This window comes from Cetorhinus maximus, chromosome 1 (genome assembly GCF_964194155.1).
Source record: "Cetorhinus maximus chromosome 1, sCetMax3.hap1.1, whole genome shotgun sequence".
NCBI classification, from domain to species: domain Eukaryota; kingdom Metazoa; phylum Chordata; class Chondrichthyes; order Lamniformes; family Cetorhinidae; genus Cetorhinus; species Cetorhinus maximus.
In genome coordinates, this window is record NC_135879.1 from 109,367,674 (window position 1) to 109,656,031 (window position 288,358).

At 43.3% G+C, this 288,358-nt stretch overlaps 1 protein-coding gene across 21 annotated transcripts; it reads right to left on the reverse strand.

The window, feature by feature from the left end:
- Positions 1-276: 276 nt before the first annotated feature.
- Positions 277-145,025, reverse strand: lcorl (ligand dependent nuclear receptor corepressor-like). Of its 21 annotated transcripts, none has more exons than XM_078545494.1 (8): positions 144,888-145,025; positions 103,190-103,255; positions 87,592-87,671; positions 81,312-81,444; positions 76,347-76,598; positions 67,686-67,782; positions 29,887-30,124; positions 277-2,987 (listed from the first exon to the last, which is right to left on the reverse strand). In XM_078545494.1, exons 1-8 carry the CDS (start codon positions 144,982-144,984, stop codon positions 2,943-2,945), a joined length of 1,008 nt encoding a protein of 335 aa, XP_078401620.1. In that variant the 5' UTR covers positions 144,985-145,025; the 3' UTR covers positions 277-2,942. The 21 variants fall into 21 exon arrangements, 16 of the variants coding, with proteins under 16 accessions (XP_078401620.1, XP_078401549.1, XP_078401541.1 ...); XM_078545423.1 differs by having other exon boundaries at positions 24,729-30,124; XR_013577113.1 differs by lacking the exon at positions 277-2,987 and adding an exon at positions 64,809-64,914 and having other exon boundaries at positions 30,008-30,124.
- Between the last annotated feature and the right edge of the window lie 143,333 nt (positions 145,026-288,358).

A 288,358-nucleotide genomic window follows, 5' to 3' on the forward strand; every position in this document is an offset into this window, starting at 1 on the left:
GCGGAATAGAGATCATCATTCATCCTCTTGTGGCACTGGGTGGTTGTCCTCTTTTGAAGGGCGTTGGCACTGACAACCACTGCCACTGCCACTGCCTCCCAAGCTGGATTGGTCACGTTGCTACCCATCCTGCGGCCAGGGCGGGTGTACAGGACATCCCAGCTGGCTTCTACGGCGTCCAGCAGTTGATCGAGGGACCCGTCGTTGAAGTGGGGGGGCTGTGGTCCTTTTTCCTTTGCTGGCCATGTCTTCCGTGCAGCAGTGGTGAGCTGGAAGCAATGGGCTCTGTGCTTACGGCTGAACTTTAAACATGGCGCCTGGTGTTATGCGGTGACAGGGTGATGTCCAGCGGGTGAATGAGAACCCGCCTGCCATGGAAACGGTATGTTTCCCGGGAATGCATAAATAATTAGGTGGGTTTGGAACGATACAATGTGAAAACCTGCCATCGCGGCCGGCGGGTAAAACGTCATTTTACCGGCCCGCTACTGCATTTAGTGCAAATCTGGGAAAATTCTGCCCAATATAACAGCAGCTATGCAGGCCAGAAGAGCCAGATTTTGATGATTACTACAGCTGATTCCAATAACCCTTGAGTTAGGGAGGTGGTGTAAAATATCTAATTACTATTGATTACTCTTCATTAACTTTGGTGTTCAGTTGAGGAAAAGATTCATATAGCTATGCCACCCTCACCTTGATTGTGATCATCTTTTAACACTCAGAAACAAAGCTTAAATGCGCTCGAGTAAAGCATTTGAGAGAATGTGAACTGTATCCCAACAAGGACTCCAACATCCTTAAGAGGAAAGATGATTAAGAGTAAGAAAGTATTTTCTAAGGTCCCTTAGAAGAACTCTTAATGGAAGCAAAAATTGATGGCATGAAGTCATCTTTATGCCAGTAAATTATTAAATAATAGGATATTGTGATTAAGTATTAATGGGAGTTTAATTGGGCAACAGGAACCAGCAAAGCTCCCAAAGAACAACTGTTGGATTACTGTTCATAGTCTATTCAGTACTCAGTGTGTTGCAAGTCGGATATCCAATTTTGCTGAGAACATAAAATTGCATGAGAACTCAAAACATTCTGTAGAAAGTGATCTAATTCAAAGATATTTACAAATAAAGCAATTAAATAAATGCACAGAAAACAGCACTTATAGGCAACATGCAGGTTAATGTACACGAGTGCAAAAAATAGCAAGTGACAAGCATATTGTTAAAGGTAGTGGACCAACAGACTTGAGTATAATAATCAAACACTGATACCTTCAGGATTGGGTGTAGATGGGTGTTGGGTTGCACAGGCAGATTTATTTATGAAGTCCATATAAGATTTGTCTAAAATAACAAAAACATTTGAGAGCTCCATTTGTTTTCATCTGGGATGGGAGGGGCACTTAGGCAAGAGGAGGGGAAAAAGCCACTAGTGCAACTAATGCCTAATCCACAAATGCCTAGATTCCTAATTGAAAAGGGTGAAGTACAGGATTGGCTTGACATTGAGAAACGAGGTAATCTGTTCGGGTCTACAACATATACCAAAACAATGGTACTTATGGATGGTCTTTTGGTAGACAATATTGATTGGTTTTTTTGAAGGTTTTATCTTTTATGTCATTAGTCATAAAAGTAAGTGAGGACAGTAACTCAAAAACAAATATGTGGCGCATAAACTACTTAGAAAAGGATCCAGAAAAAAAAAATCAGCAAATTAATTTCACATGGGAAGATACAGGGTTATAAAGAATAGTAAACGAAAAAGAAAAGATGACAACTTTTTTTTTTATTTTACCAAAAAAAAACCTCATTCAAGACAATCTGTACAACAACTTAAGACTTCAAAAATACAATTACAGCTGATTGAGCAGTGAATAAGTGAGCTGCCCATGGCTGTAAACATTAAAAAAGATACCTTGAAGACAGATTCTGCTCTCCAGGTAATCACATTCAAATAGTAACATATTACCACAGGGTACTTATATCCAGACTAAGTAATCTGAAAACAAAGTACAAGTTTTATTTTCCCTGAGTTAAATGTCACTTGGCAAAATAGGCTGATAATGTGTACTTGGACCATGATATTACAAGAGTCAGTTCTTTCAGGTCTGTGACTAAATTATTGCCGCAGACTTGCAACAAAATTGTGCAGTTGCAGGTACCAGAGTTTACACATATTGTATCAACGGACCCCCCTTCCCCCAACAAAAGGTTTAGACTAGACCATCACTTAACTGTTTGAGGTAGTTTTACTCCTGCATCAAGAACTGTTTCCACAAAAGCACAATTTAAACTGTTTAAAACTTTGAAAATTCATCAAACCAGTCATTAAGGATACAAATTTATAAAAAAGATTACAACATAGAATATACATAGAAAATGTGTAAAGTGTAATGTAAAATGAGTACGACAATTGAAGTGCCTTCAGTTCCAAAAACATGGGCAATGAAAATAAATCATTTTCCATTATTTCCTTTCCAAAATATAAACCTTTAACACATTGTGACCTTCAACCCATGCTGTGCTTGGTGCAAATAAAGTTCAAACAGAAAAGCTTATATAAAAAAATGATTAATAAAACAATTAATGCTTCCATTGTAGAGGACATTGAGATCTAGTAGCAATCTAGAGGAATGTTAATCTGTAGATATTTTACAGGTTCTTGCAAGGCAGCAAAAATGGGAGTAAAAAGTATTTTTGTACAAAAAAGTATTAGTGCAACCTCTGATATCTACAATATTGTTCACACAGCTTCAGGTTTTGGCTACAAAGCAGCAAACACAAAATATACTGCTACATACATTCAACCTGAATCAATAGGCTGAATATTAAGGCACTAATTAGATGCTGAGTGAGATAAGATAGCTTTCTTCTTAAAATTCTCAATTTATGATAAGATGTGCCAAGTCTTGGTAGCAATTGATGTATTGTTTAATTTCAGCCATCCATCGTACGGTATGATCCTGCATCAACTTGAGTTTCCTATATGTAAAAATTTAAAAAAATTAACATGCCAAAATATCTCTGTACATGAACTATCCAATGCCATTTCAATCCTAGCAATGTGAAATTTTAATTTTCAAATGTTGACAACTTTGTTTAACATGGGCTGATCCCAGGATCCTAAAGGGAAAATAAGGCCTTTTTAAAATTATTATACCATGTTTTCTCTATACTCAGCAATCCATTTATGAGCAATGATCGTTTTGCCCCTTGACCAAGAAAGCTAAAAGAGGTGACAAAATGCAGACAAACAATTGTTTTCTCTGATGACCAATTATTTCCTTATAAATGGTTATCAAATGCTTGATTTATCTCCCTTAGCGATACAGGGGATTGTTTATTGAATCTAACAATCGATGATTTTTCTGTCGTTATATCCTCCAAATTTATTCCTTTTCCTATAAAAAAAATAGTTATGATGTTGATGAATGCTGGCCTTTGGGCAAGTCAAGTGTGAACCTGGATAGAGCATATAAGGGCACATATCACTAGGGCTGACAATGTAATAAATATAATGTTTTTGGATATTGGAAACACAAAACATGTACAGGATGAAGGTGTACTGTATTGATTAGGCTATTTCACCTGGATTGTGATGACAGTTACAAAAATAACCCGACTCAATGAATATAAAGACTGGACAATTTTTTGCCCTACACAATATTGAAGATTTGGACAAAGATTCTGAACAGCTGTGCCAAGTCCAAAATAAACTGGATAAATAAATGAATGGAAACAAGAATAAAGGCTATAGATGTAGACTGAGATAATTAAATACTCCACATAGATCACAGCAGGAGGCAATTCAGCCCATCATGCCTGTGCCAGCCTTTTAAAAGAGGTATCTAGTTAGTTGCAGTCCCCTACAATTTCTTTTCCACTTTCAAGTATTTATCCAATTCTCTTTTGAAAACTGTCTTTGAATCTATTGGCACCACCCTTTCAAACAGTGCATTCTAGATCGCAACAACTCTGCATATATTTTTTTTCCCCTCTCAGGTCACCTCTGGTTCTTTTGCCAACTACCTTAAAGCTATGTTCTCCAGTTAACAACCCTTCTGCTTCTCCTCATTTACTCTATCAAACCCCTTCATTATTTGAACATCTCTATCAAATCTTCCCTTAAGTTTCTCTTCTCCAAGGACACATAAAAGGTTACTACACAAGACAAGAGCCTATGTGTTGGGGGTAATATATTAGTATGGATAGAGGATTGGCTAACCATTAGGAAACAGGATAAATAGATCATATTCAGGTTGGCAAACTGTAACTAGTGGTGTGCCACAGGGATCAGTGCTGGGGTCTCAACTATTTACAATCTATATTAATAACTTGGATGAAGGGACCAACTGTACTGTAGCCTGATTTGCTGACAATGCAAAGATAGGTAGGAAAGCAAGTTGTGAGGAGGACACAAAGTCTGCAAAGGGATGTAGATAGGGTCAGTGAGTGGAAAAAAAAAAGGCACGTAGTATAATCTGGGAAAACGTGAACTTGCCTACTTGCCTGCTTTGACAGGAAGAATAGAAAAGCAGTATGTTATTTGAACGGAGAAAGACTGTAGAACCCTGTGGTACAGAGGGACCTGGGTGTCCTGGTACATGAATCACAAAAAGTTAGTATGCAGGTACAGCAAGTTATTAGGAAGGTATATGGAATGTTGGCAGTTATTGCAAGGGGAATCAAGTATAAAAGTAGGGAAGTGTTGCTACAACTGTACAAAGCCTTATTGTGACAGCATCTGGAGTACTGTGGTGTACAGTTTTGGTCTCCTTACATAAAAGATATAGACCTGAATTTTCCCGTCGGCGATTTGGGGGTGGGGCCCACTCGCCGACAGGAAAATGGCGCGGGACGATGTCGGGAGGACGTCATCCCGGTCCATTTAAATATTGAGGAAGGCGGGCGGACAGCGAAATCAGCTGTCCACCTGCGGACCTGTCAATGGGCCAATTAAGGCCATTGACAGGATAATTAAGGTAGTTAAATGCCCTGCCCGTCCAACCTTAAGGTTGGCAGGCAGGCCAGGAGCCCCAGCGGGCTTCTGATAATACATGAAACCTCATCCACTGGCGGGATGAGGTTTCATGTCCGTTTTTAAAAACTTTAATAAAGTTTATGTACTTCTTATTAACATGTCCCATCTCGTGTGACATTGTCACATGAGGGGGACATGTTAATTTTTATATTTTTCAAGTTTTTTTTTTAAGAATGTCAGTAATCTCCCTGAGACAGCACTTAGTCTCAGGAGCAGTGCGCTCTTTCACGCGCATGTGCGAAAGAGTACACTTTGACAGTTGGGGAATCCCTCCCCCCCGCACAGGAAGCACATAGCGCTTCCCGTTGGGCAGGCCGCTGGACAGGCCTTAATTGGCCCGCCCACTCAAAATGGCAGCAGGCCCCGTTTCAGCGGCGGAGTTCGGCTGCCTGCCCGCCAACCAAATGCAAAATTCTGCCCATAAATTACATTACAGATAATTCAGAGCAGGTTCACTTGACTGATTCCTGGGGTGATGGGGTTATCTTAGGAGGAAAGGTTGGGCAGGTTGGGCTGTATGCCGCTAGAAGGGGCAGGCAGTCAGTGCAGAAATCCCCTGTGGCTGTCCCCCTCTCTAACAGGTATACCGTTCTGGATACTGTTGGGGTGGATGGCCTATCAGGGGAAAACAACAGCAGTAGCCAGAGCAGTGGCACCACGGCTGGCTCTGTTGTACAGCAGGGGGCGGGGGGGGTCAAAGCACAGAAGAGCAATCATCATAGGGGACTCCATAGTCAGGGGCTCAGATAGGCGCTTCTGTGGTCGTGAAAGAGACACCAGGATGGTATGTTGCCTCCCTGGTGCCAGGGTCCAGGATGTCTCTGATCAGGTACGGGACATTCTAAAAGGGGAGGGATAACAGCCAGAGGTCGTGGTACACATTGGTATTAACGACATAGGCAGGAAGAGTGACGAGGTTCTGCAGTGGGAGTTCAGGGAGTTAGGCAGAAAGTTAAAAAACAGGACCTCTAGGGTTGTAATCTCAGGATTACTCCCTGTGCCACATGCCAGTGAGGCTAGAAATAGGAAGATAGTACAGCTGAACACATGGCTGAACAGATGGTGTAGGAGGGAGGGTTTCCGATATCCGGATCATTGGGATCTCTTCCGGGGCAGGTGGGACCTGTACAAGAAGGACGGGTTGCATCTAAACTGGAGGGGCACCAATATCCTGGCTGCGAGGTTTGCTAGTGTCACTCGGGAGGGTTTAAATTAGTATGGCAGGGGGCTGGGAACCAGAGCAATAGGTCAGCAGGTGAAATAAATGACTGGGAACTAGTGAATATTGGCAGTAGGACTAAGAGGAAGAGCAGGCAGGGAGAAATTACTGAACACAGTGGGACTTGGGGTCTGAAATGCAAGGCAGATGAGCTTAGAGCTTGGATCAGTACTTGGGACTATGATGTTATTGCTATTACAAAGACTTGGCTGAAGGATGGGCAGTATTGGGAGATAAACCAGGATTTAGATGTTTCAGGCAGGATAGAGAGGGATGTAGAAGAGGTGGGGGAGTTACACTGCTGGTTAAGGAGAATATCATAGCTGTACAACAGGAGGACACCTCGGAGGGCTCATGCACTGAGGCAATATGGGTAGAGCTCCGGAATAGGAAGGGTGCAGTCACAATGTTGGGGGTTTACGATAGGCCTCCCAAATGCCAGCAGGAGATTGAGGAACAGTTATTAGGCAGATTTTGGAAAGATGTAAAAGCAATAGGTTTGTTGTGGTGGGTGATTTTAACTTTCCCTATATTGACTGGGAATCATTTAGTGCTTGAGGTTTGGATGATGCAGAATTTGTAAGGTGCATCCAGGAGGGCTTCCTGAGACAATATGTGGATAGTCCAACCAGGGAAGGGGCAACACTGGACCTGGTATTAGGGAATGAACCCGGCCAGGTGGTCGAAGTTTCAGTAGGGGAGCATTTCGGGAAAAGTGACCATTATTCAGTAAGTTTCAAGGTACTGGTGGATAAGGATAACAGGAGTCCTTGAGTTAAGGCGCTTAATTGGAGGAAGACTAATTATAACAATATTAGGCAGGAACTGAGGAATCTAGACTGGAGGTGGATGTTTGAGGGCAAATCTACAAGTGACATGCGGGGGGCTTTCAAACGTCAGCTGATAAGAATTCAGGACCGGCATGTTCCTGCTAGGATGAGGGATAAGCATGGCAAGTTTCAGGAACCTTGGATAACGAAAGATATTGTGAGATCAGTCAAAAAGAAAAGGGAAGCATTCGTAAGGGCTAGAAGGCTGGGAACAGATGAAGCCCGTGGAGAATATAAAGAAAGTAGGAAGAAACTTAAGCAAGGGGTCAGGAGGGCTAAAAGGGGTCATGAAAAGTCATTGGCAACCAGGATTAAGGAAAATTCCAAGGCCTTTTATACATATGTAAAAAGCAAGAGGGTAGCCAGGGAAAGGGTAGGCCCACGCAGGGACAGAGGTGGGAATCTGTGTGTGGAGCCAGAAGAAATGGAAGAGATTCTAAATGAGTACTTCTCATCAGTATTCACCAAAGAGAAGGACTTACCGGTCGATTTGTCTAGGGAAGAATGTGTAGATAGCCTGGATCATGTTGAGATCAAAAAAGAGGTGTTAGGCGTCTTGAAGAATATTAAGGTGGATAAGTCCCCAGGGCCAGATGGGATCTACCCCAGAGTACTGAGGGAGGCAAGGGAGGAGATTGCTGGGGCCTTGACAGAAATATTTGTATCCTCACTGGCTACGGGTAAGGTCCCAGAGGACTGGAGAATGGCCAATGTTGTTCCATTGTTTAAGAAGGGTAGCAGGGATAATCCAGGAAATCACAGGCCGGTGAGCCTTACCTCAGTGGTAGGGAAATTATTGGAGAAGATACTTCGTGACAGCACTTACTACCATTTGAAAGCAAATGGGCTTATTAGTGAAAAGCAGCATGGATTTGTGAAGGGGAGGTCGTGTCTCACTAATTTGATCGAGTTTTTCGAGGAAGTGACAAAGATGATCGACGATGGAAGGGCAGTGGATGTTATCTACATGGATTTCAGTAAGGCCTTTGACAAGGTCCCTCATGACAGACTGGTACAGGAGGTAAAGTTGCACGGGATCAGAGGTGAGCTGGCAAGATGGATACAGAATTGGCTTGGTCATAGAAGACAGAGGGTAGCAGTGGAACGGTGCTTTTCTGAATGGAGAGCTGTGACTAGTGGAGTTCTGCAGGGATCAGTGCTGGGCCCTTTGCTGTTTGTAGTATACGCAAATGATTTGGAGGAAAATGTAACTGGGCTAATTAGTAAGTTTGCAGACGACACTAAGGTTGGAGGAGTTGCAGACAGTGAAGAGGATTGTCAAAGGATACAACGGGATATAGATCGGTTGGAGACTTGGGCGGAGAAATGGCAGATGGAGTTTAATCCGGACAAATGCGAGGTAATGTATTTTGGAAGGTCTAATACAGGTAGGAATTATACAGTAAATGGCAGAACCCTTAAGTGCATCGACGGGCGGAGGGATCTGGGTGTACGGGTCCACAGGTCACTGAAAGTAGCAACGCAGGTGGATGAGGTAGTCAGGAAGGCATATGGCATGCTTGCCTTCATTGGCAGGGGTATTGAGTATAAAAGTTGGGAAGTCATGCTGCAGCTGTATAGAGCCTTGGTTAGGCCACACTTGGAATATTGCGTGCAATTCTGGTCGCCACATTACCAGAAAGATATGGAGGCATTGGAGAGGGTGCAGAGGAGGTTTACCATGATGCTGCCTGGTCTGGAGGTTATTAGCTATGAGGAGAGGTTGGAGAAACTCGGATTGTTCTCACTAGAGCGACGGAGATTGAGGGGCGACTTGATAGAAGTTTACAAAATTATGAGTGGCATGGACAGAGTAGATAGTCAGAAGCTTTTTCCCAGTCAATTCCCTAGTCAATTACTAGGAGACATAGATTTAAAGTGAGAGGAGAAAACTTTAGAGGAGATGTGCAGGGCAAGTTTTTTTACACAGAGGGTAGAGAGTGTCTGGAATTCGCTGTCAGAGAAGGTTGTGGAAGTAGGTATGATAGTGGTGTTTAAGAGGCAGCTTGACAAATACACGAATAGGATGGGAAAGAGGGATACGGACCCTGGAAATGCAAAATGTTTTAGTTTGATAGGCAACATGATTGGCGCAGGCTTGGAGGGCCAAAGGGCCTGTTCCTGTGCTGTACTTTTCTTTGTATGCATTGGAGTTTAGAAGAACAATAGGTAATCTTACTGAAACATCTAAGAATCTGAGTGGACTTGACAGAATGGATGCTGAGAGGATGTTTCCCCTCGTGGGGGAATCTAGAACTGGGGGCACAGTTTAAGAATAAGGAGTCTCCAATTTAAGACTGAGATGGAGAGGAATTTCCTCTCAGAGAATTGGCAATCTTTGGAATTCTCTTCCCCAGAGAGCAGTAGAGGCTGGGTTATTGACTATAACTCAAGGCTGAGTTAGACAGATTTTTGATCTACAAGGGAGTCAAGGGTTATGGGAGACAGGCGGGATATTGGAGTTAAAGCCACAATCAAGGTCAGTCATGATCTTACTGAATGGGGACCAAATGGCCTAATCCTGCTCCTATTTCTTATGATCTCATTCTTCCTATCAAAAATAATCACTTCACACTTGTCTGTGTTAAATTTAATCTTGCCATGTGTCTTCTCATTTCACCAATCTAAGTTTCCCCGACATATGCTATTATCCTCTTCACTGTTTACTATGTTTCAGAGTTTTGTGTTATCTGCAAATTTTGAAATTATACCCAAGTCCAGGTCATTAATATGTATCAAAAAGAGTAGTGATCCCACCATGACCCCTGAGGGGGATCACTACAATTTTCTCCACTTTGAAAAATAATTGTTCTCCACTACTCCCTGCTTTTTCTTCCTAGGACTTCGCTCACCATTTTGTATCCATACAACAACTGCTCCTTTAATCACATGGGTTTCAATTTTGCTAACAAGTCCATCAATTGCCATTTGAAAGTCCACATACACAACCTCAAACCTATTACCTTCTTCCACCATCTCCATTACTTCAGCAAATAACTTTATCAAACTAATCAAAGACAATTTGCCTTTAACAAATCCATGCTAGCTTTCATTAACTCATGTTATTTCAAGTGTTAATTATGTCCCGGATTAATTTCACCACTACTGATGTTAAGCTGACTGACCAGTAATTGCTGAAATTATCCTCCCCTTTTTTTTGAATAGTTATAACATTTGCAATCCTCTGGCACTTCAGTATCTAAGGAGAATTGAAAAATTGTATGGCACCTCCCTCAGCAACCTAGGATGCACCCTATCTGGAGCAGGTAACTCCTCTACTGCCTCTTAATTTATTTTAGCCTAGCCAATGTCGTTACTATATTTTCTGTTTATTCTATGTAAAGACAATACTGCTTATTTCACAGTAAAGAAACAGGCCATTTGACCCAACCAGTCCATGCAATATTTATACTCCACTCAAGGTTCCTCATGTAACTCTACCATAACCCTCTATTCCTTTCTCCCTCATATACCTAACTAGTTTATCCTTAAATGCATCTACACTATTTGCCTCAACTACTCCCTAAGGTGGCACGTTCCACATTATAACTCTTTGGTTAAAGAAATTTCTTTTAAAATTCCTATTTGATTTTGTGGTAACTACCTTTTATTGATGGCCACTAGTTTTGTTCTTCCCCACAAGTGGAAACACACTGTCTATGCTATCAAAACCTTTCATAATTTTTAAAACCTAAGAAACCTTAGGTAACCCTCCTCAACCCTCCACTTTCAAGAGAAAAAGAGACTCAGTCCGTTCACCTTTCCTGAGAGGTATAGCCTCACAGTTCTGGTGTTATCCCCGTAAATCTTTTTTGCTTGCTTTCCAGTGCTGCCATACTCTTCTTATAAAATGGCAGCCAGAATTGTACACAGCATTCCAAGTGTGGTCAAACCAAGGTTCAACAGGAGCTTAGCATTACTTCTCCACTTCTCAACTCCATCCATCTAAAAATAAATCCTGGTGCTTGCTTTGCATTTTTATAGCCATAAGACATAGGAGCAGAAATTAGGCCATTCGGCCCATCAAGTCTGCTCCGCCATTCAGTCATGGCTGATAAGTTTCTCAACCCCATTCTCCCACCTTCTCCCCGTAACCTTTGATCCCTTTCCCAATCAAAAACCTATCTATCTCGGTTTTAAATACACTCAATGACCTGGACTCCACAGCCTTCTGTGGCAACGAATTCCATAGATTCATCACGCTCTGGCTAAAGAAGTTTCTCCTCATCTCTGTTCTAAAAGGTCTTCCCTTTACTCTGAGGCTGTGCCCCCAGGTCCTAGTCTCTCCTACTAATGGAAACATCTTCCCCACGTCCGCTCTATCCAGGCCTTTCAGTATTCTGTAAGTTTCAATCAGATCCCCCCTCATTCTTCTAAACTCCATTGAGTATGGGCCCAGAGTCCTCAAACATTCCTCATATGTTAAGCCTTTCATTCCTGGAATGCTACATTTAGTGGTTTGTGTATTTTTACTCCCAGATTCCTTTACTCCTCTATGCCATTTAGATTCTTATTTTCCAAATAATTCATACCATCTTTATATTTTGTCAAAATGTTAATACCTCACAATTAGCTATGTTGGAATTCAAACTATATACCCATTCAGCAAGTTTATTAATGACTTCTTGTAAATTGTTCTTCAGTGAAGAGAGATGCAAAGTACTCATTTTGTACCTCAACAATGTTTAACCCAAAAAATTAAGACTGCAGAGATGACACTCTGAGCTGCCAATGTGGCGCAGTAACAGAAGTTTCTCCATGGATTCATGCACAGGTGTGATACGCAATGGCTGGGATTTTCCCTACCTGTTGGCGTCTTCCTTGGCTTGAGCAGACAATATGGCAAAGGTGTCCCGGGGGCGGAGGGGGGGATCCGGTGGGAGAGGGGCGCAGAGCCGGGGGGAGATGTGCAGGTGAACTTGCACAGTAGGGGTTGGATACGTCCATGTCTGCCTCCTGGGGAGTGAACTGAAGCTGGGCGTGATATGGAGGAAGGGCGTGAATGACAGAGGGAAGAGGGGGGCAGTAGGGTAAGAGGGTGAGGGTTCGATGGTAGCGATAGAAGGGACAGCGAGGGTGGTTGATGGGGACCCGGAGGCAGACACTGACCCTGAGGGTAGGAAGAAGGAAATCAGGGAGGTGAATGTGGATGGGAGTGGGATTTTTGGGAAGGAAGGGAATGTGCACATTCACCTGGATATCCCGAAGGAAAAGGGTTGTGGCTGGTAGGTCACGGAGGGAAGGTGGAATGTGATGTCGGTGGGGGGGGTCAACTGTGATGGGGGAAAGGAAATGGGTGACTGGGGAGCTGATGAGAAAATGAATTCAGACCATGCTGTCCAAGTCAAAAGTGAAACGACAGTCGTGGTGGATGACAGGTTCTGCAAGGGGGTATAATCACTGGTTGAGCGGAGATGCAGGTCAGCTCAGATGGACAACTGAAAGCGAGCCCCAGCAGGCAGCATTCAAAATGCTCAGGACATTGAGGTGAGTTTGATACATGGATGATCTGTGTGCGTGATAAAGTGCTTGCACGAGGCTCCGAAAGGCCCTGCCACTCTCACTTATTCCTCCAGAATCACTCATAGGCCGGCTGCTCCCTCTGTGATGACAGAGGACGAGGTTGAGGGGGTCACAGACAAGGAGACAGAACAGCCTCTGATATTCCTCAGTGGATGACTCGGGGTGTCCAGTCTTGCTCCTCCTCCCCTTGGGTGCCCGAGTGCCCCGGCCTGAGTCCTTGGGGGGAAGGAGAACTTGAAGGGACATTGAAGTGCCCTGTTTCTCTCTTGCGCTGCCAATGCAGGAACTCACCCTTGGCTACCACAATGGAGTACAGGTCTGTGCGCATCTCTGCATTCTGTTGGATCAGGGTTTCCATGACGTCCGCCATCCTCTCCATGCAGACCTCCAGATGTGCACATGTGGGCACCACTGCATCAGAGAGCAGGCAGACGCACTCCGACTCACATGCCACACTTTCAACAGTTCTACGTGACATTCCCTCGCATGCTGTTGACTCTCCATGATGAGTAGGAAGGCAAAATCAAGTGATTCATCATCTGACTCAGTCCTCACAGGTGCCTCTTCCCTAGAGGTCCTATGAGTGCTGGGGAGCTCAGCTGAACCTGCATCCTCTTGCTCCGGACATATGTCCATGCGGTGACTACCAGGTTGTGAACCCGATCCTGCTCTAGATCTAGGTCCCACCAAGGTGTGTCTGCCTGCACTGGTGGAGGGTGTGGGTAAACACCGTGATGGGTCTTCCTGGCTGCTTATTTCCACCTCTTCAGTGGAGAAGGTGTCCTCGTGGCTGCAGACGAGGACATGGATGGAACTGAGGGACTGGCTGGCTGATGGTTTCCCTCGCTCTGCAGAGATCCCTGTGAACCAATGTAGAGATCATTAGTGCATGGCAGCAGAGTCAAAAGCAGGAGAGAGAGCACTCACAGTTGTGTTGAAGGAGGGATGACGTGATGCAGGATTCTCAGGTGGGTGTTCGCCACCGACCTCAGGCAGGGTCCACATACTCACCAGTCAGCATGATGGCATGTTCCTCAAAGCAAGTGAGGGGCGTAATGTGTGCCACTCCATCCCCAGTCTGGGACCTCTCCCTGCAGATGTAAGCAAGCTTTCCCTGCATGGGAACAGATGGACAGAGTGTGAGCATGACACGTGGCACTGCATGTAATGTTTGTGTGGTGAGCAGTGCCATGGACAGGAATGAGGATGTGAACTCCAGAGGATATGAGCCTGATGGAGTTGTGAGGGTGTGTGTGAGAGCAGTGTTGATCCTTGAGGTGCGAGATCCCTGTGGATGTGTGAGGTGTTTGTGAATGTGACAGTTGAGAGTGATGAGAAGGGGGAGTTACCTTGGTGGAACGGATGAGACCATTCATCCTCTAGTGGCACTGTGTGGCTGTCCTCTTTTGCAGGGCATTGGCACTGACCACCGCTGCCGCCACCTGCCATGCTGGATTGGTGATGCTACTGCCTGTCCTGCAACCAGAGCTGGAGTAGAGGACATCATGGCAGGCCTCCATGGCATCCAAATGGTATTCTAGTGCTGCGTCATTAAACCTGGGGACTGCAGTCTTTTTGCCAGGAGTGCGTTGGACTTAGCGAGTCCAGAGGTAACAAAAGCACGGTTGAGGGTTTCAGCAGCAGATGAGATGAGACAGGGGCAAAGTTGATGTTACATAGTTGGAAATAGGTGGTCTTAGAGATAGCATGAATATGAAGACAGAAGCTCATCTCAGGGTCAAATGTGACACCAAGGTTGGGAACAGACTGGTTTAATCTCAGACTACTAACAGGGCAAGGGATGGAGCTGGTAGTTAGAGAATGGAGTTTGGAGTGGGGACCAAAAACAATAGCTTCAGTCTCCCCAAAATTCAATTGAAGGAAATTACTGCTCATCCTGCAGTCTGATAATTTAGCAAAAATGGTAGAGCTGGGTGTCGTCATATGTTTCTTTTTAATCTCTATGGGCAGAATTTTCCATTCTGGAGACGAAGTACGGTGGAGGGCGGGAAAGTCGGTGCAATTCCCACTGGCTGGCAGGTCAGATTAGTCAATGTAATTTTTCACTTTTCAGATCATTAACTATGCATCGATGAGCTCGTCAAATCTCATAGCAGGGCAGGCAGGGATTTGTCTGCCCCGCTGTCACCTCATGGGGGTCAAAGGTCCTGGAGCCTATTTAAATGCACACACATTCACTCACTGCAAGCCAAGTGTGTTGTTTCGTTCTGGTTCTCAATGGTGCCCAAAAGAACAAAACTCTTGGCTCCACAGTTCACTTAGGCCTCCCTGGGGATTATCCTCCAGGCCGTCCAGGAAAGGCAGAAGGTTCTCCTTCCGTGGGATGGAAGCTGGAAGTCCTCCCACCTGACCAAGTTAGCCTGGAAGGAGGTCGCCAGGGAGGTCATCACTCCTGGCCAACAAAAAAACGACTGCTCTGCAATGCAGAAAATGAATGAATGATCTGATGTGCTCCACCAGGATAAGTGAAGCTTCTACTCCAAACTCTCACTCTCACAAGGGCATCAGGCAGTCTAAGGGTTAGAGTCACAGAGATGTCACACACTACCAGCAGATGGGACATCAGCAATGAATGTCATCTAGCCGCTTTAAGTTCACCATCTCATGTATGCTCTTACACAAAGTGGGTCTTAATCCCTTACTGGTAAGGGCTCAACACACACAACAGGCATGCATGTTTCTGAACTGCTTTTTCATCCATGGTGCTCATTGTCAATCTGTCTTCATGCAGGGCAAGATCACTCACAACAGAAGGGGCAGATTCAAGACTGGAGGGGGACCCCAAAGCTGAGGACACTCTTCTCCCATAAAGAGCAGGTGGCAGAGTTTGCTGGTGAGCAGGTGGAGGCAGTGGCAGCCGATGTCTCTGACACTGAGAACTGCTGGAGTCAAGGCCCCTGCTATGTCCGATGACAAGCCTCTGGAATCAGCCCTGAGAGAGATGTTGGGGATGCAGGGACAGGCAGGTTGTCAGAGGCTGTCATAAGACTAGAACGAAGGATGGATGAGTCCATCCACATGCTCTGTCTGATGTCATTGCTCCAGTATGTGAGCGCAGTGACGTTTCCATGGGAAGGGTGGCAGTCGCCTTGGAGACCCAGGTCTAGCAGTTTCTGCCAGTTTGTGCTCAGTCCTGCACACCATCGCTGCAGCCATGGATGCGTTCTAGCACTGGCTAGGCGAGAGGGGGACCAGGCACCTCAATCTCCCTCCAGGTGTCAGGGAGGGTCCTGGGGCACCCATGGGAGGAGTGCCAGTTAAACACCCCAGGGACATCCAAGGATGTCCTGAAGTTCCAAATCCCCTCTGCCTGTGACCCCATCAACTCCAGCAGGTCAGACCGAGGAAGGTGCATAGTGCCCCAAAGCAGGAGACCCTTAGCAGGCCTGGGCCACCCAGGGCTGAGGCCACCAGAGGATGCCCGCCAAAGTCATCTCAGACAATAGGGCATAGCAATCAGCAGGCTGCATCGATCTCTGCTGTTGATGTCAGGGCTATACCTAGATGCAGCAGTAGGGTTAGGAAACTTAAGTTTTGAATGCACAATGGAGGTATGGGTGTCCATTCACTGTATATAATTTACAATATTGTAAATATAATTCATATTTATCCCTCTTCAAGTCTCAGGTATTGAATGGCTACAATGTAACACAATGCAAGGTCCTGTGTTCATTCAAGGGTCCAAAATGAAGCCCCCCAAATAGCTCCCATCTGCACCCTCAGTTCCATTAACTCTCACTCAGTCTCATCATAGTGATTAGTCTTTATTTTTACATCTGCGACATGAACAAAGGCACTTCATATGTGAAAATGATGGCTGGACAATACACATGACCCCTGGATCTCAGACAGGCATTATTTGGCCTGAGAATAGGTCATCAAGGTTAGTGATTATCCTGATGCTGTCGCACTGAAGACTGTAGTTTGTAGATGTAATAAGTATTTGTAGCGTCCAAAGTATCTTTTCTCCCAAGTGTACTTTACAATGGTGTTTATTTTCTGACAGTTTTTAGGAGTAGTATTCATCGTTGAGCACTATAGCCTTTCATGCCTCCCATTTCCACATTTAAAGCTGAATGTTATCCCTTTCTTAGCTCCTACTCTCCCCATGCATGCTGCTGAATGATTGAAGTTGGCTCTACTCAGTGACATTTGAAATGTCTGCTAGATGAGAATGAGTGTGAGATGTCAGAGGCGTGTGATCATCCTGATAAAGCAGTCTACTCACCTGTGAGGATCTTTCTTTGTTCCTGAGTGGCTATGTAGTGGTGCTTTACAGAATTCTTCTGTAAAGGCACAGTACGCAAATCAATATTGAATTCATTCCATGTCTGTACACCCGTTGACTCAGGGTAGATAGAAAGGACTGGCCTTTGTGGGATGGGCAATGTCAAGGACTATAATGCTATGAAAGCAATGCTTCAGCACACCCAAGTGCTCAGCAAGATCTATGAAGGGAAGAAGTTGTCATAGACTGCTGTGTCAATACTGACTGGGCCAGGTCTCTCCGAATTGCCAAGGCAGTGCAGGGCATAGGCTTCACAGGCTTCTGACGAAAGCAGGGTCATGGCTGTTTGCAAATTATCAAATGATGGTCCTGCTGAGCCACTCTGTGAAGACAATGCGAACATAACTCGCAGCTTTGGGCGCATGCTGTAGAGCAACAGTTCATTGCCTCCTGATGTCTGAAGGCATATTGGGGTTCAGTAGTAAGATGAGGGCTCTGCATTATTCATACATGACAGCTGGTGTTTGGAGAGATGCTGCTGTCCGGATGTTGCTCCCTCTAGAGACGGTCAAGCGCTAACCATTGACTAATGTTTTTGTTAGCACTGCCTTGTTAAGTTGCTGCAATACTGGCATGAGTTCATCCATCTGCACGATGGCATTTCGGCCGCTTAAAGGCTGCCATGCCCACTGACTTGTTGATGCCATGCTTGAAAGGACTGCATTGTGTGTAGTTATTTAAGGTGGTGTGGAGTGCTAAGCACATTTCACAGCAACCACATGTTCCCTAGGCTATTGTGCATTCCAAGAATTACCCCATCATTAGGGATTAAGGTGGTTTATGCTGCTTCCTTGTTCATTGTGAGATTGATGACCTTTTGTGATAATTTGATACTGACAGTGAAGTCACTGGGTACCTAGCACAAACATGCTGGATCTGCTTTCTGTGATCAGAAATAAGCAGGACGTTGAGGGTGAAATCCTTCTCTATTAATGAATCTCTCAGGCTGCTGCCAGGGAGCTCTCAAGGCCACATGTGCACAGTCCATGGTACCCTACACTTGTGGGAAGCCCAAGGTTGCAGTGAATCCCACAGCTCTGGTAGACTAGATTGCTTCATCCATTAGGAGTTGCACATAATGATGAGCTTTACTGAAAAAGGGCATGTGTCACCTCCCTTATGCATTTGTGTCACTGATTATGAGATTCCACAAAAGTCCCAAGTGGAGCCCTGGAAGGACTCACTGGGAAAAAAGTTCAAAGCAGCAGTAATCGGCAGAACAACCAGCATTGGATGCCCATGTCTGTGCAGCACAAGTTCCTCACGGATAATGTGGCAACTATGAGCCACCTCATCCTTAGACAAGTCTTTCACTCATCTCCATGTATAAGCTGCATCTTCTGTAGATCCTTGGTTGTGCCAAATGTCTTTGTGGATTAGGTCCCTCCTCGCCAGCATCTGGAACTTCCTGGGGCCCCGCTGGCTCTTGTTCCTCAGGGCGATGGTCTTCCCTGAGCTGTGCCAGTGATGGGCCTTCTTCCCATCTAAGTATCAAGGAGGCAGTGTTGCCTGCAGCCTGCATTCTCCACTCCTCCTTGTATCTGTGAATGGTTGCAGTTGAGCAATCAATAGTTGTTCCTGTTGAATGGTCTCCCTCCATATACAAGGCAGGAATACAGTCGTTAGCCCTTGACTTGCCCTTAGTCTGTACATGGCATACCAAGGCCACCCCTTGCAGGATGAGATCATCCTGGAGGATGACAGGTGGCTGAGCTTTTCCCTCAGATGTGACTGCACATTCACAACAAGGGTCTTGATTTAGATCAAAAGACCCAAGTCTTATGACCCACAGACAGATGGTTGTCCTCCAGTGGCCTTGACAATATCTATCGATACCCAATCCTTGGACTTATTTCATGACTGCAAGCATGATACCTTGAAAGTCATGACCAATACACTGGGAACATGGAGGCATGTAGGGTCCATGCTGCCTCTGGCCCATGACTGTTTGACCCAAAATCCATTCAGACATGCCTTTGTAAGGATCAGAAGACAATTAAAAGCATATCCAAAACTTAATGGATTTGTGCCTGAATGCGTACCATTAGTGAAGGAGCCAAGCTCATTTATTGTGCATTGGATCCTGGAGTCCAGCACTCGGCTGAGCCATGCTCTCCATGGTTTCAGCAAGAAATTTATAGGGTGCCCCTTCAATCTGCCAAAAATTACCGTGAATTCATCCCACATGCCCAGAGACCCTCCCCAATCGATTTTTTTCCAGCGTTTTTCAAACTGCATCATTCTTGAAATCAAAATGGTGCTGCTGACCTTTGTCCATGAGACCAACTTCCAAACTCACCCTATCAGCCACCAAGTTCCTCCCATCCTCCTCCATACTCACAGCCTCCTAGTTCTCCTTCCGCCTGACACTTTTGAGCCTCCCGCTGTTACCCTTGACCCCATCACTGGCCATATGGATATTTCTGCTCTCTCTCTGGAACCCTTTAATACTGATGACCCCATGCCCTTTGTTGACTGGACCCCTCTCCTTCGAAGCCACATGCATCCTGACTTTCCAGGGCCCACCCAATGAGACCATCCAATACCACCCCACCACCATGACTTTTCAGTTATTGACTTGTAGGATGCAGATGCCTCCCCTGAACGTTACTGTGCCCTCTGCCTCATGATACCATGACTTGAACCCCCAGAAACAAATTCCTTAGATGACTAACCATGCCCTGCACACCATAATGTGCACAACCATTACTGCCCAAAGAGGCACTAACATAGCCTGTACAGCCCAGGACAGCCTCTTCAGTATGACCCCGGCAGTGTGACCTCAGCCCCAGGACAATCTCTTCAATATGCCCCGATAGCATAGCCTCAAGCCCCAGGATAGTCTTTCACTATTCCACTCTGTTCCTTGACCAATCCTTAGTCCCACCTCTCTCCCCCCACTCCACTCTCATGCTGCCCCCCCCAGTCTACCTCTCCCCTCCCTTCATGTTCCACACTCACCCACTCCCCCTAGTCCTGCCTCAGTCTCACCCCTCCCCACTAGTCTTGCCTCCCATGCCCTGACTTGGCGCAGCTTATGCTACAGGCACTCGATATCTTGCAGCCATGTTCTTAAAGGAAGGAGAAGGCAGTGTCTACTGACCTCCAAGTCGTGGATGAAGTGAAGCTCACCCAGTGCGCGCCACTTGTATACAGCTGTGAAGCAGGCTATTCTAATTATCTGCTGGCAGGACACTTAATTTGGAGGGGCAACATAATTCCTGCTAGTTGGTCTTTTAATAAGCATTCATGGGATGCAAATGTGGTTTCCAAACTAATGATATTGTGATCACTGTTCCCCAAATGCTCTCCCACTGAAACACATACCACTCAATTCCCCAGACCTAGATCTAGATATTCCCTTGCTTTCTTCCTGATTGGTCTGGAAACATACTGAGAGTTCCATTGTATATATTTCAAGGATTCTTGCCCCTCTTTGCCCTTACACTGTTATTTTCCGAGTCTATGTCAAGATAATTGAAGTCCCCATTGGCATCACTATAACATTTCCTCATCTTTCTGCAATTTGCTCCTCCATCCCCTTCCCACTATTTGGTGACCTACAGTATACACCCAGCAGTGTAATGGTGCCTCTATTATTCGTTATTTGGTTAGATTCAAACCTTCAAGTATATCATTCCTTTCTAGTGCTCCAAGAGTATCTATTATCAATACTGCCACCACTTCCCCACCTTTCCTGTATACCTTGTAGCCAGGAATATTAAATATCCATTGCTTCCCTTGCTTGAATTTTGTTTTATTCATTCTTGGGATGTTGGCATCGCTGGGTAGACCAGCATTTAATGCCCATCATTAATTGCCTTTGAAAACATGGTGGTAAGCTGCCTTCTTGAACCGCTGCAGTCCATGTGGACAGTCCACATAACACCCAAAGTGCTGTTAGGGAGGGAGTTCCAGGATTTTGACCCAGTGACAGTGAAGGAATAGCGATATAGTTCCAAGTCAAGATGGTGAGTGGCTTGGAGGGGAGCTTTCAGATGGTGGTGTTCCCATCTGTCTGCTGCCCTTGTCCTTCTGGCTAGTAACTTCATGTTTGGAAGGTGCTGCCTAAGGAGCCTTGTTGGGTTCCTGCAGTGCATCTGGTACACACTGCTGCCATCTGGTGGTGGAGGGAGTGAATGTTTGTGGAAGGGATGCCAATCAAGCAGGCTGCTATGCCTTGGATGGTGTCAAGCAACTTGAATGTTGTTGGAGCTGCACTCATCCAGGCAAGTGGAGAGTATTCCATCACACTCCTGACTTGTGCCTTGTAGATGGTGGACAAGCTTTGGGGAGTCAGGGGGTGAGTTATTCGCTGCAGGATTCCTAGTCACTGATCTGCTCTTGTAGCCAGTGTTTACATGGCTAGTCCAGTTCAGTTTCTGGTCAATAGTAACCCCCAGGATGTTGAAAGTGGGGGATTTAGTGATGGTAATGTTATTGAATGTCAAGGGGCAATGGTTAGATTCTCTCTTGTTGGAGATGGTCATTGTTTGGAATTTATGTGGCACGAATGTTACTAGACACTTATCAGCCCAAGCCTGGATATCGTGCAGGTCTCACTGCATTTGAACATGGACTGCTTCAGTATCTGAGGAGTTGCAAATGGTGTTAAACATTGTGCACTCATTAGCAAACATCCCCACTTCTGACTTTATGATGGAAGAAAGGTCATTGATGAAGCAGCTGAAGATGGTTGGGCCAAGGACACTACCCTGAGGAACTCCTGCAGTGATGTCCTGGAACTGAGATTTTGACTTCCAACAACCACAACCATCTTCCTTTGTGCTAGGTATGACTCCAACCAGTGGAGAATTTCTCCCCCCACCCAACCCCGGCCAATTCCCATTGACTCCAGTTTTGCTAGAACTCCTTGATACCACACTTAGTCAAATGTTGCCTTGATGTAAAGAACAGTCATTCTCACCTCACTTCTGGAGTTCAGCTCATTTGTCCATGTTTGAACTGAGGCTGTAATGAGGTCAGGAGCTTGGTGATCCTGGCAGAACACAAACTAAACATCAGTGAGTAGGTTATTGCTAATCAAGTGCTGCTTGATAGCACTGTTGATGACCCCTCCTGTCACTTTCCTGATGATCAAGAGTAGACTGATGGGGTGGTAATTATCAGGGTTGGAGTTGTCCTTTTTTGTGGACAGGACATACATAGGCAATTTTCCACATTGCCAGGTAGATGCCAATGTAATTGCACACATGCACTCTAAACCCATATTCATCTGCCTCATATTTCCCACCTGATTCTGCCCATTTCTGAACTACTCTTTATTCCATTATTTTCATGCTGCTAGTGTCGCCCTGTCTTCTGTGCATCTTGTACCTCTCTAATGCTTTATTGTGGTGCCCCTCCCCATGCCAACTTAGTTTAAACCCACCCCCATAGTTAATTTCCCTTCAAGAATATTAGTCCCAGCCCAGCCAAGGTGCATCCAGTCCATCTTGTACAGGCCCCTCCCACCCTTAAGCATTGTTTATTGATGGAGTGGGGGGGTTGGGGGACCAAGGTTTAATGTAATAACGGAGGTAATTTTATTCAATTATCTTTCGAGGTAGAATATTCAAAGACAGCACAGGAGGACATTCGCCCCATCATGCCACCTATTTATAAGAGCTATCCATTTAATCCCATTCCTTGTTCTTTCCCCATTGCTCTGCAAAAATTTCCCTTTTAATTATGTATCCCGTGATCAAGGGAATCCATACCCTTTTATAGAAAAGAGGCAAAGAAGTTAATCGAAGTGAGAAAGAGTTATATTTAAGCAATATATAGTTATAAATGTAAACACATTCAGTAAAATTCACACCCAAGAAACCAAGTCTAACAACGAAAGCAAGCAAACAGAATGAACATTCTTCGATATTTGCCAGAAAGTACTCATTTGAATTTTGAAGAGCGTTAATTGCATTACGTAAGCATTTTATGAAATCAGACACCATTACCATTGAACAGTCAGGCATGGCTCAAAAGCTATTTTTAAAAATATATAAAAAGCACTCATTGGCTGCAGCCTCCTGAACTCCAAATCACATTTTGTGACTTTATTGCAACATAATTTTCTTTAGGTGGAGAGCCATACCAACTAACTGAGGATAAAACACTTGCCACCCATCCTGGCACCATGTTTAATGCTGCAATAGTTAACTCACTAGCTATGTGTCCAATGTCTGCCCACATAGGATGTGTTTTGTTATTGAACCTATAACGGTAGCAAAGTTAATTTGGGTAGACAGTTTATGAACAAAATTTACCCAATCACGAGACCATAGGGGTAGTTGTATAAATGCGGTCATTTGTCCACCTAGAATGCTGAATGGAAGTTCTAGTTTGCCACAATCTACTCCTCCGATAAATTCTTTATCTTTTCATTTCTAATAAAGAGGTTTGTGTTGATCAAGTTTGTGTTGATCAAGGGGAGAAGGCGGAAGAATGGGGTTGAGAAACTTATCAGCCATGATTGAATGGCGGAGCAGAGTTGATGGGCCGAATGGCCTAATTTCTGCTCCTATGTCTTATGGGCTGTTCATGTTGAGGAATGGAGTAAGCCATTTAGCCTTTCAAGCCTGTTCTGCCATTCAATATCATGGCTGATTTGGGACCTAACTCCAGATACCTGCCTTGTTCCATTTGCATAATACTTTGATAGGTTTTTAATTAGTCAATTAGTTTTAAACTTAATTGATTGAGCAATGGCCAAAAACATTCCAAACTTCTACCATTCTTTGCGTGAAATGTTTCCTAATTGCACTCCTGAAAGCTCCAGCTCTAATTTTAAGACTTTGCTCCCTTAGTCTTAGAGTCTCCAATTAGCAGAAAGTTTCTTCCAATCTGACCTACTGTACCTCTTAATATCTTTGAAGTCACCACTAAGCCTTTAAATTCCATGGAATACAACCGTAATTTGTTGAATCTCTCCTCTTAGCATGATCCATATGAGTCCAGGTATCATTATAATAAATCTATGCTACACTCCCTCCAAGGTCAATATATCCTTTCTAAGGTGAGGTTCCCAGAACTGCTCGCAGTACTCCAAGTGTGATCCAATCATGGCTTTACATAGCTGAAACATAACTTTTATCCCTCTGCATTCTATTTCAGACACCCAGTGTTGACATGTAGCAAGGCAGGTTGGGTACAACACAGACAGATGTAAAGTAATGCTTCTGCCACTCTGCTTAAATGTACCCTAGCCTAAAATTCAGAAGAATATCCATATTGCAACATTCTGAATATTTTTCTGTTTCCCAAACTGCCACCCTGTGATCTTAATGCTACAGCCTATTAATGCCAGTTTTGTGCTGTAGATTCATGTCCATTAGGAACTGGATTTAGACTGTCCAAACTCATCAAGTCAGAAGTCAGGGGAGACTTTCTTCCATCAATGAGCAGGATTTTAACCCAAAAGTGAAGCTATTTCTAACCCACTCCAGCCCAGTCTTGGTAGCAAATTATATAGTTTAACTTCAGTAATCTAGTCTGGCAGTGAATTTTAAATAATCTCAGTAGGCCATTCATATGTTATCAAGATATAAATGGGCATGGCTTCATTGGCCTCACACTTGCCATTACAGAACAACACATAAACGCAGAATGATGGCAAAGTGCCACTAAATAAGCAATTATTGTATTTTTAAATACAGTAACTTTCTTTGGAGCCATTTCATTTTATTTCACCGTATTAGGATGATAACTTAGGACCTCACAATGAATAAAAGTTTGGGTGGAAAATGACAGAGGATTCAATCTTCCTATAATATTAATAAATCTTCCAATAGTTTAATCTTACCTATTTGGAACTGTAATTGATTATATTGTAATCTTTGTTCAGATGATCGGCTCATCCTCTTCACTGATGTTGCAGCTGTGCTCACACCTGGATGTCTTTTCCTTTTCCCTGCATTATTCTTCACTATCTCTGCATTTTCCTTTTGTGGACTCTTTTCATTGACCGGGTTACCGTTGCTACTCAATGAAGTGAAGTGATCGCTGTCAACTTGGCAGGGCATTGACTGCTTGCTAGCAAAGTGCTTAACTTTTTTAGATGGTGAACTGCTTAACCCGTTCTCATTACTTGTCCTTTCTTTGTGCATTCTCTTCCCTTTTAATTCACATAAAGTAGGACCTGCAGAGTTTAGGCTTTGTGTTTCAAATGCATTAACAGCAGGGGCATTTATTTCACTGCATGGATCACTATTTTCTTCAGTGTACCTCTGAAGGTTACTTGTGTCTTTAATATCAGGTGGACTATTTCTGGACTGTTGCCAAGCATCATAATTTCTAAAATGGCTCTGATCCAGAGAGTTGATCTTCCTTAGGAATACCCTGCACTCTTTAAAATTCCCCAGTTTCCAGTTTGCACTTCTGAAAGTGTTTTTTTTTTGCCCCTCCACAAAAGGTTCTTCTTGTTCCGAATGTTTTGCTGTACTTGCTAGTTTTTCTGTTCTTTTGCATTTGGAGTTGTTTGTTGAATTTTGTATGGCTGCACAATCAGACAAACCAACACCTATGCTAGTTAAAGGTATAAGTTTATCTTGGTTTTCATTTTCCTTTCCACTGGGCAGTAACACAGGTTCTCTTTCAGGTGGAAAGCTATTTATTTCAAGCTCAGTTTTTTGACTGTTTTTGCTTTCTGCTGTGTTCACAGAGTCTTGTTTCAGACTTTGGTATTGTGGATTTCCATTTACACATTTCCAAACCGATTTCCATTGTTTGTACTGAACACTGGGATGGTGTGACAAATTTCCATGGCTTGAATGTTGTTTACAGCAAATTCTTTTGTTATATCCTACCAAAAGCTTCCTTTTAGCTTTAAAGACTTTAAACTTGGACATTCTGTTTGACAGATGGAAGTGCCCCCTTGGCCTTACAGGAGATTCTAGTGCAAATTTTTTAAGGTGCTTTTTCAATTGTTCTGCCTGAGGACTTGGGCAGGTATCAACTTGACTTTCTGCTGCTAGAAGTCCTTTAGCGTTCAGAACTTCAATAGGATCACGTGCATTCTCTTTTCGTACAATGGACAAAGAATGAGTTTCTGTTGTTTGCATAAACCAGGCACAAATTTTATCCATATTACAATTTCCCTGAAACAACATTTGGATAGGAGAAATTTTAACCTGCTTATCATCTGCAACCATCACAGACTTGGTTACTCTTTCTAACTGAACTGGGTATTTTCTTTTGTCAGAAGAAATCAATTCTGCAGCATCAACAGGAAGCCAACCACTGTTTATCTGTTCAAATCGCGTGTCAAGTTCCTGCTGCAAAGTTTGTTTAGAAGTGGAGGTGTGCCACCACTTGAGCGAAGTGCTCGATATAAAAATTGGATCTGCTGACATTTCCAAACCACAGTCAAATTCAGCTACTTCATCCTTGGTTTCCTGCTTATTACTCCCTGATGTAATATTTGAGCTGATGTTCTCAGATGGCATCTTAATACCCAACTTTCTGCTTTTAGCAAGTTCATTCCCTGCTTTGTTTAAAAGCAGCTTACGAGATTTACGTACCAAAGCACTACTTTGAGAAAACGAACAGGAGTTTGCAAAGGAATGCAGGAAGTACAGAGATGGCTTTCTAAGTCTAACAGAATGCCTCAAGGGTATGGCAGATTTTACTTTCTTCTCACCAACACTTTCTTTTGAGCTTGTTTCACAATCATTTTGGAATCTTAATGATTCTTTATATGAATCACTGTCTCTGATAGGTGCATCTGCAGGTAATTTATTTGAGGGTGAAGACTCTTGGTCTAATGGAGGTAATACACTATTAATACAAACTTTTCTTTCCTGAGGTGATACTGCATCAACAGTTACAGATATACCTGAAATCTTCACTTTTGCAGGACGCCCAGGTTTTCGTTGTCCACCTTTACAAGTTTTAACAGCAGTAGGTTTACTATTTGGACAAATAGCATTGCCACTGGTATGAAGTGAAACAGTCTTATCTTTAATTGGCCTTACTAGATCATATCTGCTTTCGCCTCGAGTCAAAGAGGATGCAGAATTATCAGGCTTGCCATCAAATTCCACTGCAGAGCCCTGTACAATTTCTTCTATTTGCTTCCCACAAGTTTGCTTGAAATCATTTTCATTAGTATTTGTAGGGTGATTATTTGCTATAATTTTATTATTCTCAGACACAAATCTTTTGAACCTTCGTGATCTTCCATAGACAACAGTAATTCTAATATTACGGCTGTCATCGGTGAAAAATGGATACGATGTATTGAGTTTTTCAATATCTGGTGCTTCAGCTGTACACTCGACAGGTTCTGATAACTCTACTTTAGGTTTAGGTGGTCTACCCTTTGGTCTTTTAATCTGTTTTTCCACAGGTGGGCCTAGTTTTTTGGGACGGCCAGGTTTTCGTTTTAGAATAGATGTGTCCATTTCCTTTGAAGTCACTGTCATTTCTACTATTTGATCAGTAATTTCAACTTCAGCATCATTTCTTACATAATTGTTTGAGGAACAAAGAGAACTATTACAACCGAATGTCTCCATTTCAAGATTGCAATTTACTTCCTCACAGGCTGAAGAACTTTCTGAACAACTCTGCAAACATTCTGTTGTATTACTGCTTTCAGCAGCAGGTGGATTTTGGAAATTTTCCACTGTATCACCACTTTCAGAAGCAGATGAATTACCATCCTCTGGTGCTTTGGGGGGCATGTCTTCAGGGCCAATCTTTAAAATACAAGGGTTTGTGTCAAGCTTAGAAGAGTTTACAGATGTCAGCGTATATTTAACTCCTTTCTCACTGCTTATCTTAGAGAGAAACATCAGCTTTATGGGGCTGCTGTAGTTAACAGGACAATTCTGACTCATGCCTGTTTTATTTGTAGAACCAGTATTCTCGTGAACTGAGCATTCACAAATTGCATGATGTAGGCACCTCTGCTGCAATGGAGAATCTGCACTCAGACAGTCACTCCCCAACAATGAATTAGGGTCAAATATGTTTGTGGGTCCACATTCAGGTGGACTAGAAAGTAAATTGTTTACTGCATTCTCCAAAGTTCCACATTTGCCAACAAATTTTGAGTTATCCTTAGTGCAAATATCAATACAAATATCAGGTTGTGCAGTGCCACTATGCTCCATGGAACAAACCGTTTCCAATGGCTCAGCGTTTAACACTATAGGTGCCTTTTGCTTTTTATTATTGCATTGATCCATAAGTTCATTTGGTTCTTGTGATGCATGAAGTATCACCTCAGGTAAATTAGGTGCATTTCCATGTTTTTCATTGCCTATTGAACTATTAATGCTGTTTATGTCCTTCAGAAGCTCAGGCTGACCAGAAGCTGAAACTTCTAAACTTTCAGTCATTTCATATACCATTACATGGTCCTTTTCATTGTGTAGACCTTGCTCCTTAGGGCTGTCAGTGTTAGAGATTTTACAAGCACTACTGTCACAGTCTACATCAGATTTTTTTGCCTTAATAGGTCTTCGCTGGAGATTTTCTGAAAAACAGGCAGCATAGAACATTTTTCTAGGCTCAGTAATGTATATAGAAAATCTTTCTGGAGGCAGAATATTTCTTTTGGTCCTGCCAATATTGGACCTACAACCTACTTTCTCAGAATTTTCTAAGGCCACAGGAGTTTCCTTACAACCATGATCAGCTGCTGACTTCTCAATGTTATCCCTTGGAGTCTCCACACAGATTTCATCTACCTCAAGAATGTTTAACAGATCTGAGTCTGAACTCTCTTTTGATGAATTTAAGCATTCTGTCACATCTCCTGTTTCACCTGGTACACATTCTTCAGATAAGCGCTTACATTCAGCTTCATACTGGTCAGGAAAACTACTAGGGTGTGTATTTTCACTGATAAGTGAATATTCTATGTCTGATGAACTTGCATCTCTAATGCTGCTCTTTGCTGATTTCTTTCCAAATTTTTCAGATGTTGATTCCTTACTTAAAAAAAGCTGGTCAAGATTTGCAAGTTCTCTCTTTATCTGCACTGTCTGGCGTCGAGATAATGGAGAATCTGGAGAATTATGCAAAGCAATTAACGTTTCTTGACGTTTCCGAAAACGGGTTTGAATTATTCGGTTTTCTCGTTTTTTCTCATGCTGCTTAAGTAACTCCATTAGACTATAATCACTGACCTTTGCTTTGTGTAGCAAAGTAGTTGTAATTTCTCTCAATTTAAAACTACCATTATTTCCTTGGTAAGAATCATTGTTGGAGAGATTGGCCAAAATTTGGCCATCATCTGTTGTTTCAATTGTTTTCAGTTTTTCATTTATTCGTTCCATTACCTCCTGAAATGAAGCCGAATTTTCACCTTTTTCCAGATCATTCTCTGACTCTGGTGATCTAGTGATTTCACCTTCAACTACCTCAAATTCATCCCCATCTTGCTCGATTTTTTCTGCAAATTTTGATTTGGTCTGAGCTTGGCTTGAGACCCCTGGGCCACAATCCTCTTCCTCTTCCGGCGAAAGGGAGGGAGGTTGGGTGATGATAAGCTCAATACTATTAGCATCCAAGGTTGAAGTAGTTTTACTTATTGCATCAATTACAAACCCATCAGTTCTTACTGGCGACAAAGGTGGAGGGGACGGGCTTCGTGGTCTACTATAATCTTTGATGTTATTTGCGAGGGCTGAAGATTCTGTTGTTTCTATGTTGCAAAACTCTTCGACTGGAAGTTCATTGCAAGCTTGAATGGTAGCTCCTTCAGCATAAATGCATCCAGAAAAATGTTTATAAGACCCAGTGTAAATCTGGTAGATATTGCTTTTGTTACATAGTTTGCAAACTCCATTACTTATTATTGTGAAACACCCAAGAGTGCCCTTTTTGCATGATAAACAATGTAGGTCTTTCATGCAGCGAGGAACCCATGGAAAAGGAACTTGCTGTACAGTTTGCACGGTGCAACTTTCACACCATTTGAATCCGTTACAATTGCATAATCCCTCACTTACTTTATTTTCATTGAAATCAGGTGAGAAATTTTGAAACTGTGAAATTCTTTGATCTCTGTATTGTACATTGGAAGCATCTTTCTCTTGGATTAGACACTTCAGCATTGTAGTAAGAAGTTTCCGATGATTAGGGCATAATGTAGATAAAATTTCATTTAAAGCAGTTACTTTGTGGTTTATCTGACCAGTTTTCTCAGTAAAGTTGGACACCGTTCCTGCATCAGTTTCCATCTTATAACTGTAAAAATAAAATAAATAAAACATGACATTACAATATTTCTTCCAAAAAAGGCTACAATTATTAAAGATGACTAAATTGTTCAAATACATCACTCTAAAAACATTACACTGAAACCTCAAATGTTCAAAATCAGCTCCTTGAAGTAGAGATGCTCACTTGTAAAGTGAGAGCTAGTTTTTGACACGATAGAATACTGTGCCAAAATCTTTATATCTACACGCATATCCTGCAAAAAAGACAGAAATATCATAAAAACTACAGTAGTTTTCTCAGACATTAGTTATTTGTATATCAAAGGAATATAATTAGCATTTAAATGAAGTTTGTCATGCATAAATTAGATTTAAGAATGAAATCAAACTACAGAAGTTCACAAACATCAGTGCGATCTGGTTGAGTTAAGATCTGGAAAAGAGATCTTCAAGTTGTCATTACTATTTTGAGTAACCAATCAACTTTGTGCACATACTTAAATAATTTACTTTGGAAAACGGTATCCATCCTAACATGATACTAACATGTGTTAAGCATGACTACTGTACATGAAATCAAATTAAAGTCATCAGATCACTCTAAACAGAAACAAACTTACATCATTACATTCATTTCTAATTTAAGGTTATAACAGTAATGAGGGACTTGCTTCCATTTCTGCGCATGTTGATACAAAGTCACACTCCTATGTAATTTGTTAACCAAGTTGTTCTACAGCATGAAGAAGATTCTAAAGAGATGAAACTATACAAATGCCTAAAAAAACCATCGCAAATGGAACTGATCCAAATTTTATCCAAAAGAAATCTGCTTGGACTGCTAATTGGTTAGTATTGACATAACTTTACCTGAGACTAGTAAGGGCAAAGTTTTATATTACAGACCAGCCATGAGTTAACTGTACACATCAACTGATAGGTAATCCAGTTTGTGATGTCAGCAAATAATCTCACCACTGGCTACTGGAGTTACCACAAGGCAATAGGGAAACTTTTTCTAATAACTGACCATCTTCCATAGTGTTCAGCATTACAGTCCAATGAAAATTGATTCTTGTGTTAATCAAACTTAAGTAATTGGCAAAGTAATTTTTTTTAAATATAGCTAGATAGCATCAAATATATCCTGCTTGAGTGCAGCAAAGAAATAATGCTGGATAAAATTCTCGCTATAATTCCTAACAATGTAACAACCCCAAACTCAAGAACTCAGGTTACCTTTCCATCCTGCCATTAATGTGACATTTCTATTTTCAATAACATTTCTTCACATTGGACCTAAATTAGCAATGTAAATTTAAATTATGAGCAGCACTTAACTATAAAATCCCATCCAATATAAACAATATTAATGAAAATTGCTAAACTTCTTTCAATTAGCAGCCTTACAGTTTAAGGAGTGGGGATTAACAGAAGTATCCCATCAGTCCTGAGCCATTAAGCATTTTAAAACCAAGAGCTATGTGTTTCACTACCCAACAGCACTCCCAATCCCAAGGATATATTTTTATTATTTAGACAAAAATGCTAACCTTAAATCATCCATAGATATGATATTATTGTGCACATATGATTGCTTAATTTACCTACATGCAAACACAAGTAACATTTGCGTAGTATTTTGAGTTAAACAAAACCTATTAATGGCAGTTCATTGGAAATAGTTCAAAAAATTGTCTGTGAAAAACAGTTATTACAATTCACTAAACTATATTTCCAAAAATCTGGCCAAAAATAAAGACAAATTGACCTACAGTGGCACAATGGTGAGGCCTGTTACTAAGCTGTACTTAAATTCTTGTAAATAATAAAATTAAATCTCAAAAATTCTTTAGAGTTTGCTAAGACACATGAATGGAAAGCCTACAAAAATCATAAACACACTGTGACCTCCCCAGTCCAGAAATCCATGGTTTGGAAACACCAATTGTTCGGAACTTTATTGAGCACACCCAAAGCAACTCACTTGTCATTTCAATACAGTAGCAGAAACATGGAAGATAAGGGTCCAGATCTTCCTGTCTCTATCATCAGAGACACCCAAGATACGGTACAGGACCCCTCGGACGTCCCAATGCTCTGACACCACAATAAATTGTCTCGATGTTTGAATTTCAGGTGGAAAATTTCCCTGCTCACTGGGACCCTCTTAAAAAGTCTTCAGCTCAGAGTTAGAGTCATGTTTCAGGTGGTTCCCACTTACTTGCCTGAATAGTTACCCAGGAAATGTTAGACAGAGAAGTCCTAGTCTAACTCCTGGGTAAATACATAACTGACCACCCAAATCCTCCCCAGCCCCTACCCAACCTGACTACCTCCCCCACCCCCATATCCCAACTACCCGCCCTACCCGACATCCCCATTCCTCCAACTACACCCCTGACCTGACTAGCCCCCACCAAACACACACACACCCACCTCGACCCAACCAGCAGCAGCCCCCCCACCCCGTCTAGCCCCCAACCCACTGATTTCCCCCCAGAGCCCTGGACTCCCCACCTGACCAATCCCCCCCTTCATAACTAGCCCCCACTCATCAACATCCCCCCCACCCCAACAGAGACTCAGCACTCCCCACCCGAGTAGGCCCAATGCCTCAACTCTCCTCTCTCCTCCAAATAGCCCCCACCACATGCGCTCCCACGACTCCCGTCCCTGACCCCCTCTCGGCCTCACCAGTCCCCATCATCTGAAGCCGCCAGGCCCACTTGACCAGACCTCACCACCCTACCTGCCCTAACCCCCTTAGCACGGCCGCCCTATACATCCTTATCCCCTTAGCTCACCCACCTTACAACACTCATTCATTAACACAGAAAAGCTGTTTTACTGTCCCAGGGCTCTTCAGTGACCAGTTACCAGATATGGCAGCTAGTTCCAGAAAAAAGGGTCATGGCTTCTGCGCGGATTCTCTTCCCTAAAGTCTCCAAGGTTTCCCGCACTAAGTGAGTTCTACAGGATCCTCCATCAAAGACTGGCCAGAAAAATCGGAGAACTGGGTACTTTTTGTCTAATCAGAGTTGGAAATAGGGGTTCCGATGCTGACTGGAAGATTTGCATCACAGTATTTGGATAAGTAAAACAATTATTATTACTTTATAATATTTTAACTGCTTTGGATAAATATTTTTATGCTTTTCGGTTCACATACTTTAGTTAGGCATTCTAACATCATTCGATAATCCAGAAAATTTCGAAATCCAAAAGTGACTTGGCCCCAAGCAATCTGTACTAGAGAGGTTACAGTGCAGAACAACTTGCCTTTTATTTTAAAAAGGCAAAGTTGTTTGTCATTTATCTATCTCAGAATTGTAATTTTCCAATTTGCATTTGAAAACTCCAATTACAGGAATTGGACTACATTCTAATTACTCTTGGCTTTTGAAAGCCATATTTTTAAACAATTTATTAAATTTTAAATTCATAGCTCAAAAACTTGCTGTAACTAAGCATTCGAAAGATAGTTACTAACATTACCTAGAAATTTTCAAAGTAATTGGTAAAACATCTATGGAGCAATATAAAAGCCACCTTGATCACTGAAATCACCGATATTCCTATTTCACAGGCTTATGAAAATCACTGTGCAAACTAAATTTTTTTCTTTAAGCTAATATGAAATGCCTTTGACAAAAGAGGTACCTCGACAACTTCTCAACTCACTCACGACCTTGCCTTGAAGCAAATTTAGGCAAGGTCTATTACAGTACCTTCTATACATTAAGTAGCATTGTTAATTTCTGTAGTTTATGGTAGAGGAACAAATATAGCAGCTTAGCGAGAGCTCAGACCACAGAAGGATGAGTGTGTTTGGGGGTGGGTGGGTTCAGAACTGACAGACTGCGTTCGCAAAAAAAAGGTGTAACTTCACAGGAAAACCAATAAGGTGACTGCCTGGTGAGTATTTTTCTCTCTCTCTCTAAACCAGGACATTTGTTCAAATTAGTAGCTGAAAAGTTAAAAATTTCAATTGGGGTAAGCAAGCACTGAGTAGTTTGAGGCAGTAATTAAAATTAATTGTTTAAAAAAGGTAATAGATTGTTAAAGAGGGAATAGAGGGTCTTTTATCAAAGATCAATGCCTACCCATGGAGATCTGTTGATTGCAATTCCTTGTGGAACATGTGAGAACTTCAAGACACTTTGAGGGACTGCATGTGTAGCAAGGGTCTCCAGCTGCTTTAGCTCGAATTCGGGATTTCTAAGCTTATGGGCAGCTGCAGTCACTGGGGAGCAGAGGATGAGTGTTTCCTGGATTGCACATTCCAGGAGGTAGTCACCCCACAGGTAGTAAGAGTTCAAGGAGGAGGCTTTGGGGAGTGTGTCACCCTCAAACCGGTACTCAGCATTGGAGGCTGCTGGGAGTGATGATACCTTGAAAGGCTGCACTTCAGACCTTGGCACTAATGGGCAATGGACTGCATAGGAGGGAACAACAAACAGTTGAAATGCAGTTACAGGAGATTCCATTGTCAACAGAACAGTCATGTATTTTGTGAGCATCATGAGTCCTGAAAGGCAAGTTGCCTCCCTGATGATGAATAAAGGACATCATGGAGGAGGTGTAGAATATTCTACAGGGGAAGGGAGTGAGCCAGAAGTCATGGTATACGTCAATACCAATAACTTAGAGATGGCAGTTATTAAAGTCCTACAGTCAGATTTTCAGGATCTGGGTAGAAAGTTTAAAAAAAGGTAGAACCTCAAAAGGTTCCTGAAGGTACCTTCAGATTACTCGCAGTGCCATGGTTTAGTGAGAGTAGAAACAGGAATATAGAGAGGATCAATGAGTGGCCTGAGGGATGGTGCAGGAGGGATGGTTTGTTTCCTGGGGCATTGGGACTAATTTTGAGGTAAGGTGACACTATTCCAAAGGGATAGTTTGCAGTTCAACAAGATGTCCTCATGGGGAGGCTCACTACTATGGTCAGGGAGAGTTTAAACTCAATTAGCAGGGACTGGGCAAGGACTAAGAGCTATGAGGAATCCAAAGACAGGTTTACAATGCATGTATCTAAAGGCACAGAGTGTGGTGAATAAGGTTAGTGAGCTACAAATGCAAATTGGCATATGAGGATATGATGTAGCGGCAACAACATAAACATGGCTTAAAAAGAGGGAGGAACAAAACTGCAGGGAAATACCAGAGTTATGCAAGAACTTTCGGGTGGTGATATTGCGGGCTTTAGTTACCCAAATATCAATTAGGATAGCGTTAAAGGGTAAGGCGGGGAGGAATTTTTGAAATGCGTTCAGAAGAACTTACTTGATCAGTAAGTTCTCAGCCCAACTAGAAAGGAGGCTTTGCTGGATCTGGTGCTGGAAAATAGGGTGGACCAAGTGTCTGTAGGGGAACATTTACGCGAGAGTAATCATCTTATAAGGTTTACACCAGCAATACAAAAGAACAATTAACAATATAAAGTGGAACATCTAAATTTTAAGAGGGTTAATTTCAATGGGATGAGAAGGAATCTAGCCAGGGTAAAATAGAATTAATGGCTGACCGGAAAACTGTAATGGAACAATAGGTGATTTTTGAGGAGGAGATACTTCAGGTACAGGCTAGGTACATTCTAAACTAGGGCTCCCTGGATGACGAGAGGGATAGAAAATATGATGAAACCAAAAAAAGGGTGTATTATGTATGTCAGATGAATTCTTCAGGTGATTCTTCAAGGTCAAATACAATAGGTTGAGAGAGATGAAGAAGAAAATAAGACTGAAATAAAGAATGAGAGACTACAATGGCAGTCAAATTAAAAAGGGAGCACAAAAATCTTTTACAGGCATGTAAAAAGTAAATGGATAGCAAAGGTGGAATGGGATCTATTAGGAACAATAAGGGTGATATTATAGTTCGAGGCGCAGGGCAAGGCTTGATTACTTAAATGAGCACTTTGTATCAGTGTTTAGTAAAGAAGAGGAAGCTGACAAAACATTGGTAGAAGCAGAGATAGTGGAGGGAATGAATGGGGTGAAATTTGAGAGGGGGGCAATACTGGAAAAGCTGGCTATGCTTAGAGTGGATAAGGTGCCTGCCCTGGATGGCTTGCAACCCAGGGTCCTAAAGGAAATGATGGTGTATATAGTGGGAGGGCTTGCCTTAATCTTCTGATCTTCCCTAGATGTGGGGGAGTTGCCAGAGGATTGCAGTGTGTCAAATATGACACTTATTTAAAACAGGGCGCAAGGACAGTCTAAGCAACTACAAGCCAGTTAGTTTAAAATCAGTGGTGGCTAAGGTTTTAGAAACTAGAATCGGGGTGCGGGGGGAGAATTTTTTTTAACGTATTCATTCACAGGATGTGGGCTTCACTGGCTGGGCCAGCATTTATTGCCCATCCATGGTTGCCCTCGAGAAGGTGGTGGTGAGCTGCCCTCTTGAATTGCTGCAGTCCATGTGGTTTAGGTACACCCACATGCTGTTAGGAAGGGAGTTCCAGGATTTTGACCCAGCAACAGCGAAGGAACAGCAATATATTTCCAAGTCAGGATGGTGAGTGACTTGGAGGGGAACCTCCAGGTGGTGGTGTTCCCATCTATCTGCTGCCCTTGTCCTTCTAGGTGGTAGTGGTTGTGGGTTTGGAAGGTGCTAAGGAGCCTTGGTGAATTCCCGCAGTGCATCTTGTAGATGGTTGTAAATCAATAGACAGTTGAGGAGTTTGGTTAATTAAGGATAGCCAGCAAAGATTTGTAAAAGGCAGATGATTGTGCTTGACTAATCTAATTGAATTCCTTGATGAAGTAACAAAGAAGGTTGATGAAGAGAATGCAATAGATGGTGTCTATATGGATTTTAAACAAGCATTTGGCAGAGTATCACATAAAAGGCTGGTTAACAAATTTGTGGCTCGTGGAATAGGAGGGTCAGTGTCAACTTGGATTTAAAAATTGGCTGAAGGGCAGAGAAGAGTGAGTAATGGTAAATGGTTGTTTTTTTTGACTGGAGGATGGTAGATGGTGGTATTCCCCAAGGATCAAAATTTGCCAATGATCCCAAACTTGGAAAACTGGCAAACAGTGAGGGTGATACTAATTGACAGCAACAGAACATACAGAACAGCAGAATGGGAAGACAAGTGGCAGATGGAATTTAATACGGAGAAGTGTGAGATAGTGGATTTTGGGAGAAGGGATAAGGAAAGGCCATATAGACTTAATACCACAGTTCTAAAGTGTGCGCAGGGACAGAGGAATCACAGAATCGCAGAACTGTTACAGCGCAGGAGGCCATTTGGCCTATTATGTTTACACTGGTTCTCGGAATGAGCAATTCCCCGCCTTCTCACTGTAAACTTGTACGTTCTTCCTTATCAGGTAAGTCTAATTCCCTTTTTAATGCCTTGATTGAACCTGCCTCCACCACACACTCAGGCAGTGCATTCTATTGTGTCTAGGCCTTTCATTATCATATCGCCTCTCACCCTTCTCTAAGGACAACAGTCCCAGGTTCTCCAATCTATCCACATATCCCAAATCCCTCACATCCTTCCTAAAGTATGCTGCCCAGAATTGGACACAATACTCCAGTTGAGGCTGAACCAGTGCTTTATAAAGGTTCATTAGAACTTCCTTACTTTTGTAATCTATGCTTCTTTTTATAAAACCCAGGATCTCGTATGCCTTAATAGTTACTTTTGCAATTTGCCCTGCCACCTTCAATAACTTGTGCACATATACATCAGGTCTCTGTTTCTGTACCTTTTTAGAATTGTACCCGTTATTTTATATTGTGTCTCCATGTTCTTTCTACCAAAATTAATCGCTTCACAATTCCCTGCATTAAACTTATCTGCCATATGTTCACTCATTCCACCAGTCTATGTCCTTGTCAAGTTCAGTACTGGCAAGTTATATTATGAACTTCTTAAAAATGGTTTTAAATTGTTAAAAATTGCTCACAAAACAGCTGTTAAGATGACCTGTAGGTGCATGTGCATAGATCTTTGAAGGTGGCAGGACAAGAGTAGTTAGCAAAACATATAGGATCTTGGGCTTTACAAATAGAGGTATTGAGTCCAAAAGCAGGGAAGCTATGCTGAACCTTTATAAAGCTCTGGTTAGGCCAGAAGTACAGCGTATTGTGCCCAGCTCTGGTACCACATTTTAGGAAGGATGTGAATGCCCCTGAGGGTGCAAGGATCTTTGAGAAGTTGCAGAGGAGGTTTACCAGAATGGTTCCAGGGTTGGGAGGTCTTCACTACAAGTTTAGGTTGGAGAAGCTTGGTCTATTTCCCTTGGACCAAAGTAGAGGGAAATTTTAATGGAAGTATACAAAATTATGACAGGTGTGGATGAGGTAGGCAAAGAAAAATTGTGCCCATTAGCTCATGGTACAAGAGCTAGGAGACAGAGAATTAAGACTTTGGGCAAGAGGTGTAGGGGGATGTGAGAAATAACTTAGATGCAGCGAGTGGTAATGACCTGGAACGTACTGCCTATGAGGATGGCAAAGCAGAAATGATGAATGATTTCAGAAGGAAATTGGACGAGTACTTGAAGAAATAAGCCTGCAGGGCTACAGTTATAAAATGGGGGAATGGGACTGACTAGATTGTTCCATGGAGAGCCAGTATAAACTCAATGGGCTGAATGGCCTCCTTGTGTGCCATAAATGGCTCTATGGTCTGTTAACAATTTAAAATAAAAGAACAGCAGCTATATTTTCAAGAAGGGTGGCATTGCAGATTGCAACTGTACTTTCCCAGCCACACAAAGGCCATTCTTGTTCCAAAGGCAGCCTATGAAGATGCAATGGAATAATTTGAGTCATTTTAGTTGATCTGAAAAGAAGCAGGGTGAGTTTAGGTTATTATACCCACCCCCTCCCCCTAAAGAAATATTCACCTCCTCCAAATTCACCAAATTTCATTAATTACTGTTGGCAGCGTTATCAAAATGTATCATTAGTTATCATACAGGTGAAATCATTCCATGATGGAATGGAAAACTAAATCCACCAGTCTTAAGATTTACAGATGAAAGTTAAATCATACATTGATAGAAAACTCTTCGAATTGTAACAAGCCTACATTAAATGTAATTTCATTATCTAGACTGTTAATAATATGATAATGCTAAATACTCGGCACTGAAGTCTCCTTCTAGTATTAAAAATAGTCTTAAGTGCTTCACTATTGAAACAATAATTCTGTACATTGGAACAGAAATTGAAGCAACATGCATTTGGGTTATAGCATATTCACTGTCCATTCATACACTGGCACTGGCCTTGGACTAGTTACTCCGATTATTTTTTTCCCCATTTTTTGCCTTATGAAACCTAAGCTGCAGATACCAGCATGTGGGTCACAAAGGTTATCATTTCTGGTGTGATCTACACTCAAAATTTTAAACTAGTTTCTCTCTTCAAAAATGCCAAAGGACTACAACGTATTGATATCATCGATTGATCTTTTTCTTTGTACTGATTTGTTTCCACTGCTCTTCTATGAGCGTCACCTTTGAAGTTATGGTTCTCTTCATCCGTGACAATGACCTTGAGCTCTCTTAGGATGCAATCCGGAAGTTAGATACAGAAATGCACCAATATTGTGCCCATTTTGCTGATATCAAGTTATCTCATTAGAATACGCCGGAACTTAAAATGGGCGTAAATCAGTGAAAGCAACTGAGGCCCAAGGACATACCCACATCAATAATTTCTTCTTTAAGTCTACAAATTTAAGTTTCAACTCATTTAACAATTATTCTTTGACATCAGACATGGCACGTTTAAGAAGTTGTAATCAGGGAAGCTTTCCAATTTTTAATACGACATGCCACAAAAAGATAGAAGTCTTGACTGAACACCATTTCTTTAAAAAAACTGCTTAATAAATAGCACATAAAAGTCAAGAAAAATGGTCATGTTCCCTGCTACGCCTAAAATTCTGGATACTGACCAAATGTCATCGGAGGATAAACATACTTTGATGTTGGGAGTGAAGCTACTTTTGTGGGCAGGGATTCATTTGGATGGATGATTTAATGGACAGATAAAACATTGAGAATTAGGCGTGATGTGGTTATATTCATAATTCTGCCATCTTTAAAATAGGAGTTTTAAGATATGCGGGTTATTTGTACAGATTACAGGTATACGTGGACAAAAATGTGAAGAAAATGGCAGGCCAATGCATTTACAGCTAACTGATTTTCAGTCCTATCAGGATCAACCTCCCAATGCTGCTCATTCTATTATAAGTTTCAATATCCTCTCTGGATCTTCTTAGGGTCACAGATATCTCAGTGATAATCAACAATCCTATTTCATATTATCCATCACATACCATTGCAGGCATGTTTCCAGCATGTTGCTCAAACAGCATCAGCTCAGTTATGGGCCTCATTATCCATCCTCCAGTAACAAAAAGAAAACTTTCCCCTCTTTTCAGGTACCAAGGACCATATCCTCAAGCAGCTCTGATGCAAGGTGGATTCCCTTTTCTAACCTCACCCTGTCCAGGAATGTAGATGCCGTTAAACTGGTGTCATTTCTGATCTACGCAATTTAATAGCTTTCACTTCCAATTTTCAAACACCCTTCACCTTTATCCAGTTCATCACTAATTTTTCCCTTCCTTTCTCTCTATCTCTGGCAATGAGTTTTCTGCAGGTACCCATTACAAATCTATAGTTTCTCACAGCCATCTGGATTGTGCTTCACATTTCTTCCCATTCTGCTTTGCAAAAAGATGATTTCTTTCCCCTCTTGTTTTTTTTAGTCAGTTCTGTTCTGATATTTCCAACTGCTATAAAAGAACTTCTGAAATGTCCCATTTCCTTAGTGAAGTGGGCATGGGCCTTGAATGCATCACATCCATTTCTCCGATCTCTTTTGTTTTCTTACTTTTACTACAGGCTGCTTTTTGAGCTCACTTTTCATCCCACAGACCTCTGAAATCACCAGGCCATTTTCTGCCATTTGATCCCACTGCCCTTTGCACATCTTTCTCTCCCCCTCTACTTTTTGGAGGCTCATTCACATTGGGCTACTCACATTCATTCTTCCATTGCCCTTGCTTGAAGTATCCTTCCTCTGACACTTTCCTCAAGCAGCATTAACAGCCATGCACCTCATCCAACAATTGCCAGACAGCAAATCCTTCTTCCATGTGAGTCAGTAGTAATATGTATGTAGTTTCTCCAATCTAGTATACTGTATTTACTGCTTATCTGTGTTGGAGAAGCCAAATGTAGATTTGTAATTGCTTTGTCTGCAGATGGGATTTGGGTTGCAACCTTAATTCCTCCTTCTGCTCCCTGGTCTCTCAATCTTTGGCTAATTGCATTGTTCTGATTAAACTTTAATCAGGTTTCAGCAAGTTTCATATTTTTCTCTTGTAACCCCTCCTATGAATATCAATTTTAAAAGCTTCAGTCCTGAGCTATCTCCCAGTTTCTTTATTTAGGTAATGCCTTTTTACTGTCTCACTAAAATGACTTTTGCAGGTCATCCACACTTTAACTTTTAAGCACATTAATTTCTCTAATAGAATTCAGTGTTCTTGCATCACACCCCCCCCACCCCCCACCATTACTCTCCCTTACCTGTTTGTTTAGTTCAGTCCTATTATGGTAGTCATTTATGTTATAGGTTCTATTATGACAAAATGATTACATCTAAACCATGAACTGCCTTCTCTTTACTGGCACTGACTGACTGACTATATTTCCAACATTTTATCTCATGTTTCATCCTTATTTATAGAAGAACTCAGTTCTCCAAATAGCACTATGCTCAAATTTTACTAGCACAAAAAATTTACAAGAATGGAACTGAGAACATTATAATCTGAATATACATGCCAGAGCTACTGAAATAAAGTGCTAACTGCCTCTACTTGTTTATAACATTCCAGAATGAATTTAACCTTTTGCACACATGCAAAAATTTCTCCTGATCCAAATCAATATGAAATTGTATCCGAAAGCAAATCTATCTTTAAATCTTACCGCATAGTGGCTGTCTCCTAATCAGGGATGCATCTTCTCAGCAATTCCCTTGCCACCACGCTGCTGAAAGCAATGAAACAGTACAGGGTTTGGGAGTGGGGGAGTGGTGTCAGGAGAGGAGTAAGAAAGAGAATGGGGAGAAGAGAAGAATGTCAGGAACAGAGGTGAATGCCAAATGTTGTTTGTTTTACTACTCAACCTCATGCTATAATGAAGTTTTCTTGGTCAAAAGATCAGTCTCTATACTGTCAGCTGTTCGCATAAATACTTCTGAAACCTGTTGCAGTTCACTATTCTGGAGCTTACTCTAGAAATTATACAATTTGGTTATATTTAGAAAAAAGGGATAAAGACTTAACAAATCCTCAAAAATGACTGATCAGGCACCAATGTAAAAGAAAATTGGCACAAGCAAAAGGAATCAAGCCTGATTTATAAACATTTATAAAACCTAATTATCTAACTAGATCATGGAATGATACGGTGCAGGAGGCCATTTAGCCCAACATGACTCTGCCAGCTCTTGGAAAGAACTATCCAATTAATCTACACTTTCCTCCTTGCCCTGTAATATTTTTTCCTTTTCAAACATTTATCAAATTCTCTTTTGAAAATTACTGAATCTATTCTCACTAAATTTTCAGGCAGTGCATTGCTGCATAATTTTTTTTATTCTCATGACACCTTTTGGATCTTTTGCCAATTTCCTTAAATCTGTTCCTCTGGTTGCCAACCTTTCAGCCTCTGAAACAGTTCTCCTTATTAGCTGTCAAAACCATTCATGACTTTGAACATCGCTAACAAATCTCCCATTGACCTTCTATGCTATGAAATCCCGTTTTCTAGTCTATCCATGTAACTGAAGTCCCTTCTGCCTGGTACAGTGCCTCAAATCTGGCTATCTGAAAATCAGACTTTAAAAAATTTCCATGCATAAATTTTATTATCAGATGAGTAAAATAATTTATTGGCTTGTTTGACTAGGTGCTACATTGGCACGATGGCGAGTTGACTAGTTATTGGCGTCAAGCGCCTGTCTTTTCCCATGCTCCAAGTGATCCCACCTGCTCAATCTGAAAATCGGCAAGGTCTGAAATCCGGCACAGACATGGGCCAGAGGTTGCCCATTTTGAGACACTGTGGTCATAGTAATTTTCCTAAAGTATGGTGCCCAGACACAATACTCCAACTGGGGCCTAACCAGTGATTTTTAAAATTTAGCACAACTTCCTTGCTTTTGTACTCTGTACGTCTTAATTTTAAAGCCAAGGATCACATATACCTTTTTTCTGGCCTTCATAACTTATCTTGCAACCTTCAAAGACTTGTGGACATAAACCCCCAGGTTTCTTGTTTGTACTCCGTTTAATATTATTCCATTTAGTTTGCATTGCATCTCCTCATTCCTTCTACCTAAATAAATCACTTCACACTTCCCTGCTGTGAAAATGGATGTTATTTTTGTTAATATTTTGGGAAATATTGTGTTATTCTATAAAGAAGGCTGGTGAGGGGTGTGTGTATGTGTGTGTGCGCGCGCGTGAGAGATTTAATTAAGCTGGGCAGAGATTGAAAGGAATCAGGTTGTCTGGGGGGGTTTGGAAACATGAAAAGGTTAGAGGTGAACTTCTGAGGTACAAGTAAATAGGTTAGGTCTAACACTTACATTTTTAAATAAGTGTTGCGTTTGTTTTCCTATCAATGGGGAGTCAGAGGCCACAAGAAACATGTTTGCATCTTGCAGGAGTTCCACAGGTAAACAGCAGTGGGGATATGATATTTTATTGACCTGAAAGCAAGACATGATAGAGACATAAAAGATTTTATACATTGGAAGGATTTGAGTTTCAAAGAGGTGTGCGAACAATGGAACCAAGGATGAAAGGGGAAAACAGTATTTTAGAGTTACCGTACAGAGCTTAGCTAGAGATAGTTGGAGCTGGGCTGGTCTGGGCGAGGATGTCGTTTGAACCAGCCATTTAGTCAAGCCAGAAAAGTCTTGGGCTGCAACAAGCAGTTTCATTCTGAAGTGGGTTCCACCGCAGAGTGGAAGAGACTATGCCTTTAATGAAGCTACAGAAGTTTGCTTTCTGTAATATTACTGGATTTTATTTTATAGCTAACATCAATAAGGGAGTGTTGCCTAGAGGTATTTACTTGTGGCTCTGACCAGAGTGTCTTTTTGAGGAATATTTTGTAAGACTAACCTTAATTGTGTAACTGTAATCTTGTGTGCTTAAGTTTTCTCTTGTTCTTGTTAATAAAAACATACTTAATTTTTAAAATCTCAAAAAAGTGTTACTGGGCTTCTTACTGCTGAGATCAGTACATCGTCCTCTCATTTTCAGAATATGAAAAAAAGGGTATGGCTTGCAAACCAAGTTTCCCTCTGGGATTTGGTTTGCACAGCAATTAACACCAGCTGTGGTCATAACACTGCATTAAATTGCATCCGGCACATATCTGCCAATTTCACCCATCTGTTCTTATCCTCACTGTTTTATAGTTTGCATGTGCAAAACAAAACAAACAAAAAATCACTGTATACCCAAGTCCAGGTTTTCAATATATATCAGAAAAGAGCAATGGTCCCAATACCGACATTTAACATTTCCTTCCAGTTTGAAGAGCAACTGTTCACTTTACACTTTGCTTTCTGCCCCTTAGTCAATTCTGTATCCATGCAGCCCCTGCCCCTTTAATCCCATGGTCTTTAAACAAACCGGTGTAGTATTTTAACAAATACCCTTGAAATTTCATATGTGTCAACCCACTCGAAGAAGCCAATTTGCCTGCTTTTTAGTTCTTTCATTCGACATTGGTATTTCTCATTCGACATTGGTATATCTATCAAAGCCGGCATCTGTTTCCCATCCCTAACTGCAACAAGTGGCTTGTAGGCAGTTTCAGAGGGCAGTTAAGAGTCAACCACATTGCTGTGGGTCTGGAGTCACCTGTAGGCCAGGCCAGGCCTGCAGATTTCTTTTCCTCAAAGGACATTAGTGAACCAGACGGACTTTTATGACAATCAATGATGGTTGTGGTCCACATTACTGAGACTACCTTTCAATTCCAGAATTTTTTTTATTAATTGAAGTTAGTACTTAATTGAATTTAAATTCCACCAGCTGCCATCGTGGGATTTAAACACATCTCCTCAGAGTATTAGCCCGGGCCTCTGGTTTCATTGTCCAGTAACATTATCACAATGCCACTATCTCTCCAAGTAACAAATTTGTGCTGGCTTTCATTGATTAATCCACATTATTCCAAATGTCAATTAACTTTGTTCCAGATTAATTTCAGCATCACGGACATTATGCTGCCTGGCTTGTAATTGCTGGGTTTATGCCTCACTCCTTATTTTGAACGGAAGTATATTTGCAATCTCCAATTCTCTGGTACCACTCTGATATCGAAGGCGGACTGAAAAATCGTGGCCAGAACCTCAGCAATTTCCATCCTTATTTCCCTCAGCAACCCAAGATAGATCCCACCCAGACCCAGTGGCTTCCTTACCTTGAATGTTGCCAACTTTTTAAGTGCCTCCTCTTCATCACACAGAATCCTTACAGTGCAGGGTTTCATTCGGCCCATCGAGTCTGCACTGGCTCTCTGAAAGAACATTCTACCCAATCCCACTCCCCTGCCTTATTCCTGTAACCTTGCACATTCTTTTTTTCTGTTCAGATAGCAATCCAATTCCTTTTTGAATACCTCGATCGAAGCTGCCTCCACCACCCGCTCAGGAAGTTCGTTCCAGACTCCAACCACCCTCTGGGTGAAAACATTTTTCCTCACATTACTGTTACTCCTTCTGCCGAGTATTTTGAATCTGTGCTCTCTAGTTCTTGATGCTCTCTTGAGTGGGAAGTTTTTCATTATTTACCCTGTCTATACCTCTCAGGATCTTGAATACCTCTATCAAGTCTCCACTCAGTCTTATTTTCTCCAAGGAAAACAGTCCCAAACTCTCCAATCTATCCTCATAGATCTATTTTCATCGTACCTAATTTTTCGACTACTCTCTCCTTCACTGTAACATTTGCAACATCCTGGCCTTTTGTAAAGACAGGATGCAAAGTGCTCACATAGTACCGCTGCCATGCTCTGTTCCTCAACAGAACCTCATTTTTAGTCCTTAACTGGTCCCACCCTTCCACTAATTATATATTTATGAGACTCTTTTGTGTTCCCTTTACGTTGCTATCTGCTAATCTATTCTCACACATTTGCTCCTTATTTTCTAAGTGATCCCCTGTACTTTATGTATTCAGCTTGGTTTTCTACTGAATTTAAGCACCTGACATTTATCAGAAGATCCTCTTATGCTATTTTAAAATGCATCAGTAATGGTTTGAACAATATTGCTGAAGTGTTATCAGATATTCACTTCATGGCACATTTGTCATAAAGGCCTTGCAGATTTTTGAAGCTCAGATGGCTTTCATTTTTTTCTTTTCTGAAGAAACTGACTCATGACTTGACAATCAATCCATTCAGATGTGAAAAGCTCTCCCTTTGCACAAGTCAAAATTTAATCTATAACACATTAATAAACTGAGGGGAAGGGATGCAAAAACAGTCTAATCCTGTCTTTGCCTGATGTCTTTATGTAACTTTTCAGAGGTAAAGCCCTGCTAGCAAGCTGGAAAAGAATAGGAACACTGGGGACTTTTATCCTCCCCTGCCCACGCAAGTCCAGTGCAATGTTCTTACTACTTTCCTGACATTCAACTCAGCACAGATAAGGATTTAAACTTGAAATCTTCCCAATGATCAATTATTAAAGCCAGTTCACTTTACAATAGATTTAGTAAGCAAGCATCAAGCTTCCAAATACATGTACTGCTTACTGTCTAGATAGGCCACTGTTTCTTAAACTCCTGGTTGTATAAAGCTTCCGCAACATCTTCATTCAGCAAAATGGTCAGAGTCAGGAGTTATAGAGCACAGAAACAGGCCCTTCAGCCCATCGTGTCCGTGCTGGCCATCAAGCACCTATCTATTCTAATTCCATCTTCCAGCACTTGGCCCATAGCTCTGCATGCTATGGCTTTTCAAGTGCTCATCCAAATTCTTCTTAAATATTGTGAGGGTTCCTGCTTCTACCCTCCTCTCAGGCAGTGTCCCCAAGATTCCAACCATCCTCTGGGTGAAAAAATTTTTCCTCAAAACCCCTCAACCTCCCGCCCCTTACCTTAAATCCATGCTCCCTGGTTATTGACACCTCTGCTAAGGGGAAAAGTTTCTTCCTATCTACCCTACCTATGCCCCACATAATTCTGTATCCCTATATCAGGTCCCCCTTCAGCCCTCTCTGCTCTAAGGAAAACAACCCTACCCTATCCAGTCTCCCCTCATAGCTGAAACCTCTAGCCAAGGCAACATCCTGGTGAATCTAAAAGCAAAAAACTGCAGATGCTGGAAATCCAAAACAAAAACAAAAATACCTGGAAAAACTCAGGTCTGGCAGCATCTGTGGAGAGGAGCACAGTTAATGTTTCGAGTCCGCATGACTCTTCAACAGAACTCAGGAAGTGTCATGCGGACTCGAAACGTTAACTGTGCTCCTCTCCACAGGTGCTGCCAGACCTGCTGAGTTTTTCCAGGTATTTTTGTTTTTATCCTGGTGTATCTCCTCTGCACCTTCTCCAGTGCAATCACATCCTTCCTATAGTGTGGCGACCAGAACTGCACACAGTACTCCAGCTGTGGCCTAACTAGCGTTTTATACAGCTCCAACATAACCTCCCTGCTCTTATATTCTATGTCTTGGCTAATAAAGGCAAGCATCCCATATACCTTCTTAACCACCTTACCTCCCTGGGCTGCTGCCTTCAGGGATCTATGGGCATGTACACCAAGGTCCCTCTATTTCCCACAGTCCTACCAATCATTGCGTATTCCCTTGCCGTGTTAATCTTCCCAAAATGCATCCCCTCACACTTCTCAGGATTAAATTCCATTTGCCACTGCTCTGCCCATCTATTTTGTCCTGTAAATGGCGTTTCTCCTCTTCTCCTCTTTCAACTTTCCTTAGTTTAAAGGCTTACACATTTGACAGCATCATCTGCAACTCTATCAATATAGGTTTATATTAAAAACACAAAAGAGACTTAGAATAGGGCTTCCAAACTGTGGGTTGCTACCCCCATTGGGGGTAAGTGAGGTAGCAATGGCTGTCATGGAACTCAGACTGATTTCTGGCAATTGAAAGGCGCCTTTAAATGCTTGTGTTTTTTTTTTGTTGGTGGGCACGGCCTAATCAACTGCTCCGAGTTCCGATTGCTGCTGTTGCAAAAGAAAGCCTGTGAAACAGTAGGTGTTTGCTTTTTTTTTGAAGAAACCTTGCCCTTTCATCAACTCCTGTTCCCACCCTTGCCGTGCTCAACAATTGAAGTCTCCTTTTAGGATCAAATTAAGAAAGCATTTTTGCACACAAAGGCAAGTAGAAATCTAGGACTTTTCCCCAAAAGGCAGTAGATGCGAGGACAATTGGGGCTTGCAAAATTGAGATACATTGATACTTGTGATGTAGAGGTATCTAGGGATATGAATCAAAGGCAGATAAATAAAGTTCAGGTACAGGTCAGCCAGGATTTAATTGAATGACAGGTCATAAGAACAAGTGGGCCATTCAATCCATCAAGCCTTCTTCGCCATTCAATAAGATCATGGCTGATCTGATCATGGCTTAACTTCACTTTCTTGCCCATCTCCCATAACTCTCGACTCCCTTGTAGATCAAAAATCTATCTACCTAACTCAGCCTTAAATATATTCAATGACCCAGCCTCCACTGCTCTCTGCGGAAGAGGTTCCAAAGGCTAATGACCCTCTGAAAGAAAAAATTCTCTCTCTTCTGTCTTAAATGGTTGACCCCATATTTTTAAATTGTGACCACCAGTTCCCTTCAAAGGGAAACATCCTCTCTGCATCTACCCTGTCAAGCCCCTTCAGAATCCTATATGTTTCAGGATCGCCACCTCTCATTCTTCTAAACTCCAATGAGTATAGGCCCAACCTTTCCTCATAAGGCAATCCCTTCATCGCAGGAATCAGTCAAGTGAACCTTCTCTGAACTACTTACAATGCAAGTATATCCTTCTTTAAGTAAGGAGGCCAAAACAATACACAATTCTCCAAGTGCCCTTTACAATTGTGGCAAGACTTCCCTACTTTTATATTCCATCCTCAATGCAATCAAGGCCAACATTCCATTCACCTTCCTCATTTTTTTGCTGTATCTGTATGCTGACTTTTTTTGATTCGTGTACATTGTACCACAGCATTGAGATCTCTTTCCAATTAAATAATATTCTGCTTTTCTATTCTTCCAACTAAACTGAACCTCACATTTTCCCTCATTATACTCTGTCTACCAATTTTTCCCCGCTCACTGAACCTATCTATATTCATTTGCAGACTCTGTTCTCATCACAACTTGTTTTCCTACTTATCTTTGTACCATCAGCAAATTTGGCTACTGTACTCAGTCCTTTCATCCAAGTCATTAATATAAATCAAAAATATTTGAGGCCCCAGCATTGATCCCTGTGGCACTCCATTAGTTACAACTCGTCAACCCAAAAATGACCCATTTATCCCACTCTGTTTGCTGTTAGTTAGCCAATCCTCTATCCATGAAAGTAGGTCTACCTTCTCATTAATAAGCCTCATTAATCTAGTGTTCAGATCAGTAACTTCACTTGATATGTACATGCTCTTCTCACAAATCATATTACAGAACATTGTTTTCAATACAACTTAAAAAGAAAATTCCAGGGCACCAAGGATAATTCCCCTGCCCTTCTTTGAAACAGTGCCATGGGACCCTTTACACCCACCTCAGAAAGCAGATACGGGGCCTCAGTTTAATGTTTCATCTGAAAGATAGCACTTCCAACAGTGCTTCACTAGAGTGACAGTCTCCATTTTTGTGCTCAAGTCCTAGAGTGGTCTGATGCAGAGGCAGGAATGCTACCAACCTAGCCATGGCTGACACACTACACCAATATATATTATACCAATGGAAGCAGTATTTATCTTCAAAATAAAAGTGTCTCTGAAATTTCAGTGGAATATTGTGGAGTAGAGAAGAAATTATGGAGTCACAGAAAAATCTCTGACCCATTTCCACTGGTTACATTTCAAAAAATAATTTTAACACTTCACCAAAGTACTACCATCTTAAGATGGACAGAGAAAAATCCTTAAAATATCCCAATTTTTAATCTTCACATATGATAAAATTCACATGAATTATGTAAAACTGCTAGTGTTTAATGACATAAAATTAGGCTGGGTGTATCAAAGCTGAACTTTCACAGGTTTTTTTTCTTTTCCTGATGGAAATTGCACAGCTGTCTGTTAATGTTATAGTTCATTTGCCGTGTGCTGATATATCAAATTACCAGAAAACAATATGATCTCAATTTATGTTGTGATAATTTCTAACATCTTATAGATTCAAATGATTTATCAACTTCTCACGAGATAAAATTTCCGCAGGGGTTCTCTGGATATCCTGTTGTATCTTTGCCATAAATGCTGGTGAACTGCTTATGCCATTTCTCCTGGGGTTCTGCCAAAGTTTCTGCGGCAGATCAGGAGAATCCCTATGGAAATTCTACTCCTTATCTCTAAACTAGAAACAACCTCTGTAATTGCAATAATTAATACAATTCTTTGCAAAGGGTGATTTAAATGCATAGATCACTACTTAGCAAATGCATGCACATTGTCAACACACTCATAATAGTGAAGTTCTATTGATGCCGAGGTATTTTAATTAGCATAACTGATGGATAGAAAACTTTGGTCATGTAAAATAGTTCCAACTACTGACTTTTTCTATCTACTGGGATGCAGAATAGTAAATGCCAAGGACATACAACCTTACCATCTACTATAGATGGTTAAAAAAAGACAACTTGATCACATTTTACTAGTTTTCAATTTTATGTGCAAAAGCATCAAAGTGCTTCACTACAAATTACAACCTATAAACACAATAATTAAAACAGCTGAAATCTGTACAGATTGAGGATTATTAAACAACACATCATAGGAAAACAGAATCACAGTAAATGTTTAACACCACAAGACACATTGTCCAGATAACATTGTTTTCATTAGAAAATATTGTAATAAATAATTCATGAATATAGTGCAATTGATTTATGCATAAATATAACTAATCATCTAAAATCAGTTTTACATTAACCAATTTTTAAAATCAAGGCAGCCACAGAGTTTAGCTATATTACTGTGATAATGGAAATACTGTACTGCAATTTGAAAATAAACAGAAGTGATAATCTGCACTTACTGTAAACAACTAAAAATCAGTTTTACTAAACATAATATACAATATAAAATTTCCCCATTATCTACCAGAAAATGGTTTAAACATTACTGAGCAGTAATTCTAAAAACAGAGGCACTGTTTTGTAATACAAAATTTTTTCCAGAAACATTCTCAAGTACTAAAGTTGGTTGTCACGATATTAACATAAGATTATGGAGAAAAAAATCTAATTACAAATGGATAGTGGCACAATAGTTCAGTAAGTCATGTTTCAGAAATCTGCGTTCCTATTACTAAAATTAAAACTTGTGTTTTATACACTTTACAAGAAGCTAAGAAGCTCCTACAAAATTAAAAATAATAAACTTCTAAATTTGTTCCAATTAAGAGCGTTTTTCAATTAATAATGCCAGTGATCCTCTAAAATGTTTAAATGTTTTCCGTATTTTAAACGGTGCATTTCCTCCATTCAACCCAAAACTGATTTACTCACTATATATATGTATTTTATCAGTTTGTTTAATCTTGTGTTTTAAAAATAAAATTTTGAATTTCCATTGTAATGTTTGACTACAAAAGGATGACTTTTGCTGTTGCACACTTCAGATTACTATTGATCTTATAATGTAAAATGGCAAGAGATGGCGAGATATGAGAGAGAGAATGATGACCGTACATTTTAAATAACTATTATAATATCGTGACATCCCTAGTACTAACTTAGAACCATGTCTTTAGGGCTTGTTCAGCATTTCAATTACTTTTGCTTAAATTGTGGACAAATTCTAAAAATTACTAAATTGAAACATGCTACTTTTCTTTCATGTCAGCTTAGCAAAATGCTGCGACATCTGTACTGCCAAACTCAGTAGTTGGCAGAGCAAGCCCAATCCTTTTTCATATTCTATGACACTTTAAAGAGAAAAGGTAACTTCATCTGATCCTTAAAATTCAGAACAAATTTTTTCAACATTTTCTTCCCAAAAACTTCAGTATGAACTATAAAGGCGAAGCCTTAAACACAAATTCACACAAAAGTTTTTTTAAAATTGCCCTATTCCAAGTCATAACATTAGAAAATTGGATCATCAGCAACACAAGAGAAATCTAAAACTGTTCAAAGCTTTTCTTTCTCATCTAACCGTATTGAGACCCTGAATTCAAAAGCTTCTTTCTGTTAAATCCATGTCAAAATGCAACTGCTGAATTTGGTACTCAAAATGATAATGATATGAATACAAATATTGAAATGGATGGATTGACTTTGTGAAACTAGAGGGAAAAGAATTGCTGAATTTGATGCTCAGAATGATGATGTATATGGACACAAACTGAAATGGTTGCTAGAACAAAAGCAACTGCTGAATTTGGTACTCAAAATTATAATATATGTGGATACAAAACTGAAATGGTTGGAATATCTTTGTGAAACTTGAATTTTCAAGTCTCTGACAAGAACACTTAGCAGCAGGTAAGTTTACAGTTAGCAAAATTCTGTCTTGGGAGTGTGAGAAATTGCAAACTTGATACAACATACTATACCTAATTTTTTTAAATTAAATACAGACTAACAAGAGCAACAAAACATACTATTCTCAAGTCTCTTCAGTGCATCTTATGCATCATGCTCTATACAGTGCTCTATCGATTCGTTAGTCATTCCTTTCGCACCAACAGCTTATCTATTTCTCAATATTATTCATACTTGCATTTTCAATTTCCAGATATCGCATAAAATTGGAGCATCTACTTAGGCATCCACTCCATTCTCAACCCCCAAACTTGAGACGTGTGACATTTTAAACTTTATCCATTCATAAATAATTACAGGTACCCAAAAGCAGGCAGGAAATTAAAACCTTAGAACAAAATATTTGCCAATTGTGGGCACTCTGGAGCTCCAATGTTTTACATATGGATTTAGTCTCCCATTTTATAGAGTTGTCAATTTCATCCACTCTGTGCATCCATGGGGTGGGGCGGGGTGTGTGTGTGTGTGGGGGAAGACGGGGTTGGCTGGGCAGCAGGCCAGATGGGGCAAAAGACAGTCTTCTCACGGCTGTTGTGAAGTCAGCCAGCGGAAGACATGAGACGTGAAAGCAGGCTATTTGCCAGCCAAGTTGTACACATTGTAAGTGGGTTGGGGAGATTATAGGGATGGAGAAATGAGCCTCAAAATAAATATCTTGCCAACAGGTAGATTAATTAGTGCAGAATTTCACAACTCCTAAAACACTATATGCTTTAACCAGTCAATCCACTGTTAGCACTCCCTAAAATTTGCATTTTAAAACTTGTGAAATGAATGCTTGCATACTGCACAATTTGACATGTACATCCAAATTGTGTAACTTACACAAAATAGCCAGGACTTAAACATAGCACATAATGTGCTCTGAAAGTTTTGATTAAAAAATGTTTCTCTCTAAATTTATGAATTCACTGTATTTTTAATGAGTTGGCAGGTTGATTTTATACTTAAGAATGGAATTTCCTTACCTACTTTAGGTAGTAAAACTGGTCAGTTCATTTCTATTCCTGACTTGGGCTCAGTGAGCCAATCCTATAAAATAATGCTGTGTGAGACTATTATTTGTCTTACAACTGAATCACTGAAAATACCTATAATGTGGCATTTTCCTTACTAGACATTAACTTTTCTAAATCACAATTAGTTTTATTCTACAAGAGCATTAAGATGAGAACTAGCACATGCGACTGTACTAAGTATATTCCTTTTACGTACAGTCAGATCCCTGCTTGAAACTATGCTTTGCCTGAAGGCCAAAGGGTGGTTTTACAATACTAGTTGTATTAGCATTTACTGTATAGTGAAGTCCATCTGAGTCGCATCCCTTTTTAAGAGGATTTATGTAGACTTGTTGCTACTTTTGGAGCTGCTTGTCCCTGAATTTGTCATACTGAACAACCCAGTGTCCGTTAATCTGAGTTTCTTCTTCGGAGGTGTCTTCAGTGTCCCAGATCTTTCTTTAACTTTGTATTCTAAAGTGCTGTGAGGTACTCCATAAATTCCTTGTGCTTTAGAGACACTCATTTTCCCACTCATTACCATTGTAATAGCTTCTTCCAAAATGTCATGATCATATTGCCGATAGCGACCACGCTTTTTCCTTGGCTGTTTACTGTCTTTCAGACTAATATGATCCTGACTATCATTTTCAGATGTCACATCAATCGTGCCATTCTTTACATTAAGACATAGTGGAGGAAGGTCTCCATGCAGTAGGTAGGAATCAACACTAGAATGAGTCAAAGGTAAGGAACATTCAATTTTACTCTGCTTGGGCAGGATAGTTTTGAGTTTTTGAAGAGCTGATCCTTCTAGCAACGAGGACGTTTTTGATACCTGGTACATAACATCGAAGAGACCACAGCTGTCAGGCTGGGACTTGGGCACAGAGCTTGCTCGTACCTGAGGGATTTTTAACTGAACAACAGAACTACTGACACTTTCATTATGAAAACTGTCATCTTTTTCTTTTAGCTGCGTAACCATTCTTTGCAGGGTTAACTGATGGAGGTAACTGGAAGCAGTGGGGAATTTCAACTCTGAGGTTTCAACATGGGTGAGTTTTCGGTGCTCGCTGCATTGATCAGGACTACGTTCTGCCTGAGCTCTAGCCCACAATGCAACTTTTTGCAGAAGTGTATTAGGTTCCCCAAAGGTCTTCGAGAAACAACTTTCTCTGGTATCTCTGGTTTTACTTTTCAGTGGTGCTGCTCCTCCTGATAAGGCTTCCAAATGGAGAAGTAAAGTCTGGTGAGGTATTCCATAAAGTATGGCTGCTTTGTTCATGTCCAATGCCCCTGACTGAATGTCTTTCAAGGCCTTTGAAAGCAAACCATCTGCAAATTCAGCACTTCGTTTCACATGCTCCTCAGTGTTTATCTGTAGTCTCCTAGGATGGATGGAATGAAACGATGGTAAGCTGACGCAAGAGACTGGCACACAGCTATGGAAGGGAAGGGTCCACTCCTTTATTACAGGGTTGCTTGGGTAACATCACTGCTTCTCTCATTGTTTAAGTCTTTGAGTTCTGGCTGTTATTGCTTAAAGTTGAAAAAGGTTACAGTTCTGGTAGGGCAGTGTAAATGTTTGATTGCACTTCTAAAGCGGCCTTGGCAAGAGCTTTATGTTACAGTTCAATATTTGTGTTAATGTTTCTTGCAGTTGTTATCCCGTGATAATTACTTGCGAAATAAAAGGAACAACTTTCACAGTTTTAGAGCTTCAATTATTGTCCTTTTCAATTTACTGTATTATAATGGCATTCTAAGTCCTAAAGCAATGTGTTAGTAGAAACGTGACGTTACCGCTAAACAAGTAATAAAAGAGTCAACCCTCTTTTTTTCCAGGCGGGGTACTGCAATCACAACATGCTAAGAACATTTTCCAAAACATTGCACAAAACATAAAGCACAGGCCACATTAATACCGCACAGTAACAATTCACAGTGACAATCCAAAAGTGACACATTAGTGCTAAGAATTATTTTAAGCATATCCAAGCTAAACAGATAAATATGTCAATTTTGTTCTTGGCCACCTGTCCTTTAGTAGTCAACCTAAATAATAAAATATAAAACCAAAAGCAGGCATTGGATAAAGAGCATTATTCATTTAGCATTTTTAAATAATGTAAATGAAAACTTTACAACTGTTCCTATATTAACAATTGATCAAAAAATACAATTTTCATAATTTGTTTAAAAATACCTCAAAGTGCCAGAAGTGTCAATTTAAGTTAGATATGAAATAAGTTACATAAATGTGTAAATGCTGCAGAAGAGTACATGACAATTTATTTAACAGAAACCTGTATGCTACTTTTAATTCAAGGAAATTTGACAATATTAAAGGTCTTCCTCCGTTATCTGAATATACATTGCTACTTAAAGCCAAATTTTAGCTGTGCTCATATTATCTAATTTTAAATATTCTTAACTAATTATACACACATTAGATAATGTTTGTTAACTGGGAGAATATAGGTGATCTTTTGTGAATAACATTTAGTTTAATTTAGAATGTATTTTGAAGGTACAACTCTAATTTTCGAAATTCTTTTTTAAGTTACCACATAGGTTAATAGCACCCAATATCTACAAACTATTAACACATGTACTAAGATACAATATTTCCATATCTAATTTATATATCCAAACATCTCATTTGTCACTAAATTGACAGCATCTCAATGCAGCTTTTATTAACTAATTATATATATATATTTTTAAACAATCAACAAACTTGCATTTTTAACCAAAGTCCACTTTCTAAATATTTTACAGGGAAGAATGTCTAAGTTAATAGGATTGTTTTGGGGGTTACAATGTAAAATGTGTAACACTACAGCTATCCAAAACAGTGCCCCTAGCTCTTTCATTAGTACATTAAATCAACAGTGAAAGCTGATTTTCTGTTGGAATTTGTTCATGATCACATGAAAAATGTAACCCTCAATACTAAAATATTATTGTTCATGCATCACCTCCTCTTCTGCGACGTTCCAGGGATATCAGTTACATGGAGAAAACTGTCCCCAGGAAGATTTCATCCATTTCAGTGGATCCAAATCCTTATACTAGCCCTGGAGCTCTGTGGTCCCAGGGAGCAAAAAACACTAGCAGCAAATAGAGGAATAGATTTGGTTTGGGGTGCAAGTGTTCGATTCTGTCACAGAAGTCACTGGCATGGCCTTTGAAGGAAGGAGACCCCTAAACACAAATGGTTGCTTTCTTTCCTTTTGAAGAACTTCGGTATTTTAAATGGGACAATAGGAAATGTTTTCAGGGCCATCGGCCGAGTCAACTGAGCAGGATTTGCCTTGCTGCAACAAGTGTATTTTAGTATTAACTTCTTATAAGACAATGTAACCATGGTTACCTGGCACCTGGAGTTCCGTCATAGCTCTGCAAGTAAACATACTAAATGATGGCTATAGTGAGATGTACAGTCCAGGAATGACATAGGTGATTTGTAATCGAGTCGGGCAATTTGATGGGGGCCTGACAGTTGTGTAGAGAGGAATATGCAGCCAGAGTTCTCACGCTTGATGAAAAGTGCTTACAAGGACTAATAATAGAAACAGAAACATGCATGGCTATTTTCCTTTGCAAATCCTACAATTTATTTGTCTAGACTCACTTATGAAAAATAATCATTTGGGCATGCACTCAAACTGTCAGAACTGAAAAAGAACAAGACAGAAAAAGAAGCAAGGCAGAAAATCAAATCAGACGAAGACTAAATTTACAGTATCCTCCCTCCTGTGAACCGCTCACAATTTAAATTTGGTGACTGAACAAATTACAAGTAAACAATTCAAGACCTAGACACTCAAGGTATCTTGTAAAGAAGAAAATTTGGCTACAATATCAATGAACTCAAAAGAAACAAAAATAACTGGTCTTTCTAAAATATTTTTCACAGTTCTTAGAGCATCCCAAAATGTTTTACAGCCAATTAAGCACTTTGTGAACCATAGCCACAATTTTAGTGTCAGAAACACAGCAGCTAACTTTCACACAGCAAGGTCCTACAAGTGGCAACGATATAAATCATCAAATGATCTGTATTTTTGTGATGTTGCTTGAGGAATAAATATTGGCCAGGCAGGCAATGGGGGGAATCCCCTGCTCTTCTTTGAATAATGCCATAGGAATATACTTCCTGTCAGGGCTCCAATTCCATTCTCCCAGCTTCTCTATTGCATCTGATCAGTTGATACCATCTTCCACTACAGTGCTTCTAAAATGTCTGCCTTTTTCCTTAACTGAGAATTCCCCTTTGCCATGGTTGGCAGGGCTCTTGTCTAGGTCCATTCTATTTCCTGTACCTCCCTCCCAGAAACATGATAGGCTCCTCCTCCTCATTACCTCCCATCCCACCAGCCTCCACATTAGCTGTGGCTCAGTTCATAGCACCCTCGCCTTTGAATCAGAGGGTTGTGGGTTCATGTCCCACACCCGGAAACCAAGAACTGTGATTGTACTCGAAAGAGTTGCAATCTGTGACTGTTGGTAACTCGAAAGAGTTTCCAACTGTCAGCTTCCAACATTTTGATCACCTCCAGGCTGATGTCACCACCAAATACATCACTCCCTTCCCTCCAAACATTCCTGAGGGATCGCCACCACCCCCCCCCCACCCCCCCCACACACTTTTCCATCATCCCCAAACCCTACTCCCCTTCCCTCCCAAGCAAAAGCAGGAAATGCAACACCATTCATTTCCTTGGGTGTCTTCTGTGACTCAATTGATAGCACTGCTGCCTCTCGAGTCTGAGGGCCGAGGGTTGAAGTACCATTCCAGGGCTTGAGTACACAAATCTAAGCTGACATTCCAGGGCATCAGTGAGGGAGTACTGCACGGTCAAAAGTGCTGCCTTTCAGGTGAGACATTAAACAGAGACCCCTCAGATGAATGAAAGAGATGCCATGGCATTATTTTGAAAAAAAAGAGTAGTTGTTCCTGTGCTCTGATCAATTTCATCTCTCAATCAACATCATAAAAATAGACAATTTGGTCTTTATCACATTGCTGTTCATGGAAGTTTGCTGTGCGCAAATTGGCTGCCGAGTTTCCTATATTACAACAAATGATTACACTTCAAAAATAATTAATTGGCTGTAAGGTGTTCTGGGATGTCCTTCGATTGTAAAAGCACTACATACATGCAAGTAATTCCCAACATCCCGGGCACCAAAAACACCTTCTAGGTGCAAGACCATTTATTTGTACTTTATCCAACTTAGTATTCACTGCTCATGATGCAGTCTTCTCTATGGCTGGGGATACCAAAAGCAGATTGAGTGAACGCTTTGCTGAACACCTATGTTGAATCCGCAGATGCAACCTTAAGCTTCTGGTAACTTGTCACTTCAATTGTCCACACATTGCCCACTCAGATCTCTGTCCTTGGACTCGCACTGTTCCAATGAAGCTCAACACAAGCTTGAGGAACAACTAATCTTTCTATTAGTCTAATCTCTCAACTAAACTTTACAGCCGTCCAATCTTAACATTGCGTTTAACAACTTCTGGTCTTAACCACCACTCTCATTTTCTCTCAAAAACAATTTGCTGGTAATGAGGGTGGTTGCACCAGAGCCAGTGTGTGCTGTTGATGACATTGGAACATAGCAGGAGGAGTTGTATGAACCAGAGGTCTACCTGCCTTTCTCCCTCCATATTCATTGACCAAGGAAACCCCCTCTATTTTACCACTTTCCATGCTTCCTTCCCCCTTTGTCATCATGCTTTGAACATTTACATCTCCTTAGGCCCATCCTTCCATACTTGTCTCATTAGCACCCCTTTTGCCTCACAACATCAGCCCTTTTTCTCATTTAGTCACTCCACCTCTCCACCCTATCACAAACTATTCCTGTTTGCATTTTTTCTGCACCCCTCCCACTTTTCTCTGGCCCCAGACTTGCTTAAACATTGCTCATCTAGAACATCTTCCAGTATGTCCTGTCCCACCGGCAGGACAGGGCTAACAGAGGTGGCGGTACAGTGGTATACAGTCAGGAGGGAGTTACCCTGGGAGTCTTCAACATCGACTCTGAACCCCATGAAGTCTCATGGCATCAGGTCAAACATGGGCAAGGAAACTTCCTGCTGATTACCACGTACCACCCTCCCTTAGCTGATGAATCAGTGCTCCTCCATGCTAAACATCACCTGGAGGAAGCACTGAGGGTGGCAAGGGCGCAGAAGCGTACTCTGGGTGGGAGACTTCAATGTCCATCACCAAGAGTGGCTCGGTGGCATCACTACTGACCGAGCTGGCCAAGTCCTAAAGGACATAACTGCTAGACTGGGTCTGCAGCAGGTGGTGAGGAAGCCAACAAGAGGGAAAAACATGCTTGACCTCATCCTCACCAACCTACCTGCCGCAGATTCAGTTGTCCATGACAGTATTGGTACAAGTGACCGCCGCACAGTTGTTGTGGAAACAAAGTCCTGCCTTCACATTGAGGAAACCCTCCATTATCTTGTGTGGCACTACCATCGTGCTAAATGGGACAGATTTCGAACAGATCTAGCAACTCAAGACTGGGCATCCATGAAGCGCTGTGGGCCATCAGCAGCAGCAGCATAACTGTACTCAAACACAATCTGTAACCTCATGGCCTGGCATGCCTCCCACTCTACCATTACCATCAAGCCAGGGGATCAACCCTGGTTCAATAAAGAGTGCAGGAGGGCATGCCAGAAGCAGCATCAGGCATACCTAAAAATAAGATGTCTACCTGGTGAAGCTATAACACAGGGACTACTTGCGTGCCAAACAGCATAAGCAGCAAGTGATAGACAGGGCTAAGCAATCCCAGAAGCAATGGATGAGGTCTAAGCTCTGCAGTCCTGCCACATCCAGTCGTGAAAGGTGGTGGACAATTAAACAATTTACTGGAGGCAGCAACTCCACAAATATCACCATCCTCAATGATGGAGGAGCCCAGCACGTCAGTGCAAAAGATAAGGCTGAAGCATTTGTTACAATCTTCAGCCAGAAGTGCCAAGTGGATGATCCAGCTCAGCCTCCTCCGGAGTTCCCCAGCATCACAGGTGCCAGTCTTCAGCCAATTCGATTCGCTCCACGTGATATCAATAAACGGCTGAAGGCATTGGATATTGAAAAGATATTGGGCCCTGACAATATACCAGCAATAGTACTGAAGACTTGTGCTTCAGAACTTGCCACGCCCCTAGCCTAGCTGTTCCAGTACAGCTACAACACTGGCATCTACCCGGCTATGTGGAAAATTGCCCAGGTATGTCCTGTACACTAAAAGTAGGACAAATCCAACCTGGCCAATTACCACCTCATCAGTCTGCTCTCAGTCATCAGTAAAGTAATGGAAGGGGTCATCAACAGTGCTATCAAGTGGCACTTGCTTAGCAATAACCTGCTCACTGACGTCCAGTCTGGGTTCCGCCAGGGCCACTCAGCGCCTGACCTCATTACAGCCTTGGTTTAAACATGGACAGAAGAGTTGAACTCGCGAAGTGAGGTGAGAGTGACTGCCCTTGACACCATGGCAACATGAGAGTGTGGCACCAAGGAGCCCTAGCAAAACTGGAGTCAACTGGAATCAGGGGGAAAAACTCTCTGCTGGTTGGAGTCATACCTAGCACAAAGGAAGATGGTTGTGGTTGTTGGAGATCAATCATCTCAGCTCCAGGACATCACTGCAGGAGTTCCTCAGGGTAGTGTCCTTGGCCCAACCATCTTCAGCTGCTTCATCAATGACCTTCCTTCCATCATAAAGATCAGAAGTGGGGATGTTCGCTGATGATTGCACAATGTTCAGCACCATTCGCGACTCCTCAGATACTGAAGCAGTCCATGTCCAAATGCAGCAAGACCTGAATAATATCCAGGCTTGGGCTGACAAGTGGCATGTAAAAATTTGTGCCACACAAGTATCAGGCAATGACCATCTCCAGCAAGAGAGAATCCAACCATCACCCTTTGATGTTCAATGGCATTACCATCACTGAATCCCCCACTAACAACATCCTGAGGGTTACCATTGCCCAGAAACTGAACTGGACTAGCCATATAAATACTGTGGCTACAGAGCAAGTCAGAGGCTAGGAATCCTGCACCAAGTAACTCACCTCCTGACTCCCTAAAGCCTGTCCACCATCTACAAGGCACTAGCCAGGAGTGTGATGGAATACTCCTCACTTGTCTAGATGAGTGCAGCTTCCACAACACTAAAAGAAGCTTGACACCAACCAGGACAAAGCAGCCCATTTGATTGGCACCACATCCATAAACATTCACTCCCTCCACCACCGACGCATAGTGGCCGCAGCATGTACCATCTACAAGATGCACAGCAGGAATTCATCAAGGATCCTTAGACAGCACCTTCCAAACCCACGACCACTAGCACCTAGAAGGACAAGGGCAGCAGATAGATGGGAACACCACCACCTGAAGCTCCCCTCCACGTCACTCACCATCCTGACTTGGAAATATATTGCCCTTCCTTCACTGTCGCTGGGTCAAAATCCTGGAACTCACTTCCTGATAGCACTGTGGGTGTACCTACACCACACGGACTGTAGAGCTTCAAGAAGTCAGCTCAGCACCACCTTCTCGAGGTGGTGGCCAGCGAATCCCACATCCCATGAAAGCATTAAAAAAAAGTTCTGTTAAAAAGTCATCAACCCGAAAGGTTAACTGTTTTGCACTCCACAGATACTGCCTGACCTGAGTGTTTTGAGTATTTGCGGTTTTGATTTCATATACAAACACACCATTTCTGTTCTATCAGTAATATACTTCTACAGAAACCTCTTAACTGAACTAAATATACAATTGTATTTCCCATACTAGCCATCGTTAAGCCAAAGCAGACAGACAAAATAGAAAAAAAAAAATTGTGTCCCCAAAGGTGAGCTACCCTTGAATGATGCATAGGTTAGGTGCTTTGGTTTCCTTCAATCTGTGCACTGAGTGCAGCTTGGTGGAGCTCGAGATGGATAAATTTGCCTTGTACAGCTAAAGTACAAGCAGCTCTGTGTTGTGGATACTCATTACATTAGAGTTGAAACTGCCAAAATTTATTTTATAAATGAGTTAGGCAGTTAAAAGAAAGCAATAGAGATGACTAGTCTCATGAATTGCAGAATTTCAAGATGGCGGCTCACCACCACCTACTCAAAAGCAATGAGAGATGGGCAACAAATGCTGGTCTTCCCAGCTACGTTCACATCCCAGGTATGAATTTAAAAAAACACCAGTCTCTGCTGGACTTAAACTCATGAGACGATTGAAAGGACAGTATGCTAACTCAATGTCCCACCACATTTTTATTTTAAAATATAAATTTAAAATTTAAGTATGCACAACATATCAATCGCAATGATTCTGACTGTGATCTATACTGCATTTTTTCTTTTTTTACTTTTTCTCTCCTTCCCAATTCGTGTGTGTGTTTATTAGCTTCGGAGGCATTAAAATGCACCATCAGAAATATTCTGATTACGCATCCTTCTTGTAAATCTTCTATAAATGTGTCAAGTAAAGATTCTTAAATTATCTGCTTTGAAGGTTGAACAGAATAGTGCAAAATTACATATCCTGTAGCTGGCCAGAGCCAAATGTAATGAATGGAGGCTGTGATCTAATTATTCCCAGTCATTAAGAAGGGAAAGGAATGAGAAAGGGATGTAGCCAATGGATAGACACAAATTTAATCTAACAAATTAATGACACAGCATCATTTGAACTTTTCTGACAAACAGGTTTAGCTCTTCATATATCAAGAATGGGCCTGAAGAAAGAACTGACTTGCATTCATGTAGCAACATTCTTGTCCACAGATGATCTGAATGCGCTTCACAGCTAATTCACTATTTTAAAATGTAGGCAGAGGAACAGGAGAGTGACATTCCATCCTGTAGCTTGTTCCACCATTCAATGAGATAGTGGTTAATTTGCAACCAAACTCCATTTGCTCATTTTTGCTCCATATTCCATAGATTTTTGTTCATCAGATTTAAAATTAATTGATCTAATATTAACTGTTTGCAGAAGAGGGTTCCAAGCATTTACTGCCTTTTATGTATAGAAGTGTTTCCTAACTTCACTCCCGAAAGGTCTGGCACTAAATTTTAGACAACACCCCTTAGTCCTCGGCTTCCTCCAACAGGCAGAAATAGTTTCTCTCTACTGACCCCATTTGAGCTCCTTAATATCTTGAAGACTTCGATCAAATCACGCCTTAACTTTATAAATTCCAGGGAATACAACCCTACTTTCTGTAATCTCACCTCATAATTTAATCCTAAGAATCCAGGTACCATTTTGGTAAATCTACGCTGCATTTCCAATATCCTTCCTAAGGTATGGTGCCCAGAACTACCCACAGTATCCAGGTGTGGTCTAACCAGAGCTTTGTATAGCTGAAGCATGACTTCTCCCTTTTAGTTTAGTCCTCTAGGTATAAAAGCCAGCATTCCATTCACCTTTTTGATTATTTTCTGTACTTCATGGCATTTTAATGGTCTATGTACCTGGGCCCCACAAATCTCTTTAGACTTCCACTATTTGTAGCTTTTCATCATTTGCAAAGTATCCTTTTCTATCCTTTATTAGGACTAAAGTACATGGCTTCACATTTGCCTGAATGAAATCCATTTACAACAGTTTTGGCCATCCACGTAATCTAACATCACATTGTAATTTTATGACTCCATCACACTGATGTAAACAATTTAAGAGCCAATTTGTAAACAGCAAACCCTTGCAAACAGCAATGACACTTATGACTAGTTGATACATTTTTGAGGGATGGTTGAGGAATGAATGTTGGTCAGGATGCCAAGAGAACGGCAATCCTTAATCCTTTTTTATAATATTGCCTACCTTTTTTCCACCTGAACAGACACAGCGGACTCGGCTTAATGTCTCATCAGAAAGACATTGTCAAAAAGCAGCATTCTCTCAGTATAAGTAGTCATGAGGTGCAGTGCTAAGTATCAAAAATAAAAAGTGTTTCTTGGATTTATTTCTTTGGATAAATTTCAGAGCACCGAATTATAATAAATTACCTTGTTTAATAATGTACCTCCCAAAGATATACCAAGAGAAGCTGTAGCACGTGCACTTCAACTGAGGGGTTTTAGACTTGAATGTTAGAGTCAGGTACAACTATATTTTGAGTGCCTAAACATCCAAGCCTTTTTGAGTGATTATAGAAAAGCCAGACACAAGGGCAAGAAAGAGGAAAGGGCACCACAAAGGGTTGAGATGTGGAGAAAAAAGAAGAAAAAAAAAAGAGGGCAAGGGAATGAACTCAAATCTTTTACAGGACTTTCCAATTCTGGCGATCCAGCAAATGCTGAATATCCCAGTGGTTTTGAAGACTACAAAGTAGTTCCTTAGTCACCAGGCATCATTTCAATTGCTCCTACTTATGGAAATTCTCAGTTCCTTGTAAAACGCTCCCCATCAAAATCTCCAGAATTCCCTAAGAAACCCCATCTTTATTAGATTTACAAGGAATATCTAAATGGAAGGATAAGCCTTCTCAAATGCTTCTAGTCTCATAAATTTGATGACAAGAACTTTCACATTCTTAATATTAAGAAATGAGCTTAAGTGATTCCATTAATATACAAACATACTTGCCACCTCAGCTTGACTAAAAGATGCCCCTTGATGGCCTTCGCACTCGCTTCTGATCAGTCAACTATCCTGCCTGGTTCCCAGGTGGCCAATACTTCCCCCTCTCGAGTTCTAAAAGGTCATCAGCCTGAAATGTTAACTGTTTCTCTCTCCACGAATGCTGCCAAACCTGAACAATTTTAGCATTTTCTGCTTTGATTTCTCTCTCCAGACACCGGCCTCTCTTCCCTTCCCACCTCTGCAATCTCGAAGCATTGTTCTGATATGTAAAAGCCTTGCCTGATGCAGTTACATTTGTAAGGCTTTCAAATTCTGCCTCTCAAGTTGCCTATTCACATCACTTTCTGACCTGCAGTGGGTATAGGGTGATGATACTCGCACTGAGTATGTGCAAATACCTCCACTGCCATGAAACTGAGACATCACCTTTATAGGTTGAGTGTGAGAGACAGATGATGGGTTATGAGTGTGGTCAGGACAGAAAATTCAAGGAACAAGGATAGGGTAAAATAATTAGCAAACAAATCAAAAAGAACTAAAGGAAAGCAAAACAATTATTTAATGTAGCAGGCAATGGTATCTTCCATAACACTATACCTTTTGGGGATAGCCCTATAATTGTAATACAAGATTTTTAAAAATTGACATACGCACAAACACTGTACCGAAGTAACTAAAGAACTCAGCTTTAATACTTGACACTTCTGGCACTATAAAAGAAAACTATAGGATAATGCCCCAGTACAATATTACTAAAATGCTTTTGTTATTGTAGAAGACCCATAAATAACTTTTGCTGTGCATTTTTTTTTTTACAAGAGAAGTCACCTCTGTAGTGGACTACCAGTTATGCAATGGTTAATTATATGAGTGTCTCTGAACATATTTTTGAACATGTCATACAATCCTGGCCAGTAAAAGATAACTACAGTTAGAAATGGGTTTTTAAATATTCGCTGCAGTTATATACTGACACTATATTTTGCACTGCTTTGGACAAAACGCCCATATAACAAAGCAAGATGAAAGACTTAATGCCAATTTAAGTTTACTTGTCAGTCAGAAATTTAACCAAAAGCTCTCATCACAATGTCATTTAAAAAAATGCACTTATCACTAGTAATAATTAATGAAAATTATTCAAGTTTGTAGCTTAGGTGGTGTACTACCAAGGAAACATGTGGCCAAAGTTCTCAACACTGCATCTCCTAGTAGCTTTGAGCATCTTTTAAAAAATGAAATGGTTCAGGTATTAAAAGTTTATCAGTGAAGCTGAAATATCTGCATAACTAAGAAAGCTGTGCTTATAGAACAAGTGTATGTTTTTAAACCTCACTGATCAATCTAGATTCAAATCAGATGAAAATATTAGATATGCAAACTGTAACAGTCAGATATTTGACTGGAAGTGGCAGTGCGACAAATAGCTGGTTGGGTGAAACTTTCAGCTGTTCCATTGAATTTCTTACTGACAAGTAAACTCAAGTGCTACTTTAAAAATCAAAACTTTTCAGTATTACAGTAGTACTTGGGCAATGCTGTGTATTAAAATGATAAATGTAGAAAATTTTCTAAATCCTGCTGACAATCAGGTATAGTATGGATAAATGTAACCAGGCACGATCAACTGATCATGCGCCAAATGACAACTGTTTCATTAGGAAGATACTTTTCTATCACTGTATTGTACCCAAGAAATTTTTATGTAAACTATCTAACACACACTGACCCAGATAGAATGCGCTTCTATACACTTACACCTTTTTCATTTCTGACAATCTTATTTCAAGAGCAAATTAAGAATGTAAATACAATCCACAGTTACTGAGTTATATAAATAAATTGACAATACGAATTGTTTATCAACCTAATGTTTTAAACTTTAACTGGCTTGATGAGATGCTTGAAAAATACAACTAACTGCCTTTCAAAATGAAAATTGTAAACTAAAAAAAAATCACAGCAGTAACATACTTGGGAGATAGCATGATGATTCGAAATATAACAGTGCAGTGCAGCTGTGACAAAATGTTTATTTTTAAGACTTAAAAATACACAAAATTAAATATTTTAAAAATGTAAATCCTTTGGATCTAATTCTTCGATAATACTTACCCTGATAATTTGATAGTGGTTGATACAGGACTAGATCCAGTTGATATTGTGGAATTTATACTATTCTTCTTTGTAGACAGATCAAGCACTCCATCTGCTAACAGACAAAGTTTGGTTCAATTTTTCCTTAACAAAAGCCTTTAAAGGCAATTGACCTTCAGTGATGATAATAGAAACATTTTGCTTTTCACCAAATAACCCAAAATACATAATCTTTTGCTCAGAATGCCGGTTATAAACCTGAAATATTATAACCCATCTTTTCTCTCAATGGTGCTGAACGGCCCATATATTTTTAGAGCTTTGCGTTTTTATTTTACAATTTTATTCTAAAATTCTGTTTATTTTATAATAACTAGAGCTAAAAATAAATTAAAATAAACAAGTGGGGATCCAAAATAACATCAGCAACTCAAGGATCTCACAGGTCATCTAGCCTGGGTAAAAAAAACAGAGCTGCACACTTGGCTTTAACTCTTTACCTGGCAAAGAGAAAGGGGCTTACCCGCTACCCAGTGACCTCTCACTAATACCGAAAGGTAAGGGGAACCACTAACCTGTTACTGCCAAAACATCCAATAGGTTGACAGAAATCCTAATATGCAGAATGGGAGGACCATGCAGGCAAAGTCAAGAAGTGAACCACCCGCTTCTGACCAAAGTCACCTTCCTATCACATACAGAAGAACCCATCACTAGGTTTCTGATTCCTAAACCAACAGATAATGGGGCTATTCATAGAAACAGAAAATTTATGGCATAGGAGGCAGCCATTCAACTCACCTTGTCTGCGCCAGCCAAAGAGTTATCCAGCCCAATCCCGCTTTCCAGCCCTTGGCCCTTAGCCTTATAGAATACACACGAAGTGAGTAACCAAGTACCTTTTTTAAAATATGATGAGGGTTTCTACCCCTACCACCCCTTTCAGGCAGAGATTTCTAGAACCCTACCACCCTCTGGCTAAAATGTTTCTCTGCAACCCCACCCCATCTTCCTATCAATTACTTTAAATCTATTCCGTGGTTGCTGACCTCTTTGCTAACGGAAATATATAGGTCCTCAATTTTAAAAGCCTAAATTAAATCTTCCCTCAGCCTCCTATGTCCCAAAGAAAATAATCCCAGCCTATCCAATCTTTCCTCGTAACTCAGTTCTGAATTAAACGCTGCAGGATATAATGTATTTAAAAAAGGCAGAGGGAAACAGAGGTGGTGGGTGGCGGAGTAGCTGTACATGTAAGGGTAACATAATGGCAGTAGAAGAAAGGGATGCAGCTATCAGCAAGACAAAAATAGGATCCAAAATGACCAATCACACCAACTGGTTAGTCTACAGGCCATCCAATACTAAAGAGAGATGGTGAAAGAAATATGCAGACAAATTAAGGAATTGAGTAAAAAAACCATAATAATCATGGGGGATTTCAATTACCGTGATAATAATTGGACAAAAGGTAAGTAAAGGGAATAAGGGGATGGAGTTCCTACAATGTGTACAGGACTCCTTTCTAAACCAATATATAAAAAGCCTGCGAGAGTTATTGGATCTAGTAATGGGGAACAAACCAGAGCAGATCAGGAAAATAAAAGTAGGGGAACACATCTAGGCAGTAATGACTATAATCTAACACGCTTTAAAATTATTCTAGAGAAAGATATAAGTATGAGAAAACTACCTCTAAGTTAATAGATTGGAGAAAAGTTGATTTTGAGGGGCTGAGAATAGAACTTTTGGAAAATAAAATGGGCAAAAATATTGGCAAATAACAATGTAGAAAAACAATGGGAAATATTTAAAACTGTGCTCAGAGTGCAGGAAAAATATGTTGTGATAAACGGAAAGAACAAACTAAACACAAGTGAGGGTTCCACGGATGAATAAAGACATGAGGGAGTAACTGAAAGTTAGGAAAAAAGCATACATTAAGCACACAGACAACAGAGGGATCCATGATAAGACAGAATACAGAGATTAGGAAAGAAGTAAAACAAAAAGCATTTATGAAGGCAAAGAGGAACTATGAAATTAAATTATCAAGGAACATAAAAAAAGTAAAATATTTTACAAACACATTAGTTAAAAGGAAGGCTATGATGGGAATAGGGCCATTAGAAGAAAGACATGAAAATACCACTAGTAAAAATATTAAATAATTATTTTGCTTCAGTGTTTACCAGGGAGGTAGAACAGGTAGATATGATATTGATTGATGAGATGAGCAGTGAAATTATGAAAGGTTTTGATAGAGTGGATACAGAGCACATTTCCCCTTGTGGGAAAGAGCATAACCGAAGTCTACCAACATAACATTGTCACCAAGAAATTCAATAGGTATTTCAGAAAAAACCTTTTGACCCAAAGAGTGGTGAGAATGTGAAACTTGATCACAGGGAATAGTTGAAACGAATAGTATAGATGCATTTAAAGGAAAGCTAGACAAGCATGAGGGGGAAGGGAATAGAAAGTTACAATGGTAGATTTAGATGAGAAAAGGCAGAGGAGGCTTGAGTGGAACATAAAGACTAGCATGGACTGGTTTGGTCAAATGACCTGTTTCTACACTGTGCATTCCATGTAATCCATTCCTTGCAACATCCTTGTAAATCCCCTCTGTACCTCCTTGAGGGAGACAGTGGCATAATATCACTGAACTAGTAATCCAGAGGCCCCGGCGAATGCTCTGGGGACATGGGTCAAATTGCACCACAGCAGCTGGCTGAATTTGAATTCAATTAATAAATCAGGAACATAAAGCCAGTCTCAGTAATGGTGACCACGAAACTATCGATTAATGCAAAAAACTCATCTGGTTCACTAATGTCCTTCAGGGAGGGAAATCTGCTATCCTCATGCAGTCTGGTCTACATGTGACTCCAGACTTACAGCAATGTGGTTGACTCTTAACCATCCTCTGAAATGGCCTATCAAGGCACTTAGTTGAATTCAAGAAGATGGCTCACCACCACCTTCTCAAGGGCAACAAATGTTTGGCCTGGTCAGTGATGCCCACACCTGATTAAAGAAAAAGAAAAATTCCCTCTCCAGTGCAATAATCAGAATTGTACACAGTACTCTAGCAAGGGTCACACTAGTGTTTATACAATTCTAGCATAACCTTCCTGCTCTTATAATCCATACCTTGGCTAATAAAGGAAATTATCCCATATGCCATCTTAATCATCTTATCACCTGTCCTGCTATCTTCACGGGTCTATGGCTATGCATTCCAAGTTTCCTCTATTCCTCAACACTTCGATACCCTACTACCCATTATGTGCTCCCTTGCCTTGTTTGCCTTTCCTAATATGCATTACCCCACACTTCTCTGGATTGAATTCCACTTGTCACTTTTCTGCCCAGCAGACCAGTCCATTGATATCTTCCACTTCATTCTACTTCAAACATAATAAGCCAAATTGTTCACAATATGGTTGACAAAGTGATATGCCTGACATGAAAGTAACACGCTTGAACTTCAGGGGACCTAACAGTCCTGTTAAGAGGAAAGAAATCTTAATCTGCCTTAAAGAAAGATGAAGTAGATATTCCAAGAAAACAATTTTTGGCTAGGAGGAGAAATAAATTTAAGAAATAAAAACAAAAAAATGCTCAGGTCAGGCAGCCTCTGTGGACAGGGGAGTGGTGGACTGGGAAGACAAATATTTCTGATAGGGTGGAGGGCAGGAGAGATTAAACAACAAAAGGTTTCATGTTGCAAGGCCAAAGGGAGTGGAAATGGGAAAAGTAAGGAAACAACAAAGTCTTGCGCTTTCCACAACCACGGGATGTCTCAAAGTGCTTTACAGCCAATGAAGTTCTTTTTGAAGTGTAATCACGATGCTGTAATGTAGGAAACAAAGATGTGTCTAAAGATGTGAATGACAGGATAAGCTTCTGTCTGAACACAAAGTGAAGGAAAAAGAGAGAAACAAGGGGTAAAAAAAGCAAAGAAATATGAAACATGGGGGTAGACATTATGATCTAAAATTGTTGAACTGAATGTTGAGACCAGATGACTTTCAAGTGCCTAGTTGAATAATGAAGTGCTGTTCCTCAAGCTTGCAGTGAGCTTCACTGGAACACTAGCAGGTCAAGGGCAGAAAGGTCAGAACAAGACCAGGGTGGGGAATTAAAATGACAGGTGACTGGGAGATCAGGGTCATATTTGTGGGCTGAAAGGAGATGTTTTACAAAGCTGTCACCCAGTTTGCATTTGGTCGACCCAAAATAGAGGAGGCCACATCATGAGGAGCAAACACAGTATACTAAATTGAAAGTACAAGTAAATCTCGGTTCTATTTGGAAGAGGGGAGGAGGTAGAAGGGCAAATGTTGCATCACCCGTGCTTGCATGGTACTGTAGGAAAGGGAGGTGGGTGCTGGGGGTGATCAGGGTGTTGCTGTGGGAACTGTCCCTTTGGATTGCTGAAAGGAGGGGAAGATGTGCTTCATTGGAGGTGGCAGAATATAAAGATGAATATATTCCCAAATCAATTCTACACTTGTGCACAGCAGTGTTAACACCTTGCAAAGCAGTGTGCAACAAGTCACCACTTCCCAAGAATTGCCTCAATGCTGTTGAAAGTGCTATTTGGAAGGCAGGTTGGGGGAGAAGGTGGCAGGGGCAGGCAACAAATTTGTTGGCTTGGAATGAAGACAATCAGTGCCTGGCTAACCCCACTGCACATCCTAGTCTTCTCATCTCAAGCATAAGAATGTAAGAAATCGAAACAGGGATAAGCTATTTGGTCTCTTGAGCCTGCTCTGCCATTTTATAAGATCTTGGCTTCAAAAATCATCAAAATAAACTATAACCATGAAGAATCAGGTCTTCTTTTTCCGAGCAGGTCACTGATAACAATTCCTTATCCCCAAGATGATTTCTAATGCTGCCCCATAAGTGTCATCATCATTGGAATCCTATCTATTGCCACCAGAAAACCATTATATAACTCCATTATAGCTGGCTTTCACTGCAAGCAGGTTTCTTCTACTTTCCTCCATGTCAATATATAAAAGCCAATATAAATCCTAGGCCATCCACTGCCAGGGAAGCAATGGTGGAAGCATCGACTGATTTTCATAATTTTCATCTACAGCATTTTAAGAAAAGGCCATCTCAAATTTCTTCACTGCACATATGTTGCTACTAAACTCAATAAACTCGATCCTAGAAGCAATGGATTCTACACAGTGTCCCCTGTGCCTCACAAACTAAATACCACCCAACCCAGCAAGGGATCAACAAGATCCCTCAGCTTAATTTCTCCCTTCTTCCATGTGATCTCAGCTTCAGAAATTACCTTGACTGTATCAATTAGTGGATTAGACCATGTGTGACAAATTGTGCTGCTATATAGAGTGCTCAATGTATGTATCTGCAAGTGGTGTGAAGTTTACAAAGCAACACGTACTCTGTTGTGCTGCACTCTACTTTTTTCAGTTATTTAATCCTAATGTTGAGGTGCAGAGGGTAAAAGAAACGAAAACATAAGAGTTGACGGTAGCTTTTCAAGTTGCTTTTTCTGTGGGAGTCTTTGATTGATGTACAGGTCAGCAACATGCTAAAATTGATTGTTCAGCCAATAAGAAAGCATGGCTGTCTACAACACAAAATTAATGCACAACATGCTATATACACAGGTATTTTGATTCAAGAGACATAGATATTGAAGCTAATTTCCATAAATGTTACTTTTAGGGATCAGAACTTAACTTCACTTATTTAATACACTGAAGCTTGATACATAAATGCTCCATATTTCTGACTAGAATGGAATCAAAACCATTGCCTGCGTCTTCAGTGTTAAGGCTTAAAATAGGCTGATTCTTCAATAATATAAATCTGACAACTCTTATCTGAATAAAAATTAACTGCAATTGTTCCAGTTACATTCCTAGATTGCTAACACGCGTGTTGTAGCCTGCTGTATAATTTATGAGCCTGTAATCACACTTCAACTTCTGCTATACATAACAGGGCATCTGAGAGGGATTTTAATGAAGCAAGTCTGGCCATGGTTGGCTATCAGGCTTTTAGTGCATCATTCATAGATAAGCTAAATTTACAAATTTAATATAAGTTTAGAAAGCTTACACAATTTATATACGAGGGCACAAAATAATCAATGGTCCACGACACAAAAATAGGCGACCAACAAAGCAGGTCTCTACTGCTCTAGGAAACCTACTCCGTTTTAAAAGCACCTGAGGTAACATGCATTTATGACAGTTATTCAGATAGGAACACTTTCCTACAATAAACAAAACATGAATTTTAGATCACTTTAAGCTAAGAAGGCCATAACTAATACCATTTCCACATTAACCAGGATGTACCAAGCTGAGATAGTTCTCTATTTTGGCAAGTAATGCCTTTAATGCAAGAGGGACCAAATAACTTAAAATAAATCCAGCCCTATTTTGGGACCAGTTTGCAATAGCAGAGGGTGTAGATATAGTATAAATCACCAGTATTTTATAAGTGAAGATACTTCCAGAAGTGTTCCTTTATATACACTATCACTTGCATCCTTCCCAGTGCTGTTTCGTCTCCCTGCTCCGCTATTTCCATGACCAAAACTTCCAAAACAAAAATAAAAGGGTAGTTTTACTTCAATCAGAATGTGAAATTTCTATGCACACATTTATGTTTTTTTAATGTTTACTCCCTGGAAGCAGAACAGACAAGAAGTGAGGTCAGTAGCAGCAGTGATGAGGGCCACGTTTGTGGGATTTAGCAGGAATCCAGCTAGAACTGGCCGCATTCTACATGAATTGCCCTGTTAAGTCAGAAGTTATTGTCAAAGTATATACAGGTGGTAGAATGTGACAGAGAAACTGGCCAGATGAGTGTGTTTCAAAGCAAATTGTTCCTACAGTTTTGGACTAAAGTTTACCAGAACAAATGACAAATACTAGGTAAAAAAGAAAGTCACAAAAATAGCAGATTTATTTTTTTTTTTACTATATTGACTATTATAGCTCTTACAAAGAGCCAGCATGGGCATGACAGTCCGAATGTCGTCCTCCCGTGCTGTAACCATGATACTCCAAGATTCATTGAATTTTGAGTAAACCAAGTTGCTTTTTACAGAATAACATGGTCCTGTTTTTCAACTTGTACATGTAGTTGGGATAACAACTACACAAAAGAAATGCCAGAACAGATTAATTTCATATAAGACATGTTTTGTATGCTGGTGAGACAGGCTGTTTAATTGTGCTGCAACACTAGGGGGAGCATTTCCTGCACACGTAGTGTCAGAGTGTCGGCTGCTGTATTAAAACGAACAAATTGGCTTGACACAGACTAACAACAAAGTTCAAGTTACCAATTTTTGGGTCTGTGTAGCTCTCTACCAATTACAAGTTCTGGTATCAACTTTACCTATTATATATCAACTGTTCCCTCTGTAAAACATGCTTCTGATGATTCAGTGAATGATTAAGATATATAATGAGGAAATTTCAATAAATGAGACTCCCAACTTCCAATGAACTGAAGACTGTGGAGAATTGATTGTAATTTTCTTTGGTAAAAATCAATAAAAGTATTTTGAATAAAATACTTAAGATTTATTATCTTATGTAGGATTAAAAACAATGTCCCTGGGATTAAGAGTCTCATTTTCATCCAACTGAGATACCCGTGAAATGTGAGGGGCTCCCTTAACAAACTGGGGGTGGGGTGGTGAACAGCATTTAAATAAACCAATTTATTTTGTTTATTTTCATGGTCTGATTTATTATGGATTGTGGCAAGTTAATTGGTGTTCTTGTGTTGGAGGAGTATTTGACCCTTCTGAAAATGCAGCTGTTTCTCTACTTTGATATCATTTCAGAGCTTTAAGAATACATCCACTGCCAATCACAATGCTAATACTCATTCAATGGTGATGTAAATAGGCAGCATTACAAAACCGGATTTCATGTAGTAACTCAGATACAGAAAAATTTCATCTTGCCGCCATCAAGAACAGTTGTGCATGCGCCAGTGGCTGCAGCGTGTATAAAATGCACATGCGCAACTGTTCCTGATGCACTTACAGAAGTTACAGTGGACGAGAAAGGCAACAGTGTTTGGGGGAATAGAATCCTTTTTCTACTTTTGTCATGCTATATTCCCTTCCCAAAAGTACTGTGGGTGTACCTACATTAGATGGATGGCAGCAGTTCAAGAAAACAGCTCACCGCCACCTTCTCAAGGGCTATTAGGGATGAGCAACAAATGCTGGCCTTGCCAGTGATACTCACATCCCATGAAAATGTAAAAAAAAAAATTTTCACTGGCGTACGCTAAAATCAAGCAACCATGGTGAATATTACCCCACTTACTTCAAACAAATGTCATGGCCTTACAGCAAATCAATACTGACCTTGTTATTTTTCTCCATTTTTAATAACCACATTTTTAAATTCAGTGAGGCTGTCAATTTACTGTCTAAATTGTTGCTTGTACTTATTCAGAATTAGGCTGTGTCACTGACTTTCATTCCATCAGTTCTGAGCTGGCAATGAATCCAGGTTCCAGTGATAAAATATCATGGTAACCTACTGTTATATCCATTTTCCGGGAACTGCTTTTACATAAGGGATGTCTATCACATGTGCGCGCACACAGATCCGAAACATTCAATTAATAGAAAAGAAATTTGATTACCTTGTTGAATATTTTTCTGTTGATTTTTATTCACAGTGAGGTCTAGGGGTCCCTCCTGCTCCTGGTGAAAGTTCTGGGTTTGCTTGGCAGGAGGATCATTTGGGACTGAAACAGATTCATCGGTTGATCCAGTCTGAGTTTCATGAGCATGATTACTTCTGGATATATATTCAATTGCAAATTGACGAATCATTCTTTTCATTATTTCCTGAGCAACTAGAGGAATGTTGCGATCACAGTTCTGAGGAAGGTCTAAAAAAATTAATTCATATATTAATGGAAATGTACTATGTAAAATAAATACTAACTTTCAATTATAACGGCATATAATACCGAATTACATTTCCCTCTATCCACACAAAGTAAACTCAATATAATAACCAGAAAAATTTCCTGGAAACATCACAAAAACAATGGCACAAGTACAGTATAATAGCAATTTTCAGCACCAAAGAAATTTCAGCACAACTGGCTTGTGATGGTTTTACACTATTCCCATTCCATTGATCTTTTACACCACATCTGCTAACTCTCTAGTGGTCATTAACATGGCTTTGCTTTCATGAAAAGAGCAGCTTGTGGGTATTTCTTGGATTTTGGCTGGTTTTCTGGTGGCTGAAGAGAAATTTGGGTGAAGGGTCATCAGAGGACATCTGATGCTAATATTTCATGACCCTTATGTGAGTTTCAAACACTTACAACTTAACCTGTAGCACCGCAGCAATTTTTTTCCTTATTTCTTTCTGCCCAGAGACCTCCGATTCTCTGAGCCCAAGATATTTCACCTCGCGCAGTGTTCAGCTGGATAAAGGAGCTGCAATGGCATTCTTAATCAGCATTCCTCAGTTCAGCTTTTAAAATGGAGGATGAAGAGAATGAGGAGAGTGGAGTGAGAAATCATGATTGGAGATAATTGCAAGTGCCTTCAATCTCCTGTGTGTAATGGGCTTGGAAGGTCATGCCAAGGTCAAGAGGTGTGGTGTGTGTGTGGCCATATGTGAAATTCTGCAGGAAGACTTGAAGCCACAAACTTCTTCCCACAATGTTATCAGTGGAGATGCAGGTCACTATGGCTCTCCGTTTTTATGACTTCGGATTGCTCCGATCACCCACTTTGCAATATCAGCCAGGAAGCTGCAAGAGCCTACATTCAACAGGTGACAGGGCAGCTGACTCCATCCAGTATGGCATATCCCCTGCAGAGCAATGTTTACAAGCCGACTTGGCTTCCCTGGGGTGTAGGCTATCAATTGAACCCACGTGACAATGAAAACTTCAGTAGGGAGCCAGCAACATTCATTAATAGGAAGAAATTCCACTTGTTAAATGAGCCTGCAATACCCACAAAGGATTCTGCACATCAATGCAGAGCACATCCAGGAAGCTGCCATGATGCCTTTATCCTTCGTCATTCCATCACCACTGATTATTTAAAAAGGTCAAATAAATAGATGGATCCTGAGCAATGACATCTACCTCCTGCAGCCATGGTTGATGACACCATTCTGCACAATACAGGATTATTACAATCGTGCGCACACAGTGAACAGGGAGGTAGTGGAGAGGACAAATTGAGGTCCAGAGGTTGGAAGGTGCCCTACTGAATATGCCACAAAGAGTGGCAAGGATTGTTGTGCTCTGCTGTGTACTGTACAGTTTTGTCTTGATGGAAGGGCTGAGTCAGAAAGTGCCTGGCGAGGAGTCCATTAAAATTGGAGGATCTCAAAACAGGGCCAAGTGAACAAGAAAATCAGGTGACAGCTCCCAGGATAGGTGCTCAGCAACTGATTGCCCCACCTTCAGAATCCCCCATCAGTGACAACAGCAGCGCTCTACCATTTGTGTCAATAATTCCCTTCGGGAAAGCAGTTGCAAAGACTGGAGGCCAGGCAACACAAGAATCAATTAAACTTTTAATCAACAAACAATGTCACACGAAACATGATTCGAAACTCAAAAAGTGAACCTTCAAACAGAAAATATGGTGGTAAAGTCCAGAACCTTCTACATTGCTGGACAGCAACAGAAACCGGTGAGCTTTCAAAGTCCTGGCATTCAGAACAATATATAAACAAACATTTTACACAGAACATTATTTAAATGTGAACCTTAAAGATGTGACTGTGACAAAAGGCCAGCATCAGTAACAGTGCCAAGGTGGTTAAATATCAAACTATAAAAAAAGTATTCCAACTTTAAAAATACATTTTTCTATAAACATTGCTTAAATGTTTGTTCATCCAAAAAATACCTTAGTTAGGCAAACAGCCACATTGATGACTTAATACAGACAGATAGCATTATGAAACAGTTCATAGTAATTGCAGATGAAAAAGTACATTGCCAAAGGCAGTAATAGAGCAAAAGGAACCTCTGTACACTAGTGTCCAAAAAACAGGCCAGAGGCAGCAACTCAACACAAACAGTAGACTGGTCATGCAGTTATAGCACTGCACAAAGCAGCCCCAGGACAAAGAGGAGCTGGAGGAGATAGATTCAGCGAGCAGACATTCGCTCTAATCCTTGAACGCACTGTGCCAAGATGTGACTATTGGCAAAATATCCTATTGTTGCAACTGACAATTTTGATGAAATCATGGAGGTAGGAAGGCTGCTGCTAATGCTGGACTGGAGAGGCATGGGGCTGAACAGACTCTCAACAGCTAGCACCTGGAATGGATCTGGTGCTGGCCACATCTTCAGAGGGAACTTCTTGGAAGCCCAATCTCACCTGCCTCATGTCACTTTGGTGGGGTGGGTGGACATTGCAGGCAATACTGCCATTCCATTAGTACTAGCTCAACAGTCACAGACATCAGCTCACTGGCTGGTGCCATGGCTGCAGCCACATCCCAGAAGCCTCAAGTGACTGCTTAAGTAAAAGACCAGAAAACACCATTTATCGTGCTCTCCAGGTTGTCCCTCAACTCAATGAATGCAGTTAGAGATTCCAGTGGGGAATCCATGATGTTGCCACAAATCACAATGGTCAAGAGACAGCCAGGTAGCTTACTAAGATTTGTCTTACAGGCTGCGAATGCCTGTACCTGCATTGCTGCCTGAGACAGGAGAGCTGGGTGATGCTGCTGGTGAGTCATTGGAGCCTGGAGTGGTGAGGAAAGGGGACATATTTTCTCTCTCTCCCACCACATCAGAACCTGTGCAATGATGTGTGGCCTTTTCACCATTTTCCCCTAGAGCTGCTCCCCCCAATCTTCCTCTTCCTCCTGCTTCATTTTTGCGTAGTCTTCCCCCTCCAGGAAGGAGTGTTTTGGCTTTTCTGACCTGTGGCAATAAAAGGCATGAGAGGTTAGAATGATTGAGCATCACCCTCCTGGGTTGTAGTCTCTATTTCAGGAGGAGTATGAAACTGAGTCAATGATCCGGCTAAGGGCTCAGCCACAGAGCGAGCCCAGAGGTGTTGGAACTCACCTCACTGCAGCTCGACGCTGTCAGCTGTAGCTTACAACTTCGACAATGCGTTTAGGTGATGGAGGGCCCTTTCCTGGTGGAATGCCATCATTCTCGGGTATCAAGCTTCCCACTACTCAGCTTTTCTTCTCCCATGCACTGTGCGCCGAATTGCCCTGCAAAGGCAAAAAAAATGTAAATGAACTGTACAGTTCGCTGTCTTGGACAGAAAGCAGCCAGAATTTTTGAGTTTTCTCCTAATCAGTTGCTGGGTTATTAGGGAGTTCTGCAGGTATACAGGATTGGGTGATGTATGTGCCCTTAAGCCAGGTTCTCCCTTTACAGCTTGTTGCTGCCTGATTGACTTCAGTGTCATACGTCAAAAAATCTCTCTTTAGCTAACCAAGAGATTAAAGAGGCATTTTAACAACTACGGTCAGGTGTTTTCTCAAATAGCAGACATAGGTAGCACTACAAGCATTGTTTTGAATCTATATTTTAAAGGCCTGTCATCTGCCAATGCAGGTTATACTAAAAAGATAACATGTTGCTCAAACAACATTTTAAAAATTGATATCCAAGTCTGATCTTTGAAAGGAAGAGCAGGCGAGTGTCTTACCTTGCCAGGTCTGACCAGATAGATGAAATTTCCTACGACACTGTTCAGAGGTCCATGGGGTCACAGGATTTCTACAGGCAGCAAGACACCCTGGCTAACTTTACTGGGTTGGGGGGGGGTGGGGGGGAGGGGTGACCTTCCTGCCATTGAGCAGCCAGCCCCTCCTCAGCTCAATTTCTTCCAAGGGGCCTTGCAGTCACTCACCAAGAAACAGTTGGCCCTCTTCTCGGTGGAGATCACTGTAAAAATAGATATACTGTTGAGACATGGGAAATAATCTTTAAAGTAATTTTTAATCAAAAGAAATTGGAGAGAGAGAAAACTATGCTCCACTTACCACAACTCCCAAGCTTCACTTTTGGTCTCTGTCTGGTCTGACCCTTACATAGTGCTGCCCAAACTTCCCAGAGGCCACAATTACTTAAGCCTCTTTCGAGCTTGTTGTTTTATATGTTCCGGCACATACCGATAAGATTCGCGGGAAACTGCACTGCGAGTTGCTGTCAGTAAGATCAGCGTGGAGACTGACGTAAATGTTGGCTTAACTTGCTGTTTATACCAATCCAGAGAATTCCAGGCCTACAAAGCCATTAAAATGACAATATAGGAAAGCAAAGTTACTTTGCACACAGCCACTAGATGGAGCCAGTGTGCTTTTAATAAAAATGCTCAAAACTTGCAGAGAGAATATTAAAAAGCGTACCAAATGTATAAACCGTAGGCCCAAAACTGACATCCGTGTATAATCCCATGGGCGCTATTATGTTAATTAAGCTTTTGTTTTATGCATCATAGTCACCCAGTGCACATCACCTTTATACATATACATACAAAGCAATCAATACTGAAAATATTCAGCTCAAAATAACATTACAGCTTAAAACTGAAGCTTCAACAAGCCTTAATATGTAGATCATGAAAATATAGAATTATACCTTTTTTGTGAAAGATAGCATTAAGAAACTTGTCTGCCTGGCATTCAAGCTTTTCAGTGTGGGACTGCCCCTGAGATAGAGATTCCTCAGTAGATGTCAGTGTTGTAGGTGCACTCACAGACGAGATATGGTCCTAGAAATAGTAATGAATTGTATACAAAAATATTTTGAAGTAAACCAAATGGCAGAAAAGGTCAAATTTCACATTCAAAATATTGCAGTCTTAACATTAATGTAACTAAAAGCAAGTGCTAATGATGAGTACAAACAAAACCAAGATTTCCAGTCCCCAGTATAAGGTGATTTACAATTATGAATCCTCATTTAAATATTATTTTCATCCCGTATTACAGCATCAAGAAACTTATTTTCCATGCTAGACTGACTGTTCTGTAGTTTTCTGGTTTGTAACCCTTTTTGAAAGAGAGGTATTAGATTGGTAATGTTCCAGTCCTCTGGAGAGTTACCAATACAAGTCCAAGGGTGTTTGAAAATTTGTGACCAGAACCTCCTACTATTTCCTCTCTGACTTCACGTATTCTAGGATGCATGCCATCGTGCTCTAGTGCCTTTTCTACTTTTGAGTTTCAATCTTTCAAATACTATTTCTTATCTAGAACTATCCTTATTGCTCCCTGCTCTCTTTGTAGCTCTACATTCGCATGACCATACTCTTCTCTGAAAAGTGATGTACTCATTTAGTATTCCTTCATCCTCACATCCAATTAGCCCTACCTTTTTAGACTATTCTTTTATTTTGTGCTTTTAAAATTTTATTCGGTTTCTCTTTGTAACCCACGAGTCCTTGTTCATGCCTCTTTTTAAAATTTATATTTTTGGTTTGTCCACTTTCTATATTTGCTTTTTTTTTATTTAACTAAGATTTGTCACATGCCTTTAAGTCTCACCTCAATTTTAAACTTTGCTACTCATCCAATGTGCTAGTCTTTATTGAACCACCTTTGCTAATGAGAAGATCTATCTATCCTAATCATATCCTATTTGAATATTTCCCATTGTTTATCAACTGTGTTGTTAATTTTTATTTTCCACTTCGTCTAGGATAGCTCCCATTTCTCAGTGCAATTGGGTTTTTCAGTCCAGTACTTTAATCTTCAACCATTTCCTCTTATTTTCAAATTTTAAATTGAACCTAGTTCTGTCAAGGTCGCTGTTTCCTACATGCTCCCCATACCCCTACAAAACCCATTTCATTTCCTAGAACTAGGCCGAGCATTGCTTTTCTTATTGGGCTACATACTGATTCAGAAAGTAACTGTAGAAATCCTTCCCCTTCTTTACCATTCACATTATGCAAACATAGATGACTGATAATTCTTACCCTAGTCTATTTTATGACCCTTTTGTTTCTCTAATTTGTCTCCTGTCTCTTCCTTTATTCCAAAGAGCACTATGAAATAAATTTCAGATCCACACAGGGAGGGATTGATTAGCCAATGTTCCCACAGAAAATGTCAAAAAGGTGGGTGCAAAAGTGCCTGAAATTTTACCTTGCTGTAAGGCTGAAGTCAACTTTAAGGCAAATGAAGTGGACCTTTTTGTAAAAAGAATGCTGTCGGGCTCAAATACTAACTCTCAAAAGAAAAATGCTTCTGGTTAAAATCTACTGACTGTCCATTTGCCTCTTTCCTCGTGTATACTGTGTATTGACAGAAGTGGGAAAGGCAAGGTCTTTAACTTCTTTGTTCAGTGTCATGCCAGCAGAAACATCAAACAAATTGCCTATTCTGTCTCCCAATGCTATGTTCTTACCAGACACCTAATGCTGAGCTCATAAATAGAAACATTACTGCCTCAGTACATATGAATGTTCACTGGAATCTCCAAACTGATTTTCATTGTCTAAAGCAATCTGCTGAGATGCCTTTTCTGAATCTTCATCTCAGCTGTTGAGAATATCTCATCAGACCTGTATTCAAGTTAATATTATAATTTTTCAACAAGTTATTAGAAATGCTAAAATATGAGTCTCGATAGTTGACAACTGTAGGTTTCATATTAGTGCCTGTATCTAAAAGTAGAACCCATTGTCAACTACTTCCAGCATTTTAAATTTTCACCAGCAGGGGAAGGAGCTGCATCTGATACAGTCAAGGATCCCATACAGGTCACCAACTCTGAAGCAACAAAATGCCAACTAACTCATCTATATTCATAATAAGGTGCTAATGTCTGCATTAATGATCAACAAAGAAATGATTGATGCTGCTGCTAATAGGAGAGACAGGTAGAGGTCCAAAGGAGTAAAACATTGCAAAAAAGAGAGGATCATCATCCCTGTGGCATCTAATGCTATAGAATTGGCAAAGTGGCTGAAAATGGAGCCAGACATTTTGACAGAATTTCTCTTTGTGCACTAATGTGTCATTTGCAAGAACAGAGTCAAATTCAGAGGATTTTGTGAAATAACTGGATTTTCCACTTTATTCACTCCAACACGTGAAGCTCTGGTAAACTGTTCCCCAATGATCAGTGATATTCAAATTCTGCAGGCTCATAATTCAACAATATTAGGTTACCATGTTTATTTTAAAAATGCCATAAACTAGACCAGTTCTGAAATGATTACCAAAAAGGCTACTAACAGTGCAAAGACAGATGAAATAGGTGTACATAAAGTAGGTGTGTGTACAGAGTTTGTTTCTTTCTAGATAAAAAAAATATCTAAAATATCCCTGCACCGAGTTTTCAATTCTATGCTGCAAATTGCTATTCCTGAGCAGGTCGTGTAGTTTATGTTTCTTTCTTCCATTTTCCAAACTAACTTCCAGATCAGAGAATATGAAATACTAAGCAAATTAAATTTAGAAATGGCAAGCTGACATGCAGTGCCAGATTGGGGACCAGCATGTGCCAAGCATCGTTAGAATACAGATCTGCATTCATGTTTCCTCATACATTCACTTACTAATTCAATCTATACCACTATGACAGAAGTCAGAAAAATCACTCAAACACTTTATAACTGCTGTTTTTTTTTTAAATGGCATAAGTAAAATTCAAGAACAATATTACTTCAAATCTCAGCCAGAGATTGGAGTGGAATGAGGAGTGGTGGGAGAAGGGATGAAGGAAAAACAAACATGCATTTCTTAAAATATGGGAATCACTGGCATTTGCTGCCCATCTTGGCTGAGAAGTTGTTGGTTGATGATCTTGGGCTGTTGCAGTCCATATGCCTTGTTTTCTTTAAATGGTGCTCCCCATATATCAAATTACATTGCCAGGCAACAACTGTAACTAGGCAAATGCAGTATCCATTTTACACAGCAAGAACTGACAAACAGCATTTGGGTGATGGCTGTGAGAGGTATGTTGGCTAGGTCAACTGCTTGTTACTCAGCAAATAATACCACAGGATCTCTAACATTCACTTAAAACAACAGGGGAATTGGGTTTCAATTTATTGTCCTGGCTGAAGGTTGACACTTTCAACAATGCAGCACTCCCTCAGTACTGCACTGCAATGTTATATATATTATTTGCTTATCGCAAAATTCAATCTGAGCACTCAACCTCTAACTCAGAGGCAAGAGTTGAGACCAGTAGAGCTAGAATGACACAGATTAAGTTTAGTAGCTCAAAAACAAAGACCCAAATTTTGCAGCGCCAATGTCAGTGAAGCTTTCAGTGATCACCACCATTGCAGAGTAAAGAGGCCCAGCAACTTCTGTAGTATGTAGCACTGCAGATTGTAAATTGTGGTGGGCTAGCTTTGCTGCTATGGAGCTTTTGCGGTATCACTCGCTAATCTGAGCATTTCACAAATTCTCAAGGACACTGGCACCAGAAAGTATCTTTCATAACAGCTGTCAGACATGGAGATTTTTCAACTCTCAATGAGACTTTTTAAATGTTCAAACGCAGTTAATAAGATTTGTCTGACTTTTAAAATGTTTTAATTTAAATATTTTTAGCATGATTTATCAACATTTCAACATATCACATTTTAACATGATTTATCTGACTTTTTAAAAATGCAAAGAAATTATGATTTAAAAAAATATTTATAAACAAATTAGTCTGATACCAATGTGACTTTTTAACATAACAGATACTAGAGCAGCTTGATTTTGACAGAATCTGTTGGTGTAGCTTCCAGTCACTGAACCACATGATTTGTCCTTTTCATCTTCACTACAGAACACTGCAGGGCCATACTGAAGCCTGCGCCATGATGGAACTCATCATTGTTGTAGCTGAAATTCTCGCCCCCACCACTGCATTAGGCAAGCTTGTGGCTTAGTTTTAGGTCAAAAGCAAGCAGGCCATAGGCTACCAGTTCACAATAATTTTGAGAAATTTTATATAAAACTCCATGGCTAGCATATCCAGGTTGAGCCCTTCCCTGAATTTAGATAGATAAGCTTTTCATTCTCAATGGTAAAAGGAATCCAACAAGTGTTTCGAAATGTATAAAATAAATCTCACCTGTTCATCAACAATGGTTTTTCAATGGAAATGCAGCAGGCCACAGGAAACGTCAAAATGCTCAGATGAGATGACACGTGTAGGCTTTTTGCCTAGGATTCTACAATCAGCTCCAACTGTACCCTTCAACTAAAGTTTCTGCCTGACCTGTGCACGCAATGGATGTGTACACATGTGGCACATTTACAATCTCCAGAAAATCTACTTCAAGCAATATGTATTGTTACTGTCATGTCCAATTGTTCCCTTGTCAGATACTTGTCAGGAAAGGAGTGAGGCAAAAAGCAGGAAACTATAGGCCAACTTGCCTAACATTTATCATAGGGAAAATGCTAGGATCCATTATAGAGGAGATAATAGCAGGACACCTAGGAAATTATAATAAAACCATTTTGATGGTGCCCAATTGTGTGAAAGGGAAATATTGCTCAATGAGTTTATTCGAGTTCTTTGAGGAAGTAACAAGCAAGGTGGATAAGGGGAACCTGCGAATGTAGCATCTTGAATTTCTAAAAGGCATTTGATAAGGTGTCACATCAAAAGTTATGACACAAAATGAGAGCTCATGCTGTAGGGGGTAACATATTAGCGTGAATAGGGGACTGGTTAACTTACAAGAAGCAAAGACTAGGGATAAATGGGTCATTTTCGGACTGGCAAGATGTAATGAGCAGAGAGCCACAGGAATCAGTGTTGGGGTCTCAACTATTTACAATCTATATCAATGACTTGGATGATAGACCGAAAGTATGGCAGCTAAATTTACTGATGGCACAAAGATAGGTAGGAAAGTAAGAGTGTCCGCAAAGGGATTTAGATAGGTTAAATGAGTGGGCAAAAATTTGGCAGAGGGAGTATAGTGTGGGAAAATGTGAACTAGTCCACTTTGGCAGGAAGAACAGAAAGCAGTATATTATTTAACCAGAGAGACGGCAGAGCTCATGTGTTAGAGGGATCTGGGTGCCCTAATACATGAATCACAAATGGTATGCAGGTAAGGCAAGTGATTAGGAAAGCAAATGGAACGTTGGCATTTATTGCATGGGGGAGTCAAGTATAAAAGTAGGGAAGTTTATCTACAGCTTCACAGGACCTGAGTGAGACTACAGCTGGACTATTGTGCAGAGTTTTGGTCTCCTTACTTAAAAGGATACAACTGAACTGGGAAAAGTTCAGAGAAGGTTCACTCGACTGATTTCTGGGATGAAGGGGTTACCTGAGAAAAGGTTGCATAGGTTGGGCCTATACCCATTGGAATTTAGAAGAATGACAGGTGATCTAATTGAAACATATAAGATCCTGAGAGGACTTGACAGGGTGGATGCTGAGAGGATGTCTCCCCTTTGGAGGAAGTCTAGAACTAGGGGGCACAGTTTACAAATTAGGGGTCTCTCATTTAGGGCTGAGATTAGGAGTCCCCCCCCGCCCCGGGTTGCTAATCTGTGCAATTCTTCCCCAGGGAGCAGTGGAGGCTGAGTCATTGAATACATTCAAGACCAAGTTAGATTTTTGATCAACAAGGGTTATACAAACAGACAGGAAAGTGGACATGAGGCCACAATCAGATCAGCCATGATCTTATTGAATGGCAGAGAAGGCTCAACGGGCTGAATGGCCTACTCCTGCTCCCAATTCTCATGCTCTTATGTTTCTCAATCTGCTTGATTAAAAAGCTGAAAATCTGAAGCATTTCTGTTCAACGTCATTTTAAATTTAAAAGATCTGTTCTCAAGATATGGATGAAAGTCTGATTAAAATAAGATTGATAAAGAAGATAGCTAAAAGCTACATTACTTCAGGAAGTCAGTTATGCAGTTTTTGGACTTACCTTGACTTTTTCTCTCCTTATGCAGCAAAATGAACAATTTTCATTCATAGACCAGTCAGTCACTTCTTCAGGTTCACAGTCTTCAAAGAAAATAAGTGCAAAAATATTTATTTTAATCTATAATACAGCAGAAACCAAATATATTTTCTGTAACTACCAAAAATTAATATAGACAATTATTTGGGTAAGAAGTTTGAAATGGTAGTCCTGCAGCACTACAGCTTACTTGCAAGTATGGCTGTTTTAAAACATATTTTTCAAATGAAAGATATCTTCTATGCAGCCAAAGTACAGTTAAAATTGACAAGAGTGAGAATTACAATGTATACAATCTTTGAGACATTAGGTGTCAACGGCATTTCAGGTACTGGATAAAGCCTCCTTGCTAATCATTCCGTTCTAGAAATCAGATGGATAGCAACACAAGTATTCTCAGAAAATGAAGTATGCTCAATGCCCGAGGCTTTCCAGAAAACAGTGCAATGTACAACTTATACTGCAAATCACGTAACTGAGTTCTCCAATCTTCCAGTTGTTAAAATTAGTTTTCCAGGGAATCTTGGTGCAAGTTAATACATCACACTAAGCTTAATGGCAGATCAACAACCTCAGTAGTGCAGCCAATAGCTTATTCAGTGTACCAATCAGAAGGCAGGAAAATTCATAACAGGGGCCTTTGTAACTCAAGTTTGGTTTTGGGAGGTAAGTGCCCTGTGTGTTCTTAAATGACTTAATCATGATCACAGAGGCATGCAACTAAAGTTCAAAAGGCAGCACTTCTTAGGCTGTGGCTTCTTTCCTGGGGTCTGTCCCAGTCATACAAATGAGACTAGGTAATTCAGGGCTAAGTTCCACTTACGTGGCCATCAGCAGCTCCATCACAAGAGGCAGCTACAGGGAGTCAACTGACAACTCTGCCCCACTCACCTTCAGAATGGCATCAGATGTCTCAACTGATTCAACTCAAAACCCAGTAAATATACGTACAAGGCTCACTCAGACTCAGACATGAAGCATGGCATCAGACAGTAGGGTGCCTGCTGGTAGAGTCTACTTCCTCTCACTCCTCATCAAGCACACTTCTGAACACAGCATTGTAAATAGTGAGTGAGGTTGCACTTTGTATTGTTATGTTGTTTTTAAGTGGATTGAAAAGTCAGACCCATTTGTTGTTAAATTATGACTTTAAAAAAATTTACATTGCTGTCACAGGAAATTTTTTGCTTGGGCAAAATAACTTTGCACATCCTCAACTACCTCACCACTAATGCTGTCTCTTTGTACCATGGCCATGGTTTGACACAACTCTGTTGACAATGCTTAAATTCAGCACAGTGTGTCTTTAAGAGGTCAACTGCAGCACTGCTGTCCCACAATGCAGGTGGCTGCAGAGGGATACAGACATTTATACCTACTTATTTTAGGACTGTTAACTTAAGTTTTCATGATGGAGTTAGCCATGATAAAGTTTACAACACAACTTGTTGTTTGATGATTGCAAGTTTATTTGCTTTTTTTCAGCTCAATTAATGTTCAATTGTTCGTTAACAGTCTTGTCCTGCATTCCTTGGGTTTGCAGTCCCACAAAGATCAATCCATGGCCAAACTGTTGAAGCCTTCCTTTGCAGCTTCATTTGGCTGATTAATGCAGGTGATTAGGAGAGCATTAGCTGAACAACAGTGCCTAGTCACTGGCACTATGCCTCCTACCAGGGGGCACATTAGGATTCTCTGGTTTCACTGGCATCTCTTCTGAGGAAGTCGAATTGAGGCCCTGCCCATTGGATGTAATTGTGCAGCAGATCACTAAAATCTGTGTCACTTTACTAGGGTTGTGCTGTTTGACAACCTCTGACCTGTCCCACTGCCTGAAGTAAGCTTTGAGCACCTCTCCGGTCCTCTCCATCACTGTTTGTGTACAGTTGTATCTTGCTTGTGCTGCTTTGTTGATGATGCAAAATGGGGTCATCAGCCAGAGCTGCAGACAGTAGACCTCATCTCTGAGAAAAGATCTGTCTCATTCTTCGCTACTAAATAATTCACAGAATGGCAAAGAACAAAAATGTCATGAGATCTTCCCAGATGTTGAGTTAGCTTGCATGATCCTTTTTGGCAGACAATTTGCAAATTTGTTGAGTAGCACCCTTTCCTGTTAACGAGAGTGAAGCCTTCAACAGTAGGTGGGTGTACTAACTTTCACACTCAGGATTCTGGATGGTAGAACTGACAGGATCAGAAAAGAAAGTCAGTGAACAATTGAGACAGCAGAGATAAATCTCTGCAACTTTTAAGAAGCAATTAATCACATTGATATAATTCTTACTCAAGTGTATAATGTGTCCCTGCAACAAGGTAAGCAGCGATAGGTTCAGGAAGTTCAAAACTGCCACGAACTATGCTAGTGGTCAGAGATATGAAATTTTCTGGTTACGGAGTGCTATGGATGCAGCAGTGCAGTACGTCCAGGAAGCTGCGATGCAGCATGACTAAGGGTATAACTAGCATGCAGTAGAATTTCCTAGACTTCTAGTCTGGAATTGTGACATCCACCATGGTGTGGGATTCCAGGAAATTTCAGGTCATTAATTTCTGTAAAACTAGACAGGCAAGGGAAATGGATCAATATTTGAGGAATGCTTTGATGAACAATGTAATAAGTTAGATACCTTGTTTACCGTGGGCTGCGATACAGAAGTTGACCTGACATTGAAGACAACCCCATTTCTTCATTCCCAAAAAGGTTTTTGCATATACTCGGTGGATAAGTTTACTCGATGGTACCTTATAACTAAATGCAAGGGATCAAGCAGGTGAGGTGTTGAGATGCACAGGAGTTTAAGGCACACGTGCACAGAACAAACCCTGGTGGCAAATGACAAAAATGGCAATCACCCACACTTTTATACTCGGTGTATAAACTGACCCCTATTTTTGGAGAGATTTTAAGACTTCAGCGGTTGAGTCAGATGCCAACATCCATGGTACTTAATTTCGCATTTCCAGTGTGCCACTGGATTAAGCTACACAGTATTTTGAAGAAGGCAGCCCTCTATGAAACACTAGTTAAAAAACAAGCCTGACTAATTGCAAATAATCTATTATCTAATAAATGTAAACAATGCTTGCTGACCATATTGGACCAGTCCAAGGTAATATCTTCTTAAATGTATCCATGTGACCATAAAGCTTTTTGAATTCTTAATATCTTTTGCATTAGACCTCAATGCAAAGTTAATTCCACCAGTGGTTTACGTTCCCTAAATTTAACTATCCCCAATGTCTCGTTCCTCAAACAAAAATTGCATCTCTTCTAGCAATTCAAATGGAGAATTTCACATTTGATTCATGTGGTGATATGTAAATGTACAGGATGGCAAATTACCTATGCAAAACGTAATCGTCAAGATTGCATTAGAACAAATTGCTAAGATTCAGAATAATGTTTTCTCAGCCTTTGTACCAAAGGCGATGCAGCGTATCAGCATGAGTATCTGAGTTTATTAACCCTTCTGGATGAATGCAAAGCCACAGTCACTGCAGCTTCCCATGCCAGAGTTTTGGTAACAATGAAAATTAGATTACGCATCTTTAGGAACGCTTCAAATAGAATCGTAATATATTGCAGCACTAATTCCAGATTTCTAGTGGCAAAGTCACAAAGGATACAATTTAAGATTTTTTTTCCAATCAAACTAATTTCCTTTTCCCATATGTATAAATTTGTGCATGCAAGGATTAACATCTTATCTGTTCCCAGAGATAATACCAACTGTAAAACTACTTACAATATGCCCTCCAGGAACAAATCCGTGGGGCTAATTGGTGGGATATTGGTACGTAGAGGATGCATTCAATGAACAAAGACCAAATTGAAGAATTTTATATGCATCTATATGGAACATGTAGGCAGTATTGGCAAGAACTGACCAACAAAATGTTTTACTAAAGGTACAAAAGAAATTTAAATGGCAGCCCTGCAGGATCTATTTAGAATAACTTATGATTATCCCACAGAATATATAAACAATTTGTACTTCTTTGTGCCTTTAATGCAACAAATTGTCCAAAGGCCCTTCACAGGAGAATTATAAAGCCACACAAAGAGATATTAACGCAGATGATCAAAGAGGTAGGTTTTAAGGAGCATCTTAAAGGGTGCAGAGAGGTAGGTGGTGAGGTTTAGGGAGGGAATTCCAGAGCTTAGGACCAAGGAAGTTGAAGGCGCAACCACCAAGAAGCAATACAATCAGGAATCCTCAAGTCCAGAATTAGATTGCAAGGATATCTCAGAGGGTTGTGGAGATTAGAGAGATAGGGAGGGACAAGGTCTTAGTGGCTTGAAAGGAAGGATGCGAATTTTAAAATTGAGACGTTGTTTAGTTGGGAGCCAATGTAGACCAGCGAGAAGGGTGATGGGTGAATGGGAGTTGTTGCGAGTAAGGGCACAGGCAGCAGAGTTTTGGTGACCTCAAGTTTACGGAGGGTAAAATGTAGGAAGCCGGACAAGTGCATTTCTATTAATCAACGAGTTAAGCTAACAAAGGCATAGATGACGGTTTCAGCAGGTGAGCAGGGGCAGGGGCAGAGTTAAGCTACATACCGGACATGGAAATAGGCACCCTTACTGATGCTGCACTTCTGGCTGAAAGCTCATCTAGGGATGAATTTTTTTTTATTCATTCATGTGATGTGGACATCGCTGGCTAGGCCAGCATTTATTGCCCATCCCTAATTGCCCTTGAGAAGGTGATGGTGAGCTGCCTTCTTGAACCACTACAGTCCATGTGTTATAGGTACACCCACAGTGCTGATAGGGAGTTGCAGGATTTTGACCCAGCGACCTTGAAGGAACGGCGATATGCTTGCAAGACAGGAGGGCAAGTGGCTTGGAGAGGGATTTCCTGGTGATGTTCCCATCTGCCTGCTGCTCTTGTCCTTCTAGGTGGTGGTGGTCGTGGGTTTGGAAGGTGCCGTCTAAGGAGGCTTGGTGAGTTCCTGCAGTGCATCTTGTAGATGGTACATACTGCTGCAACTGTGCGTCGGTGGTGGAGTGAATGTTTGAGGATGGGGTGCCAATCAAGCGGGCTGCTTTGTCCTAGATGGTGTCAAACTTCTTGTGTTGTTGTTGGAGCTGCACTCATCCAGGCAAGTGGAGAGTATTCCATCACACTCCTGACTTGTGCCTTACATATGGTGGACAGGCTTTGGGGAATCTGGGGTTAAGTTACTCCCTGCAGGATTCCCAGCTTCTGACCTGCTCTAGTATTTATATGGCTAGTCCAGTTCAGTTTCTGGTCAATGGTAACCCCCCAGGATGTTGATAGTGGAGGATTTAGCTATGGTAATACCACTGAATGGCATGGGGCGATGGTTAGATTCGCTCTTGTCACTGCCTGTCACTTGTATGGTGTGAATGTTACTTGTGGTTTGTTAGCCCAAGCCTGGATATATGAAGGCCGTGAAAATGCTAGTTCAGACAATTGCCAGGTAGAGTGAAGTCGATAGCCAGGGAAAAGAATTTATAGCTTGCACAGAAGATAATGGCTTCAGTCTTCCAGATATTTTATTGGGTCTAAAAATCTAGACAAACAGAAGATTACCTACCATACATTGAGGTCAATTTCATTAATGGGAAGGGGAAACTCATGAACGGGCTTAAGGCCGCCACTTTCAGCCCTGAAAAGTGCTCACTCTACCTCGGATTATCCTGGAAGGGCAAGGTAGCACAAAAATTTGAGCAATAGATGAAGCTAGCTGTTCCACGCTGCTATTATGTTGTAGTAACACGAGTGGTATTTGCCACTAACAAGATGCTGCTGTCAAGCCAAAAAGATGTTCTGCCTTTCGCACAAATGAGTAACGTGGTATATGAATTTCAGTGCCGGTGTGATGGTAGGTATGTAGGCCATACATCCCAAAGACTGGCAGATTGTATCAAATAGCATATCCCAGCCACTGTTTGCAATGGGCAAGGTACAGACCATACCCAACCAGCCCATACTTGCAAAACTCAAAACAGTGCCCAACATTAGATGTGCTTCTGCGATTGGACAACATTTCCTAAATAATCCTCAATGTACTAAGAATTAGGCTGACAATCAATTAAAGACTGTCAGTTGGGTTCACAGTTTGCCATATTTGCGTGTACTGGGAGCTACATATATTAATACACAGGGCCCTTTTCTTTGCAGACAGAAAGAACATGTACATAAATTGCATCTGTTTCAGCTAAAAACAAAATAGGTGTCAGCCATTCGTTGACTCATTTGTCAGGGTAATGCATTGGGCAATCAGGGTGAAGCCACCTGGTTTAAATTTCTTTAACTGCTTGGCAGTTAACTGTTAGTCACCATCAATTGGCGAATTCTCCATGGCAACGCCTCTACCAGAGTCCACCTGCCGGCCAATCAGTGCTCTCTTAGTGTAAACTGTTGTCTTCCCCTTATATTGGTATTCTTGCAAAGTGTCCTGATGAGTGCAAGACAAAAAGCTTTGACGTCTCTTTTTTCAGCAACACAAGTTCTGTACTACCAAACGACTATTAGTATCAGAAACTTGTATCAGAACTGGGGGAGCTGTCACAGACTCGTCAAACAGCCTGACATAAATTATACTTTACAACTAATATCCCAGACTTCTCCATCACCATTCTTCATGTTGAACACCAGAAGCACTGAGGGTAGCAAGGGCACAGAATGCACTCTAGATGGGGAGGCTTCAATGTCCATGTTCAATGGCTCAGTAGCACCACTACTGAACGAACTGGCTAACCAAATTCAAAGGATATATCTGCTAGACTGAGCCTGCGGCAAGAGAACCATAAGAAAGGGAAAACCTACCTCACCTGCTGCAGATGCATCTGTCCATGTCAGTATTGGTGGAAGTGACCACTGCCCAATCCTTGTGGAGATAAGTCCTGTTTTCTCACTGAGGATATTGTCCATCATGTTGTGTGGTACTACTACCGTGCTAAATGGAACAGGCTCAGATCAGATCAAGCAGCTGAAAACCAAGCATTCAGGACACACTGTGGGTCGTCATCATCATCAGTAGCAGCAGAATTGTATTTAACCACAATCTGCAAACCTCATGGCCTGACATATCCCTCGCCCTACCAGTACTATTAAGCCTTGGAACCAACCCTGGTTCAATGAGTGTAGGAGAGCATGCAAGGAGCAGCACCAGTTATACCCTACAGGTGTCAACCTGGTGAAGCTACAACACATGACCACATGTATGCTCAACAGTGGAAGAAGTATACAACAGACAATGCAAAGCAATCCAACAAAGGATCAGATTAAAGTTCTGCAATCATGAATGGCGGTAGATAATAAAACGAGCTGGAGGAAGGGGAGGCTGTGGCGTAGTGGTATTGCCACGGGACTGGTAATCCAGAGACCTAGGGTAATGTTTGAAGTATTCAATGAACGGCATGACACTAGGAAGTTCTGAGGAACTAAGGGACCTTGGCGTGTGTCCATAGATCTCTGAAGGCAGAGGGACATGTTAGTGGGGTGGTGAAAAAGGCATACGGGACACTTGCCTTTATCAATCGAGGCATAGATTACAAAAGTAGAGAGGTCATGTTGGAGTTGTATAGAACCTTGGTGAGGCCACAGCTGGAGTACTGTATGCAGTTTGGTTGCCACATTATAGGAAGGATGTGATTGCACTGGAGGGGGTGCAGAGGAGACTCACCAGGACGTTGCCTGGGATGAAACGTTTAAGTTATGAAGAGAGGTTGGATAGACTTGGGTTTTTTTCGTTGGAGCAGAGAAGACCGAGGGGCGTCCTGATCGAGGTGTACAAGATTATGAGGGGCATGGACAGGGTGGATAGGGAGCAGCTGTTCCCCTTAGTTGAAGGGTCAGTCACAAGAGGACATAAGCTCAAGGTGAGTGGCAGGAGGTTTAGGTGGGGGATGTAAGGAAAAACCTTTTTACCCAGAGGGTGGTGACAGTCTGGAATGCACTGCCTGGCAGGGTGGTGGAAGCGGGTTGCCTCGCATCCTTTAAAAAGTGCCTGGATGAGCACTTGGCACGTCATAACATTCAAGGCTATGGGCCAATTGATGGTAAATGGGGTTAGGTAGGTCAGGTGTTTCTCACATGTCGGTGCAAACTCGATGGGCCGAAGGGCCTCTTCTGCACTGAGAGATTCTGTGAAGAGACTCCATAACATCTCCATCCTCAACGACGGTAGGGAACACCACATCAGTGCAAAAGGCAAGGCTGAAACATTTACAATCATCTTCAGTTAGAAATGCCAAATGGGTGATCCAACTTGGCCTACTCCTGATGACACAAGCACCACAGGTGCCAGTCTTCAGCAAATTCAATTCACCCCACGTGATACCAAGCAATGTGGATAAAGGGGAACCTGTGGATGTGCTGCACCAAGATTTCCAGAAGGCACTTGACATGGTGCCACATCTAAAGGTTACTACACAAAATAAAAGCTCATGGTGAAGGGAGTAACATATTAGCACAGATAGAAGATTGGTTCACTAACAGGAAGCAGAGAATAGGGCTAACTGGATTTTTTTCAAGCTTGGCAAATTGTGACAGGTAGGGTGCCGTAGGGTTCAGCCCTGGGGCCTCAGGTATTTACAATTGTCAATGACTTATGAAGGGACCGAATGTATGGTTCTAAATTTGCTGCTGACACAAAGATAGACAGGAAAGTAAGCTATGAAGCCTGCAAAGGGATATAGAAAGGTCAAGTGATTGGCCAAAAATTTGGCAGATGGAGTATAATGTGGGAAAATGTGAACTTGTCCACTTTGACAGGATGAATAGAAAAGCAACATTTTATTTAAATAGGAACATAGAAAATAGGAGCAAGGGGGTCATTTGGCCCTTCGAGTCTGTTCCGCCACTCAATATGATCTTGGCTGATCCTCTATCTCAATGCCATACTCCCGTTCTCTCCAAATACCCCTTGATGCCTTTAGAGTCTAGAAATTGATTTCCTTCAAATATATTGTGACTTTGCCTCCACAGCCTTCTGTGATAGAGAATGCCATAGGTTCACCACTCTCCGAGTGAAGAAGTTTCTCCTCATCTCAGTCCTAAATGTCCTACCCCATATCCTGAGACTGTGACCCCTTGTTCTAGACCCCCCCCCTCCCCAGCCAGCCCCTGTATCCAGTTTGTCCAGCCTTCTCAGAATTTTATACATTTCAATGATATCCCCTCTCATTCTTCTAAACTCCGGTGAATATGTGGAGAGAGATTGCAGAACTCGGAGGTACAGAGGAATCTGGGTGTCCCGGTACATGAATCAGGAGAAGTTAATATACAGGTACGGCAAATAATTAGGAAGGCAAAAGGAATGTTGTTGTATTTTATTCCCTTCGCAATGAACAAGAGTTGGGATGTTTTGCTATAGTTGTACAGGCTGTTGGTGAGACCACATCTAAAAGTACTGTGTACGGTTTTAGTCTCCTTATTTAAGAAAGGATATAAATGCGTTAGAAGCAATCCGGAGAAGGTTCATTTGACTGATACCCGAGATGGGGGTTGGGGTGGGGGTGGTTATCTTACAAGGAAAGATTGGACAGGCTGGGCCTGTATCCATTGGAGTTTAGAAGGTTGAGAGGTGACCTTATTGAAACATACAAGGTCCTGAGGAAACTTCAGAGGGTGGGTGCTAAAAGGATGTGTCCCCTTGTGGGAGAGACTAGAACTAGGGCACAGTTTAAAAATAAGGGGTTTCCCATTTAAGACAGAGATGAGAAGAATTTGTTTTCTCCGGTCAGGAATCTTTGGAATTCTTCCCCAGAGAGCAGTGGAGGCAGGGTCAACATTTTTAAGGCAGAGGCAGATAGATTCTTGACTAAGGGAGACAAAGGTCATCAGGGATAGGCAGACATGGAATTAAAGCCACAATCAGATCAGCCATGATCTTATTGAGTGGCAGAGCAGGATCGAGGGGCTGAATGGCCTGCTCCTGTTCCTAATTCGTATATCATATGTAACAGTTGCACGCGCTGGTATATACTAGCCATAGTCCAGTAATGCCTCAATTTTAAAAGTCCCAACCTTGATTGCCTCTATGGCCTTGTCACTCCCCAACACTCTAACCTCCTCCAGCCCTACAACCCTCCACAATTTCTACACTTTCAATTCTGGTCTCTTGCACATCCCCCATTTTAAATTGCTCCACCAATGGCAACAGCCTTTTCAACTTTCTGGGCTGTAAGCTCTGGAATTCCCTTACCAAAACTCCCTCCTTTCTCCCTGTTTTTATGATGCTTCTTTAAAACCAAATCTTTGGCGAAGCTTTTGGTCACCCTGTCCTAATATTTCTCTCAACTCTCCAAAGCCTTTCTACAATCTACAAATCAGGAGTGTGACAAAATATTCTCCATTTGTTTGACTGAGGTCAGCTCCAACAACATTCAAGCAGCTCGACACCATCGAGGACAAAGCAGCCAACTTGAGCATTGCCTCATCCACCACTTTAAACATTCAGTCCTTCCACCACAGGCACATCATGGCTAGTGTGTACCATCCACTGCAACAACTTGGCAAGGCTTCTTAAAACAACACCTCCCAAATTCATGACCCCTTCCACCTAGAAAGACTAGGGCAGCAAAATACCTGGGAACACCGACATGGTCCCCTCAAAGTCACATCTTGGAAAAATGTCACTGCTCCTTCACTGTCATGGAGTCAAAAATCTTGGAAATCCCTACCACTGTGGGAATGCCTTCACCACACTGACTATAGGGCTTTGAGAAGGCAGCTCACCACTTTCTTCAAAATAATTAAGGATAGGCAATAAATGCTGGCCTTTCCAACAACACCTATATACCGTGAATTAAAAACATAGCTTGGTATCAAATGTTGTTTGATGACGCTCCTGTGAAGCATTTGGGGCATCCCATGTTCAAGGCACTACATAAGTGCAAGTTGTTGTTTGATACATGATTTTTTGATCAGACCTATCAGTACTATACAAGCAATTTTCTGTTATCCCTCTACGGTTCTAGAGCACAGAATGTTTTGAAAAGGAACTTACTGCAGTTGCCACATATGATTTGACCTGCATCGTAAAAGTAACTTGGTTAGAAAACATTGTTGCCCTTCCAGGACTGGGGTATTCGGCATTGTAGCTTCCAAGAGACAACCAGATAAAAATCAGGGCCTGAAGGCTTGGTTATAATTTTCCAATTTCTAGTCCAAACTGAACAGAAACCTCACATTTTCGAGTGTAAACTACATTGGAGGTGGAAATGTTTCATCCATTCCAATCCCTGAATATCTTTTCAATCATTGGCTAACAATCTATGTCCCCACCTGCTTTCCTTAATTGCTCAGCTTCCTATTCCAAACTTTCCAAGGAAGTAGGACCAAACTTTGATTTAGTGTAGTTAGTTAGGTTGCAAGTCAAAAATCAAATTACCTCTATCTTGGTATCCTTCCTAACCTTGCACAACCAGTTCAGGAAATGAATGATATGGAAGTAATAGTCAAGATGCTAATGAAAATTCTGAAATAGATGGACGCAATGACCGGATGTCATAACCTAGCCATGAGTCTCAAACTTGCATTCAGTTTATCTGGGGTCAGGAAAACTTGGGAACCAAGGACCTTTATCAAACATGGTGTTCAACAGCAACCATCTATTAGAAAGCTACCCTAACATAAAATTAAAGGTGAGCAGGGTAAGCTATTTGAAATAGGGCATATAAGAAATAGGGTATATAAGACTTGTGATGCCTGCCGGCTGAAGAAATCAAAAAACGTTTTTAAAGGAACCTTCAATCTCAATCCTTCAACTGCTTCTGTGCTGTCAAAGTTTTGTCTGGTATCAAGTCCTGGAAGAATCCTCCAGTTTATCATGTGAAATCCAGTGCTATCATAGTCAGTTCCTTCCACCAACTCCACTGCCCTCTCAACCACACACTGAAACAGACTGTATGCAACATAGGGTTGTATTTGGTCCTGAACCTATCCTGCCACCAACGCACTCTCTAACCTTTTTTGTAGTGCACTGGCCCTTTAATTTTTTTTAAATGCAGCCGCGCAAACACAACAACTTAAAAAGTGACCAATTGTGCAAAAAAAACTTTTGGAACATTGGCCAGTGGAATTTAGTGGCAGGCAATCACCCATGTACTCTGGCTACACAGGCTCTCTGTTTAACCACATTAAATTAAAAGTCCTAAGCTTAGATTTTCAGCAAGTTGGGTTGATTCAGGAACCCTTTAAAAAACAGCAAGATTCTGGGATTTCCGACCCCATTCCCGGGTTGTGTGGTTTTTGGGAATGCCTTTAAAGGATTTGGGCTGCTTCCTGTCAGAGGCCCACATCTGGCAATCCCAACGTGACCTCCACTGTGGAAACAGGCTGGTCCTACTCCTCCCCGATTTTCATGGAGTCGGACCAGGTTTCTAAAAGAGTCGTGGTTCATGGCCCCTCAGGAGTCATGAACCCTAGTCTGCATAAGGGGATCTTTTAAAAGCGAAGTTCAAAAGATTCCCCCCTCTCATGCTCTCTGCCAAGCTCTGCCCTTCCATCCATCCCCTATGACCTCTTATACTGCCAGGCTCTGGCACTTAGAAGCCAATTGACCCACTGTTGACTATACTTTCTACAACCAATGAACACCACAGTGTAAAGTGGGATGTCTGAGAAGAAACCCCTGAAAAAATGTAATCCGTTGATCACTTTCTCCTGAGAAAAAGGTCTGGACTGCAAGCTAATAAAGTGTTAATTATTCAGGCCACTTGAAGTTTCAAAAAAGCCATAAACCACAAGCACTTGAAAGCACTTATTTATGTCAACAAACATTTTGAAATTGACCGTAGCAGTCAGGGAGCCTGAGCTGTCAATTAAATAATGTTTCCTCTGGGGAGCAGGTGTTCTGTTATTCCAATAGATGTCTGGGCTCTCAGCCAAGCCTCATTATGTACACTTTTTCACTGGGGCAAAGTCCCACAGTACCGAGGCGGGTCTTTTAAACAGCCAGCCTCGGTACCCGGCGGTTGCCTCCCTACTTCTTCCCAGGTCAGCTGGTCCAACTCCAGCTCGCACCCAGCTCCCAACAACGAAGATCGCACCTTGACAAGCACTTTCTCCAGAGGCAGGTGGGCCGAGCCTGGAATTTTCCCAACTCCGCCTACCCATCTAGAGGATGAAAATCCAGGCACTAGTCTTTAATCCTTCCGTGAGTTTGCATCATCCTATCTCCTCCAGCCCTATAGTCCTTTTCAGATGTCTTGTTATGTTGACTTCTATGCTTTTTCTTCTCACCCAGCTCTGTTTTTTTCCAAAGAAACAGTCAGCTACTTCCTTAGAGCTCATTCCCTAAACCTCTCCACATTTCGCATCTTTAAAATCCTATTAAGAACCCTCTCTTGAATCAGGTTTTTGGCTACCTCTTTTAATCACTTTCTCCATAACTCAGTTACTAGTTTACTTCATGCTTATTTCTGCAACCCTTCACATTAAAAAGAACTTAAAAACAAGTAGTTGCTGACTGATGTGGACATGTCCATACAACCTCACTTCACACTGCTGCAACTGACTTTTGTTAATAATATAGACTGGATTCAAGTCAATCTGCATGTGTAAAAAGGGGTCTGTTTTGGGTGTCTACCCTTCGTTAACTGAAAGGCCAAAATGTGTCTTTTCTCTTCACATTTGCTGCTTTGACTGATGGACATTTCCAGCATTTTCTCTTATTTCAAATTTCCATTTGCAGGTGTAGCTTTTAAAAACAAAGCAGAAGAAAATCTTTGGCTTAGTGGTAGCATTCCGACCTGAGCTAAAAGGTTAAGGGTTTGGGCCCCAACCCAGACAGTTCTGATGAATGAAGATTAGAATACAGTCAACCAGTGGGGTTACATGCACCTAGACTGAATGACAGACTTGTTTTTGTCCTAGTCAGGTGGGTTGGTTTTGGCCCCACCCAAGGCAGCTTCGGCAATCGGAGTCCAAAGTGCTAGCACTGAATACTGGATTGAGATCCAGCAAGGGATTTGTGTCCTATGGGTGCACGTTCTCTCACCTCAAAGGATAGGCTCTTTAGCTGTTTTTGCATCCGACTTAGGAGAAGACATTCCAAAAATAAAAGCTGCAATAAAAGCAACAGGAAACTTAAACCTCCCTAGAAGTGGCTCAAGAATCTCTCGTGTGTTAGGGCCTGTCCTAGGTCTGAATAATGAATTCAAAAGCCACAAGTCCTGGAAATGTCTCTTATCTGTTACAAAAGTAGCTAGCCCTCTAAGTACTAGCCACATAAGGTATCAATGGGTATGAAGTCATTTGCCTGACTGGTACGCCCCAATTATCAACAGGATCTGATGAGGCAAAATAAACCATACTAATTATTCTGCATCAGTAGAATCCTGGTGCTTGTTAACATTCACTAGAAAGAGTGCAGGAGACTGGATCTGTGTTTCTAACTTTTTACCAAGGTTTAAGGACACAATGCAAGATTTGCTTTTCTCTATATGAACCTTGAACTCACTACTACTTACTGTTTATTCAACATTGTAGTGGCACAGGGTAGAATTTCCTTATCAATTAATTTGAATCATATGTTCTGGAACTGAATACATCATGTTCTCTGCTGAATACTCCCCAAACCTGGTAGCAATAATGAACGGTCTCTGGTTTCAGAGCCTTATTCATGAACTATCAGCATTTCTAAAGTTTTATTTGTCCCTTCCATTAAGGGAGAGGCAACTAGACGACTAGCTTCCCCACTGCTTTTCCAGCTGATATCAGCTGACTCAAGAGAACCAGACACCAAGCCTGGTACTTTAGAGGACTGCTATGACTCAGTACCACATTACATGGTGCTTTTATTTAATGAGTATTCCAAATTTTAAAGGTTAACATTTCTCAGTGCTTTTAGAAATTTTTAAAACTGAATTTTAACTTAAAAGATGCAGGCATTTTTGAATTATAAGGAGTTATGTACAATTTTTCTACACAAGTAACAAATTATTGAGGAATTGTGGCAATGTGTGTTCCGTGCTGCAGATCATTTTGCCTTAAAATATGAATAAACTACTTTCAGAAAGGTGTGGATAAGGAAGTTTAAATAATAAGTCAAGGGAAATAATTTTGCAAAATTAATTTTAAAAGTACAAAATCATTTGTGCGTTTAGCTTACATTATATAACTGCCAGTACATTAAAGGAACAGGATACATCACAGTAAATGGATTCCCAGTATATTGTCCTTTTTATGGATAGTTAAGGAACAGCACATGAAGACGACAAAACAGGTTTCATTTTAATTTAAAATAGAATCAGATACTTGCCCATTTTCAAGTAAGTTATTGATTTAATTAGAACTATAGTTTAAGTGGAGCTTAAGTTACAGACAGCTTTTCTTAGAGACGGACAAACAAAACTAGCCAATTTATTCTGTATATATTTTCATTTAAAGGAAACAGCATTCGATGGGGATAGGATACTTGGAATTTTAAATTCTTGAAACATTTTATGCAGATTTCAATTAAATTTTAACTGAAACCCACATCAAGAACTCCTCAAATTCCATTACACCATAAATCACTCATTTGAATCTCAAGTAAATTTGTTCCTATGGCCATATTCAGAAAACAAACATTTTACCATCAAATAAACTGAGGTCTCTGAGTAACCCTGGTCCATAAAGCCCTTCCAGGATGCTTTCGAACCCTGTAAATAAAACGTTAATATGTTAGCTCACAAATGCAATAAAGTACCTTGACACAAAGTACTGTAAGTATTTTATCACTACCACAAGATATTTTTCTACCCATTCCACAGTCTGAATACAATTTCCCATATTTCACCTTCAGCTAAAATTACAATTTTCTTACAATGCTGCTTGTGGCACCAGTCATTGGCAAGTGAGGTGCAGGAGTGAGGTCCAGGCACTCATGCAGTGTGGGGCAGTGCAGGCAGCTGATTGGTGTTCACTCATAGCAGAGGTCAAGAGGTTCTGGATTCAAGTTCCACTCCAGGACCTGGATCACATAATCTAGACCAACACTTTAGGTAAGGCACTGAAAAAGAGTTGCATCATCAGATCTGCAGTCTTTTGGATGCAACATACGGACATAAAGATCCTAAAGAACGGCAGGAAGAATTTTTTCAGTGTACAGGCCAACATTTACCCTGTATCCAAGACCAAAATTACAAAAAAAGTATTATCTAAGCATTCATCTCACTTGCCATTTTTTGACCTTGTTGTGTATAAGATTTGCCTATAGAAGAGGGGCTACACTTTAAAAAAAAGTGATCTGATTGTGAAGTGCTTTGGGATATTCTGGGATCGTGCTTTTTCTTGTCATTATAAACAATAACTTTCCTTTACGCATGTTCCAAAATTCTGAAACTAACAATTCACCAACTTAATACACAGTTCAGACATAACTGTTATTGCAGCTGAAATGTATTTTTTTGCATTAAACAGAGAACTTTCAGCTTCATAAAGTTCTATATTATGTAAACACAATTAAATGCATATATAAAAACATCCTTTTCAGAATCAAACAATTTGAGTTGCTTCAGCCAGAAGAAATTGATTAAGCAGACATGTGGTGAAAGCTTTCAGAAGACAGAAGCAGTCCACAAAAGTAAATTGCTAGTCCTGTAAGGAGAGGAAGCTTAAACTGGCAATTGGTACCAAAGGAAAGTCTTTGCCTTCCCAGTCCCTTGGAGTCATTCTAGACAGCAAAAAGTGGAACAGGGTGAGATACTTGTAGGAGAAGGTGCTAGGAGGTGGGAAGAAACCAAACTTGACTGGGTGACAAAAGCCACCACAACAGTTTGAGTGAGCTAGTTGGTGGTAAGTATAACTAAGTGTGGAGGCTTTTGGCAAGTGGAAAGCTGTTAACATCCAGGCCAGTTTTCATTCAAAGCCAGGATTTCAAAGTTCTTGCTAAAAAGAATATTTTGGTGAAGGATGAAGGCAGTTGATTAATTGGCAGAGTTCAAAGTGAAAGTGAAGCATGGGGCAGTTGGGGTTGTGGTCTGTAAGTAGGAGGAGCTTAACCACAATGATCATTCAAAGAATGCCCAAATACAATCTGACACTGTACTTGTTAACTGAATGAGATTCTGCAACTTTAGAAGATCCCATTCTTTAACCCTGTTCATAGCAACTAGAGCATTGGCAAAGCCACCACCAGCCTCAGCATCCTGTGCCTATACAAAGGGGGTCACAACTCTCAGCTATCTCGTGACCTATACTCAAGTGTGCATTTGGACGCGTGTAGGTTAGGACTGCACTCAGCTGTCCTAGTTCACACATGAAGAAAGGCAAGAACCAGAAATCTGTTTTGCACCAGGAACCACCATGCTCAGCAAAGCTTTAAAAAAAAAGTTTACCACAGTCAATTAAATAAAAACAAATTCATAACTGCATAAGCACACCTTTCATAAACCTGGGCATCACTGTGCTCACCAATGGAATCCTATCAAAATGGAGAGATAACATGCTTTGGTTCCATTATCAAACTAGACATGTCCTAATTAGGTTGCTGCAGGCAAGGAGACATTTGATAGCTATATTGATTGATAAAATCAAATTCAGTTTTTTTGGGCAAATTCTGGGGTTTTATTTAAACTAGTGTTCTGTGGAGCACATTTTAGATTGTGCCAGTACTTTGAAAACTAATGGTGATTTTTAATTAATACTGATTATTATAACCCTTGTTATAGGGGCCATTTGGTATTGTAACATCTCTAAAATATTGCCAAATAAATGACAAGTCCAAAAAGTAAATATAATGGACAAGGCCACAGTCAATGTTAAATAGTATTAATAGTGTTTACAGTATCTGGAGATGGGAACAGAGCTGGAACAGATGCAGGGTAGAACGGCAATACGTTCATTATCTTAGTTAATGGATATCTCAGTCTTCCTCCTGTTCCTTCATGATTTTCATGATCCAATGCTAAATTCAAGGTTTGACAACCAAATGCAATTACACACATATGCTGCCCCCATCCACTTGCCACGGTATCACTGAAAGGAACTAAAACTTGTATTGGTGCTTTCGCGACTTCTGCTTAAGACACTGGAGCAACTATTGAATGCCAAAACAGATAGTCGCATGGCTTGGCAGAAACGGTTCTTGTCAAAAGCTTGCAAATGACATCCCAGGTGACTGTGACAAAGGTAAAACAGTGTTAGTTTACCCTGACAAGACCCAGTTCTACCTCACCCATTAGCTTTCTATTCCTTCAGCATTGCTAATTACTAAATTGCTTATCTGACATCCAGCACTGGATGAGAAATTTCGTCCAATTGAATGCAGAGAAGACTGAAGTTTTCTGATGATGTCACTGAAGGACAGTATGTATGTGAAAAGCAGGAGGAAGCCAACAATAGATCCTTGGGGGGAGCAGAAAGAGGAGCCATTGAAAGTGACACCCTGAGTATGATTAGATAAGCAAGGAACCAAGGGAGTGTAGTCCTACCCCAGCTGGATGACAGTGGAGAGGCACCAAAGGAAGATGGTGTGGTTAACAACGAGAAAAGGCTGCAGACATGTCAAGGAGGACGAGGGGGGATAATTTATCTTTGTCACAGTCGCCATGTTCATAGTTGGTGGCAAAGAGCAGAGTTTAGAAGTGGAGTAGCAGCATTGGTTGCTTATAGTTAAGCCTGGGGAAAGGTTTAGTCTCATGGGTGAGCAGAATACATTGAACAGACATACCAACTGTAAACCATAAATGTTATTAGTTGTTAGAATATGATTTTTACTCTTTAAAGTCAGAATCAGAAATGACACTGAATAAAGATACTGAATCCAGACTAAAATTAAAAAGACAAGAATGTAGAGACCAGCTGACCCATTATGCCTGCACAACAATCACCAATATTAACATAGCAGAGTGCTTCAGAGGCAACATACAAAAAAATGCTGAGCCAAAAGCGTAGCTAAAACCTTGGTCATAGATGTGAATTTTAAGCAGTGTCTTGAAAGAGTATGTGGAAATAATGAGGTTTAGAAAGAAACCTCCAGACCAGGAGGCTTGATTGGCTGAAGTCATAGATGCCAATGATGTGACAAAGGAGGGATAGGGCTGAGGTTAGAGATATGGAGGGGCATGAACGAGGACCAAAATTTAATATTGGGACTGGCATTAATATTAAGTATAAATATAGGCATTTTGGAACTGGAATTTGCTTTGAATCCACAGCAATGTTGACAGCGGTATGAGCTTGTATGGCAAGCCTCGACTAATAACAGTCTGAGCATCAACTGTGGCGCTCAAGGCTTTTGGTGGAAGCTGATTAGCTGCAGTGGAAGTTGAGGCACTGGCCATCAGATGCTATATCATGATTCCACAAGTGTGTTGATGGAGTTTGCTGTCAGTCCCATGCTCCAAGCTCTGTGCCAAGATGGTGTTGGACTCCATGCTCCTAAAGGCAGAGTTTCTGGCATTTAGCTCCATGACTCTTTTCCCACTGCCTTCTCATCGAGTGCCTGGAGGACTTAAGACCACAGGGTGGATAGAGGACACCTCTGCTTTTCCACCTCCTCCACCCTCCAGTGTAGCGTTGGAAGACCCTGGTGCACGCGATCTCCCATGGTTATACATTGCTCATTCCCAATGATCAAAAATAACTCCTTTAAGCAGTGCAAGCATGATTTAACAAGTAATGATTTTGTGTCCCCTGCTGATGCATGAAGCTAAAGAACAGCACGGTTATTGCTCGTTGCACGCAGCAATCATTACAATGAACAGACAGCATGAAGCTGTCTGTCGTATTGCCTTCAGCGCACTGAACAGGTGCAGGCTAACCCTGCAGGACAATCCCTATGCCCATTTTCAGGGGCTAATGTAGCCTCCAAAGGGCACTGAAACCACAGAGAGCTTTAGTGTAGATAGTGCAGGGTGACACCAGGCATAGGAAACTATAATTATGAGGAAAATTGTGCAATACTGGGATTATTTCCACTGAAGCAGAGAGGTAATTTAAAATAGATGTTTTTAAAATTATAGATTTGGAATGAGACAACAGGGAAAAGACTATTTTCTTTAGTTGGAGAGTCAGTGATGAGATGTCAACCATTTAAAACTGTCACCAAGAATAAGGAGATTTAAGAAAAATCAATTGAACATGGAATTGGCAGCCATAGGGAGAGTGGATGAGGTACAGATCATTTACTTATTTTAAGGGTAAACTGCAGAAATGTTTGAAGCAGAGAACGATGTTTCTAATTGATTAATTCTAGGAATGTGGGTATCGGTGGCATGCTGGAATTTACTGTCCAGCCCTACGTGTTGAGAAGATTGTGATAGGCCTGGCTTTTAATGACTCTCCAATGGTCACTTTTACAGATACTGATGGGGCTCCAAAGCAGGTCAGACTACAGAACATCTTGCTCCTCAATTGCACTTAGTATGTCCTTAATTCAAATTTGCCCAAATCCCAACATTACTATTTATGTTGCACAAATTTTGAGACACAAACTTTGTTGGTTATCTGCACATACAGATCACCCCTGATGATTCACTGATCCTTCAACCACTATAAAGAGTAATGAACATTCATCTTATTGCAGAACCTTGTTCTGCACAAAGTAGCTGCAGCATATGTCTACATATTAATCACTGTAATTCAAAGCTAACCAACTAGCTGAAACATTTTCCCTGAGAGTGTAAAAGTCACTATATATATTTTCTTTCTACTGACCATATACAAATACATTTTGCTTAGTACTGAAGTAGACAGCTAGGTTATAAAATTAACTGTGTAGCAAATCAATGAAATATTTTTGGCTGCAAAAGCCCAATGTTGCCAAAAAATGTTCATTTCCAACTTGGTACCATACATACCTGACAAAAAGCAGCTTTTATAGCCACTGCTAAATAAACTGCTTCAATTATGTTATTCCATGCAAGAAAAAAACATTCATGTTGTAGAGATCTTCCTCACTACAGCTTTGCTGTATGCTCAATTCCAAGCAGCAATATTTTTTTTAACCACTATGAAAGCCTGGAGTGACAGATCATTACAGCAGAAAATAAACTGGAGGCATCATCCCAATTCAAATCTATTCCCTCTCATATTCACTTGTTTTGCCTTGGTTTCAGATTGTAACATACTCACAAGGAACCTGTCTAATCATTGAGCAGTCAAAGCTCATTCTCATTTTGGTTACGCTCACAGAAATATAGGCTGAGCAATGAAATTTATGAATACACAGGAAGAAGTGCACCTCTACATGATTTTTTCCCCACTTCCATTGAAAGATCACCTCTTGCTGTTAGGACCCAATTTTAAAATGTTCATTTGCAGCAGCAGAGATGATAAAGAGTTCCTGACATGACAAAACAAAAACAAAAATAAAAATACCTGGAAAAACTCAGCAGGTCTGACAGCATCTGCGGAGAGGAATACAGTTAATGTTTCGAGTCCGTATGACTCTTCAACAGAACTAAGGAAAAGCAGAAGAGAAGTGAAATATAAACTGGTTTAAAGGGGGGGTGGGACAGGTAGAACTGGATAGAGGGCCAGTGATAGGTGGAGATTGCCAAAAGATGTCATAGACAAAAGGACAAAGAGGTGTTGACGGTGGTGATATTAGCTAAGAAATGTGCTAATAGATGACATTAAGGGTAGAAAGCAGGACGAGCAAGGTACAGATAGCCCTAGTGGGGTTGGGGGAAGGGATCGAAATAGTCTAAAAGGCAGAGATAAAACAATGCATCGAAATACATTTAAAAATAACGGAAATAGGTAGGAAAAGAAAAATATATATAAATTATTGGAAAAAAGGGGGATCAGAAAGGGGGTGGGAATGGAGGAGAGAGTTCATGATCTAAAGTTGTTGAACTCAATATTCAGTCCGGAAGGCTGTAAAGTGCCTAGTCAGAAGATGAGGTGCTGTTCCTCCAGTTTGCGTTGAGCTTCACTGGAACAATGCAGCAGGCCAAGGATGGACATGTGGGCATGAGAGCAGGGTGGTGTGTTGAAATGGCAAGCGACAGGGAGGTCTGGGTGATGCTTGCGGACAGTTCCGCAAAGCGGTCACCCAGTCTGCGTTTGGTCTCTCCAATGTAGGATTGGGAGCAGTGAATGCAGTAGGCTAAATTGAGGGAAGTGCAAGTGAAATGCTGCTTCACTTGAAAAAGAGTGTTTGGGCCCTTGGACGGTGAGGAGGGGAGGGGGGTGGGGGTGTGGGGGAGAGTAGTAAAGGGGCAGGTGTTGCACTTTCTGCGGTTGCATGGGAAAGTGCCATGGGAGGGGGTTCAGGTGTAGGGGGTGATGGAGGAGTGGACCAGGGTGTCCCGGAGGGAACAATCCCTGCGGAATGCCACCGGGGTGGGGGGGGGGGGGGTGGCATCCACCTTTTATTTGGAGGAAGTGAGAGGAGTTTAAGGAGAAATTGTTCAGTGAGAGAACAAGTTCAGCCAGACGGAGGAGAGTAGTGGTGGATGGGGATTGTTCGGGCCTCTGTTCGAGGAAGAAGCGGAGAGCCCTCAGACCATCCTGGACCACTAGGGCTACCTGTACCTTGCTGCTTTTTACCCTTAATGTCACCTATTAGCACATTTCTTAGCTAATATCACCACCGTCAACACCTCTTTGTCCTTTTGTCTATGACATCTTTTGGCAATCTCCACCTATCACTGGCCCTCTATCCAGCCCCACCTGGCCCCACCTTAAACCAGCTTATATTTCACCTCTCTTCTGTTTTTCCTTAGTTCTGTCGAAGAGTCATACGGACTCGAAACGTTAACTGTATTCCTCTCCGCAGATGTTGTCAGACCTGCTGAGTTTTTCCAGGTATTTTAATTTTTGTTTTGGATTTCCAGCATCCAGTTTTTTGCTTTTATCCTGACATGACAAATTTCATACAAAAGTAGCTAAATGCTCAACAAAAATCACTCTATATGCCATATAAGCTTATGAAAGTTTTCCCTACCCAGCGAACCAAGGGAAAAAAAAAGTTCATCAGTGAGGATGACAAATTAGGTACAATCTCAGTATTTACACTGATTATAACTCTCAACAACCTTGTTTTTGGAAAGTAAACCAGATGGAATGAAGTTATTTTTCCAACTTACTGAAGATTTAAAATGGTCCACATCGGAATAGGGACAAATAGTTCTTTATGCATATACAACAACTTGCCTTCAATATCAAAAACATCCCAAAGTGCTTCAGGGACATAAACAAAACAGAGCCAGGGGAGACATTCGAGAAGTGATTTTAAGGGGGTTTCTGACAGAGGGGGAGAGGGATAGCCTGAAGCATTTAGCAATTGAATTTTTGACGACTTGTAGGCACAGCTGGCAATGTTGGGGCAAGGTGGGGCATGAATAGGTAGGTGCACAAGGTCATCGGAATAGAAGATTCTAGGACTGTTGGAAATTAAAAATGGAAGGGCAAGGCCATAAAAGGATTTAAATATGAGAATTTTACATTGAAAGGGCAGGAACCAATGTAGGTCAGCAAGGACAGAAGTAGTAACAGGCGTGCAGGACTTGCTGAAAGTTAAGATACAGGGTAGCAGAGTCTTGGGTGAGATGAACTTTACAGAGCATGGGGGGATTTCCAGGAGATTTGGAATAATGGAACCCAAAGGTGAAAAAGGCATGGATGAGGGTTTCAGCTGAGGCGGACGATGTTTGAGTGACACTTGGTGGTCTTTGAAATGGCAAAGTTACACAAACATATGAAAATGTTCCAAGTTCCGATGCATGAGGCATCGGGAGACAACAGACGCCCTCCTTTCTCGGTAGTCTCCTGCGGAAGGTGATAAAATCTCGATCAAACACCAAGGCCACTTTATTGAACCACAAAGCAGAGAGAGAGGTGCCATTTGGCCCATCATACCTCTTTGAAAGTTATCCAATTAGTCCCACTCCTCTGTTCTTTCTCCATAGACCTGGACTATTTCCTTTTCAAGAAAATATTCAACTATTTTGAAAGTTAATATTGAATCCGTTTTATCATCCTTAAAGGATTCCAGATCTTAGCACGTAATGCATATTTTACATGATCCTCGGTATCCTGAGTTTTTTTGCCAATTTCGATGGGCTTCCTTCTGCACTGTAACAATTCTGTGCTCTCTGGTTACTAAGATAAAAACAAAAAACTACTGCGGATGCTGGAAATCCAAAACAAAAACAAACAGAATTACCTGGAAAAACTCAGCAGGTCTGGCAGCATCGGTGGAGAAGAAAAGAGTCGACGTGAGTCGACGTTTCGGGTCCACATGACCCTTCAACAGAACTGAAGTATAGTCTTATATACTTCAGTTCTGTTGAAGGGTCATGTGGACCCGAAACGTCGACTCTTTTCTTCTCCACCGATGCTGCCAGACCTGCTGAGTTTTTCCAGGTAATTCTGTTTTTGTTCTCTCTGGTTACTGATACGCCTGCCAATTTTGCAGGCCGAAAGAAATCTAGACATTTACTCTTCAATCGCTCTAGGCAATCAAAACTAGTCCAGGACACTATACTGATGACTAGTGTTATTTGGTACCTACCACTTATACAGTGTCATGTCCATGTAGCTGTTCAGCTCTGTCAAAGTCCTGGTGGGTGAATCAGCAATCAATGCCCTGGCTGACAACTTGCTCCATAAATCTGCAATTATGCAGGAAAAGAACAGCCTAACATCTAACCCAGTGGTTCCCAAACTTGGCTCACGTAGAAGCATCAAATGAGGTTGCAAGCCCCCCTCATCTGAAACTGTGCCCCACACTGGCGCTGAGGCCCAGGTGGTGTCCAGCCCTACCCCTGCCCTGCACATCTCTCGGTTCCGCTTTCCAGGCCATGAGCTCCTGCCTGAGGTTACTTCAGAGTCTTCTGTCATCTGGGAACGTGAAGGGCTTGGCTGAAACCTCAGTGGCTGGTAACTGTTGCAGGTTATGTTCTATGTCTCTTCAGAAGCACTCTATCCTTATAAAACCCAGCCCCAACCATGAACCCAATGGCCATGCCTCAACTGCTAAGCTGCAGCATGCCTGAGTACAACCCTGTCACCATGGCACTGTGGACCTGGCCCCCAACATCAGCTACCTCAAGACCCTCAACTTGCACTTCTGCTACTTTCTGGCCAAGATCATTGAGCTGGAGCAGCTCAGATGAAGTAATGGACTAGTGAGTACATTAAATGACATATTATGAAGTACTTTATAAACAGATTTTCATATTTATATGATTACATTGATCTATAATACGCAAACTGTAATAATACTGAACATTATCATGCTGTTTTATTGCGGCTTTGTTTGTGTTGGTGACTGGGGTCACATTAATTTTCAAGTGTTAAAATGGGGTCATATTGGAAAGTGTTTACCTATTTGTTTTCTTGTGAAATTTATATGCACGAGCCCTGGTTCTCCTCAGCCTAACTTAAAGAATGTCAGCATGCATACAAATGCATCATATCTTTATTTTATAGGACCTCAATTAAACCATCAGACCAATGGGTCTCTTAAAATATACAGACTCAGCTCTAAGTCAATCTGGGTAGCTAAAGTGTTTTAAACTAGGAATCACCCTGATGTTCTTTTTCTGAGCATTCTTCCAAAGCCTCAATATCATCCAGCATGTGCGGAGATCAAATGGGGACAGAAGTTCAGTTCAGGATCAAATAGGGCACAGAGGTAGAGGGGGGGGTTTGAGACAAAAGTATCTATGGTGCATTTTACTCTTCCCAATGTACAGCTGGAGGAAATTATATCTTGCCCAAGACTGGGCATCAGTCAAGTCCTCTGACAGCAGAAGCCATAGAGGAGTCGAGAGGGGTGGTGGAGAGTTAAAGCAGGGCAGCATCAGTTCTACAGCGCGAAGCTGACCCCATATTTTTCGATGAAATCATCAAGAAGTTGCACGTAGATGAGGCGTCGGCAGAGGAAACATTTTTGAGGAAACAGCACAGGGGTAGAAAGAGAAGCCATTACTGGAAACACTGCAGCTATGATTAAGAGTGGAAATGAGCAAGAGCAGTCTCTTTGAAGTGTACAGAGGAAAGGCTTCGGAAGGGGCTACTGCAATCTGCTTTATCAAAGACCGTAGAGGGATTGCAGAGGTAGAGGAGGGTATGAGGGTTCATAATTACAAAGGATATAATTTGTCACTTTGCTTAAGGCCGTTTTACTGTAATAACAGAGGAAACCTTATTGCACAGATTCAAACAAGGATTTATGGGAAAGCTGTGCCTGGACTTGGAAGGTGAGAGCATGTTCGAGGATGAGGGGAAAGGGAGTGTGGAGAGGGTTTGCAAAGACAGAAGGTTGAGGGTGCACTTTTTTAAAGAGGATAATGACAGGACTATAGATTGCTCTGCATGAGGCTTCCCAAATGGGAGGAAGGTAAGATCAGAGACACTAACTGCAAAGGTGGGCTGGAATGGAGGGAGGTCCAGTTAGCAGGATAAGAGAGATACTGTTGATGGAGTGTATCAAAATAGAACAGTAAAGTATTTGTTTGCTCATCACTGTAGTCAGTGTATTTATTCATTACAGGATATCAACTATGTCATGAAGTACATTCTGCTTTACAGTCTTACTAAATGAATGGAGACATCAACTTTTCAAGTCTTACTTCTGAAGCATTTGCCAAATAAATTCTAACACGTGCCAATGCTCAGGGCTTTTGGATTTTCTCCCCTTCAAATCCCAGCAATATAATGTATTCTCAGCAGTGCTAATCATCATGAAGCAGCTCACATGCACCATCTGCTAGCTAATTAAATAATTACTACACATTTTCAGACTCAGCAAAACTTTGAACTTCAGTAGCGAGTCATGATTTGTCTTGGCACTGACTGCAGAAAAATATCATTGCACTTTTGCATAATTGTTTCACTGCTATTAAGAAAAATAGATACTATTAAGGACCTTGTCTTTGTTACTCTCGTGAAGGTACCAACTTTACTGGTGTACATGTCCATAGATGCTAGTAGCCTCACAGTACCATGCCAAAGTAGCCACTGTTCACACAAGGACCTAGCCAAGGTATAACTATTTGATCATTAAAAATGCCACAATCAAAAACAAAAACTTTTATTTATAGAGTGATTTTAACGTATTAAATATCCTGATGAAATGCAATTCACACATGCACTTCACAGAAGTACCACCAAGCAGGGTCTCTGGAACATAATTGCACTTAAAAACTGATTCCTACATCACTGTTGCTTTCCAGGGAGAGAGCACGCAAGAGTGTGCACCGTTGATCACCTCACCCCCCTATAATTCTCCACTAACTCTCACTTTCAAAAAGTTCAAGAGCATCTTCCCAATGCCAGCTACACAATTCTCCCACATTCCTTCACCACGGCATACTTCCAACCAACCTGAAACATCTTCCCTTTGAAAAGTTAAGCATAAACCTCAAGAACTATGATTTACAATTTCTCCTTAATTTACATTATTCAAGTGCAAAAATACAATCCCAGAACACTGTGTAATAGAATAGTTTAACTTATTCAAGTCACTGGCACAAAGTGTATTCTCAAAATGGAGATGAAAATTTTCCTGTTTGGTAAGAAAATTTTCATTTTAGAAATGTACTCTTTGATGGAAACTAGTAATTTCAGGAATCCAATTAATACACTTATTTTAGAAGGGTGGGCCAGGTGAAGAGAATGAATTGGTAAGTATCGCACTTCAGCTTCAAAACCAAATGTCATAGGACTGAAGACTGGTTTAATGACTCAGTGCCAGGGTTTTACAGCCTACAGTCCCTCAGAGGCCAATATATTTTTCCTAAAGTGTTGTGCCAGGATGTGCTCAGTCCTCCAGGTATGTTCTAACCAGGACTTTGTATGGTTCAGCATCAGGTTCCCAGAACACACTACATCGGCAACCTGTAGAGTAAGCTCAACCATGCACTTGTGCAGTTATCAGCCCACCATGATAATACTATAACACATAGAAACAAAGTCATTTTTAAAATAAATTCAAGACAAAGTTTTGTTTCCCTTTCAGCATTTAAAAAGCAACTAAAGCAAAAGGTTTCTATCTTCTTCTTCTTTAAAAACAATAAAAATCTAAAATTTTAAGCAATTTTACAAACAACTTTATCATCTTTTGTGAGGCAGACAAGAGAATGTCTATGGATGCCATTTATATGGACCTCCAGAAGGCATTTGATAAAGTCCCTCATAATAGACTATTAGCTAAACCTGAAGCTCATTGAATTGAAGACAAATTATTGTCCTGATTAGGAAACTGGTTGACGGCAGGAGACAGAGTAGAGACATTGGCAGCACGTAACTTGTGGCACCCCACAAGCATGGTTGGGACCTCAACTATTCACTGTATTCATTAATTTAGATGATGGGAGAGAAAGTCACGTACACAAGTTTGCCGTTAACACAGACATAGCAGCATTGTAAGCAGTGTAGATCAGGGTTGTCCAACATATGGCCATGGGCCACGGTCTGGCCTGCCAAAGGTTTCTATTTGGGCCGCCAACCTTTTTTAACTGTTAGATATTACAGCATTGTTGATAAGTCTACTCTACACCTGCAGTTCCAGTTCTCACCAGCACAGTAGAAGTCATCACTCTTAATAGATTTAAAATATTGCTGTGCGAGGTGAAGACCACAGTCATATACACATTGAACATTGCAACATTGCTCGGTGGCCAAAACAAAGTGAGAGTCATTAACCTAAAATTTTGAAGACACGTTGTAAATTTTTATTTGGAAAATAATTTTCCCAGATCAAAATATCCAAATACTTTTCTCCATTTCATCAAATACAGGAACCTGGGTAACAGATAACAATTGAAATTTGTGCCTTGTTTCTTGGTGGCTGCTGTCAGCCACTTAACCAGTGACAGAATCAAGATTTGATTAAATTGATTTCAAGACCAAAATCGCCATGCATGAACATAAACAGGCCTGAGGCCAGTACTGAGGTTAAATATCACAACAATGTAGGGCAACTTGGCACTGTTACTAAAGATTCAGCAGCACCAAGCAATGCTGTGGTGTTCAGTGTGCATATAAGTCAGTGACCTATAGCAGCACCTCTCACAGCAACACATATATTTTAACACTGTTAACTCCTGCCACCGGCCCGCAAGATGTCATAACAGCTGCAAATGCGCACTCAGGATTTTTAATCTCAGGCTCATGGCCCAGATGATGCTTTCACTTCAATGTTTTTTTTTATATTCAGGATACAATTTTGGTTCAGTATGGGAACTCACATCTGTCTAAAAGTCTGATGATAACATTTCAAGATGAAGCAACGTTGAAACAAACCATTTTTAAAAAATTACAAAAGGAAAAACCTGCACCAGACACCATTAGGAATAAAAGGAAAGCAGGGGAGATGAGGTAATTCTAAGAATTATTAAGTTTTGTTTTAAAAGTCTCGGTTCTTCCAAAGATGCATAAACTGTTTAGGCAGAATTATCATCACTGATGGAAATGAACAGTGTTGTTTTAAAAATGCACATCTTTTGTTGTTTTGATTAATAGCAAGATAAATTTCTAATCCCTTATCTTTCTAAAATTTGCTCAGTGGTCCTGTGAGTGAGAACATTGAAATCTGGCCCATCACACAAAAAGGTTAAACACCCCTGGTGCAGATGGAAGCATGAAATTACAGAGGGATTAAGTGAATGGGCAAAACAAAAAATAAAAAATACCTGGAAAAACTCAGCAGGTCTGGCAGCATTGGTGGAGAAGAGTACAGTTGACGTTTCGAGTCCTCATGATCCTTCAACAGAACTAATTAGAAATAGGAAAGGGGTGAAATATAAGCTGGTTTAAGGAGGGGAGAGAAGGGTTGGCGGGGTTGTTGGGACAAGCAAGCAGTGATAGAAGGAGATAACCAAAATATGTCACAGACAAAAGAACAAAGAGGTGTTGAAGGTGGTGATATTATCTAAAAGAATGTGCTAATTAAGGGTAGAAAGCAGGACAAGCAAGGTAGCTCTAGTGGGGATGGGGTGAAATAAGACTAAAAGGTAAAAGGGCATAAAAGGTATAGATAAATGATCGGTGGAATACATTAAAAATAATGGAAATAGGTGGGAAAAGAAAAATCTATATAAATTATTGGAAAAAACAAGGAGGAGGGGAAAGAAACAGAAAGGGGGTGGGGATGGAGGAGGGTGTTCAAGATCTAAAGTTGTTGAACTCAATATTCAGTCCGGAAGGCTGTAAAGTGCCTAGTCGGAAGATGAGGTGCTGTTCCTCCAGTTTGCTTTGAGCTTCACTGGAACAATGCAGCAAGCTAAGGACAGACATGTGGGCAAGAGAGCAGGGTGGATTGTTAAAATGGCAAGCGACAGGGAGGTTTGGGTGATGCTTGCGGACAGACCGAAGGTGTTCTGCAAAGCGGTCACCCAGTCTGCGTTTGGTCTCTCCAATGTAGAGGAAACCGCATTGGGAGCAACGATTGCAGTAGACTAAGTTGAAGGAAATGCAAGTGAAATGCTGCTTCACTTAAAAGGAGGGTTTGGGCCCTTGGACGGTGAGGAGAGAGGAAGTGAAGGGGCAGGTGTTGCATATCTTGCGTTTGCATGGGGAGGTGCTGTAGCAGGGGGTTGAGGAGTAGGGGGTGATGGAGGAGTGGACCAGGGTGTCACGGAGGGAACGATCCCTGCGGAATGCCGCCAGGGGGTGTGAAGGGAAGATGTGTTTGGTGGTGGCATCAAATTGGAGTTGGCGGAAATGGCGGAGGATGATCCTGTGAATGGGCAATACTGTGGCAAATTATTTCTGAGTGCGCAAATGTGAAATAATCTACTTTGGAATGAAAAAATAAAACATCACACTTCCTAAATGGTGAAAAATGGAGGTCCAGGAACGTAGTTCATTAAAATGTCATGGGCAAGTACAAAAAACTTGAAATGGTTCATGGAATGTTGACCTTTATATTTAGGGGACTAGATTACAATGGGGTATTTAAGTTGTGTTTCAACTACATTAGACTACATTGGGAGTACTGTGGGCACTTCTGGGCATCACCCCTGAAGAAAGATATTTTGGCCTTGGAGGAAGTGAGAATGCTACCTAGACTCCAAGGGTTAAACTGTCTGGAGAGATTATAAAAATTAAGGTTGTATTTCCTGGAATTTAGAAGGATTGATGCAAATAAGAATTGATGCAAGGTTAATTTTAATTCTAAATCCAAGATTGATAGATTTTTGTTGACAAAACATATTAAGGTATATGGGGCAACTATGGAATTAGAGCATGGATTAGACATGAAGTCATTGAATGTAATAGGAGCTAAATAGCTTGTTCCTGTTCCTTAATCAAGGAAATATTTAAATTCAGAATTTAAATTGAACATACGGTATAATGAACAAACAAAATAATTACCTCATTGGTACTACCATCCCAATTAAATAGGAAGGAAGAATCCACTTTCTATAAAAGCAAAACAAATCCTAATGGTCAACAGGACAAATGGTGCTAACCCTTTGTCATTGTCATAGGTGTCAATTACAAAAGCGGCACTTAAACCGTATTTAGCATGCTGGCTATTTCAGGAAGATCAAGCAGCTGTCCGCACCTCTTTAAAGTGTGATTACCTGCTATTTAAACCCTTTCAGGCAGCCCTGCCACCTTTGTGGCTTCTAGGACTCCTGCCATTGCTTCTTACAAATATCAATCCAATGTGTAGTGAAACTGACTGGATCACGACATACTGCAGTCCTAATTTCTGAACTTATTTATCAACACTTTTTTGCGCACCTATGGAACAGTAGATATGCAGGGTAAACTTTTACCCAGAGTAATTATTATATTAACGTTTAATGTTACTTTTTCAAAAAGAAGCTTCGCAGATGCAGTTATGAAAGAAATTTAGAATTACAAGGCAAATCCAACATATCTGTTACCAGAAAACAAACATGCTGCAATGGGAAGTGTCAGAAGTATTGAGAAATACTATTCGAATGATTTGTGTCAGGTCACGTTTTTCACGGCTTCGAATTGTAATGCTGAAGCGAATGCAAAATCACAAGTTGCCCAAAATTCCCAAGGTCTCGGCCATGAAGCAACTGCATACAGTCCTGTGATGGTTCATGCCTCCGTTTTAATCTTATTTAATTTTAATCTATATCCACAGAAGCTTGTACGGTGATGTATCCTGATTTGATGAATTAATTTGTACTTAATTGGCTTCATATTTGAAAATTCCCCACTGCTGAACTGTTTGCCAACTTGCCTGCCTAGTTAACTTGAGCAAGATCTCATTTCATCTCAATGGAAGCTGTCTCTTTCCTATCAAGAATCCGTTCTTTGATTAACTATCTTGTTCCATTTTCAATGTTACGCACACCATTTTTCTATGGTTCTCTGGTGCTGATCAGTTACTTGCCCTCTTAATTACCCAGAGTCAAGGCATGCAATGCTTCTGATGAAAACTAAAAACTGCAGATGCTGGAAATCCAAAACAAAAACAGAAATACCTGGAAAAACTCAGCAGGTCTGACAGCATCAGCAGAGAAGAGCAAAGTTGACGTTTCGAGTCCTCATGACCCTTCAAGAGAACCAAGTAGAAATAGGAAAGGGGTGAAATATAAGCTGGTTTAAGGGGGGGGTGGGGGGGGGAGGTTGTTGGGACAAGCAAGCAGTGATAGGAGGAGATAACCAAAAGACGTCAGAGACAAAAGAACAAAGAGGTGTTGAAGGTGGTGATATTATCTAAAATTTTCCTCTACATTGGAGAGACCAAACGCAGACTGGGTGACCACTTTGCAGAACACCTTTGGTCTGTCCGCAAGCATCACCCAGACCTCCCTGTCGCTTGCCATTTTAACACTCCACCCTGCTCTCTTGCCCACATGTCTGTCCTTGGCTTGCTGCATTGTTCCAGTGAAGCTCAACGCAAACTGGAGGAACAGCACCTCATCTTCCGACTAGGCACTTTACAGCCTTCCGGACTGAATATTGAGTTCAACAACTTTAGGTCTTGAACACCCTCCTCCATCCCCACCCCCTTTCCGTTTCTTCCCCCTCCCTTTTGTTTTTTCTTTTCCCACCTATTTCCATTATTTTTAAATGTATTCCACCCATGGTTTATTTCACTCCACCCCCACTAGAGCTACCTTGCTTGTCCTGCTCTCCATTCTTAATTAGCACATTCTTTTAGATAATATCACCACCTTCAACACCTCTTTGTTCTTTTGCCTCCTCCTATCACTGCTTGCTTGTCCCAACAACCCCCCCAACCCTTCTCCCCCCCCACCTTAAACCAGCTTATATTTCACCCCTTTCCTATTTCTACTTAGTTCTCTTGAAGGGTCATGAGGTCTCGAAACATTAACTTTGCTCTTCTCCGCCCATGCACTGCTTCTTTCCTTGCTGAACTAGAAATACACTAATCTAGGAAACAATCTTGGGTGCATTCTAAAATGTATTCCTAACTTTAATCACATGCATTACTTTTATCCCAATCTTCCTGCATCAGTCCAACCCATCCAAAATACTCTCCCCTACTTGGCTGTTTAGTAGGCTGTAATGCAATAATTGTAACATTTCAGTTCCTATTCTTTAAACTCACCCTGAATTTGGTCTTAAAATCTCTTGCTACATCCCATGGGCATTGTCCCTAGGATGAGAGTGTTGTCCTGTGATGACAGGCTGAGTAAGTTGAATCTATACTCTCTAGAGTTTAGAAGAATGGGAGCTGATCTCATTGAAGCGTACAATATTCTTGACAAGTTGAACACAGAGGTCGTTTCTCCTGGCTGGGGAATCTAGAACATGGTGGAGAAACGGTCTTAGGATAAGGGGTCAATCGTTTAGGACTGAGATGAGGACAAACTTTTTCACTCAGAGGGTTGTGCATCTTTGGACTTCTCTACACCAGAGGGTTGCGGATGCTCCATTGTCGAATATATTTAGGGCTGGGATAGACAGGCTTTTTAAATCTCTCTGGGAATCAAGGGATATGTAGCGTGGGCAAGAAAGTGGAGTTGAAGCTGAAGATTAGCGGTGATCGTATCAAGGGGCCTAGGGTCCACTCCAGCTCCTATTTCTTATGTTATGTTCTGAAACTGCATTTCCATTATATACACTTCATAATGTTTCATCTCATAAATACCTCAGCCCAACTTGTGCAAAAAAACATAACTCATCAAAAAAAATTACAAGGGACATTGTTATCAAGCCAAGGTCCAAATAGAAACAGGTGCAAACAAAACTTAAACAATGGTCAAAAAGAAGTCTGGATTTCTCCAAGTTCAAGGCGGGGGGGGGGGGGGGTGCAGGGAAGAAAGGAAAAGGCTATCCTGGATTTCCACTACCCAATTGTGAAGAAATGTTTTTTGACATTACTCCTGAAAGGTATAATTTCGAGGTCATTCCCTCATTCTGGACTTGCATCAGAGGAAGTAGGGCAGAGAGAAACTATCAAATGCTTTAGTCATCTCAAAAATATCCCAGTTAGATCCCCCCATAAGCTTCTACACTTCAGGGTATACAAGGCTAGTCTTTGAAAGTGGCCTTCATAGTTGAACATTTTAAGCCTCAGTACGAGTACGGTGAGTTTGTACTGCATTGCTCCAAGCCCTTCAGTACCCAGAACTGAATGCCCTGCTTCAAATATAGTCACTATGAAAGCATAGTGGTTATAAAACTGGACAAGTAATCTGGAGATATGACAATGTTAACTTGAAAACTGTCATGGCAGTTTGCTAATCTGAATTCAGTTAGAAAAAAGCCAGGAATAAAAAGCTAGCATCAGTGACAGTGACCATGAATCGGATTACTGCAAAAACCCAAATGGTTCACTAACATCCTTTATGGAAGGAAACCTGCTGCCCTTACCCAGTCTGGCCTCTATGCATCTCCAGACCCACAACGTCCTGGTGACTCTAAATTGCCCTCTGAAGCAGTCCAGCAAATCACTCAGTTGCATTAAACTGCTACGAAGAAGTGGAAGAATAAAACCTGACAGAGCACACAGCTTTAACCAATGCATCAGATTCAGCCATGATGAAGGCACACCCAGTCCAGTCAACCTAGCAAAGTCCTCCTCACTAACAGCTGGAAGACTTGTGCCACAGTTGGGAGAACTGTTTCACAAACTCATCACTCAACTGTCTGACAGTCATACTCAGAATTATACTAAGATCAACACCCCGAACTCCATCACCATTCCTTGGTATGTCAACAATAAAAACATTTACATAGCACCTTTAACATGGTAAAGCATCCCAAGGTGTTATGAATGTTATAAAGCAAATGTACATATCAAATTACCTTAGGTGACATTGCAGCAGAATACTAAATGCTTGGTCAAAGAGGTAGGTTTTAAGGAGCACCTTAAAAGGTTGATGCATAGAGAGGTGGAGGGATTTATGGAGAGAATTCCAGAGCTTAGGCCCTAGGCAGTTGAAGGCAGGGTAGCCAATAGTGGAGCAATTAAAATCAGGAATCAATCAGCGATAATTAGAGGACTGCAGGTATCTTGGAGGGTTGTGGTCTAATCTTCGATAACAAAAAGAGAGAGGAGTAAGGACTTGCACAGGTTTGAAAACAAGAATGAGATTTTTAAAACTCCTCCTGCACTATGTGGGAAGTCATGGACACTTCCAGTGTCCCTGGTGACCATTTGTGCAGGAAGTGTGTCCAGCTGCAGCTACTGGCTAACTGCATTTCGGAGCTAGAGCTGCAGGTGGATTCACTGTGGAGCACCCGTAATGCTGAGATTGTCATGGACAGCACATTCAGTGAGGTGGTCACACCGCAGGTAAGGACTGAACAGGCAGAAAGGGGATGGGCGACCACCAGGCAGAGTAGAGGAAGGCAGGTAGTACAGGAGTTCCTGTGGCTACCCCCCTCTCTAACAGATATACCGTTTTGAATACTGTTGGGGGAGACGACTTCTCAGGGGAAAGCAACAGAAGCCAAGTACATGGCACCACGGGTACAAGAGGGGAGGAAGAAGAGTGGCAGAGCTATAGTGATAGGGGATTCAGTAGTAAGGAGAACAGACAGGCGTTTCTGCAGCCGCAAAAGAGATTCCAGGGTGGTATGTTGCCTCCCTGGTGCCAGGGTCAAGGATGACTCCGAGAGGCTGCAGGGCATTCTGAAGTAGGAGGGCAAACAGCCAATGGTTGTGGTACATATTGGTACCAACGACATGGGTAAAAAAGGGGACGAAGTCCTACAAGCTGAATATAGGGAGTTAGGACGTAAATTAAAAAGTAGGACCTCAAAGGTAGCAATCTCAGGATTACTACCAGTGCCACTTGCTAGCGGGAGTAGAAATAACAGGATATATCAGATGAATATGTGGCTGAAGAAATGGTGTAGAGAGGAGGGATTCAGGTTCCTGGGACTTTGGGACCGGTTTTGGGGAAGGTGGGGTCAGTACAAACGGGACGGGTTGCATCTGGGCAGGACCGGGACCAATGTCTTTGTGGGGGTGGTGGTGGTGGTGTTTGCCAGGGAGGTTTTAAACTAGAATGGCAGGAGGATGGGATCCTGAGCAGGGAGACAGAGGAGGGGGAAACAAGGATAGAAATGAAAGACAGAAAAGGAAGAAGCAATAGTAGAAGGCAGAAAAAACAAGGGCAAGAAACAAATGGGGTCATAGTGCAAAATAAAGCTAAGATGACTAACAAGGTTAAAAAAACAAGTCTAAAGGCATTGTATCTTAATGCACAAAGCATATGCAATTAGGTAGATAAATTAACAGCGCAAATTGATATAAACGTTTATGATATAGTTGCAATTAATTGGGTGCGGGGTGACAAAGGATGGGAACTGAACATCAAGGGTATTCAATATTTAGGAAGGGCAGACAAATAGGGAAAGGAGGTAGGGTAGCATTGTTAGTAAAGGAGGAAATCAATACAATAGTGAGGAAGAATATTGGCTTGGAAAATCATGATGTGGAATCTGTTTGGGTGGGGGTAAGAAACACCAAGGGGCAGAAACCGTTGGTGGGGGTTGTCCATAGGCCCTCAACATTAAAAGGTGTAAGGGAAGGCATTAAACAGGAAATTAGAGACGCATGCAATATGGGTATAACTGTAATCATGGGTGACTTCAATCTACATTTAGATTGAACAAACCAAACTAGCAATAATACTGTGGAGGAGGATTCACTGGAGTGTGTATATGATGGTTTTTTTAGACCAAGACATTGAGGAACCAACTAGAGAGCAGGCTATCCTAGGCTGGGTATTATGCAATGAGAAAGGATTAATTAACAATCTTGCTGTGCAGGGTCCCTTGGAGAAAGACCATAAAATGATAGAAATATTCATTAAGATGGAGAGTGAAGAAGTCGAATCTGAAACCAGAGCCCTGAACCTAAATAAAGGGAACTATGAGGGTATGAGGCGCGAGTTGGCAATGATGGATTGAGGAACCTTACTAAAAGGGTTGATGGTAGATAGGCAATGGGTAATATTTAGGGGACGTATGCATGAATTACAAAAATTATTCATTCCTGTCTGGCGCAAAAATAAAACAGGAAAGGTGGCTCAACCATGGATTACAAAAGAAATTAGGGATAGTATTAGGTCCAAAGAGGAAACATAAAATTGCCAGAAAAAGCAGCAAGCCTGAGGATTGGGAGCAGTTTAGAATTCAGCAAAAACTGACAAAAAGATTGACCAAGATGGGGAAATGGAGTATGAGAGTAAACTTGCAGGAACATAAAAACTGACTGTAAAAGCTTATATAAATATGCGAAGAGAAAAAGATTAGCAAAGACAAGTGCAGGTTCCTTACAGTCAGAAACGGGGGAAATTATAATAGGGAACAAAGAAATGGCAGAAGAATTGAACACACATTTTGGTTCTGTCTTCACAAAAGAGGACACAAATAATTTCCTAGAAATGTTCGGGAACCAAGGGTCCAATGAGAGGAAGGAATTGAAGAAAATCAGTATTAGTAAAAAAAAAGTGCTAGAGAATTTAATGGGGTTAAAGGCTGAAAAATCCCCAGGGCCTGATAATCTACATCCCAGAGTACTAAAGGAAGTGGCCCTGGAAATATTGGATGGTCTCTGGAGCAGTTCCTACAGATTGGAGGATAGAGAAGTGACAAAGGAGAATATAATTGAATTTATATCAGCAGGTTTGATAACAACCACTATTTAAAAAATGGAGAGAAAAAACAGGGAATTACAGACTAGTTAGCCTAACTTCAGTGATAAAAGCAAAATACTGCGGATGCTGGAAATCTGAAACAAAAACAAAAATTGCCAGAAAAACTCAGCAGGTACGACAACATCTGTGGGGAGAGAGTTAACGTTGAGTGCAGATGACTTCTTCAGAACTAAAGAGAAGTAGAAATGTGGTGAAATATATACCGTATAAGGGGTGGGGGTGGGACACGATGCTGAACTCTTTTTGCCGCCTCCGTCTCCATGCTCGCTTCTTTGGGCAGGAGTCCTTCCCCGTTCCACGGATCCTTTCACCCACCCCCCGTGTTCTCTCTCCACCTGGATCCCTCCCTCTGGCCTCTTACCTGCTCTTGATCTTGTCACGCCGACAGTTCTCAATGAAATCAGCCGTCTCAATTTCTCTGCTCCTCTCACCCACTCTAACCTGTCTCTTTCTAAACTTGCCGCACTCCGTTCTCTCAGGTCCAACCCTGAATTTGTTATCAAACCTGCTGATGTAAATTCAATTATATTCTCCTTTGTCACTTCTCTATCGTAGATGTTACATCCTTCTTCAAACTTCTTGAAAAGGACAACTCCATCCTTCTTCACATCATACTTGGTAAAGATGTCTGCTTTCGCAGTGATCCCAAACGTCACCTCGTCAAAGGGCTCTGCAGCCTGCAGGAAGATTTTGGCATCGTCCTCTTCTCCATCCTTGAAAAACCTGTTGTTGTCTGGCGTACTGACCTCTACCTCGCAGAGGCTGAGCGCCAACTTGCAGACACTTCCTCCTACCTCCCCCCACCACTGAACATCAAGCCATTGTTTCCAGGACTGTCACTGACCTCATCTCCTCTTGAAGATCTTTCCTCTACAGCGTCCAGCCTCAGTCTCCCAACCTCAGACAGCCCACTTCTACCTCCTCCCCAAAATCCACAAACAGGACTGTCCTGGTACACCGATCGTGTCAGCCTGTTCCTGCCCCGCAGAACTCATTTCTTGTCTTGACTCCGTTCTCTCTTCCCTTGTCCAGTATCTTCCCACCTACATTCGTGACAACTCTGATGCCCTACATCATATCAACAATTTCCAGTTCCCTGGCCCCAACCACCTCTTCTTCACCATGGACGTCCAATCCTTCTATACCTCCATCCCCCACCAGGATGGTCTAAGGGCTTTCTGCTTCTTGCTTGAACAGAGGCCCAAACAATCCCCATCCACCACCACACTCCTCCATCTGGCTGAACTTGTTCTCTCACTGAACAATTTCCCCTTAAACTCATCTCACTTCCTCCAAATAAAAGGTGTGGCTATGGGTACCCGCATGGGTCCCAGTTATGCCGGTCTCTTTCCGGGGTATGTGGAACTTGTTCCAGTCCTACTCAAGCCCCCTCCCACAACTCTTTCTCTGGTACATCGATGACTGTTTTGGTGCCGCTTCATACTGTCGTCTAGATCTGGAAAAATGTATCAATTTTGCTACCAATTTCCACCACACCATCACTTTCACATGGTCCATCACTGACACTGCTCTTCCCTTCCTTGACCCCTCTGTCTCAATTTCTGGCAATAGGCTGCCCACCAATATTTATTACAAGCCCACCGACTCCCACAGCTACCTCGACTACAACTCCTCAAACCCTGTTTCATCACCTTCCCAAACACCATCCCATTCTCTCAGTTCCTTCGCCTCCGTTCCGATGATGCCACTTTCCTAAACAGCGCTTCTGACATGTCTTCCTTCTTCCTTAACCAAGGTTTCCCACCCACGGTGGTTGACAGGGCCCTCAACCGTGTCCGACCCATCTCCCGCACCTCTGCCCTCATGTCTTTCTCCCTCTCCCAGAACCATGATAGGGTCCCCTTTGTCCTCATTTTTCACCTCACCAGCCTCCATTTTCGAAGGATCATCCTCCACCATGATGCCACCACCAAACCCATCTTCCTTTCACCTCCCCCCACCCCGTTGGCATTCCGTAGGGACCGTTTCCTCCAGGACACCCTGGTCCACTCCTCCATCACCCCCAACACCTCAACCCCCTCCCATGGCACCTTCCCATGCAATCGCAGAAGGTGCAAAACCTGCCCCTTTACTTTCCCCCCTCCTCACCGTCCAAGGGCCCAAACTCTCCTTTCAGGTGAAGCAGCGCTTCACTTGCACTTCCCTCAATTTAATCTACTGTATTCGCTGCTCCCAATGCGGTCTCCTCTACACTGGGTGGTCCAAATGCAGACTGGGTGACCACTTTGTGGAACACCTTCAGTCTGTCCGCAAGCATGGCCCAGACCTTCCTGTCGCTTGCCATTTCAACACACCATCCTGCTCTCATGCCCACATGTCCGTCCTTGGCCTGCTGCAATGTTCCAGTGAAGCTCAACGCAAACTGGAGGAACAGCACCTCATCTTCTGATTAGGCACTTTACAGCCATCCGGACTTAACATTGAGTTCAACAGCTTCAGATCATGATCTCCTCCATCCCCAACCCTTTTTGATCCCCTTTTTTCAAATATTTATTTTTATATGTAGATTTTTTCCCCACCTATTTTTATTATTTTTAAAATTTATTTCCATTCATTGTTTTATCCCCACCTTTTAGCCTATTTTGATCCTTGCTCCCACACTCTCCCCTCCTCCCAACACAGCCATCTGTCACTAGCTCATCCTGATTTCTACTCTTCATGTCACCATTAGCACCTCCTTTAGCCAGTATCACCACCATCAACAGCCCTTCGACCTTTTGCAATCTCTCCACTGCCTCCACCTATCACTGGCCTTCTATGCAGCTTCATCTGTCCCTCCCCCCCCCACCGACAGTAAATATTTCACCGCATTTCTACTTCTCTTTAGTTCTGAAGAGTCATCTGGACTCAAAACATTAACTCTTTCTCCCCACAGATGCTGTCATGCCTGCTGAGTTTTTCCAGCAATTTTTGTTTCAGCTTAACATCAGTAGTGGGGAAAATGCTAGAGTCTATTATAAAAGATGTGGTAACAGAACACTTGGAAATCATTAATGGGATTAGACAAAGTAAGCATGGGTTTATGAAAGGGAAATCATGCTTAACTAATCTACTGGAGTTTTTTGAGGGTGTAACTAGTAGAATAGATAAGGGAGAACCAGTGGATGTAGTGTATTTGGATTTCAAGAAGGCTTCTGATAAAGGTCCCATATAAGAGGCTAGCGGGCAAAATTAAAGCACATGGGATCGAGGGTAATATACTGGCATGGATTGAGAATTAGTTGACAGACCAGAAACAGAGAGTGGGAGCTGATGACACAAAACTGGGTGGGGTTGAGAGTTGTGAGGAGGATGCAAGGAGGCTTCAGGGTGATTTAGACAAGTGTGTGTGGGCAAACACATGGCAGATGCAGTATAACATGGATAAATGTGTAGTTATACGTTTCGGTATGAAAAACAGAAAGGCAGAGTATTATTTAAATGGCGATATATTGGGAAATGTGAATGTGCAAAGGGATCTGGGTGTCCTTGTACACCAGTCAATGAAAGTAAACAGGCAGGTGCAGCAAGTAATTAGGAAGGCAACTGGTATGTTAGCCTTCATTGCAAGAGGATTTGAGTTCAGAAATAGGGATGTCTTACTGCAGTTGTACAAGGTCTTGGCGAGACCACAGCTGGAGCACTGTATGCAGTTTTGATCTCCCTATCTAAGAAATGATATACATGCTATAGAGGGAGTGCAGCGAAGGTTCAGTAGGCTGATACCAGGAATGGCAGGTCTGTCATATGAGAGATGGGTTCGACTAGACCTGTATTCACTACAGTTTAGAAGAATGAGAGGGGATCTGATTGGAACATATAAAATTCTAACCGGGCTAGAAAGACTAGATGCAGGGAGGATGTTTGCCCTGGTTGGGGTGCCTAGAACCAGGGACCACAGTCTCTGGATATGGGGCAGGCCATTTAGAACTGAGATGAGAAAACATTTCTTCACTTAGAGGGTGATCACTTTGTGGAATTCTATACCCCAGAAGATTGCGGAGGCCAGGTCGCTGAGTATATTCAAGAGAGAAATTGATAAAATTTTTGGATATTAGGGGCATCAAGGGATATGGAGTGAAAGCGGGAATATGGCATTAAGATAGAAGGTCATCCATGCTCATAATGACCTACTCCTGCTCCGCATCTGTGTTTCCGTGCTGCTTTTCTGGGAAGCAATGTAGGTTAGGGAGCACAGAGCCAGGTGCACAGGACATGGGCAGCAGAGTTTTATTTGATAGCCTCAAGTTTATAGAGGGTAGAATCTAGGAGATAAGCCAAGAGTGCATTAGAACAGTCAAGTCAGGAGGTAACAAATGCATGAATGAGGGTTACAGTAGATGAGCAGAAGCAGGTGCAGAGTCGGACAATGTTGTAGAGGTGGAAGTAGGCAGACTTAGTGATGGTTTGGCCAAGGGCAGAAACTCATCACAGGGCCAAACATAGAAACATAAAAAATAGTAGGCCATTCAGCCCTTCGAGCCTGCTCTGCCATTCATTATGATCATGGCTGATCATCCAACTCAATATCCTGCTCCCGCTTTCTCCCCATATCCTTTGATCCCTTTCGCCCCAAGAGCTATATCTAACTCCTTCTTGAAAACATACAATGTTTTGTCCGCAACTACTTTGTGGTAGCGAATTCCACAGGCTCACCACTCTCTGGGTGAAGAAATTTCTCCTCATCTCAGTCCTAAATGGTCTACCCCATATCCTCAGGCTGTGACTCCTGGTTCTGGGCTCCCCCACCATCGGGAACATCCTTCCTGCATCTACCTTGTCTAGCCCTGTAAGAATTTTATAGGTTTCTATGAGATCCCCCTCATTCTTCTGAACTCCAGCGAATATATAATCTTAATCAACTCAATCTCTCCTCATATGCCAGTCCCGCCATCCCAGGAATCAGTCTGGTAAACCTTTGCTGCATTCCCTCTATAGCAAGAACATCCTCAGGTAAGGAGACTGAAACTGCACACAATATTCCAGGTGTGGTCTCACCAAGGCCATGTATAATTGCAGCAAGACATCTCTGCTCCTGTACTTGAATCCTCTCGCTATGAAGGCCAACAAAACATTTGTCTTCTTTACCGCCTGCTGCACCTGCATGTTTACCTTCAGTGACTGGTGTACGAGGACACCAAGATCTCACTGCACATTCCCCGCTCTCAATTTATAGCCATTTAGATAATAATCTGCCTTCCTGTTTTTGCAACCAAAGAGGATAGCCTCACATTTATGCACATTATACTGCATCTGCCATGCATTTGCCCACTCACTCAGCTTGTCCAAATCACACTGAAGCATCTCTGCATCCTCCTCACAGCTCACCCTCCCACCCAGCTTTGTGTCATCTGCAAATCTGGAGATATTACATTTAGTTCCCTCATCTAAATCATTAATATATATTGTGAATAGCTGGGGTCCCAGCACCGATCCTTGCAGTACCCCACTAGTCACCGCGTGCCATTTGGAAAAAGACCTGTTTATTCCTACTCTTTGTTTCCTGTCTGCCAACCAGTTTTCTATCCATCTCAATACACTACCCCCAATTCCATGCGCTTTAATTTTACACGCTAATCTCTTATGTGGGACTTTGGCGAAAGCTTTCTGAAAGTCTAAATAAACCACATCCACTGGCACCCCCTCACCAACGCTACTGGTTACATTCTTGAAAAATTCCAGTAGATTTGTCAAGCATGATTTCCCTTTCGTAAATCCATACTGACTCTGTCCGATTCTATCAGTTTTCCAAGTGCTCAGCTATTAAATCTTTTATAAATGGAGTCTAGAATTTTCCCCACTGCCAACATCAGGCTGACTGGTCTATAATTCCTTGTTTTCTCGCTACCTCCCTTTTTAAATAGTGGGGTTACATTAACTACCCTCCAATCTGTAGGTACTGTTCCAGAGTCTATAGAATCTCGGAAGATGACCACCAATGCATCCACTATTTCTAGGGCCACTTCCTTAAATACTCTGGGATGTAGATTATCAGGCCCTGGGGATTTATCGGCCTTCAATCCCAATTTCTCCAACACCATTTCCCTATTAACACTGATTTCTTTCAGTTCCTCCCTCTCACTAAACCCTGTGTTCCCCAACATTTGTGGTATGTTATTTGTGTCCTCCTTTGTGAAGACAGAACCAAAGTATGTATTCAGTTGGTCAGTCATTTCTTTGTTCCCCATTATAAATTCCCCTGTTTCTGGCTGTAAGGGACCTACATTTGTCTTCACCAATCTTTTTCTCTTCACATACCTATAGAAGCTTTTACAGTCAGCTTTTATGTTCCCCGCAAGCTTACTCTCGTACTCTATTTTCCCCTTCTTAATCAATCCCTTGGTCCTCCTTTGCTGAATTCTAAAGTACTCCCAATCCTCAGGTCTTTTTCTGGCCAATTTGTCTGCCTCTTCCTTGGATCTAATACTATCTCTAATTTCCCTGGTAAGCTATGGTTTGGCCACCTTTCCTATTTTATTTTTGCGCCAGACAGGAATAAACAATTGTTGCAGTTCACCCATGCGCTCTTTTAACACTTGCCATTGCCTATCCACCGTCATCCCTTTAAGTAACATTTCCCAATCCATCATAGCCAACTCGCACCTCATACCATCGTAGTTTCTTTTGTTAAGATTCAGGACCCTCGGCTGTGAACACTGTGTTTTAGTCTCAGACAGTTGCCAGAGAGAAGGATGGAGTCAGTAGCTAGAGAACGGAATTTGGAGAGGGGACCAAAGACAATGGCTTCAGCCTTTCTAATATTTATTTGGATGAAATTTCCGCTCATCTAGTAAGTCAGATAAGCAGTCTGATGATTTAGTAACAGTGGAGGAGTCGAGAGGTGTTGAGGTAGAGCTGGGTGTCAGCATACATGCGAAAATGAACAGTATGCTTCCAGATAGTGTTGCTGAGGGGCAGCATGTAGGTGAGAGGTAGGATGGGACCAGGGATAGACCCTTGTGGGATACCAGAGGTACATGCGAACATACAAATTCGAAGGAGGAAGCCATTCAGCCGCTCGAGCCTGCTCCGTCATTTGTTAAGACCACGGCTGATCTAATTATAGTACCATCTCTACTTTCCCATCCACTCCCTGTACCTTTTCTCAGCCTTAAAAATATTCAATGACCCAGCCTCCACTGCTCTCTGGGGAAGAGAATTCCACAGGCCAATGACCCTCAGAAAAAAATTCTCACCTCCGTCTTAAATAGGAAACCCCCTATTTTTAAACTGTATCCCCTAGTTCTCGTCTCTCCCACAAGGGAAAACGTCCTCTCAGCATCAACCCTGTCAAGTCCCCCCAGGGTCTTGTATGTTTCAATAAGATCACCTCTCATTCTTTTAAACTCCAATGGATACAGGCCCAACCCATACAACCTTTCCTCATAAGATAACCCCTACAGTCCAGGAATCAGTCAAGTGAACCTTCTCTGAACTGCTTCTAATGCAATTACGTCCTTTCTTAAATAAGGAGACCAAAACTATACACGATACTCCAACACCCTATACAATTGTCGCAAAACTTCCCTACTTTTATATTCCATTCCCCTTGCCATAAATGACAATTTATCATTTGCCTTCCTAATCAATGCTGTACCTGTATACTAATATTTTGTGATTCATGTACCATATACCCAGATCCCTCTGTACTGCAGGGTTTAGAGATCTTTCTCCATTTAAATAATATACTTCTTTTCTGCCTAAGTGGGCAAGTTCACATTTTCCCACATTATAGTCCATCTGCCAATTTTCTGCAGACTAAATGCAGAATAAGAGGAGATATCATTGCAAGTGACACTGTCCCACTGGGAGGACCGAGCCATGAGAGGTGGCGGCATGTGTACAGTTGGAAAGGGGTGGCACTGGGAGACCTCAACATTGACTCAAGGCCTCATGGCATTGGATCAAACGTGGGTAAATGAACCTCCTGCTGATTGATCAACTCAAGGAGAGTGCTAATCAGTATTCCATGTTGAACACAACTTGGAAGCACCACCAAATGTAGCAAGAGCACAGAATGAAATGCCTCACCCACCATTCAATGTCCAAAGAATGGCCTTGTAGCACCACTACTGACCGAACCCTGAAGGAAATTGCTGCCAGTTGGGCTTGCAGCAGGCAGTGAGAACAACAACTTGAGCACACCAATGTACCTGTCGCAGGTACACCACAGTCCTTATGGAGACAAAATCCGACCTTCACAGAGGACACCCTCCAGCTTGTTGTGTGCCATTACACCATGCTAAATAGTATGCAGTTATAAATAGTCTAACAGGTTGGAACTGGGCACCTATGAGGAGGTATGGGCCATATACAGCAGAACTGCATTCCACCAGAATCTAATGGCCTGGCATATCCCTACTCTGCAATTATCTTCAAGTCAGGTGGCTAACCCTGCTTCAATGGGGAATGTAGAAGAGCATGCCAGGAATAGCATCAGGTATAGTTTAAGACAAGCCTACCTGGTAAAACTACAACACAGATCCACATGCAGGCTGAATATTGGAAACAGCATGCTATAGAAAGTGTTAGGTGATCCCACAACCAACAGATAGAAGTTCTACAGACCTGCTGGTGTGAATGGTGGAGGACAATTAAACAAAGCATTCACAGCCATCTTCAGCCAGAGGAGCCAAGTGGATGATCCATATTGGCCTCCTCCTGAAGTCCCCACCACCATAGATACAAGTATTCAGCCAGTTTGCCCAATTTCATTTGATATCAAGAAACGATTGAAAGCACTGAATAAAGGCTATGGACCTTGACAACAGTGTTAAGTTCCATTTGCAATTCCTCAATGAAGCTATCCTAAATTGATAAAGGACAAGTAACTTTCACACCACACAAGTGCCAGACAATGACCACTTCAAACAAGAGAGTCTAACAATTTCCCCATGACATTCAATGGCAACACCATCATTGAATCTATCAACATCATCCTGGGGGTCATCACTGACTAGAAACACAACTGGGCCAGCCACATAAATACAGTGACTACAACAGCAAATACGATCGGGTATTCTGTGGCAAGTGACTCACCTCCCAACCCCTTTCCACCACTTGTAAGGCACAAGCCTAGGAGCGTGATGGAATACACCCCATTTGGCTACATGGGTGAAACACTAACAACACTCAAGACTTCAGGACAGAGCAGTGTGTTTAATTGGCACCCCATCCATCACCTTAAAAATTCACTCCCTGCACGACTGGCACAACATGGCTACAGTGTGTAACAGCAATTTGCCAAGGTTCCTTTAACAGCAACTCGCAAACCCACAGCCTCTACCGCTAGAAGAACAAGAGAAGCAGACAATGGGAACACTGCCACCTCCAAGTCACAAACCATTCAGGCTTGAGTGTACATTTGCCATTCTTTCATTCTCACTGAGCCAATATCTGGAAATAGTTAACCATCAGCATTGAGTGCCTTCACCACATGGACAGCAGCAACACAAGAAAACCTTTCACCACCTTCTCAAGGGCAACAAGGAATAGGCTATAAATGGTAACCTTCCTAGCAATGCCCATGTCAAACTGAACTTAGTCCCAACCCTGCAAGTAGCCAGATGACAACTTCAGTAAGGCAGCATTAATTTTACTAAAGTTGTACATAGGTTTTTCCTTGACAAATTCCTGACTTGGCCATACATGCTACTTGACCTGTGTTGTCACTGAAAGGATTTCTTCAGAGGAAAATGGTGGACAAATCACTTACACTAGTTTTGCACAACTTAATCTGTCTTGCTAGAAGCTAGGTTAATATATAGCAGACTAAGACCTCAAGAGGAAGAGGGAAAACAATAAATTCCTAAAATTAAGTTAAAAAATTGACTGATAATTTAAATTGCACATCATGGTATGAATGAACTCCAACTAACGTACGCTTTCAACAGAGCCACGTACATTTTTGAAAAGCACTTACAGGACCATAGCTCTTCTGGCTGTATCATTCTATCTAATTAGTCCCATTCCCCTGCTCTTTCCTCAAAGCCCTGTAAATTTCTGTCCTTAATATAGTTACCCAATTCCCATTTGATAGTTACCACTGATTCTGCTTCTACTGACCTTTCTAGTAGTGCTTTTCAGATCACAATGTGCTGCATTTGATGTGGTGTACATGGACTTTAGTAAGGCTTTTGATAAGGTCCCTCATGGCAGTCTGGTGAAGAAAGCAAGAACCAATGGGATCCAAGGCAAAGTGGCATGCTGGATCCAAAATTGGCTGAGAGGTGGGAAGCAGAGAGTGATGGTAGAGGGATATTTCTGTGACTGGGAGTCTGTTTCCAGAGAAGTTCCGCAGGGCTCGGTGCTGGGGCCGTGGCTGTTTGTGCTGTACATAAATGATTTGGACTTAAATGTAGGGGGTGTGATCAAGAAGTTCATGGATGACACGAAAATTGGTCGGGTGGTAAATAGTGAGGAGGATAGCCGTAAACTGCAGCAGGATATCAATGGACTGGCCAGGTGGGCAGAGCAGTGGCAAATGGAATTCAACCCGGAAAAGGTAATGCACTTGAAAAGGGCTAACAAGGCAAGGGATTACACTATGAATGGTAGGACCCTGGACAGTACTGAAGATCAGAGGGACCTTGGTGTGCATATCCACAGATCCTTGAAGGTAGCAGGGCAGACAGATAAGGTGGTTAAAGAAGCCATGTGCGATACTTGCCTTTATTAGCCGAGGCACAGAATACAAGAGCAGGGAGGTTATGCTGGAACTGTATAAAACGCTGGTTAGGCCACAACTGGAGCACTGCGTGCAGTTCTGGTCACCACATTATAGGAAGGATGTGATTGCATTAGAGAGGGTGCAGAGGACATTTACCAGCATGCTGCCTGGGCTGGAGGGTCTGAGCTATGAGGAAAGATTGGATAGGCTGGGGTTGTTTTCCTTGGAGCAGCAAAAGTTGAGAGGGGGCCTGAGGGGTGAATAAGATTATGAGGGGCATAGATAGGGTGGAGAGGAAGGCATTTCTTCCATTAGTAGTGGGGTCAATAATCAGGGGCATAGATTTAAGGTAAGAGGTAGAAGGCTAAGAGGGTAGTAGAGGAGAAATTTTTTCACCCAGAGGGTAGTGGGAGTCTGGAACTCACTGCCTGAAAGGGTGGTCGAGTCAGAAACTCTCATAACATTTAAGAAGTATCTCGATATTCACTTGCGTTGCCACAGCCTCCAGGGCTATGGGCCAAGCGCTGGAAAATGGGATTAGTGTAGTCAGATCTTTGTTGAACGGCACAGGCACGATGGGCCGAATGGCCTTCTTCTGTGCCATAGACGTCTGAGTCAATGCGTGATTCCTCCAAATCCCCACCTTCTCGTGACATATCTGATTCTTTTACCAATCACCTTAAATCAGTGCCATCTGGTTACATATTCTTCTCCCGCTGAAAAACGTTTCTCCTTATTAACTGTCAAAACCCTTGCATGGTTTTAAACATGTCCAACAAATGTCCTTCTAACCTTCTCTAATTCAAGAGGAACAACTTCAGCTTCTCAGTCTCTTTACATTTCAAGATAGTTCACTATAAAAATTCATCTTTTATTTTTCTATCATCACATTGTAAGGATGTCCAAAATATCTGACAACCAACAGATTGCTTCTGAAGTGTAGTCAATGTTATGTGGGAAAACATGGCAGCCATTCAAACACACTGCAAATTCTACAAACAGGGTGAATGACCATTCAAAAGCTGAATGTGGATTTGAGAGGGGAGTTCAGGCTAGAATACATAAAGGGCTCCCTACTGTTGTCTGAATGTTGCCATCGATTAGTTTTTCACACACCAACAACCATGCATGAAAATGATGTACCTTGTGGTTATTGGTTCATAGGATAACAACATCTCTATTAGCACTTGCTCAGCATTCCATTGAAGTAACAGCCTAGATTATATGATAAAATTGAGAGATTGGGATCAAGCTAAACCTTCAGTTTGACACAATGACAGCATTTTCACCTTGGTCAAATTGTATTCAAGGCCCATTTAAGTGAGCCATGAAGGGAGTGCTGCACTGTCAGAGGCTCCAACTTTCATTTCAAAACAACTGTTAACTGATCTTATTGCTGTTTATGTGACCTAACAATCCAAGATGGTAGCTATCAAGCAGAACATAGAATGGGAAAGTTCTTGGGCAAGATCAAAGGCACAATGAAAGAACAAAAGTTGGGAAATAAGTTATGAAAACAGCAACTTGTACTTATGTAGCACCTTAAAGCAATAAAACTTTATGTGGTGCTTTACAGGTGAGTTATAAAACAGAATTTGACAACATGTCACATAAGGAAATATTAGAAGATACAGCCAAAAGCCAGATCATAGGCATTGCTTTTAAGGAGCATCTTAAAGGAGGAAAGGAAGGTAGAGAGGTGGTGAGTTTTAGGGAGAAGATGCCACAACTTAGGGCAGCTGAAGGCAATGCTGCCAATGGCGGCGCGAAAAAAAAAATGTTCAAGAGGTCAAAATTAAAGAAGTGCAGATATCTTGGAGGGCTCTGGGGCTGGAAGAGATTACACAGATACAGGAGGGGAAGGTCATCAAGAAATTTTAAACAAGGGTGAGAATTTTTAAAATCAAAGTGCTGCTTGAATAGGAGTTAATGTAGGTCAGAAAGAACAGAGATAATGGCAGAATGGGACTTTGTGCGAGTTAGAACACAGGCAACAGAGCTTTGGATGCCTACGTTTAAGGGAGGCAGAATGTGGGAGGCGGCCCCAGTGTGTTAGAAGAGTCAAGTATAGAGATAACAAAGGTATCACCCAAAAGATTTGGCAGCAGATAAACTGAGACAGGGGTGGATCAGGCAGAAGTTAGAATTGAAATTGGCTGTCTTGGTAATGGTATGGATGGGTGGTCAGAAGCTAAGTTTGAGGTCAAATATGGCAAAGTTGCAAACAGTCTGGTTTGGTCTCAGATAGTACCAGGGAAGGGGTCAGTTGGCTAGTGTGTACATCAGAATAACACCAACAGTGCAGGCTTGATTCCCATTGTGGCTGAGGTAGACTTGAGACCTGCCTCCTCGTCCTGCCCTTGAGAGTGAGAGGCAATTGCAAAGCATCACTGACAAAAAAATACCAAGAAAACAGCTCAGGATAAGGCATCAGCAGACAATGAGCCAAGGACCTGCCACCAGGCAAAACACACTTGATGACAATGACAATGAGGATTTCCAGGAAGAGGGATGGTGTCGGTGGGTAGGGAGATATCAGTGCCGAGAGCTGTAGAGACCTAGAAACAGATTTACGAGAAGGAAGCGGCATAGCAACTAAAACATAACCTAAGAAATTGGAGCAGCAATAGGCCATTTGGCCCCTTGAGCCTACGCTGCCTACCATTCACTAAGATCATGGCTGATCTGATTGGAGACTTTACTTTCTTTCCTGCCTTGGCTCGACTCCCTTGTAGATCAAAATACCCAGCCTTGAATATATTCAATGACCCAGCCTCCAGTGCTTCCTGGGGTAGAGGATTTCAAAGATGAACAACCCTCAGAAGAGAAATTCCTCCTCATCTCAAATGCGAGACCCCTTATTTTGGAACTATGCAACTCAGTTCTAGACTCCCCCACAAGAGGAAACATCCTCTCAGCATCTACCCTGTCAAGCCCCCTCAGAATCTTATATGTTTCAATAAGAACACTTCTTGGGTATTGCTGAAGAAAAAGAGACATGCTGTTGAAACTATGTATGGGCCTCCCAAGACACACAAAAGTAATGGCCCTTTACATCTTATCTGATCTATGAATGGTTTTGTACATCATGAATTGGCCAAATCATTGGGTGAGTCGCTACAGTCAGCTCCGAGCAAGTTTTCCATATACACAGTGAAAGATTCCTTCACCTTTGCAAAGTCCATACAGGGCTTGCATAGCGATAGCAATGTTAACCCCATGTGCTTGTTCGACACTGCTAGCCTATTCATCAATGTACCAAAGAGGCCATAGACATTTGCAGTGTCACTATATCATCATGATCTAGACATGCCATTTCAATTAATTCAGATTTAGACACGTATAAACTCAGCAACTCACGCAACTGAGTTCAGCTTTATCGACGCCATGTATTCCCAAATAGATGGTGTTGCCATGAGACTCTCCTCTAGGCCCACCTCTCACTAGCATCTTTGCCGGTTTCAAGAGTCTTCGATGGAATGACACCTAACCTCCCACCCCTTGCATGTTTCCGATACATAGATGATATGTTTGCTATATTTAAATCCACAGCTGCATGTAAGAATTTCCTTACACGTCTTATTGAGCTTCATCAAATTCAGCTTGGAAACGAAGCAGTCAAATGAGCTCCCTTTCCTCAATGTGCTAGTTGAGAAATCTGCCAGTAGGTTCTCTACTACTGCCTACCGCAAACTACCTTCACTGGTATGCACATTGGGATTCCTACAGTTCCACGCGCTAACCTTGTAAATAGGGCCCAAACCATTTGCTTACTGTGCAAACTTGATGCTGAAATAGGGCACATTAAAGGCATCCTGCAGAATAATGGCTACCCTGATCAGATCATTGCTCACTGCATATCTCACAAACTCATGAATTGGTTGAAAGCTGTCACTTTCAATCCTGAAAAGTGCCCAGTCTACCTAAGATTGGACAAGGTGTCTCAAAAATTTGAGCAAATGAGGTTAGCCATTTCATGTTGTTATTATGCAATAGCAACAAGAGGGGTATTCTCCACTAACAGGGTGCTGCCATCGAGCCAAAATGACGTTCTACCTATCACACAAATGAGTGATGTGGTAGAAGAATTTCAGTGCTGGTATGATGGATCATATTAAATGGCACATCCCTTTGGCTGTTTGTAACAGACTAAATACTGACATACCCAACCAGCCCATGCTTTCAAAACTCAAAACATTATGTCCAACATTAGACCCGAGTCTGCAATTGGAAAGCACTTGCTAAACAATCCTGATTGTACTAAGAATTATACGGACAACCAATTTAAGATTATCAGTCGGGTTTGCCGTGTGGCTCCCTTACGCCTGCTTGAAGCCACATACATTCACACACAGGGCCGTGTTCTTTGCAAACAGAAGGAGCATGTCCAAGCATTGCACCTTTTTCAACTAAACAGAAGCCATCCCCCATGGCAATGTCTTGACCAGAGTCAACCTGCCTGGTTTGAATTTAAAACAAAAGCTTGGCAGTTAACTGTTCCCTGACGCATTCTCCATGGCAACGCCCCTACCAGAGTCCACCTGTCAACCAGTACTCTCTTCTCATGCAGTATAAATTGTGGTTCCCTTTACATTTGGTATTCTTCTGAACTTGTCCTGATGAGTGCAAGGCAAAAAGCTTTGACAACATGTCTTTTTTCCAGCAAAACTCAAGTTCTGTATTACCAAACAATTATTTGAACACTGCATTCTTCTAAACTCCAATGGATACAAGCTCAACCTTTCTTCATTCCAGGAATCCTAGGACAAACCCTTCATCCCGGAACTAAGCCGAGTGAACCTTCTCTGAGCTGTTTCCAATGCAATTATATCTCTCCTTAAATAAGAGATCAAAACTGTACACAGTACTCTAGGTGTGGAAAAGCATCATAACGGTACTGAATTGATAAACAGGGAGTAAAGCTAGACATTGTAGAATACATGTAATCTGACACTGCGGTCCCTGATAGCGCAAAAATATAACTTAGGGCGCAATCTTGCACTGCATCTGCACTGACAGGCACTGGAATGGAAGCAAGTGGAGGCAACATTATCTGTTGAATTGCAATTGAGTCCAACTAAGAAAGAAATGTATCAAGTTGCTCGGGACATTGAAGGAGGTTAGGATGTTCATGGTGTAGAAAGGAGCAGTAAAGTCAAAGAAACTTAAGAAAGACAACAGCTATGGTCAAAATCATGCTGAATGCTCTTAGTGGACGGTTTCAGTGCTGACGCACTAAAGCAGACTAGAGAATACTGAAAGCATAGCAGTGAGACAATACCATAAAAGATCTTGGAAAGAAGACTGAAAGAAAAGAGCAAATAGTGTATTTTTTTATATTTGAGGAATTGTGAGGAGAGGAGTCTGTGGGGAAGTTGAATGGGCAGAAACTGATTACTGTATATGCATAACAATGGGGAGACAGAGTATGGAATCAGTGAACCCAGGAGTAGGGAACATGAGTAAAGGGAGTAGGGGTCAAGGATTATGGCAGAAAAAAGATCAGAGGCAGAGTAAACAGTGTAGGTAAACACAATTTTACATATATAGGGATCATCGGATCCTCCCAATTGCTGTTCAACTTAATCAAGGTGTGATAGAAGGGGCTCAGAGAAAATAGTGGCAAAGACAATCTGGGGGAAGTTTCTGTTCACCTGAAAGATCCAAGCAGGTTTTGCTATGGAAAATGTCATCATTATACATCAGTAGACAACCAACCCACTTATGTCATATGCATTTAGGCTTCGGTCCAACAGATTTAAAGTTTGGCATTGCACCAGGGAAGTGGAAGATCGTTCAGATCCTGGCCAAGGTAAGCAAGACAATTGTGGAGCAGATCAAAGGAGGCATCAAACGCCATCTTGAATACACAGTCAGGTTTGAGGTGGTGCTTGCAAGGGCACTGAAATGGGCTAACATTCCTATCGTCAGAAAGTGAGTGTTAAGCGGTTTGAAATAGGCAAGCAAATATTTACCTGAGAAAGTGCCTCTGAGAATCCCCCACTTCATCATACAATGTCTAGGTGAAGGATTAAAGCTGGGAATGGATCAGCAGAGGTGGTGCCCAACCAACTGAAGAGATCTTCATGAGAAAGGGACTTAGGAGTGAGGTGCAGCATTAGGTGAGGAAGGATCCTGAAGGAAAGGGGCTAGGAGTCTGTGTCATATAAGTAAGGGAATAAGCCAAACTGGGATTTGGAGGTGGAGTGTCAGATGTAAAGCCAGGTTGGACAGCCTCAGAAAAGGTACATTTGTCAGACTTAAAATGTTGTTCAACTCTGTAGGGGCAGGAACCACAGATGAGGAGAATCATGCTTCAGAAAGGAGAATAGTTACAGGTGATATGGATAGGATGGAAAGTTACCATTCCATTGAGAGTGGGTGAAGAGTCAGAAGAGCAGGCAGTCAAAGGGGACAGTTCAAGGCCAAGCAAGGGAATGTGCTCAGATGGGATGGATGTTTCAGAGATTTGCCCCAGGAGAGTGATCAGTGAACGCAAATGGGGATAAACTTATTTGACTGCTGCAGTTTAATTGGTGATGCTGTGTTAAGCACAGCTTAAATGCTCAGGCTGGGGTGAAAAAGCTGGGAACCAGAATGTACAAGAAAACAAAAGTGGATGTAGTTTATTGGTTTAACTGTTGCTGCAAGATGTTACTTTTTATATGTGTGTTTGTGGGATGTGGCCAACATTTGAAAGGCAGTATTTATAGCCCATCGTAAAAGAATTAAAAGTCAATCAGATATGTGAAAGCTGGATAAAACGCTCCAATGCTGAGGTTAGAATGACATCAAGGAGTTTCTCATGCAAAAGTGCATCACTCAGTTGTACCATTCTTGAGGAGTTCCTAGCCCTGTTGACCAACTTCTTATCCAGAGAGAGTAATTCAGAAGGACAAGTGAAGTTGAACTGAAATAGTGAGAAACAAACCATGTCCCTTCATTAACAAGGTGGTCTTCCCACACCATCCCCACTCTGTGACAGACTTGATAATCTGATTCCTGAACTAGAACAAGACTGCAGTTATGCAGAGTGCTGTTGATACCGAAGAGCCAGCCCTATCCATTGATGAGTTCCAGTGCAGTGCTTAGATTCTTCCCAGCCAGTTCAAAGTAACTCACTGGCCAAAGCTCAGTGGACAGGTGATGTTGTTCCAGCTGCCGAACAGGAACACTCTGGTGGTCTGTACAATCTTAGCTGGTTAAACTCCAGCACTATCCCTGCACATAACTTAGCTTTCGGGATTGTTCGGATAAGAGGCATGTTACTCTGCAGAGAGCTCCTTATTAGGCAGAAACCATTAGGTACGTGTAGATTTTGCATTCGTTTGAATGGGAGACTCAAACATGGTGATGGATTGCCATGCATCAAACACAGCTGATTCCATCCAAAATCTCACAAGAGAAGCAAACGTATCTCAGATACACACAATCATCCGCCATTCTTCACTTGCACAAAAAATTGATTTTTCAACAGAAATTTTAAAAAGGCAACAAAAACGTTATACATCAAGTTGTGTCAAGTTAAGGAAAGCTGCCAGTCGAGTAAAATCCCAGATTCTGAAGCTTCTCCAAGAAATTGATTGCTACTGTGGCGATTCAAGAAAAATCGAGTGCCAAAAGTGCAAAGCGAAATGGCCGTGCAGATCCAACGGCAGCTCTAGATCTCCAGAAGCTTTGGGCTGCGGTAGATCGTGGACATGATCCGCCGAATACAGGATCCAGCGGGTAAGTGCCGCATCTGACCGAAAATCAGCAGTTTGCACGGAGGAGGAATCATAGAATAGTTACGGTGTCGGAGGCGGCCATTCGGCCAATCGTGTCCGAAATTCACGTAAGACTTGAAAGAGGGAAAAAGAAGTTTGCAAAAACAAAAAGTTCAATCAGTCTTCTAAAAGGCTGGTGGGAGGTGTGGGTTGCGAGCAAGAGCGAGCTGCTCCGCCAATGGGAACTGGCTGGCGGAGTTGGAGTGAGCCCCAGGGGCAGCGGGTGGTGAAGCGGAAGTCGGAGCCGGGTCACTTTCGGGGGAGTCACGTGAGCCGCTTTTTGTTCCTCCGCGGCCGTTAGGCTCCAGCGTCGCCGCCACTCCCACAAAGTGCGGAGGGAATGAGAGGGGAGAGACAGAGAAGGGGGGGTGGGGGGGTTCCTACTGTTCCTTCACAAAGATTACCATGGCAGCCAACTCACAATCCAAACTTCCTCATGGAACCGCCACGCCACCAACCGTCACTTTTTAGCCAACTCCCTCTCGGCAAAAGCCGCTCACTCGCGCCCAAAGAGTACAACAACAACAACAATAAATAATAAAATCAAATCGCCAGTCCGATCAGCCTTTCTTCTGCTTAGACCTACTCACAGGCCGAGCGAAATCCGCACCCTCCCCCCAGGAGTTTGCGGGACATCTGCCGGAATGGCGAGAGGGCTCTTGGAGTCAAAGACAAAAGAAAATGGAGCCAGGTACCTCCGGAGGAGCAACTTAAGGCCAATTCGCAAGGAATAGGTTTTTTTATCTAATCACCGACTCACCCAAGTATCACCAAACAACAATACGAACACAACGGCAGCTACTGAAAGCGGTGACGCCGTCCTTACCTACACAGTGTATGAGTTTGTACCGCCACGAATCGAGTTCCCGCCGAAAACCTCTTCTTTCTGCTGTACATCTGGGGCTACCGCACTGACTCGCCATTCTGTCCTAGCCCTGGTGTGTGCGTCTGACGTCACCGCGCCCTATTTACATACGGCGTTGTGCGTCTCCTTGATTGACGGCTGTCATCAGCTCAGCGGCTGGAGGCTGGACACTCGGTGCTGCAGCTTACACTCCCAGTCACAACTGACTGCAGGCTGGACACTTGGTGCTGCAGCTTACACTCCCAGTCACAACTGACTGCAAGCTGGACACTTGGTGCTGCAGCTTACACTCCCAGTCACAACTGGCTGCAAGCTGGACACTTGGTGCTGCAGCTTACACTCCCAGTCATAACTGGCTGCAAGCTGGACACTTGGTGCTGCAGTTTACACTCCCAGTCACAACTGGCTGCAGGCTGGACACTCAATGCTGCAGCCTCCACTCCCTCCACAAGCTGTTGGGGATGGACAAAAGAGCTAGTACACTGAAGTATTGTCCTTAGAATTGAAGTCATTTAAAAGAAAATGCACTCGCATTTAAACGCTGCACTGTGGTACTCCTCTTTCTGACAAGAGTGAGTGTTCATCGTAAACTATTTTTTCCTCTCTATACGAGGTTTGTTCGTTTAGCTTTCAGACGAACAAGTAAGCCCGTCTTTTCCAAAGAAAAGCTTCGTGTAATTTCAATTCCCTTCGCTTAGAAATCAAGAGTGCGTAACAACTTGACCAAATGGATGTTGTGACTCAATCTGCACTTGTGAATGTAGGTAGAAAGATGCAATAAAGAGACTGGCCCAGTTTTTTTTCAGAGTCAAAAACACTGGAGCTTTCCTTGTAAACATTGCAAGGAGCATCTTATAACAAAAATAAATTAGTTATTGCTGCTAAGACAGTATCATTGCAGCAGTGTGATATAATTTTATTTTAGTTTTGTTGGCAGGCAGTGTATCATGATTATAGGTAGAAAATAAATTCTACGAGATCATAATCTGAGCAGCATGAAATAATTTTATTTCCGTGAACGTGAGGCACTGGATTACTCCAGGCTAATAAAGTTGTAATCAGTCTCATGATTGCAAATCTAATATCGTGTTTTACTGGAAGCAGCGAAAAACGCTATATTTCTTCGGTGTGATTAAACATTAATAAGTCAACAAAACAGAATGACATAATTAAAGACAGGAAATCCGGAGGAAAAAAAGCAAAGCGACCACAAATATCACAATGACGTAGCAGCTGTGAAAACATTGTCAATTGTCAATGACCACACTTGTAACAAAAACACTAATTCGAATATCTAATCCCGATAATTGAAAGCAGATTCATCGAATTCATGCAACTGCTGTTTCCTTCACTGTGACTTTTCCCCTCACATCAGTCTGCTTCCAGCGTTGATTATTTACATTAGGGATAAGGGATGGCTTGGCTGCATGTGAATCTGTTTGCTGAATAGTACGCACCCAAAACCTCATAAATTGTCTTTTCTCGACAGATCCGGGCAGATCTTCTATGCATTTTCAACACATTCTGCTTTTATTTCATATTTTTATCAGTTTCAGTTTTTCCTTTTTAGTTTGCAGTTTCACAGAGGGACTGGGCATGCATGGTAAGACACCTATCTATATCACAGCGGAACTTTCAGTTCTTTGTTGGCTGAATTTTTCTTAATCTCGTTTTATGTCTCATTGATGTGACTGGGAGTTGTAATTAAAAATGAAACTTTGATAGAAGTGCAAAAGATTCATCCTGTATAGAAACTGGAATGTGCAATGAGTTTATAAGACACAACATCCCCTGAATCTCTTCATTTTCTCCACTTATGACTGGTTCCTGTTAATTTGCTAGTGTTTCATGGTGACTTATTCCTTTCCCCTGCGCCCCCAACACAGTTGACCACACCTTAAGTAAAATGATGGTCCTAGAGAGTGTTTTTTTAAAAATATATATAAATACACACATATACATTCCATTTTTACATTTCTGTTTGTACTCGAGTACAACATCTTTACCACAAACATTTCAGTTCCTCTTCTGAGCTTTTACATCCCAGCAAGTAGAGATTTGTAAGAAAACAATACACAGCAAAACCTTAATTTTGATTTTCCTTTGTTTGTGTATCTTCGAAGCTGGGATTTTTAAAATAACTTTTGATGTCTCAAGTAGAAAACAGTAGGAAACTCAGATCATTAAATATAGATCAAATGGAGGACTCCTCATGATGAACATCGCCATCATCAGAAAATACAGTAAGACGCTTGCCTCAATGCAGAATTGGTCACGTTTACAGATCTAAAGATACAATGACCTCTTTTTGCCAAAAAAGCAACAGTTGAAAGAGAAAGGAGAATAATATTCAAATACTTACAAACTTGAAATTCTGGCTTCGTGACTCATCGTTATTTTTTGAGTTCTCTGTTCCATTTATTTTTATCAGACCTTTGGAGTGAAACACTAATTATGATTTGATCGAAAACAATCACATGTAAGAAAGTAATTTTAACTATTACTCACTGATACCACAAAATACAATGTTATATCCTGCAAAAAGCAAGTGACTGGTTCCATTTCTTAAATTGATTTTGTCCAAGGGTATAATAAAACCAATATTAACTGCAGTTTTCAGGCTAGAGGTTTTTTTTTCCCCACAGGTGTTGAATTGACCTTAACTGTGCACACTTAACAATGTACTCAGTCATATTTGTGATCTTGGGTCAATAGGTTACTGTTCTATTTCTCAGCTGCAATCAATATTAGTGAAGAAGAGATTCGTATTAAGGAAACCAATCCAAGAGCTCACAGTATTTAAAATTTTAGGTCCTAGCACTCAATATAGCTCTACCAGAAAGGACAATCAAAATATGTCAAGTGGCACAGAGACTGAGAAAGATAGAAAAAGAATGGAGACAAACAAAATGAAAAAGGTGAGGGAGACAGTTACAGGCAAAGTGATATAAATGTTTTTCCATTAGCATTGTCAGGGAAAATCAATTATGTTTATAAATATTGAAAAATGTTGGCAGTTTGAAAGCTTCTAGTCCCTCTTACTCCTGATTCTTCACCTCCATATTAAATAGTACATTGTAATTATGAGTGATGTGATGGGCCTAATTTCCAGTGAGTATTGTTGATAACTTTACTTCAAAAAATAAAATTGTTTGTTTAGAGCAATGAAATATTTGTGAGCAGCCCTTACTATGTTCATGGATATGATTGCCATATACTGTATGCCATATTTGCCTTCACATTAGTATGCTTAACAAATGTTCTTTTGTCCTCAAGACTTTCATGCTTCTAAATTATTAAAGAATAGTCAGAGAATACCTTTAGTTTATGTTGAACAAGGTTACCAGTTATTATAGTATAATAGTGCATATTGTATTGTTGTATTTTCCTATGAATTTTTTCTATAGAGAGCAATAATATATACAAATCTGTGTTGACATTCAAGACACAATGTTGCAGAAATCAATGTTACCTGAAATGAATTTTTAAATTATTTCTACCTTTTGAAAATGTTGAGGATTTGATAGTCATAAGAAGAGCTGAAATTTTAACATTACGTATTGTTTCCAGTGAATACATTTTTATTTTAATTCACATTTGCAACATACCTTGGGATTCCACAAATACAGTAGCTGTAAAGCCTTTTCTGAGATTGTTGTTCTCAGGCATAAGCTGTTCATAGAACTTGAGCACGGCAGATTGGCGATTATATAAGTTACCTGATTGATTGTTACTCACAAGCCAACATTGTACCACTTACAATAGTGGTTCTGATGGGAAAATTAAAACTTAGGTTATCAGCTCAATCTTAAAGAAATACATATAAGTATGTTAGCCATGGTAGTGACTTGAATGAGGTGGTCCCCTATTGTGTGGGAGAGTGGAAAAACAAGCAGACAAAACTATTGGACAAGAAAAGACCAATTAGTCTCTGTAATTGAAAAGCAGAATGCTGTGGATACTGGAAATCTGAAATAGAAACAGAAAATGCTGGAAATATTCAGCAGGTCAGGCAGTATTTGTGGAGCGAGAAACAGGGGTAATGTTTCAGGTCAATGACCTTTCATCAGAACAGGGAAAAGTTAAAGATGCAATAGGTTTTGAGCAAGAGGTGGGTGGGACAAGGAGAAATGAAGGCCTATGATAGAGTGAAAGACAGAAAATGAATGACAGAAGAGGCACAAAAGAATGGTGATGGGGCAAGAAAAGAAACGAAAGATGTGCCTAGAGCAAGTGTGTCCAAAAGCAAAAATAAGAGAAAAAAAAACAAAACATGCAAAGAAAAAGAAACAAAATGGGGGGACACAAATTTCTCCTGTCTTCCACCCTATCACAGACCTTCCTTTGTCTTTGTCTCACCCACCCCTTGCTCAAAACCTATTAAATCTCTAACTTTTCCCAGTTCTGATGAAAGGTCATCGACCTGAAACATTAACTCTTGGTTCTCTCTCCACAGATGCTGCTTGACCTACTGAGTATTTCTAGCAGTTTCTGTTTTTATAACTAGTCTCTGTAGTCTGTTTCATACAGTCATATGCCTTGTGCTTCAGGAGCTGCAAACCAGATTAAAAACCCAAAGCCAATTAGGGAAAAATAAGTTTTGGAAAATTTCTCTCTGACCTCTTTATCCTGCCTCTCTCCTGGCTGATCAAACCTAGTCCAAGAGATCACATGACTATGCTGCATGTTATTTGGTACATACCTTTTACAGTTAGGAAGTACATGCAGTGAGGAAGATTTTTAGTTGTCTTTTGAAAGTATACTGTGAATCAGCTCTTGATGCATTAGCTGGCAATTTGTTCCATTGTTACACAATTTTCTGGGAACAGAAGGAGTATACTTCAGTAAAAAATCCACTGGACAATATAGACAATAAAACAAATAGAAATATTTTACATAATAAATTTAGAGTTGAACAGCAACACAAAAGATTTCAACTGGTACAACATGAATATGTTGAGCTTAAAGTTAATGATTAAAATTACTGCTACAGTTGTCGCATTAGACAGTTGGAAGTCTAGACCAATGATCATTTGTTTCCTTTCACCATCCATGAGAAATGGGACTCTAGAGAATGAGTGAAAAAAAATGTAGTTTTTATTTCCTTCTAATCAAAAAGGTGGATGAAAACAACGTTATCTGTTTTGTATAGTTCATTTTCTTTAATGGGAATGACAGGCAAAGAGTCAATTACAATGTATCTTTAATAATGGACTTTGCACACTTCTCAAGTAGCTTGCAAGCTTCTTAACTGGAATGAATATTGTACATTTTGTTAATCCTATTGTGAAGTAGACAAAAGTAATAGCACAATCATATTTGAGAAAAGCTCACTTTGTGGATTGTCCCATGGAATTTTTTGTAGATTGCATAATGCAGAAATGAGCTGTGATTATAACAGCCCACTAATAAGCAACAATGCCAGGGAACTTGTCAATATGTCACAGAGTATTTGTATTCAGAATCAGCTACCAAGAGAAGCTGTTAGGATGTATAGAAAAAGTGCCAAGATAAAGCAGCATTAAAGCAGAATGTCTTATTCTGAAAAAACATCATAGAGATTAAGTAACATTTAAGTAATTATATGCATAAATATATAAAAAAGCACAGAGCCTACACAGAGAAATGAATACACTTGGAGGTACTAAATCAGCATATGAGGTATGAAGTTAAATCTTAATTATTAAAGATCATAATGCACAAAATGCAGTGTTCAAACAGAAATTAATGCATTTCCAGATGCCAAATCAGCTCGTCTTAATTCGCACTTCTCTTATTTTTATAGGCTAAACTTGTGCAAAATATAAGGTATTCGGTACAACAGCTGATTGGGGAAACTTTACTTCCAGCAACAGAGAATTATAGATTTAGTAGAGAAAGAGACTCTCTTAATCATTGGAACTGATGATACTTGGCAGGTGTGAAAGTTGCTGGGTATGTATGATATTAATCAATATATTCTCTGGTTTTCACAATATATTACATCAACATATCCATCCATACTGATTGTAATGACAATGTAATCTCCAACTTATAAACATGCATATTTACTCAAAATATCCCATCTACTCTCTTCACTGAACAAAGAGAACCAGCTCGTCTATGTTGTAAGGCTTCTGTTCAGTAGGTCTCACAAAGAGGTCCAGAGGCTTGTAAGGTTGAACATTAGTGCTTATTGGTAACACAAAACTATATACATATGTACAAAGTATAGCCCAGACTAAGAGTTATCTCCATGCTGACTTCTAAACAAGTCTTTCCAGCTAACTCTGTCTCCTGTCACATGACTGTCTACATTATACTGTGGGCAGTGCTGTTATCCAGTGTCACAATAACCCTCGCTATGCCAAACACCCTTATACTACACCTCCCTCCAGGTCCTTACCCAGCATGTTTACAGTACAACTTTCTTTACGTGCTACTCCTTCTCTCCCCCTCAAGTGTCAGATATTACAAATTCAAACTGCCTGGAGGCTTGACAATTCTACCAGATCTTGTTCTGGTCATATTTGGAGTAGTGATAGGCTCAGTTGCTTTGGGCAAGCTTTGTTGGCTTGGAGTTTGAATCATAATGTTCTGTGTTTCCGGCACTTGGCTGTCTCCATCTGATTTGCTTTTTGCGCTCCTTGGAGTTGAACTTTTCTTTATCAAAAACACGTTTGCTCTGTTTGGACATCCTAAATTTGTCCCATTACTTCCGAAGAGAATGTTCATCCTGTTCCTCCATGGTGTGTACTCTGGTTTTCTTTTTCCGTGGGATCTGCCATGATCTTTCTGGAAATTTAAGATTTCAAAAATGAAACCTTCATTTCCACTTGTTTCACAATTTCACCCAAATATTTTTATTCTCTTATTTTCCAATTATTTTTCAAGATCATTAATCTTTTCAATCAGCTCAGCAACTACTGTGGTGAGATCAGTTGCCTTTGTTTCAGAGTTATCTGTGGAACCCTTATATAAGTTTAACAACTTCACCTGGGCATTGAGGTCACTTCGGAATCTTTCTTCCATGGTTACTGACTGCTCCTTAGACTCTTTCAATTCACTTGTTAGATCCTCAATCTGTTTCTTAGAATTTTCCTTATCTGCTTTCAAAGTCTGGATTTGCTCATCCATACTGCACATCTCATCTTTCATGTTCTTCAGATTGGATCGAAGTTCAAGAGTTTCATCAGTTTTGATTGTTAATTCTGCATTCAACCAACAGCACGCAGGCAATGTGCACTTGGCGGCCTTCACTTTGGGGGAACTGAGGTGAGTGAGCAGCAGCATTCTCCACAGCTTGCCCATTGTTTACAGGGGAAACTGATGCCTGGCCCTGGAGGCGTCTGCTGAGGGGGGGCGGAATGGTGTCCTGGGGCTAGTGCTGGCCAGCCTTGGAGGCAAGTACTGAGGGGGGAGTGTCCGGGGCCAAGTGCTGGCCAGCCTTGACCAGTGTCCCCATGTTGCAGGTTGACAGGGCACTCATTTCTGGCCATCCGAGGGATGACCAGCACTCTCTGGGAAGCATTAAAGGGGTGGTCACACGGGGCCAGGAAAGGTGCTAAGTACAGCCATGATAACCACATCTCTCTCTCTCTCTCTCTCTCTCTCTTTCATGTTGCAGGAGGACCACGTCAGGATCATGGATCCTGGTGACCTAGCTGTATACCTGTTGGCCTACAGAGACCATCGAAGACTGAGGAGAGAGTGACTGAGTCTCCTGGCTGTGCAAAGGCAGGAGCAGCAACCTCATGAAGAAAGGGCAGCAGGGGCTCTCACACACGCTGCCCAAGAGCAACAGCGAGCTGTGGCTGGTCGGCACCTAGCAACACCCAGGGTCTATAGACACCTCCTGCTATTCCTGCAGATGACTGAGAACCAGTGTTGCTGATGAATGCGTATGTCTAAGGACCTGGTGGCTCACATCTGCCACTTACTGAAGGACTTGGCGCCAAGGGGACCAGTGGCTGTGAAAGTGACCGCGGCGCTCAATTTCTATGCCAGTGGCTCTTTCAGGGCTCCACAGGTGACCTCTGTGGGATTTCATAATCTGCCACCTACAAGTGTATCCATGAGGCCGTGGACGTCATCTTCTCCATGGCACACAACTTTGTGCATTTCGTCCAGGACCGGGACAGCCAGGATGCAAGGGCTATTGGGTTCGCCCTGATCTCAGGACTCCCACAGGTGCAGGGTGTGATTGACTGCACTCATGTGGCGCTCAGGTCTCCATCACTACACTCTGTGGACTTCATCAACTGCAAGGGCTTCCACTCACTGAACATGCATCTGGTATGCGACCACCAGAAACGCATCCTGCAGGTATGTGCACGGTTTCCAGGGAGTGTGCATGATGCCTACATCCTGAGTCGCTCGCACATCCCTGCAGTTTTCCAGGGTCCACAGAAGCTGCAGGGTTGGCTCCTTGGGGAAAGGGGCTACCCACAGAGGCCGTGGCTGATGACACCCATGCGGCGGCCTCAGACTGCAGCAGAATGATACTATTATGAGGCTTATGCAGCAGCTCGCAACTTGGTGGCGCAGACCATCAGGATGCTGAAGATGTGGTTCTGGTGCCTGGACTGGTCTGGTGGATCCCTGCAATACAGTATGCAGAGGGTGTCACGCATCGTCGTCGTCTGCTGTGCCCTTTACAACCTGGCACTGCAAAAAGGAGAGGATCTGGCTGAGGAGGAGATGGAGGAGCTGCACATCTCCTCTGATGAGGAGGACGCTGACGGAGATGAGGGTGAGGGGGTCCTCTGTGGTGATGATGACGGGGATGAGGCTCTCGCACTGGCTAGACGAGGCAGGCGCACTCGGGAGGCCCTCATAGCTGCCAGATTTGTGGAGGATGATGACGACATGCAGTGAGGTGTCCCCATAGATCCTCGCATTGCAGTTGTAAACATTTGACTCCAGTCTGGCTTATCTCAGCGCCAATACCCTCTGTGAGAATGCTCCTGTCATGGAGATGCAGTGGAGGCCCTTAAAGTCGCTTGATCGCAGGAGGATGATGACAACATGCAACGGGGACACTCCATAGATCTTCACCAGCCTCTGAGAATGTCTGACACCTGTCTGGCTGAGGGCAGCTCACTTGCGCTCCATGATCAGGGCCATCTCAGAGACGCAGCCATGAAACTTTAGATGCATCTGATACTGTGTCTGCCTTCAGCACCTCAGCCCTTCAGGAGCTGGTGCGCAGCATCACTGGTCGCAGATGCTGGTGTGATGGGGGCCAGCCCCACCTTAAAGGTGCTGAGAGCATACAGAGAGTATGAGAGAACTCTGTGGTGTTTGCCCACTACATTCTGGCAGCAATGACCAGCACTGCCTAGGTGCAGGCATCAGTAATGTTTCCAGAGAGTATGAGGCTGGACCATCACTGTGGCCTGAAGGCTGCACCGAGGGGAAGAGGTTCTGGACTGAGATACCTGCCTTTATCTTGTGCAGAAAGGTATCTGAGTGACAAGAACACAGCTCATCAGAACAAGGAGCCACAGGCAGGGAGACATTCTTAGGAGTTTATTGACAATAGTGAACAGTATGTACAAGTGATCAACACCCGTGGCCAGGCTGTGCAACTACTTTTAGCTAACTTTCCTAACTCTGCCGCTATGTCTTGGTGCTCCCTGGACATCCACAGTGGGGGTGGAGGCAGCCTGCTGACTGTGACGCCCTGTCTGTGATGACTTTGGCAGGCATGCTCTGGAGGGCCGAGACTTGGTGGGCCCCAGCCTGCTTTCGGGGTCCTGAGTGGCAGTGATGCCCACCTCGGCCTGTGAAGCTGGATCTGTGGAGGTCACAGGAACATAGGATTCGGATGGGCTGGTCACTCCCAGAATCACCTGGGTGGATGGCCCCAGATCGTGCACCTGATCCTTCTCCTTATGGGTGCCCGAGGGCCCCTGGACGACTCCGTGAGTGGAAGGGGTAGCTGGAGTGAGATCGAGCTGCCCAGCACCCCTCTCACATACACACTGTTGGAGGCCAACTATGGCATCAGCATTGAAATTAAGCCCGTGTAGCAGTGCAGGAGTGACATCCTGGACCAAGATCTCCATGGCAGCCGCCATCCTGCCAGTGTTGAACTCGGTGCGTTGCAATGCCGGCGCTATCACCTCAGCCTGAAAACAGACAGATTCCTCCATCGTGCCTTGCAATCTAAGGAGCAGCGGACATCCCTTCCTGTTGTTCCTTAGCTTGCCTTTGCAACTCCAGCAACTGTGACATGTCTGAGTCCAGAGGCTCGTTATCTGACTCGAACTCAGCAACATTCTGGCCTCCAGCAATCCTCGGAGTGCCGGGGACCTGGGAAGTCCCTGCCTCCGCTTGCTGTGGATCAGAAAGTGCTCAATGGGTTGTGATCTTGAGGCTACTCTAAAGCTATGTCCCACCGAGGCGTGTGTCTCTGTGCTGGTGGAGGGTGTGGGTGAGTGCTGTGTTGGGACTTCAGGGAGTGTGCCTCCAGATTCCTCTTCAGAATTTTCTTTGGGACTTGATTGGAGCTCTGGGTCATGGACTCTGTCGGCTGTTTGGCAGATGTGCATGCGAAAGCAAGGGGAGATAATTAGTGCATGGCAGTGGCCTGTGAAAGAGGATACATCACTCACAGCATGGTTGTCTGATGGATGTTGCACTGCTGGATCCTCACTTGGTAGAGCAGCGCCGACCTCACCATCAGCACAGGACCGGTCCCGGTCATCGCCTGTCAGCTGGATGGTTCTGTTTTCAAATTCAGTCAGAACTTTGATTTCTGGCATCTCTCCACTTGTCTGTGACCTCCCTCTCTTGTTGTGTGTCAGTTTGTCCTGCATGAATAGTGATAGGGAGAGTGTATCAGCACTCTTGCCGCGCCAGATGATAAGAATGCCTGGGCTGTGTGGGTAGTGAGTAGTCCCATGGATGGGATGAGGACAGTGACAGTGAGTGTGAAAGAGTGAATGGTGATGTCCCTTGCACTGTTAGTGAGTGAGGGCCCTGTGGATGTGTGATGGGTTTGTGAGTGTGTGAGTTGGGAGTGATGAGAAGAGTGACTTACCCTGGCGGAAAGGAACAGATCATACATCTTTTTGCGGCACTGGGTGGCTGTCCTCCTCTGCAGGGTGCTCGTGCTGATCACCGCTGCCAAGCTGGGTTGGTGACTTTGCTGCCCATTCTGTGGCCAGAGCAGGGATAGGGCACATCCCGGCGGGCCTCCATGGCATCCAGCAGTCACTCGAGGGACTCTTTGTTGAAGCGGAGGGCTGCAGTCTTTTTGCTTTTGCTGGCAATGTCTCCCGGACAGTGGTGGTGAGCTGGTGGCGATGAGCGCATTGCTGACAGCTGGCATGATGCAACAATGGGGTGATAGCAAGTGGGCGAATGAGAGCCCTGCCGCCATGGAAATGGTGTGTTTCCCGGGAATGTATAAATAATGAGGCGGGCTCGGGAAGATACAGCGTAAAAACCCGCCATTTTCGTTGGTGGGTAGGACTGCATTTTACCCGCCTGCTACCACATATTAGTGCAACTCTGGGAAAATTCCATCCATCATTTAGATATTTCAAGTCCTCTTTCAAGTGTTTTACTTCTTGTGAGTGAGACTCCAGTGTTCTCATCAGTTGTTGTTTTTCATTAGCAAATTCATCTTTCATACATGAAAGTGGTTCTCTAAACTGATCAGTTTTTCTGTAATTGCACTTCTGCTAATTGTTTGAGACTCCTCATACTCCTTTATGAGAACTTTTACTTTCACTTGGGTATGCTGCAGAAGTGGTAGAGAAATCTTTTTCTGACAGCTGAATTGGAGCTGCAAATTTTCTACATTTTGTTGCTCGGGTACACAATAATTGTCCATCATTTCCTTTTCCTCCTGCAGTCTTTCACTTTGCAGTTCAACCTCTGCATACTTCCTCATCACTTTTTCCACCCACTCAACTTTTTCATGCATAGCATTAACAAACTTGCTTTCCATTTCTTCATATATATCTTTGGAGATGTAATGTTTTTCCAAATGTGCAACCATTTTCTTCAGCTCTGCAGTCTCTTTCTTGTACCTCTTGGCTTCATCCTGGAATATAGAACACTGCTGAGTCTTCTCTGCCAACTGGTTCTTCAGTTCATTCAGAGTGACATTAAATTAATTTTGCTTCTCTTCATAATCTTCCATAACTTTGACCTGAGGGATCCTTGATGCATGTAAAGGTCCTTCAACAGGTTTTTCCTTTCTTTGCAAAGCTCAATTGCTTCATCTTGAGTTTTCTTGTAATTCAATAGAGTCTTCTCCATTGTGTTCTGCTGTTCTTCCATTCTGCTGTTCAAGGCAGTCTTCATTTCTCCATGCTGCTGAACGGTTATATACTCCTTTTACATTGGATCTTGAAGGATGATTAGCTAATCATTCAACTGTTTATTTTCTTGTTGATCTCTTGCCAACTCCCTCTGTGCTTTACTGCATTGCTCCGTTGCTACTGATAGTTCCAACGCAGCTTTTCCTGAACTGGTATTCAGCATCTTTTTTAACCTCTCATGTTTTTCCAGGGGCGCGTATTAATTCTTCAAAGAGTCTTTCAAGGCAGCCATTTCCTTGAGTACCTTCCTTGCCTGCTGCTGTGCCTGGCTGTATTTCTGGTTGAGTTCTTCCAACTCCCTCTTCGATTTGCCAACAATGAAAATCAGAGTTGTTATTTCCTCCTTGTGTTTTTCTGGAGATGCATACAGAGTCTGCACACGAATCAGATATTCGCTTACCTTCTCAACATTCAACCTTTCTGTTTCTTTCAAAGCCCATTGTACCCTTGTGACACCTCAAAAATTTGTTTAGATCTTGAACTGTTTGGTTCATTGAAAATTTTAGTTTACCATGCGTTTTCATACTCAGCTTGAATTTTAAGTCTTCCAATTCAGCTTTGATGTGAACATTTTCCTATCTTATTTCTGTCTTTTCTTTCTCCACCTGCAGTAGACCTTTGTCCTTGTCATTCATTTTGGTTTCACTGTTAGCCAGGTCTGTCTCCAGCAAAATCCAGCAAAAGCTTGTGTCAGTTCTATAACCATGCTATTCGTGGCTTCAGTATCTGCTCGCAGCTTGGAACACTCTATGACTCTCCCTTCAATCAGAGCCAGTTGGCTCAGCACTTCCACCTGCTGTTGCAGTTTGGGTAATGTGTCGGCCTTTTCAAAATGATCTATGTTTAATCCTTCTCATGGGTTCTCAGCCTCTTCTTTCCTCTGCACTGAACTCTTTCACGTGCACTTCATTGTGCTGATGTGGTCTACCACCATTGTGTGGTTTGCTTGGATATTGTCTTTAGCCCTTTCGTTGCTTTATTGGGGTTGCCCTATCCCTCTTTGTAAGCTCTGCATGCTTCATAACTTGAAGATTAAAATAAATGTTAAAGGCTTTTAATATTTCATCAAATGTGGTTGAGGACTCATCTATGCCTTGCATTAGGATTGCTTCATCAGGAAGTTTGCCAAATGAGTATAGAAACATATCAACCTTAACTTCCTCTGATTTCCTTCCTAACCCTGTTGTACTCCGGTAACTTAATTTTTTTTCTCCACGACGCCGAATTTTACTTCTGGTTTGACCCTTGTATCAGCCCAAATTGATCTGGTAGGATTGATTCATTAACCCTAGTTGCATTTTGGCTCAGGGGAGGACAGCTTTAAATGCTTTTGCACTTTTAAAGATGTTGCTGCAGTAACCATTTTTTAAATGCTTCTTCCAGTGCTTGTCGGGTTTTGGCAGGCTCCCGCAGTGATTGCAGACCCGATCTCAAAGGGATCGATTTTCTGCAGCAATTCTTTAAGTCACAGATTTGGGCCCATTAGAATGTTTTTGGTGCATTTTAAGGCAATTAAAAAGTGATTCCTGACTTTGCCTGACTTTTTAAAATCTAATTTTTTTTCAACGAGCTCGGCCCACCATGTGTATGGTGCTGATTCCGCACTCGGGCTGGCCGCAGTGATTAATGAGATGGACTGCTCTGACTTATTAATGGCCTGAAGACTTCTAAAGGCTATTGGTAACACATAACTGTATACATATGTATGAAGTATAGGTCAGACTAAGAGCTATCTCCATGCTGACTTTTACACAAGTCTCTCCATACAACTCTGTCTCCTATCATGTGACTCTCTATATCATACTATTGGCGGCACTGTTCTCCAGTCCCACATTAACTCTTGCTATACCGAACACATTATACTACAGTCTACATGTGAACAGTACTGGCCAGAACAACGAGCATCACCATACCACATGAAGCAAGTAGATGTACAGATACAGACAGGTACCGTGCTACCCGAATACACTTGGGAGTTGAAGAGAGGTGGGCAGTTGTAGGACAGAGGGCTGAAATGGTGCCTGCCTTCCCTCGGTTAGATTGGGATATTTCCTTTGTTATCTTGGTGGGCCTGCTCTTTAACTGAGGCTGTTGCAGAACTTGAAGATCCTAGGCAGTTGCTTGGCTCATTACACTCAATGCACACGGCAGCAGAAACTGGTATGGATAGGATGAACCCAGTTGACATGACAGCTTCAATTGTTTGGTGAATGTTTACAAATGACCATAAGGGAAATGATAAAAATAACTCATACTTGCTCACTTTACTGTACTGAAAGAAATCAATGGGTGTGGTGAGGATATGCCCTCCAGTGGTATAGAGAAGCAAAACCAGCATTGGTTACCACTGATGTCATGCCTATTCTACTTTTTAGGCCCCATCTTTACATTCTAAGCCACTTTGAGGCCATATCTCAGGGAGTTCTTGAGCTAACTCAGGAAATCTGCCTAGTTTTACCCTGATAGGCAACCTGAAGTCCCCAATGTTAAAGGAAACTAAACTTGAAAGGAACAATCACATTAGGACTGCTGCCCATCTGTTCCTTGCCAGAATTAAGTTACTGTGGCCTTTAATGCTCAGCACATGAAGGACAGGGTATCACTCCAAGATCAGCCACTCAGTAACTTGAATGCCTTGGTTGCTGCCTTACTAGTGCAGGGTGCCTGCCCTGAATATTTGACTGACCACTCCACAGAATTTGGGACATAGTTACTAGCTGACCAAACCAGCATGAAGAAAACCTGCCTTATTGCACTCCACTGCTCGTAAGGAATTTTGGAAGCTCCAGGCTCAGAACTTAATATTTATTTATATTCCTGTCTGTACAATTTGAGGTCTTATGGTGCAGTAGGTTGCATCCCTACCTCTGAGCCAGAAGCTTTGGGTTCGAGTCCCACTCAAGGACTTGATGGTCATGGAATGTATGTTCATAATATGGCAAACAGATTGATTGTCAGCCTGCAAATTCTTTCGACATGCCTACAGCAGGCGGTAAGAGCAGGAGAGACTCCTGTTCAGCCATGCTTGATGCAGAGTGGTGCCCTCAAGTTATAGCCTCTGGCTTCAGACTAGTGACCTGTTCCAGGAGAAACATGCTACAGAAAACAGACATAAGCATGTGCTTTGTCTGCCTCTTGTGTCTAAGTCTGTACAATTCTGCCTTAGTTTCTTTTGAATTGTTGAACAAAACTTTAACAAGCCTTCGCTGAAAATTGTTTTGCTAATTTTCATGAACACATTTTAAGATGGGAGCAAGTCTCAGTAGGGTAAGTATTCCAGTGCTGACAACATTCAGCTGAAAATGGTCAGAAAAATGCAGTGGTGATTATTTGTAATGGTCTGGTCAGTTGATGTAAGTAATTATTCATAAATTCCTATGAGCTTTAGCCTTATGTAGGAGCTAGCCGAGCGAAAGGGGATAGGCTAGATAATTAGGCTTTATATGAAATTTAAAGACTGCAAGCTAAGTGGCTGCTCAGGGAGGTTAAATTCTTGCCGCCTTTGGAAAAGCATAAAGGGCATTTCAAATATTGGCAGCCTTTGCTGAGGTTGTAGGGGGAAGAGAAAGCTAAACAAAATTAAATGAAAGGAAACCCTATGTGGAAGCATAAAATGGAGTTCCAGCACCAAACTCTTAGTTTCAAGGCTTGTGAAGTGGACGTTATGACGCATTAAGTCAGTGCGAATAATATTGTTCTGTTTGTTATTCTAAGGTAACCTCCCCATAGGACATCAGTCCAGCATTCTTGCAATGAGTCTGAAAGCTTAAAAGTTAAAGGCCAAAACCACAAAGCCAATGGCAATGCCATACATTTGATAGCAGATTAGCAAATGGCATGTGGCACAATTCTATCACTGCTGTCCTGGTGAATCAGCTACTACACATACAGGATTCATTGAATAAATCCAGGTAATTGCATCTCTATCCATGTTTGTGGATAGGAGTATTAAGCTGGCTAGGTACAGTCATCATGTTGTGCAAATTCACTCACCAAACTTCATCATTATTCCTTCTCATTTTCTTCCAAAATACAAAAGAAAAATTATTGTTCAAATTTCAAAGGCAGTGTCAGAACTGGTGAGACAAAGCTAAGTGGGCAAAAAGAAAGAATAGCAAGACTATAAGTTACAACAGAATACACTTATAAAGCATCCTTCAAAAAGTATAATAAAAATAGAAAATGCTGGAAAAACTCAGCAGGTCTGACAGCATCTGTGGAAAGAGGAATAGAGTTAATGTTTCACGTCCATATGACACTTCTTCAGAGCTAAAGAGAAGTGGAAATGTGATGAAATTTATACTGTTTATGGGGGGTTGAGCAGGTAAAGTGGGATAGAAGGTCAGCGATAGGTGGGGGCTAAGGAGAGATTGAAAAAGATGTCATGGACACAAGACAAAAGGAGTGTTAATGGTATAGGTAAGAACTAAAGAAGGTGCTGATAGTGACATAAAGATAAGAAAGCAGAATGTGTGACTAGCAGAACAAGGGTCAGCACTCTGTGAAAGAACAACATAGAACAAGTAACAGATGGCCCTTTTGGTGATGGGGCGGGGGGAGTGGGCGGTGGTTGGGGAAAAGGGATAGAAAAAGGGATAAAAAAGGGATAAAACAATTAATAAATGAATAAAATAAAAATAAGTAAATAAAAAATAAAAATAAAGTTTTAAAAAGAGATTTAAAAAGGGGTGAAGATAGAGGAGAATGTTCATGGTCTGAAGTTGTTAAACTCAATGTTAAGTCCGGACGGCTGTAAAGTGCCTAATCGGAAGATGAGGTGCTGTTCCTCCAGTTTGCATTGGGCTTCACTGGAACATTGCAGCAGGCCGAGGATGGACATGTGGGCATGAGAGCAGGGTGGTGTGTTGAAATGGCAAGGGACAGAAAGGTCTGGGTCATGCTTGCGGACAGACTGGAGGTGTTCAGCAAAGTGATCACCCAGTCTGCGTTTGGTCTCTCCAATGTAGAGGAGACCGCATTGGGAGCAGCAGACGCAGTAGACCAAATCGAAGGAGGTGCAAGTGAAGCGCTGCTTCACCTGAAAGGAGAGTTTGGACCCTTGGATGGTGAGGAGGGCGGAGGTAAAGGGGCAGGTGTTGCACCTTTTGCGATTATGGGTAGGTGCTGAGGGATGGGGATGAGATGTTGGGAGTGATGGAGGAGTGGACCTGGGTGTCCCGGAGGGAATGGTCCCTACGGAATGCTGAAAGGCGGGGGGGTGGGGGGGGAGGGGAGGGTGAGGGGAACATGTGTTTGGTGGTGGCATTATGCTGGAGTTGGCAGAAATGGCCAAGGATGATCCTTTGAATGCGGAGACTGGTGGAGTGAAAAGTGAAGACAAGAGGGACCCTATCATGGTTCTGGGAGGGACGGGGTGTTGTGAGGGCAGAGGCGCGGGAGATGGGTCGGACACGGCTGAGGGCCCCGTCAACCACAGTGGGTGGGAAACCTCAGTTAAGGAAGACATGTCAGAAGCGCCGTTTTGGAAAGTGGCATCATCGGAACAGATGTGAGGGAGGCAAAAGAACTGAGAGAATGGGATGGAGCCCTTATAGGACGCAGGGTGTGAGGAGCTGTAGTCGAGGTAGCTGTGGGAGTCGGTGGGCTTGTAATGAATATTGGTGGACAGTCTATTACCAGAAATGGAGACAGAGTGGTCAAGGAAGGGAAGGGAAGTGTTGGAGATGAACCATGTGAAGGTGATAGAGGGGTGAAAATTGGAAGGAAAATTACTAAATTTTTCCAGTTCCAGACGAAAACATGAAGCGGCACCAATATAGTCATCGATGTACCAAAAAAGGTTGTGGAGGGGGCCTGAGTAGGACTGGAACATAGAATGTTCCACATACCCCATAAAGAGACAGGCATAACTGGGGCCCATGCGGGTACCCACAGCCACACCTTTTATTTGGAGGAAGTGAGACAAGTTTAAGGAGAAATTGTTCTGCGAGAGAACAAGTTCAGCCAGATGGAGGATGGACGGAAAATATAGTTTGTCTTTCTCTGCCCCTTTAAATATAACTTCCAGTTCCAACAGCTTTCCTGCAACCGTCGACATCTATTTCACATGTGCATTTGGTGACTGAGGTCATATCTGGGATCCCACAGGAAATAGTGTGGGCATCTTCTCTTAAAGATAATATTGAAATTAAGCTGTGCTAGGGACTTTTTGCTCTAGTGATGGCACTAACTGCAATTAAATGTCATGCATTGTGGGACTAAAGATCTGATATAACTGATCTCTACCAAATTATGCACTCCATTATATCCCTTTGTTGTGTCTTTTTCTGGGCGTAATAAAGTTCAAAATTCTGAGCAATAGAGGTACAACCAGACAAACCAGGCTGGTTATTTGTAGATGTCTGCTTTCTTGTTAAAATCAGTACATACAGAAAAAAATTCTCCCCAAGTGAGATAATTAGAACTCATCAGCAGCTGCAGTTAAACTGTAGTTGCTCTACTTCCTATTGTAACTATGTGAGACTAAGGATGTCACCAGCACAGCAAGGCCAGTTCAACACAGTGAGAAATGCTTTCAGAAATGTCAGTACAACCTTATGCTTATTTAAACCAAGGATATAAACATTCATTATCAGTAAACTGATAAACAAGGCTTTGTCTTTTTTTGAATTTCTCTCAAGAATATTATGTTGCTAAACACCAGTTGGTATGGCTGTTACACCAGCTGCTCCTAAGGCATTGTCAAAGGTCCATTCAAGTCACAGAACTCCAGGGAGCAATGGATACACTAACTCCCTGTACATTTCTTATCCCACATTTCTTAAGTATTAGCCACAACAGCAGCAGAGGTATAATTTGCTTCATCGTCTGCTATTTGTAGATAGAGTGGTCAAAATGGTGAACACAGGCAAATATTTCCTATAATGGTAAGAAGTCAAAAATCTCCTGGTTGTGATTCCTGTGGTTATACCAGGATTGTACCTGCCAGTGTCTCTAGCACTGACCCTGCTGGAATTTGCAAGGTCAATGGCAGGACACCTAATTGCCACATGACTGGAAAATGCAACTGCCAGTTTCGATGCACTTCCAGCACTCACCAGTCCATGACAATGAATTTTCAGTTGAAATAAGCAAATTGTGAAAATTGTTAATTGATTATAAATATGCTGGTGTTCCACTGGATAATTTGCACACTGTGGCTCGAATTTTTGGGGAGGCGGAAGGGAGCCAAACCTTAGCCAAAACGGTGCCGGGACAGAGAGGCCAGGATTTCCCGGTTGGCGAGCGGGGGGCGGGGCCCACTCGCCGACGTGTAAAATGACGTGGGATGATGTCGGGCGGAACACTCAATTTTCAGGTCGGCGGGGGCTCAGCTGAATCAGCTGTGCGCCCGCTGACCTGTCAACGGCCTATTGAGGCTATTAATAAAACAATTTAGATAATTGACAGGGCTGCCCATCCAACCTTAAGGTTGGCGGGCAGGCCGGGAGCCCTGGCGGGCTTCAGAGAAAGCATGAAACCACATCCACGGGCGGGATGAGGTTTCATGTAGGTCTTTAAAAATGTAGTAAAAGTTTAACTAAAAGTGATGGACATGTCCCAACTCATGTGACAGCTAGTCATTTGTCAATGAGAGAGTTTTTGTATTATAGTGAAGTTTGTAACAGACACTTAGAACTTTATTTTGTTTTCCCTCAGCATGGCTCCTGAGGTCTTGCCATGGTGGATACTGTAGTGTAAGGGTCTGGCAGATTTAGGGTTAATGTGGGGCTGGGTACAGTATTGCCCACACAATTATATAAGAGAGACACATGACACAGACCTAAGGCCAGTCAAGAGTTGGACAGAACCCTGTGTACCAGCAAGCATGGAGACAGCTCCTAGCTTGTACCCTTTACTGCATATTTATAAATAGTTCTGAGAGTCAATAAAGACTTACAATTAACCTATGTATGACTACGAAGACTTCTTCAGACTGACCGAATTGTAACCACAACCTGACAACAGATACTGGATGAGTTGGCATGGAGAGTGTAAAGGCAAAGAGCGCTGGGTGGGAGGACATTGTTGGCATGTTAGCACTAAGTTGGCATAGGGGCTATAAAGGGCGATGGGGGCTTGGGTAGAAGGGCACAGGTAAGCATGGAGGGTTTGAGGGGCCATGGGGCATGGGTAGAGGGGCATATGTTGGTATAGAGGGTATGAAGGGCCATGGGGATGGGTAGAGGGGCATAGGTTGGCAAGGAGTATATGAGGAACTATGGAGGGTGGATAGAGGGGCACAGGTTGGCAAGGAGGGTACATGCAGCCATGGGAAGGGTAGCTGGGGGGCATGAGGTGGCATGGGAAGTGTGTGGGGGATGAAGAGGTGTGAGGAGTGAGGGCTAGAGGGCCTTATTGTTTTCATTATAACTGGAACCAAGTTCCAGAGTACCGAGGCAGGTGTTTTAAATAGCCTGCCTCAGCACTCAGCAGCCACTGTGGCTGCTTCAACACTATTTCTGGATGCAGCAGAATGCACCTGCGACCCCCTCCTCTCAACCAACTCCTTTCCCCTGAATGAATATCCCCGGCTTGATGCACCCAACTCAGGAGTGAAAATTCAAAAATAATGCTGTAGCTGTTTTTTCAATTGCTTACAATCTCACCAAGCTTTTGCCTCCTATATATCTGCCAGCACTGTTTACATGGATGTAAGAAAACAAAATCAAATTATAATGAAAGTACAAAACATGAAAACACCACTAGGTTCATCAGTTCCACTCCTTACTACAAACCATACACTGGTGTAATCTCAATACAGCATACATTACCTCCTGAGGGAGATGCACAACGGCAGGTAAAACTTCTCAGGTGGAAAGTAAAATTTCTGAAATTTCTTCCTGACCATCAAGAATCATAAGGGGGGTGCCCTGTGTGCATCGGGTACACCCGCCCCCAACCACTCCCCACAAGATGTTGCCTCCCCTTTTGTTCCTCCCTCTCTGGCCTCCAAAACCTGCACCCCCTTCACCCCCTTCCCTAGGCTACCTGATCCATCTCCATCCAAAATGCCAAACTTAACTCTCTCTGATAGCCATGTCTTTGTCATCCCTGGGCCTACTTGCAGTCCCAGCAGCACCCCAGTCCTGCTACTGATTTCTGGCACATATGAGACTGCCAGAGGTGCCGACCAATCAGATTGGCAGGTAGCTCCTGAGGGTGGGACTTCTTCCCACTAAGGGGCGCAAGTTCGGCCATTCAGCGGGAAGAAGGTTTGGTCCAGTGATTTGTAACTGACTTTCCTTCCGGTGGGTGAGCAACCACCACCATGCCCCCGCCCCTCCCCATAAAACCCAGCCCCATGTCTCTGACCTTTTAAAAATTCTTGATAATATTTTATCAGTCCTTTTTCCAATGAAATTTTGTTGAATTCTGTAAGCTTCTCTCATTACTTATCGGTCCCAGATTCATCTACGCTATATTTTCTTTGAAACCTCTCCAGTGCACCACTGTTCATTTGAGGGTAGCACTTAATATTCCAAATGTAGGCTTACTAATGATTATACAGGATTAGAAAGCTTACTTTAACTATATTAAAAAAAACAGAATGTTTGCATTCGTACAGTGACTATTTTTATTATATCTGGATTACCATGCTTTTTGGTTTGCTTTGAAATAAAAACCTAAAATATTTTGTTGTAGAATATTAGTAGAGCAGCTAAATAAATTGAATAGGAAATGCAAGCTTTTTTCATCCAAGGCTTCAAATAGTTTCCATAAGCTCTTTTTACATTTAGTTTCTTTTGACATCCTTGCCATAAAGCTTTTGCTTTCCTGTGGTGCAGGCCCAGATTCAGCCTCATTAAAGGTATCAATTAGATACCAACATGGTTGCATGACTAACGATAAATTCTATGATTTGTTTCTTTCAATCATTTGGTAACTATTATCAAAAATGCATTTTTAACAAAAAATTGCACCACTACTTCCATTCAACATTATGCCAAATGCATTGGTAACTAGGGAGATTTTTCTAATTTCCCCACATTTGTGGTGATTTGTTTTTTGTTTTGATATTTTAATATATTTTTAAACATGGTGTAAATACAGCAAGTCATTCTGAGGATCAATCAAAATCTTCACAGAATACTGGTAAACATTGGAATCCTTGAAGATCTTTAAGGTACACAATTATTCCACAAATTTAAAGAGCATAAATGTTTAAGGATAATATACCTAATAAAAATATTGCATCTATCTAGATAATTTCAAAGAATCATGTATCTTCTACGTTGTAGGAGACAACTTGGTCATTACAAGGAGAATTAAAAAAACTATTATACTAGATGAAGATTTTATGATATTTAAAAAATTATATACAAGGTTTAAGTAAATCATAGCCTCTGTTCTCCTTGAAGTGCATCTCTTCTAACTAAACAGATATGTTAATATTAAAATGAAATGCATATTGCAAGTAAAAAGTTCATGAATTATACTTACTTCTGTACATCCATCCATAATTTCAAAATTCATTCTTTGCAGCACTGAAATATCATGAAAAAAGAATCTTAATTTTGGCACATAACCGACAGACATTTTATTGATGCTACTTCTGAGAATTGTGAACAATGTTAGCGGCATGATGTTGTTAAGCCATTTTAACTGAGATTGGTAAGCGCTTGAAATTTCTTGGGAGTTCCACTGATCTCCCACAAACGCTCTGAGTGGAACTAATGGAACCCTCAGGAAAACACCAAAGATGTTTGCAGTTTTCAGCAGCTTTGCCTTTCTCTTTGTAAATTATGAGTTGCGATGCAAAGGACAAGGCTTCCTGCACTGAAAGTTCCTGCTGCTTAGGCTCAGCCTTATATAACAGTAGAGGCTAGTGCACTAAGTGAGCGAAGATGTACTGACTTTCACAAAGACACATGAGTGCATTTTTGGCTCAAGCTTGTAAAAGAAATAGAGCTGCAGGATTCCTTGCATCACAATCCTGACTGACACAGAGTTTGTGGGGTCGGTGGGAGGGCACCTCATTTACATGGGGGAGATCTTTCTTATCGTGTCCATGGACAGTCTATACCTGGCCCAGCCAGAACTGGACACATTTTTGCACCTTGTTGTTGAATTCGGCAAGATCTGCAACAGTGCAGGGTTCCTCTAGCGATAGGCATTGGGGAGATGAGTACAAGCAACACTTAAGGCACATCTCTAGCACCCAGCTGCCCATTACTTTTGGACTCTTTAAGACTTCCCCCACCACAAAGGACGTCGTGGATATTTAGGTCCCACTGCACCCACCCCCACCCCCCCACCCCCCCACCGCCCCAACCCCCTACATGGCCACCTGAGTAAAGGGGCCAATTTATAAAATAATTGCAAGTAACGGCCCTTGTGTGAATGAAGAAAAACCTTAATAACTTTGGAATGCAGCTTACCAGATGGAGATCTGATTTTTGTGGTACTCCAGCAATTTTGAGTGAACTGTTGTATACAGTGGTCTTGGTGTTCCATTATAGTTTACAGTGTGGTTTAGGATTGATGCTCTTACCACGTATTAAGACACCATTATTACTTTGGTTCTATTGCAATTAAAGCTGAATGGACAACATGATGTTCAGGCAATGTGCATAGACTTCAAAAGAAAAAGCATTCTTATAATCCAGGAACCTTTTCGTGGTTGTCAGTGTTCTATTCAGGGCATATCTGTGCATAATAAGTCTGTTGAAGTTCTGCCATCATAATCTTACTTATGTCCTATCAGAGACAGTGGGGTTAATTTTCTTCTCCTCTGCTAAACAGCAACAGTGTGATAGTGTGATTTTTTTATTCATTCACAGGATATGGGCCAGCATTTATTGCCCATCCTTAGTTGCTCATGAGAAGGTGCCTTCTTGAACTGCTGCAGTCCATGTGGCGTAAGTACACCTACTATGCTGTTAGGAAGAAAGTTCCAGGATTTTGACCCAGCAACAGTGAAGGAACGGCGATATATTTCCAAGTCAGGATAGTGAGTGACTTGGAAGGGAACTTCCAGGTGGTGGTGTTCCCATCTATCTGCTGCCCTTGTCCTTCTAGATGGTAGTGATCATGGGTTTGGAAGGTGCTGCTGAAGGAGTGTTGGTGAATTCCTGCAGTGCATCTTGTAGGTGGTACACACTGCTGCTAGTGTGCGTCGGTGGTGGAGGGGGTGAATGCTTGTGGATGTGGTGCCAAACAAGTGGGCTGCTTTGTCCTGGATGGTGTCAAGCTTCTTGAGTGTTGTGGGAGTTGCATTCATCCAGGCAAGTGGGGAGTATTCCATCACACTCCTGACTTGTGCCTTGTGGATGGTGGACAGGCTTTGGAGAGTCAGGAGGTGAGTTACTCGTTGCAGGATTCCTAGCCTCTGACCTGCTCTTGTAGCCACAGTATTTATATGGATGGTCCAGTTCAGTTCCTGGTCAATGGTAACCCCCAGGATGTTGATAGTAGGGGATTCAGTGATGCTAATGCCATTGAATATCAAGGGGCGATGGTTGGATTCTCTCTTGTTGGAGATGGCCATTGCCTGACGCTTTTGCAGCATGAATTTTACTTGCCACTTGTCAGCCCAGGCCTGGATATTGCCCAGGTCTTGCTGCACTTGGACATGGACTGCTAGAATAGTAGCCCAGCATTATCAACCTGTTGTTGCTGACAGCCAGTCTCCTTCATTTTAGTTACAGGCCAGGCACCCACCGAAAACAGACAGGAGCATTATTAGCTCATGTAAATTGAAGTCCTAAGACATTAATGGATATGAAAAGCAAGCTGTTTCTGTGAATTGAAAGTCCACCCCTCAGCCATCATTCAAGATGAAATTGGATATGTGCTGAAGAAGAAGGGAATTAAGGGATATGGGAACAGGACAGGCCAATATGACTAGAACTATTTACTTAAATGGTAGATGCCATTTTACCCCTACCGACCCACAATGATGCCAACCTCACAGCCACCCAGCAGCAGCAGAATTGTATTCAACCACAATTTGTAACCTCATGGTCCTCATATGCCTTAATCTACCATTACCATCGAACCAGGGGATCAACCCTGGTTCAATGATGAGTGCAGGAGAACATGCCAGGGGCAGTACCAGGCATACCTAAAAATGAATTGCCAACCTGGTGAAGTGAAACAAAGGACTACATGCCTGCCAAACAGCAGGAGCAGCATGCTATACACGGAGCTAAGCGCTCCCACAGCCAATGAATCAGATCAAAGACCTGCAGTCCTGCCATGTCCAGTTGTGACTACTGCTGCCCATGCTGAGGTCATGCTGTCAAGAGCCAGCTCTTCAAGGCTCAGAGCTGCTCGAGGTCATTCTGCAAGACCATCTGCAATCTCCCCCAATGAAAATCAGCAGCCTTCCATCTCCCCTGCTGTAGCCACTGGGGTAGCATGCATAAGGGCACAAGCAAAGCCAACTAATAAGACAGGGATTATGAGAATGTACAAGGGTCAATAATTCAGTTTTGTGTGTATTATTGGATGTTTTGTTGGAAAAAGTTGTTATGGAAAGGTTTTTTTTTTCTGTCGGCTGTTACTGCAAGAGCTTAGCCAAGAGGACACTGTGATGGGACATTGCAGGTAGATTGAAAGGTCGGATATTGTGAAGCGGTGGTGGTGATGGGATGACATTCTAAAGGGATTCAGGATTTCAGTTGGCGTTCACGGGCAGCCTGTCTGGAATGAAGAGGTCCTGGCTGATTCCTCCCTACCTCTTTTTCCTCCTCCTCACCTTCCTCCTCTTCTTCTATTTCCTCCTGAGGTAGTCTTGATATATGTAGTTGCAAGGGCTGCACCCTTATAATAGCAAAGTTGCAGAGGGCGCAGCAGATCAGCACAAATTTGGAGAGATGCTCTGGCGAGTCACATAGGACTTTCCTAGACTGTCTAGTTAGCTCAAATGTTGCTTGATAATGCTGATGGCTTACTCCACAACATTCCTGGTGGCAGAATGGTTCTCCTTAGAGGCAAGTTTTCCTTGTGTGGTTGAGTGGCAGCGTGGAGTCAAGAGCCATGTACAGCAGATATCCCTTGTGTCTAAGAAGCCTGCCTCTGGTTCTTCATAATGGCCTGAAGATAGCAGGAAGGGCTGAAAGCATCAGGACGAAAGGATCGTTGTTGTTATCATGATTGCAGGAATTCATAGACATGATAGTTTGGGCATGGTCACCCACTAACTACATGTTAACGGAGTGTAACCCTTTGTGATTCAAGAACTTCTCCCCATTTATTTGCGGGTCCTGCAGAGCCACATGTGCAGACGATGGCTTCCTGCACCGTTGGGAATCCTGCTACCTTGGCAAAACCTCTAGCCAAAGAGAAACCAATGAAGTCTCCCCTCCTGGTGTACAGGGTGTCAGTGACTTCTCGGATGCTCCCACCTAGAATTGTCTAGTTACGTAGAAGTTTAGAGAGATGGGGACATTGAAGGCTACCTGTTAAAAGAAGTGGCACAGTCTTCTGACTTCCTCTTTGATGAATCACAAGCGCCTCAGGCATTGTTCCTGGCTGAGTTGGAGTTGGAAGAACTGCTCCCTTGGTAGGTGTGACCTTCTGTAGAGAGCCCTCCCCCTTCTCTTTCTGCACACAGGCTCCCCTCTCTGCAGCCTGAGCTCCCACCTCCCTGTCCTGTTGCAGATATTGAGGGACCAAGAGCCTCCATAACTAGCAACTTTTCTGTCGACGGGTCACAAAACCCCTCTGGCCTCCCTGTCAGGATGCAGAAACTCCCCCTTCCAAACTCAGCAAGTCACTTAAACTCCTACAAATACACACCACAGCACTTCCACAAACTTTGCAAGAGAAAAAGCACCTCACCTGCAAGTTGGGTGGCTAGAACCTTTAAATTAGATAGTTGAACCCATTTTCAGCTGTGAGCAATTATGAGGCTGTTCACTAGACATGCGCGGTCCAAGTTTGCAGAACATTGCGCCAAATCAGCCTGAGAAGATGTTTGTCACAATCTGCCAAGTGTCAAACAGTGTGGCACATACACCACATATCCATCCTAGCGCTCTTACCAGCACGGGGCACCATGTGCACTGCACCAGAAGTGGCTGCTGCATCCACCATTTTGAGGACCCCAGCTTCCATAGCGTCAGCTCCAACGTTGCTCTGGAGCTGAATTCTGCAACTTTAATGCCTTCGAAACACTTCAGAGAAACGTAAAAGCAAATTACTGCAGATGCTGGAAATCGAAAATAAAAAAGGAAAATGCTGGAAATACTCAGCAGGCCAGGCAGCACCTTTGAAAAGAAACAAAACAATGCATCTTAGTCAATCCAACCAATTTTTTCAATTGGTGCTGGGATGCACGCAGTAGTACAGAAATTTAGTGTATTGATTGCGATAAAAATTAAGCGTTCTTGTCTAAGTTTTAATTTGGTATTGATTCTTTAAATTTTGACTTAAAATTCACCTTCTCTATCAGAAAGTGTATCCCAGTTTAACTCAAAACAATGTTTTGAAGATTAGTCAGGTAGGTCTCCGGCCAGTATGCTTGAGGGAAGGGCTGAGTAATTGAATTCAAGTGCAAACCTACTGATGGAAATTTTAAATCTGCCCCCCCATATGTGGCAGACAGTGAAAAACCCACTCCATCCTGACTTTTCAGGAGGGGCACAGGAATAACTCCCAGTTCAAACTATCTTAAGTATCCAGATAGGCTCAAGGAGCTGGATCTCTCTTCTTTAGGGAAGTCTAGAGTTAGGGGTGTCTAAAATGATGAAGGATCTAGGTTGTGCATGTGTCGCTGAATTCTGTTAGGGATGATCAAGGGTCACTCTTATAAAGTACATAATGGCAGAACTAGGTTAGATATTAGGAGATGATTCTTTTCTCAGAGATGGGGGACCTATGGAGCAGGCCACCAATTCATGCAGTGAACATTGATCTGCTGAATTCATCCATGTGAAAGCTGGATCTGTTTCTGACAGCATGAAGATCACCTTGCACAAGGGTTGAATACCATATAATACTGATTAGGATTAGGATGGTTTCTGGAACTAGTTTGGATTGCCTAAGGAATGGTCAGAGAGGATTTTTCCAGATTTGGACAAAAAATATGGCCAGGGTTTTTATCAGATTTGTCGCCTTGGCCAGGAAATCACTCTGAGTGGGGTGGTCTGCACGTATTGTGATGCACTGGACTGTATGCAGTTGCTGGGAGGACCTTTTGGACTTTTATTGTATATCTCTTTGTATATTCATAATTACCATAGCATTACTGCAATATACAACTGGACATTTACGGGGTTGGGTTCCATAGGCAGTGAGGTAGAGTTTCAGGCAGGAATTTCGGAAGTCGGTGTTTCCCTGCAAGCTTTGGAGCTTTAACTCTGCTGTTTGCCTCTTCTGCTGACAGATTCCTCACTCAAAAGTCAGCTTGATTGACAGGCTTGGCTTCCAGTTTGGTGAAGAGCATCGAAGCTGCAGGCTGCAGGACCAGGTAGGTCTGATCCATCACTCCAAGGGGGGAGTGGTCTCCACAACAGATTTGGTGGTCTCATAACAGATTCTAGTGGAGGTAGGGGATGATCCTTATGGGGGATGGAGGAATCTGATCAATCTTTGTTTCAGGGATTGACTGATGTAGGGAGAAAGCACGCCTGCTCCTCTTAGCCCACAAGCAAAGGTAAAGGCACTTACCTTCTCCTCAAAGCTCTCTTCAGCTTGCTTCAGCTGCTGGGTTTCCTGAGGCAGGGAAGCCTGGCTGCCCAATTTAAAACCTGCAAAACAGGTTAAGTCAGCGGCTGCCAGCCAGCTTCATCAACACTTTTAAAATGTCAATCTGCTTCCTTGCAGTGGATTGGCTGCCCCCCAATCCCTTGACTCACCTCAGTAAAACCCAGAAGTTGGCAGGTTGAAGCAAGGTCTCTAACTCATTCATAACTTTTCCCAATTTAACACCCCACCTTCACCCAATTCCATGCACTCGCTGTTATGACCAGGTGGGAAGGAATGAACTGGTTCCCCTTTAGTCAACCTGTTGGTCACAGCAAAGGTTTAAGCATTTTTTTCACAAGGATATGCCTTTCCAAACTTAAATGTAATTAACTATTTAAGCTGTGAGCAATAAGGAGCCAATAAAATAAGCTTTTCTTGGGTTAAAGAAAGAGCAAATTTATTAATCACTAAACCGGAGAAAAAATAATAAAATTGCGACGTCAGGCACATTGAGCCCTCATGCAGTCATTCTGGCCCACACACACATAGATATACACACACTGGCATCAGAGATAAGGAAAGTTATTGTCCAATAAAAAAAGTTAAAAGAATATATAGTTAAGCGTCCTTTGATTGTCCTTGAGGCATGGATTTTTAAACGTTGCGGCTGATTTGGATTAGCTGGTTTTGTGGATGCGGTCAGATGTAGAAGATGTTGCAATTATTACAACATCTCTATTCACTAATAAATTTCTAGTAATGTTGGCTTCTGAACCAGGTAATTCATTGTTCCAAAAGAGGGAGAGGGAGAGAGCCCAGCTTTCAGTCTGTTTCCACTGCTGAAAACTTGCTTGCAATCTCTCTCTGCACTGGTTGCAGCCTGGTTAAAATACTTCACCAAATGTGTATCTTCAAAGGGTCTCAGGTGGGTCTGTCAATGGCAGCCATTGTTTCAATATCCAACATTGCATTTTAATGGCTCTTCCTTAGACAGTGATGAGCTTCGATGGGGCTCTGAATTATAGCTAATGTCTCTCCCTTCAGACTCCCCTGAGGGTGATTTGTTTGTTTTTCATCTTTACCTTGGAAGCTGGCCTTGCGACTTTAAGTATCTTGATCTGTCTCATTTCAAATTGCAAAATTTCTAGTCAGTTGAAAGTTGAAAAATCATATTTTCAGAAATAAAGGGGCATGGCCTCGTGCTACTAGCCCATGTTATAATTGCCCCCATAGTATGTCCAACAGACTTATGTGATGGTATGTTTAAGCACAAAGAGCACTGATGCTTCTCTTTAAATAATATCTACACTACTTGCCAATTGTATGAGGAAAGTATACACAATATACAACAGGATTTTGTTTGCCAGAATGTAAAGCTAAAATAAAGTAAACCACTAAATGCCATTGCGTTTGCATAACCAACTTAGCGTCTAATTTTGTGAGCTTTGTGCTTGACATTGCTGAATAGTTCATTTTGCAATAAATGATAAAAAGCTCATTGCATATTTCATATTTATTACTTTGGAAATGTGTTTCCTTGATCAGACACTTTTTTAGTAACTACAAAGCCACTACAAAGAGGATGTGATCTGGCTCAGATGGTCATATCACAGCAATATTGATGTTTATGTGGGGAAGAGTAATTTGCTAATCCACTGACATATTGATGTTTCAAAAAATTTGACAGGGGTTTGGTTTCATGCCGACTGCAAAATCTTTCAAGGTGCAGTCAATCTTCATATTCTGCTGGTTAACATTCACATTTTTGTGAGGGTTGCTTTTGCTTTTCAAAAGACACTCCCCTAAAAATGCATAAATGTAATAAGTAATTGTGTAGTCATTCTTTTTTCTGATTCAGTCCTTCAGTACTAAGTGTATAGTATCTGGAGTCAAGATAGAAGAGACAATTAGTTTTCCTAATTGAAATTAAGTGATGCTGATGCAAAATTTAAAGTTTCAGAGAAAGATTTGCTGGGAAGTAAATAATTAGATTTACAAAGGGATAAAATAATGAAGATCTAGAAAAGTCATATTATCTGGTAGTTTAGTTGAGGAAAATGTGCATCCATATTCTCTAATGGATGAATAATGTATATACACAAAATTCCTGGTGGTATGTGTAATTAATCCAGCTCATGGTGGCGTAATGATCAAAATACATTTGTTTTAGACTTCATAAAGGTCAAAATATTGAACACCACTGTGACTAACCTTTGGGTGGGGTTTTCCGGCCCCACCCACTGTCGGGATCATCTGGTCCTGCCGAAAGTCAATGGACTTTTGGTTGGGCTGCCGCATCCCCTGCAGTGAGTCCCGCTACTGCAGGGCTGGAAAATCCCAGACTTAGTCTCTAGGATTAAAGGCTGAGCATTCAGACTGGGAATAAAGGCAGGATTTTACATGTTTCAAGAGCATCTTTGAACACTGTCCTATTTAGATACAGGATTCAAATTGATTGTAATATTGTTTTCATAAAAATCAATCAATCTTAAAGATACAATTACAGTCATAGAAAGGACTCTTTATTTGATGGCCGCCATCTTAAAAGATAGCAGTCCATTTGGTATAGGTACATCCACAGTGTTGCTAGGGAGGGAGTTCCAAGATTTTGACCTCGTGACAATGAAAAAACAGCAATATATTTCCAAGTCAGGATGACATCTGAATTGGAGGGAACCTGCAGGTTTGGTGTCTCAATGCATCAGTGACCATTGATCTTCTAGGTGATAGAAGTTGAGGGTTTGGAGCTGCGCTTGAAGAAGCCACGGCGAGTTGCTGCAGTGGATCCTGTAGATAGTATACATTGCAGCCATGTTGCACTTAGGGTGGAAAGAATGGATTGTTATTTTATTCATTTATGGGATGTGGGCGTCGTTGACTAGGCTAGCATTTATTGTCTATGCCTAATTGCCCTTGAGAAGGTGGTGGTGAGCTGCATTCTTGAACCGCTACAATCCCTGTGGTGTAGGTACACCCACAGTGTTGTTAGGAAGGGAGTTCTAGGATTTTGACCCAGCCATAGTGAAGGAACGGCGATATATTTCCAAGTTAGGATGGTGAGTGGCTTGGAGGGGAACTTCCAGGTGGCGGTGTTCCCATGTGTCTGCTCCCCTTGTCCTTCTGGATGGTAGTGGTTGTGGGTTTGGAACATGCTGCCTTAGGAGCCTCGGTGAATTCCTGCAGTGCATCTTGTAGATGGTACACACTGCTACTACTGTGCATCAGTGGTGAAGGGAGTGAATGTTTGTGGATGTGGAACCAATCAAGTGGGCTGCTTTGTCTGTATGGTGTCAAGCTTCTTGAGTGGTGTTGGAGCTGCACTCATCCAGGCGAGTGGAGAGCATTCCATTACACTCCTGACTTGTGCCTTGTAGATCGTGGACAGACTTTGGGGAGTTAGGAGGTGAGTACATGCTGCAGGATTCCTAGCCTCTGACCTGCTCTTGTAGCCACAGTATATATATGACTAGCCCAGTTCAGTTTCTGGTCAATGGTAACCCCTAGGATGTTGATAGTAGGGGATTCAGTGAAGGTTTTGAATGTCAAGGGGCAATGGTTAGCTTCTCTCTTGTTGGAGATGGTCAATGCCTGGCACTTGTGTGGTGTGAATATTACTTGCCACTTGTCAGTCCAAGCCTGGATATTGTCCAGGTCTTGCTGCATTTGGGCATGGACTGCTTCAGTATCTGAGGAATTGTGAATGGTGCTGAACATTGTGCAATCATCAGCGAACATCTTCACTTCTGACCTTATGATGGAAGGAAGGTCATTGTTGAAGCAGCAACCAAGATAGTTGGGCCCTGGGCACTACCCTGAGGAACTCTTGCAGCGATGTCCTGGAGCTGAGATGACTGACCGCCAACAACCACAACCATCTTCTTTTGTGCTAGGTATGACTCCAACCAGCGGAGAGTTTTCCCCTTGATTCCCATTGGCTCCAGTTTTACTAAGGCTCCTTGATGCCGCACTCGGTCAAATGCGGCCTTGATGTCAAGGACAGTCACTCTCACACCATTTCTGGAGTTCAGCTCTTTTGTTCACATTTGAACCAAGGCTGTAATGAGGTCAGGAGTTGAGTGACCCTGGTGGAACCCAAACTGAGCATCAATGAGCAGGTTATTGCTAAGCAAGTGCCACTTGATAGCACTGTTGATGACCCCTTCCATTACTTTACTGCTGATGGAGAGTGGACTGATTGGGTGGTAATTGGCTGGTCCAATTTGTCCTGCTTTTTGTGTACAGGACATACCTGGGCAATTTTCCACATTTCCGGGTAATTACCAGTGTTGTAGCTATACTGGAACAGCTTGGCTAGGGGCACAGCAAGTTCTGGAGCACAAGTCTTCAGTACTATTGCCGGAATATTGTTAGGGCCCATAGCCTTTGCAGTATCCAGTGACTTCAGCCATTTCTTGATGTCATGTGGAATGAATCAAATTGGCTGAAGACTGGCATCTGTGATGCTGGGGACCTCCGGAGAAGGCTGAGATGGATCATCCACTCAGCACTTCATTCTGAAGTTTGTTGCGAACGCTTCAGCCTTATGTTTTACACTTATATGCTGGGCTCCTCCATCATTGAGGATGATGATATTTGTGGAGCCTCCTGCTCCAGTGAGTTGTTTAATTGTCCACCACCATTCATGACTGGAAGTGGCAGGATTGCAGAGCTTAGATCTGACCTGTGGTTGTGGACTCGCTTAGCTCTGTCTATCACTTGCTGCTTATCCTGTTTGGCACACAAGTAGTCCTGTGTTGTAGCTTCACCAGGGTGACACCTCATTTTTAGATATGTATGGTGCTGCTCCTGGCATGCCCTCCTGCACTCTTCATTGAACCAGGGTTGATCCTTGGCTTGGTGGTAATGGTAGAGTTCAGGATTTGCCGGGCCATGAGGATACAGATTGTGGTTGAGTACAATTCTGCTGCTGCTGATGGTTCACAGTGCCTCATGGTTGCCCATTCTTGAGTTGTTAGATCTTTTTGAAATCTATCCCATTTAGCACAGTGTTTGTGCCACACAACATGATGGAGAGTATCCTCAGTGTGAAGACAGGACCTTGTCTGTACAAGGACTGTGCCGTAGTCACTCCTACTGATACTGTTATGAACAGATGCGTCTGCGGCAGACAGGTTGGTGAGGATGAGGTCAAGTATGTTTCTCCTTCTTGTTGGTTTCCTCACCACTGCTGCAGATGCAGTCTAGCAGCTATGTCCTTTGGGACTTGGCCCGCCAGGTATGTGGTGGTGCTACCGAGCCACTCTTGGTGATGGACGTTGAAGTCCCCCATCCAGAGTACATTCTGCACCTTTGCCACTCTCAGTGCTTCCTCCAAGTGGTGTTCAACATGAAGGAGCACTGATTCATCAGCTGAGGGGTGGGGGGCAGCAGGCGGGGTGTAGTAGTGGTATGTGGTAATCAGCAGGTTTCCTAGCCCATGTTTGACCTGATGCCATGAGGCTTCATGGGGGTTGGAGTTGATGTTGAGGGCTCCCAGGGCAAGGTGGTTAATTGGGTGACAGTCAAGTGGACCATTTTGTACTAGATGGTGCTGAGCTTCTTCAATGTTGTTGGAGCTGCACTCATCCTGGAAAGCACAGAGTACTACATCAGACCCCTTTATGTACCTTGTAGATGGTTGAAGTCTTTGGGGAGTCAGGAGGTGAGTTAGTTGTTGCAGAATACCCATCCTCTGACTTACTCTTATGTTGCTTGTCCAGTTAAGTTTCTGGCCAAAGGTGGCCCCAGGATGTTGATAGTAGGTGATTCAGCAATAGTAATGTAGTTGAAAGTCAAGGGGAGTTGGTTAGACTCTCTCCTGTTTGAGATGGTCATTGCCTGGCATTTGTGAGCCACGAATGTTACTTGCCACCAAGCAACTGAAGTGTGAATGTTGCCCAGGTCATGCTGCATGCGTGCTAGACTGCTTCAATATCTGAATCACAGTACATTCTGGAGCACATGTCTTTAGGACTGCAACTCAATCATCGATTTTCTCAGTAATTGCATTGGGAAGATGATATTTGCAAAAGCTTGCCACTTACCTGGACACATTTGCCCTGATATTTACAGGAGTGGGTTGCATGAGCTGGGGTGGGAAGGGGGCAGGGGCAGGGCAGCTTTGATCTTGCTGTGGGGTTATAACTCCATTGCACATTTTTTATTCTCCAGCAGGTTCGCCACTTGGAAACCAGCCTGATTGACAGGCTTGGCTTCCTGTCGAATGAGGAACGTTCTGCAGGTCAGAGGTAGTTGAGAACCTGCAGCTGTTGGTGTTAAAGTGGCAGGGGTGAGGCATGGGTTGGGGTCAGATCTTGAGGAGGACAGTTTGATCCATGATCCCAGGGGAGGAGTAAGATCTCTGATCCTGGTGGGCAGGGGGTGCTCATTCGCAGAGGTCTTTGGATAGGGAGAGGGACAGATGATGGACAGGGAACAATGTAAGCTTGGTGGCCCACAAGCAGTGCTGTAAAGGCATTTACTTCTTCCACAACACAGTTCTTGCCTCCCTTCAGCTGCTGGGTTTCCCAATACCTGGGTAACCCAGTAGACCAAGGCTAAGCCTGAAAGACAGGTTAAATATGAATATTAAATAAATATTGATGACTGTATCGGTGCTGCTTACTGCTTCCTGAACTGGAAAACTTCATCAACCATACCTCCAATTTCCACCCTTCTTTCCCCTTCACATGGTCCATCTGTGACTCTTCCCTTCCCTTCCTCTACTTTTCCGCCTCCATTTCTGGGGATAGGCTATCAATAAATATTCACAATTAGGCTATAGACTCCCACAGCTACCTCAACCACACTTTCTCACACTCTGCTTCCTGTAAGGCTTCCTTTCCATTGTCCTAGTTTTTGCATCTCCATTGTATCTGTTCTGCCTGCAGGAAGCAGGGCTGACGCTGAATGAGAAATGTGAGTTCTCCAAGGCATCAATTTGGTTCCTGGGAAGCATTGTCAGCAATAAAGGCATCGCGGCAGAACCAAGAAAATTAAAGCTATTAGCAACTTCCCTACCCCATCCCTGATTCTGGACCTCCAGAGATTCCTGGGGATGGTGAAGCAGCTGACAAAATTCTTACCAAGTCTGGCTCAGGTCACAGAACCTTTGAGACATCTGCTTAAGAAAGACCAGTCGTGGTGCTGGGACACAGATCAAGAGCAAGCATTCACTTCCATCAAAGTGATGCTGCTCTCAACCGACATTCTGGCCCACTACGACCCATCCCTGCCCATAACCATAGCAGGGGATGCTTCATCCACAGGCCTTGGAGCAGTCCTATTTCAGGAGCAACTGGACAGAAGTTGCCGACTAATGTACTACACTTCCAGAGGACTGTCAGACACAGAGATGAAGTACGCCTTCATCAAAAAGGAAGTCTTTGTAGTCACGTGGGCATGCAAGAAATTTTTAGAAATTGAAACTGACCATAAGCCACTGGTCTCATTGCTAGACGAGAAGGAACTAGGGAAGATGCCTCCCAGGATCCAGAGATTCCGTCTACACCTCATAAAGTTTGCCTGCGAGATGGTATACATCCAGGGCAAAAACCAAATAATGGCAGACACAATATCCAGGACCACAGTGGATATTCCCACAAAACAGGATGCCAATCTGATTGAGGAGCTTGAAGCACACTCCTAATTGACAAGGAGACACCTGTTGCTGACTGCAAGTAAATTCCAATAGGTTTTCCAGGAATGAATGTGAGATGTGGACTCTGCCTGCATCCACCATTACTGCCAACAAAGATGGTCACAACAGAGACCAAGCGGTGGTTACATAAAGCTTGGTTTGAACAACATAACACTTTATGGTCATAGACAATCCCCTGGTCTACAATGAGCAGCTGGTCAAACCAGTTTCCTTTCAGCCAGAGATCCTCCAAAGAATACAACAGGGCAACCTGGGCATCACCAGGTGCAGGTCATGGGCCCAACCTGCTGACTGGTGGCCAGGCATTTCCAGGGTAATTGAAGACGTGATAGTGAACTGTCAGCTGTGTGCACTGCGTAAGTAGGACCAAAGGGAGGCCCTTATCCCCACAATTTCCCTACCAGGCCACAGCAAATTGTTCCTTATAGTGGTGGATTACTTTACCAGATGGGTTGAGGTGAAACAACAGTAAACAACAACCAGATGCAGTAGTCAAAGCACTGAAAAAGATATTCGTGAGCCAAGGCATCCTGGACGAGATTGTGTCCGATAAGGGCCCACAATTTTCAAAAGAGTACTTCGCCCAATTTGCCATCACATCCGGCTTTCGCCGCAACACCAACTCCCCAAGATATTCACAGTCAAACCAAGAGGACGACGGAGGGGTCCGCACTATAAAAGGCCTCCTGAAAAAGAATGAAGGTTTCCAAACGGCACTTTTAACATACAGGTCCACCCCATTACAATGCAGCCTAGCCCAATCCGAACTCCTGAAAGGCAGAAAACTCTGCACATCACTCCTGGCCCTGCTAAAGAAACTAATACCAGGGTTGGTAGCCAAGGATTACCTGGACATCCAAGACAGAGAGCAGTCCTACAGGCAGAAGCAGGCTTTCGCCGACAACAAGGGGTACAGCACCAAACACCTGCCATAACTGCAAAAGGATGACAAGGTCTGGATTAAAGATCTCGAGAGAGAAGGTACTATCATACGGAAAGACAATGACCAATCCTGGTTATACCTGGTTGGCACCATGGAGGGTATGGTAAGGAGAAACAGGAGGAGCTTCTTCCTCATCCCTCAAAGGGTCCTTCTCACCATGCAGTGGAAAGAAATTCAGGAAGACACCCAGATGCCAGAACAACCTCCAATTCAACAAAGTTTACTTGCAGCGACAGAGTCTACCGCCCCTTCAACAGTAGTGAGAACAAGATATGGAAGGGTTATAAGGTCTCCAGACCACCTGAACCTATGAACTCAGAGACTTGAGAGGGGGAGATGGGGTAGTAGTAATGATGCAAATAAATGTGGAAAACTGGGATAATTTGTAAATACATTGAATAAAGACTTGGGGGAGGTTTAGCATGAGGGTCTGGCACATAAAGGGTTAAAGTGGGACTGAGTACAAGTACCTGCCACACGATGATGTAAGAGAACACCGGACTCACACCTAGGAGTCAGTGTAGTGTTGCACAGAGACATGTGTAGAAGAAGGCATGGAGACAGCTCCTGGCTTGGACCTTTACTGTATCTGTATGTAGTTAATAAATACCTACTGTTGAGCTACCTAAGACTACTAATACCTTAATAAGACCTACCAAACTGTACCCAACACCTTACAACAGTCTACTTGGTTTTTAAAGATACGTGGGCTACTTGTCACCAGAGATCAATGTTATGAGAAACTGGGTCAGACAAATGATTGTCATCTCTTGTCAGTGACAACTATCATATGTGGTGCAGGGTTGGGATGGAGTGGTTACGTAAATGATTTCAAGGCCTTATAAAACTCATCAGTGGGCTTTGTAACTATGACTGATAGCAGCTGCAATGTACTATTTAGATGAATTAAATAAATTGTTTGACTGTCACAGAAATTAGTTTAGCATTGCATTTGCAGTAAATTAGAAATTAAAAGCTGTAACCATTTTCTTTTTAACCTTAAGCTACAATTAAATACCTTAACAATATTGTAGCTGGTGCTTAAAGAGGGGAATGATACTTTGAAGGAAGTACTTTCCACTTAAAAAGTATATCCTCAAATAAGGCTGTGAGGGATATTTGTTAAAAATATTTTTCTTCATTAAGGAATTATCCTGTTTTACTACTAAACAACTTATTTTGCAACTTATTGGAAACTTCTTGTGCCATGTCACTGGAAATAGTCCACTCTGTCTGACATTGATGTGGGTTATGCCAGAATGACTTTTGGCAGTTTTCAAGATAGACTTGAGTGCCTCAAAAGGCATTTGAACTGAAGATAGAGGAGATAATGGGCAAAGAAGACAGGCAACAATGTGGGGATGTTGATTTTATGGTATAAACACATAGGAGAATAGCTTAGTACACCTGCTTGATGACTACTAAAGTGGAGAAGGTGCTGTATGAGATGGTTGTGAGGAGATTTCCCCTCTGTTCCACTCCACAGCATCAATCCCACAAGTCAGTACTAGATTATGCCAACTAAAAGATACGGCCAAATATCAGGCTATAGCTGATCATTACTACCACTGGATTTGCTGGGGTCTATGTTGAATTGTAGTTACAGGTGCCCTTGCAACAGATAGCAAGGACAGCATTTGCTCTCTGACAGCTCTCCCTGGTCATTTAAAGGCAGGCTATTATATTGTTATATTATCCCAAAATGATTAAGGAACTATATTGTCATGCACATTTATACATGTATATCAAGAATGCTATATCGCTCACTACTGCACTACAACCAGTGTACCAAACATTGTATTGTTCTCCCACTCACATGAAGGGATCTGAAAAAAATACACTCTATGTAAGCTCTATTATTTTGTGCCAAAAAGTGTGATTATTTTACACTTCTGAGAACCACACAAGACCTAACATGGTGGCAGCAGGTGTTTGTGAGTAAAATGCAATCATAAACTAAATAAGAGCTGAATTAAGGGAGGCGGTGGTATAGTAGTATTGTCACTGGACTGGTAATTCAGAGAGCCAGGGTAATGCTCTGTGGACCTGGGTTTCAATCCCACCATGGCAGATGGTGGAATTTAAATTCAATAAAAAACTGGAATTAAAAGTCTAATGATGACCATGAAACCAATGTTGATTGCCATAAAAACCCATCTGGTTCACTAATGTCCTTTAGGGAAGGAAATCTGCTGCCCTTACCTGGCCTGGCCTACATGTGACTCCAGACCCACAACAATCTGGTTGACTCTTAAATGCCCTGTGAAAAAGGGCAATTAGGGATGGGCAATAAATGCTGGCCTAGCCAGCGATGCCCACATCCCATGAACAATAAAAAAAATTAGATTGAAAACAAATTAACCTAAATTAATGCCGGGGAGAGAGAAAAACTGGGTTGAATTTTTTGGACCACCTACAGGTGGGAAAATAGACAGGTGGACCTGTAAATTAGGGTGAAGTGCATTCGGTGGCATGCCCATCCGCCATGATTTTATAGGTGGCGGGGGACTTGTTGGTTGGGCCACCCACCCATAATTATTGCCAATTAAAGGCTTCATCCTGCCACCACTCCAATTTAATGGGTGGCTCAACAGACCTGCGCCCAATGTTTAGCCAGGCAGGTTTAATCCTGCAGGCTGCTGGTCAGTGAAAGAAGGGGGTGCCTCCTTTCCAGGTCCCCTGTGCCAATCGGAGGCTCCCCACATTTTGCCTCTCCGCATCCACTGTCATCCCTTTTGCTTTCTAACATGCACCCCACACCCCCTCCCGGGGTCAGTGGCCATCAATCTTGGTGTGATGCAGATCTGCTGGCCTCTGATTTACCAGTAACTCTATGGGGTGGACTTCCTTCTTGAGACAGATGGAAGACTCAGCTCACACTAATTAAATGCTGGTTGCCTGAAAAATTAATGTGGTGCAAGCCATCCAAGCAGATATGGGTTTTCCCCCGAAATTTACTTTGGGGGCGCATGGAGCCTGCCCTTGGCATATAATCCTGTCCATTGAATGAATCATGTGAAAATGAGATGGCTGCCACCTCAAAGAACCAGCCCATAATGAATTAAGAGGCCAATGATGTTGTGGAGGCTTTTGAGAAGTTTAAATGAAAAGTGCACATGGACATTCAATAGTTTTCTAAAAGGCACTAGCAACAAGAAAAGGGTCATCTATATCCTTTGTGGACAGAAAGAAAGGATTAGATCTTTTCAATAGCTGGGAAATGAGTGAGAATGGCAATAAAACCCAGACAAAATCTTTGAGGAATTCAGCATACACCTCCAGCCAAAGTCAAACCATCAAGACCAACCAATATGAATTTCAAAGTTTAAGGCAGGGACCAAGTGAGCCTGTTGACAGTTTCTTAATGAAATTGAGAAACTTAACCAGCAATATCAATTCAAGAAAACAGGTGAAAGGCTGCAAGATCAGCTCATTTGGGGCTCTGTGCACCCTGACATAGAAAAAACTGATTGGAAAAGATACCCTCACACTATCACAGGCTGTAGACACTGCCAGAGCACAAAAAGCCATGAGGAGACAGATGAAGACATCGACTATGCAAATGGTTAATCTTCAGTTCAGTCAAGGGAGAGACAGCAGGATTGGTGCAGTGAAACAGAATTAAAAGAATGCACACCAGACAGAGAAACATATGTGCAAGAGCTGTAGATGACCACAGGAGTTCATAAACAGGATATGTCCCACATATGGATCAAAATGCAGAACTTGTGGAAAGCCTAATCACTGAAAAAAGATGCGCAAAATAAAGAATGAAGATGGTAAAGGAGTTACCAGAGGCAGGGCAACAGAGCAAATGAGAAAGAAAAGAAATAAAACAACCATACCCTTGAAGATGGTGATGAGTTTGAGCACACAGAAGACATAGGACCAGACACCTAGATGAAATGTCTGGATGTGACACGTCCCAGAGAAAAAAAATTACATTGCTGTAGTGTTTCCATCCCTCCCTCCTCCTCAAACCTAAAAAAAAAGAGAGGAAGAGGCAGTGCCTTCAGGAGTGCACCAGACCTGCGAGGGATACTCTTCTGAAAGTGGATTTTAAAGAAAAAGCAGCTGATTGGTGAGTAATCCTGGGAGCAGACTCGGAGGGAGGAGCACCGGAGCGGTGAGTATTAATCTAGCTTACCTCGGGGATTCGCGGCCTTGTCTCCAGGGAGCAGACTCGGAGGGAGGAGCACTGGAGCAGTGACTTCGGGGCACAGAGTAACTGAAGCCAAAACTGAAAAAGTGACATCACAGGAAAGCTGTGACCTGATTGGTTGGTAGGAAATCTGCACCAAATTTGAAAAAAAAACACAGCAAATAACATAGGTAAGAGTAGGAAAGAGGACCTGTTTGGGGATTATCAGGAACTAGGAGCTAAATTAAAGAACAGGTCCTCAAGGGTTATAATCTCTGGATTACTACCCGAGCCACGTGCAAATTGGCATAGGGATGCGAGAATAAGGGAAGTAAACACGTGGCTAAAGGAGTGGTGCGGGAAAGAGGGGTTCCATTTTGTGGGGCACTGGCATCAGTATTGGAACAGGAGGGATCTGTACCGTTGGGACGGTCTCCACCTGAACTGATCTGGGACCAATGTTCTAGCGAAAAGGGTAAATAAGGTGGTCAACAGGACTTTAAACTAGAAAGTGCGGGGGTGGGGGTGGGAGGGGAGGGTAAAACTTCAAGAAATATGACTAATGGAAAACAAAGCAGCAGGTTAGCGTGTGGGGGGGGTGGATTCAACTTCATGGAAAATTATGAAAAAACTGAAAAGAAAGGAGAGCCCAGGAGAGGCTATTAAAGTCTCCAGAACACAAAATAGGACAGAATGTTTGGAAAGGGCTAGGAATCTAACTTCAAGCACATCAGACAATGAGAAAGGGGACGGGAAATACAGGACTGAAGGTGTTGTATCTGGATGCACGCAGTATACGAAATAAGGTAAATGAGCTTGTGGCGCAGATTGAAATTGGCAGGTATGATGTGGTGGGCATTACGGAGACATGGCTGCAAGGGGATCAGGACTGGGAGCTAAATATCCAAGGAGATACATCCTATCGAAAAGATAGGCAGGTTGGCAGAGGGGGTGGGGTTGCTTTGTTAGTAAGAAATGAAATTAAATGGATAGCAAGAAATGACGTAGGGTCAGATGATGTAGAATCTGTGTGGGTAGAGTTGAGGAACCACAAAGGTAGAAAAACCATAATGGGAGTTATGTACAGGCCTCCGAACATTAATCAGGATGTGGGGCACAAGATACACCAGGAGATAGAAAAGGCGTGTAAGAAAGGCAAGGTTAGAGTGATCATGGGGGATTTCAATATGCAGGTAGACTGGGAAAATCAGGTTGGTAGTGGATCCCAAGAAAAGGAATTGGTGGAATGTCTACGAGATGACTTTTTGGAGCAGCTTGTGGTGGAGCCCACTAGGGAACAGGCAATTCTAGATTTAGTGATGTGTAATGAGGCAGATTTGATAAAGGAGCTTAAGGTGAAGGAACCCTTAGGAGGAAGTGACCATAATATGATAGAATTTACCCTGCAATTTGAGAGGAAAAAGCTGGAATCAGATGTAACAATATTACAGTTGAATAAAGGCAACTACAAAGGCACGAGGGAGGAGCTGGCCAGAATTGACTGTGAGATGAGCCTAGCAGGAAAGACAGTGGAACAGCAATGGCAGGAGTTTCTGGGAGTAATTTGGGAGGCACAGCAAAAATTCATCCCGAGGAAGAAGAAGCATACTAAAGGGAGGACGAGGCAACCATGGCTGACAAGGGAAGTCAGGGACAGCATAAAAGCTAAAGAGAAAGCATACAATGCGACGAAGAGCAGTGGGAAACCAGGGGATTGGGAAGCCTACAAAGACCAACAGAGGACAACTAAAAAAGAAATAAGGAGGGAGAAGATTAAATGTGAGGGTAAACTAGCCAGTAATATAAAAGAAGATTGCAAGAGTTTTTTTAGATATATAAAGGGTAAGAGAGAGACAAAAGTGGACATTGGGCCGCTGGAAAATGACGCTGGAGAAGTAGTAGTGGGGAACAAAGTAATGGCGGAGGAACTGAATAGGTACTTTGCGTCAGTCTTCACAGTGAAAGACATGAGTGACATCCCCAAAGTTCAAGAGAGTCGGAGGGCAGAGGTGAGTATGGTGGCCATTACCAAGGAGAAGGTGCTAGGAAAACTGAAAGGTCTGAAGGTGGATAAATCACCTGGACCAGATGAATTACACCCCAGAGTTCTGAAGGAGATAGCTGAAGAGATAGTGGAGGCGTTAATGGTGATCTTTCAGGAATCACTGGAGTCAGGGAGGGTCCCAGAGGACTGGAAAATCGCTAATGTAACCCCCCTGTTTAAGAAGGGAGTGAGGCAAAAGACGGGAAATTACAGGCCGATTAGCCTGATCTCAGTCGTTGGTAAGATTTTAGAGTCCATTATTAAGGATGAGATTTCAGAATACTTGGAAGTGCATGGTAAAATCGGGCAAAGTCAGCATGGTTTCATCAAAGGGAGATCATGCCTGACAAATCTGTTAGAATTCTTTGAGGAGGTAATGAGTAGGTTAGACAAAGGAGAGCCAATGGATGTTATCTACTTGGACTTCCAGAAGGCCTTTGACAAGGTGCCGCACAGGAGGCTGCTCAGTAAGATAAGAGCCCATGGTGTTAGAGGCAAGGTACTAGCATGGATAGAAGATTGGCTGTCTGGCAGGAGGCAGAGAGTGGGGATAAGGGGGCCCTTCTCAGGATGGCGGCCGGTGACTAGTGGAGTTCCGTAGGGGTCAGTGTTGGGACCACAACTTTTCATTTTATACATTAATGATCTAGATGAAGGAACTGAGGGCATCCTGGCTAAGTTTGCAGATGATACAAAGATAGGTGGAGGGACAGGTAGTATTGAGGAGGCAGGGAGGCTGCAGAAGGATTTGGACAGGTTAGGAGAATGGGCAAAGAAGTGGCAGATGGAATACAACGTGGGGAAGTGTGAGGTCATGCACTTTGGTAGGAAGAATAGAGGCATGGACTATTTTCTAAATGGGGAGAGAATTCAGAAATCTGGAGTGCAAAGGGACTTTGGAGTCCTAGTCCAGGATTCTCTTAAGGTTAACTTGTAGGTTGAGTCGGTAGTTAGGAAGGCAAATGCAATGTTGGCATTTATTACGAGAGGACTAGAATATAAAAGCAGGGATGTGCTGCTGAGGCTTTATAAGGCTCTGGTCAGACCACATTTAGAATATTGTGAGCAATTTTGGGCCCTGTATCTCAGGAAGGATGTGCTGGCCCTGGAGAGGGTCCAGATGAGGTTCACGAGAATGATCCCAGGAATGAAAGGCTTAACATATGAGGAACGTTTGAGGACTCTGGGTCTATACTCGATGGAGTTTAGAAGGATGAGGGGGGATCTGATTGAAACTTACAGAATACTGAAAGGCCTGGATAGAGTAGACGTGGGGAAGATGTTTCCATTAGTAGGAGAGACTAGGGCCCGAAGGCACAGCCTCAGAGTAAAGGGAGGACCTTTTAGAACAGAGATGAGGAGAAACTTCTTTAGCCAGAGAGTGGTGAATCTATGGAATTCATTGCCACAGAAGGCTGTGGAGGCCAGGTCATTGAGTGTATTTAAGACCGAGATAGATAGGTTCTTGATTGGTAAGGGGATCAAAGGTTACGGGGAGAAGGCGGGAGAATGGGGTTGAGAAACTTATCAGCCATGATTGAATGGCGGAGCAGACTCGATGGGCCGAATGGCCTAATTTCTGCTCCTATGTCTTATGGTCTTATGGTCTAAATTCACACAACCATTCAGTTCAGGAAGAAGGTGAGAAATAAAATCACAACCATAAATCTGAAACTGAAGCTTGATATGGGAGCACAGAGTAACATCATTCCACTTAGACTATACCAGAAAATCTTTCCTGAAAATTTGAAAGATAATCATTACCCAAAGAAAGATACTTTGAAACAAAGTGACATCATGCTGGTGGCATATAGTGGAATTGAGATTCAACAGCTAGGAACGACCCAAATCAGAGGGATACACAAAGGAAAGGATGTTAACTGTATGTTTTACGTCACCGAAACAGATAATCCTGCTATCCTGGGGTTGAGCAGTTATGAAGAGCCGCAGCTTATTTCAGTAAACCATGAGATGAAGGAGGTGTCACCAAGAGCAAAAGGAGGTACATCCATTGAAAATTGCCCTCCAATCAGAAGCAAGACAGATCTGGTCCGAATGTATCCAGAGTTTTTTGATGAGACAGTTGGATGCTTTGAAGATTTTGAGTATCACATCACCATTGATCCAGAGTAAACCTTAATAGTTCATCTCCACATCAAGCACCAACAGAGCTAAAAGGAAAACTTGAAAGAGATCTCCAAGAGATGGAAGAAAATAAATAATTTCCAGAGTCAGAGTCTACAGATTGACTAAACGAGTGGGTAGCCACGAATTTACTTGATTCCCAAAGATCTTAATCAAGCAATAAACAGGAATCACCATCCTACTCCAGCACTGGAAGAGATCACATCAACACTGGCAGGGGCAAAAGTTTCAGCAAGTTTACTGCCAAAAATGGCAACTGAAACATGAAGCTTGATGAGGAATCTTCACTGTTGACGACTTTCAACAAGCTCTTTGGATGGTACAAATTCCTGTCTATCTTCTGACCTTAAAGTGAGCCAGAATGTGTTCCAGCAAAAAGTAGATGAGATATACAGAGGATGTAAAGGAACCATCGGCATAGCTGATGATATTCCGATCTATGGTGCAGATGAAAACGATCATGACTACCATCTCTATGAAGCCATGTAGGGAACCAGGGAAGCTGGGATCAAGCCACATGCAGACAAATGCATTGTTAGGTAACAAAATACCAATTCTTTGGAACGGTGCACACACTTGATGGAGTCAAGCCCTGAAAAAGAAGTCACAGCTATCTCTTAGATGGAAGCTCCAGGAGACAAGAAAGAGCTGAGAAGTTTCCTTGGCTTGATCTGGTACATGAGTCCTTTAATATCTTTCATTTTAGTGGACATAGCAAACCTATGAAAGCCGATGAGCAAAGATGGTGAATGCTAGTGGTCAGAGTCATATGAGACGAGTTTCAGCAAACTCAAAGAATTGGTATGCGGGGAGACAAGTCTGTCATACTACAACAGAGAGGAACCAGTTTCTCTGCAAACATAATCTTCTACAAAAGGACTAGAAACAACCATGGTACAAGCTCTAACATCAGCTAAGACCAGATATGCAAACATAAAAAGAGAACTTTTGGTCGTCGTTTATGGATGCGAGAAATTCTATACCTATTCCTATGAGAGGAAGTCTATAGTAGAGAGCAATCATTGTCTGCTAGAGCAGACCTACAAGACAAATCTGTGTAAGGCACCAGCAAGATTGCTGAGGTTACTCTTGAGGCTTTAATTTTACCCTGAAATATAATTCGGAAAGGGAAATGGTGTCACTAACTGGTCTATTCCATTTATTGGCACATGAGAAACAGAAGGTCTAGGTATAAAGATCCATCATCTAGTGAACATTATGCTACAGAAACTGAGTCAGAGGTGAGACCAGCAAAGGCAAAGAGTTACAGATGCTCACTCAGCAAGTGACCGGGAGATGGCCTGATAAGGTGCAAAAAACTCAGCCAGCAATACAGCAGTGATGGTCAATCAGAGATGACATCTCACTAGAAGATGGTGTCCTGCTGGCTGGATGCCAAGAGAACTTGTCCAGAAGATATATGAAGGCCATATGGCAATGGGGAAGTGTAAGTTTAGAGCCAGATCAGCTGTGTAATGGATAGACATCTACAAAGACATTGAAAGTATTGTATCAACATGCAGTGTATGCCAGAAGTATAGAAAAACACAGCAGAAAGAGGAGATGATAGCAAATGAAGTACCAACCAGAAAACTGTGGGAGCCGACTTATTCACAGACAACCAAGAATGGTATCTTATTGTAATAGACTATTGCTCAAAGTTCCCATTCATCAGAAAGGTAAAAGATTTCAGAGTTATAACAATCGCCACAGCAGTATGAATTCTGCTTCCTAAACAAGGGATTCCTGAAAATATAATGTGTGATAATAGAACCCAATTCACCTCCAAGCAGTTTAAGGAGTTTGCTGAACAGTATGGGTTTAACATCATCACCTTAGACAGCACCTTCCAAACTCACGACCGCTACCATCTAGAAGGACACGTGCAGCAGATAGATGGGAACGTCACTACCTGGAAGTTCTCCTCCAAGCCACTCACCATCCTGACTTGGAAATATATCGCCGTTCCTTCACTGTCGCTGGATCAAAATCCTGGAACTCCCTCCCTAACAGCACTGTGGGTGTACCTACACCACATGGACTGCAGCGGTTCAAGAAGGCAGCTCACCACCACCTTCTCAAGGGCAATTAGGGATGGGCAATAAATGCTGGCCTAGCCAATGATGCCCACATCCCATGAATGAATTAAAAAATCCTTATCACTTACATTGCCCAAGGGGGCACAGCTTTATAGAAGGATACTTTCAGGTGATAAAGTGCCGAGAAACAAAGGAAGACCCAAACTTGCCTTATTGTTACTCTGAGCTACAACTCTCAAGGCTGACATGAAATTCCCTGCAGAGCTATCATATGGCATAAAGTGCAAAACAGTTCCGTCAAGCAAGATATTTCCTCCTGGTCATGTGAAAGATGTAAGAAAACAACTTATTGATGCATAGGTAGAAGTCAACACTTCAACGAGCATGCCAAATCCTAGCCAGAGTTGTTGTGGTGGGTTAGTGCAGAATATGACAGTGCAGGTTGAGATCCTTGCAAACACATCGAATTGTGTGATCCCCAATGGTAAAGAAATTCATTTGTTAAGAATGTTGGCAGAAAAGAAAATATTTTTATTACCATAAAGACTCACGAGAATCTAAGAGAAGAATTTAATTGTGGTGGGGGGAGGGGGATGTGGGGTGAAATTAAAAGTAATAAAATTAGAAACCTCACCCCAACCCGCCTACTTTCAGTGGGGTTGGGGGTGGCGGGGTGGGGGCGGTGGCGGAGGTAACTAACCTACTCTCTTGAAGCAAACCCTGAAATGAAACTTTTTAATGAGACTGCAATGCCTCATATTTAACTCTGTTTTAAATTTAATGTTAGCCCCTTAAGCTTATACATAAACCACTTTGCGATCGGCTGAGCACCCCTCCCCTTTGATGGAACTGGTGTTGAACATCCTCCTGATGCCTGCTCCCATCCCAGAGCCTGCTTTGCTCTCAATGTCCTCTCCCCTCTTGATGTTTTATCCCCTTCTGATGTCTGCTGTCCTACCAGTGTTAGCTCCTCTCCCAATATCCACTCTTCGCTCCCTGATGTCCATTCTGTATTATTAGGGTTTATAAGGGTTAATGTGTGGGACTGTGTAAATAGCACCTCCCATAATGATGAGTTGAGAGAACACATGACTCGGAGAGTGAGGGGGAGGAATGTTTATGGCTTGAGAAGTGTAACACCTAGTCGTGGATAGCTATACATAGTTCAGCTGTATAAAATAAACCAGTTGTTGTTTGAACATACCAATGCCCCAGTAATCGTTCCGAAGCTAAACTAACCAACATACAACACATTCCCCTCCTGGTGTCAGCTTCCTTTCCTATATTATCCTAACCCCAGTTGCAACTCTACCTGCCTGTCAGCTTCTCAATCTGGCTGCCTGCTCCCAGGAAACAGAGAAAAATGGGTCTTCAGGAAATTTGTATACTTGGGTCTACTGGCTCCTCAATCGCCCTCCACCTCCCACTTCCTTCCCACTTCTCAGTTATAATCAGGGCCTATAAGCATTAGTTGGGGGGCTGGGGGGGGTGCGGGGAAAGGAAATGCAAAATAGTAAAGATAGCTAAAATACACTTAGTTTTATATATGTTCTTTTCATAACCTTCACTGCATCATAACTACCCTGGACACCCATTTCAAATAGGTGTTTTATGTTTGGCATCCCAGCTGCCATTTCCTACTGTTCTGATGAGCTTGACTTACATCCCACAAATTAATATCTAAATGAGGTGCCTGTCTATTTGGTCCCATCTACATGAAAGTTCATTGAGGTACAAACTTGGTGCATTTTTGGGAGGGTAAAACTTCCACCTATTTTCTCCTGCTAGCTGCCAAAATTCTTCCAAAAATTGGGAATTCATCATTAGAAAATCTGAGCTGATCTCTGGATCCATCTTCAGTCAACTGCCATTTGGATGGGAAGGTATCTACATCTCTTCTTGTCCTGGATTCTACTAATATTCAAACTGCTTTTTCTCGTAAGAGCATGGTGAATGTCTACTTTGAAGTAAAAGATGTTCTTAAAGGAACTTTTTTGTTACATGAAAAGAGTCATATTTCAGAATGAAAATATTTCTTCTAGACAAGTGGTCTTAAAACTCATGCCATTTTAAAATCAATTAAAAAATGCCAGTATGAACATGACAGGCCAAATGGCCTCCCTCTATGCTGTAAGCATTCTGTGATTCTATCATTCTATCTCCAATGAAGTGGCAGAAAAAAGAATTTCAATCAACTACAAAAGGGGATATTAATTCACCTTGGGCCATAGCACGGAATGAATGATAGTGAATTGGCAACCAGCTTTGCACTCTGCCCTATTTTCTTTCCCATTAACTTCAAAAAAGAATGTTTTTTAAGCAAGGAAGTTTGAATGTAGTTTTATCAGCGGAGTTAAGATGGTAGGACTAATCGGCACACTTTACTCAGTTTGGTGTTCCAAAACTGCCTGGAAATGGGTGGTAACTGAAAGAAAACCTAACCCCAAACTTAACCAGTAGACTAAAGATATAAGTTTATTCCATTGTCCACTGTGCACATAATTAACTTTAGCAGATTGCTCCATAGTGCGCTGTACAATTGAACAAATTCTAAATATACACCAACAAGCTAAAATAAATTTAATTTAAACCTTTTGAAAATTAATTTCAATGTGTGGCAGTTGCAGTACCTGTGCACATGTAATATTGATGGGTGTGGAGGCATCATATACAGGAGCTAATGAATTTTGCATAAATTAAAGTGTACCGCTCTATGTAAATTAAACCTCCTTCGTACTACACCACAGGATCAAAAACTATTGCTGACATTAGCAGACAAATGTTTAATATGTTCATATTCAATTCCTTGTAAAGGCCAAGACATGCTCTAACTTTCGGCATGAAAAACATTATAATAATTTAAAAAATCAGGGAATGAGAATGCTCTATTCAGCCCATCAAGCCTGATCCGTCCACAGATACTGATCTATCATGAACCCAATTCCACCCATTTACAAATGGGAAGGCGAATAAACAGCATGCTGAAGCCTTACAAACTACATATGAACAGGGGTCAAAATGGAGGGAAAAAGGAAACAGGCAAGAGAAAAATAAATATCAACCAATTAGAAAAATATTACAGCTACATAAAATATTAGTTTATATTATAAAAAATACATATTGTAATGGTTATCTTCATTACAACCTAAGCTAATAACTGTAAATGAGTAGATAATACTTTGTGAATAATTACAAGCATGTGAATGCAATGTCACAATAATTCTGCTCATTACATTAAACATGTGTCACATTAAAAGAATGAAGTGAGAGCAATAATATTGCAGTAATTTCTTTAATGTTTTGGCATGATTTACATACTGAAATTATGCCACAGTGCTCTATTTACAGATTCACTGATGTGTGGAAGGAGATAAAACTGGAAGGATATTCCAAGAGGTGGTACTCTGTATCAGGGTAACCTCAGCCACTGGAGATATGGATATTTGCTGAAAACCCTTGCAGGCACGCTTCCAAATGGTTCATGAGAGCTCTGAATAGGTCTTGAAGCAAAGTAAGACAGGCTGCTAGTTTTATATTAGTGTGGTTAACAATTGGCTCAACGGCTAATCTAGTCTAGTTCCAGCCAAACTGCATAATATTAAGCCTAGTGACTATCTTAATTTGTTTGCCTGCATGTTCCCAGGTTGAATAGTGGTATAAGTGTTGTAAATATCTTAGCATTGTAAATGTATGCCTTTTCTAGCAGCCCCTGAGATAATGGTGGAGGTGTAGCTAACATGTCTTTTGGTTTGTTTGGGTCCTCAACTTGCACAATGTGCCCCCCAAAAGGTCTTGTTTGGAGAATCCAGCGACAGAGGAAGAGTGTTCCTCCCATCCACTTGGTTTCACAGTGTGGATTCTAATCATAGTCTTCAGTGATGATATTGGTTCCTTTTCACTCCAAAATTTGATACCCAGTAATGCCTTGTCACTGAGATGTGTTTTGCTAAAGGATGGATGCAGTAGAGCTGAAAGAAGACAAGCAAGCTGTGAATAGTAATTATATTGGTCCACTAATTTCTTGAGACTGTATGTGCGCTGAAAAAGTGTTGGATACAGCAGTGAAGGCATAATTATGTAGCTCAGATGAAGCCAAGAAATTTGCAAGTAGGACTATCTTTCAATGGTTTAATAACTTTCAACATTTCTGATGGCAAGCTGATGAGGTCAACCACCATGAGCAGTACTTACAAACTGCTTATGTGACAGAAAGTGATAATTTGCTCCGTGTATTTGCTTTAGCAAATGGGGCAGAATTTTCACTTTGATGTGCAGGGAGTGGGCCCCGCATGTCCGCGCGTAAAATGACACGCAGTGATGTCGGGTGAGCGTCCCAATGTCACCACACGCCATTGTGATATTTCACTGGGCGGGCGCGCGATGAAGTCCAACGCGTGCCCGCCATTAATTAACGGGCCAGTTAAGGCCCTTTAGTCTTCAAATTGACGCCGATTTTTAGGTGCCCATGCAATATTTGGGTCGGCTGCCCAATTGCTGGGAGTGGCATCTGAGACAGCCTGCTGGCTCTGCTGTCCTGTTGGCCTCGATGACCTTGGCGGCCGTCCTCTGGCCCGTGGAGCCTGTGCTGGCCCCGCCTGGGAGGGAGCTGCCAGTTCCATCTCCCCAGTCGTCGCAGCCTCACCGGATGATACGGTCACTGAGAGAGGGGTGGAGGAGCTGGTTCCCTCATCCAGAGCGCCCTGAGGGGACACTGCAGAGACGACAGACAAATGCTGCGCCGATGTGAGGTCACCTTGGACCTCCCTGCTCACCATGGATGGATGGGCAACGAGCTGGGAAGCTTGATGCCTACACCATCTCCCACAATGAGCAGCTGAGCTCATTGCCGATGTGAGGGCTTGTTTGTTTGAGCGCATCCCCAGAAAGCCCTGGCGGGTCTCCTGGAGGACGCTGTCCATGAGAGTCGCCATTCTCTCCATGGAGGATGCATGGTGCTCGGACATGTGGCTCATTGCTTTGGCAAGTGTCCGCGTAGACTCCTCCACCACGGAGACCATGCCAAACTTAGCTTCATGTATCATACCCAGATGCTCCCGCACACCCGGTCGCATTTCCTGCTGCTGCTATATCGCGGACGACTCCAGAGGCACATCATCAGGCACTTACTGAGCATGTGCCTGGTCCCCTGCAGTCCTCTGACTGCTGGCACCATCGGCACTCTCTGTCTCTGCCAGCTCCTCCAGTGACTGAAGTGCCCTCTTCACTGTGCCCCGGGACACTAGCTGATGTTCCAATGCCCACTGAGGTGCTAGTATCTGCACTGGTGCCTGCCTTACAGAAATGGTGTGACGCTGGTGAGACTTGAGGGCCCTCAGGTGTGAGAGGGGGCATCTGCAACTCCTCCTGTCGGCTGTGCTCTGAAGATGCTGAAAGGAACAACAAGGACAGTTAGCGTGCACACAGTGACACACTTCATCCCTATCCCACTGGCTCATTATGCACTCAACCTTCCAGAACCAATGGACATGAACATTGGTGGGGTGGTAACTAGTGAGGAGGATAGCCATACATTACAGGAGGATATAAATGGGCTGGTCAGATGGGCTGATGAATGCCAAATGGAATTTAATCTGGATAAGTGTGAGGTGATGTACTTGGGCGGGACAAACAAGGCACGGAAATACATGATGAATGGTAGGACCCTGGGAAGTAATGAGGCTCAGAGGGACCTTGGTGTGCATATCAACTGATCCCTTAATGAGCGGCACAGGTACATAAGGTGTTTAAGAAGGTATATGGCATACTTGCCTTTATTAGCCGAGGCATAGAATTTAGGAGCAGGGGGTAATGTTCGAATTGTAGAAAACGCTGCTTAGGCCACAGCTACAGTATTGCGTACAGTTCTGAAATGTGCATTATGGGAGGGATGTGATTGCACTAGAGAGAGTGCAGAGGATGTTTACCAGGATGTTGCCTGGCCTGGAGAGTTTCACTTATGAGGAGAGATTGCATAGACTGGGGTTATTTCCCCTGGAGCAGAGGAGATTGAGGGGGGGACATGATTGAGGTGTATAAACTTATGAGGAGTATAGATAGGGTAGACAGGAAGGAACTTTTCCTCTTGGTGGAGGGATCAATAATCAGGGGGCATAGATTTAAGGTAAGGGGCAGGAGGTTTAGAGGGGATGGGATGAGTAACTTTTGCACACAGTGTGTGTTGGGAATCTGGAACTCACTGCCTGAAAGGGTGGTAGATGCAGAAACCCTCATACCATGTAATAAGTATTTGGATGTGCACTTGCGATGCCATGGCATACAAGGCTATGGGCCTAGTGCTGAAAAATGGGATTAGAATAGTTAGGTACATGTTTGACCCACGCATCCTCGATGGGCCGAAGGGCCTTTTTCTGTGCTGCACACCTCTGACTCTATCACTCTGTGACCGAGCAATGTTGCAACAATAACAAATTTTACAATCATCAGTGCTATGGATGTTGGGAGGACATTGCGGCTCTCACTGTTGACCTTAAATACCTGGCCGTGCCACCCCAGCCTCACCGACAGCAGTTGACCTGAGTACCTTTGAAGGGTAGTCACCACTGTACCTTAGGAGGCCCAGCAGCCAATTTGCACACAGCAAGCTTCCACAAACATCATTCACTCAGTACCGTACTGAGGTATCAACATAGATTATATACTCAGATATTGGGAGCAGAGCTTCTGATCTCCCCGCTACTGCTGATCACTCACACAAAGATAGTACGCTTGCTCCCAACCCCCCCAACGGCCCCTTTGACACATGCTGCGTACATCACTTTAGGAACCACACAGTATTTGTTCCCATAGCAAGGATGTGCAACCACATGCAGCATAGAGGGCAGCAGATGGTTCTTTGCCACGACACCTTGAGGCTTCCCTTCCAACATCTCATCACCCTGAATAGGACATGTTCTGGAGTTCTGAGTATGCGCCTAGCTGCATCTCCTGCAGGTTGCCCCCAGACTAGTCATGTGCAACTAAGAGTAACACATGGTGAAGGGGAGAACTCATCACTTCATGAACCACTCAGGCTGTTGTAAGCATGGGCACTATCTGCTGGCCCACCCAGTGAAGGAAAAATGCCCAAATGACTCAATGCAGTCATGACAGTAAGACTTGTGGTGGGGGGCGGGGAGGCCCTCAAAGGCTAAGGCTACCTGCTGGGTTAAATACCCAATGCCAACATGGTACTCACCCTGCCAGAGCGCAACAAATCGTTGAAGTGCTTACGGCTGGATCCAGGTGTGCTGCACCACATCGTGGGGGCTCACCACCTCCGCCACCTCCTCCGAGGCACATTTGGTCATGTGGGGGGTCCTCCTCCTCCCATCCTGGGGACCAACACCTCTCGCCGTGCTGCCACCTCCTCGAGGAGGGCAACAAGGCATTCATCTGAAAAACGAGGGGCGCACTGGCCTCCCCCCGCCGCCACCCCCCCCCCCCCCCCACACCCCCCGCTGGCCTACCTTGCAGCCTGCCCTGCTCTTGTGGCAGATCTTGCAGCCTGGTCTGCTCCTCTGGCCTTCCCTCTAGCCTGGCCTGCTCAGCCGACCCCCTGTGGTGCGCCCTCAAACTGGCCATTGTCAGCAGCCTACAGGAGGCTGCCAGGCCTTCTTTTAAACAGATTGCCAGGTCGCTATTAGACCCAGTGGTCTGTGCACACTAGCTGCCGCCCGCACACTCCCGCTATCCAAGGGAGTCGGCAAATACGCTGGGCGGGCCTTAATTGGTCCATCCGCGTAAAATGGCGGTGCGGACCCGATCATGGGCGTCGATGGGGTCCGCGCCCCCTCCCGCTCTCCCCCCCGCCTCCCCCAACGGAAAATTCTTCCCATGGTGAATGTATATACAAAGTATGTTTTTTTTATCCATTCATCTGGAAGAGAGTAACCTGGCGTATGTATTATTTGTTTATCAGACAGCTGAGATATTGAGATGTATTCTCTCACTATTGCCAGTCTTAATTCACTGGCTAAAATCTTGCCTCTGAGTCAGAAGCTCCGCTCCCAATATCTGAGTATATAATCTATGTTGATACCTCAGTGCGGTACTGAGTGAATGATGTTTGTGGAAGCTTGCTATGTGCAAATTGGCTGCTGGGCCTCCTAAGGTACAATGGTGACTACCCTTCAAAGGTACTTCATTGGCTGCAAAACACTAATGGAATACATTAAAATATGCAGTAATTTTCTTTTCTCACTGATTAGGTTTGAATAAACTCAATTAACTTCTGGTTGGGTGTCTAGCAATTGATCAGCTGGGAGTCTGAGATTCAATCACCTTACTTCATAGCATCCAGACAAGACTGCTGAAAAACCAATATAGTTAGCACCTCCATTTACCTGATAAGTTAGAGTGTGAGAGTCCTAAGCCCCCCACATTATTTGTACAATCCAGGGAGCCATGCTGTTTCGATGGCGGGCGGGCTCTGATTCACCTGCCACGCCGTCACCTCGCCACTTCATCAGGCACCACATTTAAGATACAGCCAAGCTCAGTGCTTCCAGCCCAGGACTGCAGCAAAGAAGACATGGCCCCGAAAGGAAAGAAGTCTGCAGCCCTTGAGTGTCTTTTAACATCGTGGAGGCCCACTGTGAGGTCTTCTACCCCCACTCTGGTGGCAGGAGGGCACCTACATTACCACTCTGGCTTGGCAGGCAATGGCAGTGGTGATCAGTGCCAATGCTGCACAGAAGAGGTTGGCCATCCAATGCAGACAGAGAATGAATGATCTCATCCATGCAGCCAGGGTAAGACAACCATCCCATCACTCATAACTCGCACACTCAAGCCCAGCACACATTCACTGGCATCTCACTCACTGCCAGCTCAAGGGACATCACCACCCATTCTCACACACATAACCTCACATGTCCATCTGGCCTAATCTCCTCTGGAGACTGCCTCCTCAGCTCTCATTCTCTTTTGGCCATTTGCACAGATCAACATGTGCCCCCACCTGCACCCTGGGATACCCTCCTTCCCCAGTACAGCCCTCACCCTGCAGCCTCTTCCCTTGCCTGAGGCCACTTCTCCCCCTTCCCCAAGCAAACACTAGCCCTGTGGACATTGAAAAGCCACCCACATATGGCTGGTCTGGTAGGTAGAGACCTGCCGTGAGCCCCCTTAAAAATGATGTGGTGCTGCCTGTGAAGCCTGGTGCTGATGACTGTGAGTATTGACCGAAGCAAGGTAGGCAAACAAACCTTGAAGTCCTGAGCAAAGTGCAGCCCACCAAGTGCATGCCTTATATATGCTGTTGTGAAACATGTCAGCATGTTTTCCTGCCAACGTGGGCGGATGATCCAGCAAGGGGATAGGGGGTGGGAATGAGTCTGGCGGGCTGGCGCTGATGTATTACAATGAGGTTCCCGACGCCCGAAGGCAGGAAACACTGCCCGCCATTGACGGGTTGAGCGGACGATTGCAAACTGGTTTCATGACATTGTGAAACCGATATTTGGCCTTCTCACCATACTGTCCACTCACGCCACCGAACACGCCCGCGCGAACAGGCACAGAAACTCCCGGCCATATTCTCTCATACATTCTCTCTCACATTTAGACACTCAGTATTTCATACACACACTCACTCTCTCACACATAGGCCTGAATTTTACCTTTGGTGGGTGCGCATCATCGGCGGGCCCGGGAGTGGTTAGGAAACGGGCCCCTGGCCACGATTGGCCCCTGGCCATGCTGAAAAGCTTAGCATTGCTGGGGCGGGCGCAGGAAGAGGGCGGGAGATGATGTTTCTGTGGGCGTGGGTGAGCGCTGTGAGAAAACCCCCTGAAGGCAGACAGCTGCTTCAGGGAGCTGCAGACCTGCAAATGATCAAATAAAGGTTTAAAAAGCTGATAAAAATGTCCATGCATCACAATCAATCACCTGAAAATATAGCTGATAAAAATGCTGTCCACCGATATTTATTTTAATTTTATTTCATAACGGAAACCTCATTCCGCCCTTGGGTGAGGTTTGATGAAAAATGCAAAGGCCGCCTGGCTGATTCACCTGTCTGCCAACTGTAAGGTTGAATGGGCCAGAAAAAATCGGAGACAATTGCACCGTTTATCACTCTCTCTCACACACAAACACTTAATCTCTCTCTCTCTCTCTCTCTCTCTCTCTCATAAACACTCACTAACTCTGCTGGGCCTCTGTTCTGCACCTACCACCCCCCTCCATTTCTCTAACTTCCAATGGGTCCAGCTCTCGGCCCCGCTCCAGCTCCAGGTCCCAATCCAGCTCTGGGCCCAGATCCCTCTCTAGCCCCCGGCCCCACTCCCTTTCCTGGCTCTGGCCCCACTCCAGCTCAGGGCCCCACTCCATCTCTGGGACCCAGCCCTGCTCCCTCTCTGGGCCCTGGCCCCTCTCCAGCTCCAGGCTCTGGCCCCATTCCTGGGCCATATAGAGAGGTGTAGATGGCCAGGTTCCTGATGAGGGCCTGTTGGACAAGCTTGTAGTAGAGCATGCCAGGTGAAACTAAAAACAAGGTATGAAGTTACAGCATAGGATTCCATGAGTGAAAAACAGCTGAAGCAGCAAAGACAGTGCTAAACAATCCCAAAATCAAACCATAACCAGATCAAAGTTCTAATGAAAGCTCATCAACCTGAATGTTAGCTCTGTATCTCTCTCCACAGACGCTGTCTGACCTGCTGAGTGTTTCCAGCATTTTCTGTTTAAATTCCAAATCAGAGCTTGCCACGATACAGACTGCAACAGTTCAAGAAGGCAGCTCACCAACACCTTCTCACCTAAGGCAATAAATACTGTCCTTGCCAGTGAAGCCCACATCGCATAAATGAATAAAATGGGTAAAAAACTTGCTCTCCGAAGACTCTTGGGTCTACCTGGCTTAGCTATTCAATTATCAAGTCCACCTCAGTTTTGGATATGCTATGTTGTTAATTCAATCTTGAAAGGACCCCATTTCTTCTGCTTTCTAGGAGAATGGTTATTAATTGGTTGCCAAGCAACTTTCTTTAGGTCAGTAGATTCCCTCGTGGATAGCGCAACTACACTACCCCAGGCACTGACTACCTCCCATCTCCCAAAAACCCCCGACTACCCACTACCCCACCACCCACTCCCCGACTATCCTTCCTATCCCTCTACACCCCCGACTACCCGCCCACACTTGGCGACCCGTGCGACTGCGTTTCCTAACCCCCATCTACCGCCCACCCACTGCTTCCCCTGGACTAGCCTCCCGACTTCCCAAATTTTCTCCCCGCCCTGACTAACTTCTCGATCCTTTGACTCCAACCCCACCCTACGACCACCCTAGCCAACCCCCGAATAATGCTTCTCACATTCTACTCTCCGCAAACTTAAGTTAATTCAAAGCTTTACTTCCTTTTTCTAACTTGCACCAGTTCTGCTTATCTATCACCTGTGCTTGCTGATCTATATTGGCTCCTGGTTAATCAATGTCTTGATTTTAAAATTCTCATTCTCATTTTCAAATCCCTCTGAGGCCGAGGCTTTTCCGATCTATGTAACCTTGACACTGACTATCAACTCCTTCGTGGTTGGGTCCACAAGTGTACGAATGGAGTTGGCCTCCACTTCTATGCTGGAAAGGTTGGGCTTCAAGTTGTGTCAAGCTGGTGCTGGACTGCCCCATGTTCCTTGATAGCGACAAAAGTTTGTCTGACAGGCCTGTTAAGTCACCAAGCATTTCTGCCTCCCAGCAGACATTTCTGGTAGGATTGACATCCTCAACTGAATCCTCTGCAGTGAAACACGATGTGTGACCTCACCCCTGCAAGCTGGCACCTATGCTATCCCGATCCCCGGCCCTGGCTGCGGGCCACTCATGCCCGGTGTCTCACCATGTGCTGATTCCAGTAAACTAGGGCTCTAAGTTAAGCACGATGGAAGCACAGGCTTTTTGTCTGAGCTGGTGGTGCCAGTGTGAGAGTAAGAGACTGTTTTTCTTCTTCACTTTCTTCCTGCCCTTCCACCTCCTTCTCTTTCACCACTGCCTGCCCAAGTGCCATTTCTTGGATATCGGAAAGGAAAAAGGCACCACAGTAGGGTTGGGGTGAGGGAAGTGGGGGAAAGAAAGAGGTGCATGTTTAAATCTGCAGCATGTAAATCAGAAGAGATTGTGGGATGAGGGGAAAGTGGGGTGTGACGAGGAATGTTAGGTATGAGCATACTGACACCTTCAATGCTTTCAACCTCACTGCTGACCATGACCTCAGTCATGGCCACTCCAATGAGGCAAGGACATGCTGGCATACCTGTCCACTGCTGGTTAGCTCTTGCTGCCTCCAGATCTGTGCCACCTTGTCCTGAAAAAGGGTGGTCAGTGTGGTGCAATCTCTTTGGGTGATGTTGCTGTCGTGGTTGCAAAGCTGGCAGTGCATGAAAGCTGTGACATGTGGGTGTGAGGCTTGCTGCAGTGTTAAGTGTATGTAGGTGCAGTAATGCATATGAATGTGAAGTATGGTTTGTGGCTCATAGAGATTGTTGGTAGGTGAGTGATGGGGGTGTGATGCATTGCGCAGCGTGTCAGGCTAATGGAGCAGTTGGTGGGTTATGGCTTTTGAAGTTGCCTTCACTGACTATGACCACTTGTGGGAGGTCATTGAACTTCTTGCGAAATTGCATCCAGCTCCTTGGGCACAGCTCCTGGCATTGACTGCCATAGTTATCTGGAGCCACTGCCTTCTGAGAGTTTGTCTGGGGATGCCTCCTGGCCCCCTGCAAATCTTTCCTCCTCTACCTCCTTAACCAAAGTATCCAGCACAGCATCAGAATATCTTGGAAACTATGCTCTCCTACATTGTGCCATATTTCTCTGTTCTCCTTGATCACACTTGCTTCTGTAACCAACTTTTGCACCAGCTCCATCCAGAGAGCACCTCCATTGTAAGAAATGCAATCCAACTTTAGTGCAGGCTAGTTTTAAGTGGTGCTGACCTCTCATTATTATACGCCCCCTGCTGGGGTATGCAGCCACTCAGCAACATATTTAGCGCTTGGCTGCACGCTACAACCATTGAGCAGACAGCATTAAGTTTGCATGTTGCCTGCATTGGAAGCAACAGGCGCAGGAGAATTGCGATCCCTGGATCCGTTTTTGGGTCTTATTGATTCTCACAGCCATCACTTAAAGGCAAAATTGTGTTAAAATTCTTTATTTGTCTTCTTGTAGGTCCTGAACTGACATACGACAATAGTCTTTTGAGGGTTAATTGATTTTTAGAATGAGATTCCTGACGTGTAATATAGAACATGTTTCCTGTTTGACTTTTACTGCAAGGTCCTGCACCAGGAGAACACATTGACAATAAATTTTGATGTTCTAATATAAAAAAATTCCACTTGTAAACATTTTAATAATCCATATTCACATTTGACCATCTTTTTCTTTCTTTCTTTTGATTTTCATGCTGTGTTGAAGCTCTAAGGAAACTTGTCAGTTTCAATCAATCTCAAGACACTGCTCCACCAGTTTTACACATTTTCTTCAGTTAAACCTAATATCATTGATCAATCCCTTTTAAATCCTTTAACTTGCATTTTTTTGTCAGCACACAGACATTGCAAGCAATCAAAAATGTGAGTATTGGATCAACGATCAAAGGTAGTGGACCATTATCTACTCCTATTTTCTTGTAAGTCAGAGTTATTTAACTGCCAGCCTTTTCAGCTTTTGGCAATATTAATGATAGATATAATACAATTTATTTTTCAAAGGTAGCTCAGACTCAGGCAGAAGTAAATTGATGTAACCTTTATGGAGGCAATAGAACTTCACGCATGTCAGTCTTAATATGTATCAAAATCTCAATATAAGAAAAATTGACAGTGAAGTACAATCTTCAAATATTTTTGACACATTAATTGTTAGTTATTTAAAGATGTTATTTTATATGACACTCACAATAGTCTTTATACAACTGAACAGGAAACAATGCATTAATGGTTTTATTTTGCAAGGTATAATTATGTTTTTGTAAGTGTTTGCATGCAAAATGATATATGTATTTATTTAGAAAAATGGTATATTGAATTTTCATTGAAATTCAGATTACAATTATGATGTGAGTCTGGAGCTACATTTCTACATTCTCCACATTTTTATCAGTCATGGTAATAAGGAAATTGTTTTGATTTTACAGCTGAATAAGAAAAAGCGATTATATTTTCAATAATTTTCTCTGGTGTAAAATGACACCTTTTCCATATTTTGCTTCCTGTCCAATGGTCATTTCAAATGGCTCATGTTTTTATGTGAAATCTTATAGTTTGAAATTGACACAAAAATCACTCACATTGAGGCACTGGGTCGATTTTTTTTGGTGCATCTCTAATTATATACACTGAAAAACGGACTGAGTACTATTACCCACTTCTGTAGCAGAGGAGGAATTATCTTCCCAAATTATGCAAATTAACATTTGACTAGGCATCCTAGGAAGATTCTTTATTCACAATGTAATTAAGGTATCTTCTTAATGCTAAATATTTTAGAAGATATAATGATTTTATATATATTATGCATCAGGGATGTTTAAATTCAGCTTAATGCTTAAATATGTTATCTGAATTTTTAAAAAAACTAAAATGTTTGCTTCAACAAAAACAAAAATTGCTGGAAAAACTCAGCAGGTTTAGCAGCATCTGTGGAGAGAGAAACAGAGTTAACGTTGCTCTGAAGGAGGGTCATATGGACTCGAAATGTTAACCCTGTTTCTCTCTCCACAGCTGCTGCTAGACCTGCTGGGTTTTTCCAGCATTTTCTGTTTTTGTTTCAGATTTCCAGCGTCCACAGTATTTTGCTTTTATAAAATGTTTTGTTGTCAGGCAGTGTTGATTCAATTGTAAGGATGGCTCATTTTGTCTGTCAATAATCTTGATAGAAACGGGTGAGATTTTAACTCACTAAAAAACTATTCACTTACACAGAGTTAAAATCAGGCCCAAAACCTCACATAAAACTCACAAAATAGAAAAAACAAGGCACAGTAGAACATAGGCCTTCCCCCCACCAAAAAATTGTCACTGGTGTTGTCCCTTTATGCAACCCTTCTTGCTCAGAGCTGTTAACCTTTTCCAGTTGTGAAAGCAAAAAAATACTACAAAGTCCTCCACAGATTCTGATTTCAGCTTCTGGCAGCAATACCCAATGCATTGCACTATGTTTAATTGCTATTATCATATTGGATAATTTTCAAAATAATCCAGTCTTAATGTATGGGGTCAATTGTTAAATGTTTCTTCTATTGATTCAATGTTAATCACTTGGGTCTGGGCTTCCAAATGCTGATAGTGGTGAGAGCAGGAGCTTGGGTGCAAATTGAAAATTGCATTCCTGGACAGTGGTACTGGATCCTGATGCCTCCAGAACGTGATGTATCTTTCAAAGGGAGGGTGGGTGGGAGCCAGGAACTCACTCACCTCTGAGTAACTGCTTGTTGAGCTCATTAATGATCTCATTAACAGGCCTCAGAGGAGCAGTTTTAAATTTTCAGTTGGGAGGCACAGGGAACACGCAGTGTGTGGGACCATGTCCCACTCCTGGAAACCAAGAACTGTGATTGTACTCAAAAGAGTTGCAATCTGTGACTGTTGATAACTCGAAAAGAGTATCAGGGTGCATCTATTGTGAACACAGTGGGAGCCATGAAGGTTAATGGATACAGTGGTCAACATAATTAAGAAAGGGGGAATAAAGGTCAGCTGCTCAACAAAGTTTCTGTATCTGGTGCTGAGAGGCTTGTATTTGTGATCATTGAGGGGTGAGGTTGCTGAGAGGAATGTGAGGCTGCTCACATCACTTGGGCAGCAAAGGTTGGCAGAGAAAGCCTGGTGAAGAAACAAATGACAGCTGAGGGAGTTGAGATTGGAGTAGGATACTCTGACACTGAACAGAGTACCGAGAAGGAGTTTCAGCAGAGGAAACCTCCTGGTCAGGACGAGGCCAGAGGAGTACAGCGAGGGGATGCAAGGGGAAGTAGGTGCTACAAGTGTAACACCCACAAGTCAGCTACCTGAAAATGACAGAGTGCCAGTGCCATAGGAGATTCTGCCTCTCCAGGTAGATGGTCCCGGACATTTGTGCTCTAGTCCTTAATGACAGAGGCCTCACAGCCCCCATGGAAACCTGCAGCCTTCAAAGTCACTGTCACCCTGAATTCCTATGCATCCAGGCAGTTCCTGGGATCAACTGCAGATCTGGGTGGCATATTGCAGTCAGCAGCTCAACACACCATCAGGCAGATCATGGATGCCCTATTCCGGAGGACAGAGAACTACACTTTGAGACAGATCGGCCAGCATTGAGGGCATTGTGGTTTGCTGCCATTGATGGAATCCCTCAGGTCCAGGGAGTAATTGATTGCATTCGCGTAGTCATAAAAGCACTGACAGACCAGCCAGATTTGTGAACAGAAAACATCGAATGCCCAGTTGGCCTCTGACCATAGGAAGCACATCTTTCAGATCTGCTCCTGGTTCCAGGCAGCTTTCTTGATTTGTTCATTGTGCAAGAGTCCCAGGTACTGCACCTCTTCAGGACAACATCCATGGGTGGCTTCACTTCCACATCATGGGCGGCTGCTGGGGAATAAGATTATCCTCTGAGGAGGTGGCTCCTCACACCCACCCAGTATCCAGACACAGATGCAGAGAGAAGCTACAGCTAGAGCCATCTCCTAACACAAACCCACATGGAACAGACCACTGGCATGTTGAGGATGCCCTTCCGTTGTCTCGACCAGTTGGGTGGTGACCCCCAGTACAAGCAAGGTCTCTTATTGTAGTCATCTGCTGCATCTGCACAACATGACAATACAAAGAGGACTGGAGTTGGATAAAGAGGAGGATCTGGAACAGCACTCTTCCTCAATGGAGGGCAGGGAGGAGAAAGAAGAAAGAGAAAGTAGGGGGAGCTGCCAAGGAGCCCATTGCCCAGGCATTTGAGGAAGACCACCGTGGCCCATCCAGGCCTCATGACAATCGGCAGGCTGGCATGGCCGCAAGCACCACGTTAATTCAGCAATGCTTCACTTGGGCAGTTCTCAGGCTTATTACAGGTGACTCTGTAACTCAAACTTCCATTAGAAAGAGAAATAATCCAGCAAACACACACATCTGAATAACCTCATCGCTACCAAAATACATTGAAACTGGGTCTCCACCACCACCAATTGTCCCACCTCACAGGACACAGAACCATGCCAAGCCCAATAAATCATCCCCCTTAACCCTCATCTCACATTTGACCTCAAACACAATGGTCTGCTTGATTTCATAATCAACTGCTTTAGGGTGCACCCTTTGCAGCTGATGATGAGATGGATGCAGCCTGCTCCATTGTATCTGCATCCAGCTGAGATGCCTGTGGCTTCCATCTGTGCTTTAGAGGTGCTCATGGGGCTCCTCTACAGGCTGCAGTGCCTAAATCATTGCAGGGGCAGCCTCTGTCACAGAGCCGTGTGGCATGGATGGACCCCGAGTCAGAGACTGAGGAGTAGAGAAATGACATTGGTACCCCCTGAGGGGTGGCGCCCTCATCAGCCTCTTCAACTGTCTGAGACCTTTTATGGCGCCCATTCATGCTGGATGAGCCCACCAGCTGTCCCGGCATCAGGGAACCTTGAAGCCAACTGTGAATTCCTGCCCATGCCAACATTGGTCCTCTGCAAACCCTCTTGCATCTTCTCTTCAGAGAATGGCTTAGCCCAGTCATGGCTGTCACTCACCTTTTCAAAAGGCCTTATGTTGGGACGCAACTGGCATCCACTCCAAACATTTCTGCACCATCAGCAACGTTGAGCTGCCAATGCTACAGAGAGTCTCACTGTTTCTGTGCATGTCAGCACACTGCTCCTGCACCCTCACAGAATCATGCTGCATATGGCTTTCCAAGAGGTTGGTCTCTCTTTCTCAATGGAGAAACTCGTGCTCAAATCCCTGAGTCATCACAATGCACATGCACTGCATGGCCTCCTCCGTTAACTTCCCATGGCTCCTCAATGCCTCAGTGACCTCTGCCATTTGGGAACTCGTCTGCCTCTGATGCTCCAGAAATATTCACCTCATTTGTGACACCCAAGACCCAGCATAGCTGTGTCTGTTCTCCGTCCTCTGAGGGGGCACTGATCTGCTTCACTTTCCTCCAGCTCACCAGTGCTCCCTGTTTTAAGTTAGATTTTGGCCCCACTGAGCTGAGTGTGTCACAGAATTATAGAATTATTGAAATGAGCAATTCACCAAGTGTTACTCCTTGCCTTCTCCTCTAAGCCCTGCACATTCTTACTTTTCAGATAACAGTCTAATTCCCTTTTGAATGCCTTGTTTGAACCTGCCTCCACCACACTCTCAGGGAGTGCACTCCATACCCCAATCACTCACTGAATGAAAAAGATTTTCCTCATCTTGCTTTTGTTTCTTTTTCAAATTACTTTGAATCATTAAATCTGTGCCTCTTATTTATGATCCTTTCACGAGTGGGAACAGTTTCTCTCTATCTACTGTGTCCAGACCCCTCATGATTTTGAGTACGTCTTCAAATCTCCTCTCACCCTTCTTTTCTCCAAGGAAAACAGTCCCAACTTCTCCCATCTATCTTCATAACTGAAGTTCCTCATCCTTGGAACCATTCTCATGACTCTTTTCTGCACTCTCTCCAATGCCATCACATCTTTCCTAATGTGTGGTGCCCAGAACTGGATGCATTACTCCAGCTGAGGATGAACTAGTGTTTGACATAACCTCCTTGCTCAACATAACCTTCTTGCTCTTATGCTCCCCTATTAGTAAAGCCGAGGATACTGTATGCTTCATTAACCAACTCTCGCCCTGCCTTGCCACCTTCAATGACTTATGCACATATACATCCAGGTCCCCCTGCCCCTGCACCCACTTTAGAGTTGTACCCTTTGCTTTATATTATCCCTCCATGTTCTTCCTACCAAAGTGAATTACCTCATATTTCTCTGTATTGAACTTCATCTGCCACTTGTTCGCCCATTCAACCAACTTGTCTCTGTCCTTTTGAAGTTCTGCACCATCCTCCTCACAGTTTACAATGCTTCCAAGTTTTGTACCATCCACAAACTTTGAAATTGTACCCTGTACACCAAAGTCTAGGTCAGCAATATATATCAGGAACAGCAAGGACCCCAATATTGACCCCTGGGGAACTCCACTACAAACCTTCCTCTAGCCTGAAAAGCATCTAGCCTCTGTTTCCTGTCACTCAGCCAATTTTTTATCCATGGTGCTACTGTCCCTTTTATTCCATGAGCTATAACTTTGCTCACAAGTCTGTTGTGTAGCACTGTATCAAATGCCTTTTGGAAGTCCATGTACATCACATCAACAGCATTACCCTCATCAATCCTCTCTGTTAACTCTTCAAAAAACTCCAGAAAATTAGTTAAGCTCAATTTTCCCTTGGCAAATCTGTGCTGGCTTTCCTTAATTAATTGTCATTCGTCTATGTGACTATTCATTTTGTCTTGAATTATTGTTTCTGGAAGTTTCCCCACTGCCAGAGCTGACTGGCTGGCAGTTGCTGGATTAAACTCACTGGCATGTAGTAGCTGGAACTGTTGTGTCTGCACTGTTGCAGAGGTATAGTGTGATGGTGCAGGCTGTGTAGAGTCTCTCCCCATCGAGGAGGTTGACAATGACTGTGCAAGAATACTCAGCACCCCCTCCACTGCAGACCCTGTGGAAAACACAAAAGGATGGTGATGAGAACTGGGGCTAACTCAACAGGTGTCTCAACACAAGCAGCCCCATAGATGACAGCAGTTGTATAGCAATAGTGTGCATTGGGCAGGAGAGACCTCCATGCCCTTCAATAAATATCAAATTTCAAATATCAAATGGCCCTGCTCTTTACAGCCTCCAGTCTCACCATTGCCTTCAGCAGCTGCGATGGCACCCTCCAGAACTGCCTCCTCCATCGGTGTCAGGTTGTGCAGGTCTACCATATCCCCACCCATTTGAGACATCTCGCAACTAGTGTGAGCTCTCTTTTTCTGCAGGATAGGGAGAGAATGATATATGAGTAGCCTGGCCTCCCTCACCTTTTCCAGCATGATAGTGATGCTTCTTCTCAATTGTGCCCCATATATGAGGGTGGCTGACTTTTCAATGGTGCAACTGGCCAATGTTAGGAAGAGCTATCAGCACAAATATTGCTCAGCTTGTGTGCATGTTGTTGCATACAGAATTACAGGCCTGTCACTTGGGTGTCACTTGTCACTCCCTTTCCAGATCTTACCAGGCCATTGAATCTTTTATGACATTGGGCCCATTTCCTCCTGGCCACTCCTCTAGTGCTGTCCTCTGCAGCCACCTCCGCCTAGGCCCTTTTTGTGTTCCTGGGCGGATTGCTTCTGCTGGCTGCCGAGAACATTATCTTTTGCCTCTCAGGGCGGCTTCGATCAATGCCTCAAAAGAGCCATCAGGGAACCTTGAGGCTGACCTTGAATCTCTGCCCATGCCAATGTTAGTCCTCTGCAAACCCTCTTGTACCATCTCCTCAGAGAACGGCTTAGCCCAGTCATGGCTGCCACTTGCTTTTTCAAAGGGCCATTGGTTCCTATGTCCTGCCTCCAGACCACTCCTGGTGTTGCTAATTGAGTACCAAACTCACCCCTGGGCCAATTCAGCACCTTGAATTTAAAAATCACAGTGCATCACAGTTGCTGATGCAACGCGGGCTTGGGGCTCGGAAATGTTCTAGGATTTGGGCTCCCGAACCCAGATTGAATGTCCAGCCCTTGGTGTCAGCTTAATTAATCAATTTGACAAAGGATAGAAATCTAATTGAAGTGTTTGTGAGAGACAGTCTGAAGCCTCTTTAGAAGACTAAAGAAAAATTCTTCCTTTTCCCAATAATTTCAGAGGATTCCACATAAATGTTGGCCTTAGGTTGGATTAATTGTTTCAATCGTTGTCACATCTGCTATTGTGTAGTTCAAACTAATGGCACATTCTGCCACACCATTGGTTACTCACACCAAATCCTGTTCACCCCTGTGCTCGCTGACCTACATTGACTCTCAGTTAAGCAATGCCACACTTTTAAAATTCTCATTTTGTTTTCAAATCCCTCCATGGCCTCACCCCTCCCTATCTCTGTAATCTTCTCGAACCCTTCAATCCTCTGAGATATCTGCACTCCCCTAATCCTGGTATCTTGAGTACTCCTGGGGCTGAATAAAATGGGAGGGATGGACAGCTCGCATCCCCGGAAGCAAAGTTGGCGTGCAGCTGACCCACTCCATGCTGGCCTACCCTGCAGCCATTATGAACTACAGGTGGGCTTAACAAGGCCAGTGTGGGACTTCTGCCCCTCACTGGGGAGGAAGCCCCACCCTCCTGACAGCCAATCGGATTGGCCGGCAGCTTCATCAGTCCTGGCGGTGCCAAGAATGCTTTAGTGGGTGCTGACAGGACTGCAAAAAGAGGAGGAAGAAGGTCCATGGATCCCCAAAGCTGGTAAGACTGGGGTCTTGGGCAGGGAGGGTTTTGGCAGGTCAGGGAGGAGTGCGGGGTTGGGGTTGGAGGGCGGGCGGCGTTCTTGGGTTTAAGGCTGCAGGGGCATAAAGCTGGTTTTATCAGTAACTTACAAAAATTATTTAGTAGGATACGAAAATTTGATGGCGTAAGTGCAACTCTGCGAAATGGGACCCATGACTCATAAAAAGTGAAATGTTGTTTTCCTGTAGAGAAATATCAATTTCTTCTCAAGGTCGGACTCGCCCACCTTGGCCTGCAGGAGAAGCTTGCCAAATTGCATCTATTATACTTGTTGATTAATCTTATACGCTACTGCAATTTGAACTGGTAACTTCAGCAAGTTCCAACTGTTACAGGTAACATGAAAACATATTTTTTGGGTAATTAGAATAGCATTATAAGGAGGAAGTAAACTATGGAACTGGAAAGCAGAACAATGGAATCAATCAAAAAATGCAGTCTTAGGCGGCTCACTCATGTTTTGCAAGTACACAGACAGCCTTGACCTAAAGTAATAGATGCAAGTTTGTCCATGGAACACAGAAATTAAATCAGAAACAGAAATGACACGTCTGAATGGAGATGAGGGGCTTTCCCAAATGAGAGAGGGGAAAGTGAAAATCAGTACAATCTGCATTGTTTTCATACACCTCTTGATAAGATATCTGGGAACAGGCCACCGCCTTAACCTCTCAGTTAGTTAACAGTGGGCACATCTAAGGAAGCCGGGGGAATTATAATAGGCAATCAGCAGCAAAGAAAGTGTGCTTATTGCTGACCTTGAAGAAAGCCTCCCTGAGAAATTTAACAATCTCGGTGGCAAGAATTTTAATTTTCTCGTGGTGTAGTTGATTGTAGCATTCAGCCAATCACATTACCAAATTCTCACAGACAGCTAACCAGGAAATTAAAAGCACTAAAATCAAATCACTGCTAAAAAATTTTACATCGAGAAAAATAAAAATTGAGACATTTAGATGAAAGAAGCTGAAACATTCTGAAAATTTTATTTTAAAAAAGTTTTAAAAAATCTATTAACTAATCATAATGGATGCATTTAACAACACTCCACGAATATAAAATTATTTATTCAGGGCTAGATCTGTTGTTAAGCAAATTATTACTCAGGTTGCTATTAAAAACCCAGTTTTACATAATTGAACAAGGTATACTGTTTTAAGGGGTTTCTAGCAGCAATGTGAGAGCGGAAAAGGGGAAGTTCTGTCAGATCAGCTGATTTCAATGATTGCTGGCTCTGGGATGGGACGGGCCTGTGGTGGAGCAGTGAATGACAGACCATAAATTCAGGATTTCCACATTAGCCTGGGCCTCTGGATTACTAGTCCAGAAACATTACCAAAATTCTGAAGTTGTGGTCAGTTTCATTGGGGTAATGATGGCAAATGCTGACAGTGCACCGTCAAACCTCCTGTAGATGCCATTAGGAAACAAACATGATAAGTTATCACAACTCAACAGTTACAGATGAATTAAATTAAATTATGGTGTCAATCCCTTTTGCTGTATCCAATCTATTATTTAAAAGTGAAAGCTATAATAGGGAGAGAACTCCCAAAGAGTGAAATACTTACCTTCCATATGTTTTGCAACATTATTTTTCTATGTTGCTTCTTGTTTACTTTAATTGAAAATTCCTAGTTGAAATACTCTTGCTGCTAATCCTGCAGCTTTGTATTAAAAATAAGAAGACATCTCCTGAATGTTCTGTAAATAAACAAACTACACTGAAATGAGTAGTGATCAGTACATGCACTGTCTGAAGGATCTCCCTTGTTTATGCTCCTAAAGTGCATCCTCTTGACTGAAATGTCATTTTTCTGAGCTCTGAGGGAGAGTCCTTCAAATACAGATTTCTCTGAGAATACAGGCATTTTAAAACATAAGAACTCAAACATTTGATGTAGCTGCCAACCTTTTTAGATTTTAGTCCTTTTATGGTCCCTTTGCAAAGAATAGAACAGGTTCCTGTGCAATTTTCTCTTTGTGCTCAAGGTTGCTCTATTTCATGCATTGTACAGAATGTAGTGTACTGCTGTACTGAATTTTGGGAGTAATTATAAGGGACTAGAGACCATCTCTCTGTAATGACCACAATTCCTACAATCCATGAATGATTCCGACCCAAACTTGTATTAGGACCCCACCTGTCAGTTAAGACCTCTTGGTTAATCCTCATTTTAACTGTTCAAAATCAGGTTCATCGAAATGATACCGGCAATTTAAAAATAACCATAGAAGAAAGAGATTACTCATGGAATGAAAATATCCGATTGCCCGTTATTTTTACACACCTTTAGTTAGCTAGACTTTTAAATATCTTGCTGAGTATTACCAATGATTAACAATAATAGAAAATAAGCATGCAACCTATAAATATACAATTCAAAATGACACATTTACTATTCATCATTAACATGGAAGTGACCTTTTTAATCACACCTCATGTCCTAGGTTAAAACTGTGGGAATCTGGAAAATAATTAGTAATTTGCAATGGGACAAAGGCAGGAAATGGAGACAGACATAGTTGATCTTCCATAGCATTGCACATGGGGAAATAAAACCAAGTGTAGTCTTCAGGTAAAATAGGATTAGAGAGTGAGAATAATTGGACAGAGTGTGCAGATGTAATTCTCAGTTCAATTTTGTAGTCTAATGCCTTGTCCTTGTTTTCATTTCCTATTATATATTTCTATGTTCATAGTGCACTGCCTGAGAGGGTGATGGAGGCAGATTCAATCGTGGAGGGATACAGCGATTCACCAGCATTGCCAAGCTTCAGGCTGTACCACCTCAGCATGTGAGGTGGCAGAGTGGCCTGGCTGGCTGACAGGCAACAAGGGTGCTGGCAGAGTGGCAGTGCTTGAAGGATGAATGCTATCACCCTGAGAGAGGGTAACAGGCTTGTGCACTACAGAGCCTCTGCCACTCCCATGCTGTGGCACCTCAGTAGTGCTAGCAATGAATTGGAGGACAAATTGCTCGACTGCTGTGACACCTACATGGTCCTTTGAACATAATATCTGGAACTGTAATGGCAGCAGTCTGAGCCTTGGCAGTAAGCTGAGCTTGCATGAATCCAGTCTGCTATATCTACATGTTGGTGGCTTCTGCTTGTACTGCAATGGCAGCTGAGACATCAACCATCAGATGCTACATCATGGTTGGGTCCATAAGTGTCTTCGTGGATTTGGCCACCACTTTCTCCCTCTGGAAAGGATGGGCTCCAGGCTCTGTGCAAAGCTCTGTGCCAAGTTGGTGTTTCACTTCTCCATGCTTTTGATATTGACAACAGGGTTTCTGCCAGCCTAGCCAATGCAGCAAGCATTGTCTTGTGCATAACCATTGACCTTCATCTGTGTGCTACCTCATTGAAGTCCTTATCTGAGTCCCTTGCAGCATCACTCCTGTGCAAAGGGTGAGCTGGGACACCCTTTTCATCTGGCTTGGCTGCAACCCATTCATGCCCGGGGTCTCACCACATGCAGATCCCACCTCCAAGCTACCCTCTAAAGTAAATGCCATATCAATATCTGAGCTGGTGGATACAAATATGGGAGTGACTGACGGTGTTTCCTATTCATCACTGTCTTCCTGCTCTTCCACATCGTTCTCTTGCACAACTGCTTGGCCAGGTTGGAGTTCTTAGGTATCTGAAAGTCATTGCGAAAGTGAGTTTAACTTGGGAAAGACACTAGAATATCCCAATATGGCAGAGAGGAGTTATATGTGTGAGGGTTTGGTGAGGCCCCCTGGTGCTCAGCAGATAGATGACATCTTTGGTCTTCAGCACCACCTGCAACAAGGCCTTCAGTGCAACAACCCTGTCATATTGTGACATTCTTGTGTCTTCCAAGGTTTAACTAATTTTTACAATGGCTCCCAACACCTGGTCCAGCCAAAAGTGCAGCTTTCTTTTAAGAGATGCAGGCTGGCTTTAATCATGCCAGCCTCTCACAATTTTGCACCCTGCTAAGGTGTGCAGTGAACCAATAGCTCGCTTATCGTTGGCTGCATGCTACAATCATTTAAATGAGCAGGCAGCACAAAGTTTGCGTTCTGCTGCATCAGGAGCAACAGTGTGGGTTAATCTTGCATTGTGATCCCTGCACCTGCTTATTGTATTTCACATTTTCATTCAAAATGTGAACATAGGTATTTACAGAAGAAAAAGCTGACATAAAGTATGTGAAAATGAATTTCTTTTTCACACACATATATTTAGTGTCCGAGGCCCAACAAACTTCAACTGCTTCATCAATGACCTCCCCTTCATCATAAGGTCAGAAGTGGGGATGTTCGCTGATGATTGCACAATGTTCAGTACCATTCGCGACTCCTCAGATACTGAAGCAGTCCATGTCCAAATGCAGCAAGACTTGGACAATATCCAGGCTTGGGCTGACAAGTGGCAAGTAACATTCATGCCACACAAGTGCCAGGCAATGACCACCTCCAACAATAGAGAATCTAACCATCTCGCCTTGACATTCAATGGCATTACCATCACTGAATCCCCCACTATCAACATCCTGAGGGTTACCATTGACCAGAAGCTGAACTGGACCAGCCAAATAAATACTTTGGCGACATGAACAGGTCAGAGGCTGGCAATTCTGTGGTTAGTAAATCACCTCCTGACTCCGCAAAGCCTGTCCACCATTTACAACACAGAAGTATCCACTTGCCTGGATGAGTGTAGCTCCAACAACACTCAGGGAGCTTGACACCATCCAGGACAAAGCAGCAGCACTGGGTATCCTTCCACCGCTTTCCGCTCTTCCCAAAACGGGAAAAAAAGTGTTCGAAGATACACTAAAAAAAACCTTCTCCAGTGCAATTAGGGATGGATAATAAATGCTGGCCTAGCCAGTGATGCCCATACCCTGAGAAAGAATAAATTGAAACAAATACCAATTCCATTTAAATCTTAAAGGGATAAGCGTACTGAATGTACTTTCATAACAATTCTTTATCAAAAAAGCTTGTGTCCTACCATTGTATGCTATTGTAATACTACAGATAATTTGAATGAATTGCCAATAAATTCACACTTTGCTGATTCTAACTTTGCACTAATACTATTGTCAACAAACCTGGCAGGTTTGTGCATCACAAAAAAACAGCTGACAAGGTTTCTTACTTCCAACTATATTCAGCTCACTTATCACAATAGTGATAGAGTTAATTATTCTTGATAATGGAAGAAGATGCTTCCTATGTATATATATTTCCTGTCCTATAGAAACAGATCTCTGTTAGTTGGTTAAGGAATAGCGCAATTTTTAAAAATTTTCAGGTAAGGCAAGTTACCTTACACCGTTTGTAACTAGCATGATGGACTGTAATAACTTTATTAGCCCCTCACCCAACCATTAGCACATAAATAAAAATGGAGTCTGTTTCAGGCAATTAAATATGGAAACAGTGCACTGTTTAAAGGAACCAAGGCTGGCATCAAGCGCTCACCGAAACATTTTTTCTACAGAGTCTCATTTATTTAGGGACGAAAAACATTATCTTCAACATTGCATTGTTGCTCCTGACATCTGGACATATTTAATCATAAAATCTATCTCTGCCATTGTCAGTTGTGAAACAAATGTTTTTACAGCTAATAGGTACTTTCACATGTCAAGTTACAAATCTAGCGGTTTAGAAAGTAAGTTCAGTGTGTCAGCAAAGCTGTAGATCACTAATGACTTGAATTCAGTTTGACTGTTCTCTTTTTTGCACTCTGTGGGATGTCAGAATATTTAATTCATGATGTTAAAAAGATCCTTAAATGTCAGAATAATTATGTCACAGCAGGCATTTAAAACACTGGAAAATGTCATCTGACTGAGTGCATTCCATGCTCTTTGTTATTTTAGAAAACTAATGAGTGACTGACATATATAGGGGTCATACTGCAAATTACAGCTGTGACTAAAGATGTATCATTTGCATGTTCCAAACTTCGTAACACCCATCTTGCTTTAACTAGATCAGTTGTCCATGCACTGCATTGTATCCCACACCTTAAAAAATTCTCATTACTTTAAAACAAGACAGCATTCATCAATATTTTTATAAATGTTTCTTCTTTCATGAATCCTCTATTGCTGCAACGGATTATTATCTAACAGCATTGTTGTATATTTGACCTTCCAGGTTCTTTCATAAGATGAAATATATGTTGTTTTTGAATTTCAAACTAATTATGCAGAGGATTTTGAGGTGATGTAGAATGCTGGTAGTCAAGGAAACAAGGTCAGGGAGATCGTCCTTTTGGATTCACAATACAACACAGTCCATTCTGTAGCATTTTTTCTAACAGTAAATAATAAAATTTCTCCTTCACATTTAATTTCTAAATCTGAATTTTAAGACTGTAAATGTGACATGGATATTGCAATGGATCAGTAGGACATGGGTTGGTAGTGTGATTGCTTATATGGTGTCTTTGCAATCTCATTTGTATATTTTGAGGAATGTGTGAAGAGTAATTAAAGTGCAGCTCCAGATGGAGGAAAGGAAAATATGATGGCAGGACATCCAGGCTGCTCTTTTGTTTATTCTCAGGATGTGTGCGTCATTGGCAAGGATATTATTCATTGCCTAGTGGGCCTTCTCCTGCTTGATATAATTGAGTAATTAACTAGGTTAGTTAAGAGTTAATCCCATTGGTGTGGGACTGGAGTCAGAATTTAAAAAAAATTCTTATTTCACACCATGTGGGCATTGCTGGCTCGGCCAGTATTTATTGGTCCTCCCTAATTGCCCTTGAGAAGGTGGTGTTGGGCCAGGGCTGATGAGAAATGGGATTAAGGGTGGTAGGTTTGCTACTCTAAAAGACATGAGTGAACCATTTGGGATTTTACAATAACTGGCCACTTATACCGCCATCAGCTTTTAAGATTTCAGATTTAGTTCTAAACTGAATTTAAATTCTCAACCTGCTATGGTGGGATTTGTAAATACAAACATACGAATTAGGAGCATGAGTAAGTTATTTTACCCCCCCAAGCCTGATCCACCATTCAATAAGATCATGGTTGATCTGATTGTGGCCTCAACACCACTTTCCTGCCTATCCCCTATATCCTTTGACTCCTTTGTCAATTAATAATCTATCTACCTCTGTCTTTAAAATATTCAATGTCGCTGCCTCTACCGCTTTCTGGGGAAGAGAGATCCATAGACTCATGGCCCTCTGAGAGAAAAAATTCTCCTCATCTCCATCTTAAATGGGAGACCCCTTATTTTTAAACTGTGTCTCTTAATTCTAGTCTTTCCCACCAGGAGAAGCATCTTCTCAGCATCCACTCTGTTGATTCCCCTCAGGATCTTATATGTTTCAATAGGATCACCTCTCATTCTTCTAAATTTCAATGGAAACAGACCATACCTGTCCAACATTTCCTCAGAAGATAAGTCCCTCATCCCAGGAATCAGTCATGTGAACCTTCTCCGAACTGCTTCTAATACACTTATGTCCTTAAGTAAAGCGGCTATAAACTGTACACAGTACTCTAGATGTCACAGAAATCACAGAATTGTTATGGCACAGAAGGAGGCCATTTGGCACATCATACTGTCCGAGTGAGCAACTCACTGCACTGGCTGTCTGAACGAGCAACTCACCTAGTTCCATTTTCCTGCCTTCTCCCCATAACCTTGCACATTTTTCCTTTTCAGATAACAGTTTAATTTCCTTCTGAATGCTTCAGTTGAACCTGTCTCCACCACATCCTCAGGCAGAGCATTCTGGACCCTAAACACTCACTGTATGAAAAGGTTTTTCCTCATATCACTTTTGCTTCTTTTACTTATTGCTTTATGTGCCAGGTCACCCAGATCCCTCTGTACCTCAGTTTTGCAATCTCTCCCCATTTAGATAATATTTTGCCTTTCTACTCTTCCTGGCAAAGTGGACAAATTTATATTTTCCCACATCATACTCTATCGGCCAAATTTTTGTCCACTCACTTCACCTATCTCTATCGCTTTGCAGACTCCTTATGTCCTCTTCATAACTTAGTTTTCTATCTATCTTTGTGTCAACAGCAAATTTAACAACCATATATTCAGTCCCATCATCCAAATGATTGGCTGAGTGTTTCTGTGACTGCTGGCGCTGGGTGTGTTTGGTGGCATGAGTGGACAATATGTCGAGAAGGCAAAAAATCAGTTTAACAACGTTGTTAAACCAATTTGTGATTGCCCGCTCAGCATGTTGATGGTGGGCTGCGTTCCCCGCCATCGGATGTCAGGAACATCAGCATAAGGCCAGCCCGATGGACTCAGCACCCCCTGCACACACACCCCCCCCCCCCCCCCTCCCCCCCCCCCCCACCACCCCCGCTGGATCGTCCACCCACGTCGGCAGGAAAACACGCCGGCGTGTTTCACAACAGCATATATAAGCCGTGCACCTGGCGGGCTGCACTTCACTTGGGACTTCAAGGTTTGTTTGTCGACCTGGCTTCGGTCAATACTCACAGTCATCAGCTCCAGGCTTCACACACAGCATCACATCACTTTTAGAGGGCTCACGGGCAGGTCTCTACCTGCCAGATCAGTCATATGTGGGTGGCTTTTCAATGGCTGCAGGACTAGGGCTTGCTTGAGGAAGGGGGAGAAGTGGCCTCAGGCAAGGGAAGAGGCTGCAGGATGAGAGCTGTGCTGGGGAAGGAGGGTATCCCAGGGCATGTGTTGGGGCACCTGTTGATCTGTGCAAGTGGCCTCAAGAGGGTGAGGGCTGAGGAGGCAGTCTCCAGAGGAGATGAGGCCAGATGGAGATGTTGAGGGTATGTGTGTGAGAATGGGTGGTGATGTCCCTTGAGCTGGCAGTGAGTGAGATGCCAGTGAATGTGTGATGGGCTTGAGTGTGTGAGTTTAGAGTGATGCGCTGGTTGCCTTACCGTTGCTGCACAGATGAGATCATTCATCTTCTATCTGCATTAGATGGCCAATCTCCTCTGTGCAGCATTGGCACTGATCACCACTGCCATCGCCTACCAAGCCGGAGTGGTAATGTAGCAGCCCCTCCTGTGGCCAGAGCAGGGGTAGAGGCCCTCCATGGCATCCAAAAGGCGCTCGAGGGCTGCAGTCTTCTTGCCTTTCGGGACCATGTCTTCTTTGCAGTAGTCCTGAGCTGGAAGCACTGAGTGCGGCTGTACTTTAAATGTGGTGCATGGTGTGATGAAGCAGTGAGGTGATGGCGTGGCAGGCCAATTGGCGCCCGCCCACCGTGGAAATGGCGGGTATCCTGGGAATGCATAATTAATGCAGTGGGTTTGGGACAATACAGTGTGAAAATCTGTGATTGCGGCCGGCTGATAAAACATTGTTTTCCCCATACACTACCCTTAGTGCAAACCTGGGATGATTCCGCCCAGTAATATAGATTGTAAATATTTGAGACCCCAGCACTGATCCCAGTGGCACTCTACTTGTTACATCTTGCCAACCCAAAAATGGCCTATTTATGCCAACTCTCTGGCCTGAATTTTTCGCTCGTCGGGCATGTGCGATCAGCGGGTCCAGGAGTAGATGGGAAACAGGCCCCTGACCACGATTGGCCGCCAACCATGATTTCACGATGGCTTACCAATTAATGGCCAGCCAGCATGAAACGTGAGCTGAGGAAGGCTCAGTGCTGCCAGTGGGGGCAGGGAGAGGGCGGGCGCCGACATCACCGGGGGTGCTGGTGAGGGCTTCCTGATGGCAGACAGCTGCCCACGAATCTGCAGACCTCCACAGAATAAACAAAACAACAAAAATGCTGCAAAATATGTCCATGCAGCATAATCGAGCACCTGAAAGCATACCTCAGAAAAAAAAATCCCCAGAAATCTCTTCTTAATTTTAATTTCCCCTCGGAGATTTCATCCCGCCCTGGATCGAGGTTTGAGCAAAAATGTAAAGGCCGCCTGGCTGATTGGCCTGTCCACCAACCGTAAAAGTGGATGGGCCAGGAAAAATCACTTTCAATTGCCTCCTTAATGGGCCTAATTGCCCGTTTAATTGTCGGAAGCGAGTGAGATATTGCGTGAGTGCGCAATGATCTCGGGATGTTCATGTTATTTTGTGGCCGGATGGGTCGGCCGTGGATATAAAATCCTGGCCTCTGTTTCTTGTTAGCTAACCAATCCTCTATCCGTGCTCATATATTACCCCCTGCACCATGAGCGCTTATTTTGTGCAATAATCTTTGATGTGGCACCTTGTCAAATTCTTCCTGGAAATATAAGCACACTACATCCACAGGTTCTTCCCCTTTATCTACATTACTTGTTACTTCCTTATAGAACACTAATAAATTAGTCAAACACAATTTCCCTTTCACAAAACCATGTTGACTCCGCCTGATTGCATTGAGATTTTTTAAGTGTCCTGCTATAACCCCCTTAATAATAGATTCCAGCATTTTCCCCATGACAGATGTTAGGCTAACTGGCCTGTAGTCTCCTGGGGCAGAATTTTGAGTTTGGCGGGCAGGCGGGGTCGGTGGATCTGGAATCGGCCGGGAAATGGGCCGCCACCTGCGATCGGTCCCCAAACGCGATTATACACTGACGGGCCAATTATGGCCTGCCCAGCGTGAAGTGCGGCCCCCCCTCCCACACTGGTTGGGAAGGGCTGAGCGGGGGCAGGAGTCCGTCGGCTGCTGGGTCCAATGTTGACTCGGTGGCCGGTTTAAAAATGGCACAGGCAACCCCTGGAAGGCTGCCACGAAAGAACATCTGTTCTGCATTAACAATCTCAGTGATGGAGTCGGGTGCGGCTGGAGATGTCAGGCGGAGGGCAGGCCAGGTGGGCACTCAGCCCCCTACTTTTAAGATGAGTGCCTCATGGTCCTCCTGGATGAGGTGGCTGCCAGGAGGGACACCCTTGTCCCCAGAGATGGGAGGAGGAGGCCACTGCACCTCACAAAGAGGGCATGGGAGGAGGTTGCAGCGCTGGTTAGCAGCCATGACGTGGTGCGGTGCACATGGGTGCAGTGCTGGAAGATGTTTAATAACCAGCTGCGCTCAGGAAGGGTGAGTACCATGTTGGCATAGGTCAGTGTGCAGAACTGTTAAGGTCCGGTCACCCCCCACCCTCCGTGGGCTTCAGGGGCGCTAGAGCCTGAGTGCCAACCGTCAATGACGCCAGAGCTGGCCAAGAGGGTGAGACCTGATTGCTTGGACTGAGTGCCTTGCGGCTCGATGGCCACAACTCGGATGTGCCCTGCGAGATGTTCCTCAGCTGGGGTTGTCAGGCTGCACTGGCGCTGCAGGTAGAGAGTGGACTAATCAATGCTCCTCTGTCCTTTCAGGAGAAGACGAGCCATAACCAATCAGAGAGGGATCACAGACAGGCGGAGACCCACCCAACGTGCTGCTGCTGACCAGGTTCGAGCAGGACGCCCTTGACCTGGAGAGACGGCACTCTCCACATGCAACCGGGCGTGGAGAGGTGGGGGTGCCAGATGAAGGTAAAAGGGCAGTGCACAGAGGTGAGAGTTTCAGATTTTGTGACCATTCTAGTGTAGTCTCTTCATTGATGGGAGCCTTGAACCTGATATCGCCATTGATCATTGAAAGATGGTGGGACCATGATGCAGATCTCCATTGTCTCATCAGGGCACCTGCCATGCACAGTGACAGTGTGATGACTTTAACTAATGACATGTCCTTGTTCTCCCTTTCAGATTCACCAGCACGCACTCACTCTCTGGACCCTGAAGGGCCACCCCTGACGTCGAAGGACCACCGGGCTTCATTTGCACCTGCGTCACACCCGCTCTCTGAACCAGCACCTCAGTGGGCATTAGATTGGTGGCTAGAATGTCGATGCATATTGATGAGGGCACTTCACACTCGTTTGAGGTGCAGGTGGAGGTGGAATGTGTCCAGGGCACCGGCAGCTGGAGGGCTGCTGGAGACCAGGATGACACTCAGGCGAAGGGCCTCTGGAGTCGTCCATTAGGTGGCGGATGCTGGATGTCCGGCGAGATGTGCGGGAGGATCTGGCAGAGATCCATGAGGGTCTGCGTGCCATGATCTCCGTTGTGGAGGAATCTATGTGGAGCATGAGCACTGCGATGACCCTCATGGCTAAGTGCACCACCTCCTCCATTGAGAGAGTGGCGACTGTCATGGAGAGGCAGCTCCAAGGACAGGATCAGGTGTTCCTGGGGTTGTGCTCGGACCTGCAAGCTCTCACACAGGCAATGACCTCAACTGGTCAGTGCCAGTGTGGGACATGGATGAGGCACCCAATATTCCAGCTAGGTGCCTGTCCAACAATGGTGAGCAGGGAGGCCCAGAGAGGCCTCACATTGGCACACGAGCTGCTTTAAACTCTGCGGGCTCCTCTTAGGGTGCTCTAGGTGACGGCAGCAGCTCCTCCACCCCTCCACCAGTGACCATCACATCTGATGAGACTGCGGTAACTGGGGAGATACCAGCCGTGGCACTGGCCGCTCCCTCCCAGGTGGGGCCAGCACGGGCCCCACTGGCCAGAGGATGACTGCCAAAGTCATCAAGGCCAACAAAACAGCAGAGTCAGCAGGCTGTCTCCAATGCTGGTGCCAGTGAGGGGGGTGGGGGTGGCACCAAGACGTAGCACTCGGAAACATAAATTAAAGGCACCATCAGCACAAGAGGGACAGTTCACGGTTGATTTTCTGTTCAGTTATGTTTGGTTTATATGTCTGCTTGTGTGGACATCAACACTAGTAATGGTCATGTCAATGTGATTTGAATGTGACAATAACATTAAATTTGCTTTTGTTCTGATGGCCTGAGTATGCTTCACCATTTTTCTTTCTGGTGCAGGGTACACCAGTATGTAATGCTGAACATGAGTAGCTGGATACTTTATTGAGTGGACTTTGGGTACATATGAAAGGGTCATTTCAGACATCCAGGATGGAGGTGGCAGCCCTGGCATGTGGTGGAAGCAGATCTTTGGTAGTGTCCATGCCTCAGTTCAGGTTACTGAGGTCTGCCTCCACACCTTCAGTGTTCTCCTCACCGTACTCCTCTTCTGACTCACTACCGGATTCATTATCTGTGGCCGTTGGAGCTGCCTCAAAATCCTCTCCCTCCAGTGGGTCCCCCCTTGCCAATGCCAGATTGTGAACAGCGCAGCATGCAATCACTGTCAGTGGTAGCCGCTTTGGGGGAACATTGTAGTGCATCCCCTGAATGGTCCAGATATTGGAAGTGCATCTTGAGAAGACCTATGGCCCTTTCTAATACCGGCCTTGTGGGGGCATGACTCCTATTGTAACACTGCTCAGCCTCTATTCCTTGGTGGCAGAGAGATGTCATAAGCCACCTTTTCAATGGATAGCCCTTGTCACCCAGCAGCCATCCATTTAGTTGGGCTGGAGCACTGAAGAGCCTCAGCACCCAGGAGTGTCTCAGGATGCAAGTGTCATGGGAGCTGCCTGGGTACCTTGCACAGACTTGTAGAATCATCATCCTGTGATCACACACTATCTGCACATTCATGGAGTGGAAGCCCTTCCTGTTGACGAAGGCACCGGGCTCACCTGCTGGCGCCTTGATGGCCACATGTGTACAGTCTATTGCACCCTGGACGCAGGGGAAGCCAGCAATGGCCGCAAATCCTCTGGCTCACTGTGCCTGGCTGGCCTCGTCCGTACGGTGAAGAATAAAGGTCAGTGCCCACCTGAACAGAGCTTCTGTCGCCAGCTTCATGTAACTGTGGACAGCTGATTGGAAGACTCCACATAGATCCTTCACTGACCCTTGGAAAGAGCCGGAGGCATAAAGTTGAGGGCCGCTGTGACCTTCAGAGCCATGGGCATGGGGTGTCCATCCGCACAGTCAGAGCTGATCTAAGGCCCAATCATCTGACAAATGGAGGTCACGGTCCCCCTTGAGAGGCGGAGCCTCCTTTGTCATTGCACCTCAGACGTATTGAGGTGGCTGCAGATAGCCTGCAAACCCTGGCAGCAGGATAGTGGTGTCTTCTGCAGCCCCTTCCGCCTTGGACTATCGGCTGGCCCTGCGCCCCTTGTGCCTGCGCTTTTCCTCCCACAGGTCCCTCCCCTGGAGGCTGCATTGGGACATGTGGCCTCCTCTCCCTTCTGCCTCTCTCTTCCTCCTCAGAGGAGGTGCCTCCAGCGGAGACCACAATCCCCATTACCAGAGTGACGGAGGCCATCTGATACCTGGAAAGGTCCACACGGTCTGAATCCTTCAGCTGCCTTGGAGATACCAAGGAGCCCTGAAATGAAGCCTGGAAATGCTAAGAATGAAGCTCTGAACAGAGATGAAGCTGCCAAATTACATAACTGCTAGACTGGTCTGCGGCAGGTGGTGAGGGAACCGATAAGAGGAAAACAAATGCTTGACCTCATCTTCACCAACCTGCCTGCCACAGATGCATCTGCCCATGACAGTATCGGTAGGAGTGACCATCACATGGTCCTTGTGGAGACAAAGTCCCGCCTTCACATTGAGGATAACCTCCATCGTGTTGTGTGGCTCTACCACCGTGCTAAATGGGATAGGTTTCGAACAGATGTAGCAACTCAAGCATGCATGAGGCGCTGTGGGCCATCAGCAGCAGCAGAATTGTACTTGAATATAATCTGTAACCTCATGGCCCAGCATATTCCCCACTCTACCATTACCATCAAGCCAGGGGATCAACCCTAGTTCAATGAAGAGTGCAGGAGGGCATGCCAGGAAGCAGCACCAGGCATACCCAAAAATGAGGTGTCAACCTGGTGAAGCTATAACACAGACTACTTGCGTGCCAAACAGCATAAGCAGCAAGTGATAGACAGAGCCAAGCAATCCCACAACCACTGGATCAGATTTAAGCTCTGCAGTCCTGCCACATCCAGTCGTGAATGGTGGTAGACAATTAAACAACTCAATGGATGAGGCGGCTCCACAAATATCCCCATCCTCAATGATGGAGGAACCGAGCACATTAGTGCAAAAGATAAGGCTGAAGAATTTGCAATAATCTTCAGCCTGAAGTGCCGAGTGGATGATTCATCTCGGCCTCCTCCAGCATCTTCAGCCTATTCAATTCACGCCACGTGATATCAAGAAATGGCTGAAGGCACGGGATAGTGCAAAGGCTATGGGCCCTGAAATTATTCCGGCTATAGTATTGAAGACTTGTGCTCCAGAACTTGCTAAGCTGTTCCAGTGCAGCTACAACACTAGCATCTACCCGGCTATGTGGAAAATTACCCGGGTATGTCCTGTACATGAAAAGCAGGACAAATCCAACTTGGCCAATTACTGCCCTATTAGTCTACACTCCATCATCAGTAAAGTGATGGAAGGGGTCATTAACAGTGCAATCAAGCGGCACTTGCTTAGCAATAACCTGCTCACTGACGCTCAGTTTGGGTTCCACCAGGGCCACTCAGCTCCTGACCTCATTACAGCCTTGGTTCAAACATGGACAAAAGAGCTGAACTCCAGAGGTGAGGTGAGAGTGACTGCCCTTGACATCAAGGCTGCATTTGACAGAGTGTGGCATCATGGAGCCCGAGCAAAACTAGAGTTAATGGGAATCAGGGGGAAAAGTCTCCACTGGTTGGAGTCATACCTAGCACAAAGGAAGATGGTTGTGGTTGTTGGAGGTCAGTCTTCTCCGTTGCAGGACATCACAGCAGGAATTCCTCAGGATAGTGTCCTCAGCCCAACCATCTTCAGCTGCTTCATCAATGACCTGCCTTCCATCATAAGGTCAGAAGTGGGGATGTTTGCTGATGTTTGCACAATGTTCAGCACCATTTGCGACTCCTTGGATACTGAAGCAGCCCATGTCCAAATGCAGCAAGACCTGGACAATATCCAGGTTTGGGCTGACAAGTGGCAAGTAACATTCATGCCACACAAGTGCCAGGCAATGACCATCTCTAACAAGAGAGAATCCAACCATTGCCCCTTGACGTTCAATGGCATTACCATCACTGAATCCCCCACTATCAACATCCTGGGGGTTACCATTGACCAGAAACTGAACTGGACTAGCCATATAAATACTGTGGCTACAAGAGCAGGTCAGAGGCTAGGAATTGTGCAATAAGTAACCCACCTTCTGTCTCCCCAAAGCCTGTCCACCATCTAGAAGGCACAAGTCAAGAGTGTGATGGAATACTCTCCACTTGCCTGGATGAGTGCAGCTCCCACAACACTCTTGAAGCATGACACTGTCCAGGAAAAAGCAGCCCGCTTGATTGGCACCACATCCAAAAACATCCCCTCCCTCCACCACCGATGCACAGCAGCAGCAGGGTGTAGCATCTACAAGATGCACTGCAGGAACTCACCAAAGCTCCTTCGACAGCACCTTCCAAACCCACGACCACTACCATCTAGAAGGACAAGAGGAGCAGATAGATGGGAACATCACCACCTGGAATTTCCCCTCCAAGTAAATCACCATCCTGACTTGGAAATATATCGCTGTTCCTTCACTGTTGTTGGGTCAAAATCTTGCAACTCCCTCCCTAACAGCACTGTCGGTGTATCTACACCACATGGACTGCAGCGGTTCAAGAAGGTAGCTCACCACCACCTTCGCAGGGGCAACTAGGGATGGGCAATAAATGCTGGTCCAGCCAGTGAAGCCCACATCCCCTGAATGAATTTTTAAAAAAAGTACCAATAAGCAACCAGCAGCAAACTACCTCCGAAATTCTTCACCACTCACACTGGCAATGCTGCTGACCCTTTTTATCCCCCCCCCCTACTTGGATGAGGTTTAGCAAATTGTCGGCTGCCCGCTTACCCATTTTGCCTGTGCGGCGAGCATGCAATCACACAGGCAACGTAATATCCAGCTTAATTGCTTTTTGAATAGCCTTAACTGGCCTTGTAATTGATGATGGGTGTGTCTCCGATTCCTGCGCTTGCCCACCGACCAAAATATCGTGCGAGGGCATGATGATGTCGGGACCCTCACCCGATGTAATCATGTGCCATTTTACGCTCGAGTGTGTCGGGTGTGCACCCACCCCCTCAGCGAAAAATTCTGCCCCTGCTTCCTGGCTCCCTCCTTTCTTGAATACAGGGGTTACATTCATTATTTTTCAATCTGATGGGACCACAATCTAGCAAATTTTGGAAAATCAAAACCAATGCATTTACTATCTCAGCAGCCACTTCTTTTAAGACCCTAGGTGAAATCCATCAGGACCAGGGGACTTGTCAGCTTATAGCTCCAATAACTTATTCAGTACTCTTTCCCCTGGTGATTGTAATTGTTTTCAGTTCCTCCTTCTATTTCACCTCTTGATTCGCAATCATTTCTGGGATGTTACTTGTATCCTCTAAAGTGAAGACAGACAGAAAATACTGTCCAATTCAACCACCACTCCCTTATTTTCTATTATTAATTCCCCAGACTTAATTTATTGAGAAACAATGTTCACTTTACTTATTCTTTGCTTTTTTGAATACTTGTAGAAACTCTTACTATCTGTTTTTATATTTCCAGCAAGCTTTATCTTGTACTTTAATTTCTACCTCATCACTTTTGTCATTCTTTGCTGTTTTTTGAACATTCTGTCCAATCTTCTAACCTTCCATTAATCTTTGTGAAATTGAATATTTTTTCTTTCAATTTGATGCCATCTTTAACTTAGTTAGCCACAGATGGTGCATCCTTCCTAGAGTCTTTCTTTCTCACTGGAATGTATCTGCTGAGTGTTATGAAATATCTCCTTAAATGTCTGCCACTGCATCTCTACTGACCTATCTCTTAAGTTAACTGCCCAGTTCACATCAGCCAGCTCTGTCTGCATATCCTCATAATTGTCCTTATTTAAGTTTAAAACATGAGTCTTAGACCCACTCTTCTCTTTCTTAAATTGTGGAAGTCACACCACTTAGGATAGGGTCTTCCAGATTTGGTCAATGGCCAGGGACAGAAGGGTGTGACTGTGGGTGAAGCAGGTAAGGGGACCCAGAGGGCAGGAGTGCAGGAGTGTGAGCCTCTGCAATTGTCCCACAAGTCTGAGGTTCTCTCAGCTTGTTTGGATGAGAGTGGAAACTGCAGGGTGGATGAGCAAACTGATTGTGGTACAGGAAGCCATCCAAGTTGAGGGAGCTAAAAGGAATGTAGTGGTAGTAGGTGGCAGTATAGATATGGATTGACACTGTTCTCTGTAGCAAAGAGCGAGAGTCCAGAAGGCTTTATTGCCTGCCGGGTTTCAGGGTTCAGAACATCTGCAGAGGGCTGAAGAGGAACTTGCAGTGGAAGGAGGAGGATCCAGTGGTCGTGGTCCATGTAGGTACCAATGGAAAATGCAGGATGAGGAAGGAGGCTCTGCATAGTCAGTATAACGAGCTAGGCACCAAATTAAGAAACAGAACCTCAAAGGTAATAATTTCTGGATTATTACCTGAGCCACGTGCAAATTGGCATAGGACAAATAAGAATAGAGAAGTGAATGCGTGGCTCAAAAACGGGTATGGGAGTGGTGGGCTCCAGTTTATGGGGCACTAGCACCCCCAGTATTGGGGAAAGTGGGATCTGTACTGTTGGGATGGTCAACACCTGAAATGTGCAGGGGCTGGTGTCCTCGCGAGCCTTGTAACTAGGGAAGTAGAGAAAGTTTTAAACTGAATAGTAGGGGCAAGATGTGGTAAGCCAAAGAGTAGAGACAAGGCAAGAGAGAAAGGTATTAATATGGGAAATGATAAACATGATGTGACAGGAAGGGACAGAATATAGTTCTAAGAGTCAATCAGCAGATAACGCTAGACACTACAAAAATGATAAAAGAACAAAACTAAAGGCCTTGTATCTAAACGCATGTAGCATTCTAAACAAAACAGATGAACTGATAGTGCAAATAGAAATAAATAAATACGATTTGATAGCCATCATAGAGACATGACTACAGGATGACATAAACTGGGACCTGAATATTAAATGGTATGTGACATTTAGGAAGGACAGGAAGTTAGGAAAAGGTGGAGGGGTGGGTCTGTTAATTAATGATGATATTAGCACATTAGCACAGTATTGAGGTCGGCAGGCACGTGTGGGAGTCGGAACTGTACCTGCCGACCTCAATATTGCACCCGCGCGTGATGACGATGGGATGCACGGCCAATGTAATTTCACGCAATTTTACGTGTGTTCGGGTCGGCTGCACACCTGACCTCAGAACATTAAATTCAGGCCAAGAAAGAGTTGCTGAATCTGTTAGAGAAGTAGGAACAAAGAGTGAAAACTTAAACTTATTGCTAATCTGTTTTAGGGAAATTACTCATTGGAGGAATTCTCCTTTGCCCTCTAAGAGGGGCAGTGTAATGTGATTTGTTATTTGTATGTTATTTGGAGTATTATGAAGTTAAAACTCATTTTAAGCTTTGCCCCATTCGTTCAAAGATTTTATGAAAAGAGATTGTTTATTTTAATTGATCCCATTTCACTAAAGTATCAATCAGTCCACCTGCTGGGAATTAGGAGAGACACATATAGGGGCACATGCAAAATGATGGTAGTGAGTTCATGTAAAAAGGCATTTTCATTGTTACTTCCATAGGTCATGCTATTGTATGATCAGATGTTGGGGAATAAAGTTAAATTTCTGATCATAAGGATACATGGTCCACTGGTAACACTGGACCTGAGACAATTATAATAGATTTCAGGGGTTGTCATTCTAGGCCTTTCAGTGTGCAGCTGAGCTGAGTGAAGACTTGGAGTTTGATGAGAGGGGAGTTTTAAGTATTAATTTTGTTCTTAAATTTTGCTCTGAAAATTTAATCTAGCCTGTCATTAGCAGTAACTGGAAAGTATTTTCTTTCTTGCAGTTTAGACAGGGTAAACTCACTCTTAGCTATAGGAGCTGAGTAGTAAATTAGCTAACTGGTTGAATCTGGATAATGTAGGCCCAGTTCAGTTTACTATAAATTCAGGATTCTTTAGTGCAGCCTTGGCAAACCGAGTGCAGCTGAGTTAACCACTTGAAGACTTGGAGTTTGTGAGAGGGGAATTCAGTGAAAGGGGAGAAGGAATTGTTCATTTCCTTTTTCTATCTTTCTTACCCCATAGAATTTGGTTCTTGGTCTACTACAGGGAAAGGAGCTAGCTGTTTGGTGAGTAACTGGTAAGTGGTTAAGTTCTATTCTATCCCTAAGTTTTGAAATAGTACACAAATTGGTGGTAAAATTAACAAAATATAAAAGGAAGCAACAAAAATAAGTGATAATATGATTATTTAAAATGCACTAAAAATGGCAAGACAGGTGATCTGTCAGGACTGAGCTGGAGGCTGAGCTGCAGACTCTGCAACGCGTCAGGGAGGAGGAAAGTTACCTGGATGCTTTATGCCAGGAGGCAGTCACATCACTTTGGATTGGGTCTTCTGATTTGGTCAGTGGTCAGGGACAGGAGGGTATTACTGCAAGTGAAGCAGGTAAGAGGACCCAGAGGGCAGGAGTGTAGGAATGTGAGCCTTGGCAATTGCCCAATTGGCTTGAGGTTCTCTCAGCTTGTTTGGCTGAGAGCAGGGGCTGCAGAGTGGATGGGCAAACTGACCATGGCACCGTAGTACAGGAAGCCAACCAAGTGGGGGGAGCGAAAAAGAGCATAGTGGCAGTAGGGGACAGTAAAGTGAGGGGGATTGACACTGTTCTCTGTAGCAAAGAGCGAGAGTCCAGACGACCTTGTTGCCTCCCCTGTGCCAGGGTTCAGGACATCTGCTCAGGGCTGGAAAGGAACTTGCGGGGCGGGGCGGGGCGGGGTGGAGGATCCAGTGGTCGTGGCCCATGTAGATACCAACAACATAGGCAGGATGAGGAAGTAGGCTCTGCATAGTCAATATGATGAGCGAGACATCAAATTAAGAAGCAGAACCTCAAAGATAATAATTTCTGGGTTATTACTTGAGCCACGTGCAAATTGGATTAGGACAAATAAGATTAGAGAAATTAATGTGCGGCTCAAAGACTGTTGTGGGTTCCAGTTCATGGTGCACTGGCACCAGTATTGAGGAAAGTGGGATCTGTACCGTTGGGATGGTCAACACCTGAACTGTGCTGGGGCTGGTGTCTTCATGAGCCACCTAACTAGGGAAGTAGAGAGGATTTGAAACTGAATAGTGGGAGCAGGGGGATCAAATTTGGGAAGATGTGGTAAACCAAAGAGTAGAGACAGGGCAAGAGAGAAAGGTGTTAATATGGGAGATGATAAAGAGACTGTGACAGGAAGGGAGAGAGAGTACAATTCTATGAGTAAATCAGCAAATAAGGTTAGACGCTACAAAAATAATAAAAGGACAAACCTAAAGGCTCTGTTACATAAATACACATAGCATTCGAAACAAAACAGATGAGCTGATAGCGCAAATAGAAATAAATAAGTACGATCTGATCGCCATTACGGAGACATGGCTAAAGGATGATATTTAAGTGACACATAGGAAGAACAGGAAGTTAGGAAAAGGTGGAGGGGTAGCTCTGTTAATTAATAATGATGTTAGCGCATTAGAGAGGGATGACCTAAGTTCAGGAAACCAGGATGTAGAAGCGGTTTGGGTTGAGATGAGGAATGATAAAGGCAAGAAGTCACTCGTGGGAGTGGTGTACAGGTCCCGTACTTGTAACTACACAGTAGGACAAAGTATAAAATAAGAGATAATGGGAACTTGCCAGAAATGTACAGCAATAATTATGGGGGATTTTAATCTATATATAGGCTGGAAAAATCAGATGGGAAAAAGGTAGCCTAGATAAGGAGTTCATAGCATGTTTTCAGGATAGTTTCTTAGAACACCATGTTCTGTAGCCAACCAGAGAGCAGGCTATACTACATCTGGCACTGAGCAATGAGATAGGATTAATTGATAACCTCATAGTGAAGGAATCCCTAGGTACCAGCGATCATAATATGACTGAATTTTACATTCATTTTGAGGGAGAAATGAGTGCATCCAAAACTAGTATTTTAAACTTAAATAAGGGCAATTATTAGGGCATGAAAGCAGAGCTAGCTAAAGTGAACTGGCAAATGAGGTTAAGGGATAGGTCAATGGAGGTTCAGTGGCAGACATTTAAAGGGATATTTCAGGATACATAGAATAGATACATTCCAATGAGAAAGAAAAATTCCAAGGGGAAGGTCTACATCTGTGGTTAATTTAAAAAGTTAAAGACAGTATCAAATTAAAGAAAAAGCATGTAATTACACAAAGACGGGTGGCAGGTCAGAAGATTGGAAAGAATATAAAGAACAGCAAAGAATGACAAGAAGATTAATAAGGAGGGAAAAATTATAGTATGAGAGAAAGCTAGCTAGTAATATAAAGAGAGATATTAGAACTTGTATAGATATTTAAATAAGAAAAGAGTTAACAAAGTGAGCATTGGTCCTATAGAAAGTGCATCTGGGGAATTGATAACAGAAAGTAGGGAGATGCGGGTGAATTAAACAGGTAATTTGCTTCAGTCTTCACTGTAGAAGAGACAGGTAACATCCCGGAAATAGCTGTAAATCAGGAAATGGAAGGGAGGGAGGAAATCAGGAAAATTACAATCACCAGGGAATTGGTATTAATCAAATTGTTGGGGCTGCGGGCTGACAAATCCCCAGGTCTGGATGGACTTCACCCTAAAGTCTTGAAAGAAGTAGCTAGTGAGATAATTGATGCATTGATTTTAATTTTCCAAAATTCCCTAGATTCGAGGAAGGTTCCATTAGTTTGGAAAATAGCAAATGTAACTCCTTTATTCAAAAAGGGAGGGAGACAGAAAGCAGGAAACTATAGGCCAGTTAGCCTAATATCTGTCACAGGGAAAATGTTAGAAGCGAATATTAAAGATGTTATGGCAGGGCACTTCAAAAAATTCAAGGCAATCAGGTAGAGTCAACATGGTTTTGTGAGAAGCAAATCATGTTTAACCAATTTATTGGAGTTCTTTGAAGGAGTCATATGTTCTGTGGATAAAGGGGAACTGGTGGATGTACTATACTTAGATTTCCAGAAGGCATTGTTGCTAATTAGGCTAGAGGATAGATCAATAGATAAGCAGTGGCAGACATTTAAGGGGATATTTCAGATTATTCAGAATAAGTACGTTCCTACTTTCAAGAAAAATTCTAAGGGGAGGACCCAACATCCATGGTTTACTAAAGAAGTTAAAGAAAGCATCAAATTTAAGGAAAAAGCATACAACTCAGCAAAGATGATTGGACAGGATATAAAGAATGGCAGAGAATGACTAAAAGGTTAATCAGGAGAAAGAAATTAGAGTATGAGAGGAAGCTAGCTAGAAATGGAAAAAATGGATAGCAAGAGTTTCTACAAGTATTTAAAGAGGAAAAGAGTAAGTAAAGTGAGTGTTGGTCCCCTAGAGAGTGAGAGTGGTGAGTTAATAGTAGATAATAAGGAAATGGCAGAAGAAATGAACAAATATTTTGCGTCTGTGTTCACTATAGAAGATACAAAAAAATATTCCTGTAATAGCTGCAAATCAGGAGGTGAACGGGAGAAAGGAACTTGGTGAAATTGAAATAACTAGGGAAACGGTACTGAGCAAATTGATGGAGCTACAGGCTGGCAAATCTTTGGGTCCAGATGGACTACATCCAAAGGTCTTAAAGGAGGTGGCTAATGAGGTAGTTGATGCGCTGGTGTTAATTTTCTAAAATTCGCTAGATTCTGGAAAGGTTCCATCAGATTGGAAAGTAGCAAATATAACCTCACTATTCAAGAAGCGAGGGAGGCAGAAAACAGGAAATTATAGGCCAGTTAGCTTGGCATTTGTCATGAGCAAGTTATTAGAATTGATCATTAAGGAGGTTACAGCTGGGCAGTTAGAAGAGCTCAAGGCAATAGGGAAATGTCAGCATGGTTTTGTGAAAGGAAAATCATGTTTAACCAATTTATTGGAGTTTTTTGAAGGAGTAACATGCCCGGTGGTTAAAGGGGGGCCTGTAGATGTACTGTACTTGGATTTCCAGAAGGCATTTGATAAGGTGCCACATCAAAGATTATTACGGAAAATAAAAGCGCATGGTGTAGGGGGTAACATATTATCATGGATAGAAGTTTGGCTGGCTGGCAGAGAGCGGAGAGCATGCATATATGGATTGGCAGGATGTGACGAGTAGACTCCCACAGGGGTCTGTACTGGGGCCTCACCTTTTTATGATTTACATCAATGACTTAGATGAAGGGAGTGAAGACATGGTAGCTAAATTTGGAGATGACACAAAGATAGGTAGGAAAGTAAATTGTGAAGAGGACATAAGGAGGCTACAAATTGACATAGATAGGTTAAGTGACTGGCTATAGATCTTGCAAATGGAGTATAATGTGGGCAAATGTGAAATTGTCCATTTTTGCAGGAAAAATAATAAAAAAATCTTATTATCTAAATTGTGAGAGATTGCGGAGCTCTGCGATTCAGAGGAATCTGGGTGTCCTAGTGCATGAATCACAGAAGGTTAGTGTGCAGTTACAGCAAGTAATTAGGAAAGCTATTAGAAAATTATCATTTATTGTGAGGGGAATTGATTACAAAAGTAGGAAGGTTATGCTTCAGTTGTACAGGGCATTGGTGAGACCACATCTGGAGTATTGTGTACAGTACTGGTCTACTTATTTAAAGAAAGATGTAAATGCATTAGAAGCAGTTCAGAGATGGTTTACTAGTCTAATACCAGGCATGGGCGGGTTGCCTTATGAGGAAAGGCTGGACAGTTTAGGCTTGTATCCACTGGAATTTGGAAGAGTAAGAGGCCACTTAATTGGAACCTTTAAAATCCTGAGGGTTCTTGACAGGGTGGATGTGGAGAGGATGTTTCCTCTTGTGGGAGAATCTAGAGCTAGGGGTCTGTGGTAAAGTGAGGTACCCTGTCCCTTTAAGAGAATGCAAGTGTACTGATCATATGACAGCATTGACAAACCACTGTACAGCGCGGGCAGCTAGGAACTTTAGGTCTAGCTCTAGAGGTTTATGAGTGAGCAAGTATGATCTGGTGCTTTGCCCTATGTCTCCATAAACCATCACTGTTTATTCTTACATCAGTCTCTCCCTGCTATTGATTGCAAGCAGCAATTGATGAGAACATAAGAAGGCGTGCAGTTAGAGTTCGGTTGACCAACAAACTCATTTACCCAAGATATAAAAGTGGTGATGAGAATAAAGAACAAAGGAAAATAAATTTCAAGACGGGTGAGCATTGGAAAGAGCATCTGTACTTACCTTGTGAAATAGGAGACAGCTGGCAATCAGAGCAGAAAGCAGTGCTACAGTTTAAAATAAAAAAACCCTGTAGAATTGCGATTGCAGGGATCCCGCCAAAGCTCAAAGAGCATGAAACCCACCAGAGAAAAGCTGACAGCCGCAGAGACAGAGTTAAAAAAAACGGTGACTGCTCTTATAGTGGCAATACATTTAAAGGGGTAAATATATGAAAAATGGCTATGGACACAAAATTATGAGAGACCGCAGAGAGAGGGTGACTTTGCAGTAAGCCAAACACCTAAATTCGTCATTACCTGGAAAGCTTATCAGTAGTGCAGTCCCCTTGCAGTTGTTCATGATGCTGCAGTTTGGGTGTATCGATCCATTTGACCACATTCCAGATGATTGGTCTCAGTATGTTGAACACCTAGTGTTCTTTTTTACTGCTAATAACATCACGGGGGAGGAGAAGAAGAGGGTGATTCTTTTGTTCTCATGAGGGAGAAAAACGTACGGGCTGATCCGCAGCCTTATGTCACCTGGCGCCCTAGACTCGAAGACTTTTGACAAGTTAATAAAAATTGTACAGAGCCACCTGAGACCAAAGCCATCAGTTACTATGCAGCACTTCAAGTTCAATTCAAGGGACAGACTTCCAGAGGAGACAATATCTGACCATATGGCCATTTTAAAGGCATTATCTGAACATCGCGAATTTGGAATGTCCATTAGTGATATGTTGAGAGACCGGCTGATATGCGGGATTGGAGATGATATGATCCAAAGGCGTTTGCTAGTCAAGCCTAGTCTAGACTTCAATAAGGCATTAGAATTAGCTACCATGATGCAGAGCGTGGTTAGAAATTCTTAAGCTATAAAAGATACACAAAATGGCGCTGTCCATCTGGTTGAGCAGGACAATCTGGCAACAAATGACGCGAAAACTTCGGACTCCAACAAAAAGCGGGAAATGCTCTCTAGCTCCAGACCATTGATAAACAACGGTACTGCAGTGAAAACCCACAAAATGAATGAAAGAAATATATCCAGGCCTCTAGCGAGTGAACGACAACTCAAACAAGTTGAGTGCTTTTTCTGCTACCACTATGGCCACATAAGGCAACACTGCAGAGAAAGGCTAAAACAACACTATAAAGGCAGAAGGGAAAATGCCTTATGGAAGAGCCAGAAGAAATAGAATCATCCATTCGTTATATAACCTCAAAGTGGGTAGAACTGAGCCAATCCAAGTCGTCATTACAGTTAACGGACAACCCATTAAGATGGAAGTTGATACAGGAGCATTGATGTCCATCATTGGAGAACATACATTTAGATATCTGAGTAAAGGAATCCATCTTTTGAAGTTAGAAGTTTCAAACACAAAGCTGAGGTCATACAAGGGCGAAGAAATAAATGTGAAAGGGGTATATCAAGTTAAGGTGCAGTTGCAGAAAATTTACCCCTATTTGTAACGTCAGGCAGGGACCAAGTCTCCTCAGAAGGTAGTGGTTGGGAGAGATAAACCTTGAGGGTTCACCAAGTTCCCAATTCAAAAGCAGAAGTGTTCCTGCAAGAAAAAATGAGGATGCAAAGACACAAACGGAGAAGTCCGTAGAAGTGTTACACTGGGACAGAGTTCAAGCTGAAGTCAGCATCCTTCGAAAGGAAATGGAAAATCTATTAAAGGATTTGCGTGCACTACAAAATTCAATCAGCTACCAATTTGTGCCACGATAAAGATATGAAGAAGAAAAGGAAGAGTTAAGCCTGTTTCTGGCCGAGTTAAGGAACGAATTAGTGGAGAAGGCGCAATGATATGTGACTTTCCAGGAAACTATTAATGAGAATAGGAAAGAATTGGAAGATCTGAAGCAGCAGCTGCATAAAAGACCTGAAGTTTTAAGCTAGAAGGCCCTGAATTCTCAGAAGAGCTGTCGGAAAACCCAACTACTAAGATCATTCACGTTCAGCTCGCGCCTGAGTCTAGTCCAGCCAACAGCGAAATTAAAGAGATGACAGAGATACGGGTCAGTGCTACCAAGAAAAGAACATGCAGAAAAAAAAAGAGAAATTATTCACAATTCTTGGAAAGATAAACAAAAATATATTTTTTTTCTTTTCCTCTTTTCTCCTCACACATTATGTAGCTCATCGCTATATTGCTTTGTGCTTGTTGCTCTTTATCTATTTCAGCTTGGAGGGGAGGGGCAACAGGAGTGAACATGTCTGCACCCAGAAGATGGTGAAATCATCCACTGAGGGACATAGTGGGCAACTGTCCCTGAAAAGGAGGTGTCGGAAACACTAGCCGAGGTTGTCGAACTGAGATGCCCAACCCGTCAAAGGAGGCCTTCTGAGAGACTTGACCAGTAAATAGTTATTGTGTAAATAGTTAGTGTTTTAAGCTTTCTAGCTGTCCTTTTAAGTAAAGGGGGAGGGATGTGGTAAAGTGAGCTATCCTGTCCCTTTAAGGGAATGCAAGTGTACTGACCATGTGACAGCACTGATGGATCACTGTACAGCATGGGCAACTGGGAACTGTAAGTCTAGTTCTGGAAGTTTCTGAGTGAGCACGTATAATCTGGTACTCTGCGCTATGTCTCAATAAAACATCGCTGTTTATTCTTACATCAGTCTTTCCCCATTATTGATTGCAAGCAGGAATTGATGAGAACATAGGAAGGCGTGCAGTTAGAATTCGGTTGATCAACGAACTCATTTACCCAAGACATAAATGAGTCACTGCTTAAAAACAAGGGATCACTCATTCAAGACAGAGATAAGGAGAATTTTTTTCTCTCGGAGTGTTGTGAGTCTTTGAAACTCTTTTCTCCAAAGGATGGTGGAAGCAGAATCTTTGAATATTTTTAAGGCAGAGCTAGATAGATTCTTGGTAAGCAAGGGGGTGAAAGGTTATTGGTGGTAGGCAGGAATGTAGGGTTGAGGTTACATTCGGATCAGCTAAGATCTTATTGAATGGTGGAGCAGGCTGGAGGGGCCAAGTGGCCTATCCTGCTCCTAATTCGTATGTTCATATGTTTCACTGCATATTACTTCTAAGTGGGATGCAGAAATAACCTCTTAATATTTTTTAGTGAGCATTAGTTCTATAGCAGCATAATAAAATTCTGGTGCACTGATGCAACACATCACTAAATGAATTTCCTGGCATGAAAAGCAACCAAATGGTGTTTGGTGTGATCAAATGACATAGTGTTCATCTTGTCCTGGAAATGAAGCTCCCTCCCTCAATTAGGAATAACACAAGAACCATAATATAGGGAGGAAAATCACTAGAGATCTTGGGAAGAATCATCCCAGAATTGCACTAAATGCAGTACTGGACGTGAAAAAAACATTTTACCTGTCAGCCGCAATGGTGGGTTTTGACACCGTAACATCTGCTTTCTCCTTGTTAACCATGCAGCCACAGGAAACATGCCATCTCGCTGGCAGGCGGCCTCTGAATCGCCCGCCATGCCATTACCTCACCGATTCCTCACTCCGGGTGCCATATCTAAACTGTAGCCGTGCACGCAGTTCTCAATGCTTGCAGCCCAGGACTGCTCCAGTGAAGACATGGCCCTGAAAGCCAAGAAAAGTTCAGTGACCAGTCACTGGAATGCCTTTCGGAGGCCCGTCGTGATGTCCACCCCTGCTCTGGCCGAAGGAGGTTCAGCAATCTCACCACTCCGGCTTGGTAGCTGGTGGCAGTGCTGATTAGTGCCAATACTGCATGGAAGAGGTTGGCCATCCAATGCAGAAAGAGGATGAATGATCTCATCCGTGCCACCAGGGTAAGGCAATCATCACTCTAAACTCACACACTCAAGCCCATCACACATTCACTGGCATCTCACTCACTGCCATCTCAAGGGACATAAACAGCCATTCTCACACACATACCCTCACATCCCCATCTGCCCTCATCTCCTCTGGAGACTGCGTCCTCCGCCCTCACCATCTTGAGGCCACTTGCACAGATCAACATGTGTCCCCACACACTGATAAAAGCAAAATACTGTGGATGCTGGAAATCTGAAATAAAAACAGAAAATGCTGGAAAAACTCAGCAGATCTGACAGCATCTGTGGAGCGAGAAACAGAGTTAATGTTTCGAGTCTGTATGACTCTTTTTCAGGGCTGGTCTGGTAGGTAGAGACCTCTTTGTGAGCCCCCCTAAAAATGCTGCCTGTGAAGCCTGGAGCTGATGACCACGAGTGTTGCCTGAAGCAAGGTAGGCAAACAAATCTCGAAGTCTCAGGGGAAGTGCAGCTCGCCTGGTGCACGTCGCTTGTATATAGTTGTGAAACATATTAGCGTCCAATCATGCCGACATGCCTGAATGATCCAGCCTGGGGGGATGACTCTGATGAGCAGGGCTTATAATGAGCTGCTAAAGTATTGAAATTAGGTTCCCAACGAGTGGCAGCAGGAAACGTAGCCCGCCATTGACAGGTGGAGCGGACGATCGCAAACTGGCTTCACGATGGTGTAAAACCAATTTTTGGCCTTCTTGCCATATTGCCCGCTCACGCCCACCATGATGCCCACCACCAATGGGACTGGATGGTTCTACCCCTTGCCTCTAATTTATAGGGCTGTATTTTACACTAGCGGGTTTGAATCTGGTTGTGGGGTGAGGGAGTGGGTGGTATGTAAAATCCAGCCCACACTCTTCCTACCATTCCTTTGTCTGCAAATTTGCAGTTAAGTAATATTTGGTGAACAGACATAATTAGTGATTTGCTACTTCATGCATCTATTTGGATCTTGTAATTCTACCCATCATGTCTGCTCCCTTAATTGCACAGTTAACATAAGTTTTCAACAAATTCCCAGTAATAATATGCAGTTTCTATAACTGCATGTCTTGAGTACAATAGAAACAGAAAGGACCTTGAGAAAGGTTTGTGGCTTTGAAGGATGTTTGTGAATAAAGCTCTTTGTGCCTTCGGTCAGCTGCTAATCTGTGAGTGCCAGTGTAACATTAGACTTTCATTCCACCAGGATAGGAATGATAAACTTGGGAAAATGAAACAAGTACACATTTCATAATTTTAAAGTTTTGTATCCAAGTAATATTATTTTTTTCTAAGGTTCTTATTTCAAGAACTTAATAATGAGTTCTCTTCAAATAAGAAGAAGGATCATGCTAGGTCTCCTAGTTTTAAAGGAGTAAGTTATGATTTGTTGAGAAATATTACTAAGTTGTTAGAGCTAATTCCAAAGTTTGAGTAATACCTGATCCCTATTGTGATAATTTTAGCTTAAAATTTGGAGTGTATATAAATTGAAATTTCCTAGTCACAAGTTATTTTTTGTCAAATTATCAATAAAAAGAAAAAAACAATTCCATGGTGTTTACCTCTCAGTATTTTTTGAAGGTTGAAATAGAAAATAAAATTGTTAATAGCAGATGTCTACTGTTCCTTGATTCGGTACAATGCTTTAATATGACTCATTAAACTTGCCTGTGTGATTGTTTGAGATATTTAAACAGGAGCACGTTTCCATAATGAGGGTGCCCTGCTCGCCTGTTCAAAGCATCAGGTTCATATGGAAACACAGCAAGAAAGAGCCAAGTTGGAAGAGTTAATTGATTCCTGTTATTTCAACTTGGTTTCCACATGGTTTCCGCCAGGTGGGAGCAGTTAAAGTCAAGAGCCATGCGGTCCCCATCACTTAGTATGGATGAGTTTGTGTGAACCCGATTTGCTCACGAAACACAATGGACATTATAATGTCCGAAGAAAGTTTATTTTCTCTCTTTTTCCCTGCAACAGGACAATCACAGGTCCTCAACCTCCAGGTTCATCAATGGTCACGGAAATGATGTCAGTGAAAAGATTTCACCTCTGCGGCTGTGGCTAAAGGGGGGGCTAAATTGGGTAGCCTCGTTATCAGGCACGAGGACTGCGAAATGCGATTAACTGGAATCTAAGTGATGCAGGCAGCATGCAAGCTTCACCCTGTCTGCTAATTATAACGATTGTGGCACGCAGTCAGTGCTAATTGAGCTGTGGATTGGCTGCATGGCTCAGCAAGGGCCCAAGTTCATGCGAGGCTTGCGCCACTTAAAGTGAACCTGCACTACTATAACCTCTTCAAGGTGAGGTGCATTCTGGCTGCAGAAGAGGATAAAGCTGATTGGAAAAGATTTGAAGGACTGGAGGAAGGAACAGAAATTAGCCAACGAATGTGCTCCAGAGAAGATCCCCCTGGGAGCCAGGAGACCCTGCAGACAAGTACTGAGAAGGTGGTGAGAGGGGTTGGCTGTGGCAGTCAAAGTCAGCATTCTAGTCCTGAGGACATGAATTCAGCACAGAAAGAAGTTTAATGACTGCACATGAATAGACAAGGTAAGTGAATGCACCCTCATATGTCATATCCTACCAATGCACCATTAACCTTATACACTACTCCATTTACCATATCTGCCTCACTCACCAACTCCAGTCAGTATCAACCAGGACTCAAATCTCATATTCATATGCTTCACCTCAGTCTCACAACTTTTTTTTTATTCATTCAAGGGATGTGAGCGTCACTGGCTAGGCCACCATTTATTGCCCATTCCTAAATGCCCTTGAAAAGGTGGTGGTGAACTGTCTTCTTGAACTGCTGCAGCCTCTGTGGTGCAGTTACACCCACAGTGCTGTTAGGAAGGGAGTTCCAGGATTTTGACCAAGCAACAGTGAAGTCAGGCTGGTGAGTGGCTTGGTGGGAAGTTCCAGGTGGTGGTGTTCCCATGTGTCTGCTGCCCTTGTCCTTCTAGATGGTAGCAGTCATGGGTTTGGAAGGTGCTGCCTAAGGAGTATTGGTGAGTTCCTGCAGTGCATCATGTAGGTGGTGCACACTGTTGCTATTGTTCTTCAGTGGTGGAGGGAGAGAATGTTTGTGGAAGGGGTGCCAATCAAGCAGGTTGCTTTGTCCTGGATGGTCCTGGATGAGTGTTGTTGGAGCTACATTCATCCAGGCTACTGGAGAGTATTCCATCTCACTCCTGACTTGTGCCTTGTAGATGGTGGACAGACTTTGGGGAATCAGGAGGTGAGTTACTGAATGCAGGATTCCGAGTCTGTGATCTGCTCTGGTAGCCACAGTATTTATATGGCTAGTCCAGTTCAGTTTCTGGTCAATGGTAACCCCCAGGGTGTTGATAATGGGGTATTCAGTGATGGTAGTGCCATTGAACGTCAAGGGGCAATGGTTAGATTTTCTCTTGGAGATGGTTATTGCCTGGCATTTGTGTGGCGTGAATGTTACTTGCCACTTGTCAGCCCAAGTCTGGATATTGTCCATATCTTGCTGCATTTGGACATGGACTGCTTCAGCATCTGAGGAGTCACGAATGGTGCCGAACATTGTGCAATCATCAGCGAACATCCCCACTTCTGACCTTTTGATAAAAGGAAGGTCATTGATGAAGCAGCTGACGATGTTTGGGCCTAGGACACTACCCTGAGGAACTACTGCAGTGATGTACTGGAGCTGAGATGACTGACCTCCAACAACCACAACCAATTTCCTTTGTGCTAGGTATGACTCCAACTAGCAGAGAGTTTTCCCCTTGATTCCCATTGACTTCAGTTTTGCTAAGGCCCCTTAATGCCACACTCGGTCAAATGTGGACTTGATGTCAAGAGCAGTAATTGTCACCTCACCACTGGAGTTCAGCTCTTTTGTCCATGTTTGAACAAAGGCATAATGAGGTCGTGAGCTGAGTGGCCCTGGCAGAACCCCCTACTGAGCATCAGCAAACAGGTTATTGCTAAGCAAGTGCCACTTGATAGCACTGTTGCTGACCCCTTCCATTACTTTGATGATGGAGAGTAGACTGATGGGGTGGTAATTGGCCGGGTTGGATTTGTCCTGCTTTTTATGGACAGGACATACCTGGGCAATTTTCCAAATAGCCGGGTAGATGCCAGTATTGTAGCTGTACTGGAACAGCTTGGCTAGGGGTGTGGCAAGTTCTGGAGCAGAAATCTTCAATACTATTGCCGGAATGTTGTCAGGGCCCATAGCCTTTGTAGTATCCAGTGCCTTCAGCCATTTCTTGATATAATGTGGAATTTATTGAATGGGCTGAAGACTGGCACCTGCGATGCTGGGGACCTCTGGAGGAGGCCAAGATGGATCATCCACTCGGCATTTCTGGCTGAAGATTGTAGCAAATGCTTCAGTCTTATCTTTTGCATTGATGTGCTGGGCTCTCCCATCATTAAGGATGGGGGTATTTGTGGAGCCTCCTCCTCCAGTGAGTTTTTAAATTGTCCATCACCGTTCAAGACTGGATGTGGCAGGACTGCAGTGCTTAGATCTGATCCATTGGTTGTGGACTCGCTTAGTTCTGGCTATCACTTGCTGCTTATGCTGTTTGGCACACACATAGTCCTGTGTTATAGCTTCACCAGGTTGACACCTCATTTTTACATATGCCTGGTGCTGCTCCTGGCATGTCCTCCTGCACTCTTCATTGAACCAGAGTTGATCCCCTGGCTTGGTGGTAATGGCAGAGAGGGGGATATGCTGGGCCATGAGATTACAGATTGTGTTTGAGTACAATTCTGCTGGTGATGGTCATCTCATGGTTGACCAGTCTTGAATTGCTAGCGCTTTTCAAAATCTATCCCATTTAGCACGGTGATAGTGCCAAACAACACGATGGAGGGTATCCTCAATGTGAAGATGGGACTTCGTCTCCACAAGGACTGTGTGGTGGTCGCTCCTACTGATACTGTCATGGACAGATGCATCTGTGGCAGGCAGGTTGGTGAGGATTAGGTCAAGTATGTTTTTCCACCTTGTTGGTTCCCTCACCACCTGCTACAGGCCCAGTCTAGCAGCTATGTCCTTTAGGACTCGGCCAGCTCAGTCAGTAGTGGTGCTACCATCCCACTCTGGTGGTGGACATTGAAGTCTCCCACCCAGAGTAGGTTCTGCACCCTTGCCACCCTCAGTGCTTCATCCAAGTGGCTTTTAACATGGAGGAGTACTGCTTCATTGGCTGTGGGTGGGTGGCAGGAAGTTTCCTTGCCCATGTTCGACCTGGTGCCATGAGACTTCATGGGGTCTGGAGTCAATATTGAGGACTCTCAGGGCAACTCCCTCCCGACTGTAGACCACTGTGCCACCACCTCTGCTGGGTTTGTGCTGCGGTGGGACAGGACATACCCAGGGATGGTGATGATGGTGTGAGATGTGATTCTGTGAGTATGTCAGGCTGTTGCTTGACTAGTCTGTGAGGCAGCTTTCCCAATTTTGGCACACGTCCCCAGATGTTATTAAGGAGGACTTTGCAGGGTCAACCGGGCTGGGTTTGCTGTTGTCGTTTCCTGTGCCTAGGTCAATGCCAGGTGGTCCGTCCATTTTCATTCGACTTTTCAGAGGGCAGTTAAGAGTCAACCACATTGCTGTGGGTCTGGAGTTATGTGTAGGCCAGACCAGGCAAGGACAGCAGATTTCCTTCCCTAAAGGACATTAATGAACCAGATGGGTTTTTACAACAATCAACAATAGTTTCATTATCTAATGACATCATTAGGCTTTTGATTCCAGATTTTTATTAAATTCAAATTCCACCATCTGCTGTGTTGGGATTCAAACCCGGGTCCCTGGGGAATTACCCTGGGTCTCCAGCAACAATACCACTCCACCACCACCTCCCCCACTGCTAGAAGCCACACATGCATGTCTCACAGCTTTCACACATTGCCAAGTATTCAACTGCGGCTGGCTCATAACCAAACTCATTGCACCACACTTCTCTCTCTTTTGCAGAACAAGGTGGCCCATGATAGGCGACAGCAGTAGCTAACCAGCAGGGAGCAGAGATGGCTGCTGACCCCAACAAAATAGTGCTAGGGATTGAGTGGCCATTAATGAGGCAGAGACCAGATTCATGGCTGAAGCCATTGAGAATAATGGAGTGTTCCTGACTAAGGCACTTTTTAAAATCCCACTTCACCCTCATCCCAAAGAACTGTTATGTACAAACTTCAGGCAGTGTAACCATGTACCTCCTGCTTTCCCCTCCTTTCCTCACCCCATCCCTGTTCTTGTGCATTTACACTTTCAAATACTCAGGAACTGCTGCCTGACTAGCCTGCGGTGTGGGAATCTGAAGGCCTAGAGAAGACAAGGAACACCATCACTTGATCTGATACTCGCAACCACCAGACCAGATACTGGCAGTGCACATACATTAGGCAGTAGCCCAGAAAACAGATCTCACATGTTGGGGTGGATTTATCAGACCTGTAGGAGTGGTCTGGAAGGTGGGGTGGCTCTCTAAAATGGTGAGGAAAAGCCAGGGTGGAAGTGGTGGCTAACTCCAGGAGAACACTTGCGGACTCAACCATGTTGAAGTGTCTGATTGCCTGTAGTACAAGAAGCCACCCAATGACTGAATGTTGTAATGGAAGCTTAGACTTCAGTCATGCAATCTCAGCTTGCTGCTGTGAAAGCTCAGACTGCTGCCAAGATGGCTGTAGATACCAGTTTTCAAAGATGCTTTCAGGATCTCACAGCAGCCTATCAATATGTCTTCCAATAGATTACTAGGATTGCTGAGATGCCTCCTTGCAAGAGTGGCAGTGTCTCTGTGGAGCACAAACCTTCTTTTCTATCTCATGTCAGCATTCGTCCCCTGACACCACCAATATTTTTGCTTTTTAAAAATTCATTTACAGGATGTGGATGATGCTGGCTAGGCCAGCATTTATTGCCCATCCCTAACTGCCCTTGCTGTTGTCTGTCAGCCAGCCAGCCCAGACTGCTGCCACCATGCTTAGGTGGCACAGTCTGAAGCCCGGACCTTCAAGGCCCAGAACTGCTTGAGGTTATCCTTCAAGGCTATCTGCAGTCTCCGCCACTGAAAGTCAGCAACCTTCCCACAGCCATATTGCAACCACTGGAACACTGTGTAGAAGCACTAGCACAGGCAAATGTACCGACAAGACAGGCAATACAGGGATGTAAAAGGGTGATTAATTGAGTATTATACCAAGTATTGGATATTTTGTTGAATAAACTTGGTTTGGAATGGTAGCTTTGTGATGGTTTTTATTGAGGCCAAGAAGATGTGGTGATGGTCAGTCACAGAGGGAAGATAAGATATGGCACTACTGAAAAATGGGGATCTGGGATTTTATTCTGGGGAATCAGATTTGAATGATGCATTCAAGGACAGCCTGTTCAGAATCTGGATATACCGGCTGCCTCCTCCCTTCCTCTTCCCACTTCCTCCACCTCTTCCTCCTCCTGTTGTGGTATTCCCCACATCCATGGTGGTAAGGGCTATGCCCTCATGATGGTCAGGTTGTGGAGGATGCAGCAGAATGCCAGGAATTGCGATACAGACTCCTGTGAGTATTGGACAGTTCCTCCACAACGGTCGAGGCAGTAGAACCATCGCTTCAGGACCGCAGTTGTCTGCTTGATGACCTTGTGGCAGCGCGACTTTCTTTGTATGAACCCTGACCATGTGTAGTTGGATTGTGAAGGGGACTTATTAGCCAGATGTAGAGCGGATAGCCATCATCGCTGAGCAGCCATCTTCTGGTTCGACCCAGTGGCTGAAAGATTCCTGGAACAGTGGATTGGGGCAGGATGAACACAACGTGACTGCTGCCAGAATAGTGGGAATTTACGAGTATGATTTGATGGGCATGGTTAAAAATCAACTGTGCATTGAATGAATGGTAACCTTTTTTGTTTTGGTACATCTCAACATTAAGATGGGACACCATGTGTGTGCAGCTGATGACAGCCTGCACCACCCGGAAACACATTATCCTGGCAAAGCCACATGCATGCTCCTCCTTCTTCTTTCTTTTCATTCAGAACACAATGGAGACCCCTGTCCTGGCATAAAGTGCCTTTGTCACATCCTAGGTGCAGTGATGGATAGTGAACTGCAAGATGTTAACTACCATGCCTATTCCAGCCTGGAAGGATCCATTCGTGAAAAATTCAGGACCTTCAGGTCTCTGGCTACCTTCATGGCCAGAGACAGTGCTAACCTCACCCTCCTCTAAGGCTGCAGGTCTGGCTCTAAGGGGTGGCACAGTTCTGTCACAACTTCCTTGGTGAATGACAGCCACTGAACACACTGGTCCTGGCCTAGGTGAACTTAAAAGTGCTCCTGGAAGATTCTAGATGGATAAGGGTCTCCTGATCTTTCCCAAGGGGCGCCGGGAGCAAGTGGTGTGGTCCTTGTAGTAACAGCCAATGCCTTCCTCATGTGCAGCACTACTTCTCACAGACTTTACCAACTGTGAGCATCTCCTCAAAACACCCAGTAGCTCCACAAACTCAGCAAGAGTCAGTAGAAAAGAGCACTGCTGGTTCGGGGAGGGGAACCTTGTTCTGCTGAACATGTTCAGCTGTCTGGGTTTAAGGGAGGGCATTGGCCAAAGCGGTGAGGTCAGAAATGGCAGGTTGGGCTTCACAACAGTGTTAGAATCTGACTGATGTCACGATCTACCTACTCTGTATTCTGCCAGCGCACGCATGTAATGTTCACACTAACATCCTCATCAATATGGTGTTCAGGATGAGGTACGTCAGGAGTGTGCGAAAGTGGTGCAAATACAATTTTTCTTTTAAACCCATAATGCTAAAATTGCTGATACTACCAAGTCAAATTTTGCAACAGTTATGTCTGGATAAAAAAATGTGCAAATACCACGTTTGTAAGAATATGCTGTGACAGGTGTTAGTTTTGCTTCACTTGCTCTTTCCATGTCTGTTATGAATACCTTCCCCAGCCATGCCCCTCTGTTGCAGGCAGAAATTCCAGCCTAAATAAGAACCTGGGAAACTTGCGGGTAAGCTGGGACATGATGTATCTGGGTCTCAGTCTAATTTTCAATCTTTCCAGAAGTAAACTATGGATTTTCAACTTCATCTTAATGCATTATCAAATACCAGAAAGTGAGTTTGGAAATGTTCCTGTTTTATGTGGGGCCATTACAATGACACTGTGGGCAGAATTTTGAGGTCGGCGGGTGAGCGTGGTCGGCGGGCCTGGGAGCAGCCGTGAAATGGCCTGCCACCCGCGATCAGCTTCCGACTGCAATTTCACATTGGCGGGCCAATTAAGGGGTGTCAGACGAAGTTAAGAGTGCAGTGCACAGAGTTGAGAGTTTTGGATTGTGCAAACGTTCTTGTGTGTTCTCCTCATTCATGGGAGCATCAAAGCTGGATTCCCCATTGATCATTGAAAGACAATGGCACTGTGATGCAGATCTGCATGGTCTCACTAAGGTGCCTGGCACACACAGTGACAGTGGGATGACTTTAACTAATGACGTGTCCTTGTTCTCCCTTAGGTTTGCCACCACGCACCCAATCGCAGGACCCCCGAGACCCACCCCAATGCCAGAGGACCACCGGGCTCCAGATGCACCTGCGTCACACCCACTTTCTGAACCAGGCACCAGCGCAGATACCAGCGCCCTGGTGGGTGTTAGATCTTCAGCTAAAATGTCGGTGCACAGCAATGAGGGCACTTTGCACTCGCTTTAGGTGCAGGCGGAGGCAGAGAGCGTACAGGGCAATGGCAGTCAGACGACTGCTGGAGACCAGGATGATGCTCAGTCGAAGGCTGATCATGGGCCTCTGGAGTTGTCATTAGGCGGCAGACGCTGGATGATCTGGTGGAGATCCAATGAGGGTATGCATTTCATGGCCCCTGTTGTGGGGGAGTCCATGCGGAGCATGAGCACTGCGTTGACTCTCGTGGCCGAGCACACTGCCTCCCCCATTGAGAGAGTGGCGACTCTCATAGACAGGCAGCTCCAGGAACAGAATCAGATGTTCCTGGGGTTGCCCTCAGACCTGCAAGACCTCACATAGGCACTGACCTCAGGTGGTCAGTGTCAGTGTGGGAGATGGGTGAGGCACCCAGTATCCCAGCTTGGTGCCCATCCATCAATGGTGAGCAGGGAAGTCCAGCGTGACCTCACGTTGGCGCATGAGCTGCTTGTCGTCTCTGCGGGCTCCTCTCAGGACACTCTGGATGATGGTAGCAGCACCTCTGCTCCTCTGCTAGTGTCCGTGGCATCTGATGAGGCTATGGTGACTTGGGAGATGCCAACTATGGACAGTTGATTGGGAGACTCCACAAAGATCCCCCACTGACCCCTGGAAATAGCCGGAGGCATAGGAGTCGAGGGCTCTTGTGAACTTCAGTGCTACTGGCATGGGGTGTCCACCCACACAGTCAGAGCTGATCTCAGGCCCAATCATCTGGCAAATGGGTGTCACTGTCTCCTTTGAAAGGCGGAGCCTCCTTCAGCATTGCACCTCGGACATATTGAGGTAGTTGCATCGCCGCCTGTAAACCCTGGCAGCAGGATAGTGGCGTGTTCTGCGACCCCTTCCACTTTGGACTAGCTGCTGGCTCTGCGCCCCTTGTGCCTCCGCCTCTCCTCCCACAGGTCGCTTCCCTGGAAGCTACATAGGGATACCTGGCCTCCTCTCCCTTCTGCCCCTCTCTTCCTCCTCAGAGGAGGTGCCACCAGCGGAGACCACAACCCCCATTACCAGGGTAATACAAGGTTGTCTAATACCTGGAAGGGTCCACACCGTCTGAATCCTCTGGGGTCCTTGGAGACATCAATGAGTCCTGAAATGAAGCCTAGAAATGCTAACAATGAAGCCCTGAACAGAGGTGAAGCTGCCATATACCAATAAGTCACGAACAGCAAACTATCTACCAAACTCCTCACTACTCACACTGGCAATGCTGCTGACCCTTTTTATCCTGCCCACGGATGAGGTTTTTGAAACTGTTGGCTGGCCGTCTGCCCATTTTGCCCGTGCGAGTGCGAGATCGCACGGGCAACAAAAAATTTGGCGGCAATTGACTTTTTAATGTCCGTAACTGGCCTCTTAATTAATGGCAGGCACGGGTCTGGCACCCAGCGCACCCGCCAACCGAAATATCGCACGAGTGCACAATGACATCGGGATGCTCACCCGACGTCATCACGCTCTATTTTACGCTTGAGTGTGTCAGGCGTGCACTTGCATGCCGAGCTTAAAATTCTGCCCTGTATTTCTGGGGTAAACTAAGTGAAACACTGGGTAGGTAAGTGCAAATCTCATCGATGTCAGTTCTGAATTCCTAACCTGACTCTGGTTTGTTGGCAGCGCGAGCCTCTCGTAATCCCAGTGCAGTAAAATAATAAAGCTGTGTGATACCAGCACAGGGTAAATGCAAGACCTGCTTGCAGCATTTTTGGAACCCTCATACCACTTATCCTAATTCATCAGATTAGAGCCCAATGCTAGTCACATTGTCTACGTATGAATACATATACACTTAACACTTCAAATAAATAGCATTAGAAAGATGTGACTTAACAGGGTGATCTAGAATATTTATTGTTCAATAGTGAAGGAAAAGAAAGCAAACCCATGCAACAGCATGAGAATCACTTTAAAGGAACAGTGTGCACCATTATGGCGAATTAGATTGATCTTCCTTTCCCATTTTAAGAGTGTTCCAGCCACTTTCCACATTACTTACACTTGATTTCTCTTGACAAAACCATTGCGTTTTTATTCCTGAACTCAATTCAGATGATTCTTTATATACTAACACTTCAATAGTTGGTCTATGTTCCCGTGCCCTTGAATCCTGCCAAGCTAACATCTCTTAATTTGATATTTGAATGAAGAAAGGTTTTAAAATGAAACAAATTGTTAAAATCTGGATAACATTTATTGTTTTTAGAGCTCTGCACTGCAGCTAAAGTAAGCAATGAAGATAGATAATTGACTAAATATCGATTTCCTTAATAAAATGTAATTATTTTACCACTGGCTTATCCACCATTACTAGCATGATAGGTATCCTGAAAATCATTAGCCCCATGCTGCGGCCATATATGGGACAGGTTCTGTTGACCCCCGCTCCTAATAATATCTAAGATCAGCATTTAAAAAAAATTCTTTCATGGCATACAGACATCACTGCTAAGGCCAGCATTTATTGCCATCCCTAATTGCCACTGAACTGAGTTGATTGCTAGGCCATTGCATAGGGCAGTTAAGGGTCAACCACATTGCTATGGGTCTGGAGTCACATGTATCCCCACAAAATTAACCTGGCCCTCTGAATTGCTAGCCCAGTGACATTACTACTACACTCCTGTCGCCCCCCGATGTGTTTGGGCTCTTTATCACCATATCTTCAGCGGGCACCATCATCACTGTTGATGCATAATAAAATAAAAGCAAAGCACTTCAGATACTGGAGATCTCCCCTTCACACCCTGGAACTTTACAGTCAGAAGAGTCATATTGGACTCAAAATGTAAACTCTGTTTCTCTCTCTACAGGTGCTGGTGGGCCTGCTGAGTTCTTTCAGCACTTTCTGTTAACATTGTTGATGCATCTTGACATCCTGCTTGTGGGGGTGCGTGGGGAGCGAAGGAGGAGAGAAAGGATGGTGAGGATATGTAACATAACTAACTGTGAGGGCATTGGTGGGCCAGAGACTTTGTAAGAAGATTTACTGGGGACTAATCTACCATATGACACTCATTTCATCTTTAGTTCTTGATCCAATCCTACTTGCTCCGCACATCCATGGACAGGTGGTGGGAAGCCTGTAGGCCTGTCACTTCAAACAACTTTCCCTCCTGCCTCCTCCTTTCCTAGTTTCCTCAAAGATATTTTGTTTGCTCTCCTGTATGCCTGCTATCAGTCACACATTGAGATAGAACTCTAGTGCCTTAATTTTTAACATTTTTACTTCATAGCAGGATCCATGAGTTCTAAATCTGCCGGCTTTTCATTCAAAGGAACCTGTCACTACTCAACACTCCTCAGGCTCCCTCATTCTCTGTGCACGTCCCTGTGCTAATTCCTTAACCTTACTAACTTGATCCTGTTAAGAGATCCAACTTACCTTCTCATCGGGTGGGAAGTTGGGAACTCCATGTCCCAACACGTCTTGGCGGTTTCTATGCAGGCACTTGCCAGGAGCAGGGTGCGCATGCGCAGCACAGCGTTTGGAGTTCTCAGGGCGACTGCATGAAAAGGAAGCATCACATAAAGTGAATCGGGTGACCCAGGAGTGGGGCACTACCACAGAGAAGAGTCGCAGGCAGGGGACAGGGAGAGGGGACAGGAATGGTTCCAGTTAAAAGAGAGATCAACAGAGAAAGAGGCCCCAGGCAGAAAAAGGTCTGCGGTTGGTAGACATTAAGGGCTTGGGAGAAGCCTTGGAGAGAATTCCAAGGTGAGATCTTCGAAAGAGAAGACTGGAATCCCTCATGAGAGAGACAGAGGGCGGAATTGTCCCAGATTTGTACTGAATGCAGTAGTGGGCGAGAAAAAGGACGTTTTACCCGTCGGCCACAATGGTGGCTTTTCGCGCATTATTGTCCCATTTCCGCCTCATCGATTATGCAGCCACAGGAAACATACCATCTTGCTCATGGGCGGCTTCCGATTTGCCCGCCACACTGTTACCTCGCCGCTTTCTCACACAGAGCACCATATTTAAACTGCAGCTGCTTCTCAATGTTTGCAGCCCAGGAGGGCACTGGTGAAGACATAGTACCAAAAGCCAAGAAGAGTTCAGCCCCCAATTCAGTGACACATCCCAGGGACATCTTCTGGACACTGTGGAGGCCTGCCATGATGTCCTCTACCCCGGCTCTGGCAGCAGGATGCCCAACAGTCTCACCACTCCAGCTTGGAAGGTGGTAGCAGAGGTGGTCAGTGCCAATGCTGAACACAAGAGGTTGGCCATACAGTGGGGAAAACAGATGGATGATCTCATCCGTGCCACCAGGGTAAGGCAACCATCTCATCACTCTAAACTCACACACTCACAAGGCCATTACACATTCACTGGCATCTCACTCACTGCCAGCTCAAGGAACATCACTACTCAATCTCCCACAAAAGCCCTCACATCATCATCTGGCCTCATCTTCTCTGGACACCGTCTCTTCAGCCCTCACCATCTTGAGGCCACTTGCACCGATCAACATGTGCCCCTACACACACCTTGGGAGACCCCAGCTTCCCCAGTACACCTGCGGCCTCTTCCCTTGCCTGAGGCCACTTCTGCCCCTTCCCCAAGAAAGCCCTAGCCCTGCAGCCATTGTAAAGCCACCCCGCCTTACGGCTGGTCTGCTAGGTAGAGACCTGCCCGTGAGCCCCTCTAAAAGTGATGTGGTGCTGCTTGTGAAGCCTGGTGCTGATGACCGCGAGTGCAACCCAAATCAAGGTAGACAAACAAACCTCGAAGTCCTGAGTGAAGTGCAGCTCGCCAGGTGCACGTCGCTTATGTACAGTTGTGAAACACGTTGGCATGCGATCACACCGACGTGTCCGGATGATGCAGTGTAGGGGCATGATTCTAGTGAGAAGGGCTAAAATTAGATGCAAATGTATTAAAATGACGTCCCAATGTGTGGGGGCAGGAAACACGGCCTGCCATTGATTGATGGAGCAGACGATTGCAAACTGCATTCACGACGGCATAAAACTAATTTTTGGCCTTCTCGCCGTATTGTCCGCTCATGCCCGCCATTACGCCAGACGCCAACAGGGGCGGAAAATTCTGGACAGAGTTTCAGTGAGATTGGTTGACTCACAGTATTTACTGACGCCTGGGTGGGTTGCTGACAAAGCCATGGTGTAAGAAATTGGGGTCTTAAATAAGCGGGTATTTTCTAGATTTTATGAGATCAGCTAAACAACATTGATTCTCTCCCTGGAAAGAGGATGTTGACTTTCCTAAGCTGATAGAATGGCGTCTTCTAAACCCCCTTATCTTATCTATGCAAGTGTTTAGAAAGGGCCAGGATATGACCCACAGCAAGATGTAAACTAAAAAGCTGACCTCGAGCAGGGTGACGCACAAGGGGTGTGGTAACCACCCTTACGTTTTGAGTACCTGTCTGTATCTATTGGTCAGGAAAGTTAGATAGATGATTGACACTGGATAAGCTACCAGCCCCCCAAAAATGCTATAGTGGTGTCATAGGGTGGTAGGGGCTGAGGTGCTGGGGCTGAGGTCAAGCAGAGGTGCTAGGGAGGTCCTGTTGAGGGATTGTATACTGCTTGGGTGTTGGGGAGGTTACAGTGCTCATTGGTAACCACCTTCTTAAGATGGACGAGGAGGAAGATGGTGAGATCAACACATTCTGTGCCAACTACTTGTCTGCTGTCTGGAACCAGTAAACCACAACTGTCACGTGTTGTATACTTCTTCTGTCCAATTCATTAATGTATCATATCTAAACTGTTGTTTCTTCACAAACTCAATAAGACATATTAAAATTACTTACGACTAGTCGCCTGCCTATTTAGGTATCTGTGGTCCCGAACCCTGAAATCTTACAATTGGTGTCAGAAGTGGGATGCACGTTAGTCGAGAGTGGCATTAGCAACTTGTGCAGGAATGCGCAACAAACTGCCTCACCTAGATTAAATCATTTTTTTGCTCTTGGAATGTGCGAGTAACAAAAAAAAGTGAGTACAGTAGTGACTTTCTGAACCATTGTCCTGTTGTTTGAGGAAGTTTGCAGATCACCCTTCAGAATGGTACAAAAGCACTTTCAGGGCTTTGAGGTGAATTACTGGACTCCGGGTAGATAAACAAATGAGACCTTCTGGGCCTATCCTTGAGAAAAGCCATAAAAGTCACAAGGTAAAAAAAAACTAATACAGTACCACAAATGATACAAATGTTTAGGCTTCATAGTTCTCTTTTGAAACAAATGTAACAAGCAGCTCTTCCTCAGTATTCCAGTCTCTAACTTCTGTTGTTCACTGTGTACCATACATTGTACTTTCAAACTGGGATTCCCAGATTTTGGGGTATCTTGGTGATCCGTAGTGGTTGTGAGGTCAGCTGGGTTGAACATAAAAAAATGTAATTTTTTTTCTTCAGGATGTCCCCAATCCCACTTCACAGACAATGAAATGATTTTGAAGTGTTGTCACTTTTGTTACGTAGTCAAATGTGGCAGTTTACCCACGACAAGGTTTATTGAGGGATACAAGTTAGTTCAGAATATCGGGAGAACTTTGCTCTTCTTCACATTGTGCCATAGGGTCGTTTACCCGCAACTGAGCAGGCAGAACTAATGTCCCATTTGAAAGATGATACCTCCGACAATGTCCCTCAGTACTGCATTGAAGTGCCAGCGTAAATTATTTGTGTAAGTTCTAGTGTGGGACTTGAATGTATAACTTTTTGATTCAAAGATGGGAGTGTTAATCCAATCCAGTATTTTTGGTTTTTTTTTGACTTGCTAGTATAACATTTTTATTACTTTGGGCATGAAATTTAGATTTGTTGAGATAGTGGAAACAATGCTATGGAAGCCAGTTGCCTTCTTAGGGGGTGTGGGCTATGCTGCCAGTGACTTCTGCTGCAGTGGCACACGTATCCCCGTAAGGGTTGGAAGTTCCTGAACTCGTCCCACGGGCTGATGTGATAGCCAAATGCCAAAATTGGACCAGGCATGTCCATTGGACAAATTTACTTGTCACTCACTCAGCAGCACTAGCATTATTTAAAGCGCCAGGCACCCGACTTGCAGATCAGGTCATTTTGAATAACTTCTGCTATTGCAAAGCCTCTGGAAGTACTCTCTGGTATTTTTGAAAGCGTTGTGGTGAGTTCCTTGATTTGGCAGAGAATATTGCTGCATCCTTACAGGGATGGAAGAGGATTTTGTGACCTGTCCACACAAAAGCTGCATCAGGTATTATGGTTACAGTGACAGTGCCCCTGGATTTGTGGCAAAATAGGGTGATGGAGCAGAGACTGCAGAGAGGGTAAACTCTGCATGATGCCCTCTGCCAAGATCAGTTGGACACCTCCATGCTCCTTGATAGTGACAAGAGGCTGTAAAGCAGGCCAGTCAAAGCACCCAGCTTTTCGGTGTGCATATCCATCAGCATTCTCCCGTATGCTGTCCATTTCAGGTCTTCGTCTGAGTTCCCTGCAGCAGAACTTATCTTTGACTTTGCCCTCTGCTGAACTGGTACACAAACCATTCTTTATCCCTAGCCTGGCTGCAGGCCACTTGCTTGATGACTCACCATGTGTTGATCCCAACTCTATATTAGCCTCCACGGTGTGTTTGGTACCAATGTCCAAGCTGGTGGTTGAGTGTTATAAGGCCTCTTCATCGCTGCCATGTTGCTGATATCTCTGCTCCCTGTGGTTGGATAGACAGCAGTTCCGAAGGGGAAGTTTGGGGTGAAGGAAAGAGGACAATGAGGTGGAATGCAAGAGGTCCATGGTGATACCAGCTGGAGCTCCTCACCATGCCAGATAGTAGGATGAGGGCGAGCTGAGAGTTGAGGAGGGACATAAGGCAGGAACATATGATTAATCTGACTGCTCTCAGAGATACCAGATAACGCAGGCTCTGATTCAGCTGACCATGATGCAGAGAACCATCTTTTCTACAGGGCTTAGGAATGCTTGGTTCTCCTTCCTTCTATTGTGTACAATCTTGTCCTGCAAGAGGGAGGGCAGCATGTCGGTGATTGTGTAGCACTGTGCTTGGTTGATGTGCAAGCCATAGCTGAATAGCTGGAGACATACATGGGGAGCAAGAGGTGGGTGTGAGTCTGGTAGGTGTGTGAGAGTGAGGTGGAGTATCTAAATGTTGTTCCTGAGTCCTGAGTGCCAGGGGCTGGTACAGGGTGAGTGATGGGGGTGTGATGCATTGAGCAGTGTGAGAGGACGATGTGTGATGGGTAGGAGATGTCATGTGAAGATGCATTCACTGACCTTGACCACCCATGTGAGGTCATTAGATTTCTCGTGGCACTGCTGCCAGACTCTTGGCTCCAGATGCTGGGTGTTGGCCTCCCTGGAAATTTGCTCCCAATCTCTTCTGAGGGTGGTCCTTGAGGATCTTCTTGTCCCCTTCAGACACCTGGTGCCTCTTGTCCTTTCCACACCCATCACTAAGGCCTCCAATGATGGATCCTTGACCTCAGAGCCCTCTCTCTGCCCTGATATTACATTTCCCTTGTTTAGAATGGCAACAATACTACTCAGCAGCAGCATCATGTAATTCAATGCAGCTCTCCTTTAAGAGGGATAGATTGCATTTAAGAATTGAAGATTAGTTACACCACATGTTATTGGCATATGTTGCTTGGCTCTTGGCTGAGTGCAGAGACAACCAGTAACATGACAGACGCTTGGCGCTATGCTACAATCAGATAAATGAGGTGGCAGCACCAAATTTTCATGCTGCTCACTTCTACTAGAACTAGCGTGGGCAGGTTGCAAATCGCAACCCCTGCACCTGAATAACAGTGCGGATCAATTTTTAGTCCATAGATGATTAGAAAAATTAGGCCATTCTTGTTGATCATTTTGTGAGATAGCTGAAATTGCCTAATCAAATTTAGAACAGGGTGTGCTTGTTAGTGTGTCAACACTTTCAAAAGTGTGTAATTCATCTTAGGGGGTCCCCACATAGAAATATCTGAAAAGCATTGTTATGAATATTAGTTGCCTTGTTACTGTATGGGACAGATTTCTTCTTCTTTTGCTTGGGTGCAATGAATACAGGAAAATTAGGTGGGAGGATTGAGCATGTAAGGGTGCCCCCTGGTTTTACCATCCATATAAATTTTGAAGTGGAAAATGGGATTGGTCCTAAGATGGGTGCGCGCTCCCCAGCTTCTAAATTTCCTTTAGCTGCCACACCCAGGCAATCCAATTATCCCAGGTGCATTAAACTAGCAAATAAAAGAAAAGAGATGAATGAATCAAACCATTCAATAAAGGCCTTCTTTCTACAGGAACTGAAACTCTCATGCCCAAAATATGGTATTAAATAACATTTTTCCAAAATTGAATAATTATATTTACACAATAATTCTATTAAATATATCCACATGATTGTCTTTGTGTCTTTTCAATTTCTTCAGTAGGAGTTTTATTTTAGGGCCTCGTTTGAAATATTCCCCACAGTTTCCACTCTTCCTGCAATTTCCTGGTTGCTGCAATCTGCGCATACACAGAGATCAGAATTTCCTGCACTGAGATGGCTTTCCTGATATGCATGAGGCTGCATCCAGATTTCTGCGTCTCTTTTACCATTTTTTGTTTGAAAACCAACTTGACAATTGATCTTAACTGTTTTATTCAGGTCATGTTTCATATTCAAACTATTATCAAGTCTTTTCTTTGGAGAGACAACTTATGCACTAGCACCTGCCATTTTGTGAAAAAGTGGTGATTGATTTTTTTTGTTCTATGAAAATCTGATAACAAGGTAAGTTATTAACTTTAAAACTTCTATTTCAGGAAATTTCTGAAAAGAATGAACAATTTGACTATTCAGAGCATGCCACAGATGAGTTGGAAATTAAGTTTGGAATCTATTTTCAACAAGGAGAAAAGGACTGATCACGCTTACAGTGCTTCCTGTTGATATTTGGAAATTACTGTTTACAAAAATGTGAATAGAATTCTCAATACAAATGCCTAGCTATGTCTTTGCTCAGTGTATAAATATTTCACTGTTTTTTTTCAAGCTCTGTGGTTTGAAGATTTCAAATTAAGGGAGAAATTTTAACTCCTGAGTGGAAAGCTGGCTATATGGGTGGCAGCTGCTGCAAGAGGCACAGTCCATTTTAATGCTTGGCCCTATGAATATGGATGTCATGAGCTGCCCACTGGAAACATCCAGCGACAACTCATTGGGTTTGGCAACCAGACATTGAATGGCTTAGGGCAGCCCTGGCTTGCCCTCAGGTTGCTGGATGGAGAGGGTTTGGGGCTTTCGGATGGTTATATATTCATGGAGGGGTGGAGAGATGCCTGAGTTGGTAAAGGCTGAAACATTCTTTATCGGTCCTGTAGGAGATAATTTATACTTACCTTGGCTGGACCTTCCCTCAGTAAGCCCTTAAAATGGATTTGGGGGACCTATTGAAGTGATTAGACTCCAATTTGCACATATTTATGGGGTGATCTCTATTACCCAGGATGACACCATCATAGGAAAGGCCACAATAAAAGGGCCTATCACCTGAAACAAGTGGGAAACTTTGGACACAGAGAGTTTCAAAATGGAGCTGGCTGCATCTCTGACTTTAACGGAGCAATAAGACTACTAACCCCATTTTGAGGTTGTTATAGCCTGTTAACATCAGGTGAAAGCAATGAATATTAACCCCATAGGGAGCAAAATGTGAAATCTGTTAATATTTGAGACATATAAAAGACTGCCCAATGCTCACCTGCCAGACTCTAGATGCTACACACCAGGTGTCATACATCAGATGTCATACTTTCTAATAAGTCTTTGTTATGGTGTGCAGTTATGATATTACAAATTTTTAGAAAAACTGTTTTAAAGGTCACAATTTGTATATCTTGGACTGAGTTTAAAGACTGTTTCCAAAATGGACTCCGCGGGTCACTTGGCTTTCTCCTCATGGATTTGGGCTGGAATCCCTTTGGCCAGACAAAGAGGAGACATCCTCAGACACATACATTTAAAAGTCAATGAGTGTTCCAAAGGATTAAACAGAAACTCACTGAATTGATGGCTTTTCCTCTAAACATCTAACTAATAGACACTAACTAATAGACACTAACTAATAGACACTAACTAACTAATAGACACTAACTAATAAGCCACTGTAAGGTGTGAATAACCTTGACCCTTTCAATCACTATAGGGGGTAAGGAGACTTCGGATAGCTGTAATGGCATTATCACTTGCCTTATATGGAAAGTAACTCAGCGTTCTTGTACAGGTGATATGATAATGGCAGCCATCTTGCCTTATCTGCAAAAATCATTGAAAAGAGCAGGAAGCAGACAGATCCACAGAAAACCATCTTGAAGAAGCTTCAACCCAGGGAGAGACACAGAAAGGCGTCTAAAAACAGCTACTAGTCTGTTGTAAAGTAATTGGGCAGCTCAAAGTGCCACACCTGCAGAACGGAAGTAACGAACCTTCTCTCCTCCCAGTACACCTGGTTCCACCTACTAAGCTCATCTGTTAAAGAAACCTCTGGCAATTCAACAATGGAAGTTGTTGCAGCTGCAGGGACAACTCTACAACCTCAAGACCTTTACTTCAGACAACCCGAGACCTCAACTTCAAAACGTATCAGGCTTGCAATGAATATGGACTAAACTTGATTAACATTTATGAGTATTGTTTTATCTTCATTTGTAATTAAACTTTGTGTGTGTGTATGTGTCAGTAACTTTGGGGGGAATTTTTCATTCTGGAGACTAAGTCTGGCGGTGGGTGGGAAAGTCAACGTGACTCCCACTGGGCGGCGAGGCTTATTTTAATGCCTGATTTTCTGCTTTTCATCTAAATAAGTATGCATCAACAAGGACCTTGCCGAATCTTGTGGTGGGATGGGCAGGGATTTGTCCCTCCACTGTTACCTCATGGGGTCAAATCCTGGTGCCATATTTAATCAGCATCAGTACAAACATTTACTCACTGCAGGCCAGGTGCGGGCTGAATGTCTGCATTACCATGGTGACCAATCCCAACAAACACTTGGATCCACTCTTCAGCGAGGCCTCCCTGGGGATTCTCCTCCAAGCTGTCCAGGAAAGGCGGGAAGTCCTCTTTATTCAGGATGGGAGCAGGAGGTCCTCAAATCTGACCATATTGGCTGGGAGGTCAGCATCCATAATAGTCAAAAAAAGGATCACCAGGGTTACCCTGCAATGCAGAAAATGAATGAAAGATCTGATGCACTCCGCTAGGGTAAGTGAAACTTCTACTCAACTCCAAACTCACACTCTCAAAAGGGCATCAGGTAGTCTAAGGTTTAGAGTCCACAGGGATGTCACACATGACTAACAGATGGGACATCAGCACTGAATGTTTGCCAGCCACTTTAAGATCAGCATCTCATGTAAGATCTTGCACAAATGGTATCTTAATCCCTTTTGGGGAGGGCTCAGCACACACAACAGTCATGCATGTTTCTTAACTGCACTTTCATCCATAGTGCAGGACAAGACCACCCACAACCAATGGGAGAGAGCAGAGACTGGAGGGGTGACCCCAGGAGTCAGGACATTCTCCTCCCATGAGGAGCAAGCAGCAGAGCTCAATGGTAAGGATCAAGATCGCACCTGCACAGAAGCCGAGATCGGCCTCCCTGAACAAGCCAGTGAGGGAACATCCAATATACATTGGCCACATGTGGACAATGGCTCTGAGTGACCTATAGTGTAGGAGCTTGCCTAGTCAATCACTGATTATCTCTTCTTTCTATTCCAGCCACCAGCAAGATAAGGTGGAGGAAGATGCCTCAGCCTCAGCCCCAGACCCTGTGGCACCTCAGATGAGGAGGCAGAGGAAGCATCAGATGAAGATCCATCACTGCATTCAACTGCACCCTCTCCCAGTGCAAATATACATGCCTTGGTGGGTCCTAGTTCTAGAGCAGGCTCAGGGTCATAATCTGGTGATCACCTCACGAACATGTGTCTGCAGCAGGCGGAGGCAGTGACAGCCGATGTGTCTGACATTCAGAGGAGGGCTGGAGATCAGGCCCCTGCAGAGCTCAAGTCCAATGGTAAACCTGTCTTCAGGGGATACCCCTTATCACTGAGGATCCAACTCTCTAAGTGCCAAGCTCCCTCAAATATCTCTGGTACCTGGGAGTGACTCAAAATGCACGAGTTGTGTGATCTCCCTGAGTACCTAGCACAAACATGCTGGATTTGCTTTCTGTGATCACAAATTAACTGGATTCAGAGAGTGAAATCCTTTTCTATTAATGAATCTCACAGGCTGCTGCCAGGGAGCTCTGAAAGCCAAATGTGTGCAGTCGATGGTGCCCTGTATGGGAAGCCTGAGATTGCAGTGAATCCACAGCACCAGTGGCACTGTCTTTTGTTCATCTCCATGTAGGAGATGTATCTTCTGTAGACCCTTGGTTGTGCCAAACATCTTCGTGGATTTGTTCCCTCCTTATCAGCATCTGGGACTTGCTGGAATCTCACTGGCTCTTGTTCCTCAGGGCAATGGGTCTTCCCTGAGCTGTGCCAATCGGTGACGAGTCCTTCTTCTCCTCATTCTAATCCAAGATTTGAAGGAGACAGTGTTACTTGCAGCCTACATTCTCCACCCCTCCTTGTACCTGTGAATGAAAACAATTGAACAATCAATAGTAGTTCCCATGGAATGGTCTCCCTCCAGATACAAGGCAGGAGTGCAGTCTCAATCTGTACAAGGCACACCAAGGTCACCCCTTGCAGGCTGATATCGTCCTGGAGGACAACATGTGGTTGAGTTTTCCCCTCAGACGTGACTGCACATTCACAATGAGGGTCTTAATTAAGGTTAAAAGGCCTTGAGTCCTATGACCCACAATTGGGCTTCTGGTGGTTGTCCTCCAGCGGCCTGGACAATAACTATCGATACCCAATCCTGGCACTTATGTCATTACTGCGAGCATGGTGCCTTGAATACCATGACCAGTGCACTGGGAGCATGGAGGCTTAGTGGGTCCATGCTGCCTCCAGGCAGCAGACATGACCGTATGTCCCTGTAAGGATCTCATGCCAATGAAGACCATATGCACCGCAGCAGCTAAACTGAGAGGATTCTCACCTGAATGTGCACTATTAGTAAAGGAGCCAAGCTCATTCATTGTGCATTAGACCCTCGAGTCCAGCACTCAGCTGAGCCATGCTCTCCATGTTTTGAGCAGGACAGTTGAGACAATTCTGAGACTCCTCCCCGACCAATCTTTTTTTAGCTTGTTTCTTGAACTCCGTCATTGTAAGGTGAGCTCGAAAATGGTGCTGCTGACCTTCATCTTGGAGACCAGATTACAATTTCCCAAAATCACCCACCAAAACCGTCCCATCCTCCTCCATACTCACCGCCTCCTAATTCCCCTTCCTCCTATCACTATCCAACCTGCCCCTTGTTACCCATCATTGTCCATGTTGATATTCCTGTCCTCCCGACCCCGAACCCTTTAATGTTGATGTCCCCATGCCCTTTGTCGACCTAACCCTTCCCCTTCTCGAGGCCACATGCACCCTTACTTTCCAGGACCCGGCCCCCTCCACTGCCCCTGCCCCATGAGACCTTAAAATATGCCCCCATGACTTTTTAGTTACTGACTTACAGGATCCAGTTGACTCCGCTGAACATTACTGTTCCCTCTACCTCACAATACCATGACTCGAACTCCCAGGACCAATTACCTCAGGTGACTGACCACACCCTGCACACCATACTGTGCATGACTGTCACTGCCCAGAGAGGCCTTCCTCTGCCCAAGACCAGGACCAAGACATGTGTGACTTGCAGAGCCCTCTAACATGGCCCACACAGCCCCAGCACAATCTCTTAAGTATGCCCCAACAGTGTGGCTGCAGGCCCAGGCCAGTCTTGACCTCTTCCTTGGACAGTCTTATGCCTCTTGACTCAGGATAGTCTTTCACTACTCCACTCTGTTCCTTGACCACCCACTAGTCCTGGCTCTGATCTCCTGCTCCCCTCCCATGTTCCACACCACCGCGCCCTTCCCAGGCCCTGCCATGGTCTCCTCCCTTCTTCCTGTGTCCCACACCCAACCCTTCCATTCCTGCCTCTGTATCCCCCCTCCCTGCTGGTATTACCTCCTATGCCTATGCCATGGTCAAGCTTGTGATACAGCCACCCAAAGTCTCACAGCAACACTCTTAAAGGAAGTGGACAGTGACCTGCAAGTTGTTGAAGTGAAACTTGCCAGGTGTGTGCCACTTATATACTGTCAGGAAACAGATCGTTCTAATTATCCGTCTGCGGGGCACTTAATTTGGAGGGGGAATGTAATTCCGGTGAGTTGGCCTTTTAATGAGATGCAAATAAATGCAAATGTGGCTCCTGACATAGATCAGTGGGAAACTTGACCAGCCTTTAACCTGCCATAAAAACCGGGAGAACAATATTACCCGCTGGTGGGTAACTGACTTTTCACATCATGCCAAATTTACGGCTCCTGCCCACCATGATTTCCATCGCTGGTGGGAGTGGAAAATGCTGCCCTTTATCTTTTCTTAGGTAACTTCCAGAGCAATACAGTGAAATAAACTAACCTTTACTTTTTAAATATAAAGGCTTTGTGGCTGGTGTGTTTCAAATTCGAGTACTCAATCCATGGGTAAGAAAATACACACGCACATACAAATACATTGTTCATGGGTGACTTTGGGGAAACACTTTTTAAAGTGTCCATGACATTCTTCAAAAAGATGTGAAAGAAATCTAGACATTAGCTGGGAGCATGAAATTTTCAAGTTTTTTCAGCCACCCTGTGATTGACCGTAGCAGTTTACAAGTAGTTACAATTACCTGGATTTGCCTCTTTAGAGGACTAGCCAAGTCAATACCTATGGCAAATAAAATTTAATGAAAAGTTATGAGGCTCATAGGCTGGGATTTTCCAGCCCCATTGACATTGGGCGTCATGGCGGATGGGGGAGTCATTACGGCAAGAAGGCCAAAAATCAGTTTTACGCTGTTGTGAAAGCAGTTTGCGATCATAAACTCCACCCATTAATGGCAGGCCACCTTACCTGTCGCTGCACTTTGGGAATATCATTTTAATACATTTGCATCTAATTATATGTCCTGCTCACCAGAATCATCCCCTTACGTCAAAATTACCACCCATGTCGGCGTGACTTCAGAACAGTGTGCTTCACGACTGCCTTTAAAAGGTGTGCACCTGGCAACCTGAATTTCAAGGGGAGGTAAGTGCACACAATCTTGCACAGTGCTCACAGAGCATCACCCATAGGACATCAAAGAAGAGACATCACGCATTCGTGGGTGAAGCCGGACCATCACTTTGGTCTGAAGGTTACATACTCCACAGGGAAGAGGCCCTAGACTGAGGGCACCTGCCTTTATCTTGTACAGGAACCAAGATTTCACACCTGAGTGACATGAACACTGCTCATCAGAATAAGGAGCCATAGGCAGGGAGACATTCTTGGGAGTTTATTTACAATTGTGAACATTAAGTGCTAGTAATTAACACACATGCCAAAGCTGTGCAATTACATCTTCTTAACCTTCCTAACCCTGCTGCTACATCTTGGTGCTCCCCTGACATCCACAGCAGAGGCGGAGACAGCCTGCTGACTGCTACGCCCTGTCTGTGATGGCCTTGGCAGGCATCATTTGGAGGGCTGAGACCTGGAGGGCACCGGCCTGATTTCGGAGTCCTGCAGTGTGGCAGTGGCACCCTCCTCAGCCTGTGGAGCTGGAATTGCTGGTGCCTCAGGATGAGGGGATTTGGATGGGCCGGACACTCCCGGTGTCACCTAGATTGATGGTCCTGGGGTGAGCACCTGCTGATTCTCCTCCCTATGGGTGCCCAAGGGTCCCTGGCTGATTCCTGAGGAGAAGGGGAAGCTGCAGTGAGAAGCAGTTGCCCCACACTCCTCTCATGTTGTCACTGTTGGAGGCCAGCTATGGCATCAGTGATGGATTTCAGCCCGCGCAGCAGTGCAGGACCGATGTCCTGGACCAAGGTCTCCCTGGCGGCCGCCATCCTACCAGTGTTGACCACGGTGCATTAGCATGCCAGCGCTATCACCTCAGACTGAAGGTGGACGGACTGTGCCTTGCAATCTGAGGAGTGCAGCTAGCACCCCTTCCTGATGTTCCCAAGCTTGCCTTTGTAGCTCCAGCAACTGTGACATGACCGAGTCCAGAGGCTCATCATCTGACTCAGACTCAGCACATTTCTGGCCTCCAGCAGCCCTCCGTGTGACGGGCACTTGGGAAGTCCCTGCCGCTGCCTGCTGTGGATCAGACAGTGTGATGTGATCAACAGATTGTGACCCCGAGGATACTCTAGACTAAGTCCCACCGAGGTGTGTGTCTCTACGCTGGTGGAGGGTATGGGTGAGCGCCGTGACGGTTTTCAATGAAGATGTCATCAGATTCTTCTTCCGAGGTGTCTTTGGGGCTTGAGTCGAGGACCTGGGTTGTGGGCCCCCTTAGCTGCTTCCCAGATGTGCCTGAGAGCGCAAGGAGAGATAATTAATGTATGGCCGGGACTGCGGAACAGGGAAACTCACTCACAGCATCTGATAGATGTTGCACTGCTGGATCCCACTTGTTTGAGCACCACCGACCTCACCGTCAGCACAGGAATGGTCCAGATCATTGCTGGCCAACTGGATGGCTCTATTTTCAAAGTCTGTGAGGACCTTGATGTTAGGCATTACTCCCCTAGTCTGCAACCTCTCCCTCTTGTTCTGCATGAATACAGATGAAGAGAGTGTAAGCAGGATGCCTGCTAGGCCAGATGAGAAGGATGCCTGGCATATGTGGGTGGTGAGTGGTGCCATGAGTGGGATGAGGACATGATCCGCAGGGCAGATGAGTGTGAGAAAGTGAATAGTGATGTCCCTAGAACTGGCAGTGAGTTAGATCCCTGTGGATGTGTGATGGGTTTGTGAGTGTGTGAGTTGAGGATGATGAGAAGAGTGGCTTTCCCCCGCGTAACAGTGGAGATCATTTATCCTCTTTCGGCACTGGGTGGCTGTCCTCTTTTGCAGAGTGTTGGTGCTGACCACAGCTGCCACTGCCTCCCATGCTGGACTGGTGGCCTTGCTGACTGGTCTTCACCAGAGTGGGGCTTCCACTGCATTCAGTAGGTGCCCAAAGGAGGAGTTACTAAATTTGGGGGCAGCAAGTTTCCTCCCTTTGGCAGCCATGACTTTGCAGCAGCTTCCGGCCCCTTAGAGACTTCTAACCCAGTGCAGGGATGTCCTTTAAATATGGCACATGGATTAATGAAGGCCTGAGGTGATGGCAGGTTGAGTGAATCCGAGGCCACCCCACCAGCGGCCCGGCGTGCTTCCTAGGAATGAATTATTAATGAGGTGGGGAATGCCAGGAATGGGACAATATGGCGTGAAAACCCGTCATTGCCACCGGCGGGTAAAACATCCTTTCTTCCACCCCCTACCACACTTTGTGCAAATCTGGGACGATTCTGCCCATAGTGTTAGTGTCCAGCATAGAACACAGGAATAGTGCACATAGCTCTGGGCATCAACTTCCAGGAAGGGGATCACAATTCTTGAAAATGTGCAGCAAAGGGACAAACCACTTAATACTTGTAGCTCAAAGATGTTTGATATCAAGGAGAGGCTTCAAAAGCCAGAATTGCTTATACCAGAGAAGAGAGGAGATTTTATTAAGTTATTCAAGACCCTTAAGAGTATCAACAGATTGAATGCTGCAAAACTGTTTACCATGATCCTGAGAATGATAATGAGGGGATGGGGACTGAAGCTCAAGAAGTGAATGGACAGTTCACATCAGAGAGTGCTGAATGTTTGGAATGGATTGTTGGGGAGATAAGTGAGAATGAAACCATTTTAAGGGGATGTTGGACAGGGTTTTGGTGAAACAAAATCAATTGAGGGCTTTAGGTAATAAACTATGGCCAGGATTTTACGGCCCTGCCATGGTGTGTTCGGGCGGGAGGGCCATAAAATCCTGGCCTATGTTCTGGAGTTGGCCAAATGGACCAACTGACTCGCTGCTACACTAAACCCACTTAGCCAGGATTTCCAACAGGTGCCTTGGGTGATTGACTCCTCTGATTTCCCTTCTTTCCACTCAGCATTTCACATGATGGTATGACTGCCCCAACATCAATACCTCCAGCCCCAATCACCATCCTCCCTCCCATTGGTCTCCCTTCTCTTTGTACCTATCTGAGGCCTGCTGCCCAAAGTTATATGAACATAGAAACAAGGAGCAAATTGCCTGGAGATGCCCAACATGTGCCTGCAGAGCACTGGGCGAATTTAAGTGAGTCCTAAGGCCCAATGTTAAGTGTCCTAAGGCCCTTCCTGTCCTGGAACCGGGATCATTCCCTGTGCCCAGTTTGGGCCAGTCTGTTGATGTGAAGCAGTTGCTGGCCTCTAATCTTTGTAAGGATTCATAGCATGCAACGTAATATTGGTTACATTTATCTAACTCTGTTATCAGTTGTAGCTGGAATAATGTCAAAAATCTTGAGAAAAGTTGAAAAGAAACAAATCCTCAGTGTCTGTGAAACGATCCACTTTGAGCACCATGGTGCAAACATACTAAATTACAAATGACTACTTAATACACAAATACCATAATGCATGGGTATCACAAATCAGGCCATTTAGTCACTCTTTCTCTTTTCTAATTTGAAAAGAGAAGTACATTTTTTTTTGCCTAAATAATGGTTTGACCGGCTTATGCTACCTTGGGCACAACATGTAATATATGAGACCTTAATTTCAGAATGGATGAAAGGCAATGATATGGAAATTTGTGCAGTTGTGATTCTTTGATTTTCTTATGTGAATTGTGCTATGTGTTGAGACAGCAGACATAAAACTGGTCAGCTGAACCTCTGGGCTGGGGTGGGGGCAGTGTTTCAAAGGACAGGAGCTGTATGTTGGCCTGGGTTAATACATACGCTGATCTTGCTGAACATATTTTGGGCCACTCTATTTTGCAGTATAGGGAAGACTGCTCATGCATTAGCCAGTGCGGCACTCAGGTGAAGCTTTCCTTTATGAGATGCTGACATGTGACTCATTTCAACTTGGGATCATTTGTGGTGGATAGGGTGTGAGATAGCTGGGAATCCCCACTGAGAGTCAAACGTAAACCCTGGGCCATGTTAACTCTCAGGCCTCATTAGCATCTGGAAGAATTGTCTCACACCTGGAAGCAATGAGAGTGATGTCAGGTGGGAGCAGGAATTTGGGTCAGAGGGAACCATCACCCTCACAATGTTAGTGCTGTGGGAGGGATTTGTAAGGAGATGCCAACACTAGGAGGGAGAGGTGAGGCCGGGTCTTAGGAGGGTCAAGGGTTCCTTGTGAGGCCCGAGGAGCATTCTTGGTCCTCCTGGTCCACAAAGAATCGTCAGAAAAGTTGAATAAAAAGTTAAATAAAAGCACTTACCTTGACCTCTTCTGGTCAGTGCTGACTCCTGCCAGGTCTGGCTATCAGGTTTGACCCTGTGTTGGCCTGCTGGATTCCTCAGTTAAGATTGTACCATGATGTCAATGATTCATCGGGCTGTGGCTCAGTCCCACACCTGGGGAGGACGACACATTGATGAAATTAGTAAAAATGGCGGCTGAAAATGCGTCAGTAATATGACATGAATCCCCAAGCCACCAATGTAACGACCTGCCTGATCAGTTTATACCAGGTGGACCAGGTTAAAATGCAGGCTCGTATCTTGAAGGGATTTTTTTTACTGGTTGATCTTTATTTTAAGTCACTCACAGGATGTGGGCTTTACTTGAATGTCTGGTGTTTATTGCCTGTTTCTAGCATAACTGAGTGACTTGTTGGGCCAATTCAGAGGCCAAGTAAAAATTAACCACATTGGTTTGGGACTGGAGTCATACAGGGCAGGCTGGGTAAGGACAGTGGAATTCCTTCCCTAAAGGATATGAGTGACCTAGCTGGGATTTTATCAACAGGTTGATAGTTTCCTGATCTTTCCCTTATCTACTTTGCCTGTACTCTTAAGCCTCTCTGGATGGGATAATATAGGGCATGCGGCAGACTACAATAACCTTGGTGACCTTGGTGAGGCTGTATTGCAAGATACTGCTGAAATACCCAGGCGCCTAAAATGCTGTTGCAAATCATATTTGGTACATTTAATGATGGTCCTGGTTGCTTGGGCCTCAATGTATCCTTGCTCCACTATAATGTTAATTGAACTAAGTCTCAATAGGGTGCAGTGGTTTCCTAGTGTTATGGACTTGATTTTCCAGACATGTTTCTCATCTAACTTTATTTATAGGCTGCAGCAGCAGTTACATGCTTCCATTAGGCTCCACAACTAGAAGAGGAACTCCCACTCTAAGGTTCCCCTGCTTAGAGTTGATTCGTTCACACTGTCATGTGATATTATACAACACAGTAAGACCTAAAGCTACAGTCACTACTTTCCTTAAAGCTACAATTACTACACCTAGAAATCATAGTTGCTGTTTATCTCCTCTCTGAAATAATACATGAATGGAAAAAAATGTTTTGAGATGATTGTAACTTGGGAAATAGATACTGACCTGTGTAGAATGATAGAAGTTTACAGCAATAAAGGAACCTCATTCCTGTGCTAGGTCTTTGCAAGAACCATCCAAAATGAATTTCTCTGTTCTGCTTTCTTCCTAGTGCATTGTAGCTTCCCCAGCTTCAAATATTTATTCAGCTTTCTCTTAAAAGGAACAATGGTCTGTGCCTCAACCCAGTCTCTGCGGCAAAGCAAGTGATGCTCCAGCGATCCAACCAACATAAAAACTTCTTTCTGTGCTCTTTTAATAACAATCTTAAATTAATGACCCTTGCTGCTGGTGATTCTTTGGATTCTGGATTGCATATGGGGTTTTAATAACTACATGTGTGCAATCACTGGAAAATCAGACACGTGTTAAAAGCCATCTTTATTCTGCTGTGGTAGCTCTGGGCATGGTGGGGGAAACTGATGTAGATGGCTGATTGACAGAATCAGGTAACTTCTAATGTTGAACTTTTTACTTTCAGGAGATTGAAGAAAAATTAAGGACAGAGGTGACCTTAGCTGCTGCTGCCAGGCCTACGGGGATGCTAGAGCTTTCCTGCAGGTTGCAAATGTGCGTCACTGCACCCCTAAGTAGCTGTAGCCTTTACAAGAACTGTCCCTCTGACACATCAAGGTAGGGTTGATGTTAGTGATACTCCTGAGAGAGAGAGAGATAATGCTGATTGTGGACGACTCATGCTCAATGGGACAGCTTCCACCCTATGCTGCATGATGAAGGATGACAGCAGCATATAACACAGTGCTTAATATAAAAGAAATACACTCACCCTAATAAAGGTCAAGCAATGGAAATTTTAGCTGTAAAATACTGGCCATTTTGTTGAACTGGATATACTACATATCAAGGGCAAGATATAGTATATAAAATTACAGGACTAATACTTCAGAAACTTAAACTGCTCCTGCTTCTCTTGTGCCAAATCCTTTTGAAAGAAGGATCTGTGTGAAAGACGGACCTATGTCCCATGTACATGATAAGATGAAAAAGGATGCAGGCAGTGCAGGGAATGCAGTCACATCAACAATAATACAAGGTAAAGATAAACAACATAATTAATAGTTATAGGAAATGAAAAAAAAAGCAGGTGCAAGTTAAAGCCAATCAATCTCACATTGAACGTACCCTGCAATGTTATTGTGAGATTTTAGTTATTAGCTCGTACAGGCCTGTGATTGGTTAAGCATTGTGAATTCTCACAAATTTTCTGCTATGGCAAGCAGCAAGCAACAAGGAACCTCAATTGCTACTGTACATGCGATCTGAATCTTCCCCAAGCTCAATGACTCTCTTTTAGGCAGGATTTCATAACTAGAGGTCTAAATGGATGTAGGCGGTGTAAGATTGGACATAAGGCCACTGTGATAATGTACATTTAAGCATTTGTTTACTCTGGGATTTCATGACCATTGTCCATGTGAAGCCTTCTCTGCAGAAGTACGTTATGGGAATTTGGGCAAAGAGGGAACTGGGCCAGGCAAAATTGACTGTGTATTGATCCAAATTCCTGATGCCTACTGGGCGGAATTTTCCTTGCCCGCTGGTGTCAGGCGTGCTCGGTGGCGTGAGCAGACAATATAATGAGAAGGCCAAAAATCAGTTTCATGACCTCGTGAAACCAGTTTGTGATTGTCCGCTCAGTCTGTCAATGGCGGGCCACATTTCACACCATTGGACGTTGGGAACCCCATTGTAATACATCTGCATATCATTATAAAGCTAGCCCGCCGGACTCATCCCCTCACGCTGGACCGTCCACCCACGTCAGTGTGATTGCAAGCCAACATTCACCTGGTGATCTGCACTTTGTTTGGAACTTCAAGGCTTGTTTGCCTACCTTGCTTTGGGCAGCACTTGTAGTCATCAGCACCAGGCTTCACAGGCAGTACCACTGCATTTTTAGGGAGGCTCACAGGTAAGTCTCTAACTACCAGACCAGCCATAAGGTGGGGGTGGCTTTATATAGCTGCAGGGCAGGGCTATTTGGGGAAGGGGGAGAATTGGCATCAGGCAAGGGAAGAGGCTGCCCTCACATTTCACACAGCCCCCACCTAATCCCCATGGCTCCTCATACCCTATGTCAACTCAATGCCAACTCATGCACCTACCCCCCCCCCACATTGGTCTTCATACCCCCTAGGTGAATTTAATGCCAGCTTACCCAGTATCCACCATGGGCAGACCTCAGGAGCCATGTGGCAATGAAAAGAAAATAAGCTTCTAAAAATCTAATAGCTCTCCCACTATACAGACTTGATGGTGTAAAGGACTCCCATTCATGAAAGCATCAAAGCTTTTAAATCTTCTCAAGTGGTTATTCTCTTATAAAAACAAACAGCCTTTTGTTCATACCCCTAATCCTTTAAAAGCCTCTTTAAGTTATCAATCAAACTGTGAACTCAGAATTCCCTACTAAGGTAATTGTAGCTTTTGAAACTCAGCTAAGCTTTCACAATTAATAACCCTTAGGGAAATATTAACAGAAAAAAACTTTATTGAAACTGCTCGAACAGATGTTTCACCAGCTGGTCTGTCAATCAAAGCAGTCCAGCAGATTTTTTTTTTTAACAATCACTGACTGCTACAGCCTTCTTTTTACAGTTTAAAGAAGTTTAAACAAACTTTGAATCATGAAGGTTAAACAGACTTTATCTATCCTTCAAGTGTGTTTATGTCTACTCCATAATTTTATGAGTCCCATATTGCAGTCAAGGCCCTTGCAACAGCAAAAGTGAAATCTGTTTGAACTCAGCACTAAGTTCAAATGGCCCTGCTGAGTTTGTGATTCCCTTCTGCATGAATCATGCCCCACTCCTTTTCCTCTACTGGCAAAAATGGGATCTGTTGGAAATGGGGCCGGGATTTCCACATCTGGTCCTGCTCAACATTTTTAAAGGTCTTCTTGACTCTGTAAAAATCTGGCCCAACATGCCAAATTTAATACACCACAACTTCCTCACATAATTATAAGTTTTTTTCTAAATTGATTAATATAGTGAAATTAATTATGTATTAAATCAGAGATGACTAGTAATAATTAGAAGCCATCTATATTAATTACATATTGATGGATGTTAAATACTTAGGAACAGGTAAGTAATTTAACTTGAGAGTTATATGGAAATGTTTTGGTATCCATCTTCATAACTGAAGTAAATGAAGGCAAAATGCACATATTTTATTTTAAACTAATTAAACAATACATTGCATATAGGATGACCAATACAAAAAAATGATCCACATCTTCATTGAACTAAATCAATTTGCTATGGCACTTAGAACACTTAAGAGGAGCATAAATGTACTAGAAATTTGCTTAAATTAAATTCCACTATTATAAAGTTCTTAAGATGTTTTAAATTTTAAATTACAGTTTATGAGGAAGTGGAAGACTTTATCACAAGGGTCCAATGAGGTCAAGCCAAGTCTTATATTTAAGAAGGAATTCAATAAACAATTCACAGAGAATCACAGAATCAGAGAATTGTTAGAGTGCAGAAGGAGGCCATTTGGCCCATCATGTCTGCTCCAGCCTCCAAATGAGCATTATGACTTAGTGCCATTCTCTTGCTTTTTCCCTGTACCCTTGCACATTGTTTCTATTCAAATAATTATCTATTGCTCTCTTGAATGCCTTGATTGAACCTGCCTCCACCATACTTCCAGACAGTGCATCCCAGACCCGAACCACTCGCTGTGTGAAAAAGTTTTTCCTCACATCACATTTGTTTATTTTGCAAATCATTTTAAATCTGTGCCCTCTCTTTTTTGATCCATTTACGAACAGGAACAGTTTCTCCCTATCTACTCGATCCAACCCCCTCATGATTTTGAATACCTCGGTCAAATCTCCTCTTAACCTTCTCTCCCATGTATCTTCATAACTGAAGTTTCTTGTCTCTGGAACCATTCTTGTAAACCTCTTCTGCACTCTCTCCAATGTGTTCACATCCTTCCTATAGTTTGGTAGCCAGAACTGTACATAATACTCCAGCTGAGGTCTAACTAGTGATTTATATAAGGTCACCATAACTTGCTTGCTCTTGTACTCTATGCCCCTATTAATAAAGCCCAGGATACTGTATGCTTTATTAACTGCTCTCTCCACCTATCCTGTCACCTTCAATAATCTATGCACATACACACAGAGGTCCCTCTGCTCCTGCACCCCCTTAAGAATTGTATTCCTTATTTGATATTGTCTCTCCATGTTCTTCCTACCAAAATGAATCACCTCACACTTCTCCGCATTGAACTTCATCTGCCACCTATCTGCCCACTCCACCAACATTTCTATGCCCTTTTGAAGTTGTTACAGTGCTTCCAAGTTTTGTATCACCCATAAACTTTGAAATTGTTCCCTGCATACCAAGATCTAGATCATTAATATATATCAGGAGAAACAGGGATCCCAAAACCGGCCCCTGGGGAACTCCACTACAAACCTTGCTCCAGCCTGAAAAATATCCATTGACCATTACTCTCTGTTTCCTATTACTCAGCCAATTTTGTATCCACATTGCAACTGTCCCTATGAGCTATAACTTTTCTCACAAGTCTGTTGTGTGAGCACTATATCGAATGCCTTTTGAAAGTCCATGTACACCACATCAACATCATTACCCTCATCAACCCTCTCTGTCACCCCTTCAAAAAACTCAGCAAGATGGTTAAACATCCCCTTTAGGAATCCATGCTGGCTTTTCCTAATCAAACCATATTTTTCCATGTGACCGCTAATTCTATCCCGAATAATTGTTTCTAGAAGCTTCCCCACCACTGAAGTTAAACTGACTGGTCTGTAAATGTTGGGCTTATCCTTATAATCTTTTTTGAACAAGGGTGTAATGTTTGCAATTCTCCAATCCTCTGGCACCTCCCCTGAGTCTAGAGAAGATGGAACATTTATAGCCAGTATCCCTACAATTGCCACTCTCACTTCCTTCAATATCCTTGGATGCATCTCATCCGGTCCCTGTGCCTTGTCAACTTTAAGTATCGACAGTTCATCTAACACTTGCTCCTTATCAATTTTGAACCCTTCTAGTGACAGAGTTTCCTTCTCTGTCACCGTGACCTTGGTAGCATCTGCTTCCTTGGTAAAGAAAGATACAAAGTATTCATTTAGCTTGAAGAGGAAAAATGCTGTACGTTTTATTAACCTCTCCCTCTCAACCTGTCCTGCCACCATCAATGATTTATGCTCATATGCACCCAGGTCCCTCTGCTTCTGCACCCCTTTTAGAATTATATCATTTATTTTATATTGCCTCTCCATGTCCTTCCTACCAAAATGAATCATTTCACACTTCCCTGCCTTGAATTTCATCTGCCACTTGTCTGCCCATTCCACCAACATGCCTATGTCCTTTTGAAATTCTACGCTATCTTCCTCACAGTTCACAATTCTTCCAAGTTTTGTATCATCTGCAAATTTAAAAATTTTTTTACTGTACACAAGGTCTATGTCATTAGCATATATCAGGAAGAGCAAGGGTCCCAACACTGATCTCTGGGGAACTTCACTACAAACATTCCTCCAGTCCGGAAAACACCCATTAGCCACTACTTTCTGTTTTCTGTCACTCAACCAATTTCATGAGAATTTTAAAATTGATGCATTGTTCATCCAGGAGCTAATGTATGTCTGTGAGTGCAGAGGTGATGAGTGAATGGGGTTTGGTGCAAGTTAGGACATGGGCCAAAGGGATTTGGATGACCTCAAGTTTACAGAGGGGAGAATGTGGTAGGCTGACAATGTTTTGTATTAAAATAGTCAAACCTAGAGGTAACAAAGGATGGATAAGGCTTCCAGCAGCAGTTGAAGTAAGGCAGTGACAGAATTGATGATGTTAAAAGCTGAAAATAGGCGGTCTTAGTGATGGTGCAGAGAAATGGGATTAAAATAGATCCAATGTGGAGATGGCATCAGTACAATGGCCAGAATTTTTTCGTCGGCGAGTTGGGGGCGGGGCCTGCTTGCTGACGCAGGATGACATCAGGAGGAACCCCTGACGTTATCCCGCCCCATTTAAATATTCAGGAAGGTGGGCGGACAGTGCGATCAGCTGTCCGCCCACCGACCTGTCAATGGCCAATTGAGGCCATTAACAGGATCATTAAGCTAATTAAAGGCCCTGCCCGTCCAACCTTAAGGCTGGCAGGCAGGCCAGGAGCCCCAGCGGGCTTCTGAAGAAACATGAAACCTCATCCATTGGCAGGATGAGGTTTCATGTCTGTTTTAAAAAACTTTAATAAACTTTATGTGATATTTATTAACATGTTCCATCTCGTGTGACATTGTCACATGAGGGGGACATGTTAATAATTTTTTTATTTTTCTATTTTTTAAGTTTATAAAACTTTTAGCGCTGTCCCTGAGACAGCACTTAGTCTCAGGGAGCAGTGCACGCTTTCACGGGGCATGCGCGAAAGACCGCACTTTGACAGTTGGGGAATCCCTCCCCTCCCGCACAGGAAGCACATAGTCCTTCCTGTCAGGCAGCCTGCTGGGTGGGCCTTAATTGACCTGCTCACTCAAAATGGCAGTGGGGCCCGTTTCGGTGGCAGCGATTAGCTGCCCGCCCGTCGCCGAGCCGGTGGGGCACGCCCGCCCTTCAAGGGCAAAATTCTGCCTAATAAGTCAAATAAGTTTAATCTTAAAGAGGGTGCAGGAGCAGAGAGACCTGGGTGTATATGTGCATAAATCATTGAAGGTGGCAGGCAGGTTGAGTGTGCGGTTAATAAAGCAAACAGTATCCGAGACTTTATTAATAGGGCATAGGGACAAAAGCAAGGGGGTTATGTCAAACTTGTATAAAACACTAGTTTGGTTACAACCAGTTCTGGACACTGCAATTTAGGAAGGATGTGAAGTTATTTGTAAAGGGTGCAGGAAAGATTCACAAGAATGGTCCCAGAGATGAGGAAATTCAGTTATGTAGAAAGATTGGAGAAGTTGGGACTGTTTTCTTTGGAGAAGGGAAGGTTCAGAGGAGATTTGACAGAAGTATTCAAAATCATGAAGGGTCTGGACAGAGTAGATAGGGAATAACTGTTCCCATTGGTGGCAGGATCAAGAACAAGAGGGCACAGATTTTAAGTAGCTGGCAAAAGAAGCAATGGTGACATGAGGAAAAACTGTTTCACGCAGCAAGTGGTTAGGATCATGAATGCACTGTCTGAGAGTGTGGCGGGGGAGGTTCAATTCAGGCATTCAAGAGAGAATTGGATTATTATCTGGGAAGTCTTGTGGCTCAATGGCTAGCATCTCTGCCTCTGGCCATAAGCTGTCTCGAGTCCCACTGTGGGACTTGTTGGCCAAGGAAGGTGCATTCATAATGGCGCCAAACAGGTTGATTCTCAACGTTCCAGTACACCTATGGCAGCCGGTAGGAGTGGGAGAGCCTCCTGGTCAGCCAGAACCATGTGGTAACTGCAGTGCAACAACCTCCCCACGTTATAAAGGCTCCACACTCAGGTTCTTGCCATGGGATGTACTCCATGGCAAGTGCCCTCCCTGTTTTGAGGAACTAACAGAGAGAGAGGATTATATAGAAAGGAAGAATGTGCAGGGCTATGTGGAGAAGGCAGGGGAATGATCCTAAGTAAATTGCTCCTTTGGAGAACTAGATCCTTTGGAGACACAATGAGCTGAAAGGCCTTCTACTCTGCTATAGTCATTCTGTCATTCTGTGGGTTCTTCCTGCACTAAAGTTCCTTTATAACAGTATAACTATATCAGATAACTTTAGGAAACTGCCTACAGGCAAGGAGCATCAACTGCTGGAAGCACACACTGAGTATTAAGCATGTTCTTATTCAGAACAAATAGAAACATTTGTATGCTGTTTGTATTTTTGAGCAACAATATGAATGGGTGGTGTAACTATTCTGATAATGTAAATTTGTCCATTCCTCTACTAATGTACATTTTCACAAACATCTGAAGCTCACTAATGCATCTTTTAAAGATTCCGAGGAAAGGTTTTGTTCAAAAAATGTCAATTTGTTCTAATCTCCGATTGCTATCCAGTGACCCCTGCAGGAAAATATATGTGTGGACTTTGGGTGTAAACAGGATTAAAGTAGCTTGATGATGCCTGGCTTGGTAGAATAGCCATAGCCACTCACTATAAATAAAGGACAGCCACCTAAGTGAGATGTCAGTGAGTTCTTGGTACCTATAGAACTGTACTCCAGATGAACAGAGGCAGGGAGAAAATGTAAATTAATATAAAATTATATTTAGAGCATCCATTAGTACAATTAAGTAAAAATGTAAACCATCATCGTTCTTTTTAAAAGCAGTTTCTTCAGATTTATGAATTATTATAAATTATGGTTTAAAGCAACCTGTTTAGCGGGCTAAGGGATCAGCACTGAAAAGTTGCCAAATCAAGATTAAAGCCCTGTCAAAGATATTGTGGATATTTCCTCCCCTATATTTCGGAAACAATGACCAGAATCTTCCGTTCTGAAGTTTACGTTTGGTGGCGGGCAGGGAGGTGGGAATGATTTCAGCTGGGAGGGGGCGGGATGGCTGACCATGCGCAATCATGCACTTTTCAGCTCATTACATATGCATCTGCGAGGATCTCGCCAAATCTCACAGTGGGGCCGGGCAGGAAGTTGCCATACCCCCCATTACCTCATTGGGTCGAAGGTATATTTAAAGGGCAGCTGGACAGCCATTCACTTACTGCAAGCCAGGAGCTCCAGATTCTGCCGAGACCAGGATGTCACAGGTCAGACAACATGTGGCCCCAAGGGACAGCGAAGCCTCCTTGCAGGTTCTTCACTGGGCCATCCAGGGAAGGTGGGTGGTCGCTGTTTCCCAGGGATGGCAGCAGGTGGCCCTCCTGTCTGGGCGGATACGGCAATAGAAGTTAGCGCCCGTGGGGCCCACTGAAGAACCGCTCAGTAGTGCAGGAAGAGAGTGAACGATCTGCTGTGTTCTGCTAGGGTAAGTGGCACCATTTACTCACTGAAAACTGACAATTATAAGGGCATCAGGCAGTGTAAGCGTGTGAGTGCACAGGGGTGTCAGACAGGAGTTTGGATTGCAGCACTCAGCAGCAGATTTGACATATGCATTGAATGTGTGCCAGCCACTTCATACTCTCAATCTTCTTTCAATTGCAGGACATCCTGCTTGTTAACCACTTACTGGGGAGCGCTCAGGAGCTGCCATAGGCATGCATGCTCCTAAACAGCTCATGCACCCATTGGCATGAGACTCAATCCTCTGTCTGCAGTTCCAAAATGGCCACAATAAGAGTAAGTGGGCCAAGACCGGAGGTGGCATTCCAAACATTTGAGTCCTCACCCCTTTCGAGGAGGAGGCTGCCAAGCTAGCGGGGAGGACCAGGATGGTGCCTGTGCTGAAGGCGAGATAGGACACCCCAGGAAGCTAGTGAGGATGCCTCCAGTCTGCAGTTGTCAGATGCCCCCACAGAGTAACACATTGCTTTAATTAAGGAGCCTGCTTAGGCTTCGACTAAATCTTTCTTTTCTCCATTCCTGGTACCAGCAAGAAAAGGGAAGGTCCACAACGGAGACCAGCCACAACTCCATCGCCAAACCCACCTCTGAGGAGGATACCACAGAGTATGCACCATCACAGTGTTCACCTGCACCCTTCACTAGCACATAGACATTCAACTTGGTGGGTCCAACTTCTAGACTAGGCTCAAGGTCACAATCTGGTGAGCACATCATAGACTCAGGTCCACAGCTGGCGAAGGTAGTGACTGCCGAGGCCCCTGATACTCGGAGGACTGCTGGAGACCTGGCCCCTGCTCAGCCCTATGCAGATGATGAGATTCTTGATTCAGCCATTTGAGACCTGTTGGAGATGCAGAGACAGGCAGGGGAATGTCAGGCAGAGTTGCCAGAGGCCATGTACAGATTGGACCAAAGGTTGGAGGAATCCATCCACGTTCTGTCTGATATGGTTCTGGCATGCGCGTGCTTCGCTGCCTCCATGGAAAGTGTGGAAACTGCCTTGGAGACCCAGGCCCAGCGGAACACACAGTGGCTGCCGGATATCTGTGTGGACTTGTACTTCGTCACTCCAGCCATGGGTTCAGTGCCACATTGGCGAAGCAAGAGGAGGACCATGCACCTCAACTCCCTCAAGGTGCCCCTTCTCCTCAAGGAGTCAGGGAGGTACCACTGGGCAAGCATGAGGAGGAGGGACTCCAGCCACGCACCTTAGGATTTGAACATTTTTTTATTCATTCACGGGGTGTGGGCTTCGCTGGCTGGGCCAGCATTTACTGCCCATCCCTAGTTGCCCTTGAGAAGGTGGTGGTGAGCTGCCTTCTTGAGCTACTGCAGTCCATGTGGTGCAGGTAGGCAGTGCTGTTAGGAAGGGAGTTCCAGAATTTTGACCCAAGTCAGGATGGTGAGTTACTTGGAGAGGAACCTCCCGGTGGTGATGTTCCCATCTATCTGCTACCCTTGTCCTTCTCGATGGTAGTGGTCATAGGTTTGGAAGGCACTGTCAAAGGAGCCTTGGTGAATTACTGCAGTGCATCTTGTGGATGGTACACACTGCTGCTAATGTGTGTCGGTGGTGGAGGGAGTGAATGTTTGTGGAATACAACGTGGGGAAGTGTGAAGTCATGCACTTTTGTAGGAAGAATAGAGGCATAGACTATTTTCTAAATGGGGAGAGAATTCATAAATCTGGAGTGCAAAGGGACTTGGGAGTCCTTGTCCAGGATTCTCTTAAGGTTAACTTGCAGGTTGAGTCAGTAGTTAGGAAGGCAAATGCAATGTTGGCATTTATTTCGAGAGGACTAGAATATAAAAGCAGGGATGTGCTGCTGAGGCTTTATAAGGCTCTGGTCAGACCACATTTAGAATATTGTGAGCAATTTTGGGCCCCGTATCTCAGGAAGGATGTGCTGGCCTTGGAGATGGTCCAGAGGAGGTTCACGAGAATGATCCCAGGAATGAAAGGCTTAACATATGAGGAACGTTTGAGGACTCTGGGTCTATACTCGATGGAGTTTAGAAGGATGAGGGGGGATCTGATTGAAACTTACAGAATACTGAAAGGCCTGGATAGAGTGGATGTGGGGAAGATTAGTAGAAGAGACTAGGACCCGAAGGCACAGCCTCAGAGTAAAGGGAAGACCTTTTAGAACAGAGATGAGGAGAAACTTCTTTAGCCAGAGAGTGGTGAATCTATGGAATTCATTGCCACAGAAGGCTGTGGGGGCCAGGTCATTGAGTGTATTTAAGACCGAGATAGATAGGTTCTTGATTGGTGAGGGGATCAAAGGTTACGGGGAGAAGGCGGGAGAATGGGGTTGAGAAACTTATCAGCCATGATTGAATGGCGGAGCAGACTCGATGGGCCGAATGGCCTAATTTCTGCTCCTATGTCTTATGGTCTTACGGTCTTATGGTCTTATGGATGTGGTGCCAATCAAGTGGGCTGCTTTGTCCTGGATGGTGTCGCTTCTTGAGTGTTGTTGGAACTGCACTCATCCAGGCAAGTGGAGAGTATTCCATCACACTCCTGACTTGTGCCTTGTAGATGGTGGACAGGCTTTGGGGAGTCAGAAGGTGAGTTACTCGCCACACGATTCCTAGCCTTTGACCTGCTCTTGTAGCCACAGTATTTATATGGCTAGTCCAGTTCAGTTTTTGGTCAATGGTAACCCCCAGGATGTTGATAGTGGGGGATTCAGTGATGGTAATATCATTGAACATCAAGGGGTGATGGTTGGATTCTCTCCTGTTGGAGATGACCGTTGCCTGACACTTGTGTGGCGTGCATGTTATTTGCCATTTGTCAGTCCAAGCCTGGATATTGTCCAGGTCTTGCTGCATTTGGGCATGGACTGCTTCATTCCAGGACACTCCAAGGGTGCCCTGCTGCTCCACATTCCCTCTGGCAGTGACCCCATCGCCTCTGGCAAGTCAGGCCAAGGAGGGGGCACCTGAACCTGAGCAGAAGACCCACTAAAGTCCTCACAGTCAACATGGAATAGCAATCAGAAGGCTGACTTCACCTCTGCTGTGGATGTCAGGGCTGCACATAGACGTAGGGCAGAATCATCCCAGATTTGCACTAAATGTGGTAGCGGGCACCAGCTACATTGGCGGCTTTTCACGCTGCATCGTCCCAAAGCTGCCGCATTAATTGTGCATTCCCAGTACACACGCCATTTGGAGGTCGGGCGGGGTCCAATTCACCTGCCACACTGTCACCTCGCCGCTTCATCACGACAGGCACCACATTTAAAATACAGACATGCTCAGTGCTTCCAGCTCAGGACTGCAGCAAAGAAAACATGATCCTGAAAGGTAAGAAGACTGTAGCCCTTGAGTGCCTTTTGGATGCCGTGGAGGCCCACTGTGATGTCCTCTACCCTGCTCAGGCCGCAGGAGGGGCAGCAACATCGCCACTCTGGCTTGGCAGGTGATGGCAGTGGTGATCAGTGCCAGTTGCTGCACAGGAGAGGTTGGCCATCCAGTGCAGAAAGAGGATGAATGATCTCGTCTGTGCAGCCAGGGTAAGGCAGCCATCCCATCACTCTAAACTCACACACTCTAGCCCATCTCACGTTCACTGGCATCTCACTCACTGCCAGCTCAAGGGACATCACCACTCATTCTCACACAAACCCTCACATCTCCATCTGGCCTCATCTTCCCTGGAGACTGCCTCCTCTGCCCTCACCGTCTTGAGGCCACTTGCACAGGTGCCCCCACACATGCCCTGGGATACCCTCCTTCCCCAGTACAGCTCTCGTCCTGCAGCCTCTTCCCTTGCCTGAGGCCACTTCTCCCCCTTCCCCAAGCAAGCCCTAGCCCTGCAGCCATTGAAAAGCCACCCACATATGGCTGATCTGGTAGGTAAAGACCTACCCGTGAGCCCCCCTAAAAGTGACGTGGTGCTGTCTGTGAAGCCTGATGCTGATGACTGCGAGTGCTGACCGAAGAAAGGTAGGTGAACAAACATTGAAGTCCCAAGCGAAGTGCACTCTGTCAGGTGCATGCCTTGTATATGCTGTTGTGAAACACATTGACCTGTTTTCCCGCTGACATGGATGGATGATCCAGCGGGTTGGGCCGATTCCGGAGGGCTGGTCTTATAATGATATGCTGATGTATTACAATGAGGTTCCCGATGTCCGTTGGCAGGAAACACGACCCGCCAATGACGGGCAGTGCATACGATCGCAAACTGGTTTCACGACGTTGTGAAACAGATTTCTGGCTTTCTCGCCATTTTGTCTGCTCACGCCACTGAACATGCCCAATGCTGCTGGGCATGGAGAATCCTAGCCGTAGTATAGAAAAAGAAAGATGAAGAAATTTTGAAGTCACACAGGTGGCATGGTTGCACAACCATTGTATATACTTTTGGCACTTGTAAATATATATTCACTTGCACACTTTGGAAGCATCCTGGGTTCCATCTTGCTGCTAGTTGGTTCAATGGTTGCAGGCACTCAAGGGTGTGGAATTTGGGCCCCCATTGGAGTCTGATAATGAACTCCTATAAGAACATAAGAACATAAGAAATAGGAGCAGGAGTAGGCCATTCGGCCCCTCAAGCCTGCCCCGCCATTCAATAAGATCATGGCTGATCTTCCCTGGGTAGGTGAATATAGATGCAGTTCTCTCACATGATCAACAT

What these genes read in the sequence shown, in the direction of transcription:
- lcorl (XM_078545407.1), bottom strand. Translation starts at nt 144,984, where the DNA reads ATGGCGAGTCAGTGCGGTAGCCCCAGATGTACAGCAGAAAGAAGAGGT. An exon ending in TAAGGAGAGAAAAAGTCAAG is followed by an intron (nt 81,445 to 87,591) that starts GTAAGTCCAAAA and finishes TACTATTTCTAG; the next exon opens with GACCATATCTCGTCTGTGAG. An exon ending in TGCTATCTTTCACAAAAAAG is followed by an intron (nt 76,599 to 81,311) that starts GTATAATTCTAT and finishes TAATTTTTTTAG; the next exon opens with ACCTTCCTCAGAACTGTGAT.